General features: G+C 41.1%; 2 protein-coding genes and 1 long non-coding RNA gene across 4 annotated transcripts; 1 reads left to right on the top strand and 2 right to left on the bottom strand.

Moving 5' to 3' along the window:
* Positions 1 to 26843: 26843 nt before the first annotated feature.
* On the bottom strand, positions 26844 to 28524 carry LOC132079601 (C2 calcium-dependent domain-containing protein 4C-like). The gene is made up of 2 exons (XM_059482325.1): positions 28484 to 28524; positions 26844 to 28232 (listed from the first exon to the last, which is right to left on the bottom strand). The coding sequence occupies exon 2, from the start codon at positions 28175 to 28177 to the stop codon at positions 26879 to 26881; it is 1299 nt and encodes a 432-aa protein (XP_059338308.1). The 5' UTR covers positions 28178 to 28232; positions 28484 to 28524; the 3' UTR covers positions 26844 to 26878.
* A 20040-nt stretch (positions 28525 to 48564) lies between these two features.
* Positions 48565 to 50603, bottom strand: LOC132079602 (uncharacterized). The gene is made up of 3 exons (XR_009419432.1): positions 50477 to 50603; positions 49357 to 49452; positions 48565 to 49017 (listed from the first exon to the last, which is right to left on the bottom strand). It is a non-coding gene; the product is annotated as an uncharacterized LOC132079602 (long non-coding RNA).
* Positions 50604 to 53947: 3344 nt separating this feature from the next.
* Positions 53948 to 201025, top strand: TLN2 (talin 2). Of its 2 annotated transcripts, none has more exons than XM_059481927.1 (58): positions 53948 to 54161; positions 59088 to 59197; positions 108033 to 108203; positions 112134 to 112231; positions 116556 to 116685; positions 117952 to 118104; positions 119574 to 119716; positions 121119 to 121246; positions 126205 to 126268; positions 128401 to 128505; positions 129260 to 129415; positions 130301 to 130402; positions 133257 to 133333; positions 134911 to 135091; positions 136662 to 136775; positions 137407 to 137515; positions 138194 to 138402; positions 138534 to 138632; positions 140087 to 140254; positions 140378 to 140672; positions 142280 to 142446; positions 143520 to 143648; positions 145062 to 145175; positions 145472 to 145585; positions 146893 to 147027; positions 147927 to 148055; positions 148669 to 148771; positions 150313 to 150521; positions 151316 to 151435; positions 152288 to 152485; positions 154519 to 154658; positions 157324 to 157417; positions 158919 to 159008; positions 160153 to 160275; positions 161512 to 161655; positions 162172 to 162333; positions 163417 to 163557; positions 164658 to 164839; positions 165245 to 165377; positions 166788 to 166889; positions 167635 to 167805; positions 168424 to 168570; positions 169411 to 169512; positions 170837 to 170956; positions 172468 to 172614; positions 173343 to 173509; positions 174233 to 174416; positions 175038 to 175163; positions 175457 to 175573; positions 177617 to 177802; positions 181767 to 181874; positions 183834 to 183939; positions 185537 to 185661; positions 192316 to 192441; positions 194195 to 194257; positions 194351 to 194533; positions 196602 to 196727; positions 197943 to 201025. In XM_059481927.1, the coding sequence occupies exons 1-58, from the start codon at positions 54145 to 54147 to the stop codon at positions 198069 to 198071; spliced, it is 7791 nt and encodes a 2596-aa protein (XP_059337910.1). In that variant the 5' UTR covers positions 53948 to 54144; the 3' UTR covers positions 198072 to 201025. The 2 variants fall into 2 exon arrangements, with proteins under 2 accessions (XP_059337910.1, XP_059337911.1); XM_059481928.1 differs by lacking the exons at positions 53948 to 54161; positions 59088 to 59197 and adding exons at positions 54749 to 54847; positions 96763 to 96845.
* Positions 201026 to 259542: the final 58517 nt, after the last annotated feature.

Below are 259542 nucleotides of genomic sequence, written 5' to 3'. Positions count from 1 at the left end.
CGCCCCGGCTCCTCAGCAGCCCCGGAGAGCCGTGCGGGTTAGGCTGGAGCCTGATGGGGGTGCGGGGAAGGCGGCCGGCCCGGCGGCCCTCGGGTCCCCCTGAGGCGGGTCTCGCCAGGGCCCCCCTGTGGGGCCGCGTCGTGTGGGGCCCTGGCGGTGCTGGTGCCACCCCAGGGCGAATTGTTCGCGTCAGTTCACCTGGGATTGACGGAACCTGTGTGTTCTCACACTATTTTTGCTTTAAAAACTGCTAATTAAACTGTTTAAACGGTTAATCTCCATTTCTGCTTTAAAAATTGCCGATTAAACTGTTTAAACGGTTAATCTAGCAGTTCAGGAAGGTCACAGAGGAAGTAAACACAAATGAGGACAAAATCTCAAAGCCCTGATGTTTTAGAGGTAACAGCACTGCAGAGAATGTGCATAGGAACATGCTGCTCCATGTGGTGAACCTGCAGGTAGCAGTGTCAACCCTGGAACAAATTTTTAAATCTCTGGAGTGCTAATCTCAAACTGGTTCTGTAAAGTCATTCTGAACTCATAGGAGCTCAATTATTCATGGAAGCACAGCACTTGGTAGCTCGAAATGGCACATTCAGTCTAAAAATGTATTCCAGCGAGCAGAAAACAATATTAGCAATAGGATTCGCCCTCAAAAGTATGTGAAAATACACCAACAGCGCATAAATATGACACGGTGAGACAAATATTGCTTTAAATAGCCTTCAAATGTATTGTGGAGCTTAGTGCAAGCAGAACTTACAAAAGCACAAAGCTGAAGGAAAATATTTGAGTTTGACAAAGGAAAGGTCCATCAGCAATTGTTACCACTCAGGTTCTGTTACAGCCTATGTTTCAGGCTTGCAAGCTCCCTCTTGCTGCAGTTAAGGAAAATCCAGAGAGCTTTTCTAGGAACACACACACACACACATATATATATATACACACATATATTTATGCCTACCTTTATGTTCAATTTATTTGTTTAATTATTTTGTACAGCCTTGGCTTTTCCCATCATTGGGAAGAGAAAATGGAAGAAAACATGTCAGGAAATTGTGAATAAACCTCCTGCTGCCGTTCTATTAGGTAATGAATTTTCATGTGTGATTTTTAAAAATGAAGTTTTGAAAGATTTTAATTTCTGTGTATACAAACCACAGCTTAAGCAAAAGTACTGGCTAATTTGGGCAGCTGTACATCAATTTAAGAACAATTGTGCAAATCAATGGTAGTAAATTTTCTCTGTAACAATTATACAATATAGCCAGGATGATATATCCATTTTCTAATTCATCTTTCATAATGGTCATCATTTCTGCACAGAAAAAAAAAAAAAAACAAAGAAAATTTAATCACAACTATAAAGAGTGTTGAAAACCACAAAAAGTAATTTTTATGTGGTTAAATAATATCCTGATTGATAAAGTGTTGTTCTAAAGAACTTAAAAGAACTCCATGTATTTATAAAATCATCTTGTTTGAGGAAATGGCCTCAAGTAGCCCCTGAAGAGGCTTAAATTGGATACTAGGAAAAATTTCTTCAGGTTCCCAAGCATTGGAATAGGCTGCTCAGGGAAGGGGTGGAGGATCCATCCCTGGGGATGTTCAGAGACCTGTGGATGTGACTCTTAAGGACATGGTTTAGTGGTGGCCTGGGCAGTGCAGGGCAAAAGGTTTGGCTTTATCTTAAAGGTCCTTTCCAACCTAAATAATCCCATGCTTACCCAGAAAACAGAGGCATGAGATGTAGTGGATCAGAAATTGCTCCTGAAGGAGTGTGATTTAACCTGGAAAAGATCACCAGCCAGTCACATTCGTGTCAGAGATCCCATTTCAGTAAATCCTACATAAATTTTTAAAAATAAAAGGAAAATTAAATTGAATTAACAATGGAAAACCTGTGAGCAGTTTTATTAGATATTTTATCAACCATATGTGTGGTTTAAATACTGTAATATTACTTGGAAATAAAGACACATATTATTGCACCTCTATTACCAACAGTCCTTTGTTCATCTGCCTGAGCCTCCGTGCAGACAGGACACCACTCAGAAGTGACTGATTAATTAATGCTGCTCTGTCTGGAGGTAGGTGCCATTCCTGGTGTGTTCTCAATGAGAAAGGCAAAGAGTCCAAAGGGAGTGGGGGAAGGGAAACAACCCCAAACCCTCTCATCCACACGTGTTTGATGTAAGGATTCTGTATCTAGGAGAACAGATCCAGGACAAACAGAAATATTGGTGTTTGCCCACCATTCATTGAATACACAGATAATGTTAATTCTTCCTGGGGAAAACCCCAGGCACTCTACTTGCCTTTTCCTAACGATTGGTTTGATAAATATGAATTGAATAATTAGCTTTACTCAGGTGAAAGTCATCAAAAACATGGTTTAGTTGCTGTATAAAGGCTTCTTTTATATTATTGCAGCACTCTGTTAAATAAGAGGATCTGATGATTCCATCACTGCACTAATTTACTGAAAATATATAAATACAAGATTGTGACACTTTGTATGTATGCTATTTTATGTGGCCAGGTTTGATCAAACTTCTTAGGGAAACCTTTACCAAAAATATGAAGCCTAAAAAAAGACAAGAAATCTGCATTGAAAGAATCATTTAGAGCTTCAGTTTTCTGGATAACTGCAACAAGTATCTGTTTAGAGTTGCTTGTTCCACAATCTTGCATGCATCAATAGATAACAGCCACATCAGTTCTAATCTGAGGTGGGTACATGGGATGAAAGCTCAGTAGCCAAGCTTTCTTCTCCTGTTTTACTGCATTAATATTATAAAGTCTCAGCTCCTACCCTCTGACTGTTGGCAAGTGAACAGATGGCAAATTTTATCCACTGGACCTCTCTAAACAGAATGTATGCCTGTTAGCAGCTGGGAAATCAGCCAGGTAATGTTACATCACTCTCATCACAAAGTCTGCAGAGATAAGAGGACTTGTGGTGAGTTAGATCAGGTTGCCAAAGCCAAAAGTGTTTCGACAACTTTAGAAAATCTCCAAAAATCAATTATGCCACAGCTTCTCTGAGCAGCCAGTCCCTTGAGGACTCTGATTACGAGGGATGTTTCATTCCTTCCAGCTACTGAGGATTTCCCTTGTCACAATTTTGGATTATTACAGTCTCAGAAGTAACTATATACTTAAAATACATATTTTTGGACCTAACAAATGAAATAGATCAGTATTCATTTTGTCTTTTCTAAAGAAAAGTTTAGTATGCTGTAAAATAGTAGTATTTGATACTGGAGTTATTCTTATTTATCTTTTCATTTAAAATTTTTATAATAACTTCATTTTGCACTGGTTTTAATCTTTTTCCTAAGTAATACACAGGAGATTTCATTAGAGCTGAATGCACTTGTAGACAATAAACGAAAACAAAAGGTGCTTAAACAGTTATGTCAAATACTAGATTAAACACCCAAATTACAAGGACTAGAGTAGCAAAATAGTTAAAACAACTGCTTCTACTTAGAGCACTGCTAACAATTAAGACATTTCTTAGGAATTTTTGCAACACTAATCTTATTAGCAGTAAGTAAACCCAACAGATTAAGATATATTCAGATGTCTGAATATATATCTGAATATATCTGCACTAAGCAGCTGCCAACACACAGCAATCTGCTTTCCCTTTTCCCCTGTAACAGCTGGAGAGTCTCAGTTCTCAGTGGAGAAGAACTGACATCTGCAAAAAGCTATGATACTGTTTCACTGGGTGTCCTTTCTCTCTGTGATCCAACAATAAAATATAAAAGACTTGCTGTGCACAAATATGTAAGAACTAAATGATATGCAAATAGAAGCCTGTCTTATTCATAAAAATAACTTCAATCATCTGCAGAAAGCCCAGTTCTGTTTCTCAGAATAATTTTAAACCAGACATGTTGTCTAAATCTGAACACAATGATTATATTTTTCCTCCTATAAAAATGCCACATCTGTTTCTAAATAAATAAATAAATGTGTACCCATTATCCTCCAAGACAAACCCTGCATAAAATTATCCTCACTGGGTTCTATAAATATATTTTCAGAGAAATCTAGATTTAAAAAATTGGAATTCTCACTGACCTTAGTTAAAAGTCTAGACCCCAAGATCTTTACAGCTTCCATGTGATTAGAAAAAGCAAGCACAGCAAAGTGTAAACACGGCATGGTATGAAATAATGCTGTATCCACAGATGATGACAGCTCCATGGCCAGTCTGACTGTGACAGGTGGTTTCCAATAGAGTTTGAAGAATCATTTCCTTTATCTCCTGCACCTTATCAGCATCTGAAAGGTTTATTATAGAATCTGCATTTCTGCATGAAATTTCTAGGCTAAGAGGCTTTGTTTATCTTATCAGTATTGATCACATGCATGTCATACCAGCTGAAGTTTGGAATCTAAATTACATTGCTGTATTTTATCCTGAGCCAGGGAATCTTCAAAAAGCACCTAAGTTCTATCATAAGAACAATCTAACTTAATTTTTCATAAAGGCTTTGTCTGACAGAATTTTTGAGAGTCATAGCTTTTTGTTTCAGTGATGTGCTGTGAAGATGAAAATGCCACTAGTTGGGTAGAAAAGTGGTTGAAATAAAATTTTGCTTATTTTAATGAATATGCTGCCTTCAAGTGGGGAAGAAAGCAATAGTAGTCTAGTCTGGACAGAACGTATTTATTTTATATTATAAGTGTAAATTCATTCATGGACAAGGACTTGAATTTATTCATTGTGGAAGCACACATAAACATCTATTAATCCAAAGCCAAACCATTGCCCTTCCTAGAAATCTCATTTTCTTGCACATTCACTTGGACATTGGAAGAGTCCCCCAGCAAAACCCAGTAAGTCATAATAAGAGAATTACAGTCTTCTGAGCAACTTTTTAATGCCAATATCTTCTTTTTCTTCTTTACCCTGTTGTACAGTGGCTGGGTGCTTCAATGGGTGCAGAATGTGCTATTCAAAGCTGAACTTGTGGATGCTGCTCCCAGTGGGTCACACGTTCTCCAGAGCCTGCAAGGCCACACTCCAGAGAGGGTAAGTTGCTGGGTTTGGGGATCACCTTTCCACACACCTCAGCAAGATTGCAAAGACTGTCATTTCTCACTACAGAAAAACATGGTCTTTATATTGCCACTTAATTGTTGAAACTAACTTTCATATGAGGAACTAACTTTAAAATGACATTTTTAAAGCTTATCTAAATTCAGGGTTTATTGTATTTCAATTGAAGATAAGTACAATTACCATTCCAACTTTATTGTTTTATATGCATAATCTGGGTATTTATTAGACCAGGATTCTCATATAAGTAGATATGTAGCCAAATATAAGTAGCAAGTTATTCCAGAAGTGAGGCACTTGAAGGTCGCAACATACAACATATTTAAATACTGTGCTTGAACTCAAACACATAATATCTGCCCTTAAATTCTTTAGTTCTTCTCAACAGATAAGAGATACTAAGCAGCTCAAGCATGATTTTAAGACAAAACGTCTGCCTCAAATGTCACTCTTATATTTGGCCTTCCAATCTTCTCTGGAACTTCAGTATTTTTTGGCTTTTTGTAACTTTTAGATACTTGAAGCTGTAGCCAGGAGTTGCAACTTTTTCCCCACAGGCAATGTGACAGTGCAACACTGCCACCACCCAAACAGGAGATTCATGTAAGTACTGATACTGTTCTAGTGAAATCCTGATTTCACTTCCATTGGAAACTTGACCAGTGACAGTTCATAACATGGTTGGAGATGTCAAGTTTGACACTCAGATTGTGCTGAACCCACATTTTTCAAGGCTGTAATACATCTGTGCCAAATCAGAAAGTGGCACTGGAGTGTCATGGTCACCAAGCAGAAAGGCTCCTTGTTTGGTACAGCTCTCCTACAAATTAGTGCCACTTCCTTTTCCTTGTCCTTCACTTCATATTTTATTGATAAAATGCTTTCCATGCAAACAGAGAAAAAGAAAAGTCAAAGAATTGAGCTCTTTGGCAACATCCTACTGAGGCTGATTTTTTTGACAGTTCTAGCTGTATCCCAGTCTTTGTGACCTCTCAGGTACAGAGTGGATTGCCCCACAGCCTCTTGTATGCTGCTTAGGAAGCAATAAAGGCAACCTGGCCTAGAGTATACGTTAACTATTTGTAGAAAATACTGGAAAACACAAACCCTTAATTTTCAGAATATTACACAGCCCTAAATGCCACCATTCAATAATGAAGCTCTTTATAGATTAACCTGATTTCTGAAGCTTGCCTTTCTCATGAAACATTCACCCTCTGCACGTTCAGCATACGTGACTTGGAAAGGCTGAAGCCTATGGATACGAATGGTATTTTAAGTTGCTGCACATATTGTAAGCAGTCACTTATCAGGAGGAAGCTATTTAATAATACCTAATAAAATAATAGCATTACAACTACCTTTTACAGGTCATTGGGGTTTTTAGGTGGAAGGTTGTACTCGGCAGATGAGAAAGAAATTAGAAGCCTCTGCTTACTATGTTCCTACATCTTTATTTTTGACAGCAGGAACCATATGTACTTTTTTCCTGGTTACTATAACAAAGAAGTACGGTGTTAAAAAAAACAATACCTGAATTAGGCACTCACATGCTGTGCTGCAGTAGTCTGTGCAAATCAGATTATTGGAATGACAAATCTCTTGGTTTATGCATTAAATGCAAAGTAGTAATCCTGAACAACACATCAAGTTGCCTGTTACCTTACACATTATACCAAGTCCTAGTCACTAAAGGGGTTAGCTGCATGGACACAGGGATCTATCTGAATTCCACTGCTAGATCAGAAACCACTCATGTTCAAACTTTTCTTTATTTTTAATCTCAGTTTTAAAATCCTTTAAATACCAAACTAAATATTTTTGATCCAGCTGACACCTCTAAATAGTAGTCTCCAGCACACCTTGTAACCTTCCTGTCCATGCTGAACTTACTCACCTATAGAATACCAGATTCTCTCCTGGGTAGATTCCCAGGTATTTTGTCCCAACATGAAGCATTTCTCCTGCAGAAAGTCTGTGTCATTTCAATTTTTATTTTTTCTCCTCTAAAATGCACAGGATAAGATCTACACAAAGTTAAAATCAGTAAGAATAGAACAGTCAGTCCTCACTTTAAAAACCAGGGACAACCAAACATGGAAGATATCTCCTGAACCTCTGGAAGAAGTTGAAGTCAGCATGGAGAGGCACAGCTTCCAAGCAAAATTCAGCTTGAAAGCTGGCAAACTCCCTGGTGAGACAGTGTTCTCCTGTGGGGATCAATGCAGCTGAGCACACCTAAGGGTACAATTGCCACAAAACACACAATCCATGTAGTTTGTCTGTGTTCACTTCATGAGAACAGGGAGCACAACAACCACTCAACGTTACAGCAACGAGCAGACCAGATTCTGTATTCAGCATTTTAGTACAGCAGCACAAGAATAACATGGCAGCTATGACTGTGCTGTTGAAATTGTCTGGTCTGCAGTGACATTTCTTTCCTGTAGAGGCTCTGGGACCTGTGAACCTGATAGCTGCTCTTGGAAAATTCCATGGAATAAAACAGGGACGTGAGGTTTTTGTGCACGAAGTACAGAGGCAGTCAGTATAAGTGCCCTTGGTGAGCTGAATTTTGCTGGCATCCTACTTCTGAAACTTGTCATCAGCATGAAAGGGGCCCACCCCAACCTCTATCAGAGTTTGAAACGATCCTTCCACTGCTCTAAACCTCATAGGAACACTCTGTGTGTACTTAATGGTCAAATCTGAAGATGACACTACTTCTCTTGAGACCAAGAAAAATATTTGGAGTCAGTGGAATAATAATGATTTCCATGACACAACAGTTTGTCTAATAATCACATCAAATTTCATTGCTTTTGAGAGCACACAATTCTGATAAAAGCCACTTTAAATTATAACGGTCTCCAAGGCTGAGATATCAAGAAGTAAATAAAAATGTTCTTTGACACATAAGCATTTAAGGTAAAGTCACTGAGGTGTCCTGTCACCCACACCCTTGAACTCTAGCTGGCATTTGTCAACATAGGGATTATCTGAGAGAATCACCATTGCCTGATTTCCCATTTCATTTTAACAAGGTGATCTGCAGGAACAGATGTATTTCTTGCCTAATGCCCTCAGTCAGCTGCTTTTACCTCTGAGGTAAAAGTTATGCAGGAAGGAAAACACTGAGCAGATGGGTGTGTTTACAAGGGAGTTAAACTGTGTGCAGAAGCACCACTGTTTCTGGGAACCAGTGCAGACAGGAAAGGATAAAAGCATCTCATAATTAATTAAGGCATCAGTCAGTTCAATCATATAGGAGTTTTTCAGTCTATGATTGCAAAAAAAGGTTTTTTCCAATTTTTCCACAGTTAACGCTAATGAGCTGTATAGAAATATATTTTTCACTTTAAAAATATTTTCTACAACACTAGCTTTTACTGAATATGTAAGAAGCACTAATAATATGTAACCATAGAATTTAGACTATGATTTGAATAGCTCAAACTTCAAAATACAACCCATTTATGTACTGTAAAGAGAAGACATGGCAACTTAGGTACATTTACAGCAGTTTAGATTGGTACTTTTTTTATGAAAGAAAGTGTGTTCAAATCACACAGAAACTCCAAAACTTCAGTGGACACAGAGGAATAATCATGAAAAACACAATTGGCACATAAATTATTATGTGTTTTCAGATAAACTAAAAATAAAAAAATATTTTTTCCAGTTACCTACCCTAAAATAAATAGTTGGATTCTTTCTGAGATTTTTATTTGTAGCACAGAGGATGAGCACCACTTCTGAAGAGGACATAAGTTTAAAGATTTGCTTGGAGAGGACTGGGTTCCACAGATTGTGCCCAAAGTGCACAATTAACTTGACTGTCAGCTAGTGCAGAAAAACTGGTTTGTAGAGACAGTCCAGAATTAGCTGAAAAGCAAACCTCAGCTCATAATACTGTTGATTAAATTGAAATCATTGCAGAGTGATCTGCAAGTTGGTCATCTTGATCTACCATTGTTAGTCCTGAGGCTGGTCCAGAGATGAACCTTTATGCAAAACCATTGGCAAGCTTTGTGCTCATGTAGGTAAAGGCAACAAATAATGAAAGGGTAAACAATATCTCTGCAAGGCAATGAGATTTTCAGGAGAAAGTGTTGGAGCAGAAAATGGCAAAGGGTCTGCTTAGATCTCTGTGGTTCCTTAACCCTGACAAAAGAGGCTTTATCCTCTCTTGCAGTCAATACCCTTCATGCAGCAAACCCTGGCCCTGGCAATCCCTGGCTGCTCAAGTCCTCTGTTACAGACAGGCCTTTACCAAAGGGAAACAACTCCTGTTTGTAAAATTAACAAATTTTACAAAGGAGTAAAATTAACAAATTAACAGGAACAGGAGTAAAATTAACAGGAGTAAAATTAACAAATAGCCATTCTGCTCTTTGGTAGGCACATGCTTTGATTACATACTGTACCTGATTTATGACTTCATAAAGTTGTGAACACTCAGTCTAATCTGAACTGTCATTTTGGTTGGATTATAATATTGCTCATTTTAGTTTATAGTAGTTAAGCCTATGTGATGTGCTTCTGTGATGCTAATATTTACCTTTATCATTTAAAATAATAAAATATGAAAAAGCACACAGAACTAGATTATGTCTTCATGTTTAACAGCCTTTTGCAAATTTCTCATGAAACACAAGTTAGGACTTCTAAAATCAAAGGCCTTCATTAGAGTTGGCCACCCCTTGTGAAGAAAGATGGATTCAAATGTATCCACTAGCATGAGCAGAGGACAGGTGAGCAAGTTGTACAGGAGAATAATAGAAGGGCTTGACTAGCAAACTGAAGAATGATAAGGGTACAGCTCAGTTCTTATGGCTTCCTTTTTGGGGGAAGTTAATTCTAAAACCAGAACTTATGCTCTTCTCAATTTTTGTGATTTGGATAAGATTTTTTTTTAATGTTTCTTTACTTTAACAAGTCTCCCATTCCTGTTTAGCCATACCACTTTCTTTGTGGTTTAGTCTTTTTGAAAACACATTGGATGGGGTGCATACATCCAAGTCTTTGATAAGAGTTCTTTAAATCCTCTCTGCACAGCTTATATTAAATCTCCTTTCAGAAGCCTCTTCATTTGTCTTCTTTTATGTATTACTGTAGTAAATCATGTTTTTCCTCCTCCAGGGTTGGTATATGAGTACATTATGGTCTCTACTGCAAATCACAACTATTCATCCACTACTATGTATCTTGCATACTGGTTTGGGAGTATGTCAGCACTGATTTCTCATGCTGTAGGTCTCTAGCTACTTGATGAACCAAGCAATTACCCTGCCTTGTGTCCCAGCACAGCATTTACTCAATATGTCCAGGCAGCTTGAGTTTCTCAGTCACACATCTGTTATAATTTCATGGTCACCATTTGGATTTTATGACAGATGATTTTACTTCAACTGCTCTCACTTCAAGCACAGCATTTCAATTCATAGAATTTCAGTACTGTCATATACTTAGCAAGGAAAATAAAATTTAAAAAATAAATTACACATAGAGAAAAAAAAAGGTGAAAAAAGTAACCACAAGAGTTATCATTTTTTATAACATGAGTAGAGTTTGAAATATTTGGCACAGACTTCTTGCATGCTCATCCATCCTTAACAGGTTTGTAATATCCTCTGGTTGCCTTTTCTTCACTGTGAGCTCAATTTGTCCCTAAACTGCAGAGCTTAGCCATTAAAATTTTCTGTTCTCTCCTCCATCAGGAATGCTGGATGAGCACTTTCCTGGAAGATACATATGAATAACTCTTTTTCTAAAGCAAGCAGGAACTGTTTGGTGCTAGGGTGGTTCCTTTAGGTCCTGCTAAATAGGGTTGTGTCAGTATTAAACAATTGAGAGAATTAATTCTTTTCTTCACTAATGATGCTCCAAAATGGTTTCCATGCAGTTTTACCTAATCCAAGCTAAGGGCTCTTAGCTCTGTGGCAGCACAGTGTGAGGGTGTGTGCCAGATTTCCCAGATTTCCCAGACCAGCCAGCCTGCTAAGCCCACAGCCTCAGATAGCAGAGTTCATGGCAGCACCCTCCTCCTTTTTTCCCAGCCCTCTGTAACCTGAGGCTCTGTTTTGAATTGCAGCAGCATAATCCCCACTCAGACTTCTGAGAAAACCACCAAATTGTGAGCAAGAGCTGTGTGTCAGCTGGGGTTGGACAAAATGAGAAAGAGAACCTTACAGACAGAGGCAAGATTGTTGAGATGGAGAATGTCACTTCCTGGAAAGGCATAAAGACCTGAATAAAAACCAGGGATTCAAGGATGGCAACTCAGCAGCTCTGAGGGTGAGCTGGTACCAGGGAACAAGAGAACACTGTTTTTCCTCTGTTGCTCTCAGGTCCCTGCCAGCTCTCCTCAGCCTGGGAACTTGTCAGTCTCAACTCTGTGCATAAGCCAACAAATGATTGCTTTGTAGCTTAAAGGTGTGTGTGTCCTGCTTGCACCCCCTCTTTCTACACACTCAGTTGCCAAAGGCCAATGACAGAGAAGAACGAGGCCACCTCCACTATGCCACAGCTGCCAGCATGGCCAGGGTGCCTCACAAAATGTCTCCCTGAATGACAGTTCATACTCTGCATACAAGCAAGGAAAAATCCTGTTGGTGCTTTGATGCAGGCAGACAGACTGCCACTAGATGGAAAAAGCAAAATCTGTTCACTTGCAGCAAATGCTGAGGTTGTGGGGGGGAACCAAACCACAAAATTAATACAAACCACTAAATAAACATCTGATCTTCATTCACACCTACTTCTATCTGAGTATCAAGCTTTATAGCCTACCAGTTTATCAGGACCACTGCCAAAACCATTCCTCATAGCTGGCAGCACAGAACAAGGAAGCACAGACAGGAATCTTCCTGATGCTCAGCAGACACAAGGTTACAACGAGAGCTGCTGCTTTCAAGTGTGATACAACTTTTCAAAGAGGACCACACTAATTTTCCTGCTTTGCTTGTAAAGATCCTTATTTACCCATGTGACTGTGGAAGGTTTGTTGCATTTATCCACATGCCAAAGGGAAGTAGAGATTAATCTTTAAGGTCAGGCAGAATCTGAGTGTCTGCCTAAACCAACACAAACTGACTGCTCTATAATCTCTCAGTAAATTAGTTTTTCTGGGACTGGAGGAAATGCCAATAAGCTTAAAAACAGGAAGCTGAAAATAATGCAGCAGCAAAATGATATCATTTGTTTAATACAGTAGGGAGGAAAATTCAAGAAATGTGATGGCCATAAGATGGCCACTTTTCCTTCAATTTGTTCCATAATTTGGATTTGAGAAATTCTTCAATGAATGCATGTAACCTGCAGGTGTTCATTGCTAACCAATAGCATTCATCAGATTTCCTCTGACTCAAAGTGACTACCTTGGCTCCCTTCCCCCATCATCCCCTGCCCTTTGACCAACAATTTCCCACTCGCAATATCCTTCAGAAATAACTTGGGAAGCTTCTGCTCTAGCAAAGATCTGGCTGCTTCCTATGATGGTAGCAATTGTGTTAATGTTATACTTTTGAAATAGGTTGTTTTAAAACACTTTTCAGAAAACACACATTAAAAAATAAATTAACTTGGGATATTTTATCCTCAAACCCAAAAACTGATTCTGCTGCTTGAGAAACTGCTGCTGTTTTTGATTTTCTTTCCTTGACCAGTGTAGCTACAGTCCCTCCAAAATCTCCATTGCTTTACCCCTTCTGCTAGTTTAACTCTCTTCCCTGTTTTGTCTTCCCAGGGCCCCAGTTCTCTGAGCTGTTTTCCTGCTGAGTCCTTTGCCAGCTGGGCTGGTCCCCCCCAGCCACCACTGTCTTCCAGAGTCATGACCCATTCCTGCAGAGGGCTGCCATGTCCTGCCAGCTCCCTGAGGTGATCCCTCCCTCCTCTCGGTCTTCACTCCTCCTTCTCATCATACATCCATTGGGTTCCATTAGCACAGGATCAATGTAAGCACAAAAATACAAGCTCTGTGCTGGGCCCAGAGCAGCTTTGATGGGCAAACTGACTCTGTTTGCATGCATGGGCAAAACAGGCTTAATTAGTCTTTAGAGTTCATGTACACACAGCTTGATCAGAAAGAAGAAAAATTAATCATTTTCTCACTAAAACCCAGGCTAGAAAACATGAGACCAAAAACATGGGATTTGACAAAGCTAGCAATGACTGAAATCCAGCTCCAATGACAAGAAATATCAAGCAACCTAAACAACCAGCTTTAAGAGCTACAATTTGAATCAGCTTCCCAATGTTTCTGGTACCTCTTCATTACCTGTACTTCTCTGGAGCCATTTTTCAAGAAAAGTTATAAAAATAATCTGTTTTCACAGGTTATTTTTACCCAGCTGTTTAGAGCATGATAGGTTCACCTGGCGAAAGGATGTTAAATCAGCTTCACAAATATTTAATCAAGCTCCAGCACAACTTTGCTCCTTTCTATAAAGGCAAATATCTGTGGTTGCTGTAGTTACATCTTACTGGAGAAACATCCAGGCTGTTCTCCCTTTGGGTTCAAGACTTCCTTCCTAGAGCTGTGGTCAGCTAAAATGCTAACTATATCTTCCTAGAGAGAAAATCTACTCTTACCAGGATATTTCACTGGCTTGGTGAGACAGTGTATATAGGTTTTCAGGTTGTTGTTTGGTTGTTTGGTGTGGTGAAGTGTTGTTTGGTGAAGTTAGATTTTTTTATTATCTGAGAGTGCTGAAATAATAACTCTGTAGAGTTCATTACTCTTACAATGTATTTAGTGAAATGAAAGGTCAGAACATATGTAATGAGATATATAGCTGTTCCTCTTCTTCATTAGGTGTAAATTTTGTTAAAGCTAATAAAAACAAATCAGAAAAGATTTAAGCACTGCATGTTGTTTTTCAGAGCTTTCATGTTGTTCCTCAGAAAGCCTTTCCCAGAAACACAGTGGGATTTTTAATTCCAGCAGTGAATTCCACTCAAAGAATGGTAATTATTTGTGGTTTAGGTTGCATGTATCAATGTTCAGACTTAATTAGATTGTTGACTATGTCTGCCTGGGTATTTGCATGAGTGTGACTGCAAATGAGCTCTCTGCTCCAACAGATGGTGGAGTTCCAGCATGGAGGCTGTTCCAGCCCTGCAACACTGAACATGTGCCAGACCTGGAAATAGAAGAGACCTTGTTCTGCTTCAACCTCAGCCTTGTCCAGCATCATGCAGTGACACTTGGAGGTCTTCCAAGAATGTGTGTCACAGGCCCTGCTAGAGCAGATAGGAAAAATAGCTCAACTACTGTACAGCTCTGTGCTGTATGAAAGTTGCTCCCATGCACATTTACAAAGTTGCTACTGGATAATGAAAGAACATTTGAAAACATCTCTTTCTAAAGACATGTATGAAATATATGTTTTCCCACTACTAAGTGAAAGTGAGCAATATAGTAGAAAAAGTAGTAAAGATGGAATTTGCTTTAGGAGAGTACCAAGAAAGGAGGAAAGGTGAGCAGTTTCTAACAGACCTGACATGCTTGTTAAACTATTCCTGTTACTCTAATTCACTAAACCTAGCTAAACCTTCACTAAACATTTTTCTGTCACTTCAGAAGTCACAATCAACAGCTCCTGAATGGATCACTAGGGACTTGATGCCCTCTTTGCTGAGTTGCAGCCATACAAACCCAGCTTCAGGGCCAACACATTACCTGCTGCAGGCAGGTGTTTGGAAATTACTGAGATAGGCAAGTAAATTACTGATAAGTTAATACAGGGAAAAGTGCTAAAAATAGCAAGGATCCCTCAGGCTGCAAAACACACCAGATGATAGAACAGACTTGTAAAATCATTGGTGACAAAAGACAGTGAGTAGGGAACAATTGTTCTGTGTTTCTTCCAATGAAAGACCTGCAGATTGTCAAATGAAGATAATAGCTAACTCAAAAGAAGGGGAGACATATTTTCACATACTGCACAGCTACAGTATGAAGCACTTTGCTGCAGGAATGAATGTTTACATAAATTCCAAAGACTCTGCAACAAATTCTTGGAGGAGAAACCTGTCTGGCATTTCTAAACACATCAAAATGAGCTGCATATCAGAAAGCCCCAAATCAACCTCTGCAGTCTGGGTTGTGTCACCAGATCTGCTCTCACACTCCTCTGCCAGTTACTATTGCAATATCCTGCCTCAACACAACTGCATTTCAAGAGCTCTGGGTTTCACCAGGGATGTGACAACCAGATCACTGGCGGGTCCAGTGATCTGACAGCAGCATTTGTGGGCATTATGGTGGGCAGAGCACGGCATCACCGTGGGCTTGGGCTCCTTTTATGGGGAGTTCACCTGCCTGTGGTTTGAGCTCACCACATCTGTAGAGAGAGAGAGACAAATTTCTTCCTGCTGTGTTTATTTCTAGCAATTTGCTCAAACGTGGACTTTCACCATTGAAATGTAACAGCATGAATATGTAAATAATAAATCCCCGTCAAAAAGTAATTTAGGAAGACGCCAGGTACCTTATCTCTGCTCTTCAGTTGTGTCGTGACTTATCACAGTTGACATTTCAGTAAGGCTGGAGGAGCAGGTCCAAATTTGAACATTCGTAGGGAGAAGATGCAGTAGAGCAGCTTTGATGTCAATAGAATGTCAGTCCCTGTCGACTTTGTTCAGATTGAACTTAATTGCAGGAACTGCATTAATAGTCAACACGAGCCATCTGTTTAAACGTGTGTTTTGAAAAGAACTGCCATGTACAATAAACATGCTCAACTGTTATGACTCACATATCTGCTCATGTGAAATGAGGATTTGGCAATTTCCCTGACAAAAACATTCAAATACAGGTTAAAAGCATTTTCATATCAAGTTCATTTGTTTTCATGGCAGGTCCAGTGATCTGACTGTTCTGGGTGTATGTTCACTGCTGAGCTGATGAACCAAACTGTTTGGCCAACCTTGCCTCAAGAACCTGTTTGCTAAGTCAAAGCTGCACCAAGAAACATCAGCAGCTCATGGCTGACAGGCACATAGTTACAGTCTCAAACTGTTCTTCAAAACATTTGTCCAGGTGCACTTGGAGGCTGGGTACTGTGACCCAGGTGTGAAGCAAATGATAATTCCAAAACAAACCAAGTAAGCCTGGTGGCCCTGGCAGACTGGCTGAGTGCTATCTCTACTGTGGGCTCATGAAAGGGATAAGCATTCACCTTGATTAAACATTATACTGAGCCCTGATCATGCATGGGGGGAAATCTACCCTCTCCTTTGCAGGCCAAAGCTGCTTCAAGCAGCTGACACACCTGAGCAATTATATGGGATCACCTGAGTAATCCAAAATATACAATCTCCCATTTTATCTGTCAGACTGACTAGGAAGAACAGACTTTCAGCCCTTTGTTCTTTCTTAAAAGTAACAGCTAATATGCACTTGCAGGAGTGAAACAACCTGCCATTAGCTGTTACTTGTGGTGTCATTTCTAAGCAAGCTTTGTTAAATTAATCATTGCAATGCTCTGGTACCTCGACTTATTCAGCAGCAGCATAAATTGTGAATCTGCTTTCATACACACTGAGCAAGGACATAGAGTCTGGCTGTGTGCTCCCCTCTCACGTGCACAGAGTAGAATCCTGTTACATTATTAGCACACTTATGGGTGCCTGTATACAGAAACTCAGAAACTGGAAGTGGTGGGGGAATAGGAGGGAGGAAAAACCCTATCTAGTCAAGGCACATAATGAATTAGCAAATCCAAAATCTTTCCTCACCTGAACAGTTAGCTTGACATCACCATGGCCTTGCTTTTTTGTTTTGTTTTCACCTCTAGAACTATTTTAAACTACTGGGAGATATAAATAGGTCTCTTATTTCCTAAACTATTCTATTCCACAAATTGCTTGTTCCAATGAGCTGCAATGCTTCGTTAAATTAGGAGGTCAGTAATTGTGTTTTATGATGTACTTTAATATCACCAGTTTCCTCATCCAATGTTTTCTGCTTCATATACCTGAGCAAGTCCTGCTCTGCTCTGCCAATGGGTTTTGTTAATGTTTATATTTCAGTAACATTTAAGTGGATGTGGTGTAGAAGAAACCTGTAGAACTAGAGTTCTGTGTGGTGTGCTGGATTGCTCCTTTCCCCTTACATCCAATTATGTCTTCTTTTGTAGTGTCCAGGAAATCTGGCAGCACAGCCTGTGTTAGTTTAATCATGTGAGGATGGCTAACAGGTCTCCTCTCACCTACCACTACTCAATGTGTAAGAGCACCACGAGCAAGCCAAGCTGTGGTGTGCTGTCAGCTCTTTCCAAATCAGAGAACTGTTACCCACATTTTCAAAATCAGTCACCAGGGCAGTGTGAGACATGTAGGTGCCAATTCAGTAGTTTTGCAGAACCCAAAATGCTCGTCATTGAGTATGAATTAAAGTGGGGGTGATCCCCAGCTTTTCTTATGATGTATCCACTAGAAAATTATCTTTTTCTGATTAGCTTATTTATAAAATTGTTCAGCACTGTTTTACTTGGGGATATTTCATGTTTTGTTTCACGGTCCAGGCCTCCCTTCAATACACCCAGGTTTCTGGTTTTGTACCTGAGACCTATGGCACATAAGTGCTACTTTCACTTTTTCTTATTCCTCATAATCTGTACAACATAATAGGTGAAAATAGCATAATTTTCAGGTTCTTTAGCTGGATTTACCCTCTGATGTCTAGGTGCACAGATGTCAGTTTGAGACTACTCTGGTTTTCTCCAGATGGACACATCTGAGGTGTCCACCTGCTCACATCATCCTCACACAACAAAACAAGGATAAACAGGAGGGCACAGTGAGGCAGATGGAGAAGGCTGCACAGTGTCAGAGGGACCAATGGAAAGCAGAATGGAAATGGAAAGCAATGGAAAGCAGAAAGAGGTAAAGTTTCCCTCCCATCATACACAGAAATACAGTCCTTACTGCTGCTGCTACCACTAACTCAGTCCTGCCTCCTTTTTTCCTTGTTTTTTGATGTTGCATAGGTGGTAGCTATAGGCCTGGTATATTCAAGACTATGGTAAAAAGAATTTGCTCTTCTGATGTATTCTGGCAAAAACTTCTCTTCAGACATTGCTGTGTCTCATGTATGATAATACATGTTTATCTAGCATATTATTTTGCAATGAGGGCTCAGGGTGACTTCAGAAAAATTTTAAACAGCTCCCATCTTCACTTTAAAACTTCTGTCAGTCTGGTTGATGCATTTGGAATTACATACTGCAAATCTTTTCACTCTTTCACTTGACACACTTTGGTCCTGCAGCCTGTGCAGTCAAAAATCTTGTTAATTTAAGTGCAATGAGCAGAGAAATGGATCATGACTGAATCCCAGTGTTGTGCACTGGTAATATGTAGTGAAACAAGACTTCAGCCTTGCCAATTTATTTGTGTCAATATGCTTTTCAGGTTTTAAGTCTTGCTTAGTTTTGTAACACTTGCATTGACAGTATAAAATACAAGTGTTACAAAACTAATGTGTTGCAAAACTTATATAAAAGCATCTCATATAGGTATTAAAAGTTTTTAACTTGGTACTTATGACATTCTGAGATTCTCTTTGCATGTAATGTAAGCAGGGTCAGACCACAGATATTTGTAGTGCTTTAAAATAAAGCCAAGATGGGTGAGACATCTTATATTATTACACTTCTGGTGTTAGCAAAACATATAAGCAATGCACAGAGAAGTCATCTCCTGTGTTTGGAAAGTGAAACTGAGTAAAAGGAACAATGCTAGTGTGATTTGAGGAAGCAAAGATGGAGCCAAATTCTTCTCAGTGCAAGCAGAATGAACAAAAGGAAATGGGTGCAGATGACACATGGGAAATTCCATTTACACAAAAGATGACACAGGAGAAGGAAGAGCAGAAAAATGCCACTTTTTTACTCTGGGGGTGGGGAAGGACAGGGAGGATGTAGGATATCTCCATCCTTTGCAGATATTCAAAGTCCAAGTGAAGGTGGTCCTGGGCACACTGCTGTGCTGACCTCACTGGCAGCAGGGGCTGGACTCAGGGATCTCTGGCTCCCTGCCAGCATCAGCTATGCCAGGATTCTGGAGCTGACAAAAAGTCATGGGCCAAAGCCACAACAAGGACTATTTTTCTTTAGGGAAAAAAATTCTTATCAAGCAAAAGTGAAATGTGAGCAGTACTCAGTTCTCAAATATTTCTTTACAACACAAGCACTGAGTGGAAATATAAATAAATGGAGCAGATTAGTTCCATACTGGCAGACCTGCCCTGCATTTTGGCTTTTGACTTTATCAGTTTTTTTCCAGTAACTTCCCTGAGATCATGCTGCATTTTGACGTTTTAAAAAGTCCCATGGATTAAATCTCCCTTTGTTTTTGTTCATATTTGTGCAATTCTCAAGTGTTCTGCTCATCTCCTGTGCCCATGTAGTAACTTCCAAGGGTTGTCAGCTGGACATGTCTGTTGTCCTATAACTTCCACCCAGTCCAGTTCCTGAAGCAACATTAACTCCATCATTCCTAGCAAGATATCTTCAAAACAGATGGTGAAAAAAAGTCACATCTTTTTAGAACAATACAGAAATATTCCAGCTGGTTCCCATATCTCTTTGTCTGCATTTACTAGATGTGTCTGATCCTTTCCAATAGATCTAGTTAAGACAAGTCTTAGGAAGCACACTATTGAATTAGATTTGTGCTTAGGATTTATGGAGCCTTGGAAAATGTTCCATGTTCCCAGTGGGTTAAGAATAGTTTTCAGTTTCACCAGTGTTTTCATACTAATGGTCTTGTTTCAGATTCCTCTGGATTATACCAGAGGAAATAGCCCAGCAAAATATTCTGCTAACAAAACCAGCTGGGTTAATAAGCAACAAAGCTGTGGGATAGGCTTTGTAACTTTTCCAAACTTTCTAGAAATCAAAAGTTTTATCTTAAAAATGCAAAATTATTTCTCTGGTGCACTGCAACCTCTGCCAGGGCACAGGGTTAATCACCCATCTGAGGAGAAGAGTGGATATTTTCCTTTACAGAATCCCACTTGACAATGCCTTCACTCCCAACCCTGCCATCCTCCATCACTGGTGGAGCACACGTGGCAGACAAACAACACTTAGGGCTCTACACAACTTGTCCCATCCTTTAGAAATCATCTGTGGAGGTTTGCCTCTCCTTCTTCCCCCACAGACCAGGCGGTTCAACACTGCACAGCTGAATTACTGCCTTGAATCAGCTTTGACAGCAGCTAATTAGGGGTGTGAAAGTCAGCATTTACCACCACAGTCACTTTTTCACCATTTGTGACACTGCTTTTGCCAACACTCAGCATGAGCTATTTTGCCTTTAACAAGCTCTGCTGGGTGATCCTACTTCTCCTCCCCTTCACCTCCACGTTTATTGTGAGCCCCAGCTCCGCAGTCCCTGCGGGCTGGGCAGGTCATGCTGAGCCTGTGTGACACCAAAGCTCTGTCATGCTGCTCCAGTGCAGGCAGGAGCAGAGCTGGGCCCAGCTCAGCTGAGGCTCTGGCAGGCAGCCCTGCAAAGCCAGCTGTGCCCAGTGCCTTCTGCAAAATGTGAGAGCTGGGATTTCAACAGAAAATAATTATCTGCTGTGGGCACTGGGCTGTCAGAAACAATCAAACAACACATGCTTACAGCTAGGGTATCTTCTAGGACCAAAATTGCATAAATAAAATAATCCAGTGAAATCACAGAAACCTCAGAGGCAAGCTGAAGTTGGCTCTGGGATTTCAAGACAATATCTGTTCCTCCTTTTATATTTACTGGTATGGTAAATTCAGGTTTATTGCTCGTGGGAAACAGGCAGTGGTTAGCACAGGAAGATTTGACAAAAAAAAAAAAAACACCCCACCAAAACCAGAACAAATATTTGAGTTAAAGGTTTCACCTTCTAGAACTGTGCACTTTCATAAGGATCTTATAGAAATGATCCTGAATATTCATACATTCTAAGCTACTTTATCCTTCACTTCTGCACATGAGCAAATGAGCACCTCCAGTATAAGCCTCTTTCCTGAGTGACATTTCTCAATGTCTTTATCACCTCCTAAGGGAAGGAAGAGCTCTCCCTTACAGGCAGCTGAGGAACGTGGTGACACAGCCACGGGAAATGCACGGCACACAGGGATGAAGGCATCAGGAGCAACTTGTGTGAGCTCCTCTAATTCACAGCAACAGTTTAAACAGGCAGGCTGTGACTTGCTTCCCTCTAAGTGCTTCTCCATCACAGCAATGAAATGAAGATCCAAACCTGTCTGGTCCTCCCACTAAAAAAAAAGCAACTCTAAGGTTTGTCAGATTATCTTTCACCTTGTACTCCTTCAGATGTTTCCTGCACTGAAGAGGCTGAGAAAGGTAAGTAGAAAAATAATTTTGATTTAACAGAACAGAGGCAAAGTGGAAAATCTTGTTCAGTTCTTTCCTGTCCAGAACATGCAATGCTTGACAAGGACAGGTTCTCACTGTACCACACAGGATAGCTAATTTTGCAGCATTGGAATATTTATAGCCAGAAAGAGAAAAGTAGCAGGAATAGGAATAACAAAACGAGAAGACCAGACATGTCTGGTCACCTGTGATGGTTATCTAAGCAAAAAGGGCTGTGAATTCTATTCACTCCTGTTTGTTGGACCCTTCCTCTCACCCAATTGACTGTGCTCAGTTCCCAGTATCTCTCCTCAATTGCCACCTATAACCAGGAACCTGGGCTGTAGCTATTTCTGTTCCTGACAGGAACAAAGAACTACTGGAAGCTCTTTCCCTCTCAAAAGGATACCCTAAATGCAAAGATGCAGCAGCACAAAACATGACTTGTATCAATCCTAATGGAGGCACAAAGAGTCAAAGAATGTAGAGCCTTTCCCCACTCTGCAGGCAGCACTGTGCACAGCCAGGCTGAGATGGGCTTTGGGGCATCACTCCTATGTTTTACATCAATCACCTCAATGCAAATAGGTTTGTTTGCAGACCCTCCACTACATTAAACTTCATTTTACCTCTGCTACAAGGACAGATTGTTCAGCATCTGCCTTTGCTTCTAAGGCACTATTAATAATATGACAGTACATCTCAGTGACAGTCACCAGCATTAAGTCTGCACTGAAATGCCATTCATTTAAATATGCAGGTAAATCTTACACACATTTTTTGTTCAGGGCACACAGAACTCAAAAACAAATAGCCTCTATCTATGCTATTCATTCTGTGAGTGTAAGGCTACTGTTGGTTTTAATCCTGCTGCAAAAAGTTATCAACAGATATCCCTTTCCTACCCTGGCCAAATGTCATGGCCCACAGTTCAGGCACCCATGCAAGCTGGAGCTCCAGCCTAGACACAGGACAACAAGCAGCAGCCAACAGCTGGGACAGGCCTGGTGAGTGTGGGGTGGCCTGGTGAGCACACAGCTTGTGCCATGACCTCCCTAGAGCTCCTGCAAGAGAAGTCCTCACACTGAGCAATCCCACTGACAGATTTCTCCAGGACAACTTCCCCAGCCTGGCAACTCACAGATAGGCTTTTCACAGATTCATATATTTATCTAATTGTTCTTTCATCAGTTCTCTAAGGAAACTAAGAGTTTATCCACAGCAATTCCTACCTAGACTAAAAAAATAGAAGACTTTTTGCCCATTAGGCCCCATCATAAGCTCAGTCTTTCACTACAGTCACTGTTGCTGACTGAAAAGCCAAGCCCCAGGAGCAGAGGTTCCAGCCTCCCCAAAAAGCCCTCTCAGATGAAGCACTTGGAAGCAGCACAGGTGCTGTGTTCACAGTGCCTCACCAAAGGCAGTCTGAGAAATGGGAGCAGCTTAGAAAAAGTGATGCAATAAGCAGAATTTGATACTGCAAACACTGTGTTGCCTAATCCCTGGTCTACAGATCTGTCCTGTTAGGCTTTTTAGGTCACATGTATTTGCTTCCCTTGGTGTTATTTCTGAATTTTACCTGAAAAGGAGCTCAGTTACAGGAATTGCATTTTACTGTACCATATGCCAGTATATTTCAATTCAAATTGTATTTGAGATAACCTGAGTGGATTTCTGGAAAGAAAAACATAAGCCTTGCTTTGCAGTAACATTTCTTCAGAACTGAAGAGGCATGCTTGAAATAACTGCCTTTGAAAAGGCCAGCAAAAGTGTGACTTCCAGTGCAGCTGAAACAAATAATATTTGCTTAGTAGAACGTGAGTCCAGGATCTTGGCACAATGACCTTCCTTTCCTCAAACAATTGTCTGGGTTTGTTTTTTTTAATTTAAATTGAGATGTGATCTTCCAACCAGCGAGCACCACTGAACACAACTGATCAGACTACCCAAAACAGGACTTTTGCTTGAAAGAGTCATTTATGCTCCCATATTTTCACGTTGTTTCAGAAGTTCCGAAAACTCCTGACGATAATATTTCTTAACTCTGAACAGCTGTTTGCTAATGCCAGGAAGTTGATTTTCTTCTTGCTGCTGACTCTAACAGAAGCATTGAGGCATCATGAGTTTTTCCAGGCTGAAGTATCCAGTTGCCTTTTGTTTGCTCATGCAGGTGTTTTACGTAATTGCCCCAATAAGGCTGACGCTCACGGAAAGCAGCTGCAGCACAGGCAGCATTGTCGGTGTTCACTACTTCCACCACTCACAGCTTAGCTGGCCTCTAAGAGCACAGCAAAACAAGTCCTGTGCTCCTAGACAGGCTAATTGAAGTGTTCAAATTAGATTTTGGCTTTGCATTGTTAATAACACCTGATAAGCAAGACCCCAAAACTCAAAATGAATCAAATATTCTAAAATATAAAGAGACACACTAAAATGGGGGGAGTCCACCAAAACTGTTTTCCATCTAGTGTTACAGTCATGTCTAGTCTAGTCTAATGTACCTGAATAGATATTTAATTCAAAGTTCTTATATTAAGGAAGAAAATTATCAAGAAAAACCTGAATCTAAATTATTTACTGGAGAAATGTAGGCAAAGTCCCTCTATCCTTCCCAGGCTTAAACTCTGCCTTTAATTGGGTCTGCAAGTCTTTCTTCTACTGATTTGTCTTGTCCCCCTCTAACTTGCAGGCCTATCATCAAACTTCCATGAGGAGACTTTCTCAGAAATATATCATTTTTTAAAGTGTCTTAAAAAACAGCTGGGTTTCCTTTCAACCAACCAAAGAGGTGGCCTTCACCTGTTTAAATACTTGAACAGATGAGCCCAGCTGGAAACCTATCTTCCTGTGACAGGAAGGAACAACTTGTTTAAGGATTTAACTCCTTCTCTGCCTAAAAAAAGATAAGATTTCAGAAGCACATTTCTTTTATGGCAGGAACTGCAGTATGCCCACTGGGCTGCACAAGAGAAGGCTCAGGGGAGATCTCATTGATGTGTGTGAATATCTGCTGGGAGGGAGTGGAGAGCATGGAGCCAGGCTTTACTCAGCAGTATCCAGTGACAGGACAAGAGGCCATGAGGACAAATTGAAATACAGGAAATTTCACTTACACAGGAATAAAACCCTTTTCTGCTGGTAGGGTGGTAAAACACTGGAGGGTTTCCCCAGCAGATCTGGGACTCTCCATCCTTGGAGACACTTTAAGCCCAATACAGGACAATGTCCTGGGCAACCTGCTGGAGCTGGCTGTGCTTCCAGCAGCAATCAGGTGATACAATCCCCAAGGGCCCTGCCCCACCTCAAACCCACCATCATTGTGTTCCTGCAGGACAGCACTGGCATGGCACAGGGCACAGGGCAGAGACACCCAGCACAGAGTGACTGTACATGCTCCTCTGAGGCCTGAAACTGCTCTGTATTATCTCAGACAGTCTCCATGTGAATATACCTGTGAAGAGACCCTAAACCTCAGGAACTAAAAATGTGGTGGTGGATGAGTGACAAGCCTGAGAGGGAGCCTCTGCCATCCTTCAGGAGACCCCATGCAATAACTAATTAATTTGACCTTTTTTTTTTTTTTTTTTTTTTTTTTTTGCAACATTATTGATTCTTCCTTGAAGTCACATTTTTAAAATTTCACTTTTCCCCACTTCCTTTAAGTTTTCCCTTATGGTCAATTTGCCCAGATTCAAGGACAAAAGTGACAGTGCATCACCTCCATCTGAGCAGTGTGTCAGTACATTTAATTCCTTCCCTTAGCACAAAGGGATTATTATTCCATTTTATTTCTGTTGGCTTCTGGGAATACACCCAGCCATTCACCTGTGTGAGTTGTCCTTTGTACAAGGATTCTGTTTTTAGAAGCATCTCACGTGAGTTGGATCAAGGATTAGCAGTAGGCATTTCTGAGCACTTGTGGTCACAGCTAACATCCTTTGGGCTTCTTCTGCTATCAGAAGGAATTTTCTGCTGTTCTTCCTGGAGTATTTCTGTCTGAAACTGAATAAAACTATTCACTAACCAAGGAATCCCACAGTCTTCCTGTGAGCAGTCCCATGATTTGCAGACAACTAGACTCTTGCCAGAATAGGCCAGAGGGAGATCCTGCTAAAATCTTTGTGAAATTGCCTTTAAGGTGTGTATTTGGGCACTAGCAAGGCCCTGTTTCTACAGCCTCAAAGGGAACACAAAAGTAAACCTTTGTTTTCTCTGCCCCTTGCCTGCATGGGTTGATCCTCCATTAAAGTTTATCTACCTTCATGTAATGAAGCTTGCAACTTGTTCAAGGGAGGCAGCAACACACCTGGACTTTCAAGACATTTTTACCTTCTCCTACTAATTTATCTATTTACCCAACCCCAAGTAAACCTCATTAAAAAAAAAAAAAAAGAAAAGAAAAAAAAAAAAAGAAAGAAAGAAAAAAAAGAAGGGAAGACGGTCTCAAACATGCTGGAGTTCTGCACCTTTGTGTTTCCTGTTTCCCCTGGCACTGAAGCAAGTTCTTCAGCCACTCACCACGTGGTGACAGGACAGATTGATTACACTAATTGTATGACAATGACTTGAGCAAGGTATGCATGAAGTCATTAGCTGAAGCAGGAATTCAATGCCGAGATCCCAAACTGTCCTTTGTCCTTGCTGCACTGATATCTTATCTGCTTCAGCTCCAGAAAGGATTCAATAGCTGAATTGCTGAGGGCTGTAGCTCTCAGGAACATTCCTGATCAAAACGAAATTACCTGGCAACTTGATTCTGTGGGCTGTGACAGCGGCCATGGAAAGGGAAGGTAAAAGAGGATGCTGACCGTGCTGCAACCTCACCAGGCTGTTGGTGTTGATACTGTAGGACTGTGTAAAGAGAGCCCTGCCTCAAGTGTCCTTTAGCTGCTGCTCAGGAGCTGATCTTGTTATCCTCAACACAAACTTACACCAGCTTTGGGAAACCAAATCCACATGTTGTAAAAGGTGTAAAATCCACCTCATTCTCCCTCCAAACACAAGGCTCATTAAAACATTCATTTGTGCAAATATGAGTGCTGTCAGAATGGTCCATTTAGCTGATGTTGTACCAAGGAGCTGCAATAGAGCTCAGGGTGTACTGTGTGCACAGACTGTTACCCACTCAGGGACCAGGGAGAGGGAAAAACACTTCCACCTGAAATTTATGGCCTGAAAGCCATAAACAGCAGCCTTGACTTGGCAACAGCCTAATCCTTTATCCTAAAGGCAAACCAGCCTTTCTCCCCCCTCCTGTCAATATATGTTTGAAGTGTTAAGCAGCAAAACAAGGCACAAGAGCATGACACCAAGCAAGGCAGTGCTTTTAGCTATTCCTAAAAAAAAAAGCCAACAACATAAAAGTCAACCTAAAACTTTATTCAGTAGAAAACTTTCAGAAGACCGTTTGTTTGAATATTTGAATCACTACACTGCCAACATACTCATTAAGGACAACTCCCGTTCTCCTAAGGTATAATCCCTTTTCATACTGCACCCTTTATTTGTTGCTTTCATCCTCACAGAGAGGCTGTACAGCTCTTCTTCTGCAATACCATCAAAAAAGAAGTCCTCATTGAAGATGGGATTCCTGCTTCTCTTTATAACTGTGCTTCTCTGCTTCTGTGTTTTCCCTGGCACCAGGGAGAAGGAGATACAGCAGTTGATGCTTTTGGGTTCTACAGAATCATCGTACAAGCCCTCTGCACTGATGAGGCGGATCCGCAGCCTCTCGTTCTCTGAGCAGTACTCAGCTGACAGCCTCAACACGCCCCCCTTGTCCATGACCACTGCACTCTCCCCCACCAGCCTCTCCCGACTGCAGCTCAGGTCCACTGGAAACAAGGGAGAGCAGGAGGTGCTAAAGCTCCGGATGCCGAGCAGCCCCTCGGAGGCCCTCCTGATGGCACTGGGGCTGTTATCCGTGGAGCTGCTCTCCTCTGTAGAGAGGGAATTGTTCCTGGGCATACTGTGTTTGCTCTTGTCTTTCAGTGCTCTGCAGAGCAACCCCTCCTGACTTTGTGCTTTGATCAGGGAGCTGGGTCTGGGAGGTGACCTGGTGAGAAGTGGAGAACTGAAAGGAGAGGAATCACTGGAAGAGGCAGTGTCACTGTCACAGGCAGCTTGCCTGTGCAGAGAGAGGTGCTTGGGCGGCAGTCTCACCGAAGTAAAGCTGATGGCAATGGGGTTAGACATGCTCCCTTTGCCACTGAAGGTGTTAGCTCTGGATCGAGACAGCTTCAGGCTGGGCAGAGCCCCACGGGGATCACCGTGGAAGATGGACTCCTTCCTCCTGGTGTGGGGACTCTCCAGCAAAGTGCAGAAGCCATAGGAAGTGGGGGCTCTGGGAAAGTGGGGCAGGGAGAGCGCTGCTTGGGACTGTGGGTCGGCATTGGTGCTTTCTTCCTCCAGGGCAGAGATCTCCTCTTCAACACTTTCCACCTGAATGAGATGTGGGCAAGAGCTGGGGCTGTAATCAGAAGTAAGAGCTCCATCCACTGAACTGTGATCCTGGTGGAAGCCACTGCCCTTAATGGAGCCAGAGCTGGTCAGCCTGGGGGGAATGCAGAATTCAGGGATTCTGTCAGGAGTGATCACATTTGGAAAAGCAGCAGCCCTCAGCTGGGCTTTTTCTGGCAGATTTTGGCTTTGTGGCAGTCCCAGGAAGGACGAGCTGGAGAGGTTCCCATTTTCATGAGATGCTCTGATCTTTTCCAGCAACCACATCACTGTAACTGGGCAGTAGGTCCTCGAAGGGGAAAAGTTTGAAGGAGAAATCCACCTGCAGAACACAGAGAAGAAAAGGTACATTAACATCCTTTTTGGAGATGCTACAGCCAAGCAAGGCACAAAGGGTGCCATTCAAGGCATGTTCAAAACAGCCCCTGCCCAGAACACTACCTTTAGCAAAGTCAATTGGTGCAAGAACAGAGCTAGACTACTAAAGAGAGAAAACAGCATCGAGTCACGACCAGAGGAAAACGTCCCTCTCGCACAATCCCTGCGGTGCTTTCCCCTCAGCAGAGGACGTACCTTGCCAAGCTCAAGCCGTGTTGTTTGCCGCGCTCCGAGCAGGACGGCGCAGCCCGCCCCGATCCTCCCTTTAGTAGCGGCGCCGGGCGCCTCCCAGCGCGGGCAGGGGCGGGGGCAGCACCCGCACCTCCCACCCTCATGCGGGGGTGAGGAGGGAGAGCGGCCCTGCAGGGCACTCTGCCGGGCACCGGGGCACGGGGAGGGACGTGCCGGAGGGGCCCCTCACGGGAAAGCGCTCTTGGAGCGTGTCCTGTCGCCCCCGCAGAGCAGCGGATGTTCCCAGCCCTTGGCACTCGCCTGTGTGTGAGTGCCCGGCCCCAGCCCCTTGTCCTTCCCCCGCGTCCAGGTTCTTTTTGATTAACATCTACTTGCAGAGGCGTCCCGAGATAACTAACATGCTCAGGACAAAAGCAACATTGTCTTGGGGATTCTTTTCTTCTGGATATCCTGGCAGCTTTCCAGCGTTAGAGCAGTAGGAAGTGAGGATTGCGGTTTTCGAGCTCATTTGTAAAGAACTTTGCTGCCTTTCTACATCTGAATGCGTGTCCACCCCCTCGTTACTCACAAAGAACACGAGTCTGCGGAGCCCTGACACAGCGTTCTTATCGCCGATACTGAGCAGCGACAGAAACGGGAATGCAGGTGCAGCGAGGGGAAAAACAAGGCACGAAATGCTTTGGCAAGTCACCTTGAAAAGCAGCACGTCCAAAACCCAGGCCCGAGTGATGCTTTACAGACCCTGCTCAAAGCCAGGTGGGATCCATGAACTTCCTCACCAACGCAGCAAAGCCTGAACGGACCTCTGCAAACTCTGTGATTATTCTGCAAGCAGGAATCTTTAATGCAAAACCAGGAAGGCCTGCCAAACCTGTTGGCTAAATATTCACCTGAAGCCTATATCACATGGATAGTAGACAAATAATATTCTTCCTCCCTCTTCGCTGAAATGCATGTTTACTGAGTGCTTGAAATAGATGAGATGTGCTCAGAGAAAATAAATCCCGTGGGCAACAGGGGCAGGGAACATTTTGAACCTGCAGAAAGATTTAGCTGGGTACACACGTGTTATGGGTGTAAGCCCTGCTTCTCTCCTGTTTTGTTTTTTTTTTTTTTTTTTTTTAATACCAGTTAGGCTTCATTACCATAACAATCTCCTGGTGATTAAAATCTGAGAAAATTCTTTCTGCCGTGCTTTTTACAAAGGTTCAGGACACTCCAAACGTCCCAGTGATGTTTCAGTTGTAGAAGCTCGCGTAGTTTACTTAGATGAACTTACTTGATGTGGGTGTGCTTCAAATAATCTCCAATCCAATTTAGAGGCTTGTGGAGAGGGTTAGTGCTTTCTCCAGCCCATGAGACTTTACAGCAGAGCAGTAAGGGAAATTGCTGGAGATGCTGGGATGCTCTCCTTTAGGAAGCAGTGTGTGCACCTTACCGCTGTTACCCATTCAGACCAGGCAATACCATACCTTGTATCATGCTTTACACACCATGTAGTTTCCAAAGAGTAAGTGGGCTTGTTTTATGTGCTATGCACCTCTGCCTTTAGTACCAAAAGAAAATTAAACATGGAGAAAAATTAAGGAAATCGTACTTTTTAGTGGAAAACATATTGCCTTCAGTAACAGATCACAGAGGTTGTTCATATGCAGCAATAATTGGCAACCAGCCTCAGGTGCACTAAGTTCACAGCTGGCATCAGGCAGTGATAAAATAAAATTGCTATGAAATAACTTATAGCTACGTGATTTCTCCTGCGTCTCTTTAACATCAGGAAAAGTTAGGGCTTCTCCAGAGGTGATCAGTCTCATGATCACAGTTGCCTGTCTCCCTCCAGTGACTGCAGAGAGGAAGCAGGTGCCTTACACGGGGTGGTGGATCTTCCCCTTCCTATGCAAGCCTGCACTTCATAGACATCTAACAGATTGCTCATGTGCTGGGAGTTCAGCAACACTGAAGCACTTGGACCTGCCCCATGGAAATAGGCACTCAAATGTGTATATATAACTTCCTGTGTTCAGAACAGATTCTTTCCTTGATTAGCTTCAGAGCATAATTAAAATATGCTGCCAACAGGACTTCCTGTTGTTGTAAAAAATGTGCCTACAATAATCCACTTTTAAAGCGGATATAATTCGTGGAAAGTCTTTATTACAACAGGTGAAAGCCTGGGATCTGGGCAGGGGCTGTAAAAAATGGAATTTCCTACCAGCACAGGAGGAGCTCGGGAGTTTTCCTTCGTGTGTTCTGCTATGATTTATCTCCTCCCCTGCCGTTCGGAATTCCCTGGGCACAGCGGCTCAGGAAAGGTCCGGCCGTGCCTCGCCCACCTCCGCGTCCCTCCCTGCCGGCCACCCGGGGATAAAACATCAGAACACAAAACAGGGCTCAGGCTGGCTGCTCCAAGGGCCTGGAACTGCAAGGAGAACCTCAGAACCCTCTCCGTGCTTTACAGGGGATAGAGAGGTAGGAGAGCTGCAGGAGCTGACAGCCCTTGGAGGACGTGCACCAGGGGAGGGGAAAAATGACTGGAAAGATAAAAACCAAAAAAGCTCTGGCTCTGCTGTGTGTGTGCTGCTATGCAAATGCCAGTCCTGGATGAGATAGCACATAACATCTCACCATTCTTAAAGCAGCAGCAATGGCTGTGCATTATATTACCTAAAATATTCCAAATTTTCACAAGATTTTGTGAGAATAAGGAACCCAGTTCAGCTTTATTTTCCTAAAGAATGCAGCAGTAACTCAGCTGTAGCTTCTTGAAAGAAGACTTCAATCAACCAAGAGGCACTTAGATACAGTTTTTTGTTAGAGATTGGTATCATGAGCAAATACAGCACATTGTATAGTGCATTAATTCCTTCCTGTCACTTTGACTAATGTCAAATATATCTATTAGCAGACTGCTCACCATTTCTGGCCTAAATCAATGGCCAAATCATTCTGCATTACTCTCACAGTAATGCAAAGTAGTAACAGAGGTTCAGCAAAACTCATCTGACAACTTGACCTTTCTTCTTTTGCATCACAGAGTAGCTTATATTTTATCTCATGAGCAAAGACAAGTTCTTGCATTGTTTTACAAGAAATGTCCATGCTCCTTTAAATGAACAAATGAATGAACAGGTGCCCAAGTGCTGGCAGCAAGAGGTCAGGAGCTGCAGGGCCCTTCAGGCACTTGGGGACTTCATGCCAAGTATCTCAAGTGCCTTGTGTCACAGCAGTGTGAACTGTAAAAATCTAAAAGTATGAACTGAAAAATTCATTCTTCCTAGCATATTACACAGTCCTGTCATGAGAAGCTGACAATTGCCATGCAAAAATCCAAGAAAGGTATGCTGCTCCTAATTCCACTCAGCCAGTTTCCCAAAAAAGCAATTTTCTACACATAGATAACCAGCATAAAGATTCAACAGCAAAGTGGAGCAGATTTCCCAGGACCAGAGGGTTTATTAGACAGCCTGGGCAGTTTAGTAATGCTGGTGGAAAGGATCCTAAAGAAGACAAAAGAATGTGGGATTATTTGATTTTTTTAAAAAAATACAATAGGCAGAAAGACTGCTTGCTTCTGGGAAAAAAGAGCAGGGATTTCTGAGTTGTGTTACACAGCTCCAGCTTTGAAGGCACATGTGACTCAGCCAAGGCCTGGCAAGCTGCTGCCTTTCAGCGCGGTGCCTCTCAGTGATTAATCTTAAACTTCAAAGGGAAAAAGGCCTCAGGTACCCCCAAGGAGGCTGCTGGTACCCCTGTGCATGGCCACCATTGTGAAGCACCAAAGTGTCTGATCCTCCTCCAGGGAATCAATTTCACCAGCAGAGCTAAAGGGTGGCCAGTCAGGAAGAAAACTTTGTTGCTGGACACATGCTCACTGAGAGGCCAGCCGTAAGGTCACAGCCAAGTCACACAGATGCAGACACAAAGAATGGAAATTGCATTTCCTCTAAAAGATTTACATTCCACAGAATACTCTGCAAGTGCCTTTAATTCAGATTCTTGAAGCAATGGCAGTGGTGCACAGTTTGGGCACGATCAAACCTTGCAGCAAGACAGAAAGAACATATCCAAGGGGCTGCTGTATAAACTGCATTGTTAGTGGATGTTTCATTTCAATCTTATAGGGCTAAACACGATGAAAACCTAAAAATTCCCATGACATTTCCCACAGTAACAGCTCTGTGTTACAGACGGTGTTTCTTTCAAGAATTCTGCAATCTGGTGAAAGCAGAATTGCCCCTAGACTGTCTTGTTCAAGTCACTCAGCTGTTGTTGAAGATAAACTAATTCCAGTGTCAAACAGCTCAATTCCAGGGCAGGCCTCTCCCACTAGGCCAAGTGAGTGCCTTTTAGGATTGTCAGGAAAAATCTCCACCAAACTGATTAGGTCATGTCACAGAGATGTACTGTGTTAGAGCAGCAATGATCTCCACTGCTGCCATGGCTTTGCAGAGTTACTGTGCTGTGCTTATAGCAGGATAAATCCCCAATAATGAAATGTGATCATTATCATTAGTATTTTCCTCAGAGTAAAAACAGAAATTAAATCAGGCAGTACAACTTTACAATTTCTAGACCAGACTATTTCAGTTGAAAGGGACCTACAACAATCATCTAAGTCCAACTGCCAGACCAATCCAGGGCTCCTCAAAAGGTAAAAGTGTGTTATTAAGGGCCTTGTCCCAATGCCTCTTAACTCATTGACAGGCTTGGGGCATTGATCACCTGCCTGATCCAGTGTCTGACCACCCTCTTGGTAAAGAAATGCTTCCTAACATCCAGCTTTGAATCCCTGCCACACATCCAGTCACTGGATGCCAGGAGAAGAGTTCAGCACCTCCCTCTCAGCACTTTCCTCATCAGGAAGCTGTAGAGAGCAATTAGGTCACCCCTCAGCCTCCTGTTCCTCAAGCCAGGCAAACAGCGTGTCCTCAGCTGCTCCTCAGCCACATTCATTTCACATTCCCTGCTTAGGCACAAAAGCATAAATAAACACTTCATGCAACCATCTCTATTCTGGTAGCCTCAATAGAGGAATATTTTCTGCAGTTTGGTCTCATGCCTAATGTGGTCTAATTTGATGGTTATTCTCATGTGGCCTAAATTAAGTCATTCCATGAAAAGTTACATTGACACCTGCAAGGTGAATCACACATACCAAGAAAAAACTCTTCTCTCCATCTTTGTGCTCAAAGTAAATTTAAATATGAAAGATAAAAGTTACAAATAATTTTTGCTTTCAAATAAAAATAAGCCTTTGTAAAAAAAAATAAAAATAAAAAAGTCTCCACAAATCTTAAAATCAATAAGAATCACTTGTATCAAGGTTAAAGAGAAAAAGAAGAAAACAGTGCCAGGACTGTGTATAAGGAAAATAAATCTATGCTTGTCCATGCTAAGAGTGTATTTTTACATCCATTTCAAGAAGTTGAATTAGAGAAAAGCTGTGGTTCTATGTGTTGATTTTTTTATCATTTAGACATCATGTTATACGTCAAAGGAAGACTATATGAGTCAGCAAAAGGATAATTATCTCCTACTGGCACCTTAACCAGGTATTACAATGTCAGCAGTTATTCTTTGGGAAAGTAACTGCTATGATTTCCCTGATTGCCATCTTCCTTCAAGATAAAAGCTGTCAAGTTAGGCACCACAATTGTCAAGTTATGCCCCATGATTTGCACAAATAATATTGAGAATTTCCTCAACAAATGTGCCCTATAACACTCCTGTAGTCGTGCAGAAACTTGTAAAAGGTGATTGGGATTCCCAAAAGTTTGGCAAGGTTCATCTATGTACTGCAAAATCCTTACTGGCAGGTTTTATTAAACAAGAACTTCTTCATCACCTTCCTCCCTGTCCAGTGACACCTACAAAGTCTCCAAAGAGCACAGACCCAAAGCAACCCTAAAAACAGAGGAAGGATCTCCCTGTAATGCTCCTGAAATGCATGCTCAGAACTTCCTGGCTGCTGAGTGTGTCCTGCATGTATGGTATGGATGAAGATAAAGGCACCAGAACAAGTGCCTGTGCTGGAGCAGCAACCTGCTGGGACACACAGGGCTCGTGAGAAGGAACAAGGCAGCAAGCCAAGGACATTTCCAAAAGGATAATTCACCTCATCAAGACATGCTGGGTCTTGACTGGGAGTGTTTCACACTTCAAAAGCAGGTGTGTTGGCAATCATTCACTTCCCATCATTTTCCATGCCATGAGCTACAAAGAGTGAGATGGCACTGCAGGAGGAGTTTCCAAGCTCTGCCCAACAAGTGCAGCTGCCTGCAGGCCATGCAGTCATCCTGTGCTGGACTGAGTGTGGGGACTCTGCTGTTCCTCCCTTGGCCCCAGCCCAGTCCCAGTGGGAGGCAGATCAAGAACTAGGCTGGGGAAGTCTGCCTGCTACTCCAGGCAGCCTGACCTGGTCATTGCAAATTAAATGTGAAAAAAGAAAACTCACCAATAACTGAAGAGTAATTTTTTCCACTGAAGAGTCAAATTTAGTTGAACATTTCTTCTCCTGAAGGTGGCACAGCATACTGCTGGAATTGGCCACAATATCTTGCTGGGTAGGACATGCAGTGATGACAGCCATACCTTTAAGTGGAATACATTTCAGGGTAGTCTCACTAACCAGCAGCATCTCATTAAGAAACAGATGGTGCTTTCAGTACACTGGAGTTCAACCTTCAAAGCAGAGCTCAAAGCTAGACTCTTCACCCTTAGGCTGTCCTTGGCATTTCTGTGTACAGAAAAGGACAGTTCTTTTTCTAGAGTTTGCACATTTCTAGATTGGGGCTTTCTGTCCCCTAGGTTGTATTTTTGCTTCTCCTAGGAGTATTTTCAGAAATGAGATAGCATTCCACTTGTACTTTCCATTTCCAAAACAGGGCCTGCTATGGCCCTGACCCTGCAAAGCTTCACACAGATGATTTGTGAATACCTCCCTTTTCTCAGAGCTCCTAATGCCCAAAAAATATTTGGAGAACAAGTCCTTGGACCATCAGTGATGGGGGGGAAAAATCCATTAATTAACCTGACACTGGTAAGAGGAATCTGATTCCAGGAATCAGCTCTACAGACTTCAGGCAGCTTTGGGAAAACACTCAGGATTTTGTGGAGGTGCTGGTTTTGGTCTTTGGGAGCAGAAACAGTGAAAACAGACAGTTACAGTTTTGTTACCATGAGGAAATGGATTGTCTGAAATTTCATTTAAAGGAAAATTAGAAGAAAAGTCACAGGATACTATAATTATATCCTGGGATAAAGCAGCAGCTTTGGGGCACTTTGGGGTGTGGATCACACTCCAGAATTCCCATGTTAAAACATCTGCTATTAATGGTTTACAACCAGAGATGTGTAGCAAATTAGGTTAAAAGTGCTTGGAGAACAACACTGGCTCACAGCAGCTAGCAAAGAGAGTGGCAAAAATGCAAGGATTTTCCTTGACAAAATTACTTCCAACTCAGGAAGCACTAGGCATGAGAAAAACTGTTTAACTACTGCTACTAAACACAGAGTTTAAACATATGGCCAGATATTACTGTACAAAGAAAAATAATTTGCAGTTATTGCTGTCACACACATTCCCATTGGAAAAGCAGAAATAGGCTCATGTGGCTATAACAGATTCTCTGGCACTTGGTAAAAATTGTCTCATGGTGAGCAGCTTTGCTTAAGTGGGGAGGACAAAATTAAACCCTTTATTGTTTGGCTTCCTCATCCTTTCATTGCCTGAAGTTTGAATCCAGCCCCAGCCTCCCTCTCTCATCCCCCAGGGCCAGCAGGCTCCTGCTGGAGCAGGCAATGTGGAACACATGGCACTTGTGTCATGGGAACCTCCTCCACCCCAAATGCTTCAAGCAGGCTGCAATTTGCTTGTGGTGCTTGTTTCACTGGAGGCTGCACACACCCCAAACAGAACCCAATAATTCAGCTCTTAAGACTCTTGGGGGGTTTTTTGCTACCCAAGCATGCTTTCCTGTTTCCTGGCACTTAAAAGTATCTTTCACCATTAGTTTGTCTCAAAACAGTGAAAGCTCTGGAAAATGCCCCTTCTAGCAGCAGTCTTACAAGAGGCTGCATAGGCAGGTCATCGAGAAGAAAGGAGGGCTATGAGGGGAGGACACCTTTTCCAGGCTGTGCTTGAGAGAAACACAGCTCTTCCTTCATGATGGGCAGCACCATCCTCAGAGCTGAGTGTGGAACCAGCCAGGGGATCCAGCAGGTTCTGTATTTCCCTCCCACATGAATAAATTAGAAACTTTAGCAGTCTTTTTCTGTCCCTGACATTAATTCATTATGCAGATGATCAGCTGAGGGCAGGGACCAGCCCCTCTCATGTGGCTCTGGGGCAAAACACACCTGAAAGCTGCTGTTCCACAGAGAAAATCCCATCTCTGGCCTCCAGACTGACATTGCCCTTCTACCCTGTGCCACAGCAGGGTCTGCCCCATGGGCACTCTCAGACTGTAGGGCCAGGGTCACAGAGCCATCAGCTTGTCCCTGCTGCTTTTCATTAAGCACAACTCCTCAGCAAACTGCAGCCAGCCAATGGCCCAGGCACTAATAAACCCAGTACTCTGGCTTTGATTATTCCTAATATTGAGCTCCATGGCAGCAGCACCCTCACTCTGTGCTGATTGCTCCTAATTGCTATTTACTGTGATCAGTGGAAATTGGGAAGAACAACTGATCTTAACCAATTAAAATATTACACTTGGCAATGTACTGCTCAGCAACTTCCCTAAAGCAATGAAGACTGGGATTCATTCAGCCCACGTTGTCCATTCAAAGATCAGCTCTTTCAGGCAGACTAAAAGTCATCCACAGCAGCCTAACTTCGCCTGTCAACAATTTGCTCTCCTCTAAAAATATAATTCAGATCTCTTCTGCTTACGCTTAGATCTAAGTCAAAGCCCCTTAGAAGTTGTGAGGAACCTTAGTGACCCTGGGCTTGATTAAGTTTCTGAAGGAAACTTGCAAAATAAGCCACAGGTTTGTAGATTTCTCATTTGTGAAGTATTGCCCTGGCAGCAGTGAGCTGCTATGACACTTACCTTGAGAGAAGCCCTTCAAGGATGGTTCCAGAGGTATGATCTTATTGGTACATTCCACCCTCTGAAAGGAGTGCCAGACAAGGGAAAAAAGCACTCTTGGGCTTGTGCTATTATACTGAAAGCTTTAATTTTAAATATTTGTTCAAAATGCTTTCAGTGTGCTGCCCAGTGAAATTCTGGAAAAGCATTTCCTAAATCAGTTTCAGTTAGTACCACACGTCCTCCAGGCAGAGAGATCCTTTATGGTTTATCTGTACAATAAAATAGCATTTAAAAAAAAGAACTAACTGAGGATTGCTATCAGTGAATGGCTGACAATAAGAGGGAAGATTGATCTGATTACAGAAAATGCAAACAAATTATGCCTCATGGGGGGCACCAGTGAAAAACAGCATTAAAATAAATCACCATCAGATCTCTGGAGAGAAAGCAGCTGGGAATGGGCTCATGCTTCCTCCTCTCAGTCATGCTGGCTTCACCTGTGTGTAATCCTGCTGACCTCAGCCTTTCACTGCACAAGTGAGAAGAGAATCACCTGCCAAATGCACACCACACTGCCTCTGACCCAGCCTGGCAATTGGGACTGCAGAGTTACCCACACTAATCCTTCTATCCATCCTGAACATTGCTGGAGCTCTTGAGATCCACACCACAAAACTCAGTGCTTTAAGGCAGCTCCTTTATGAGGAAATTAGAAGGGCTGTTCACAATCTGCTCCTCCACAGCACAGGTGTGAGCAGACACACACACACATTATGTGAGAGGAGGCCCAGGAGCAGCCCCACAAGTGCTCTGTGTGACCCTCAGAGCCGTGAGCTGCACCTCACCTGACAAACCCAGCGGGGCTGCTTGTGCTGAGCCATGAACCAGACATGCCATCACTGCCCCACTATTTCTGGCATCCATAGCCAGTTTCTCTAGACAGTGATGAGTCAAGAGCCCAACATTTCAAAAACAAAAGGATATCACAACTCACTGCTCTTAGTTACGCTCATTTCTCTTCCCTATAAAGATACCAATTTCCTGAGCCAAAACTATTTCTCTTGCTTTCCCATTGTCTTTGCTCCCTTTCTCTGCCCAAATTGTGATCTCACCCCTCACTATTTGGTAGCTGGCTTGCAGATTGTTAGATTGCAATTAGATGCACATGCGTGGTACCACCTGCTACATGGTTTTTATTTATTTTTGGCTCTGAAACAGCTGTTGGTTTCCATTTTTGCAAATTCAGAGTGAAAGGGATTTTTTTTTCCAGATGCTTTTATTTTCTGCAGGCTATCAGGGCATGTAACAAACTCAAAAGAAAATTTGAAATCATAGCAAATGTTTTACGTAAGTTTTGTCAGTGAAACAGTAAACATGTAATGAGTTTATTTGGAATACCCAAAATTATTCAGGCCCATGACTACATCTGTTTGTCTCTAGGTGTTTTACTGAACCTCCTGATTTTAACAATATTCACAAAGCAAACCAAGGAACTGGAAATTCTACAAACCAATAAATAGAATAAGAAAACATAAAGCAATCTATGCATCACAAATCTGCCAAAAGGTGAGATGGAAAGATCTCTCTGCTCTGTTTGGAATACCTCAATTAAAAGTGAGGGAAATAAAGATATACACCACATGATTTTTCAACTCACTGACTAAGTCAATCCCTGACTTTATCAATAACAGAGCACAACTTTCTCAAAAGCACTGATGTGTGTGAGCTCAATTGTAACATCTTTTGACAAGTCAGCTGTAGAAAGCAGATAAAAATCCCAGCTTTCTACTACTTGATGATGTGAAAAACCCTTTTCTGAGTTATCACAGGGGAAGTAAACTTGCTGTTGCAGAAGCACGGAACTGGCCATGCTCCCTGAAATAATGGCTCCTTCCTCTTGGGCAAACACTCCTCAGTATACACACCTTTTCTTGAGGTGTTGAACAGGGCTCTAGCAGCACAAAATACTTTGTATTCTAATATTACACAAAAACTTAGAGCTGTTCACTGTTAACGTGATTTTAAATGCTGAGTACAAACAAAATGCAGCTTACCTCATGGACTTTGCTTGGGATTATTTTCCCTCAAACATTCCACATGAAAAACCCCAGAACAGGTGATTAGCATAGCTCCCTTCCTTGGAAGGGCTGTGTGTCAATATTGGGCAGGAGGATACTATTCCCTCACTGAATTGCTTAGCAGAAGCAGTGTCTTAGCACACAAGAAACATCTGCAAAAGCTGTCCAAGAGCCAAAAAGGGATTTTGAGCTGTGAGATTGGTAGACCCTCTTGCCCTGTGGCCAAGTTTTCTGAAGCAGCACAAATTTCCTTGCAAAACTCTAAAGTCGTAACTGACTCCTTACACAGTCAAGAATGCATAGAAAATCCAATGTTATGCTCTCCCTTTTCTTCCCCCACTCCTTGTCTCACAGATTTGCTGTTTGCAGCTGTAACCAGTTCATAGCTGTTTTCCCTGCACACCACCAGTCCCATGCAGCTGGGAAACAGCTTGTGATGGGCTGGGCTGTACCTGTGCTGAAACACTGGAGCTCTCCCTTGCAGTGGGACAAGCTGGCTGGCACAGAGGGAAGTTTGCACACCTGGTGGGCTCTAAGCTGATTGGGATTTCTGCTGTGTCCTTCAATAAGACCTAAGCAAAGCAGCTCAATGAAAAGTGCTTACAGTTGTTCTCAGGAAGGGAAAGCACAGCAGAGCTCAGTGTGCAGTGACAGAGTTGAAAATGTACTTACACACTCAGTGATGGGAATAAACACTCAGCAGGGTCTCTTGAAATGAGATTTTAAATAGCAGCTGAATTGCACTTACAGCTCAGGTGCTTTTACAGTCCTGCATTCCTTAAGTCTGTGTACACAGGCAATTCCACACCTTCCCTGGCTGTTCATTTCTCACTAAAATACACAGCAAAACATGCAGTGATTTCAGGCACACATCATTTCCCCCCCTACATCTGGTCAAACAGCCAGCTCCCTCCAACCCCCTCCCCAACTCTGAGTCAGGACACACCTCACCCAAGCTCCTCCATCTGGGTATTGCAATGTGAACATCAGGACTTAGTGAAAAGACACCAAAACATCCCTCACAAGATACTGTCAACTCCAGCCACTGATGGAGGTGTGCAGAAAGCCACCAAATCTTCAGCCCCTTGGCCTTGCCCTCCTGGCTATCTGAGACTTAAGGGCTCAGCTGTTTGTCTGCATGGATGGCTCTGGTAACTGCAGATTCCAGCCCTGTCAAAGCCTTTTCTTTACCCCTAAAATGACATGTATTACAGGGTTAGTATTTTCCTTAAATTCAAGTTAGAAATCCAGTTACTACCATGGAACATCACAGACCTGAGCTGAAATCAAACTTTGGGGTGAAATTAAAAATAATTTTATTGATCATGATTAAACAATTTATGTTCACCACCTCAGTTTCCTTTAATTCTGGTGCAATACAACCTTGCCATCCTGAAATTCAATTTCCCCACTAACATTAGGGCTCCATGTACACAGAAGCACCTTCATTTTGTTCAAGCACTTAGTCACTATGGCATTTCCATTTCACCCTCATTTCCCCTTTTTCACTGGGAGAAGCATTTTTTTTCCTCATCTGGGTTTAGCTGGAAATCTGACTTATGGCTTTCTCCAATAAGTGAAAAGTGAGTCCCAGTGGAGGCCTGGTAGACCCTGGGTGTGCAGGATGAAGCAATCAGCATTGGAGATGGCTGCATTGAGGACATACAACCTTTCTCACAAACAGGACAGCAACAGCGAGCCCAGCCACCAGCAGGCTGCATCCTGGATTGACCCCTTGGTGCATGTCACTGTCAATTTTCTGGCACCCCTTGAAACACTCACTTAAGAGCTGTGCACATGCCCCCTGTCTGAGGGTGGCATTACCTCAGCACCTGCAATCATCTGTACCCTGCAGTGGCCCAGCACAAAAGCACTTGGTAATGCAAGACCTTGGTTGCTCTTTTTAGCTCACAACAGATTGCAAGCCCAGCTTTGGAGACTTTTCAGCTGAGCAAATGGAAATCTGCCTTACCCAGGTGCAAAGCATAAAAAGAGAGGAAAACAAGGGTGAACATCAAGTGTAAGATGATTCTATATTGTAAATCTTAACACAAAAAGGCTGCTCCCACTTACAGCTAACAGGTTCTATTACTTGAAGAGAATAGACTTCTATTACTTCCAGAGTTCTCAAGGAAAGCCCCATCAGCTGCTTCTGCAGTTCCTCTCAAAGTGGTAAGGCAGGTACCAACCTCTGCTTTCTGGGGAGTTCCCTTGGCCAATCCTGCACGAGGCCAGTATGTGCCTCACAGGAGGGAGATACAACCACTGCAAGCATTTTCAAGAGATGCAGCCCAAAGGTGCCCAACTCCCAGGGCGTGAGGCACACCCCTGTTACTCTCTCCTAGGCAGAGGAGCAGCTGTCCCTTCTGCTGTGTGCTTGGGGCACACACATCTCTGGTTACCACTGTGGCACAGATTGTGGCTGCAGCACTGCACAGCCTTCCCCTCCTCCTCCCTGGCTCTGAGTAACAGAAGTGCACAAAACTGCATTAACTTAGCAAGATAAGAGTATCATTGCATTTACAAAATGGATTCCAGGTTGCTAAACCTGTATATGAAGTGTAGATATAAACCCTTTTCTCATCTGTTACTCCTGGGCTGCAGTCAACAATGAGAAAAAAGTTCTGTTTAGGCAGGCAAGAAGAAAAAAAAAATCTTTCCCACTTTTCCTAATACATTACTTAAGTCTCTTGTCAAACAAGAGACTTAGGAAAAAAGGGGATTTTCTCCTTTCTACTCCCTTCCTACCCCAAACATGCATGATACACAACAAGTTCCAGCCCTGTTTGCTAAGGAAAGCTAAGCTTGAGGTATCTGCAAAGCTTGCATGCCAGCTTCTGAGGGCAAAGGCTGGCATAGCTACAGAGCCTGTTCTGTTGCTGCAGGACAGATACCTCTTCCTCCTTAGGTGGTTAAGAAATATTTAAACCATTCAAATTCTGTGAACATAAAGTAATACTTCATAAAATTCCACCAGATCTTCTAGAGTAAATCTGTATTTAAGATTTTTACAATTTAATTAAACACTTAAGGGATACAAAACATTGCTGTGCAAGCTGTGTTTCTAATTTGTGTGCTATCTCTAATTGACACTGTTATATTGAATGAATGCCAAAATCATTCCTAAGGCAGGATGCTTACACTTAGTAGTAGTGTCTAGTACTGCAACTGCCTAACTATAAGGTTATCCTGGCAACCCCAGGAGCACTGGAAGGAAGCAGCCCAGCTCACTGTGTCATGAAGGTTACAGCCCCCAGTTCTCCAAAAAACCCCTGATAAAACAGGACAACTCATCCTGGATGTAGCTGCTGCCTCAGCGCCATGCCAGCCATGTTTAAGATTCCCCAAATGCTTGCACAGAGAGAGAGCTGATGTCTGGCAGGCCAGGGTCCAGATCCTGCCTCATCTTGTGGCCTTAACTCAGCAAGCTGTGGCAATGCCTAACCCTGCCCCACAGATCCCAGCAGGGTTTGTGCCATCAGCTTCAAGAGGTGCAGGACCAATCAGTTAAAAATTGCTTTTTCACACATAGGACACAGACTGGTATTGAGCTATTTCAAAATTGCAGCAGGATTCCACTGGTCTTTTTAGGAGAGGGGCTCCTTCAGAAAAGTGATCCTTTCCCCTTGGACTGTTTTTCCTCCAAGAAAATGGATACCATCACAGACCTAACCAGTTTTTCTTTTTCACTGTTGCCACAGTCACAACTCTGAATATGCTGCTACTGCTGAGACATTCAATCCTGATGCTGGCTGCTGAATCAGGGCCTAGAAAAACAATCTGACACACAGAGCTTTGTCAGAGTGGTAGGAAGAGGCAATGCAAAGAAATCCTGACAAATACTAAAGTGATCTAAAGGTGCCAATAGTTACTGAAGCTCTGTGAAAAATACATTTAACAAAGTAGGGGGTTTTTGGGTATTGTAACATGTAGACCAAGTGACATTTAACTGCATGGATGAGTTCTCCCCACATACTGAGTGCTGTACATTGTGGCACTTCATTATTCCTCAGAGAGCAATAGTGAGGAAAAAAAAATCATCTTTGCCCCTGGTGTGGCAGCATTCTTGCTAAATCCATCAATATTTGTCTCACAGAGGTGGCTGCACCTAACATGGTGTAAGTAAGCCTCTATTGCATTTATTTAGATAAAATAAATACTTTGGGATATAATAAAATAAACATTTGGGAGAATCTACAGTCTAGACTCCTACATGGAAATCCAGCTTAGTGGCCACAAAAGAGATTACACTTTGGGCAAGGGAAGAGTATTGCATCTCAGAAAGCTCAGAACACAAGAATGGTTGGAAGTGTGCCACTGGAGAAAGTTACTCATTGGACTCAGCAACAATTGGAGACATTATTACAATTTTGTCTGGATAGAATTGTGGAAAAGTAAAAGTAACACTTATTAATGGCTGATTATTCACAGACCAATTCTCTACACCATAGACTTACTCTCTAGCCCTCATTTCCCCCACCAGTTCAGAACAGGCTGCTTGTGAAGATCCCTTCACAAAGGCCCACAAAAGCCCAAGAGCATTCTCCACAACTCTCACATCTGGAGCACCCTCCTGCATTTCTCCATCTTGCCAGTTCAGTCTGCACACCATGGAAGAGCCCACAGCTTGCTGCTCTGCAGGAACAGATGAGTTTCTCCTCACTTGTTCTGCTCATTTTTCATATTTCATTTCATGTGGATCTGGGTTTTTGTCTGTCTGTAAATATCCATGGGTGTCTGCCACTGCTCATCAATAGCTTTCTCTGACAGTTGTTTTTAAGCAGTACCTGTTTGATTTGTGGAGTGGCTAATGAATAATTGAATGCTTTCAATTTGGAAGACAACCACCAGAGCTGACCCAAGGCTTCTTATGAGCATGAGCAAACCACCCTGTGCTGCCCTGAGGAGGAAGGACTCACATCACACACAGAGCTGGCCTTTTATGCCACAGAAAAGTGAACAGGATCCAGCCAAGGCTCACATGACCCATTTTTCCTGAAGTAGCTCCTGTTTCATACATTCTCATCCCCTTTGCTGGCAGCAGCAGCTGCCAGGCTGGTTTCCAGGGCTTTGCCAGAGCCCATTCTGCCATCCCCATTGCTGCCTCCTGTGCCTGGATCTGGCCCTGCCAAGCACTGAGATTAGCCTCATTCAAAATGAAAGAAAAATCCACAAATCAGCTCTTTCTGTGAGTTCTGCCTATGCATACACTTCCACCTCAGTAGAAATTACTTATCAATAACCTTGCCTGCAAAGTTGAAACAAAATCATGAGCAGTATGTGTCAGCTCCCACCTTGAGTTCATCTCTTACTGAAATCCGCTAAAAGAAAAACACCTCTGCCCAACTTGCCAACGTCACTATTAATTGTTTCTCTTTAGCAAATGATGTAGGCATGTACATGCACACACATGCTCACAGGCCTACTGCATTCAAAAGGCAAAGAACTTGTTTTGTGTTTTATTTGCATGATCAAGTTTTTGCAAGGGTAGTTGAAAAAAAAAAAAAAACAAACAAAAAGCCAACTCTAAAGCCAGCTATGCACAATGCAGGGTGCAGAATGGCAGGTAAAACCTGAAAATGACACCAAGTTCCCATCAGGATATCTACCCCAGTGCAGTCCCAGTTCATGCTTCATAATTAAAAAAGATGTACTACACTTAAGAAATCCCTCAACACAATTCATGAGCACAAGGCTAGAGTGATATAAGAGAACTTGTACTGCTCCCTTGCTTTGGGATACATTTTTTCCTTAGGAATTGACCACAAAATGTGTAATGGTGCATGGTCATATGCAATACATTCCAGCAAGTAAAGCATCAGGGATTTATCCACACAAAAGCTCACGATCTCTCATTCCCCCTTCCTGCAGGATAAGGAGGAGGAGCATGCAGCACAATGAAGACTAATCCATTCTGGAAGGAATGCAGGTCTGCCCTTAAACAGTGAATTTTGCTCTTGAGGTCATAAATACAATCCAAAAAAGAGAAAATAATTTTATAGAATTCATTACATCTGTAGGAAGAAATCCATGGGTCCATTTTCCAGAGCTGGGACAAGCTGTCTCAGGCCCAGCCTTGCAAAGCATTCAGCTGTGGGAAGGAAGGGGTGGCTTGGCAGAAACAGTAAAGCTGGTCAGGGAGTAAGGGAAAACTGCCAAATACACAAGCCCTGATTACAATTAGTAGATTTAAAGACTCTTCTGTTATGAGATCTCTAAAAAGAAAAAGAAAAGGCTGGGGAATGTCCAGCCCTGTTCTAGTGGTACAGCTGGGTACAAGAGCTGCTCCAGGGCACCCCAACCTCATCTGCATCACAAGCAGCAGAAAAGCAATGGACACGGCCCCTCCCAGGGAATAATGGCCCAAAAAGGGGCTTGGTGGCAGCACAGGGCTGGCACTGGGCCTTCCTAGACCTGTGCCTGAAGCAGAGTGTGGGAGAGGGAGCAGTGCCAGCCATCCTTCACTTCCCACCACCCAGCAGGAGATGGGACGAGTGAACACAAACAGGCCAGCCCTGAGAGCTAAAGTGTCCCCCAAAACCAGCAAGTCCAAAGGTGTCACACAATGCAGCATAAAATCTAGAGTCATGGCAGCTGCACTTATGTTTCCCCCAGAGCTCAGGCATGCCTGAATTAGTACAGTTCTCATTAATAGCTGCTGTAATAATTTAAAAAAGGCTGTTCAATCATTATTGACTTAATACATCAACAAAAGACCTTAAGAGATTTATCAAGGAAGTCACAGAAAAGGCAGCTTACTTTCAAAACAGTCTAAGATAAGGATTCATAGGACACAAAAGGATGCACTGATCTATTTTTATAGAAATACAAATTATATGGAATATTATATTAATTATGTGCTGTCCGTGCTCTCATACAAAGAGTACAAATTTTTCATTTTACTGAAAATTAATTTGCTATTCCCACTGCTAAAAAGACAATTATATATGAACTTGCCAATTATAATCAGAAATTATTAATTACTTGGTTGAGACTGTTATTCTTATAAACCTGGTTTCATATGCATGAGCAAAATGATGTGCTCTGATTAGAGCAGGAAGCAGAAATAACAGCACTTGCACAAATGTCTAGAAAATGCCTCTGCAAACAAGAATGCTGCAATATCTAGACATCACTTCAGTTAAACACAGGCCATCCTGATGTGCACAAAGATCATTCAGACAGGTAGAGGATGCTTGCTCAGCACTGCCAGACAAGGACTCCACTTGCACATTTACCCTTTAAGACACATTATGCAGAATTATCAATTATGTATAATTATAGTCTCCACTTAATGGCAGAAGTGGCTCTTCTCTTCCCACACAGACCTTGTAAAAGCTGATCTGCTTCATCAGGTTTTTATAATGTTGCATTTTTCACCCATTTAGATAGCATTGGATAAACTGACCTAAGACTTTACTGTAGAAGACAGATTCTCAAAAATCTACTGCCTTCTTTATGGTAACTCCTTTTATCCTCCAAGTTACTGTCTGGTTCTATGCAGCCACTTTGTTTGTGGAGCAAAATTCTACCCACATACTGCAATCCCTCTCAGAGCTCAAGGCTATTTAAAGCATTGCCACCAGCTACAAGGAAGAAGTTCCCTTACCTTTTGCCCCCCTTCTCTTATTTTTTCCCCTCAGATTTTACTATTTGTCAGCAATACAGTAAAATACTATCGAACAAAAGCACTGGCATATTTCTACCACGTAAAACTTATGCTTTTATGTACATATACTGCTACCACATGAAACTTGTGCTTATGTACACATACTGATTTCAGCAGGGAAAAACAATTCCTACTACTGTTTGAGCAGGTTTGAGGATTTGGTTCACTAAAAAAAAACAAACCCAACAAGACACCCCAACAAGAATACAAATATCTAGAAAGACACCCAAGCAGAATCTCAGGTGTGTGAAAAGCTAGTTTAAACTAAGGCCAGTGAGTGCTATAGCAGAAGCCCTTGGCAGGGCTTTCCCCTTGCTGTGGAAAGGCCAGAATCATCTCAAGCCTGTGCAGTAGACATGAACCCTCCTGCTCACCTCACACCTGAGTGCAGCACCCTCTCCAGCTGATAAACATCAAGGGACAAGGGAAAGCACCAGGAACAGCCAGGAAGAAACAGAAATCCATGTAAGCAGCTTCCTGACAGCACAGATGACAAATGCCTTCCTGTGCTCTGGCCTACCACATGCCTTATCTTAGAAGTAACCATCCCAAAACACAGCTCCATTTTCCTGTGATTTCATTCCTTGGCTCTCCAGAGGAGATCAATAGACACAGCAGTGCTGGCTGCCTGCACAAGCCTGGGGCCATGCCATGGAAATCCCAGTGTGGCCATAAAGAGAACAGCAACTGAATGGGAAGCACAGGAAGGAACAAAGCTTATCTAATACTTCAGCTCCTCAAACCCCACGTGTCGCTGACAAGGAAAACTTGACAAAAGGAAGGCCTTGGAAAATCATGGCTCAGGCCTGTTGCTGTGGCTAAGTAGGAAAGGACTGTGGGAAAGAGACTCGGCTGAATAAGGGGTAGAAAACCAAGTTATTTAACCATGTGTTCTCATTGTGCTGTATGGTGGTTGGTTGAATCATGTTTGTTATACTTTAAAGCTGATAATGGGCTCTCTGCTTTAAAAGGCCAGCGTTTTGCAATAAAGCAGCTCTCCTTTGCATCTGCCTGGGGACTCTGCCTCACCATGGACCCTCACCCAAGCAGGGCTAAATTAGCACTGCAGTAGCACACAGCCCCAAAGCAGATACTTCAGGATGGCTTTGCTTGAGTGAAAAGTTTGCAAATAAAAAGTGATTTGGAAGAGTTCCACTGCTGGTACACATGGAGCTGTATGTGTACCCTGTGGGCCAGATGTTAGTTTTATTAAACACACTCATTAGAGGAGGCTTGCAATAAAGAATAGTGAGAATGACACCAATTTGTCTTTGGCAAAACTCCAGCAAGAAATAATCCTGTGTCAGCTACAGTTCTGTCCTCTGGTACCACACAGATTTAATGCACATGTTGGATTCATTTAAATACTTCCAAGTCTGTGTTTCATTGTTTTAAAAGACTTTTTGCTAAAAATCATAAATAACCAATAATGCTGAACAATAGAACAACTTGATAAAAATGAGGCACAGTTATTACCATTCATTGAAAGAGATTATACAAGGAAAAGGAAACAGTTACATGTCTTCAAACACATAATTTACATAAAATGTAGTATTAGGTAAGGTGCTAACAACATCCCTCATTTTAAAGGTAAAGATTTTTGTCTAGCACTGAATCACCCTAGTTAAAGAAATACAATAAAAATTACTCTTCATTCCAGAAACAGAGTTAATGTATTGTAACATCTGGTGATCCAGGGAAACAGCAATGCATTTCCTAAAATACCTGGCATTGTTCCAGGGCTTTATCAGCATCCTGAAAATACAGGCAATTGAAAAAATACCCATTATTGCTCCATAATATGAATTTCAGACAAAGCAAAAAGTTCAGCATAATTCCGTACAAGTCACATCCAATTTGGATCACACCATGTAATAGCCAAGCAATTTAGAAGGCTGAATTCTGTTTTTAAAACTGCAATAAAGTATTTTCATGTAATTTGTACAGCAAACTTAATGTTCTGGATATGGACAAGAAAACAAGAGAGGGTCAGACTTTTAGAAATCAATACTAATTTGTTTTTGAAAATAAACCTGGCAAAGCATATACACTGCTACTCAGGAATCCCTGTATTAAAGACTCTGTATTACTTACTGTTCACATTGAGAATTATCACCTAGATGGATGTGGGTTTGTGAACAACAGTCTTCATGTTCATTTTCTGATCCTTCTGGCAGCACTCTTGAAAACCTGGAAGTGTTCATCAGAGCAGAATGCAGCTCAGCTGCAAACAGAAGTGTTAATGCGTTTATCAGAAGCCACAGAGCTGTAGAACTAAAAGGCAACTTGGGTTGTCTTCTGAGGGACAGAAAACACTGCTGGTAGGGAGTCAATTTTTCTGATGATACAAATAACCAGAAAATCTGGCTGCTCAAGGGCAGATAGACACCTTGACTACAGAATCAATTTATGACCCTGCCACTGCAGGTGCTGTGTCAGACACAATTATGAGGGATGCCACTCTGGTTCTCAGTGTCCCGACCTCCCACACCACCAAACCTGTGTCCCATTAACTTTGCCAGGAATGACATTTTCTGTGGTAACTTAATCTATATTAAAATCTGATCCTTCATTCGCTTGTAGCTGTTCCCTTGAAGTTTAGGTACCAAAATACCCTCTTTGTTTTCTGTAGTCTTGGTCTTTAGTGCTCCTTACCAATAAGGTCAACCCTGTACATTTATTTTCTCATTTAGAAAAAACTGATAAATTTTCTGCAGATATAACCCACATAAAAGAGAAATACAATTTCTTTTCCATATTGAATTTTTGTAACCACAAAGCTAAAAAATGAATTTTCTGAGATCAGCTGATCCTGCCTTAACAGACAATACATTGTCCTTTCATCAAAACTAGAATTAGTAGAGCTGGGAAAAATTGTTAGATCACGACAAGACTGCTAAACTGCTATACATTCCAGAGAATACTATAATCCTCTACCATAAGATGAGAGGGACATGATCCCTTCAGTCATTTAATATCTTTTTTAAGATATTTTTTAACCCACCTGCGGCACAGGGGGTTTGCTGCCCCTCAGCTCAGGGAGGGTTTGGGATGCTGCCCAAGGAGGAGATTGTTATGGCTCTAGTGAAGTCAGAACAGCAATAAACCTCAAGATGATTTAATCCTCCTAAAGCCCATGAACTGCTCAATACCAGGCACCATGGTATCAAGAAAACACCAAACCAGCAGAAGTAAGCACTGTAGTTAAAAATACCTGTGAGTACTGAGGAACAGGCTAAAGAATCCAGAGTGATGGCAATAATCTGAAGATGTGCTCCACTGTCAATAAACTCAGCTGGTAAAGAAGGACTCAAATAGAAAATTAAAAGCTTAAATACAAATACCAATTAGAAATTAATCAGCTGAGTATCAGGATATCAGAGATCAGCCAGAGAGCCAATTGGATTCACTATTAAAGCTAAAAAGACACTGGAGAGGGCTGCAATGGACTTTGAAAAGCATAAAGTGATCAAAGAAGAATACAAAACCCCAAAGAAATACTCTTTCTATGAACACCGAAATAGTTGTCAAACAGAGAAAAGAAAAAAAATTCAGACTATGAAGTTACAATTTCAATAATATAAAGTCTCGATTACAACCCACTTGTTTATTGCAAGTAGAAGGAGCAGAATAAAAAGAACCCTTCTGAATTAGCACCACAAACCTGGGCTGGGTCCCCACAGAAACTTCCTAGCAGGACTGGTAGAATACTAGAATTAGTTATACCAAGAAACTACAATATTCCCTAGTCCAAGGACTTTAACAAATGAAAAAAAACCAAAAACCCAACCAAAACCATACCCAGCAAAGCAAAACAACAAAACCCAGAAACCACCCTACAGTATAAAAACAAGAGTCACAAGACAGCAATCAGGACGAAGACAAGCTCAACAAAGAACCCAAATTTCTAGAGAATAAAGCAGAGCCAAGAAGGCCCAGGCTCAGGACTGCTCTTTTATTGAGCACCTCGACCACGTGGGCAGGGGGTGTGGATGGAGACCCCAGGTGAGGTTGGTCAGGGCCAGTGAGGGCTCTGAGATCTCTCAGAACCATCCCCACCTGCAATACCAAAGTGATACTGGCAGTGCTGAGCTTTGCTCAGTATTACTTACCAAGGAGAAATCTGACTTATTACAAAGGTCACTTTTATAAATGTCTTCAAAATATCTTTCTAAGCTATCCAGTGTAATTATTAAAATTGTCTTGTCACACACAGAGAATCTAGTTTACAGGCTTGGGTATGATTTAGGCTACATTTTAATGGACTTGTTCTGAGACAGTGATTTAAAATGTATCTGACATGACAGATGAGAAAATTGTTTATAATGTACTTCATTGCACCCAGACTGGTTCACCCAAACATCAGTAAATATGCCAGTGCTGCTCTCTTCCTTCCACAGGATGTTTTGAGGGCCAGAATGCTAAAGCAGTTGCAGTACCAGGATTAACAGAGGGCTGTGAACAAGTATGACAAGTATGACAGCATTTAGGGGCAGTTTGGGAGGGTGCTTCATGACTCTTTTGGGAGATCATTTAATGTCTGTCTCCTGACCTGTGGGAAAGGAAAACCACTGGAGACATCCTGATGTTCACACACCACACACACGGTGAAGAAGGACATTAGATTGTTGTAATTCTTTCTCTGATAAAACACACTTACCCTAAAGTTCTGGGGTTTGGTAATAAGAAGATGGAAAGATGAAGTGTTAGAATAGCCGGGGTGGCAGGAAAAAACAACTTTAGAAGTCAGGTGTCCAATAGAATGCCTTAATTTCAAAGTATTCTCTGAATACAAATAAGCCTAGAATTGTGAAATAACAAAAACTGAATCCTCACATGACAGATTGACAGAATACCTCATTTATTATTGCATTAGTTTTCTCAAGGATTCTTACTGTAAAATGCAGGTGTGTGCTCAGACCACCTTGTATTTGATATGATACAACATAAGGAGGAAAAAAAAAAAAAAAAAGCTGGTTTGGCACAAAGGGAGACAGTGAATGTGTCCAGACACAGAGATGTATTGGGAGGAACAAGACACAGAAATGACACAGTGGAGCCTGGTCTTGACATTGCACTCCACATTGTAGTGAAATTTTGTTCTTTGGGATTTTACTGACATTCTGCTGAAATCTCTTTGCAGACATTTCAAAGGAGTTATTTGGAGGTCAGTGCAGCACAGGGATTTAAACAGCCCTCCTGTGAGCTGAGAGGAAACAGAACACAGAAATGACAAGGGCAACAGAGACTGGAATTGTGGCCTTGCATGTTACTATGTGAGAGAACACACAGGTTAGGAAAAGGTTTAAAAGTGAAGGCAGAAAAAGATAATGCAATCAGGAATACTCATGTTGTACAAGAAGTTTCTCTTGATGCAGTATTGCAGCCAGGAAATAGGATAATACTGCATGAAGAGAAGAATGAAATGCATCATTATTTATTTTTTTAGAGGGAAGTTTAAGTTGTATGCCACCCAGGGAAAACCACATTGTTGGAAGCTTATCATCATGGTAGTAAAAGGCCAGGAAAGCACCCAAACCAAACAAAAAAGCCAACAAACCAAAACATGCCAAACTGCTCTTTATGTAAATATTATGGCTGTTCACAGGTAACTTACATGTGCAAAAGTACCTCTAAACCACAAAAAAAAAAAACCTTTAGTTATCACTTCTTTTAATAACAGGTTGGATAGTATCTTTTTAGTAACAGATGATAACAATAACTCATTTCTAAAACTCATGATGTTGTCAAGTATTGGCGAGTTATGAGGTAAATCCTGTGTAGCTTCTATTTTAAGAGAGCAGACACCTCTTGTCTGATAAAGCTGGCACAGCTCAGGGTAACTATTAGGGGTGGCAGGAAAAGACAACCTGTTGAAATTGTGATGGTTTTAATTCTGTAGGGCGGGTGTATAAAATAATCTGGTTGGATTTTATATCTCTGGACTGCCTTGAACGTGCCCACCAAGTGCACTGATCCAAGCTGTGTAGCTGTGTTGGACTGTGTCACCATGCATTGTGAGTTTAGTGTCTTAAGGTTAATTTATTGGAGCAAGGTTACTCTGAAAGGCAAAACCAGCTGTATACTGATGTAGCTCTTTTAAGTTAGTTACAAGTAAAAACATTTACTAATGACTGTACTTCAGCTAAATCAGGAGAAGTTATTTTAACTGCATGATTTTCAACTGTTGCAATTTTACTGAGGCCCCAGTATATATGGCACTAATTCATGTAAGGGACCTAACCTGGAGTAGGTATTTACTTTCTCATATTTGTATGAATATATTGGTATGAAAAGCATTTATACGACTCTAACAGTGTTAGAACTGTTCAAATGACACAAGCTGTGTGAGGGAAGCCCTGAGTCTCCTTTGCTGCTACAGCAGTTCATTGGTTGCTGGTGCTGAGCCCCAGCCTGTGTCAGGAGCGGTGTGGCCAGCAGGACAAGGGCTGCGATTCCTGCCCTGTGCTGTGCCCTGCACACCTCGAGATGGGTCCTGTTCTGTGCCCCTCATTCAGAGAGGACATTGAGGAGCTGGAGTGGGTGCAGAGAAGGGTAACAGTGCTGGGAAGAGGTCTGGAGCACAGGTGCTGCGAGGAACAGCTGAGCGCGTTCAGCCTGGAGGAGGCTCAGGTACGACTTTATCACTTCACAGTTCCCTCAAAGGAGGCTGCAGCCAGCGGGGTCGGGTTATTTTCTCAGATAACCAGTAAGAGGAGAAGAGGACATAGTTTTAAACTATGCCAGGAGAGGTTTTGGTTGGACATTAGGAGGAATTTCTTCACATAGAGGGTGATTAGAGATGGGAACGGGCTGCCCAGGGAGGTGGTGCAGTCACCATCTCTAGAGACGTTCAAGAGGCGTCCGGCACCATTCAGTGCTATGGTCTGTTTGACAAGGTGGTGATCGGTCCTAAGCTGGAACTCGATTACCTCAGGGGTCTTTTCCACCCTAATGGATGCCGTGACCGTACGCGCTCGGCACGGGGCGCTGGGCGGGGGTCGGGGCTGCTCCCGCACCTGCGGCCGCGCCCGCGCCTCTCCCCGCTCCGCTGCGTCCCTGCCTCAGGGGCGCCTCATGCCCCGCTGGTGCTGGGTCCTGCCCTGCCCAGCCCTGCGGGGTCTCTCTCCTCCCTGAGAGGCTGCTCCGGCTTTCCTCCTCCTCCTTCCCCCGAGGAGCTGCCGTGCCCTGGGCGCCGCGGCGCCGGGCGGTCAGAGCGAGAACGACGCTACCTCCCCGCCTGGGCGAGGGCTGCGGCCGGCAGAGGCGCCTCTCCCTCAGGCCCAGGTACGGGGGAGCTCCGGCCCCTCAGGTGAGGCGGGCTCTGCTCCCGCCGCTCTCCGGGCGCGGGGCGGGAGCCGCGGGTCCCCCGAGCGGGCCGGGCCGGGCGGAGGGCGGTGGAGCGGCCCGGAGTGATGACGCGCTTCCTGCCCTCCCCGCCGGGGGTCTGCGCCTCGAGTCCGCAGCGGCGGCGGCTGCGGGCGGCGGCGGCGGTGGAGCCGGCGGGAGCGGGGGGAAGGAAGGAAGGAAGCGAGAGCGCGGCGGGGCTCAGGCGCTCCGCAATGCCACAGTAACAACGTTCCCGGTAGGAGCCCGCGAGGACCCTCGTCCTGCCCCGCCGTTGCACATTGCATGGAGCGTGTGGTCTGTGCGGAGCCGCCGAGAGGGGGAAGACTCGGCGCGGGGCTGAGCGGCGGCAGCGCGGAGCCGCTCGGCTGCGCGGGGCTCTCGGTGCGGGCTGCTCCGAGCGGCTGCAGCCGCCGCTCCCTGCAGCGCCCGGGCAGGCTCGCTGCAGCCCGCGGGCAGCGCTCCCTGCACAACAAGTTGCCGTTTCCAGGGGGGACAGCAACAGCCCGGCCCGGTGCCGTGCGGGCTGAGCCCCGGGAGGGGAGAGCGGCCTCGGCTCACCTATCGCTCGTCAGGAGCCGGGCCGGCATGAGAGGTCTCTCGGGATTTCCCTGTGCCGTGGAGGGCTGGAATAGGAGGCAGGTGCTGGCTCGGCCGGCCACTTGCATCATGCCTGGGGGAGCGTGGCGTGGCCGGCTCGGAGCTGTGCTTGCCCGGGGAACGGAGCTGTTCGCTGTTGGGCGCTATTGGCGACCGCGATGTAGAAAAAACCTTTTCGCAATACGTGGTGAAGTGACGACCTCCCAAGGACGCTCCTGCCGCGTTTGCATATGCGTGGATCTGTATCCATCTCTGCGTCCGCATCTTCCCACGGGAGCGGTGGCAGGCTCGCTTTGGGAGCGGGGCGGTCCCGTGGGGCCATCCCGGAGGGAGGGAAGGACGCGGCCGCCCCCGCGCAGCGCAGCCGAGGGTGGGTGGGCGCTGCTCCGCAGCCCCGCTGTGCTCCGGGCCGGCCTGGGCCGTGCAGCGCTCCGGGCTGCCTGCCCCGGTGAGCCTTCGTGTCCGGGGCAAAGCGCTAAACCTCCCTGAGTGCCAGGCGGCGTTGTGTGCTTGCAGCGGGGCTGTCCGCGTCCCGCCTGGGGTTCTCCTGTGTGCCCCGGTCCCTCTGTTTCTCCCCTGCCCTCTTAGCAGGTACTGGGGTTCTCCCGTGTCCCCCATCCCTCTGTTTCTCCCGTGCTCTCCTGGCAGGTACTGGGGTTCTGTGTGCCCCGGTCCCTCTGTTTCTCCCCTGCCCTCCTAGCACATACTGGGGTTCTCCCGTGTCCCCCATCCCTCTGTTTCTCCCGTGCCCTCCTGGCAGGTACTGAGGTTCTCCTGTGGGTCCCCCATCCCTGTGTGTCTCCCGTCCCCTCCTGGCAGGTACTGGGGTTCTGTGTGCCCTGATCCGTCTGTTTCTCCCATGCTCTCCTGGCAGGTTTCTGTCTCTGTGTGCAGCCTTGCCCTCGGGTGTCTGTGGAGCCTGGCACGGTGTCACTGCGTGGGGACACCTTACTGAGAGCTGGGGCCTCTGATGCCTTTATGCTCACCTTCCATAGCGCTTTTGTTCTGCTGACCAGACATTTCATTTTAGCCTTTTTTTCATTTAGGCTTCACTTTTTGTGTGCTAAAATGCTGCTATGACGTCTAGTTAGGAAGATTGTGGGAATGTTCATTGGTTGAAAAAATCTCTTGTCAGGTTAAACAATTGTCCACTTCCCTCCTAATTTTTTAAAGTATATTTTGTAGACCTGTATTTTGGGGCAAAGTTTGAGCCATATTAAATTTCAAGGCAGTTCTGGGTTTGGAAGTCTGTTACTTAGAGGCATTGAGGAGTTCTGCATTCTCAGAAGAGCCCAGTGGCCATGGAACAATGTCCCAATGATTTAAAAACAAAGAAGCACCATATTTCTGAGCTTGCTCTTGCTTGTGTAAGACGTGACTTATTTATATGTTTATGGCAATGTCTTTTAAGTAGAAAAGCAAGCTGCCAGTGTCAATTAAAAATACCTTACAAATTGTAGTATATGAAAAACTTTCATATCTCTATGGTATATTGGTCAGCCATGCTTCCAACACAACAGCTGTTAGACAAGTTAACTGAGAGTTAAGTTGGCTGAACTACCATTCCTGCTTTAATTTTCATAATGTGACATTTTCAAGGGAGATTAAAGGTTATCACACAGCTGAGGAGGGAGGGGGAGTGTCTCTTGGTTCTTGGAAGTGCATTTCATTTGAGTTTCCTAATGCCTCATTTAACTCACTGGTCACTGCAGGACTAAAGGGTTAAGTGGAATTCTAGCTTATCTACTAGTGACAAAATTATTGAGCTTATGTAAGATAAGAATACTTCTTGTTTCTGGTTGCCAATCTAAGTGGGTTAACTATGGCAAGCTTGAATGGTATTCAAGTTCTGAATCTCAGTATAAAGTTAGATAAAGTCTACAGCCAATTCATGGGATACCCATTCATTTTACCATTCAGATTACAGGAGTTTATCCTGAATAATTGTCCTGTGTGTTCTTGGAGTAACATCTGTTGCATGATATCATGTAATGGAATGTGGTACAGCCTAATTTAGGTTGATTTGAAACATTGCCATTGCACTGTAGTAGTGCCTGAGAGGGTGAGAGGTTTTGTGGTGTGTGTGATGGACAGATTGGTTACAAGCAGACAATATTGAGGAAGATGAACTTGCATTTGAACTGCAGAGGATTAAGTCATTTTACTCTGGGCTTGGTTTGTTTTACAGTTTTACTTAGGCTTCTTTCATCATTTGCCAGCGAATGCAATGACTGAATTCTACTTATATTAGGAAATCCATCTGCAGTTATAAATATAACTATCAGTACAAAGCACCACTACAGCAGAATCCCAGTCTTATTTTGGAGTGGAAGAAGTGGGCTTGAAAGAGCTTGAACTGCATGAGACTTGGAAGTTTTGCTGTGAAAACTTTCATTTATTTGGTGTTGTTTCTACAAAGATTTGACTGCACATCAAGGATGTGCAGATGGAGAGCAAGGATGTTCTGATGCATTAATATTTGGATTGTTGCTTTATAGGCTTACTTATATGATCTGTATCTATTAAACCTGTGCAAATGCAGTCTAGATGGTTTGCAAAAATGGCAGTGCTTAATTAGTCACCACATCTAGACAGGAGTTTAAGCATCTCACCTCCATTCCTTTTTGTGGCACTGTAGTGTCAGATAACTGTTGGGTTATCAATATTGTATGTTCATGAAATATGAGCAATACCATTTGTTGAAGTATCCCTACAATCCATAATTTTAGCAATATGGTACTGAAAACACCATTTGAGTTAATTCTCAGCTGCCAGTCCTATCTGACCTTTGGAGATTTTGATAAGCTGCCAAATACATAGACATCTTGATATTAATTTTTTTAATATGAAGAGTTCCTTGTTAAGCAGTGTTTTCCAGATGCTGCCTTTGCACCAGGCCCTAATTAGGTAACAAGTGTGAATGTCTTTACAGACCACTGTACCAGCTTTCAGAAATTCTTTTCTCCTCGCTGCTTTTGAATCTTTAAAATTTTTGGCAAGTCTGCTTGTGCATGTTTCTACAGACAATAGAATGCTGATGCAAATTGAGAACAGCAAGCAAAATGTTGGGTGTTGTTGCACATGGAGGGAGGCTGTCTGAATAAAGCAGTGTTATGTTTCATTTGTTTACTCTTGGATTTCAGTGTTTCAGTTGGGACAATTGGAGGTGGAAATTGCAGTGTCAGGTATTCCTGAAGGAGAATGCAGGTTGTTGCTTCCAGGGTTCTGCTTTTGGCTACATATGGTTATTAAAATACACAGTAAATTGAACTGCAAAAATTTTGGGGCAGAGGAGATGCAAATGATAAAGCAGAGGGGTTTTTTCAGAGTAGGTTATCTTACAACTTCCAGAGGCTATGTTAAGTAAAATAATCTAGGGTTTTGCAACTCAGTGGATGAGATTATGATTATGGACATCATGCTGTGTCTTAAGCTCCTTTATACTTGATTTTTATTGTTGTGATTAAACAGTCTATTCCTTTTGCACAAAGGATGCCTTGAAGGTAGCCTGAGCTCCTTAGATGTGTAAGTGCTGATTCACAGCATGTGGTGCAATCCTGGGTCTGATCAGTGTTCAGTGTTGTGCCTTTTGTCCCTGAGAGCAGGGGAGTTCCACCTTTGGAGTGAGTCTGGGATGCTTGAGTGTGAGAAGGGGGTAAGGAGCCCTGTGCTTAGTTTTAACACAAGATTTTAACTGTGTACAATGAATTTTGTAGCCTGCTGTCCCTGCTAATGCTGCTGAAAACCCATTTCACAGTAGTCAGAGAAGCATTTCCCTGGGTGTGCTGTGTGCACACATGCTTATCTTGGAATTGAGTTTGAATTAGCCTGCATACTTGAAGCAATTGTGATAACATTTTGATATTTTCCACTTCCAGTTGCCAGCTGGAATTTCATCCCCAGAGATCCACCCCCTCGATTCTCAAAGCTCCAGCACCTTTTTACTCAAGCATCTTCATAAAGCTAGAAAATGCACTGACTTCACAAGGTGAGGTTGACTATACAACAGTAAGTCTTGTCTTAAAATATCTTTACAGTATTACTGTGCTGACTTACTTGTAGTCCCTTTGCTTGGCAGCTTCCAGTTGATTTCCTGCCAAGATGGGCCAGGCTGGCATTGAAACTGCCTTCCTTTCATTCTCTGTAGGTAGCTCATCTTTCTGTGTTCAGGCAGCAGGAAGAAAGTATGGTCTGAAGTGAATTGTAAATGAACCTTGTGTCTTTGTCTGTGGCAACTTTTGTAAGGTTGAGATTTCTTATTTTTGTGGAAAAGTGACATATAACCCAGGAACAAGCAGCAGACTCTCAGGCTTCTAAATCACAGTAAATAACAATTGAGGTGATAAAGAATCAATGGTACTACATGGACTGATTACTTTTTTGAGTTGAATTACAATTTACATTTGCCAGCTGTGGTAGGTTTGTTGCTCTAATATGTAGAAGAGTTTAGTTTTTGCTGAAGTTTTTGGTGTAGTGGTGTGAGAACCTCTTAAACAATGTCATTGTCTTCAGTTGTGTAATCCTTTTCTTATTACATATTGTTTATTTTCATATAATGATCTCTCTTGACTTTTCTTGAGAGTTGATAGCTGTAATGTGGTGAGTAACCCTCTGTCTCAGCAACCTCAAGTCCAGCCTATCCTGTGGTTTGGTTTCAGTCATGTTCTGTACTATCAGGAAAGTTCTGATTTTTCTGGAATGTGAGATTTAAACTTTGTGTACAGGTGACATAAATATAAGCATGAAACAGTTCCAAAAATTGCTGGCTTGAATTTGTTCAGCTGGAAACATTAATTAGGCTTAAAGTAATTTACAGTGAGTACCTTTTACCTTAGTTCAGTTTATGTGTGCCAAGTGCTGTGTAGCAGGAAATGGCACAGTGGCACTTGGCAGTCAGAACAGCAGCAGGAAAGACAGATTGTCAGTGTCTGACACAAGTGGTGGTGCATGTTTAAGAGAAGACCTGTGATGGCAGGAGGGATGGTCTCAGGAATGTGATGCTGGTGTAGGGCTGATGGGCATCATCCTTAAACCCAATGAGTATGTTTAGATACCACAACAATCAAAATTTAGCAATGGGTCTATGAATAAATGTATGAATAAATGAAATCAGGAGGTCTAACCTGAATATTTCAGTTTACTGTAGCTTGCAGTTTCTGTAATTCTTGTAATTCTTTATCATTGGTGACTGCAAGATTTTCTTTGATTATTTTTTGTCGTGGCATAAGGACATACCTGTTGACAAGGTGTGTCTGAGCTCCCTGGGGAAAGGGCTGAGTGGGAGTCATTGCTGCACAGCCAGCATGCAGGGCCAAGCAAAAGGAACCAGTGGTCTCTCCTGGGTCAGGGTATCACTAAGGGCACTGGTACAGGGAGGAAGATATCAGTGTCCAGCTTCAGCTGAAAAATGCAAAGGCTGTGGGAAATGAGATCACTCTGTTGTGATGTTTAAAGTACTCTTTGGAAATGTTCTTTGCAATAGCTGAGGATGTACAGACCCCAGGCAAGAACCCAAGATGTTGTGGTATGTACCAACTCTGAGGAATATTTGGGTTATTTTAATTAAAAAAAAATAATGGGTGGCTGTGTTTGCAGTTGTGAGTAAGGTACAGATAAGCCTGGCTGTTTGCTGGGTTGTCTGTTCAGCTGCACTGTGGTACTAATGAGACTTAAAAGCAGCTGATGCTTGTAGGTGTGTGTCCAGAAGAGCAGAAGCTGTGAAGAAAGGGGAGTTAACTTTGCCTTGGGAGCTTGGGCAGAGCAGACTATGGATTAATACAGAACAAATCCATTGAGGAGGGGATGTAAGGAGTTTTGAGTGAGGGCTTTGCATGTAGTAGACCTGGACATGTAAAGGGTCAGTTCAAATGGATCACAGGTGGTGTATGAGGGAGTGAAAATTTATTCGCTCTCTGTCCTAGGCAGAGAATGTATTTTTAGAGTTTTCCTGTCAGAGCTTTGGCTGACTCTGTAGTACCAGTCCCAAGGGAATGGCAGGGCTTTGGTGATGAAGAGATGAGGCAGAAGAACGCCTTGATGGTGGCACCAGTGTGTGGTGGAGGTGAGCTGCTTGTGCAGCAGTTGTGCACCTGGGGGTTGTTCAGCACAGGTGGAGGAAGGGTGGGTGTGCCTGAGGAATCAGCACACCAGTGCAGCAGCAGCTGTAAGGCCAGGCTGTGACAGTGGCTCGGTAATGAGTGAATGTCTGTGTGGGAACAGTGTGTTCCTGCCTCAATGCTATCATCATTCCTTTTCAGGGATAAATTGCACTTTGAAGCATTACAAATGCCATCTGTGTATGGGGGTAAAAATCCTTTAGTACTACTGAACACAAAGCACTGTTTTCCATGTGGATCTGAGTATAATCAGCCATTGCCTTAACTTCTCTGGGATAATATTGCCAGCCTACTTCTAAACTATTGCCTATTTAAGGCAATAGTTTAGAAAGTTTTTTTTTGATCTCACGCCCTTATCAGTAAAAGATTTGTGAGCACACACACCAAAATATATATGTATTATTCATCAGTTTGCACACATACTACTCAACTATTGTTATGCATATTACAGAACACACAAAAAATGAGAAATTAATAAAAAAGAAGACAAATAGAATATGTTTTATTTTTTAACCAAACCCATTTTTTACTTTCATTTAGGAATCATTTAGTGAGAGCTATGTAATTGAATGTGCCTCTCAAAATTTTTTTAAAATGTTGGTTTATCACTTGTATACAGCCATTTTAAGGGTTGGTTTTAGGTTCAGTTTAGTTCATTACTTGGTTTTAATGACTTTCCAAGCCAAATAAGATGCCTGCCAATGACAGATCCAAGTGGAAGAAGTGCCTTGTTGGTGCTTACTAAATAATGATACTGATTTTCCACTCCCATACACTAATTATGCAGAGATTCTTCTTGGAATTCATCTATTAAATTTCTGCCTTCCCTGACGCCAGTCAGTTCTTCTTGCAGACTAATGGGAAGATGCTGCATTCTTCTCTTTTCCTGAAGCACTTCCTTTGGAAGATTTTTAAACAGTGTTGGGGTTTTAAAAAAGATTTTAAAGTTTTGTAAATTATGTACAGCTTTCAGAGGTTTTTATAGGAGGTTTTTTCAGTGGACAGATTTGCAAACATCTGTTTTCAGAACAGTCTCTGTAAAGTGAGTTTCTTCTGGAAAGCAGTTACCCTCTTGCTCCCTGTTAAAACAGCCTGTCACCTTCGCCTTGAAGGGACACCTTAGGTGTGTATATATTTGAAAATATCTGGTAAGTAGGATAGTGCAGACAGTGCCCCTTTTCAGCACAGAAAAGAACAGGCAGTTTTGAATAGTTGCCTTTGTAGGAAAAAACACATGGTGTGTCATTAGGTGTGACAACTCTGTTAGGCCCTTTGCCACAGCATAACTAGCAAAGCTTACTGTGGGAGTGGGAATTTTGTGGTCACTCCCCATCTTGTTATTCTACTGCTGGAAGCTCTTATTTTTATAAAATTATATAATCCATGGCATCCTGAGCACTTGGTGCACTCCTGCCTCCAGCGTTGCTGTGTTGGTTTGTCTGTGAATGATGCAATGAAAAAATTTCAGGTGTGGTTATGGAGTGATTGCTTTAACTGGAATAAAAAAAAATAAAAGGGTTCTAGTGTAAAGGTTACAGATAAAATCACATAAGTGTACACTTGCACAGTTTAATAAAACATTGTTTCTAATAAAGAAATAATTTGCTGTTGAGTTTACTCCAATACATCATTCCTGGAGTGGCTCACAAAAGAGAAGTTCCCAGTGTGTTTCACTGGGGGAACAATTCAGAATATACCCTAACATGAGGCATGTAAGAAACATCTGTAAGGTCAGCCAACAGTGTAGCACACCTCCCACACTGCATAATTTGTTCTAATCCTTTTTTCCTCAAATCTTCAGCTGTTTTCTGTGAGTTTTCCAGCAGTATTTGCTGACAAAGGAATGCCATATTGTCTTTCATGTATTATTTCAGCCATTTTTTGCTGAAGTAGGAAGACCAAATGGTCTCTCATGCTATGTGTCTTTTTCTCTTCTGCTGTAAAGTAAGAAACTTTTAAAAAGGCTTTTGAAGGTTTGCCATTGAGTTCAGGGGGTTGGGTTTTTTTTAAGTGAAGTACTATATTGAATATCACAAGACTTGAAGAAATTGAGTATAAGATTTGTCCTCACCTTGCTGGGTACTTAATTTTTAAATAACTTGCTAACCATGATGGCTTCATATTATCGTTATCTAATATCTCAAGGCAAAATGTGTATTTAGAGTGAGGTTCATCATTAATGATGGTAGATGCAAATCCATATTTCATATACTTATCATCATAATTCCAATTTTTTTTGGCCCACTTTTTGTCAGGTCTGATTAGATTGTTGATTTTACCTCATAATTTGTGTGACAAGTAGCTTTTACTGGGAATAAGAAGTCAGCTGTTGCATATGGATTTTGAAGCAGAAAGAAGATCTGTCTTGGCATTTGTGTATCTGACATAGTAACACTTCAGAGCCTTTAGGATCAAAGGTGATTTTAGGAAGATTTGTAGCTGTAGAGGGCCCTAAAGCACCTAAACCATTTGTGTATTTCTTTGCCTTCATTTGTCTCATGTTACTATACTTGAAAATAGAGTATTTAGTTACTAGTCCACATGTGTTGTGATAGCATGCAAATTTCTGTAACCATCCCTTTGTTAATTGTGGTCTTAGGTTGTGCCAGTTAAACCTTTAGGAATAAGCATTCCTAAATAATGGAAGTTTTGTTGCTTTTGGTTTTCTTTGCTTCTGGCACTTGTAAGGAGGGACAGCAATTCTTCTGGCTTGCTTATAGCAGCCAACGTAGTGAAGTTCTCATCCTGCCTGAGGCTACAGCAGATAAATTCCAAGTACCTGCAAAACATCTGCTATCAAGCACCAGTGCTGTCTTGGTACCCACCCAAAAAGTGTATCTTTTCTTGTACAGCTCATCTTTCTGTAGCTGCCAAGGAGTGAAATACAATTTTTGCCCTGAGGAAGATGCAAAAACAAGGTGGGATTGCAGATAATTGTGTTTTGGGTAGAAAGAGAAGATAAAGCAGGGAGTTGCTTTTAGAAGTTGTTTACAAGACTTTGAGAAGCAAAGGAAGAAATGTAGAATGAGGACAGAAAATGATAGAATAGAAAGAAAAGTGAGAAAAGCATTTTAAAATGTTTTTCTGCAAACTCTAGTTACAGCTTTGTAAAGACTGAAGGTTTCTAGTAGTGTGTACTGACTAATTGCTTTTTGTTTTTTGGGGTTTTTTTCTTTTAATTTGACTCATGTCAAATTTCTTGCTTTGTGTTTACCTCTTATTATTTTAACCATAACTATATTACTGCTTGTCAAGTACTGTGTTATTATGACCAGATGCAGAAAGCAAAAATGTCATCACAGAAACAGACCTTACAGAATAGCTGTATTTTGTATCAACACTTGTTCTGATGTCTTCAGTGGTTTTGCTAGTTCCTTCTGAACTTGAGTTGTTCTGTAAGAACTCTGTAATTTAGCTTCCTTTTATTTGGCACATTTTTCTTTACATGTATTCTGTGAGATCTAACTCTCCCGTGACAAGTGATGAGTGAATCAGAGTGCTGGAGACTTGAAATTTGTCTTCCTTTTGGCTTTCTAGAAGAAAGTATTTAGTAGAAGTTTTGTTTCTTCCTGGTCAGTCTACAGATGCTTCAAATACTTGTGCTTGTTAGGAGTTGCCATTTGAATCAAAGCAATTCATACTTTAGATATCTCCAAGTAGCTTAGAATTAGAAAAGCTTTCTTCTGGCAACATTCATGGGATATTCAACTAAGCAATAGGAAAATGCTTCTTTGTAAGTAATAAGCTAATGAAAGCCTAGTATTTGTATAATCAGGTTTGTCTGGGGAGTGTGGCTGTCTTGTCAGTGGCTGTTGGAGTGCTGCCTTTGACTGGGTAGGAGACAATTCTGTGTTTTGGGTGGTGTGAGTGACCACTGGGTGGTGAAACAGCTGCACGTGGGGCGGAGGAGTTGGGGCAAGTAGGGCAGGCCAGTCTGGGCTTCTCTCTTGGAGTTCTTGTTCCTGCCACGAAACCAGCTCTTTCTCCACAGTGCATCTGATGCAAAATGGGGTTAAACTGAGCTACATGCATGAAAAAAACATTATCATGCCTGGTGAAGGATGTACACAGGTAGATCTGGGTCATTGTTAGGCAGACTCTGGTCCATAGTGGATGTGTTGGGAACAGCAGAAATGAAACTCAAGTGGGATGCAGATCTTGGTGCAAGTCCCACAGTCTAGAAGTGCAAGGGGTTGTTAAGAAGGGACCTGTGTTCAGCAGAAAAGCTCTGGTGATGTGTGGAAGGCAGAAATCCTGACTGAGTTAACTAAAGAGAGGATTTAGACAAATTTAGACAATTTTAGACCTTTTGCAGTTCCAGCATCCTTTTGTTACCTGCTTTGCCTGATAGTACTTCTCTATCATGCAAAGCTTTAAATGAGCTGTTCAGTACACAGTGGCTGGTATCTCACTGAAGGGAAATGAAGTCTGGGTGTTTTTAAGGGTGTCTAACATGGGTGTTATACTGCAAATGAATAATACAGTGCTGTATCTGCCCAGCAGAATGAATAAGGAACTAACGCCCTCAAAGCAAGTTTTTATTGTAGAAGAGTTTGATTCCTTGAGCTGGAAGATCTAACTTAATATGTTTAACTGTTCTGAGAGTCTAAGGCCAAGTCTGCAGGGTGCTGCAACTTAATTTGTTTGTTTATACTGCTGGTTTCTGAATGTCTGTTCTTGGCTTGTTTGGGAAGTTTGCAGTAGTGATTTCCTGCAGCTGAACAAAGGAGCAGTGTTGAGTGTTTGAGGGAGTGCTTAGCAGGTAGTCGAGAAAAGGTACTTCCCAGTAACTCAGCTTTGAAATCCTGGAATTGAAAAAAAGTTGTTTTCTCACACAGGCTCTGCTTTTCCCATGCCTGCTCTGCTGTCTTTAATGATTCCAAATACACAGAACTTGGGTTTAGTCCTACATAAAGCAGCGTGTAGGCAGGAGGAGGTTTGCCCACTCCCAGATCTCTATGAGCTGTGTGTTAATGTTGAATAAGTTCTCACATTGAACCAGCTGCTGGTTGCATTTTCTGAGCTGATGTTTCAAATTCTTGTCCTGCTGAGATACCGGTGTGACTGCTTTGTTTTTCAAGGTGCTCTTAACAGACATACAAAAATGCAAAATTGAGCTAGTAATAGCTTAGGTCTCCGTGGTGACCATGGGATCCTGAAAACTAAGGAAATTATATTTGACTTCCTGAGGCTCTGGGTTACTCCTAGGCCTATGGATTCAGGCTGTCAGTGGCAAAAAGTTTCTTCAGGCAGAATAGAAAACTGCATACAATATAGAACATAAACCCCAGGTTTGTTATTACAAGAGAGACACTGTGGTGGTGGTGAAGTGAAAAAACTATAGGAAGCCTTTGAGGAGGTCTACAGAGATGAATTACACTTTACAAATTACTTCAAAAGAATCTTGTAAATAGTACTCTGGGCTGCCTCCATAAAGTGTCAGAAGAATGAGCTTGCTGTGTGACAGTGCACCTGAAGGCAATGTAAGTTATTAATGAGATAGTGAAATTGTGCTTTCTGTGCATATACTTGCTATCTGCTAATTTACTGAGCTCAAATTTTCAGTTATTCATGGAGGCAAAGTCATGGAAGCACTATTGAAATCTGAGGATGAGGAGGATCAGCTCTGAGGGAATGTGTGTGTAAAATGAGCACATGAGATGTGTCACATCTGTCTAAATGAGTACCAATGCAGCCTGTGGCTTTGGCAGTTGATTACTCACTATAATTCAACCCTCACATCAAAATAAATTCACTTATTTAGTGCTGATGGTCAGAAAGAATAAATATACATTTTGAAAAGTGGAAATCATTTAACTTCAAGATGCTTTGTTTGACTTTACAAGCATAAATAGACCCATGAGTCTGTGCTGTTGATTTTGAGTGCTTTAGGATAGTTACTGTGAGTCAGAGACCAGGACCAGGCTTTATGCCTCAATGACAAAGTGTCTGCACATTGAATTGAAATCTGAACTATTTCTGTAGTGTTCTCTTAGGTAGAATGGTGTAACACACCCAGCATCAATAAATTACTGGCATTCATTATTTTGTTTCTGCATTTTCTTTTGGAGAAAAAAAGGGTTTGATAGTTGAAAGCCAAGTTCTCCCGACATTCGATGCTTTCCCACAGCATGGAGCCCCTCTGTGGGCTCTGTGGCTTTTGGCTGTCAGGGCTGGGCAGCCCTATGGGCTCTGGGTGTGCAGCTACAGCTTCAGCCACAAACAATTGACACAGAGCCTGGGGGAATAATGCTTTTTTCCTTGCATTGCATATGCAGGCATGGCTAAACAATCAGCATTTGACCCTTCTCAGAAACGTTACAGGTTTGTAATTGCTCTGTCAAAGGTAAAGGCAGAAACCTTGATGGGCAAGGGGAAAGTAACTTTGTGTGTCACAGCAAATTGAGTTCCCGAAATGTCAAGTTTGGATTTGAAAATTTAAATTGAAATACTGGCTTGGAAGGCATATTCTGACCTACAGCTTGAGTTTGAAGCTTTATTAAACTTGCATCCGTCTTTCTTTTTCATGCCATTCTCCAGTAATGTTTAGTATACTCACTGACTATGATAGAAATAACAAATCCGAATTGCTATGTTCTGATGATACTTGAGAAACTGAGGGAATGGGTGTTGCACACAAGTATTAGTAGTGTGAAAAGTCTTTTCCTCATTTGCAAAAGTATATGTTTATTCAGAGAAAAAGGGACTAATATATCCCAATTGTTGCATTATTAAAAATAAGAGCCAAAAAATTGGCAGCAATTCAGGAAAAACTGAAAATGCTCCAGTTCCCCAGGGATATATTTATCTTTTTGTACTCACTGTTGTAACTGACCCCAACTTGCAGTGACATGTAACTTAAGTTTATTCCAGATTCCTAAGCATTAATGACTTGGGCTTGAAGAAATAAATAGGTTGTAAATAGGTTTTTAGTTTGTGGCTTGCTCTCTACTTGTACCTCGTTTAGGATTTGGTAAGTTGTAAGTTTGGTTAAAATTAAAGCTAAGATTAATTGTTAAGGGTGTGATTTTAAGCTGCTTGTTTGTTTCTAATGGCTAAATAGAGAAAGTGGAAAAATCTTGCTCAGCAGCTTGCACCTGGAATGTGAGAAACCCATTTTGGTGTGCTGCAAGTATTATGCATTCTTGAAATTAAAATAAATCCTGTCTCAGTTGTATTCTGTTAACTCTTCATCCTAAAACTCAAAACTAAGCTTTTTCCATCTTGGTTATTGGATTTGATTTTTCAATTTATGCTGCCTCACTCTTTCCCATACCCCAGATTCTTGGACTTTTCCCCCAAATTGCTGCTTGGAAGCATTACTGAAACAGTTCCCAGCTGCATATTGGAAGGTGTCTGCCTGCGTAGCAAACCCTCATTGTTCCACACATTGCTGGAGTTTGAATCCCATCTTTCTGTTCTGTAAAAAGATAATCCTATTTTATTAAAATTAAGACTTGGGGGAAAAAAATCTGTCCCTCTAGCAAGGTTTGGGTTTCAACACTTGGGATGAACACCATAAAAATAATTTCCTGTGTCCAGCTACCACTTGCCCTCTGTAAGAAGCAGCTCTTTGTGTGAAGGCTGTCAGGTTACAGGACAGACACTTGCTTTTCTTTGGTTCCTCCTCAGCTGTTCTTAATAGGGAACATCTTTTCCAGTTGCCTGCTGCTAACACTAAAGAGAACCCTTGTTTAGAAGTGTGGGATATGTTTGGCAGCAAATATCTAATTCCAAATCTTGCAAGAAATGTTTGTTACCAAGTAACAAACTTTATTGCAGCCTCACCAAGCACATCATCCACATTGAGCAATTGCCATTAATGCTGTTTTCTTCTCAGATTGTTTATTCTGTGTGAAAATAGGGGTCTTATTCCTGTACTGATGTTTATTGACTCTTGCATCGCTGCAAGGGAGGGGCTGGGCTTTGGACACGCAGCAGTGAGGAATCTGCCCTGGCTGTGGGTGACACAGTGTGTGCTGGTGCACACAGAAAATACTGGGAGTCTGGGGATGCTGATCTTGGTAACTTGTCATGTTTTTCTTAAACACAGTTTTCAAAAGGCTTGTGGCATGTCAACTCTGCACAGGAGGGTGCTAATTCAACTAGTGTCCAATTCTGGCCCCTAATCTGGATTCTACCTCTGAGCTATGTTTCAAAGAGAATCTCATCAACAGTTAGTATAATTTCATGTGTCTTTTGTGCTGGAAGCCCTTTTGTTTCATTTCAAGTGAAGTTATATTGATATGCTGTTAGTTTCTGACAGCCCTTCATCAGCAGTGAAACTTTTGATGCCAGCTTTCAAGAACAGAGTTCTCATCAGGTTTCTGTATTAGGTACTCTGGTAAATATGGTTCCAAAGACTGTTTCCTGCTTCAGGTGATCAAAGAGAATGCAGAGATCGCTACTGATTATTGTGGTTGTGGTGAATCCCTGGCCCATCCAACAGTGCAAAAAACTGTTTTACAGTCTCTTGTGTGCAGAAACATCTACAAACAAGCTTCCTGATGGGATTAACTGCTCTGCTGACCACCCTTCAGTTTTTCCTGAAATCAGTAGCTTAAGTAAACTCTAGTACAATATCTATCTGCTTGATGGAGATGGGGCTGAAAACTTTGGGCAGTGTATTAACAGAAGACTTGGTTGATTTCCTGTGTTCTTCTCATGAACTTTCAAAGTTTGAAAGCTATTATTCAAAGTTTGAAAGTTATTATATTCATTTTTTTAAATTTAAATGAGTTAGAGAGTGTTAGGAGAGATTCTGCCTAATAGTGGGACAGAAGTTTTAATCAACTGTGTTTTGATACTTTAGTTGTGTGAAAGCAAATTATATATATAACTGTATATCAGTTTGCACACTTTTTTTGGGTTGAGCTAGAAACTGGAAATTCCTTTTGGAAGAAATTCTTTCTGAGGAGTGAAGTCTGCTTGATGGAGCACACTTGCAGCCAAACCAAGTTGTCAAATGAGCCCAACCAATGCAAAATCTAGTCTTTCTTTCAGCTGAAAAGCTGTGGGAAAGTTGGTATTAATTTTCCTTGTTTACTCCTTATTTCAGTGCCAGGTGCTTCCAAGTTCACTGCATTTGGCATGAAAATAAATGTTCTCCACAGAACACTAAATGTTGACTGTTACTAATTTGTGTTGTAGGAATGGTCAGTGTGTCTTGCTGGCAGATGAAGCCTAAGAATGCTGTGTTTGGAATACTTGTACCTTTCACTTTTTCCCCTCCCCTGCAGAAAAAGTTGCTTCAAGAACTGCCTGTTAAATTGGAAATGACTTGCCTTCAGTTATAAATAGCAGTAAAAAGGAAGGGGATTCCCCTGCTGTCAAGCCCCATTCATGGCTTTCTATTTTGGTTAAAGCCATGTCTTACAATGAGTGCACTGTGACTTCCAGCCCTCAGCATGCTGCAACAAATGGAGTTGCATTCCAAAAACTGTGTGCTTGAGGTCACAAGCAGGTAACATTGCTCTGGTACAAGTTCCTTTTGTTTACTTTTTGGTTGGTGGAGTTAGAGATGCCACAATATGTATTGAAACAGTGCCCGTGTGCTAATTTGTGTGCCTCATGTGTTCCTTTGGGCTCTGTTGAATCAGTGGAAGCTGTTAGTGGTGAAACACTACTGTGCCTGAGATTTGAAGAAAGATAATCTTGTGTATATGATAGCTTGAAAGGGCAACCCTTTTTTTTGTTTATATTGCTTTCTCTTAGAGGGCTGTGGTTCTTTTACTGTTGTGGAAGGAAAGCACTTGAAATAACTGGCAAAACATTTTAGTCATTATCTTAGTGTGTTCTTTCTTTAAGATCACATTTAAAAACAGTTTTAAAAATAAATTCTATAGAATGTTAGTGAAGATATACCCTAATTTGATTCTAAAGTGCTAACTGTTCTCAGCCATTTAATTATATATGTTGTGTATCTCACTAGCTGATCAGTTATCTGTTAAAATACATTTTTGGCCAAATGCAGGTTGGTATTGGTGTCCAGTTTGCACCTCACCTTCAAGTCACACTGTTTATATCTTCAACTGTGCAATTATGTGAGTGTGTTGGGAGGAAGCATTTGATCATTTAGAATATGATCATATGATTGATATACTTGATCTTGTAGGGAGTGCCACTGGACAAGAGGATTCCTAATCAAAGGTTTCTGCTGGGTTGTATGGGAAAACAGCTCCTGTAAAGCAGTGTAAAAAGCTCTGTATGCCTGGCAGGACATAATTAGTGATATTCCATTATTTTGTATCACTATAACCCAGTTTTGAAGGGAGAATGGAGGCAGGCTTGGCCTCTGACTTCAAGTCTAGTTAAATTGATTTGACATTAGTAGTAGTTTTATGTCACTTCCCAAAACAAGACAACAAAACCGTGGGCGAAGGTAGAATTAGTTTGAAAAACATCATCTGTTATGGGCTCATGTCAATCCTTTTCCGTCCTTTTGCTCATGTCAGACAAACTTAAACCAGATTTGTCTGGTTCAGCTTCTCTATGATTGACACAAGTAGGTTATGAGTGGTGATTGTACTTCCAGTTGTTGAGATTAAGAAGCAGCTACAGTTGTGGGTTTTTCAGTGCTCTTCAGTTCAGGAAGAAAGCTGCTCAACTTCATCTGCTTCTCTTTGCAAAACTCTTCTGTGGTAGCCAAGGCCATTGTTTACATGTGCCATGCATAAATTGAGTATTTTGTCCTGTTTGAAAGTGAAGAAGATTGTGGAATGTGTTCTTGTTAGTAAGTTATAATTGTATTGACAGGACTTTAACTATCTCCTGAGACAATCATAATCTTGGGGTAATTTAGATCATCAGATTTAGAAGCATTAACCACCATCAGCTATTTGTTACATTTTTGTTTTTGAAGAAGCAGTAAAATACCAGAATACTGGTATAAGTCTGGGAGGATGTATGAAATGTAATTAACAAGCTGATCTGCATGGAAATGGAATCAGCTTTGTGTGCTCTATCTGAGATGGCTCTGATGGTTTTTGAGTGACCAGCTTATCTCTATTCATTATGTATCTGTATGGCAATGTATTCTTTTCCTGGCTATGTAACCATCTGAAAGCTGGGTCTGAGCAGTAGTTTTTACTCAACACTGCAAGGACTTGGACATGCACAGACTGAAGCATCTTTTGATTCAACCCAGATGTCATAGAAGGAGTTTGAATTCTGCTCTGCTTACAGTGTGCTGCTGATACTGAAGTGCAGATTGACTGCAAATCCTTACTGATCCCTGATCTGCAATGGGCACCACATACACAGCAGAAGGCATGTCTGAGTAGTCATTGTGGAATTTTGGAGCATAATACTACATTCTGTATCTCAAAAATACAGGGATTGTCATTTCCAGTTTGGGAGCAGCTAGTCTTGTAAAAATTCCCCAAGAGTGCAGCAAGTTCACCCAGTGCTACAGCAGTGCTGGCTGTGTTGTGTTCTCCCAATTTCCCCTCCAGAGGATTGCTGAAGTCTTACAGTTGCAGTGCTGAGACCTCAGAATTCAACCTGGCATTTGATGTTTGAGGTGCTTTTTCACTAAAATCCCTGACAGATCAGCAATTCTTAAATAAAGTGAGGTTGCTGGTGGCAACGGGCACAGGATCATTCCAGTAAGAACTTGGGTAAGATAGATACCTAACAATAGATTGTGGTGTAGGTTTGTTTTGAGACTCCAGTTATTTCTGGCATGGCTTCAGTTTTTTTAAATAAGATTAGCATTTCCCTTATCTATAAACTCTTGAGGTGAAATAAAATAACTTGTACATGTTTATGAAGTACTTCTTTGTACTGACCCTTAAAACTGAAGGAAAGCTATTGATGCACTTTATTTTCTTTTAATCAAAAGGCAAAAAGCTAATATTTTCTATTAATTTTTGTCCATTACCCTCAGTAGGTGTAGGATAGTGAACTGAAGGGCAGGAGGGCAGGTTCTCATGCTGGAATATCTGGTGTCTTTTGGAATGTCTGGCTTCACTGCCTGCAAGAGCAGCAGCACTGCAGTGAATGACAGTGACAGCTGCTGGAGTTTCAAGACCAACAAATGACTCCATTTCCTAGATAATTTTTTTTTTTTTTGTGGGAAGTTAAGCACTTGTAAATTAATGCTTGCAGCCTCTAACAACATATTGTAGTGGTGTGTTCATTCCTGAGGCTGGGAGCAGTGAAACCAGTCAGGATAAAGGGTAGCCTGTGTAGCTGCACGCATGTGCAGGGTTGATTTTTGTGTTTGCATCACTGGATAACACCACCAACACCTTCCAAGTCCTGTTTAAAACATTGCAATTCTTTTAACTTTGTGAGCATGTTGAAAGTTTCAAGGGCAAGTATTAAAGTGAGAAGTTTTTGTTAGACTTGCATAATGTGAATTTTAGTGATTTGAAAGGGAGATGAGATCTGTGAAGAAGCATTTCAGTTGTAGAAGATACATTTCTTCTCAAATTAACATTTTAGAATCAATGTTTTAACACTCACAAAGACCAAAAACCCTTTTTGGATTGCAATATTTACTCTACTGGCTCTAATGTAATTTCTTTGCTTAGTTTGCTGTGTGAAGTTTAGCCTAAATATGTCAATGCTGAATTGATGAGTTGCATGAGAATGAAACGTGGGATTTTTAGAAATATGTCAAAATTGGCTTTTCATAAAGGTACTCTGTTATGATTTGGCAAAAATATTGTTGTTTTTGACAGTCTCAGACTTTGGCCTTCAGGTTCTTGGATGTCAGTGAGGACAAATGACATTTAAAGAGAAGCTGGGTTCACAAACAGTCACTGCTTGAAGCATTGCTGATTGACTGTAGTGTTTTATTGCAGATATCTTGAAAATGAAGATTCCTTGTCTACAAGTAATTGTTGGGTGATAGAAATATTGGCACTGCAAATATTAAAATAATCTATCAAGAGTTTCTTCTCCACACATCTCTAATATGGACTTTCTTGGAAGCATTGATGAAATGCTGTAGGTTTGCTATAGCACATGTGTGTTTGGACAGCAGTTGCTGCTGTCAGGTCATTCCAGCTCAGTTCTGCAATTTGAGCTGCCCTAGTTTGTTATTAACTTTACTCTGAAGGACTGAAACGTGGTTGCTTTGCTGCCACAAGTCAAGTTATTCAAGTTTTTCTGTTATTTGGCTTGGTGTGGCTTTCATTTTGAAAAGCAGTGTCATAACATGCTGTTTCTTTCACAAACCTCTTAGCTTAGGTAAAGTATTCAAAGTGTTTTTCTCCCCACAACAGTGCTCTGATGTGAGTTAACATCTAAGTTTTGCTTGCTGCTAGATTGTCCTGTAGAGCTGTTCCATTATTCAGGGATCCCAGACTGGCAGGAAGGAGCCAGGAGGTACAATGGTATGGGGAATATTTTACTGGCATTTAGTGCTCTGCATTCCTCAGAGCCACATAGCACTAGTCAGAGTGATGCTGTGTGTGCTTTGAGAAACCTGGCAAAACAAGGGGTTAGTGCCAGCAGTTATTTTATTCTTAGCTTTTATTCTTTGCCTTAGCTGATTAGTAATCAGAGTTTAGGCACTGCTGTCTTAGAACTGTATTTTATATCCGCATCCTTTAAAATATTAAATGAAAAAAGAGCAGAAAAGATTCTTTTAATGTATCTATCTTCTTTACAGTCTTACCATCTTAGGATAAATATTTCCATAACCTATAAAATTGTATCAACAGGAGGAGAAATACTATCAAGTATTCAAAATAAGAGTGTGATCAGATTTAATTTGACAATCTGCAGTTTGCCATGAGGAACTTTTGTCTTTGACAGGACGTGATGTGTATGTGTTGTTGCACCTCATGGCAGTGTTCTCGGCATGTGAGTTATGTGTGCACTGGCACATGGTAAATGCACAGGAAGGTTTGTGTTGTGGTACATTTTGTTACAGTTGCTCAGTTTGGAAACAAGCCGTGTCATCCGAGCAGCATTCTGTCTAAATGCCCAGGGAGTGTCTGGTAGGTGGCATTTCTGGCAGAGTCTGGTATTTCTGCCCAGATGTCTGAGCTCCTTCAGGAACTGAGGCACTGTAGCTGTAGCAGCTGACTTGATTTCCCCACTCATCTCATGCTTAGTGAGTTGTTTTGCCTTTTCCTTTTCTGGTTCCCCTCTTGGCCACCTCTGCAGCTGGAGCTGTAGCAGGTAAAGGCTGAAAGGCCTCTCTGCTTTAGGCACATGTAACTGTGTCATCACCAGTGTGTGGTTTCTGTGATGAGCAGCTGAATGTGTCACTGCATCTCTTATTTCAGACCCCTGAGGTGGGTCCCTAATCAGCAGCCTCAGGGGACTACTTGGGTGCCTTTGCTGCTTTGTGCTTTGTTCTGTTGCTGCCAAGTTGTGGATAAAAGTAGGAATATCATGTTTGAGCAACTGCTCTGGAGGAAATGGTGTTATCTGTAGAGGAATGGAAAATTAAGAGAATCTTTTTGCTAGAACAATGAAAGAAAGTTTGGGGATTTTTTGAGCAATTTATTAGGTTCTCCTTGCTGGGAGTGCCATAATAACCACTGCATAGTATTCCAAATATCTGTCATGCTGCAATAATTGGGTTCTAGAGAAATATCTGAACGGAAAAAAACCTTGTTTTTGCTGCCAGGATTTCATACTGTCATAGTTCAGAAATGGGAAATGCTAGGATATTTTTATCATTGCCTCAATTTACTATGAGAGGAGGCAGAAACATGAAAATCCTTGGGTTAAAATGTGATGGGAAACTGCACTTCTCCCTTTGAGAGAACCTATTGAGGTTTTCATCAGTTACCTTGCTCTGAAAACAAAGGTTTCTTCCTCATGTGACAAGAGTTTCAGCTTTCTAATTTTTGTTCTTTTTTTTCTCTTTTAATGAAGATTGGCATGGTAATTTAGTTTCCCCAGTATTTTCTTTGAGGCCGTTTTTGGATACAAGAACGTTCAAGTGTAAATAAAATTTTCTTCTCCCATTCCTGTCTCACTGGCATGACTTTCTTCTGTCAATACAGTTGATTCTCAATATTAGTTATATTTAACTGTCTGAATACTGACTTGACTTTGAAGTGCAAACACTCTGATTTACTGGAATTTTCAGCCCTGAAGATTGTTTCAGCTGCTCACTGCCCTGCTGATATTCATCTCTGGTACTTGGGGCTGCTACTATGTGTACATCAATGGTCACAACTATTGCTAGGGGGTTTTGCCTCTTCTGTTCCAGATTTGGAAACAACTAAGAGAAAAAAAAGCATCATTTCCTTTCTTTCCTTATCTCACTATGTATCTATGTAGAGTAACTCTTAAAACTTCAAGATTAATTTATTTAAAGGTTTATTTATGCTAGCTTTTAAGAAGGAGGACCGAGTACAGAGTGGGAAACCCAAATGAAGCCGATCTCCACTGCACTGTCAGCCCAACAATGAAGTCACTGTTCAGGCAGAGCTTCCCAGCCTGGCTCTTTGGCTTGTGAGGGCTGATCTAGGCAGCAGTGAAGCTGCAGCCCAAGCATTCTTTGTTGTACTCAGGGCTCATGCTGTGGCACCAGCCCCACAGTGTTGCCCAAGCGTCCTTGACTTCTGTTCAGATTGAGTTCCAGGAAATTTGCCAATGTGTTGTTGTTCAGCTTCTTCAGAAACCTGCTACAGCCCCGGGTTATGTGTTTGTGCGTGCTGCTGCCAGGCAGGGCTTGCTGCAGGTGGGGTTGGTGGCTGGATGGTAACAGCTGCACAATGTGCAACTTTGGGTTTAGTGGTTTTGTGCTGATGGGTTCTGTGGTTCAAAGATTGTCCTAAAGGTTCTTTTTGTAAGAAAGAACTGCTCGCGAAATAATGTAATCTAAGATGCAGAGCCAGTGTAAGCAGCCTAATAAAGAAAACTCCAGTGCTATGAGTTTTAGAGAGTTGTGTCAGTTCATATTTGAATAAATGTAAAATCTATAAGAAATTGGTGCTGACTGTAAAGCTAAAGGAGTGTTCCAGAGGGTCTTTGCCTACTGTAGGGAAACACTCTTTGGAAAAAGCTTTGAAATATTTGTGCTGAAGTTAAAACGAAGGCATTATTCTTGTTTTAATATTTTAAAAGTCACAGTTGAATCAGGTATAAAATGGTGTGTATTTCAACTTAACTCTATGCACACTGCTTCACTTTTTTCTAGAACCTTCTAGATAACAGGAGGGCCTTTTACACCTGTCCACACTTTAGCAGAATTCTTCTTCCTGTTACTGTTATTCCAGAGTTGTCTACCTCTGCTTTTTCTCCCTTAGATTATTTATGTGTTGTTCCCAAAGAAACAGTCTAAATTATATGACTTTGAAGATGATACTGAACTTAAGTGATACTTGGTAATATCAGGCATATCTTATCAATCAACTCTATTATATCTGGAGAGTTTTCTGATGTTGTCTGAGATCTGGCTTATAGAGAAAGCCTGTTTTCTGAGAGGTAGGAAAGAGTGAAGAATTCCAGTTTAAATATTCTGTTCTAACAAATATTTTTTTCTTGGTACATGCTTTCCATACTTCAAATGAATAGATAAGCAGTTCTAGCCAATTAATTTCAGGATGTGTCAGAAGCTGTTATCTTCATATGTAAATGATGAGAACTTAAATATCTTTTGAAAATGTGTAAAAAAATATTGAGCTTAAAATATCTGCTTTGACCAAGTTAATTAAATGGGTGAAATACATTTAATAACTAAGGGGAGACAGAAGGAAAGCTTAAATATTTTAGGAGTTCCTCCAAAAGTCTGAGGAGCTACCAAGTATGCTGGGACTATAGTATCCATGATAAAAATCATGATACATAGTGTAGAGTGAAAAATCTGGTTTTGTGTTGTCAGTGCTTTTATTATCATTACAACATAGTTCTTTTCCTGGAATTTGAGGAATATAGGAATTAGAAATGCAGCTAACAGAAGGAAAGAAACTCTGAACAGCTTCCAGTATTTGGGTGGTCATTGACTGATATTTGTAGTAGTTGAAAAGAATTACTCACACACATCTATGATTTGTAGAGTTAAAGTTGTACTTTGTGGAGTTAAAGTGCTCAACATTATAGAAAAAAGCTTCTGCCTGAAATTATGTAAGAGAAAGAACATTATAGTGGAGTTTAATACTTGACACTTGAAAGATTTTCAAGCAATGGGAGTGCCTTATGCGTATTCCCTTCCAGCCTACAGAACAACTGTTTCCATGCGTGGAAGAGCTCTGGGCAGGAGCTGCTTTGCCCCTTTGTCAGCAGCTTTGATTGCTGCCCAGAACTGGGTTCTCAGCCTTCTGCAGCGTCACCGCTGCTCTCTGTGTGAGGCAGCAGCTCAAGAGGGCAAAGCTGTGAGAACTTGCTCTGCAGCTTAGGACTTTTTCATATTTCTGCTGCTCTTCTTTGATGGGTGGGAACTTCATAAACAGCTGCCATGATCAGATCCTTAAAAAGTATTGGGAAGCTTTTAGAAAACTCTAAACCTAGAGCAGACTCTGCAGCATAACCAAGGATATGTTTGGTCATGAAAAAATACTTTCCCTTCCTAGTTAAACAAGTTAATACATACTTTTATAAGGTTCTTGCAAGAAAGCTCAGTGTAAATTGAAGAATAGGTTGCTTTTGTTTACTTAGAATCTTTTGCAGATGGGATTTACAAATGCTACCACTTCAAAAATCCAGTATGCAGTTTATTAAGGTATTATGCAAACCAAAGCAAGCTTCCTGTTTAGCAATTATGTGTGCTGATGTTGTGTGATGAGTTCTTTATTTGAATTCTTCTGCTTTCACTAAATGATTAGATAATCTCTCATTTTGAAGTGGATTATAAAATACCAGACTGAATTTTAATTGCATATCTAGACCTAAGAGGGGCTAGTTCCAGAAGGTGCTTTCATCATTGGGTGTTCATTGGCATCCTGTTTGTCTTTTTTCTGTAATACTTGTGCCAGAATAGCTGAAACGAAATTCCTTCCACCTTGCTTTTGCTTGGGCTCTGAGGACATGTATTCTAGGTGACAGCAGTAAAAGAGAAGTGTTTGTTTACTAGGGAAGATTAAATAGGTGACACAGTGATGGTGCCTGGAGTGTGGGACCAAAAAATCTGTGCAGGAACAGGCACAAAAGCTGTTGAATTGCAGGGTGGAGAGAAACAAACTGAAGTAAACTGAATTTCTCTGGAAAATATCCTTCAATACACAGTGAAGAGCTTGCTTTGACTTCCTTGTGGGCACATTTCCTTGCTCCATGTGCCATATCCCTGCTGTCAGTGTTTCCATTGCATGGCTGTTAGCACACATCTCCTTTATCCGTGGATAAAGGCATCTTAGAACCCCAGCAAGAGACCAGAGTGAGTGAAATTGTGTATGGATTCCATCCATGGGAAATGGCAGTACAGGCTGGGGGACTCTCTTGGGCATTTAGGTGTTTTTTCTGTGAAGTGAAGTGCTTCAAATTATGCTGCTGTTTTCTTCAAGTGGCTCAAGTGATTTGAAGTTCATATGAGTGGTGTCAGGAGGGTAACATGTGCTCATTTAGAAGGTAGTCAAGGGAGTAAATAGAAAAAAAAATCAAAGACGCATTAGTGCTGTGGAAAACCAATATATACCATTTCTGACAAATGAGTTTTGTGTTTCTCACTGACTGTAGCACTTCTCTCAGTGTTTCTGTGAATTGAGCTTTGGTGATACACTTGGGTTACTTTCAGGATAGCTGATGTGGTGGTGTGCAGTTTGTGAAGGTGAAACTGTAGAGGTCTGTTGATCTGAAGTTCCAACACTGTCAGTAGTTGAGCTGAATGAGGAAAAGTAGGAAGAATAAGTGTCCACAGTTTTTCTTCCTTATTCGAAGCACTGAGGGATCAAATTCAGTCTTCACCAGATAGAAAACTCAGTAGGATTTGCATTTACTCAGTTTACAGTCAGTGAGACGCCCCTTGGTTTTTAACTGTTCACTTTGACTCCTTCAAACCATCTGGGGATTCTACTCAGCCTCTCTCTTCCTCCAGGGAATGTGGTTAAAGGAAAGGTGTCTGCAAACTTGTCAGGACAGATTAGTCACTGTCAGGTTCTATCTGAATCTTGATCTCATTATTGTGAGCTTCTGTTTAGTTTACCAGGAGTTCAGCCATTCTGCCATTTATGCAGGAGGAAAAAAAATGAAAACAAACCAACAAACTGTGCATTTTCATTACAATTGTTGCTCTAATGTAAAATTTTTTAACTGCTTAAGTCCATACTTTGGATCATCTTTAAACAAGAATTTTGTTTGAGGTAAATTGAGGGAAGATGTTGGAATGTCTCAGCCTTTATTTGATTGTTCTAATGCTGCAGCTGCCTCTGCATCCTCTTTTTCTCCAAACCACTGCAACTGTTGTGGTCCTGCTGTTGTCTTCAGTGTGCACTATTGCTTCCTTCTAGCACACTTAACTTGTTCATCACCTGCATGCTGCAGCTTTCTCTTTTTTGCAGCCTGAATTTCCTGACTTCGCTTTCTGCCTGCTGCTGCTGAAGGCTCCTTAGGGAACAACGTCAGAAAGGTCAAGCTTCTTTAACATGACAATACTGTCATTTTTTGTTACTTTAAGTAATTTTTTTCTCTTTCCCATTTTCAGATATTGTAAATTATTTTCTAAAATTACTCTGTGTCATTTTTCAATTGTTACTAGAGTTGGTAGTAATTAAAAGGTGCCACGCATGTGGTTGAAGTCAGTTTTTTGGTTAGGAATTAAATACAGTTAGGATCTGCTTAATACTCCTGACATGGATTTAGGTACAAGTGAGGGGCTGGATTTCTTCCCATTTCATCCAGGTGAAGTTGGTTCAGCTGAAAATCTGAGCTCTGAGCATGGGTCAGCCAATGGGTGACTTTTCCCTAATACTAAAGGACAGGGACTCAGCAAAAGCTGCAGTTCTGCAGTGGATTGGCTTGCACAAAGCAGTTGTTTTGGAGGGCCACCAAAGGTGCTTTCCCAGGTGTTCAGCCTCCTGCAGTTGTGTCTCTCAAGCTTCTTATCATCAAATGTGAATGCCACAGACAGTTTCTTCACAAGCACTCCATGGAAGGAGGAATTGCTGCCAAGCCCTTCTCTTTATCTTCCCCTTCAGCCTGCTGTTTTCTACCCTCTGGTGTTGAGGTTGCACAGTCATTGCTGGTCCTTTTAAAGGCTGTATATTTGCTTTGGGAAGGGCACTGTTACTCCTCTCCATATCCAGAGAACCAAGGCAGCTGAAGCAATCTCTAGCTATCAAGCACCTGTGCAAGGCTGTGAAAAACTTCATAGCTATATATGCTACAGAAATACTGAGTTCTGGTCCTCTTCCTTTTGTGGTATGTGTGGTTGGTTGCCCTTTCAAGGGTAAAGGGCTTGGAAACCACAGGACTTAGCTTTTATCTGAGGCTGTGGTGGCCTATTTGTGTCTCAGCCTGGTGGAGAAAGGGTTTTCTCCACTGAGAGGGAAGAGCAATTCATCTCTGCCCATCCTTTACTAAGGAATTAGTACAGCACCTTTGAAGGCTGAAAAGTGACAAACAAGGTGTCCAAGTTCTCCCTGGCAATGACTGATTTTATATCTCTATAAAGCTTAACCTAGTCCACAGGAACTTTCCGTCAGGACTTTTGTGTTTACTCTTAACAGTCCTCTTGAGCATGTGCATTGCCTTTTAGATTTAAACAGTGTAATCTGAGAGGAGAGCAGTATATCAGCACTAAATAAATCCTTACAGCAGAGCCCAGAAGTGCAGCATTTGAAATCTAGTTTTTGAAAATAAGAAGGATTTGATGTTTTTAAAAAAAATACCATGTAAACAGTTATTTTTCACGTGGTGGTGTAATTTAATTTTAATTTATTTCTACATTGTCCTGAGGTACTATTAGGTTTACAGGAGCTGGTATGATGAAATTAATGTGAAGCAAATCAATTGAGGCTAAGTGGTAGTGTTTAGTTTGTGGGGACTATGGATTTGCTTAAGTAACAAGGTGTCAGAGGGTAAGTTGTGGGCTGTCATGGTTGTCATGTAATGCTCTAATCTGTTCCATTTGATGACAGAAATGGTTGAAATTGTGCTGTGGTGTCCATAGTGGAATACGTTCATTGAATGGTAATGGAGAAACACATGGTTGGTTAAAATTTTTGTGTAATTATTGCATGAAAGTTTGCATTCTGATTATATTTTGTCTTGTCATACAAAATGTGGCATAGAGTAGAAATAATGACATAAGAAAGCCTGACTGACTGCAACTGAATTTCATTGCATTTTATAGTATGCAAGTGCTGAAATGAAAGACACTGGTGTTTGGTCTCTTTTTTGTTCAAGTTTTAACTATTAATTTTCCATGGCTGAACTGCTGTTGTATTCCAAAGGTAAGAAAATGACCTAACCTGGCTGGATTTTGCTTGGTTTTTAAACCATAGCAGTTTTCATGTAGGATTCTCCTGACTGAGCACATCACACACAGTGAGGAGAGGCACAGCCAGGAGGAGGCAGCTTTACAAACTGCATTTTATAGATGAAACCTGTGGGAGTACACCAGGAGCAAAAATGACCTTCAGTGGTGGGACAGCAAACTCTGCCCTTGGTTGGATTTTTCTGCATTGCAGTTGCTCTCAGATATGTTGGTTGCAAGCTAATGTTCCAAAAATGGACTTGGCTGTCAGGTCTTTTTCTGCATAGTTCTGGTCCAGTTATGGATGTTTATAAGGAATTGTGGGCAGGCATGAGAAGTGATGTCAGCTCTGGGAGGCAGCAAACAGGAAGGGAATAGGGTGCCAGCTTCTTATGACACGTGTGAGTTGGTTTTATGCTTCCACTCAGTAAATAAATAATGTTGAATAAAGCTATTTGTAGTCAAGGTTGTTTATCGGGTAGGCTAGAAATGATGAAGATAAACAGTTAAATGTTGCTAAGAGCATTTTAAAACTTAGATTTCTCTGACTGAGAATAATTGCAAGTAGTCAACAGGTTTCACATTTTGGAGAGCCTGATGGAAATTGGTTGTCTCTTTTGCTTACTGGTTGTTCATATTGTTTGAAATGTGTTTTGTCTTTGAGAATGCTAAGAAAGAATCAGTGAGCTTTGGTTCATTGGCTGTAAGCTCCTCCACTTTTGTCTTTCCAGAAACTCTGCCTGTAAATGAGGTGGTATTTCATGGCCTAGATTTTAGTGTTTGCCTGCCTCTTCATCATGCTCACAACTCCATGTGGAACTCCAGGATTAGAATCTGTTTTACTTTTCCCTCCCCTTGTCTAGGCTGTCATTTAGCATGCCCAAAGTGCTCTCTTGGGTAGTAGTGCTAAAAAATGTACATATTCACCTTTCTCTGGTTCATTTTGCAAATTCCTTTTCTGGAGGTTCATCTTAGACTGGATCAAGCAAGGCAGTGGAAAGCCTTGTATGAAACAAACCATGCCAGAGTCAGGAGTGATTAAACTGTGGCTTTAAACAGCATAGCTGTCAAATTACCTGAAATTATCTAAAAATGCTCTAACAAAGCATGCATAGCATATTAAAATGTACAAAAGGTAAGAATCTTGGCTAGAGCATGCCAGTGTTTTTTTTTTTCCCCCAATCTCTAGATGGAAACATTACCAGAAACATTTGCAGTCAAGCAGAAAATGCAGCAACAGTGCAGGGCTGTGTTGAAGAGTTGGGCTGGAGTTCTGATGCTGCTTTCTTGCACAGTTACTGATGATCAGTTAACTCTCTGAGCATGGTCTGCCACACCTGGCATTGAGCATCCAGAATTGAGCTGCTGAGTGAAGAACACTCTGCATACTGATTGAAAATACCTGATTTTTCAGAACTATTTTTATGAGAAAAAATTAACTTTCACCACAGTTTGATTTAAGAAAAAGAAATGCCCCCTCAACCTTGAACTAACAGCAAAACAACCCTTGCAAGCAGTTTTCCAGCAGAGAACTCCTCTATTCAGTTTTTATTCCAACACTATCCATTCCATAGAAATAAATTTAAGAGCAATACCAGGATGTCTGGTTGTCTAGAAAAAGAACTCAAATTTCCAGTTATCTTTAGCAGGTATCAGCACAGTAACTAATTGTCTTGGAATCACTATTTCTGATTTTTAAATTTAGTTGTGTTTGGAAAATTGGCTGCTTGTTGCTGAACATTCTGACATTAGTGTCTACAAATCTTACAGAAAAGATAGAAAAACAACTATTCTGAGTATCATTCAAATTTACAGCTTGTGTGGGAAGGCAAATTCCTTGGGAGACTGAACCAAATAGTCCCCATAACTTTTCTGGAAACTGTCTCATTATTGGAAATCTCTTTTTGTGTGAATATTTAATTTGGAGCAGGGACCTTTGAAAATTTAGATGTTATAGTTCTTAACCACAGAAACACGAATTTTTTTCCTCTGGGCTAAATTCAAGTATTGTTCAATCCTATCACAGGACTGAAGTGTGCAGGGTATTGGAATAAGGTCACAGCTGGAATTTGACCATGTGCCTCTGCTTGTTGACGATGTCTTCTCATTCTCTAGCTCATATTGCTGTGTGCAGTGCCTTCTGTGAAACAGAGCCCTGGAATTCCAGTGGAACTTCGTTCTGGATGCCTGGGTTAAAGCAGGGCTTTTGCAGCCGCAAGGGAAGATACGGAGGTACAGTGTGACTTCAGTGAGTTTTTACTGCTGTCACTTTGAGCATTCAGCTGGTTGTGCACTAGGGTTGCACATATGGTGTCTTCTTCAGAGGGTAGGTTAGGGCATCTCTGCTTTGGTGGTTTAGGGCATCTCTGGTAGTTTAGGGCATCTAGAGCTTGGCACCTCTGGTGGAACTGCCCATTTAAAGGCTGACAGCTTCCTCCAGCCCTCGGAGGGGTGGCTGCATTCATGAAAACAGTGAAAATGGACCACATGACAGAAACAACTGCTTGGGTTTTGGACCATTGGGAAAGCTGGGAGTGCTTCTAAATCCCCTGTGGAGAATGAGAGATGCCTTGGAACATGTCCTGAAACTTGGTTGTTTCACAGGAGTGCCTGGTAGGGGGAACTGCAATGCTCTTGTGGAGCGGTTACTGCTGCAAATGAAAGTCAAAGGGAAAAAAACCTCCTTTGCAGCTTGAAGATGAAAACTCCAGAGAAACTGGGCTTCAAGTAGAGAGCACAGAAGTTTCTGGGAGAGTTATAAACCACCCCATGACCTTGAAGAAAGCTACTGTGTTTTTGTGAGGGTTTATTTGTCTGCCTTTTATGAAAACACCTGAAGTTGCCAAGGTCCTGGTTGTTTTTACACTGGTCCTGTTTGCAGCTACTTCCATCTCTGAAATTCTCAAGAATCTCTTTGATTGTCTTGGTATTGCAGCCCTGGGGCGGGTGAGCATGGCTAGGTGACCCTTTCTTCCCCAGAGCCTGATTTGTGTGAAGGTTTTGTGCAGCAGTGACCTGTCAGTTCAACTGAAGCACAGATGTCAGGGCAGAAGCCTCTGCAGATACAGCTGTTCATTTATGCTTTTACTGCTATCTTGATGCTGTTGTAAATTTTGATTTTGTTGTTTTAAAAGTCTCCTCTGTGATAGTTGTACAGCACCCTTATAGACACTTCCCTTGTACAGAGGCATTTCCTCTGAACTCTTTTATTTCATGTATACTTATCAGATTACTTTTTTGTCTTACCATTTTTTGAATGTTTTCTCTGCGGCCTGTTACAAACAGGTTAGGATTGTTAACATTATATATACCCATATGTCTAGGGAAAATCATGGAATAAAGAAATGAAAAAACCTTCACTTCTGTTTTTTGCCCGTTTTTTCTTTCTCCTGCTTTCCCTGTGACTAGAAGTTCAGTATTACAATTTAACTGAAGTAATTCTGTCACTTCAGGCATATATGTCCTTGGGGCAAGAAGGCATAAAAGCTCAGAGACACAGACTGTCCATCATAAGGCTTTTTTACTTCCCCAGCCATCTGGTGGTTGTGGAAAAGTCTTTTCTGTCACCTGAGTTTTTTCAAGCCTTCATTTCTGGGTCCATGCAATCAGAGGCTGATACTCTCCACCTTCACAGATTTCTGTACAGCTGCGAAGATACAGGAGGATAGCAACAGTGCCAGAGCAGATGAGCTTTTCTCAAGTGCACTGGCTAAGTTCTAGGCAATTGTGGGGATTTCTTCGGATTTAAGATGCTGATCCTTGGTCTCTTCCCTGAGGGAGAACCTCTCCCCTCCAGCAATTCAGAAATATTTCAGAAGAATTGGATATTGTGTAACTGAGTATTCTACATCGCTAAAACTTTGCTCCTCTGCCTGTTGTGTGTGTGTTTCTGAAGCTACACTAATGTCATGCAGCATTTAGTCTTTGTTGGATCCTGCAGTGGTGCTTCTAAATACAAATCTGTCATTTCCACGCTCTGACTGATGTGTGCCCTGTCACTTTCTAACCAAGAGAAAAGTTTCCTCTGTAAATATTTGCCAGTTGCCAGTTCAGGGCAGCATTCCAAGTGGCAAACATGTCAACCAGAAGTGTGTTTCTTCCCACATGCTTCTCCCCATGCCAGTCCAAAAAGGGCATTTGGCTTGGACATTCTTGGCAGAATTGCTTCCAAAAACTTGCTGTCCATCTGCTCCTACAGCTAAGTGCTGTCCAAGGAGCCAGTAACACATAGTTGTAGGAGACTTGAGTGTTAATCATTCATGAGAGCAGCTGGAGTGAAAGGAAATCCAGAACACAGCTCTGAATTTTCAGACAAGTCAGAAGCTTTGCTTTCCAGAGTGCACTGTGACAGAAGTGGAGTCTATGACTTAAAGCATAGTGAGGAGTACTTGCAAGTTGTTATGATGAAACCCATTTAATATCTAAACCACAGATTTAGAAACAGGGCAATGAAAATGCAAGTTGAATTCAGATATTGCCACTTGGCCTGTTAAATATTACCTACCAAGGTACAGTTGGACTATTTCACCAGTTTTCATGAACATGCTCACTAGCTCTGTTCATCCCAAATAGCTTATGTATAATGTTGTGCTAATCATTTACTTAATGTTGTTTCATGCATGTCTGTGATCTGTGACCAAAGTGAGTGCTGCTGAGCAGGTATTTTACTTGTTGCATTCAGCAGTCACTTGCATTCTTGATAGACTCTTTTAATTTTAAGATCTGTACCTTTTTCCAGCAAAAGCTCTCTGGGCAGAAGTTTCAGACTTTTTTTGCATCTCTGGTTAGTGCCTGTTCTCTGATTGCTGGGCTCAGTCTGTAGCTGAGCTGTTGCATTACTCCAGATCTGAATGTTCCACATGAGCTTCATCTGTCATTCACTGGGTTCTGCCTGGGCTGGCTGTGGCTCCTCTCATGTGACACAGCTGGCGTGTCTGCAGCACTGAGGTCAGTTGTCACCTCTGTGCTAACTTGATCCAATAAAACCATTAAATGCAGAATTGGACACAGGTCACGATCGTCAAATTTTGCTTTTCGTGCAAATTCTGGATGTGGTGTTTTGGCTTTTTGGCAGAGAAGGGAAGAAAGGTTAGGGAGTGTTGGATGCAGTAACTGAAGGTCCCAAGTTTGCTATGTGTTTCAAGCTGCCTGCACTCTAAGTTTTGAGTTGCATTCATCTTCCTTGTTAAATATATTTTTTGCCAAAACATTGAATATGGGCTTTATATGCTTGGAGAATTAATATACAGGAAGCGTGTCTTTTCTGAAGTGAGACTTTGGGATGAAAACCAGAGAGATTTTAGCAGAGCTGTTAAGATGACTCAGCTGAGTTATAACAGTAATTTCTCCTTTCAAAATCTGGAAGCAATAAACACTTCAGATGTGCTTTTCTAATGCAGTGGAATCAGTCCCTTGGGCAGACGTTGCAGGAAAAAACTTTTGGAATAAACTTTGGATATCAACTGTATGTTATTGTGAAAATACTGAAATGCAATATGCTGACTGGAGCTGAGAATGCAATGTTTTACCTCTGCCTTTCTAAAGCCTTCATACTATGCACACTGTTAGTGTTTCAAAAAGACCAGATAGGAAAATTCCTTGATTTACTCATTTTTTTTGGCTTCAACTCCAGGACAATGAATGGAAAATCAGTGAAGATACATCTTTCTGGGATCTCTGTTATTCAAAGTATTACAAGTCAGTTCATTCTTCCATACAAACAGTTTGGTGTGCCGCTGACATGTTGAAAATGCCGAGTAGTTCTGTTCTAATTTTTTTTTGCATTTGGTGGTTTTGTTTTGTGGGGGGAGTTTTACTTGAGGATTTTTTGGGTTTTTGAAGCATGAAATCCTGCAGCTGTATGGGGCAACCATGCAGTGGCAGGTAAAGGGCATTGTCTCCATCTGCAGTGTTGCAGGTCCACAGTCACCTGAAACAACTGAAGGCAGCTCTGAGTGACTGAGATTGAGTGCTTGAAGTTTTTTTTTTTGCAGTGTTTAAGTAGCTTAGTTGACATGAAGGCAAACAATGCTTTCTCTTTAGCAAATTGCCTCGGGGTGACCTGATTTCAATTTCTGCACAGCAAGATTCTGGGAGTGTGGGCTGGTGTGTGGAGGGAGCTTACAGGAGGTGACTTCAAGGTGAACCACAGTGAGGCAGGAGGTTGGAAATGGAAGCAGTTCCCGTGTGGGGGTGAATGGAAATTGGGATTTGACAATCTGTGTACACATCTGACTTGGTTCAAGACCATATCAATGCACAAGACTGATGGAGACTTGCTTGCTTTTTACCCTATTAAATAAATATACTTATATAAAAAAACCCTTGATCTAAGACCACCACATATCTAGAAGTAGGGGAAGCAACTTGAAAAGGATTATTTCATGTTCTCCAATGTAACTCAGGTGCTGTTTCATTCCAGAAATGTGTGCTTGGAAAGCTCAGTGTGTCAAGAGAGGGCATCTCTCCTCTGTTTACTGGAAGGGGGGAGTGAGAAGGAGGTTGAGCTTCTCATATTTTCAATTTCAATTGAGTATTAAGTGTATGCATTTCTTAGGTATGTGTTTTCCAGCACTGCCTCTCCTCCTGCCCCCACTTGAATAGCCCTTCCTGACAGTGTTCTCCCCTAGGACACAGTAAGTGCTGTTCATCCTGTCTGTGAACGCTGCAAAGCATAATTTCTGTTCTTCAGGGGACTTGAAGGGAAGTAATTAAAATGACAGGAAGTGCTTGGGACTGAAAGATTTATGTCTGTGGAAAGATCTTATGAAATTCAAAGCATATTAGAATCAGAAAGAATTGATTTGGCAGCTGCATAGTTAAAGAACTGCTGTTTCTTTCTGAAATGTTAACTTAATGTCCTCCAAGGCAAATCAGGCAGAAAGGGAACTGCTTTATGCATTTTTGGTATAGTGAACAGCAGTGATGTGTGCAGTCTGTAAACATACTAAATTCTCCCTTGCTGAGGAACACTAATAGGTAGTTGTGATTAAAGCTGCCTTTCAAATTCCCCTTCCCACAGTCACATCAAAAGACATGCACCTCCTTCAAGAAGTCAATGCAGGAGGTAGACACTGAGCTTCTGTTTGATGTGTCTTTACTCACTTGTATAAATGGCTGTGATTTGGAGAGGGAAGTGTATTTAAAGTAATTTAGAATCATGGTTAATGTTGAAATTTTGTATGGGAGGTTTGATACCAAGTCCTGGTACTGGGAGAACATGAGCTGCAAGCATACAAGAAAATCAACAAGTTGTGCCTTGGCCTTTACTTCCCCCAGAAATGATTTATTGGATGTTCTCCACATTTCCTAGTGTTCTGAAGTTGTGTCTTTTCCCAAGTGCTGATGGGGTTTTCAAACTGGGGTGTATATATAAAATGGACTGCCTCCTGCTGGAAACTTCTCACCTTGACTGTGTTGGAAATGCAGAGTGTGCTGAGGTGATGGAGTGTGGAGAGCACCCAGATAAGGTCATGGTGAGCTCTGGAAGAAGGCCACGTGTGCTTGCATGTCTGAAATAACAACATATATGTACATGTGTGTGTGTATGTAGAGTTGGGCCAGAATCACTTCCCCCCACACCTCAGTGAAGTTGCATTTTGTTTGGTAACCAGGTTTCATTCTCAGGAGGTCTAGGACTGGTGCTGTCTGTCTGTTTATTTGTCTGTTTGGAAATTCTCTGTAATGCAGGCCTGGCCCATCGAAGCTTTGTTGGTATGCTAACAGAAAGGAGTTTAAATTTGTTTTGTATCATTCTGGTTTGAGTTCAAAATACTTTATCACTCCATACATCATAAATTTCTATGCTAACATGAACTTTGAATATTTAGTATAGTTGTGATTCGCTGTGTTTCCTTTCAGGATAGTTAATGTGGTGCCTAAATTAAGTGTTTAACAACTTGGTGTGAAGATATGGAAATTTTACAAAGCACTGCTCTTTAAAAGGAAGCTCTTCAGTCTACTGAAGTAATGAGGATAGTATAAAAATGGAAGATCCAAATTTTCTATCTGCTGGAGCTGGGTTTCCAACACTTTGGATCTGGACTCTCTGAACTATTACTGTACTGACCCTTTGGATGCAAACACAGAGCAGCCCAGCTTTCTAGGAGTGTGTTTGGAAGTTGGCAAACTTGCTGTTAGTCATGCCAAAGAAGTAAAGTGTACGTTTTGTCTGCTGCAGGGTGAGTGAGCCATAGCTCTATTGTGAACAGATTTAGCTGGCAAAATTTAGCTGCAGTCAGCTTGAGCGTTGCACCATCAGAATGGCAGGTGCCCTGTCTCGGTAACATGCTCTGAAGGAATTGTGCCAACAGCAAAAACCTGGTGCTGTTTTGTTGTGGGATTGGTTATTTTTCTTCTCTCTCTCTCTCTCTCACCTGCCCACTGAAAGATTACTTTTGTTATTTTATTGCCTCTCCAGCTCATGCACCAGCCCTGGACGTGAAATCTCAGCTTCTAGCAGCCACATTGCCAATGACTTTATTTGCAGGTATTGAGGCAGAAGGGGATGATGAAATGAGTGTCATTGTTCAAGGTGGAAGTGTTCACATTGCAGACAGTCTCATTGGGGATTGGGAACATGGCCTGTTGTATCCTGGATTGATATGCCTTTTGGGATAAGTAGTTTAAAGGGAAATGTGAACCCACTGTAGACTATTGAGGAGAAAGGTTTGAGGCCTGAGTGATTAATGACTCAAAACCAAAGCAAAAGTGCAATTCCCGTATTGTTGTTTTTATGGTAGTTGTTTATGACAGCTGAATTCACACCTTTTCATAAAGGTCAGGCAAAATGTACTATTTTTTATTTATATTGCCATAGGAGGGCAGAAACTCAGCAGGTGCCACTGAACCAGTGAATCTTTGCTTTAGACTGCTGAATTACTGATTCTGTAATGTTTAGCACCATAAATGGATGAGAAACCTGTTTAATTTTGGCCTGAGTACGAGTACATGTTTGAAAATTCAGAGTGTACAGCAGCACAGCATGAGAAGAAAATAGTCCCTTTGCTGAGGGATTTCTGATATTTGGGGGTGTGTTCACTGCTCAGCTCCTGGTATCCTGCAACTGTTCTACACTGGCTGTTCTTATAAAAGCTTGGCTTAGCATCTTCTCTGCATTTGTTACCTGCTTGCAGACTGTTTTGAAATAAAGGATAACATTAACATAGATTGCAAATTGTAAAAGGTCAGAAACTACAGGTAGTGTGAATGGTACCTTGGTGAGCAAAGTGTCATATAGTCATTTTTTGAGGACCTGTTGTTTCACATCTTTACTTGTAGTTTTAAATTGCTATACATTGTATTATACAGTTGCAAATTATATGTTTAGCTCTGCTTTTGAAAGACTATATTCTAAGCTCAAATCTATATGTTGTATTTTCTGGGGTCCCCATGGCAGGAAGGAAATGATGAATCTGTCTCCATGTTCTTAGAAGGCTAATTTGTTATTTTATTATATTAAAGAGTGCTATACTAAACTATACTAAAGAATAGAGAAAGGACAGACAGAAGGCTCAACAAGACACTAATGAAAATCTTGTGACTCTCCAGAGTCCTGACACAGCTGGACTGTGCTTGGTCACTAAGTTAAAACAATTCACATGTTGTATAAACAATCTCCAACCACATTCCAAATGTTTGAAATAACTTACCAAGGGTAACTGAATGTGAATATTTGCTGTAGCTTTTTCTGTAGTAGCCATAACAAAAATCATAGTAGTAAAAAGATTGAAAGTTATCATTTAACCATAATAGGAGCACAGCTTCCTTTAAACAAGGTTTAAAGTGTTTCTCCTAGACAACAAAATTGGAAACTTTTTTTTTTAATTTATCTAGAAACTGGAGTTCAGAATAAAGTTCAAATAATAGCTGCTCCTTTATGAAAAACTATTGATTGCTCTTGAAGAGCCCTGAACAGAAGGCAAGTGATATTTGCTTGACAAAAAGTTCATATTCATGAAAACAGAACATTAATCACAGAAAGTTGGGTCAGCAGCATAATGTAAGAGATGAAATTTACATAATTTTGAAAATTAATCAGAGTATAGCTGACTTTAATGATCACAGCAGATACTTTTTCTCTGCTATATGCAAACACGAAGCTTTGAGAAGAAATTAATGCCAAACTTTGCTCTTGTGGTGCAGAATTTACTTGTTCTACCTATTCAGACTTCCTCAAAGCTGTTATCCCAGATGTGCAGGTTGTTGTAAGGATTGATAGCTGAAATACAGCAGTTAAGGTCTGATAAGAGTGAAGCAATAGTAGGTCCTGAGGGGCTGAAAGCTGAGTTTTGGCAGAGCAGTGCAGGGATGAGCTACCACCATCTGTCAGGTGCCCACGAAGTCTGGCTTGAACCAGCACTTTAAGAACTTCACCATTTTTAAGGAATAACATTTTGTTCCAGGTAGGGAAGAACTGCATTGGAGAGTACAGTTTCACATGGGGCATAGCCAAATTTGCCTAAATGCTGAAAAACCTTCTAGTAGGTGAATTGTGATCATTTATGAGGTAGTCTTGAAGCAAGTAACAGAGACAGGTAAGAAGGAACTAAAATTTAAAGAAGTCACACACTACAGGACATGTGAATTAGTACCAGCCTGAAGCAGCCATTCAATATCTTTATTATGAGCAAGGAACATAGTTTGGAACTTGATCATAGAACTAAACTCCTCAATGTTGCACATGTCCTAAACTCAACTTGCCAATGTCCCACAGTAACTATTCCTCTGTCTGTAGCTTTAAAATATTAAGCTGTCAGCAGATTCATTTAGCAGAGGTGATACAGTGAAGGTGAATGCCAACAGGATTAAAACACACCCTGTGTAATGGAGCATAGATTTGGGTTTGGTTGTGGTGTAAAAAACCCCAAACCCACACAATCAAAGCAGCACAAACAAAAAGAACAGCCCACAGAGCACAGCATAGGAAAAACACACATCATAAACCCAAAGGAAATACGTGGGCAGAAAGATCTTCCACGTTCGCAAAATGTGGTATGAGATGATGCTGGAATTCACGTTTGATCTGAGCCTGAAATCCAAATGCTACTGAATGAAACTGTTACCACCAAGAATTTAGAGATTACCTAGGAAATATCTATAAAGATAAAACTGTAATTTACTTCTATTTCATAGTGTAGGAATCAGCAGTAGAATGGAGAAAGTACATTCTGCTTCAGTGCTTTTGTTTATTTAGTTTTCTTGTTCTGTGAACAACATCACTAGTATTTGAACCAAAAACATTTCATAGAAATGTAGCTGCAGCTAAGGAAAGAGAGGAGAAGGGGGGAGCCAGGGGGCTACTGCTAAGAAATACTCCAGATATTGAGAAAGCCCTGTGTAAACCTCTGCAATTAGGTGCTTCATGCACTCAGTGCTCCCACCCTCCAATAATTGTAAACAAATCCTGGGTTCAGGGCAGCTGCTTTGCTGACTGGGCTTCTAGGCAGTCTAGTTCCCTCTCTGACTGCATTCCAGGAAGCGAGCACAATAGAATAAAAAAAACAGTGATTAATAGGTTTTTTTAGGGACTCTCTATCTCCCTGTTGATAAGTAAAAAATATATGGCTGCTTCAGCAGTAAATTAACCCACTTGCAACATGAATGTTGTCTCCACAGTCATATTTATTCCAGCTAATCTTACAGTATATCATAGTACAAACAACTTTTGTTTTCCTCACACTCCACAAGATATATTCAAATTTCTACTCTTAAGTATTTTGATAACTTAAAATCTACTATTTAAAATTGGCGTTTTGAAACATGGTATTCTATTAATTGAGTTACTCTGGTAATATATGCAAATTAATTGTGTTGTTTCATCCCTTGATGTAAAATATTAAGACAGCAGTTGCCTTACCCCCTTCCTTCCTGTCTCATTAACACTTGAGTAAATAGATAGACCCTCCTGGTAAACTACAGAAAAATAACTTTCTCGTTACCTATGTTTGGTGTACAGCTTGAAAAAACCCCAAACTATTGGAGTTTTTTTGTGTTTGCTTGTTTTTTGGGGGTTTTTTGGGTTTTTTCTTTTTCTTTTTCTTTTAAGCAATGATTCTCTTTTGGAACTGTCTCTGAAAAGGGCAAATTTCAAAGCAGTTTCACAACTATTTAAATCACCATGATGGCAACAACATATGTTGAATTGGAAAATTTATCTGAGGGCCTTTGTGTGGTGCAGCTAGAAAGGAGCAATATTGGGATGGTCACTTCATTCTCCTACATCTGGTTGTGCTCTTTGCTAGATGTGGTATGTTCTGCAGGCATTCAGGTTTTGGTACACGTCCAGAAGGTGTCAGCCTGCATTGGTGGTGGCTCTGAGTAGAGGTGATGATGCTTCAGCTGCTGCTTTGTGCTTGCAGAGCATGGGGACTGGGAAGGCTCTGGTGTCTTTGTTAACAGAGTGAGAGCAAAGACAGTGGCAGCTGCAAGGGACTACTGAGCTACTTCACAACTCCACTTGATAGAAATTTTAGAACCTTCCAATATATGCAGGTATGGAGAAGGACATAGAGATGTAGGAAGTGGGGTGGCTGGTGAGTTTATGGGCTGTACTGAACAGGAATTTGGATGTTACTGTAATGCAGATCCTTGTCTTGCAGATCAATCCCTATGCACTGATACAGCCACCTCAGGGAATGCCTCAGATGCTCAGATTTCTGTGAGCTGAACCTGCTTTTATCCTCACCTGATGGTTGAGGGAAGCCCATGAGGTGCAGGCTGCTGGCACACCTTTAATTAGATGTAATTGTGCATTACTTGCTCATTACTGGGAACTTGGCAGGCATTGAGAAGTTGGATGAGAGTGATCAAGGATCTCAATTTCCAAGTAGAAAACGACTGCATTGCCTGTTTTAATGCAGGTGCAGGTGATAAATTGGGTGCTGAAATAATTGTGGTATGCATCCTGCATTTACTCTGGCCTGCGTTAAATCTGTTAACCTCTAGTTAATAGTTGTGTTGGCATAGAGCTGATGTTGCTTAAAAGTCCACTGAAAGCAAAAAATCACTTTTCTAACCAACCAAGAAAAACATTAAGTGATGAATTTGTTTTATCAGAAATGTTTTTGGCAGCTTTGGTTGGTTAAAATTTGCAAGAATTCTTTTGTTGCTGTGGGCTTTTCTCAGCTAAAAGGCATTCCCTGCCATGTAGCTGTATGAAAGTGTAACTCTATTCTTTAACATCCTGGTCTTTCTAAATTGATGCATGAACTGGTTTCAAATTTGGGTAGCTGCTGTGGATCAGAACTTCATTTGAATTTTTAGGTTATCCAGAAGATGTAAAAATGGGATGAGAGCCTTCCATAACTGCACACATGGAACACAAGGCTTTGCCAGCAGCCAGACCTGGGCCTGGGTAATGCTGAGCCTGGGGATGTTTGGAGATATGGGAGAGATGCTGATGTTTATTTCAGAGCACTCTGGGCATCCAGAATTGCTAAATGGCTTGTGTGCAAGCTGATTTGCCCATTCTCATTATTATTAAACCACTATGATATATTAGCTTTTGTTTAGAGTAAAAACTGACAAAGAAGCCTAAGAAACCTAGGGGAAAAAAAAAGAAAAATTCTAATAAACAAACCCAAACAAGAAAACCCATCTCCTCAAAACAGCCAAAGCCTTGAAACAGAGTTTGTCATCTTTTAAAAACAAAACAAAACTCTGTTTTTACCTTTTTTTTTGCAATCGCAGTTTCAGAAGGAAGATTGCCCAGAGAGGCCTGAGTTGTGGTGATTAAACTGTAATTCCACACAGGGACAGTAAACTATGGAAAAGCAAGCTAATGCAAAATAAATGAAATGGTTTTGAGAGGTCAGTGTGATAGTTTGATTTATGTTAACACCCAGAATTGTGCTACAAGTGTTTTCATAATTGACACTTTTGGCAATTTCAAAGTGTTTACCTGTAAAAACTAATGAATTCATTTATTATGAGCTCTTATGTGTGAGTAATTTAGTAGCTTGGACTGAAATTTATTTTCTTCAGCGCAAAGGCCTTTTGGCAATGCAAATTGTGACTCCTGAAGGGAAAAGGAAACTTACAACTTCCTGAGAAGGTACTTGAAAATAGAAATTATTGAACTGGGGATAAGTAACTTGTTTGTGTTTTGTGTTACAGACTTGATTGCTGGAAGCCTTCCATGTGATCAAACAGTACTTTCAGACAAACTAATTTTCTGTTAAATGAAGTTTAATTTTGAGGTAAGGTCCTGTTTAATTTTCTTTGTAATGCATATAATGACATAAAGCCTAGAGTAATTTAAAAGCTTGTACATATCAGTATAAAATTTTCTGTAGGGAGAATGTGAAATATATACTTCTGTGACTGTGTGTTTATGAAGAGAGAATCTGAGCTGAAAAATAAATGTGATGAATGAACATTGAAGTGCCAGATAAATATTGTAATTAACAGCCTGGAGATTAACCTGACTGTGACAGACATGGACTGTTTTGAATCAGTTGCCAGGGAGACTGGAGAATATGATCATGTAATAAGTGATTTCTCTAAGCCTTGAGAAAAAGGGCCATGCCTTTCCTTGGTATGAAACAAACAGCTGAGAGATGAATTAACTCTTTCATCTGAATACATGTAAGAGGTGGCAAAAAGGACAAGGAAAAAAATCATTGCTAGAATAACTTCACAGATAAATTACCACTTCTGTGCTGTAATGCTCTCAGAAGAGAATGTCACTAAATGGTAAAATTGGCTTTGGGCAAGGTGTTGATAAATCTCACCCCATGTTCTTCATCTGTTGGAGTTACTTTGACCTTGCCCACATTGCTGTTCTAAATGTGGCTGTGGCTTTGACTGCTCATCTGGAAATGGAGCTTGAAATACTCAAAGGTCGCTAATGGAATTTTGTCCTGCAATTCTCCATCTTTGAAAAATGTCTTCAGTGAACTTTCACAGCAGCCTATAATTAAAGCAGCATGTCAGTTTGTATCAAATATGTCTAAGGACAAGGGTAAATGAAGGTGGTTTAGGTACATATTGAAGTAGGCTTTGCTAGGAAAAATAACAAAATGTGTGAGTTTCGCTTCAGCCATCTTAAGGCTTCTGAGCTGACTTTGAGCTTATTGGTGAGATGTGCTCTTGGTGAGCACATTTGGTGTAGGAGGAGGTTTGACTTCACATTAGCACACAGTTGGCAGTGTACTAGACTCAGTATAATCCAATTGACATGTAATGTTTGCACACACTGTCACCCCCTGTGAAAAGTTCAGCTGTTTCATGCTTGCTTTGTTCCTCTGTCTCTGCTGTAGAAGCAGTGAGCAGTGGATGTTTTGGGGTTCAGTCCTGTTCCCTTCTGAAATCTAGGTTTTTCTCTAACCCTGCTCATAAATCTTTATAAGGACCCCATCACCTTCTGATTTCTGTCCTTCCTTATCCAGTGGTTGTGAGCTTTTTTTTTACCTTGGGGGTGTGGAGTGCTCTTAAAGCTGGAGCTCAGTCTGTGTTGTCCTGTTCTGTGGCTGTGACAGAGATGTGATGGGTGCAAGCACACTGTTCTTGCTGAGCTTTTCTGTTTTCATTAATGTTGCTGATTCTGGTAGTAACTGAGCTTTCTGCAGTCTCTAGCTATAGATCTTTTTCCTTTCCTCAGCTACTCTCTTTTTTAATTTTTTTTTTCCTTTTTATCCCTTTATTAGTTGTTCAGAGCTCTTTTGACTAGCCATTCCCTCTTTGTTTCTTCTTTTGGAAGAAGTGTTCTTTTTTAATAAAAAATAATTTAGTAATCAAAAAGCAGAGTCTGACATCTTTGCCTGAACCTGAGGTTCAAAAAAAAATGTTTAGAGCTGGCGCTGGCACTCAGCCTTTAAGATGGTGAGAAATGGTGAAGTTTTGAGACATCTTGTTGTGCCTTCCCTCTCTGTTCAGGTGCTGGCATCAGAAAATGAAAGGAGCATGCACTAAGGTCATTCCACCTTGCTGCAGTAGCATCAGCCAAAGCATTATTATTCTAAAAATTATAAACTATGGCTGGTAATGTGTGTGTGCTAAATCTCAAGGAGATGATGGAGGTTGGAAGAGCAAGAAAAGGTTATTTTCAGTAGCTGTTTAAACCCATAGGAAGGAGATTGCATGGTCTGCTCTTTTTCTCTTTGCCGTGGCACCATCTGAGTTGTAGACTGTGTGTAAACTTTCCAGCACTGCCAGGATATGATGGCAGTTCCATGTCACCACCTTTCTAATGAGGGATATATGTTGGCTTACAATTGCTGTCTTCACTGACATGAAGGTTTTTTATTTTTACTATTTTTTGTAAACTGTTTTCCATCTTCATGACATGAAAATTGATAAAGAATGGTAATTTATTTTAAAAATTGTCTTAATCTCAGGTTGATACCAAATTGTGATAGGTTATGAGAAAAAATCGTCTAGATAGTACTGCAGTAGATGGAATAGAGACCTGAGTGTTTAAAGGGTAGAAACATAACTGAATTAATTATAATTTAGATTTAAGTAGTGCTTGGCTTTGTTCTGAGTTCTCCAATAGGTATTGTCTGGCAAGAAGTGTGCTAAAGTAGTGAACTTGCATGATGCTGAACTGTGATTTTAAAGTGCACTTCATTGTTCTGTATGTGGCTGTGTGAACATAGAAGGGATTTTAGTGTACTCTGTGTTCTTGAACAGAGGAAAAATGGATTATCTTGCCTAAAGAGTAGCTGTAGCTGTGACTGGGACCCACTTTGCCATGCTTTCCCTAATATAAATGACAGTCAGTCTCCAAGCTGTCAACCTGAATTTTCACTAAATGAGTGAGCTCTTTACCAAGCCTCCTGCCTTTGAAATGGGCCTGCAAGAAATAACAGTTTTCCAAGTCAGAAATCTCTTTGCCTTCATCTTGAATTTGTGAAGATTCTAGGTGAGGAGTTGGCTTATTGTGGAGATCATAGTTTGGTTGCCAGCATGCCAACCAGTTGTGTGAATCCCCCACATTTTCTTGGCTTACTTAAATAAGTGGAATGCTGGCTTGCTAAAACTACTATTGCATTCATTCAAATAACATTTTATAAATGTTGAATTTTTTTCTGCCTCACTTCCTGTTTAAGTGATCTGTTTTAAATAATTGAATTAATTGATTTTTTGGACAAATGGATCAAAAGCCCACTGAGAGCAATTTCAGTGCCTGTTAAGTTTACCATTTCAGATGGAATCAATGAGAGCAGAGAACCATTCCCTATAAACCCCATTACAGGACTGGCAAAAAATTACTGTATTTGAGCCTCACTAATTTGCTTCTGTGTAGCAAAGCTGTTTTTGAAGACTTATCAACCCCATCTAATTCTGAATGGTGATGCTGATCAGAATTATCAGTGTGGATTTACTTCAGTGATTGCAGTAGCTGAGTGGATTTCATATCATTAAATAGTTCAAATTGTTTAACAAATTAGTAAGGTTGTTTATAAAGCCTATAAGAAACTTGAGCAGCCTATTAGTTCCCTTCTTGTTCCCTGAGGTGGATGATCAAGTAGATGTGTATGAGGTAACTGTTGACTGCTGTTCTCTTTGAAGAAAATAATTAAAAAGTTCCTGGGCAGCATCAGATGATGTTCAGGAGGGTGAAAGGAAAGCAAAAGAAGAATCCATATATGATTTACCATGACAGTTCATCTGGGACATTGCAATACTGTTTGTCTGCCAAAACATGTCAGTTAAAAAAAGAAGAAAAATGGAAAATGCAGAGTAATAGAGCACAGCAGGTGAACCCAAGCAGTCTTGTCCAAGCTGTGTCATTAAATGACTCAGGGAAGAACTCCAGGGGATTTATTTCATCTGACTTTGTGGTGTCTCCCAAAAATGGCTGGTGGAGCTCTGAAGTTTGAGTGGTGGCTTCAGTTAATTCAATGGGGAGGGAAAAAAGCATTAAATTGAGTGTGCTCATAGGTTGTAGATCTAGGCATAAAAGCTTTAAAATTGTCCTTCAAAATATTAGAGTATTTAAGCAATTGAAAATAGTGTGAATATACAGAACTGTTGTAGCCTGGATTTAACAGCCCATTTTCTAGTTCAACCTATTCTTAGATTTAGATATTTGAAACATTTCACCTAAATTCTGTGATTTAGAATCTAGGTGAAATATTTCAAATAGTCATATCTGCTGCTTTGCAAAATCAGTTTTCTATCAGCCAAACCTTTCCAAAGAATAGGAATTATTTTTAATCATAATTTCTTTTTCTTATCCTATAATTTACATAGGTACTACAGATTGGATAATATATTTGAAGCTGTATAAACATATACAAATATATCCCACTGTAAGCAAGTTGCAGTGCTTGAGGTGGACCTAGATTAACCTTATAGGAGTCGAGTTTAAAAAAATAAAGCACCCCTCTAAAACCCAACAAACCCTTTAAAAGGAGGAAAAACACACCCACACCAAATAAAAATGTCTTCTATACATCAGATACCATTTTGGTAATAGTCTGTGCATGTATTTATTCCTGTCTTCCCAAGGACTCTGGGGGAGGAACCTGGCCAAAGGATGTGATTCTCTTCTGGTTTCTACAGAAACTCATGCTTCTGGTTTTGCTTTTCTCTTGCAAAATAGGAAAACAAAGTCTGGAAGGCCTCTTCAAAGACATGAGACATGTCATTGAGTGCCACAGTGCAGGCTCTTGCTGCTGAGCCTTGTGATTTCTGTGTTGCAGCTAGCTCCAGTCAAGCTCTTGGCTTATCTTATCTAAAAGCTGTTACAGCTCTGTCTGGGACAGTGACATTCCTTCTGTAGTCCTTGTAATTCATACTTCCTTTTGAAGATTTATTCAAGCAAGTTAGTTTGCAAATATGCCTTTTGACTTAAAAAGCAAGCTGAAGTTCAATTGCTAATAAGCTGACTGTCCTATAAACAACTCTTAATTAGACCCAAATATTTTGGTCTCTTACATAATTCTGCTTAAGGGAACTTCCTTGCTGGGCTCTTAGCAAAAGAGATGCTGTTGCTGAATGACTATAAAGCATGGACTGAGAATGGTATCTATTAATGCCATTAATTACAGCCTGCTCTCATAGTAACCTTTCAAAGCTTGTCCCGGTTCATCTTTGTTTTGCTGTGGGGATTTTTTTTCCAAGTAGTTTGTTTGTAAAATTCAGTACTGCATGCTACAGCTGAATGCAGCAAATTTTTCCTGAGATTCTTGAAGTTTTTTAAGGTAAAAAACTTAGCAGCGGTTGTGGTGTGTATATACAGCCATAGTGGTTGAGCAGGGATTTTCTTAGGGCAGGGGGGGCATGTGAGAGTTCTTGAATTTTAATTGTCTGTGCCTACTTGCAAACAGAATAAACCATGTTTGGTGCTGTACAGTGTTAAGCTCCCTGTATTCTAACCAATGGAAGGGAAGGGTTATGCTTTTTTGGTTGCTTGTTCAAACTTCAAGAGCTCTGATCAGCCCCCCAGACAGTGTGTGGTGTCTGAGGTTCTCAGGCTGCTTCTGGACCCTCCAAGTTGATCTCTTTGTACTTGCTGCCCGTTTAGAACATCAGCTTTTCCTCTCTTGTTTTACTGCTCTTACCTTCTGCTCTAAGCTGACTAGAGGGAATCTAAGAGATATTGTTTTGTTTCCTTTCTGACCAGAAGAGTTTCTAACCTTAATGACAAGACAACTTCCACTGCAGTGCTTACAAATGTGATATTTGTGCATGAGTGATAGCTACCCCTGGAAGCACCTCACTACACAGCTCCCAGTGGAATGGCAACAGCCAGTGATGACATCTTCACAGTGTCTGGTCCAGCAAGGAGCTGATGATGGCCTTGCTGTGACATGAGGGCATGCATTTCAATATACAACCCACAGATGATGGCTTGGTTCCTGTACTGGAGAATCAGCTTAGTCTCAGAAAATCTGTTAATGGCAGCCCTTAAGAGATTGTGGTGTAAATGAGTTACAAATTGACAGTGCTGGAGCGCTGAAGGGAGGGCTCCTTGAAAGGTGTTGTGTCACCTCTTTTATGGTAAGAGCCAACACAGGTGCCATTGTGAGTTCAGAGTAAAATGGGTGTTGTTACTCTCTATGCCTGTCTCCCTGCCTTGTGGTTCCATTATGCTTGATTTTTGAAGGATGATGCTTTCATCTGCATTCATAATTTCGAAGTACACAAAGCTATCAGTTCAGCTGGATTTGTACCTCAGAGTGCATTTTGCTCACAAGGGTCTTAGCAGGTCCACGAAACAAGTATTTCCTATGTACCATAGAATTAGATGTTCAACCTCTGTGAACAACAGAAAATATCATCTGTCCTGTACTGCTGGTGCCCAGTGCCAGCAGGTAGTTGGTAGGAATACTGACAAGAGTAGAGGACTCGTGTTCCATTGGATTTTGTTACAAAGTTAGTCTAGTATAAAAACACGTAGCTTTGCCTCTACGAGCATGTACACATAGAGGCTTTGAGGCTGTGGCAGTCTCATGACCTAGATCTGTGTTTGCTCAAGCTTGAATGAACCAGTTAAGAAATATCTCCAGGGAGAGAGACCTTTACTGAATCATGGCAGAGCTGTGCTTTAACCACAGCACTGGCAGTGACAATTCTCTTTAACTGGGTGGGTGTGGTGAGTGTCTGGCAGTGTCTTGGTGGCTGTTCCACCTTTGCTTGGTTGTGAAATGCAGCTGGGTTTGGGCTGAGAGTTACCTCAGCTCACTTGGCAGGGATGGGAAATGCACGTGCCCTCATGGCACTGAGCTGACATTTTGCATTCTCTGTTTGCTTAGCATTGCACTTCAGAGTATCCAGATAAAATCATGGCCTCATCAGCACAGACAGCATAGATATGAGGGTAGCAATGGTACAAATTAATCCAGGTGAGTGGGTAAATGATCAGGGAGGTCAGTGTGCACTATCTGGTCTCCCCTCTAAATCCCCCTTCTCCCTGCATCTTTATTTTGCTGTTTTACTTTATTTTATTTTATGCTTTTGGCTTGATGGTAGTTAATTCCTGTTGAAATTATGTGATGCAAACTTCTCTCCTTGTCAGTATTGGGAGAAGCAGCAATTTTCCCTGTGCTACATGTGTTTTGAGAGGCCTTGTAAAATGCTTGTTGAGACAACTTTGCTGCCCCTTGCCTTGTCTGTCTCTGTGCAGAGCAGCAGTGCCACATTCTCAGAGCTGGACTCTCGGGTACAATTCAGTTTCTTGGGAAACCTTTTCTGGAATTTCTGTAATTTTGTTTTTTTCATGTTAGTTATCTCAGCAAGGCATTGTGGAATGGAGACCTGTGTTGTACGTTACCTGAGCCTTACATTCAGAGTATTCATTTGATTTGTGAAATTTTCACTGTGTAGAGTTGGATCCTACACTGATTTAGTACTCTGTTAATGACAAAAAATCATGGAAGCTCTCTAATTAGGGCAAGTCTGAACCTCATCATATGTGTGTCATCCATCTCAATGCTTTTAATATTTTAACATAGATATATTCACAAACAGCAGACAAAACTCATTTTTGCATACTGTTACAGAAGGCTTTTTAAGGGGCTGGTTGGGAAAGCTGTTTGTGGGTGAAGCAGAAATGGAACAAGGAGGTTTGAGAGTAAATCCATGCAAAAACTGTTCATTTACTGTGGTAGCACAGACAGTGTGTACAAATTACTGCTTAGTTAGAAAATACCCTTCCAGAAATTACTGCTGGAGCTGATGGAGGAAGAGGTGCAGTAGGATAGGAATAAATTCATTTGTTACTCAGCTTTGGCAGTCCTTCTAGATGTTGGTTAGTTCTGTTTTGCTCCCCTTGAATGACACCAGGAGTAAAAGCAATTTTAAATTAATTTCCAGTGGAAAATGAAGGGTGGGGGTGTTTTGGCATCAACTTTCTTCCTGTTAATTTGGGAACATTTCTCAAACAAATATGTTGGAGCTTTTGTTCAAAATATTAGTTTGTGACTTGCAGTAGGCAAGTTACAGATTTATTTCATAAAATACAACAGACTTAATATCTTTTTATATCTAATAGTGGACTTAATATATTTTTATATATAATAATAGACATAATATATTTTATATATAATAATAGACTTAATATATTTATATATATATAGAAGTGTTTCATCAAATAACTTTTTTTTGGTAATTAAAGTTCAGATTGTTTCACTGAAAACACCTGCTTTACGAGATGAAGAGATGTTTAGTTTTGTAAATATTGGTCCTTAGATTTTAAGAATTTTCAGATTTTTCTCTTAATTTTTTTAATGAAGAGAAATTATTAAAGAAAAATATTTTGACTGCTCACGGAGTATGTATGTGCTTCTAAGGCCACACCTTTGTAGTTTGTGTAACAGCATCCCAGCTGTAGTGAGGATGCAGGCAGGCAGGGAGCTCAGGGGAGGATGCAGGAGCTCAGGGGAGACTGCAGCAGGCTGTGCAGATGGATGGAGGTGTCTGCTGCAGCTTTGTCCTGCCAAGGACAGGGAGCAGAGCTGGGGCAGGGTTTGCCTCCTCCTGCCATGGGTGTTGTGGCTGGTGCTGTGCAATCACCCCTTAACCCAGAGGCACACGTTCCTCCCCCTGAAGTTACTTTTAACAACCTTATTGCTGCCTCATTCTTGTTTTACTTTTCAGTCCTTGCTAACATCTTGGGATGATATCTCATTGCTTTATATCTTATTATCTTGGATAATGTGTGTTTGAAATCCTTGTGCTTGTTTGCTTTGTTGGTGAGGTATCTCTGAGAGCACACCAAGGCTGCTCATCTTCATTCAAGCACTGCTTAGAATTCTGTTTTGTTCAGATTTTCCAGAATGTGAGCCCTGTGATGGTTCAGCTCAAGGCTTTGACATGCACACTCTGATATGTATCTGCAGGCTCTGGCTTCTCTGAGTTATGCTCTGTGGCTTTTTTAAGAGCTCAAAGCTGCTGCTATTCCTCCGAAAGCTGTCAGATTCATAATTTATTATTCCAGTCTCCCACCTTACAAGCACAGATTAGTCACAGTGTGATTTAGAAATTTCCTACTTTATTACTCACAGTACGAAGCAAGCTGTTCCGTTTAAAATTTTCTTAATTTTCAGAATCCTTTCAAGTTTTGGTCAGCCATTCCACAGACAGAGTGATTCTGGGGGCACAGAGAGTCCATTGCTTGCACAGAGAAATATTTAAATGATATGAATCAATCTATAGAAGATAAAGGGAATGTGGAAGATATTTCCCCCATGTTTTTCTCTGTGATCTCAGCCCTTTTTCTTGACCAAGTTCTTAGATCTTTTGAGAAAGAACAGCTGTCCTGTTCTGGCTGTTACCCAGGAGATGGAAACTGCCTATCCCATTTATTACTGAAAGCCAAATGGAGAGATTTAGAGCCTGAGGATAATCTGGAGGAGGCAAATAAAAACCTTTCTCTTGAGTTTGAGAACATTCTGTTGGAGGAAGCTGATCAGTCATGAGCTCTGTTTCAGATGAAGCATCCTTTGGTGTCTCTGAGAACAAGAACCCTGAGCTGAAGGAAACCAGACCACTGATATATTTAGGTCCTTCCTTCTTTGAGTTGAATTTGACCCTGGAAAAAAAAATAGGAGTGGTGGTGAGAGGAGACAGTAACAGGTTCCCAACTCGTATAAGTGCATTAAAGATATGAGGGATAAATTTGTATATATTATATAGGGAAGGGAAAAAACATTCTTCTGCAGCATGGAGAGCCTAAGTTGAAAACTTGTATGAGAGAGAAGCATCCAAAATGTAGAAATAGCAAAAAAAAAAAAAACAAAAGTGGAGCAGTTTAGCTGTGGATGCTGTGGACTCCCATTTTATGGAGCTTTGTTAGAATGGATTAAATGAGCATCTGGCAGGGACAGCATGGGCATGCATCATTTTACAATGCAAGGCACTATGCTAGGCTGCCTTGTGATGTTCTTTCTGACATGCATGTTTATGGTTTATGGGGTGCACCATCACAAAGTAAAAATACTAAAAAGCTGAAAACCTAAACAATGTCCTTTAAAAAGAACATTTTCTAAGACACAGGACCCCTGCTTGTTTTTGAAGTAGAGCATTGTGTCACACTAACAGAGTACATCTTGCTGTTAGGAAGCTGTGGCCCTGTTGCCTTCACTGAAAGCTGCTGAGATGAATCCCATGGCTGGGGTGTCACTCTCAGTGACTTCTGGCACTTGAGAAAGGACAGGAGTGAAGCTCCCTTCACATCAGGAGAAGAAGAGGTTGCCAAGAGCTGGATCTGAAGAAGGGCTGTGAGCAGGTTGAAGGATAAAAATCAGAGTGTGAGGAGACAAAGGAGAACCTCGTGGTGGGTGTTTGCTGCAGGGGAGCCACTGACACAGTGCTGGTCCTGCTGGGGCACTCCAGCCACCCCTGCAGCTGCTGGAGAAGCTGCACTGGGAGCCTGGGCAGTGCAGAGAGGAACTTGTACAGCAGGGGATGAACATCCCTTCAGGGTGATGCTGTCCTGTGACCAGCAGGGCTCAGCAGGGATGCTGAGTTTGGAGGCAGGCTGGACTGGCAGCTCTGAGGGATGTGGTTCACATGAAGAGTCAAGTCAGGCCCCTGAACTTGAGGAAAACAAGCTCCTAGCTCTTCAAGTTAGTCACTAGGATCCCCTAGGAAAGTCCTGTTTAAAAATAGGACACGCACATCAGTTTATGCAGAAATTATTTGGGCATTCTAGCGCATTCTGTATTTATGGAGAATGGATTTAAGTTCTGAAGAGTTCTTGGAGATGGTTGTGGAAAGTCTAGTGATGGAAGAGTGGTTTGGACTGTTAAAACAGCAAGGGAAGACACTGGAGACAAAACCCAGACTATCTACAAAATGAAACAATACAAAAAGCATCTGTAGCTTCCTGTTTCTGTAAAAAAATGCTGTCAGATTTGGTGTAGTTTTTAAATATAGCTGAAATGAAAAATAACTCATTCTCGAAGCTTTCTGTAGCTGTGCAACAGGCTAAAAACATCTAGCAGGTCTATGTGGAGACTTGAGAAAAACCATAACACTATATTGCACATTTCAGAATCTTCAGGGAGGATTAGTTATGTGCTAAGAAAATCCTACTTTTGATGAAGTAGTTATTTTAAGCTGTTGGTTACAAGCTGGTCTAGATGATCTAATAAAAATGTGTGGAGAGAAAAAGATATATAAGAAAAAATAAATAGGTTGCCAATATACCCAGTAAGTGTGTTGGCTTTTTATGCACCATTTTAACATTTCTCAAAGAATGTATGAACATTTAGTATGTGTACACAAGTTTTTGAAAAATGAATTTCCATTACACCAAGAAAAATACGTGTTTTGGCCAGTTTCTACCTTAAAGATCCTAATGAGACTTCATATAGAAGTGCAATTGAATAAATGCAATTTTACCGAACTAGTTTCATTCGTTTAATGAAAAGCTGATTACATTAAAGCATTAAATGAAAAACTAAGCAACAACACCGCTCCTTCTTTTTCAGGCACTCCAGTAGGGGCTTGCAAGAGGCTTGGCACCATGGTGGCTCTGTCGCTGAAGATCTGCGTGCGGCAGTGCAATGTGGTGAAGACGATGCAGTTCGAGCCGTCCACGGCCGTGTACGACGCGTGCCGCGCGATCCGGGAGCGCGTGCCCGAGGCGCAGACAGGCCAGGGTGAGCTCCTCTCTCCTCCCTCCTCGCTCCAGTTCCGCTGAACTGGAAATGGACACCGACCCCGAGGGGCTTTGGACATTTGTCCTGTTTCTCCATTGATTTCTTATGCTGGAGAGTGTTGAATTTGCAGGCAGCCCTGACGTGAGGAAAGATGGGAAGCTTGACTCCGCGTTTCAGAAGGCTGATTTACTATTTTATGATATATATTATATTAAAAGAAAATGATATATTAAAAGAGTACTAAAAGAAGAGAGGAAATGATTTCATCAAAAGGCTAGCAAGGAGTAGAAAAGAATGGAATGATAATAAAATCCTATGACTGACCAGACAGTCTGAGCCAGCTGACTGTGATTGGCCATTAATTAGAAACAACCACATGAGACCAATCAAAGATGCACCTGTTGCATTCCACAGCAGCAGATAATCAATGTTTGCATTTCATTCCTGAGGCCTCTTGGCTTCTCAGGAGAAAAAGATCGTAGCAAAAGGATTTTTCATCAAATATGTCCGTGACAGGAGATTTTGGTTTGGTTTTTTTGTTGTTGTTTTTTGGGGGGTTTTTTGGTGTTTTTTTTTTTTTTGTTGTTTTTTGTTTGTTTTTTTGTTTGTTTTGGGGGGTTTTTTGGGTTTTTTTTGTTGTTTTTTTTTTGTTGTTGTTGTTTTTTTTGTTTTTATTTAAGTTGTAGGGTTCTGGAGTGAAAGGAAACAAGTGCAAACAGATTTTAAGGGACCAAAAGTTGTTGTCAAAACCCAAAACATTCCTCTGACTGCCCTAGAAGACTCAAAACCCTAGCAAAGAGCTCAAGGACCTTAGCACAAAGTCAAAGACACCTGCACCTTTAATTTTAACCCATAGAAACAATTACCAACTTTATGTGAAGATTTACAAGCCACAATAGTTTAAGTAAAATGATAGCTAACTTGTCACAAAGTGAAAAAGTAAAATTTTAAAGTTTTTAAAATAGAAGTTCAAAAAGCAAAATAAAAAAATTTAAACATATCCTTTCTTCTTCTTGTCCTCCATCTTCTGCTGTAATAGTGACACTTCTAAATTAAAGACAAACTGTCTAACATAAATAAGTATTAAAAAGTTATTCTAAATAAAGTACACATAGTTTCTAGTATAAAAAACTAACACCACCCCTAAAGCAGTCAGTGTGCCTCAACCCAATCTGCTAAACAAACCTCAACAAGTCAAAACCAGAATGTATTAAATAAAAATGTAAACAACTTTAAAAACCAAAGCTTAAAAATCTTGACTTCTTCTTCAGTCACAAAACTAAAAAAAAAACCAACTCTTTAATACCTCAAAAGCCATTTCAGCAACACAAACCCAAGATTGGCATCCCTGGGTGGGCACAACCCTTTGAACTCTTTGGTAGGGTTTTGAGTCTTCTAGGGCAGTCAGAGGAATGTTTTGGGCCTTGACAGTTATTTTTCTTCCTTTTGTCCTGACAGAGGTTTTCCTACAATGGATGTTTTTAGATTTCTTAAATAAATATCTGGTTTGCCTTAAAGGTGAGAAATTGCTCTCCTGCTTGAAGAGCATTTTTTGTTTGGTATTGCCTACTTAAAGCAATGTTTCTGGCAATGTGTTCTAAGAAAATCTGTGCAGAGTTATTTTATGCCTCAGCAAAGGAAGCAGTGACACGAATTTCAAAAGAATGGCTTGGTACCTCCAAAATGTGCAAAGAGAAATGTTCGAAACTGGTTAATAACTAAAATCACCCTGCTGTGCATACCATAGCTACCACAGTGCTACATGTTAATCAAATGTAACTCTCTGTACCTATTGATCAAATTAGGTAAATATAGACTGGTAAACACCATGGACAAAAGATCTGGTTTTGACACAACCAAAGTTGTCCAAAAATTCAGATACTTCAAAGCCCTTTGGTGCTGCATTGTATATAATGCCACCAGAATGTAATTCTTAAAGCAGGTTGTTTATTGAGGTTTAAGCTCTCAAATTCTACAGCCATTTCAAAAATCTTCTTAGGAAAACTTACTAGTAATGGACTTTATTACTGTTACTGAGAATTGCTTCTTTGCAGGAGCCCTTTGGAAGTCTAGTCCCAGAGCTTCAGTTTTCAGATAAAAGTTGTGCATTTTTACCATGCTGGCCTCTCAATGCAGTGATTGTAGACAGCTGTTGAATTTGGAGAAGTTGAGTGATAAATATCCCTGAACATCATGAACCTCAAAGAAAAGCCAAGGAATTCTCAGATTTTATAGTAGGGCTTTTCCTTTGCTTATGATTGCAGTGCACTTGGAGTCTTCACTAGAAGATTGAGTGATGAACAGAAATGTTTCCAACACATCCTTTCCCTTTCTTGGTGGCTGTTAAAGTGTGTGTTTGCCTGTTAGTTCAGGAGACAGCTGTACAGTTGACAAACTGGATGTGCATAATTAAAAATGTCCTTATGGCTGTCAGCTGTGCACATTTCACTCTCCCACAGCCTGGTCCCAGCACAAAGCTGGCCATGATTTCCATGTGCACTTGCACAGCTCCTGCTGTTTCATTTCCAGGTGCAGGCAGCACAGAGCTCTCTGTGCTTCCTTGGTGCTGCTGTGCTCTGGGCACTTTGTCTGCTTCTAAAGGTCACAACCTATTTATAGGCAGAGATTCTCAAATCTTACAGAAGTGGTTATGTATTGAATCTGTATCATAAATATCCCTGTATGGGCAGATCACTTGACCTTTCAGGGGAGTTTTTAATTAAGGCCAGCAGGGAAAGTTTTTCATCTCACTTAGTTGTTTATGGAAGGATTCTTCCTTTTAAATTGGGTCTCTGTAAGTCAGTTGCACTTCTATCAGTTATGTTTAAGGTCTTCTCTATAATTGCATAAATAATCATGTGTTCAAGGTAAATGCTGTTAAATGTAAATTATTGCTATGCATGGTATTTAAGAATGAAATATTATCAAAAATTTGTAGGTATTTTTACATGGCTTTCTGTCCAAAGCGTCCTGACACGTGGCTGACAGTAACAAGGTGGGGCCCAGAGCTGCTGTAGGTGGCTCTGCACTGTTGGCCATGAGAAAGGGAATTAGCTTAACCTGCAGAGCTGCCAACAGAGCAGGCTCAGCTGCTGAATGGTTGGTTGTTTGTGAAGTGGATTCTGCATTGGTTCTTCATGCATATGGATAGGCCTTAAATTAACAGTCATGATGCCTCAGTTGATATATCTGGAGTTTAGGCCTTAAATTAACAGTCATGATGCCTCAGTTGATATTTCTGGAGTTTAGGCCTTAAATTAACAGTCATGATGCCTCATTTTGTGTATCTGGAGTTCAGTCTTTTAAACCTAAGCCTGGGTTTGGTTTTGTGTGTCAATGAAAATTTTATCATTTACTTCTGAAAGAATCAATTGACATTCAAAAGATAGAAGTTTTTGCTGTGTTTGCCATGGATATAATTCTAGAAGTCTTGTATATTTTTAAACAGCTAAACCTGAATCATCTACCCAAAAGATTCCCAAGTTTATTATAAACTCATTTTGTGGAGGGTTGAAAGCAAACTGTGTTTTGAAAATAGAGCTGCTGCCTGAAATAGTACACTGTGGTTAAGGCCAAACTTGCTTGTATTTTTGGTTAGTCAATTCCAAAGCAGGACCTGTGAGCATTTAAAACAGGTTGTCTCAAAAAAAGTAGTTATAAATATAATACACAGAAGATGTGACATGTGAGGATGTGATGACAAAGTGAGGCTTTTTTCCAAGCCTTCTGTAAAGCCTAATGTACCCTGCTATCTGCTGCTAAACTGAATTTTTCATGAAGCACAGAAAAATATTCGATCCAAGTTTACTAAGAATGGAGGGTGAGTGTAATGTAGGCTTAACCCTGAATCTGATTAGCCCTGAATTAAACCATGTTGGCTTCCTTAGGTTTGATATTTTTCAATGTGTCTCTGTCTGTTCTGTCCCACAGCCTCTGACTATGGATTGTTCTTGTCAGATGATGACCCCCGGAAAGGGATCTGGCTGGAGGCTGGCAGGACCCTGGATTACTACATGCTGAGGAATGGGGTATGGTGCAGTTACTACATGCTGAGGAATGGGGTATGGTGCAGTTACTACATGCTGAGGAATGGGGTATGGTGCAGTTACTACATGCTGAGGAATGGGTATGGTGCAGTTACTACATGCTGAGGAATGGGTATGGTGCAGTTACTACATGCTGAGGAATGGGTATGGTGCAGTTACTACATGCTCAGAAATGGGTATGGTGCAGTTACTACATGCTGAGGAATGGGTATGGTGCAGTTACTACATGCTGAGGAATGGGTATGGTGCAGTTACTACATGCTGAGGAATGGGTATGGTGCAGTTACTACATGCTCAGAAATGGGTATGGTGCAGTTACTACATGCTGAGGAATGGGTATGGTGCAGTTACTACATGCTGAGGAATGGGTATGGTGCAGTTACTACATGCTGAGGAATGGGGTATGGTGCAGTTACTACATGCTGAGGAATGGGGTATGGTGCAGTTACTACATGGTGAGGAATGGGGTATGGTGCAGTTACTACATGCTGAGGAATGGGGTATGGTGCAGTTACTACATGCTGAGGAATGGGGTATGGTGCAGTTACTACTACATGCTGAGGAATGGGTATGGTGCAGTTACTACATGCTGGGAAATGGGTATGGTGCAGTTACTACATGCTGAGGAATGGGTATGGTGCAGTTACTACATGCTGAGGAATGGGGTATGGTGCAGTTACTACATGCTGAGGAATGGGTATGGTGGAGTTACTACATGCTGAGGAATGGGGTATGGTGCAGTTACTACATGCTGAGGAATGGGGTATGGTGCAGTTACTACATGCTGAGGAATGGGGTATGGTGCAGTTACTACATGCTGAGGAATGGGTATGGTGCAGTTACTACATGCTCAGAAATGGGTATGGTGGAGTTACTACATGCTGAGGAATGGGTATGGTGCAGTTACTACATGCTGAGGAATGGGGTATGGTGCAGTTACTACATGCTCAGAAATGGGTGTGGTGGAGTTACTACATGCTGAGGAATGGGGTATGGTGCAGTTACTACATGCTGAGGAATGGGGTATGGTGCAGTTACTACATGCTGAGGAATGGGTATGGTGCAGTTACTACATGCTGAGGAATGGGTATGGTGCAGTTACTACATGCTGAGGAATGGATATGGTGCAGTTACTACATGCTGAGGAATGGGGTATGGTGCAGTTACTACATGCTGAGGAATGGGGTATGGTGCAGTTACTACATGCTGAGGAATGGGGTATGGTGCAGTTACTACATGCTGAGGAATGGGTATGGTGCAGTTACTACATGCTGAGGAATGGGTATGGTGCAGTTACTACATGCTGAGGAATGGGGTATGGTGCAGTTACTACATGCTGAGGAATGGGTATGGTGCAGTTACTACATGCTCAGAAATGGGTATGGTGCAGTTACTACATGCTGAGGAATGGGGTATGGTGCAGTTACTACATGCTGAGGAATGGGTATGGTGCAGTTACTACATGATGAGGAATGGGTATGGTGCAGTTACTACATGCTGAGGAATGGGGTATGGTGCAGTTACTACATGCTGAGGAATGGGGTATGGTGCAGTTACTACATGCTGAGGAATGGATATGGTGCAGTTACTACATGCTGAGGAATGGGGTATGGTGCAGTTACTACTACATGCTGAGGAATGGGGTATGGTGCAGTTACTACATGCTGGGAAATGGGTATGGTGCAGTTACTACATGCTGAGGAATGGGTATGGTGCAGTTACTACATGCTGAGGAATGGGTATGGTGCAGTTACTACATGCTGAGGAATGGGTATGGTGCAGTTACTACATGCTGAGGAATGGGGTATGGTGCAGTTACTACAGGCTGAGGAATGGGGTATGGTGCAGTTACTACATGATGAGGAATGGGTATGGTGCAGTTACTACATGCTGAGGAATGGGTATGGTGCAGTTACTACATGATGAGGAATGGGTATGGTGCAGTTACTACATGCTGAGGAATGGGGTATGGTGGAGTTACTACATGCTGAGGAATGGGGTATGGTGCAGTTACTACATGCTGAGGAATGGGTATGGTGCAGTTACTACATGCTCAGAAATGGGTATGGTGGAGTTACTACATGCTGAGGAATGGGTATGGTGCAGTTACTACATGCTGAGGAATGGGTATGGTGCAGTTACTACATGATGAGGAATGGGTATGGTGCAGTTACTACATGCTGAGGAATGGGGTATGGTGGAGTTACTACATGATGAGGAATGGGTATGGTGCAGTTACTACATGCTGGGAAATGGGTATGGTGGAGTTACTACATGCTGAGGAATGGGTATGGTGCAGTTACTACATGCTGAGGAATGGGTATGGTGCAGTTACTACATGCTCAGAAATGGGTATGGTGCAGTTACTACATGCTGAGGAATGGGTATGGTGCAGTTACTACATGCTGAGGAATGGGTATGGTGCAGTTACTACATGATGAGGAATGGGTATGGTGCAGTTACTACATGCTGAGGAATGGGGTATGGTGCAGTTACTACATGCTGAGGAATGGGGTATGGTGCAGTTACTACATGCTGAGGAATGGATATGGTGCAGTTACTACATGCTGAGGAATGGGGTATGGTGCAGTTACTACTACATGCTGAGGAATGGGGTATGGTGCAGTTACTACATGCTGGGAAATGGGTATGGTGCAGTTACTACATGCTGAGGAATGGGTATGGTGCAGTTACTACATGCTGAGGAATGGGTATGGTGCAGTTACTACATGCTGAGGAATGGGTATGGTGCAGTTACTACATGCTGAGGAATGGGGTATGGTGCAGTTACTACAGGCTGAGGAATGGGGTATGGTGCAGTTACTACATGATGAGGAATGGGTATGGTGCAGTTACTACATGCTGAGGAATGGGTATGGTGCAGTTACTACATGATGAGGAATGGGTATGGTGCAGTTACTACATGCTGAGGAATGGGGTATGGTGGAGTTACTACATGCTGAGGAATGGGGTATGGTGCAGTTACTACATGCTGAGGAATGGGTATGGTGCAGTTACTACATGCTCAGAAATGGGTATGGTGGAGTTACTACATGCTGAGGAATGGGTATGGTGCAGTTACTACATGCTGAGGAATGGGTATGGTGCAGTTACTACATGATGAGGAATGGGTATGGTGCAGTTACTACATGCTGAGGAATGGGGTATGGTGGAGTTACTACATGATGAGGAATGGGTATGGTGCAGTTACTACATGCTGGGAAATGGGTATGGTGGAGTTACTACATGCTGAGGAATGGGTATGGTGCAGTTACTACATGCTGAGGAATGGGTATGGTGCAGTTACTACATGCTCAGAAATGGGTATGGTGCAGTTACTACATGCTGAGGAATGGGTATGGTGCAGTTACTACATGCTGAGGAATGGGTATGGTGCAGTTACTACATGCTGAGGAATGGGTATGGTGCAGTTACTACATGCTGAGGAATGGGGTATGGTGCAGTTACTACATGCTGAGGAATGGGTATGGTGCAGTTACTACATGCTGAGGAATGGGGTATGGTGCAGTTACTACATGCTGAGGAATGGGGTATGGTGCAGTTAATACACACTCAGAATGGGGTATGGTGCAGTTACTACATGCTGAGGAATGGGTATGGTGCAGTTACTACATGCTCAGAAATGGGTATGGTGCAGTTACTACATGCTGAGGAATGGGGTATGGTGCAGTTAATACACACTCAGAATGGGGTATGGTGCAAGGCTCTTGCTTCTATATTTTTAGAAATCTTGTTTCCTAAACAGCGAGAAGAATGTTCAGCATTTGGAGGGCTGGGAGGGTCTGAGTCTGTTCCTGAACTTGGCCTGGTCCTTTTCCTTGCTGTGCCTCAGAGCTCAGTTTGTTCCTGCCCTCAGGTTGTGACTGTGAGCTGCTGTGGGCAGCAGTGTCTTCAGAGAATGATTAACAGGCAGTTGAAAGTAACTTTGGTTATATCCTCTATATTTGATGTGACCTTGTGTTAGAGGTGGTTTCTTGTGTCCTGGAGGTGGTGAGGTCCCACTGGCTCCTGTTCTGGCCAGCTTGCTGCAACCACAGCACTGCAGTCCTTCTGAAATGCTGGAGTACATTGCACAGCACAAGAGCAATCCTTGAGAAATGACATTGCCAGATCTAAAAGCAGTCACTGCTCCAGTTTATTAAATGAGTACCTTTGCCTATAGTGTCACAAAGGAAAAATCCAGCTTGGAGGGTGGGGAGGGAATCCTGTTTTAGGCATCTAAGGTAGTGCTTTGGCTTGTGGTGGCTTCCAGAAGCATTTAGAAACAGTTGTGTTTACTTCCTAGGATATATTGGAGTACAAAAAGAAACAGAGACCTCAGAAAATCCGGATGCTGGATGGTTCAGTGAAAACAGTCATGGTGGATGACTCTAAAACAGTGGGTGAATTGCTGGTTACCATTTGCAGCAGGATAGGTAAGGTTTCAGGACCCACATGCTTAAGAATCTTTTCTTCTGTCATATTTAAATTTTGATTGTTAGGATGTTATGTGGCTAGAAATCAGCATACATGTGAAAAAATTTACATTTGTTTGAAGTTACTACTTACCAAACACTTTCTTGAAACCTGTTGTCCAGGTTTTATCAAAGTCTGTAGAGAGTCAGCTGTATCCTTAGACTTCAGGATTTAGCAGTTGAAGGCACAAAGTTATCCAACAGTACAGGTACCAATTTTTTGTTGTACATTACATTTATTCTTGCTATGAGATAAGGGTTTAGAACTGAATTTATACTCAGTGTTAATTGGATAAAAGAGGAACATTGCTGACCTTGAAACGTGCCCAAGCTTAGGACTTTGTGTTGTTATGATTGAGTTGATCACAGAATTGTATCATTTATAAAAATACACACAGAAGCCATCCAGAGCAGCTGGTCAAAAATGTGTGATATTGCTTATAGTCTGTCTCAATACGTAGCTAAGTAGGTATTTTTTAAAACAAATTTGTATTTAATACATGTACTATAAGTATGCATCCAACATGGATTGATTTAAGTCTTAAAACTGCTTAAAATCTCATTTAGAGTTCAAGCAGCCTTAATTTGATTTATATTACTTTACTTGGAAAGGGAATCATGTATTTCAGCTTTGAGGTTTTGTATGTTGGATTCTCCTGTGCTATAACTAATTTACCTCAAAAACTAGTTTGATTTGTTTTCATGAATGTGGTCATGTAGGTGAGCATTTAATTTGCTGTCTGGTATATCATAAACATGCTTTCCTAAACAGTACAGAAAAATCAAACAGAACAAAGAAATTGGAACAACTTAGCATATATGCTAAATGTTTTGAACTGATTTTTGATTCAGTTTCATATAAAATTCACAGGAAGAGTTGAGTCATAACACTTTAAACAAAAAAAATCATGAATTTCACATGGTTTCTGTTCCTCAGTTGGCTCTGCCACATTTCTTTTACATCACAGGCAAGCTGAAATTGCTGAGTCCTCAGGAAGCAATTGTAGGCATCCATGAATGGAAATTTGCTATAGCCTGTCCCCATTTTTGAATTTACAATTATTTTACATTCCATCATGTTTTTAAACTGGCAGCTTCCCTTGGGTAGGCAGCAGAAAAAAATACCTTATACTTAATACCTTTCTGAAAGTGGCAGATGCAGCATATGACAAAGAACTCATATATTGGAAAGATGAGGTCAGATATTGGATTTATTTATAATTCCAGGAATAACAAATTATGAGGAATATTCATTAATCCAGGAGAGCATCGAAGAGAAGAAAGAGGAGAGTACAGGAACACTTAAGAAAGACAGGACCCTGCTACGAGATGAAAGAAAAATGGAAAAACTCAAGGCAAAGCTTCATACAGATGATGATTGTGAGTATTGTGTTCCAGGGTAATTGTTGGATTAATATCTTTCCACATCATGTTGCAAAGAAGCCATGCAGTGGCCATTCAGTGTGTTTCAGTTGGTTCCTGGCTGTGTTTTGCATCCCTTTTTTATGTAGTGCTGTCTGCAATTGAGTACTTTTAAAATTAAGTGAATGAGTAAGTTTGAGGGTTAGCAGGTGCTTTGAGGTGCATTTTGGTATGTGTTTGGTAAGGCTATTCCAGCTTCAGTGGGAAGGGTTGTTTTTCTCCCTTCATTGAAGTTGGATATTTAATAATTGATGCCTACTGAAAGCACTTAAAAGGTAGCTTTGTGTTTGAAAGTATAAGTTTTAACTGTAAGTGAAATTTGCCAAAGAATTAAGAGAGTATGTGATTTGGTTTGTGTGCTAAGTCATGATAACTGTGTTTTCTGTTTTACTATAAGACACTAAGGTTAACTCTAAGTGGCAGGAAGATGTTTTAAAATTGTGTTCGGGGATAAGAAAGGTAAACAAATCATATGTTTTAGAGGTAAAATGTGGTAAACTTATTTTGTTGTGAAGCTTTAAAGATACAAATTTACCAGTAAAACATGACTGTAGTTGTTTCTTCAATATTAACAATGTTTATGCTGTAGTATATCCTTGTTTCTCAGCAGTGCTGTTGTACAGTTCTCATTTGTAGCAAACCTTCAGCACTCATGCCTAGCCCCAGAAATGAAAGTAACATTTCTTGTGGAGTTTTCCCCCACAGTGGAAATGCCCATTATCCCATGAATTTCACAAGGGCTGTGTGGGTTTTACAATGTGCATGGCTCTTGTTGAACTGGCTGGATCCCAGTTCCCCCCAGTGGAAATGCCCATTATCCCATGGGTTTGACAAAGGCTGTGACACTGCAGCAGTGTGGATTTTTCAGTGTCCCTGGCTGTGTCTCTGTTGCAGTGAACTGGCTGGATCCCAGTTCCCCCCAGTGGAAATGCCCATTATCCCATGAATTTCACAAGGGCTGTGTGGGTTTTACAATGTTCATGGCTCTTGTTGAACTGGCTGGATCTCAGTTCCCCCACAATGGAAATGCCCATTATCCCATGGGTTTGACAAAGGCTGTGACACTGCAGCAGTGTGGATTTTTCAGTGTCCCTGGCTGTGTCTCTGTTGAACTGGCTGGATCCCAGTTCCCCCAGTGGAAATGCCCATTATCCCATGGGTTTGACAAAGGCTGTGACACTGCAGCAGTGTGGATTTTACAGTGTTCATGGCTGTGCCTCTGTTGAACTGGCTGGATCCCAGTTCCCCCACAATGGAAATGCCCATTATCCCATGGGTTTGACAAAGGCTGTGACACTGCAGCAGTGTGGATTTTTCAGTGTCCCTGGCTGTGTCTCTGTAGAACTGGCTGGATCCCAGTTCCCCCCAGTGGAAATGCCCATTATCCCATGGGTTTCACCGTGTCCCTGGCTGTGTCTCTGTTGCAGTGAACTGGCTGGATCACAGCCGCACCTTCCGCGAGCAAGGCGTGGATGAGAATGAAACGCTGCTCTTGAGGCGAAAGTTCTTCTATTCAGACCAGAATGTAGATTCCAGAGATCCTGTTCAGCTTAATTTGCTCTATGTTCAGGTACAGTACTTTCTACCTTGTCTGAGGAAACCCACATGGAGGTTAATTAGAAAAAATACACTGCTGAAATACTCCATCTTCTAGAATTCCAGTTCTGGATGTGCTTTAGTTTTGCTCTTTTGTCTAGCCCTCCAAAAACACATGATAGTACAGATGCTTTGCTGATTTTTTTTTTAATCCAATGCTTTGAACCCAGTAACGGACACTGAGCCAAAAATCCACTGGCTTTCACATCCTGCGTCCTTAAAACTGGTACATGTCTTTAGTCCCAAGTTGCTCTTTTTAATTCTTCTCCCTGTGGATGGTGCTCTCTGTGTCATGTTGAACAGCTTTCTGTTTCTCATGTCTTTTTCTCTTCTGCCTGATCAGTGAGACTCCTTTCTAATCTTCTGCCCAGCAGCACACAAGGCAGGCAGGCTTTCCATCAGAAGGGACCATGTCATGTAACACAGTAGGATTCCATCCAGACAGGTTTCCTGAACTCTCAGAGGAACTGTGCATGCCTTAGCAAAGGCAGGAGCTTTATGCAGAAGATAGTATTTAACTGAAGGTGCCATTGCAGTTGCCTGCAATTCAATCTAAAAAAAAAAGTAGGCTTTAAATTCGTTGTTAAAGTTTTTGGGTGTTTTTTCAAAGAAAAAAAAAAAAAGTTTGATGGAATGTGCTGTTGTTATACTTGATGTTGCTATAAATTACATTTTTAAAATCTGAGGCAGAAGGTAAGGCTGTTCTATTGCTTGTAGAACAGCAGTACCTCTTTGAAGTACTTTAGAAGACCATCACACCGAGCTGTTCTCCTGCCACTGAAATACTTAATCCAGGCTGGTGTGACAGTGTGTGTTGATAATGCTTTGTCATTGCTTTGTCTTTGGGTAGGTGAGCTTCTACTGCCAGAGCTATAAAATCTGTCATCTGCAATGACCACCAAATTTACACAGAGGGAATAAAACTGCTGTGGGCCTGTCCTATTGCCATATCTGTAACAGTAATTTTGTTTTTACCTTTATAATTACGGAGATCTCTCTCCCTCCTAGATGGGGCAGTGGGGTGAAAGCTTTTCAGTGTGTGTATTTGCACACACATGCATCTGTAAATGTGTGTGTACATACACAGAAGTGTCTGTGCAGGTTGTGTTTTATTTACACATATACACAGGAAATGATTGTCAAACTCTCTTTTTGATCAAAGCTGATACAATCATAAATTCAGTAAGTCTCCATAGATACTCACCATGAAATAATCTAGCCCCTTGTTTTATTAGTCACATTCACATCCAGAATGGAATAACAAAGACATTCAGATGGAAAAGGGTGTGTTGCTGGCTGTATTGGAGCTTTCAAGGAATTGGAGATGGGTTTAGCAGTTTGGGTGTCTTTGACACATCTTTGTTTGTCCCCTCCAGGCTCGTGATGACATTCTGAATGGCTCCCATCCTGTCTCCTTTGAGAAGGCTTGTGAATTCGGAGGCTTTCAAGCACAGATCCAGTTTGGACCTCATGTAGAACACAAACATAAACCTGGATTTTTAGAGTAAACACTTCTAACTTCTAACTTTGGGTGACCTCAAGTGTAACTAATGTTGAGTTGTCACAGATTAAGCACATTTTATTACTCCAAGCAGAGGTAATCAGATTCAGTGTATTTTCAATAGCAATCTCCAAGTGAAAGGAGCTTTATTGCACAAATCAGCAGCCTCAGCTGATGAGGGCACCTTTGGCAATGGCTTATCAGACAGCACTAATAAGGACACTGGCTCCTCCCAGAGTGCCAGTTTAATACACTCTTAGTACCAGGAAAGTACAAGAGTGGGAAGAAGTTTTGTCATTTGAATAAAGTGAATACTCATGTGTGTAGAAATTAAATTTTCAAACTTTCTAGTGGCATTAATCACTTGGTCAGATTCAGCCTCTCATGGTGTTGGATGAATGGAATTCCAGAACTGTGCTCTTTGTTTCAGACATGGACAGAAGTCCTGCTCACAAGTGGCTCATCCTTTCGTCTTTATTGTGACAATTTACTGCTATCAGGAGGGCAAGTTAAGTTTGACTGACATTTAGATGTCCCATTTTTCTGCTGATTTGGATATTCTGATTGGCTTACCTGCAGTAGGATTAACCAAGGGCTGAAGTTTGAGGAAGGCAATGTAGGAAGGTACAAGAGAGCTATTTACTGCCCAGTCCACCAAGCCTACATGAGGCTCATAAATCCCTTAGCTGGAGGCACACAGCAATGGGTGTGTGTTTGGTTTCTGTCCTGTTCCACTGGCAGAGTGCTCAGTGCTGCCTCAGGCTCCCTTTGTGAGCCTCTTTGGGGTTTATGGTGTCTCAGGGAAGCACTCTGAGCTGGTGTCTTGCTGTGGAATGGGCAGTGCTGCAGCTCTGGTTGTCTGAAACACTTCACTTCTGAAGCCTGTTCCTGGAGCAGCAGTTCAGTTATGCAAATAAACATCCTTCAGTTCCAGTTAATAATCAGCTTTTCCTTTTACTGTCTGTCTGCTCCTGACTGGCCCATGAATCTTTCCTATTAGAAATGCTGATGTCTAAGAATTACAGGGCCCCAGGGTAAGAGCTTCAGTGTACATTGGGGTTTTATTTCCTAGAACTGTGACCAGCTACACAACAATCTTACTCTGGGATTTGTCCATTGTCTGCTTCTTCTTCCCTTCCCTCTCCACTCACTGAGGAGTATTCCTGCAGCAAACCATTGGGGTATTATGTCATGATAAGCTCATGTTGTGCCACGGCAATGATTTCAAGAGTTAGGTGTTCCCTGAAATAGTTGCTTTTAATTTTTAAAGCAGTAATTTCCCACAAGCTTCACCAGTGGCTTTTGCAAACTGCTGAACAGCATTCAGTTGCTTAAATTTTTTAGGATTTTCTAATGCACTGCTTGGATTTTTCAGTGAAAGTTTCTTTCTCTTTTCTTTTTTCTAAGCTCCCATACAGTGAGTGTGTTTTGTGGTGTACTGAAGCTGCTTTGTGTGCATGTACTGCTTGTACTTTGCATGCAGTGCTGGACAGTTTGGAGCCCATCATGAAACAGTCATCACTCATATAATGTGCATTATGGTTTTTTTTAATCCTAATAGAGATGAAAGGTATTAATAACTGAACAATCTGTTAGAAAAGTGTTACTCCAGTGGAAACCATTTTGAACCAGAATTCAAAAATTCAGAACCTTCTTATATTCAGTAGGGCATTTTTCTCTGCTCTTGTTTTATTTTCATTTAGGGCTTTGATTGTATTTGAACCAAACTTGGCAGGTAACCAAGTGTAATTGCTCTGTGTCCTGGTGTTTTATCAGTTTCATAAAATTAAGCATTTATTTGGAGGTAATTCAGTTTTTTCCTCTGTAGATGAATCTGCTCCAGAACTGTAAGTCCCTGGTCATTGTCTCCTAATTTGAAGTGTACATGTTTATGATTTAGTGATGATATCTTTATTTTACACAGCCATCATGGCAGCCTTGTTGTGAAACCTCCTGCTTTTGTTTTGTGAGTCTAAGTGAGCCAAGTGATCCTGGCTCACTGTGAGCAATACAGAGAAAAGTGTAGTTAAATCCTCATTATTTTTTTCTGAAGATTATTTAATGCATAAACACTGATGTTTTTCAAGTAAGAAAGTGGTTTTCTTTTATATAAACTGTATGCTGTAGGTCAGTATGTGAAATACATTTGGGAGGTATCCAGTCACTCACTGCTGAAACCTCAAGATGCTACAGATTCCCTTAAGGAGAATCTGTCAGCTTGTACAAAAAATAGAACAGAGCAGCAGTAGTATTTAATGATATTGTTTGGAAACAGCTTAGTTTAGTTGCCTGTCTACATTATGTTTGTGTAGAGACACCTTTTGTATCTTTTTTTGTCGTTGCTAAAATATTCTTGGCACAGATGGAGATTTTTTCCTGCCTCTTGCTAAGATGTTGGTATTGGTTCTTGGAATTCCCTGGAAGCTCGTGCCAAAGTAAATTGTGAAAGCATTAAACTGTCAATTTAAAAGCAGTCCTGCTCTGTGGAACAGATCTAGTTTTGCATGGCACCTGCAGAGGCTGCCTTGGGGCTGAATTTGCTGAGAGAATATTTAATAAAGAGCTCCCACTGCTCCTGTGCAGGTAGGAAAGGAGCACTCAAACTGCACAGCTCCATTCTGTGCAAGCACACTGAAAAACAAATACACTGCAGATGATGAGTGAGCTTGGTGCTGAGCTCAGTTCTTCAATCTAACCTGGTTTGCTGAATGAAGCTGGATTTTTCAGGAACACATTTGTGCTCATGAGAAACAATCCAAGTGTTGGCACTCATGTAACTTTTTAAGGAACTAGAAGATGAAATTCAATGTAAACCAAGTGAAATCAACCCTGCTTGCTATTAGCTGTTTTTTTTTTTTTAACTGAGTTCAATGTACACATTCTAATATGTGTCATTTAAGGGATTAAAGAATGCTAAATGATATTTCCATTGTTTTTGCCAGCTCTGTTAAAAAGTTGCAACATAAAGTGAAACTGTGTCTGTAAAGAAGATATCTGGATTATAGGTAGAATTAAAATAATTTAAGTCTGTTCACAACTGGCATTTCACCCTTTCAGATGAGGGGATCACTTGCCTCTTGATTTAAAAGTAGTGGAAGGTGATAGAAGGAGAAAACTTCCAATCCAATTGCCACCCATTACGATTGCTGTTAGTGGACAAAGCACAAAGTTGTTTTCTTAACCCTTGCTGCTTATGAAGCTCCAAGTAATGCTTGCTTAGCAATGTTTTTTAAAGTGTTATATTAATTAAAAATTAAGTAGGCGAGCTTAAAAAGGTAATGGTTCTGATAGTTTATCTGTCTGCAGGTAGCTGAGAAAATTAGCTAATAAAAGATGATTATTTCAAGTGTGTTGATAGCTTTAAATTATTTGTTTATATGAATTGATTTCCAGAATGAAACTTCGTTTAATTCAGGTTTGAGTTTGTTATTTTGTTAATTTGCCTTGGAATTGAATTTAACTAAACTGGTTTGAACCTGTGAAATTCTGTATAAAACCACCAATTATTTCATAATAGATACACCAGATTTTTAAGATAATAAGCTGTATTCAGTCCTTAACTACAGTTTTAATTTGGCTTCTCAGCCTTCCCTACCCCATGATGTGTCTTTGTAAATAAGTCTCCAAGAAGAGATTTCTTTATCAGATAAGTGAGATGTAGCTATGAGAACATCAGAAGATTATCAAGGACAGTTGTTCTTACTTTGTTTTATAATATGGAGAAGACAAAAATGTGTGATCTCAGTACTGAGTAATATTTTTGAAGCACAAAATCCTAATTAAGTATGTTGATCTATTTTTTGATTGTCTGCAATGGCAGTGTTTTGTGTTTGAAAACACAAACAAAAACCCCAAACAGTAATATAAATAAAACCACCTTCAAGATATAAAAACAAAGCAACTCCCACAGACCAGCTGAGCAATATTTTGCCAGTCTTGTTTAAAACAATCCATCCTTCTCAAAATGTCTAACTTTGTATCATAGTACGTGGTCTAGCCTTCAGTGTTAAGTGTTGCTTGTTCACTGAATAAATCAGAACAAGGAGGACATTCTCCAGTCATCCTTTTTCTATGATTCTTAATAGTCCAAAGTAGGGGGAATCCTTAGAGACTAATTATTTTAACTGTGCAGGTTTCTTCAGATGGAAAATGACCTGCTGAATATATGACATGGTTTCATCAGAGTAGAATATTGCAGATGGGAAGGGACAGTCCAGATCAGTTATTTGTTAAAGGATGATGCTGATATGCCCTCAGGTTAGGGTGAAATCTGGCTGAGATCAAGGGTTATTTTATTGTACAGCAAGGAGGGGCAGATGAGGTGTTGAAGGATTCCTTCTGACTGAACTCTGTCAGGGAGCTGAACTTGTTTAATTTAATCCATGTTCTGAGAGCCTTGGAAACTGAGTGCTGCGGAAATTAAAACTGCTTCTTTTTTTACTTTGAGACAACACAGTGGTGTTAAGTGTCCACTTAAATGAGTGTCTGGTTTTTCAGTACAGTATTAGTGCTCTAACACTTCTTGGATGACACAGAGAAAGAACTTGTTCCCACCCATCAGTAAATCCAAGTGCTGCTGCAGAGTGACAGCAGTGTCTGAACCCAGAGCTGGCCCAAGCCTCCACGTCCCCTTGTCCCAGGTCACACTGAGTGTGGTTACACTTAGATATGAAACCTCTGAGCTGCTGAGACACATCCTGGAATTTAAAACTGGAAAGTGTCCCAGCTATTCTTTATTTTTGATGAATTTTCAAAACATGAAAAGGTATTACATGGGGCAGCAACTCAGGTGGTAAGACAACCACTTGCTCTTGCTCTATTTAGTTTTGTTTTGTTGTGCAAGTATTTAACACCCACATCAGGAAGCCTGGGGGACCTAGTGCCAGTGAAGATGTATGGACAGCATCCCTCCTCAAGGAGGAACCATTAACTTTGGAATTTCTTTTTTGTTTTTCCCCTAGCCTGAAAGAATTCCTGCCTAAAGAATATACCAAACAAAGAGGGGCTGAAAAGAGAATATTTCAGGTAATTGTGAGGCTAAAACAATTGCTATGGTTTCACTATCTGTATAAGAAAAATCTGAGATTCTCAGGTGTATACTTTGCATGTGTACAAAGAACTCTACAAAGAACTTTGAACTATATAGCTCTCAGAAAATGAAGTATCAAGTATTTGACAGCTTTTATTTTATTTCTTCAGCAGGTTTATTGTCCTGATCATTTTTTGTTTACTGATGATTATCCAATGTGTTTTGTTACGTGGAGAGAGTGAAAATTAAGTATTTTAAAGATCTTTTTGTCAGTTGCATGGAAATATAAAGATGCATATTTGTATTAAAATAGACACATGTTTAGGAAAGCCAGTTTTAATTTCATGCTTCATTCAAACATGAGCCTTAATTCTGCTTGTTAATGCTTGAATTCAGTGATGTGTGTGGGAATCACCCCATTGTAAAAGACTGGAGCAGTTAAGCACCAATGGTAAAATGTGCTGGTATTGTTAGGAGTGGTCTGAGGGCCTGAGTGCTATGGATGGACCAGGTAACTGCCCACAGAAATACAAGTGTGGCAATACAGTGGAAGCTGGAAAATTCTGAGGTCAGCAGGTGAGATGAAGTCTCATGGCTTCTGGAAGGACACACCAGAGATCTGAGATCCCAGCTACAGAGACCAGTTCAAGGGCAGGAGCAGGTCACATCCTTTCTTTTGTCTGCTGCACTCCCAGCTGAACAATCCTCTGACTTAGTGAGTCTGTTCTACCTTGAGTTTTCAGCACTTCCTTGGAGATGAGTGTGTCTGACACTTTGCTGTGCACCTTTATGTGGTGCAGTGACGTTGCAGTTTGAGCAAAACCAGATTCATTCACTTCTGAGTATCACAGCCATGCTTTTCAGAGCATGGGATTTTTGCCCATGTCAGATATGACCTAGGAGTAATTTCACTCGTTGTGTGCATGGACCAGAGGCTCAGCAGTGAGGGCACTGATCTGGGCAAAGAATCAACAAGGTAGCATATGTGAGCTGTCTTTTTGAAAAAAACTCAGCTGTTTCCCAAGCCATGGAGTTCTGGAGCTTGGCAGGTGCTACATTTGTGCTCCTTGTTCTTTGGGGATCCTGGTTGTGTTCTCTGCTGAACTGACAGATTGGAGCAGCCTGTGTCCTTGGGATGCAGGAGGTTTTGGGAGTTGCATTTCCCCCTCCCAGTGCTCTCCCAGGCTGCTGAGGTGGGAACAAGTGGAATCAGAAGGCATTTCCCATGTTCCTGCTGCTCCCCCTGCTGCCATCGGTCAGCCCCAAAGAGGTGGCAACCTGCAGCTGAGAAGCACGTGAGGGGAAGATGGGGTGGGATGGGGAATCCCACAGACAGGATTTAAATAGGGAGACATTGGGATGAGGTTTTCAGCACAGTGGTCTGCATAGGAGAGCAGATCCTATTTAAATTTAACAAATTTAAATACATAAAATGGGTACCTGTCATTACTTACACATAATCATCAATCTACTAATGACCACATTGTTTAAGTAATAAATGGAGACTGAGTTACAAGGCACACTTAGTTCAGTATTTCAGGCCACACTATTCAGAGAAATAATTTTTTGTTCCTCAGCTGTAGAGATATTTTCCTGTGATGGAAAAAAAAATTGAATAATGCTCCAACTGGCAAAAAAGGCCCATTGGAAGTGCCTACAAGGCGTGAAAAATGGTCTCAAGTACAAGGTGTGAGGCTGTCATGAGTCAGAAGTTTTGGGCACAAAGCAGAAATAAAGAATCTGTTTCTAGGAGGAAAAAAAGGGTGTGGGTACACTTAAATGACATTTAAAAGCTGAGTGAAGAGGCATTAATTGTATGAAACCTAATGATGTCAAACAGCAGGAATACCTAGAATTTTAAACTGTGTCAGAAGGGGTTTAATGTGCATGGTCTGAGGCACAGATTGGTTGATGGTCAAAGAGGAGAGTTCTGTTTGCCCAGGTTAGTTATTTTCTCTCATGTGAGGCATTATGTGATAGTTGTGCTAACATTTCTACCCAGAATTTTTTTCAGATATTCTAATTGTGATGATTATGAACTAAGCATCCTGAAACAGATAAAAGCTGTGTCCTTTTCTTGTTTGTAGAAAGCTTTGGTCTGGCTAATTGATACAGAACTCTGTTACAGGAGCACAAGAACTGTGGTGAGATGACAGAAATAGAGGCCAAAGTGAAGTACGTGAAGCTGGCGCGTTCCCTGCGCACCTACGGCGTCTCCTTCTTCCTTGTGAAGGTAACACAGCTCCTGCTGGGACCACCCTGTGCCCTTGGTTGTGGGTTATCTCAGCTCCCTCTCTCAGCCAGGGTTTGCTACCTCAGCCACTGAGATATTTCAGTTTCCAGGAGGAGTGAGAACAGGGGCTGTGTGGGATTCATATTCTCTGAGCAGACAGAGACAATTCTCTCTCTCAGGTTTTTGCCTGGAGAAGCAGAGAAGAGACTGATCAAAACAGTTCTTATCTCATTTGCTGCTCCTGTGTTTGTGCACAAGTGGAATGCATTATGGGAGATTGTTTACCTGAAGGGGTTTGGTAATTGGATTCTGGTGGGAGTGTTTTGTTTTCTTGACCAATCTCTGCAAGCTGTGTCCTGATGGTTGGTCAGGAGACAGTCAAAAGATTTTGTTCAGTTGAGTTCTTGTTTCAGTTTAGATGTAGTGTGAAGTAGTATAGAATAATATAGTATAATAAAGTATTTAATGAGCCTTGTGATATCATGGAGTACTGCTCATCATTCTTCCCGCCCATCAGGAGAAATGTCACCAATAGGGTTGTCTTTTGAACTGAGTAGTAAAGCTGCACTAAAGACCAGAGCTTCTTAATAATGCATTGCTTGAAAATCATTGTCTGTAAACAAACTCAGCCTGCAGTTTTAAATCGTCACTGCATGCCAGTTGCTTCCCTTTGCAGAATATTCTCTCTTGCTTCTCCTTTGTCCTGTGGGAAGCTTCATTTGTAAGGAAAACAATCTTCCACACCTTGTTACAGGAAAAAATGAAAGGCAAGAACAAGCTGGTTCCTCGTTTGCTGGGGGTCACCAAGGACTCGGTGATGCGTGTGGATGAGAAGACCAAGGAGGTGTTGCAGGAGTGGCCCCTGACAACTGTGAAACGCTGGGCTGCCTCCCCTAAGAGCTTCACTCTGGTAATCTGGCTGTGTGTGTTCAGAGGACAAGGGATCTGTGTGGCAGGGAGGCTCAGAACAGTTTCTGTACTGTGACTTGCTCCATCTCTAGTTCTCTAGCCTGACAGAGGCACTGAGTCCCCAAGCAGTAAACTGGCACATGCTGTAGTCCAGGTTCAGTCTGGAGTTTGGTGCTTCTGGACAGGCCAGTTCCTCTGAAGTACTGTTTAAATCTTTCAACAAACCACTGCTTAAATCTCATTTGTGCCTAACTGAAGAACCAATTAAGAAAACTATTATTCACACTTGTGTACATAGTTATGATGCTTGTCATTCAAAATGCACTCTGTGACTTGCAAGATGTGAACATAAACAAAGTCAGCTGGCTCATTCATGTGTTTGATAATTATGAGTTTTGAGAAGCTTCATGAATGTGATATTTTGCTAATTATTTGGTCAATAGGAGACCACTGCAACATACATTTTGTATATGAAAAGGTTGTTTGAAGTGATGGAGCAAGAGGCAGAAGCTGGAAAATTGCATTCACTTAATTCATGTGCATCTAATTTCCAGTTGCATGGATGATTATGCTCTAGGATTAAATTCTAAAAAAACTTCATCCTCAAGTGACTGAATCTGATAAAGTTAGATGAAGTATCTCTTGGGTATTTCAATTTATGAAACATCTGTGAGTAAACTGAAATAAAAAGCATTCTTCTCTCTTCCCTCAGTCTCACATACAGACTGGTTTAGAATCTTGGAGAAGTTTAACTTACTGTTGGATATAATAAAATGTCTATACAATTTCAGAATTTGAATTTTCTCACTCATATTTGATACTGTTTCTTCATTTACTTACTTTGCACTTTCAAATAAGTTTTGGGTTTTTTTCCCTTTTTCTTCAGGATTTTGGTGAATATCAGGAAAGCTATTACTCAGTACAGACCACTGAAGGAGAACAGATCTCTCAATTAATTGCAGGTTACATTGATATCATCCTAAAGAAGGTACAGTATTAACATCTTGGCATGTAGCAAAAAAAAAACCAATGCAAAAATTCAGATGTGTGCAAACTGCAGTTTTTCTCTCAGGGAGTCAGTGTTGTATCTTGTGTTTTGATGCTGTATATTTTTACCTGCAAGTAGGGCGCTGCTTCTGGAAAAATCAAGGCTATTTCTTACATCTCTAGCATGTGTCAGGCTCAGTACAGCACTCCTGGGCTTTGTTTTTCTGTCTGGAAAGTGACCTGGTGGCTGTGAGTGTATACCCAGGGAAGAATTCAAAGCTTCAGCTGTGGATCTTTATGCTATAGTCCAAACTCATAAAGCAGGTGGGAAGAAATTACCCTAGAAGCAGCATTTAAAACTACAGCCAGGACTACACAATAGTTGTCCAGGTGCTCTTGTATATAATGTACCAAAGCTGAGAAAGTTTTTTGGCCAGAAAAACAAACCAAAAAGCCCCAACAGTACATTGCTTTAAAAACACTGTGATTAGTAAAGCAAAAAATTAGACCTGAGTTGTGCAGAGGGGGATAAAAATCAGTGTTTGTGAAGAGGTCAGACTGCCTTGAAACTTGTTTTTATAGAATGTGCCTGGGAGGAGAGAGGAAGGGCTGATACAAATTTCCAAAATACTCAAAATATTTCCAAGAAAACAAGTGCAACAGCAAAAAATGGCAAATTTGCCACCACACATGGAGCTGAATGGTCCCATTCTAATCATGTTACACAGAAAACTGAGGTGTTCAAACAGCACTGATTCGTTCTTGTCAAAATTTTACTTCATTGACATTCCAACTACATCATTCTTTACTGTAATAGATTTCAGCAGTAAGAAATCACAAAGTTAAGAAGCCCAGAATTTATTGCCTTTGTTAATGTGAGCAGTTAGGATGTAACATTAAGGGTTACATAATAAAAGGTTGAGGAGGATTGCCAGAATTCATCACATGCCTTTTTCTCTGAGGCTGTCAGGCTCAGGTTTAATAAACATCAAATAAATTGCAGGTTTCTGTAGATGGTTTAAAACTTGATTCAAAAGTAGCATTGCTGTCTAGTGCCAAATGAAAGCAGCCTTCTGTCTTGATAGAATACAAATGTGCAAATTTCCACTCCCAGTTCTTTGATTTTTTTTTTCTCTACCATCTGCTGACACAGGCAGTTTGAAACTACTGAATTAGGAACAGGTTCAATCATAAACACCCCTGATTCTTGTGAGAAGCTGCAGTTTGTAGTTGTTGAGCCCAAGTAATGTCTGGGATGGATGCATCAAAGTTGGGTTTGTTGCTTTCAGTTGCATATTGTTAATTCTTGCTGTGTTTTGGGCTGGTCCAGCTCATTTTCTCCAGTGTGCATTGATGGGTACATTATTTTCTGCTCAAGTGTTACTAGTACAGTGTTCCTCTCCACTCCACCCAACCCCTCATGTCCTGCAATTTTAGTGATAGGTCATTAATCAGCTGACAGAGAACCCAGAACTTGAGTAGCATACATCTAAATTAAAACCAGTAGATTTCTTTTTTTACTTCACATTATTACAGAAGTCAAGCACAATCATGACTAGACATAGGGAGTTTGAGTCCATGCATAAAATCAAACTCTAATAGTAAGAACTTCTTTCTCCAAAGTAGTGTGTTCACATGGATGTGCATGAGGAGTTCCTCTTGGATGGAAGGGCACAGTGGATACTTCTCTGTTTATATTCCTCTATATGGACTCAGACTACAAAGCATGTAGCAAGAGGGAAAGCAGACAGTTTCTCTGCACTAGGCAACAAGTAGAAATAGATTCTTTTTATAAGGCACTATTTCTATGATTTGTAGTTTCCTCTTGTTTCTAGACTTAGTGCCCTTACACATTTTTACAAATCTCTCTTAGCACTAAAAAACCCCTGCATCAATCTTCACCCTGAAGTCAGCCTGAACATTAAACTTGAAAGTCATTAAAGTCAACTTTCAAGTCCTGAACTTGTAAAGACTATGATAAAATGACTTGGAGACACTATTCAATTTATTGTCTTTACTGGTGGGTATGTATTTCCTACTGGCAGCGATGCCTTTTTTGGGCTTATCTAGAAACAGAGGCCTGGCAAAGATAAAGAATAAAAGTGGATATATTTAATTAAGTATATTTTAATTTTAAACAACTAAATTTAAATAATTCATTTTATATTTTAAGTATATCTTTCAGGTATATTAAGGGCAGACAGAGCCTCCCCAAAATGAACGGTGGTCACGAGTTTTTCAGACAGATATAAGTTTGGTCGATTTACATATCAGGAGTTAATCCTCCAATGACAGCCTCAGGTGATGAAGTTACATTCCCCCAGTTTGCTCTCCACCCCCCTTCCCCATCCCCTTCCCTTTTGTTTACACTTTTTGGGGCCTGAGGCTGTAGGGTGTGCTTGGATCTCAGGCCTAGAGGGATTATTTTCTCTGAGCAAAATGTGAAGACAGGTAACTAACATTTAACAAGTTAACTAACACATTTATACGGAGGTTAAAATTGTGCATATTGCAGTACAAGATTTCAAAAATATAAAGGCTAAAATCTTGAGGTATCAGTGGGTAGCACCATACAGTAACACTTCAGCACTTTGCTTATACCTTTGTTCAAAAAGGCACCAGCAGGTTTTTTCCTTTACATATTTCATCTGCCAGGGTTTAGAGCCTGGGCTGTTAAATGCTGAAGAGTTCCTCTTCTCTGGGGGAGGATGTATTGTCACTCACTGCCCAGCAATGTGGTGTTCAGCACCTGACAAGGCTTTGCAGGTCATTTGTTTATGTTTGTGATAAATGGTGGAGAGAAAGCAAGAAACAACACTCATTGTTTAACTTATCTCTTTTTTCCCCCCCTCCAGAAACAAAGTAAAGATAGATTTGGGCTTGAAGGTGATGAGGAATCAACCATGTTGGAAGAATCTGTTTCACCTAAGAAGTGAGTGCATGCAACAGGAGGAAATGGTCTGGTTTTAAGAGTGCCACATTTAGCAGTGGCAGCTTTTTCAAATGAAGCATTACAGTTATTACTGTGAAAGAATGGGTTTCTACAGAGTATTTCAATAGGAGGAAATGCTGTCCCCAAGCAATTCAGCAGGCTCCTAGCTTCATTCAAGGATTGAAGAGCAGATATTTGTCACAAAATTGTTGGTTAGGGCAACCAGCAATGGCACCATCAACTTGACTCCTGAACAAAGGCACTCAGGCTGTAATTCAGTAAAATGCTGAGGCAGAGAAGGGGATAATAAAGCAGAGCTGAAAAGTTGCAGTATTTTTTTTATCTTCATGTGTGATTTACAAGGTTTTAGTTGCTTGTGTCTGCTAGTTCCGTGGTTTCCAGCAGGTTTGACACCTGTCAGTTTGGTTGTACACAGTGTTATGAGCAGAGCTGGCTTATTTCAGCAGCCAAAGCCATCAACATCACACCATGTGTGGTGTGGGTAGGGGAAAGGGTTTGGTACAGGTAGGTCAGGTTGTGGTTTTGATGGGAGAGTAACTGAATAAAGCAAAACACAGAACTGTGGAGCTGGCCACACTCTTGCAAAGGAATGTCAAATCTTTCTGTGCAGTGAGACCATAAAAACAGATTTGTGACATTAGAAGCTGTAATGAGCCACTCAAGTCTTTTCTTGGAGCTCTTGAGGGTGGCAGTGTCAGCAGTGTGTATGTGAAATGTCCATTTGATTTATTGTTAAGCCTACAGTTTATATGAGATAGATTTGTTAGGTATTTCATGTGGCCTTATGGGAAATTTCATCTTTTGATGGATTACACATGTTCAGATGTGCTTTATTTTGACATGGTCCTTTCCAAAACACTTCCAGCATATACTGTTAGTTAAATGCTGTGCAGAGAAACCCAGAACTTGAAGTAGATAAATACAAAATTTTTTCATGGTTGAAATCACTTTTTTTTTCCCTCAGCAGAGTGTTGTTACAGCCTGAATTTCTGTCAACACTTCCAGCTATTAAAGGTTGAATCATGTTTAAATATGATCAGTATATCTGGCAAGGCAGTTCAGGATGGCAGTAACTTTATTTATTATTCTCCAGTGCAGTATCTGGAGGACTGCCAGATTATTTGCAAGTACTGTGTGTGCTTATTTGTGTAAAGGAGGAAGAATTAAGTTTTTATCCCAGTTCTAGGGAGTAATTGCAAAAGATCTCCACAAGGTTCATGCTTCTATTTTGTATTGATCAGCCTGTGATACAAGTGAAACAAAGCAGTTGTTATGCCACAAACCTTGTTCTGGTTCTGTCTGCCCAGTGTCTAACAGGGGTAAAGCCGTTGTTTCATGTTTAACAAAACTGCACATTGCCATCTTTCCTGGGTGCCTGCTCATTAGTGCTATTAATAACTGATCTGCCAGAAGCCCCACATTATCTTTTGTCCAATATGTTAAAAAATGGTTCGAAAGAAAAACCATCAAGTTCTCCAGCTGCTCCAAACACTGTGAAATGCAACTGAAAGCCTAGAGGAGGCAGAGCTGACTGAGTGTGTGTTGGTGTTTTGCAGACCCACCATCCTGCAGCAGCAGTTCAACAGGACGGGCAAGGTGGAGCACGGCTCGGTGGCGCTGCCGGCCGTGATGCGCTCGGGCTCCAGCGGCCCCGAGACCTTCAACGTGGGCATCATGCCCTCCCCTCAGCAGCAAGTGACAACTGGCCAGATGCACCGAGGACACATGCCCCCTCTTGTGAGATACGCTTGCTACTGGGAAAGAATGGGTTTCTACATAAATACTGAGTATTTCAGTAGAAGGAAGTGCTGTCCCAGGCAGTGCAGCAGGCTCCTAGCTTCCTTCAAGGATTGAAGAGCAGATATTGGTCAGAAATTTTTGTTTAGAGCAACCAGTAATGGCACCATCAACTTGACTGTGTTACAGCACTCAGGCTGTAATTCAGTAAAATGCTGAGGCAGAGAGGGTGATAATGAAGCAGAGCTGAGAAGCTGTAGTATTTTTTTTCATCTTCATGTATGATTTACAAGGTTTTGGTTGCTTGTGTCTGCTGGTTCCATGGTTTCCAGCAGGTTTGACACCTGTCAGTTTGGTTGTACGCAGTGTTATGAGCAGAGCTGGCTTATTTCAGCAGCCAAAGCCATCAGATGTGTGGTGTGGGTAGGGGAAAGGGTTTGGTACAGGTAGGTCAGGTTATGGTTTTGATGGGAGAGTAACTGAATACAGGGAAACACAGAACTGTGGAGCTGGCCACGCTCTTGCAAAGGAATGTCAAATCTTTCTGTGCAGTGAGACCATAAAAACAGATTTTTTGTTCGTGAAACCTGTCTGTGCAGCAGGTAGTCAGAAACAGAATGTTGTACACATTTCTGAGACTCCTGGCTGTCATGTCCTGACTTTTCTACCAAACATAAGTTATGAGTATCCCTTAAATATTTAGGGTGTCACTTTTTTATTTATTTCCTCATTTTCTTTAAAGCAGGCTCTTCCAGCCTTTTCTTTACTTTTAAGTAGTTAAAACTAGTATTCAAAGGGGAAAAAAAGGGTTTAAATACCTGCTGCACTTGGCTCTCTCCCACAGGCTAAGGAAACTCAGCTCTGCTATCTTGAGCACACCCTCCACATCCCTGTCAGGCACTGGCATTGGCAAGGCTGTTTCTTGAACTCCTTGTTCCCCTTACTGCCCTTTCTCACCAGTGTGTTCCCAGATGTGCCATCAGTTTGGGTGCTGCACTCAGCTGTGTCCTGTGCTGGGTCTGTTGGAGATGTCTGGAATCAGCTCTGTGTGCCCAGTATGGGGCAGCCTCTGGCTAATTCTCCCAGAGGCCACCCCTGCAGCCAAAACTTGTGCCACAGACAGACCCAGTACAGGCAGCATCCTGCTCTGCTAAACCCCTTCAGTTTTCTGTTAGCTTATGCATATTGATGACAATTTAGTTTTAGAATCATCCTTCATTGCATTGGGAGACTGTCCCAGGAAATCGGTAATGATCTCCTAGAAGCAAATTGATTTTTCATGTTGTTCAAATGCAGGTCAGTAAGACAGCTCAGTGGGTTTGTGTGTGTCTGTTGGCCACTGTTTGAGCTGAGAAAGGTGAGCAGTTTATGTGTGTGTGAAAGTAGCACAGAGTGTAAAATGGCATGAGCAGAATCAGGACTGTGAGAAGAGTTTGAGTGCTTTGCTTTCTGCACTGTGCCAGGAAAAGGCAGCTCTGGAATGGCCTGGGGTGGTTGCTGGGCTGCTGTCACTTGTGCCTGGAGTGCCCTGTGGAGCACAGCCCAGCCATTGCCCTGCTCTGCCTTGCAGACCTCAGCCCAGCAGGCCCTGATGGGGACCATCAACAGCAGCATGCACGCGGTGCAGCAGGCGCAGGCCGACCTCAGCGAGGTGGACAACCTGCCACCCCTGGGGCAGGACATGGTGAGTGCTGGCCCACACAGCAATGGCCTTTGGGGTGTTCACAGAGCAGTTTAGTCGTTGCCCCCAGATCTAGAGTGGTACTGCTAAAGCTTTTAATATGGGGTAAAATTTGTGCTCTCTCTAAGGAATTCATGTACAGTGGCCCACCTCACTCTAATCAGTCTGCTGAGACCAGATGTAGCAGACTGCATAATCCTGCCTGGAATGCTCTTGTTTTGTGGGCATATGTACAGTTAAACACAAACTATGGGCAGTATTAATGGTGGGACTTACTGCCTCTCAGAAACATGGAAGATGAGAACAAAACATGATTCTGTTGTTCATGATCCAGGTTAGGGCAGGATGGCAGAGCCCCAGAGGGTCACTGCTTATGGGGGACTGTCAGTCAGGAGTGTTTAGCCTTTCTTATGGCATTTACCTTAAAAGGGCAGCTGTTGAAATGTGACAGCAAATCTGTAATGAATGAATCAGCAGAGGAAAATGCTTGCATTCTTATTTCACTTTAGGGGCCTGCTGTTTTTCTTCTGTTTCACTTTTAAAAATCCACAAAGGAATGGGATATGTACCTAGTATCTTACCTTACAGAACCTCACTGCAGTCCTTAATTCTTCTTTTCATTATTGCTCTTCAGGCATCAAGAGTTTGGGTTCAGAACAAGGTTGATGAATCAAAACATGAAATACACTCTCAGGTTGATGCAATCACCGCAGGAACTGCATCTGTTGTTAACCTTACAGCAGGTAAATTTCAATGGGAAGGATTTCCTTGCAGTTGTCATTCTATTTTTTTGTCAATCTAAATCAAGAAACACGAACTGAGTATGGGGCAGCTGCAGAAACTTTTCTTTAAAACACACCAGTAGTTAATGCATTGACATGTGGAACAAACTTGGTGTCCCTCCCAGCACAGATTTTTCTATCTTCAGTTTCTCTAAAGGTGTAACAGTCAGTGAAGACAAAATGGAGCTGGCTTATCCTGCAGAGTAGAGTGTTTGCAAGGTTACTACAAGAAAGCATCATTGATCTGGCAGTTGTTAAGGAGAGTTTCTGTTTTTATTGACAGGGGGTTTTTCTTCAGCAAATTACAGGTTGAGGGAGCTGTGAGTGGCTTAAAGGAGACAAGACTGTATTGCCTTAGGTTCTTTTAGTATTGAAGGAGGCTGAAACTGTGGACTTCTCAGCAAATGGCATTGAATGAAGAAACATTCTATTAGAGGATAGATTATTGCAGAAGAAGTGTAGAAATGAGTAAGTTTAAAGCAATCTAATGTGTTTTTAAGTGGCACATTACTTAATAGACATTGCTTGGCTGTCCTGAAATGTCTCTCTTATCTCTCACCAGTGTAGCTTGTTGTAGCTGCTGCTTTTCCCTTTTAGCCACTAAAGCATTCTGATCATTGAAAACCATTTGCTCTGCAGGGGACCCAGTTGACACTGATTACACTGCTGTGGGATGTGCAATTACAACCATCTCCTCCAACCTCACTGAGATGTCCAAAGGTGTGAAACTGCTTGCTGCTCTCATGGATGATGAGGTTGGAAGTGGAGAAGACCTCCTGAAAGCTGCTCGAACCTTGGCCAGTGCTGTCTCAGACCTGCTGAAGGCTGTGCAACCAACTTCAGGAGAGGTGAGCAAAGGAAAACTTGTCAGGTTCCCTCTTTCTGGCCATATTGCATGCACACTAATGCACAAGTTCCTTGAGGAAATATAAAATGCAATTTCTGTGAATTAATGCATTTCTCTGTTACCTCTTCCCAGCCTCGCCAGACAGTTCTGACTGCAGCTGGAAGCATTGGACAGGCCAGTGGGGACCTGCTGAGGCAAATTGGGGAGAATGAGACAGATGAGAGGTTCCAGGTAATGGGGGGATTGTTTTCACTGTCAGAACTGTGCAGCTTTAATGAGGAGGTCCCTGCATAAAACCAAGCTGCTCAGAGTGTGGTTAGAAAATGCTGAAGTTTCCCTATGCTAATTGAATCCATTTTGAAGTTGATTTTAATTACACAATTATTGTATTTGCTGGGAATGCCTTCTCATTAAATTAAATTAGCTTCTCAGAAGGCTAATTTATTACTTTATTATACTATATTATATTAAAAAATACTATACTAAACTACACTAAAGAAAAAAGAAAGGATACTTACAGAATGCTAAAAGATAATTATGAAAATTTGTGACTCTTGCCAGAGCCCTGACACAGCTTGGCCATAATTGGCCAAAGAGTGAAAACAACTCACACCAGAATGCAATGAAACAATCACCTGTGGGGGTAAACAATCTCCAAACAGATGAGCAAAACACAGGAGAAGCAAATAAGAATTGTTTTCTTTTCTCTGAGGCTCCTCAGCTTCCCAGGAGAAAAATCCTGGGAGAAGGAATTTTTTCAGAGAATGTCAATGTCACACACAATCACAATGCTGATTTCATAGGAACCCTTACTTCATTCTGTGCATCATACAGATGCTTCATGGAGAGCTTTTTGCACTGTATTTCTTCTCATTAAATATAATGGGGTTTATGTAAGTGTTTGCTGTGTCTGTATATATATATGTAAACATGTAGAAGTTAATAAAATCTTTTGGTAAACTGAGTAGAAAAAAAAGCTGTGTTGCAAACAAAATTTCTTCAAGATGAAAAGTAGCATTTACAAAATCATTAATGCCTTATGATTTAACAGTGTTTGCTGTTACCAGTGCTCTTGAATTCTCTGTAAAAAGCATGTGTGGATTTTTTCACTGAATGCCAAGGATATGTTTGCACCAGAAGCAAGGGAAGGCACTTTTCAGCAGCAGCTACTCCTCTGGAGTGTACTGTGTGCAAGGTGTCTGCTGGTACAACTTACAGGCCATTTTCACCCTTCATCCAGCAGTGAATCTGTGAACTTCATCAGTTCTCATTTGTATTCCTAGCTGAATATATCTATTACAACTCTTGGCTAAGAGGAAGAAGCATTTAAGCATTCTTATCAATGTTATGGAGGTTGGAGATAGGGGGTAAGGAAAGGGGATGGTTTATCATATCTAAAGGCAAAACAAAAAGTAGTGGGTTTGGTTTTAGAAATGCAAGGTTTTCTGCCTGCTGTGAAGGTGAAATTATTTATAAGTGTATTGGAAGTATTTCCTTTGCTGGAAAACCAGGTTATTTTAACAGTAGAGGCATTAGGAAGACTCTATGCTACTAAAAAACTGAAGTATATGGGTGGGATTTTAAGTGGGGAAATGGGAAGAAATTATTTTCACTTAGTGACTGCAGGAATTAACACCTGGGTGTGTTTTCATGTCTCAGACTGACTTTTCCTTTTCCTTTACCAGGATGTCCTGATGAGTTTGGCCAAAGCCGTTGCCAACGCTGCTGCCATGCTGGTGCTGAAGGCCAAGAACGTGGCCCAGGTGGCTGAGGACACAGTGCTGCAGAACAGGGTCATTGCTGCCGCCACCCAGTGTGCCCTGTCCACCTCCCAGCTCGTGGCTTGTGCCAAGGTGAGCCAGGGGCATTGGTCAAGGGCCAGAGCCTCGCGGGCAGGGGGTGCTGCTGTGCGTCCCCAACGCCTTGAGCGTGGGCCGGTGAATAATAAACCTTTTGTGGGTGCCGTCCCCACGCAGGTGGTGAGTCCCACCATCAGCTCCCCGGTGTGCCAGGAGCAGCTGATCGAGGCAGGGAAGCTGGTGGACCGCTCCGTGGAGAACTGCGTGCGGGCGTGCCAGGCGGCCACGGACGACGGCGAGCTGCTGAAGCAGGTCAGCGCCGCCGCCAGCATCGTCAGCCAGGCCCTGCACGACCTCCTGCAGCACGTGCGGCAGTTCGCCAGCCGGGGCGAGCCCATCGGCCGCTACGACCAGGCCACCGACACCATCATGTGTGTCACCGAGAGCATCTTCAGCTCCATGGGCGACGCCGGTGAGTGCCCGCCGCACTTAGCCCCTAAGTATAGGGAAATAAGTTTATGGCTTGTAATAATTGTGATAATCATCGTGCTTGGGTAACTAAGAACCCTTTATTGATCATGTTAATTATTAACAGCTATTGAGGATGCATTCTAAAAATGTTCCCAAAATTAATCTACTGTACTAAGCTTCTATTTTCTGTATTTCTTAATGAAAATAATTTAAAGGAATATTAGAGTTAAAATCAAATAGTGTGAATTATGAAAAAAAGGAAGTACTGAGTTGCATAACTTTAAGACTAAAGAGCCTGTGCTACTTCAGAATTTGTGCATAGATAGCAAAAAGAAAAGCTAGCATAGATAGCAAAAAGAAAAAGATAGCTCACCACAGTGTGTGACCCTGCTCGCAGGGCTCTGAGAATGAGGGAAGAGATGAGGATCTGACTCTGTTTTAGAAGGCTTGATTTATTATTTTATGATGTATGTTATATTAAAACTATACTAAAAGAATAGAAGAAAGGATTTCATCAGAAGGATGAAAAGATTTCATTCATTCATCATTCTTTATTTTCTAAGTCTGAGCCAGCTGACTGTGATTGGCCATTAATTAGAAACAACCACATGAGACCAATCACAGATGCCCCTGTTGCATTCCACAGCAGCAGATAATCATTGTTTACATTTTGTTCCTGAGGCCTCCCAGCTTCTCAGGAGAAAAAAATCCTAAGGAAAGGATTTTTCAGAAAATATCATAGCTACAACAGTATGTCAAGAAAATAAAAATCCTTCTCTGTTTTCTGCTTCTAAGCTAGCGCTGTTGTCGTGGGTAGTGATCCAGCTCATAATATAAATCAGCAGTGTGCACATAGCTGTGTGCTAGATGGAGTAAATATTCAGTGAAAACAATCAATACCATGCTAAAGGAACACTGTAATATTTTGTGTTTTCTGCCACTGCTTCGCTTCATAGTATTGTATAGCAGTTTCTCATCTCCAAATAAGAAGACAGGCACCTGGGTAAATCCTTCATAGTGATTGGTGTTACTATGCATAGATTTTGTTGTAGGTTTTTAAACTTACATCTGCTTTTTCTTCTGAGATGTTTCTAAAAAGTGCAGTTTCTTAAAAAAGAAACAAGATGGTTTTGGCTAAAATGAACTTAATGGTGCTAAGTGTTTTCTAACAAAGTTCTCAGTTTATATTAGACAAAAGATAATTTCCTAGAAACACAAGAAAAAGATGGATAATTTTTATTGATGGAGGGAAATCTTGGCTGTGATTTGAAAGCCAAGTTGTTAGTCTTTGCTGAGACAGGAGTTTCCTTGAACTGTATATTCAAAATTACCTAAAACTACTGATTGTGTGTTTTTGTCTTACGATCTAGATTGCAAATACTACGCTTTTATCTCCACTGTAGTGATTTCTGTCATTTATATTGGGGTCCAGTATTTGCTTATGAAACTTTCAAGTTACATGTGTATCATTTTCAAGTGAAAAAACACTTCAGCAAATGGAAGTTAAATTTTTACCTTGTGAAAGGATGCTGAGGTTTGAAGCAAGCCTGCAGTGCAGAGAGGAGAGGGTGAGATGGGGCAGTGCATTTTCCGTCCCTGTGCTCCCAGGTGAGATGGTGCGGCAGGCGCGGGTGCTGGCTCAGGCCACCTCGGATCTGGTCAATGCCATGAGGTCTGATGCAGAGGCTGAGATTGACATGGAGAACTCCAAGAAGCTCCTGGCTGCTGCAAAGCTCCTGGCAGACTCCACAGCCCGCATGGTGGAAGCTGCAAAGGTACCAGGGAATGAGCTGTCAGCTTAAAATTGTAATGCTGTGCACAAGGAGGAGAGGGTGTTGGGGTTTATAAATAGCATCTGGCTGCTTATCTGGTTTCTCTTATCCTGTAAAAGTTTAGCATTTAATGACTTACTGCATTCCAAAAACCAATTTATTAGCTGCCTGGATTTTTTTGGTTTTCAAAAATTATCTTGCACTGCTTTTGCTTTCCTGTGTGCATTGTGGTCCTGGCTCAAGCCCTGTAGGGCAGTTACCACAGCCCTGAGCCCTGCTGTGGTGCAGGGTCTGTACCAGTGAGAGGGAGCAACAGAAGCACAGCAATCTCTTCCTGCAGTCATTACACAGTAACTCCCCTCTGTTAAAGAAACAGTTTCCTTCACCTGGGGAATCTTGCCTGTGTTGTTCCCTTCTACATCCTTCCCTCCTTGTTTTCACAAGAGACACAAATATCACGACTTTTCTTCCCTTTCTGTTTCGGTCTGCTAGGGAGGAATTGAATTTTTGAATTCCTTTGAACTGTTTCCCAGATCCTGCATTGAAATTATTTTTACAGCAGCAGGGCCAGCCATTCTTGCTGGGACTCCAGAAGGCCTGTGCCTGGCTGCTATCCTTGGCTTTCCAGTATTTTCTGACTTCAAGTGGAGATGATCTACTGTGTTAAACTTCATATTTTGGACTGCAATTATTGAAAGACATGTTGAATTGGGAATTTTAAAACTGTTTTTTTTTTTTTTTTTCAAAAACCTATATTCATACGAGTACATTATTTCAGATCAAAGGAGAAGCAGTTAAAAAAGGCTTTTTTCTTTTTTCCCAAGCACCTGAAGTGGTATATGAAGCCAAAGTTCTATTTTCTTCCTCTAAGTCCCAGACATAGTAACAACCTTTCACTAGAAACAAACTTTCTGAAGTTTTGTAATACTTCAGTGTTCTTCCAACTTCCTTATGATGGTTTAAGGAAAATGAATGCTGATGTAGCAGATGCTGTCTGAACTTAAGTCTTGATGCTCATCCACATTTTCTCCAGTCATTTTTACTCAGACTCAGTTTTGCTTGGACATTTTGTGCAGGGAGCTGCAGCCAATCCTGAAAATGAAGATCAGCAGCAGCGTCTGAGGGAAGCAGCAGAGGGACTGCGGGTTGCTACAAATGCTGCTGCACAGAATGCCATCAAGAAGAAAATTGTCAACAGATTGGAGGTTGGAAACCATGTAGTGAAAGTGCTAAGCAGAGAATGACAGTGCTGTAAGCTCAGTTCCAGAGTACAAAGCTTAGCATTAGACATGCCAGTATATCATAACATAGTTCTCAGAAAATTGAGTAACTTGTGTCACAGATGTGGTAAAGTGCTGTAAGGATTTGACTCAGAAGGCATTTGTCCTAAAATTAAACAGCTGAGCTGAAATGGCTTCACTGCTGTGTTAATTTATCTCTCTGGTGTGCCATTTACACACAGTACCTCTTGTGCCTTTACTGGGATATAGAATTCCAGACGAATTTCTGTACCAAGTTAGTTGGATCACAGCATGTCCAGTTAAACTGGGGAATTACTCAGAGTCAGGAAGCAGAAATGGAAGTAAAAAGATGCATCCTATCTAGTGCCCCAGCCAAGAAGGAGAAAAGCAATTTAGTAAGGATAAAATACCATGGAAATTTGTTTTGTGGGCAAAGTTTGATCTTCACATTCTCAACTAAAATGAAGAAAAGACAGATTGAAAAAAGAAACTTTTCATAGTTCCTAGTTTGCAACTGTGATTTTTACATTAATCTGATTCAAATACAGTAAGGTGACCATGTTCCAGAGATACATTAAGTTCCTGTGTCTGTCTAGAAGTAAAAATCAGGACTATTGGAAATAAAGGCTGGTGTCTGTAATTTTCTAATTGCATTCAAGAAAGTTTTCTTAAAAGAGTATTTAATATGTTTTACTATTATAACATATACTGCCTTACAAAGGAAGGAGTAAAATGTGTAACTAACTTCATGCTTGCTTCTGTTTAGTGGGCCAGTTAGTGTTGTACAATGTGTTGAAGTACCTTGGATAAGTTGTTGAATTTTTATTTTTTGTAATAGGGAGATGTTGATAATAACATTTGAAGATGGTCTTCAGGATGCTTTTAGACTCAGAAATAGAAATAATATTTTGTACCTCTGTGTCACTGTAGGATCTTTGCTTTTGCCATAGGGCAGTCTCAGCAGAAATTGGCTCCCTTGAGCCCTGGCTCAGAGGTGTCAGTGTGGCAGTGTGGGGGCTTTGCTGTTTCCTCTGGCCTTCATGGGAGCTCGTTGTTTAGACAATTTCTGCTGTTTGTAATTCACTTATCTTCCTCCTGTTGAAACCTAAGCTGTGAAAGAGTAAGGGCATAGAATGCTTATAACCCTGCCTTTTTCTTTATTGGCAAATCAGAGATGGGTAACAGTATTCCAATCATTTTCACCTTGAGAGAAGAGCAATGATGGTCAGTTGAGGTTTCCTTAAGGCAAATCAAATTAAGGGATAAAATTTATTAATTTGTCAATGTTGTTACTGTCAAAGTTACCTACAGTGATGTGTGTTCCATCCTTTGAATTATTCACTTTTAGAACTGATTTAACTTTCTTTTTCTCCAAAGATTGCAGCTAAACAAGCTGCAGCTGCTGCTACTCAGACCATTGCAGCTTCTCAGAATGCAGCTGTTTCCAATAAGAACACAGCAGCCCACCAGCAACTTGTGCAGAGCTGCAAGGTAAACACAGCCCATGGCAAATAACTCCTGAGAAATGCTTTTTGGGGACCTGATGAGGATCACCAATCAATAATGAAATCAATAATGATTTCTTGCATAGAACATCTATAAAAAGTCCTGTTGTGTACTAGTTTAGTTCCATGCATCCTAAATTAATTCTAGGACAGCTCAGAAGTAATTTACCCAGAAATACTGCAGTTGTCTTCAAGGAGAGTGGGAAGGGTGCTTGCTTTATTTTCAAAGGATTTTGAGTTTTTATTTTTTTCCTGAAAATCTTTTCCCTTTGTCCATTTTAGACTGTTGCAGACCACATTCCTCAGCTGGTGCAGGGTGTAAGAGGAAGTCAAGCTCAGGCAGAAGACCTCAGTGCTCAGCTTGCTTTAATCAATTCCAGCCAGAATTTCCTTCAGGTGAAGTGAACCAATCATTGCAGTAGATGTAAAAAGCATTTTTTTAGTGCTGTATGTTTTCATTTGTGATAAATAACCAGTAAACTGTTAAGAACCATGTAAAGAAGTTCACTGCTCTGAGCCATAGACAGGCAGAATTTTGTTTCTCAGGTTAGGTGGCCAGAATTCATTGTGGCTATGGAGAGTGAGAACTGCTGACATTGAGGTTAAAAGTAACAAGAAAAAAGTATGTTTATGGAGAAGAAACAGTCATTGCTGTACACTTGTCTTCTGGGTTAGAGTTTAAAGAACAAAATGGAGAGAATTTAGCATCTTTCTAAGTAGAGGTCTGAGTCTGAATATGTGACAGGCTGTTGTGACTTTTTTAGGCAAGGTAAACTTAGTGTTGCAGCAACAAATTTCAGAATTCCTCAGAAGTAGAAGGGAATACCAGCATGGTTTTTTAGATATTAGCCTCCATAATAGATCTAGATTGATGGTTTGGGAAAAACACAAAATTGGACTGTGTGCTTTTTCTATGACATCTTAAAATAGAAAGATAGAATATTGAGTATTGATAACAAAACTATTGGCTTATTGTTAACATTACAAGAACCAACACCAGAAACCAATTCTCTGTGCAATGGCATGGTCATTATTGGCATCAGTTAGTGTTACCTTAAAGTGATGGCTGTTAGCAGGTTTTTATGGTCCTGTGTAGGCAGAGGGATCACAAACCATCCTCGCACTCTGTTTGAGTATTTGCTTTATGATTCCCTCTGGAGTCATTCACATGATTGATCCATCTCCCCTGTGGCTGTGTGTGTGTACAGTGGTGATGGTGAGAATCAGCAAAGGTTTTTAGTTGTATCAGCAGTAATCCCTGTGCAGAGGCATTGCTTGAATTACAATTTTCATTCAATAGAATTTTGGCAGAGGTTAATATTCAGAAATGTAGAGAGAAATTTGCCATCTCTGCCACCTTGAGCTGATTGTACCACATGAATGCTGAGTGGCAAAATTTCACATTTCAGTATTTTTAAGTAGTCTTCATAAGTATTCAAAGGCCTCAGGCAGACACTGGAACCAATGGAGTAATCATTGTCCCAGTAAAGCACAGATGAGTCCTGCTGCAGAGGGCTTGGAAATGTGACAGAATTCTGACAGGATCTTCCAGCTTAAAGAGCAGGAATGTGCTAGTCATTGAAGAAAAACCTAGAAACCTCATAAGTGTGTGAATGAAGGAAGCAGTTTTATTGAATCCTAAACTTTCTTTAAAGAAAATGAGCTGGTAAAACTAATTGTGTTCACTGTTGTTCTCTGAACAGCCTGGAAGTAAAATGGTGGCATCTGCTAAGGCTGCTGTCCCCACAGTGACTGACCAAGCAGCAGCAATGCAGCTCAGTCAGTGTGCAAAGAACCTTGCTACCAGCTTAGCTGAGCTGAGAACTGCCTCCCAGAAGGTAGGTAAATAAATCCTGCTTTTAATCAGCTAAAACAAGAGGACTTCTTGTCCCCCCTGAGGCAGTGCTCACCTTTCGCTGCTGTATTTTGTGCACACTTTGCTCAGACTCCCAGGTGGCCTCTGTGGCATGAGAGAAAGGGGAGGGAGAAGTGACAAGAAAGCTGAAAAAGCTTGTGCTGCCCTTTCCATACCAGCCAGATGGGAGCAGAGTGTACAGAGCAGCACATCAAGACTCTGAACTGCTGTTACATTCAGGGGAGAGCAGGGAAAAGGGAACACATCTCATGCCCCACCAAACCAGTGAGAACCAGCTACAGCTGTGCTGTCATTGTGAACTGGAATCATCATCTGTGAAACTCAGGGAAGCAGATGCTCTGTGTTTCACACACAGATTTCTAAACTATGTGGGGCTTAAAAAATGCGAGTGGAAAGTCTGATTTTTTTTGTGTGTGTACCCTGAGGCCTGAAACCAGGATTGTAGCACTGAGGTGGCCACACCTGAGCTAATGCTACAATTTCCATCCCATACTGGTGAGTGTGGGCTGCCACAGCAGGGAGTCACTGGGATTTTGGTCATGATGCTCAGTGAAGCCACTGTCCAAGGGGAAATCCAGAGTGCCACAGTCACTTTTTCAGTCCCTGGGCTGCCTGCTGTGAAGGGACATGCACACAAGGCAAGTGCACCTCATTCCCCTTTTAGCAGGGTGCTATTCTCTTCACACACTGAAATATTGTTCAGGAGTTTGGAATCCATGATGTATCACCCTTAGAGGCTCACAATGGCCTCTAAAGTAGGAAGAGAAATAATATGGGAGGGGAGATGAGATCTGAAGCATTTACTGTTTCTGAAAGTTGTGTACAGCTGCTAACAGTGGTGCTGATCTGGTTTCTGAACAGGCTCATGAAGCTTGTGGCCCAATGGAAATTGATTCTGCTTTGAATACAGTCCAGACACTCAAAAATGAACTGCAGGATGCGAAGATGGCAGCTGTGGATGGACAGTTAAAACCTCTCCCAGGAGAAACTGTAATTGAGGAAGGATCTTCTTCATTTAAAAACAAACAAAGTTAGCTGTTAAAAACTTAAATATTAGAGGCAAAACAAATCATGAAGCTTTGGATAATGATCATGCTGATAGGATTTTGCTCTGATTCTCTTAAAATTGTGTATGTTACTACTACAGCAACAGTGTCTTCTGTAGTAGAGTTACTCATAGGACTGTAGGGCCTCGTGCTCTATTGTACAAATTACAATTTGGTAACAATCATGTTTTGGTCTTGTCAAAAATAATTGCTTTTCAGTAGTGACAATGATGAGAACTCAGGACAGTTCTAGTAGGCATAGAAACTGAAATGGTTTATTTGGTGGTGGGGGAAAGCCCTTCCTTGGATGAAGATATTTATTTCCATTGCTAATTGTTAAATAGTTTTATTGTTCACACTACCTAATATGTTAATTTATTTCATCCTGAGCAGGGAAAATGTCTTAGTCAGATTTCAGAGAAATTGTGTGTGTGTTCAGTAGCTGAGGTGGAAGTTTAGGTTTTTTGTGGAATGAGGAATTTTTCCGTACTATTTAAAACAAAGTGCATTTTTGTTGTGCTTAAACTAAGTAATTTGTACTTTGCAATTTTTTACAGCTTGAGAAGTGCACTCAGGACCTGGGAAGCACATCCAAAGCTGTGGGTTCTTCCATGGCCCAGTTGTTAACTTGTGCTGCTCAGGGCAACGAGCACTACACAGGTACTGCTTTATCCATAATGGCTCTGAAACCTCTGCTTTCCATCACCTTGAGAAAAGGTTTTCCTATCACAGACTACTTAAATCAAGAAATTCACTATTTTTTATAGTGCTGATAGTGAATTGTGCTAAGTTATGAAGAATTGAGCGTGACTCATACTTCATAAAAGAACAGTGATGCAATCTGCTCTGTCTTTAATCAGAATAGATTGGGACATCTGTTGTTTTTGTAAATATGTGCCACTGAAACTGTGAAAGGCTGAAATAAAATGTATTGCATTTTAAAGATCAGTGCCACTGGAAATGTTGCTATGTCCTTGCAGAATGTTTAAAGGGTGCCTTGGACATGTTTTGAAGCTACAGGGTGCAAACATAGTGGGGACAGCTTGGTGACATTCAGAACTGCATCTCTTCCTAGCTGTTACCAGTTCATGTACAATGCAGCTGCTCTGGCTGATTCATTGAGCACATTTGCATAGTTTGAGGTGAAGCCAATAGGAAACCTGGGCACACAGATGCTGCAGTTTATTTTTGTACCTGTACTTTTAGTTTAGAAACAAAAATGCCTTAATAAGAAAAATGCTCTACAGGAGGGACAAAAGCTCACTTGTAGATGTTAAAATGTTCTGTGTCCTTATTCCTGTTAGAAATGAAAGCTGTTGTTGCAAATGCTCCCGTAAGATTTTTTGTCTAATATTACTGATAAAATGTGTTATGGCAATTACCACTTCATTGGCTATAATTGCATCTGGGCTCTAGAACTTAGAGTTGCTTTCATTTGCAGCAGATGGAATTTCATCAAGATAGCTCATGTTTCTGTCACATTGTTGTGCACAAGTAGGCACTAGGTATCAGGCAAGGGAGTACAGATACTTGCAGCTGATAATGAATAGCTAAATCTAGTAGCCCTGTTATCATCAGATTGCAGGAAACCCTACAAAGCAATGAGTTACTTTTCAATAATTTCATAAATAGAAGAAGGAGACCATTTTCACATAGTCCTATGCCTTAGCACTGGAGTTGATAGATGTCCTTTAGCAGAACGTAATTGTATTACATCCTTTCTGTGACTTCATTCAGTTATTTTTATATGTTTTTACTCACAGTGATGTTAGGTTATATCAAGTTGTATCATTCCTAATAATCTCTTTTTTGATTGCTTGAAGTTAAACTGTTGTGCTGTGGCTCTGAACTCCTGTGCACCATTCTTGCAGACAATCACTCCCCCCATAGCTTGGAATTTTTCCTCATCTTCAGGTTTTAGCTTTTCTTCTTTTTCAGTGCTTCACTAGGATGTAGTCACTGAGAGACTGTGCCCAGAATGTGGCTTTTGGGCTATAACATTTACTTTATGGCTTCACTACAGGCATTTCAATAAGCAAATGATTCTGTGTATTTCGAATTTGTTCCCGTTTGAAGATTTTCTTTTAAATTGCATTTGCAGTGTTATTTTGCAATAGGATCATTACCTGCAAGATCATGTCATGAAACACAAAGATTGTTTTAAAGGTATTAACAAAATCCTTGGTGCAATGTGACCACAGGAGTTGCTGCCAGAGAAACTGCTCAGGCCTTGAAGACTTTGGCTCAGGCAGCACGAGGTGTGGCAGCATCCACCAGTGACCCTGTGGCAGCCCATGCCATGCTGGATTCAGCCAGGGATGTCATGGAAGGCTCTGCCATGCTGATCCAGGAGGCCAAGCAGGCCCTGGCTGCCCCAGGGGATGCAGACAGTCAGCAGAGACTAGCCCAGGTAAGCTGGGACTTGGGCAGCTGCAAGAGTTGTCAAACATGCAGTGAATTTACTCCAAACCAGCACTGAATAAGGAGAAAGAATGACAGAAAATAAGGCTGATGGATAGTTCAACTTTCTATTCCTTTCAAGCTCTCAGACAATTTCATGCCTAGGTTAAACAAGGTAAATGGTATAAGTATGGTATTTTAGTCATCTCTTAGGAAAACATACAAAGATGCAGCTCTGTGCTTTTACCCACAGCATATGTGAGGAGACTGCTTGACTGCAAAAGTGAGACAGCCATTAAACTGGGAATTTTCAAATAAAAGATCTCTATCCATGTTACATTCAAAAAAGGAGTGCATGTTTTCTTCATGTGTAGCACCACTGTGTTTGAATTCTTTAGGAGTGACAGGTTCATTTTTTACTGATTTGAAAAGTTCTAGAATTGGCCTGCATTGTAAATAATTTCTTATGAAGATATCTTTGTTTTAATCAGATCTGTGTAAAAAGTGGCATGGAATGAATTTCTGTGATTAGTTTATAGATAACTTCAGGGGGTTCCCTTATCTGCAGTGCTGCAGCCTTTATCACAGGTGCCAGGAGCAGTCGTGGGGCTGCCCTGCCAACACCATCCTATCCCATGGATGAGCCTCAATCAAGACTGCAGGACAACAAACTGAGAAAGTTGCAAAAATGTTGCTGTAAGGGTCAGAATATCGGAATTTCTGGCTATGGAGTAGAGGCTGTGCCTCCCATTAATGAGCATTTAAACCTCTCTCAGTGTGACTGTGTTCACCTGTGTGTTGTAGGTGGCCAAAGCAGTGTCCCACTCCTTGAATAACTGTGTGAATTGTCTGCCTGGACAAAAGGATGTGGATGTGGCCTTAAAGAGCATTGGGGAATCCAGCAAGAAGCTCCTGGTTGATTCGGTAAGATGGCTTTTCGTGTGCAAATAGATTTGAGAAAACTGAACAGCAGATCTGAGCTCCTCATGGGTCAAATCATTATTTAGTAAGTGAGCCCTAAGTGTACTTCATATAAGCTGTGTTTAAGTTTATGCACCTTCAGGCAGCTGCTATTTAGACTGAAATACCATTTTTGTAGTTTTATGGGCAAGGTGAAATGTGTCTGTGACTTGTGAGGGCAGTATTAAAATGGTCAAAGATTGGTATTAACTTTTTGGTTTTGAAAATGGCAACTATGACTTGACATTCTGAAAAAATTAAAATTAGAAAATTATAGTTCATCTCCCACCTAGAAGTGATCAGTTTACTTGAAGGAGCATTGTGATATGTCAAAAAAATGCTTGGTCATTTTGTGTAAAGAGTGGAATTGTTACTTTGTTTAACTGCATTCATGTCAACAAACTCTTTTTGCATTGGCAATTTGCCAGATGGTTATAATATTTGAACAGCTTTTTTTTCTGCATTTATCACTGACCTTGCTACCTGTGAATGAAGGAGCAATTGTATTTTTATATGTTTGTGCAATGCCTTTTGATAAAACCAGGGAGGTTTTTACCAAACTGGTTTGCTAGAGAGAGTTTAGAGTAATTTTGAAGAGCTGCCAATATTTGTGTCCCTTGAAAAGCTTACAGACTTGTCTGTCCCTTGAAAGAAACAGCAGGACACAAGTTGCTGGACAGATTTCTGGTTGACAGCTGTCCCACAGTTCCAGCTCGCTGCTCTGCTGCATTTGGGATTCTCAGCACGTGTTGAACTCTCCAGGAAAGGCTGGTGTGATGTGACAGACAGTAAAATACTGAACTTTGTCTCTTACAGCTACCTCCAAGTTCAAAGTCATTTCAAGAAGCTCAGAGTGAACTGAACCAGGCAGCAGCAGACCTGAATCAGTCAGCTGGAGAAGTTGTCCATGCCACACGGGGCCAGAGTGGGGAGCTGGCTGCAGCCTCTGGCAAATTCAGTGATGACTTTGATGAATTTCTTGATGCTGGTATTGAAATGGCTGGCCAAGCACAAGTAAGTCCTTGATCATGCTGATTGAGGGATAATCTTGCCATAACCTCTGGCAGTGCAGCACACTGTTTATGGAGCACTACAGCATGCTGCTGTGTGAGATGTTTGTTGTGAGGGAATCATCTGGAGCTGTTATCTGGAAAGGACAGGACTCAACATTTGCCTCTTCCATAGGATGTTGGGATTTGTTTCTGTGTCCAGTCAGAAATACAACTTCATACTCCTCTCTGCAGTTTGAGCTGCCAAGGTACAAAGGTGTGCTGAACCTCTGAGCCTGTGGAAAGGGTTGCTTCCTTTTGGTTGGAACTACCATGGAGCATAATTTAGGTGAACACTGTTCAAAATGTAGCACCTTTCTTTGCTACTTTTGTTAAGTAGATAGAGGAAATGATGCTTTGATATTGCTCCATGGTGCTGTGGATCTGCTGCAGAGTGGAGCAAGCACTTGAAGAGGGCTGCCTAAAATGCCATCCTTGGATGTGACAGCAAGCACTTGGACTTGTGTTCAGTGATTTAAAATCTGGCAGAGTTCTACTCTGAGGAGCTGTAACAATCAGGAATGTTGTCACACATTGCTGAGCTCATTCCTGGTAGCTGGAGATGCCACCTTCAGTTTATCTTAGTGGATAGAGTTGTGCTGAGCTACAGTAATTGGTCATTTGCCTATGATTTAGCATAACACATGTCAGCATATAAAAAGGAATTGTGTATCAGAAGAGATGGGAGGACTAGCAGAAAAAAGAATCTGCAGATGGTTTTACCCTGGTTTGTAGGAGGATCCTGCAAACCCCAGAAATGATTGCCAGAAAGCAGCCAGGAGGGCCTGAGTGTGTCAGCCCTTTGAAGTCTTTTATGAAAGGTCTCTAGAGCAGATACTTTGTACACAGAACTGAGTAGAGACATCTGACAGTGGTTGGTGATTATTTTCCATCAGGACTCCATCATTCAGGTTCCAGATGTGTGAAGTGAGTTAGGCCACATATACAGCTGACTCTGAGTAGTAGTGAGGTACCTGACTGTCTCTTTAGCTGTGGACCACACTGACTTTTAGAATGTTTTGTTTGAGGCAATTCAGTGAAGGCAGAGGTAGAAACAATGCTGCAAATGGCTGCTTGAAATCTTGAAATGAGAATCCAGCTGCTGGTGACCTTGTGGCCCTTGTGAATTTGCTGATCCTGCTGGCACAGGGGGTGGTTATTATTCTGAATTATTAATGGCTGATCTTTCAAATGAGAAGGCCTTCTGTATGTAGTTATTTGGCCTGAACAGAAGCAATACCAGGGATTTTGGGGGACTAGAAAAATATAGGGGTAGGGAGGAAGTAGAATGTAGTAAATATAGAGTAAAAGCTATTCATACCAACTGAATAATATGCAACCCCTTTACATAAAACTGTGAACAGACTGTTAGAAAAAATGGGTTCACTTCTACTGATCATTGGCAGAAGAATCTAGTCACTGCTGTTTACTGTAAAGATGCAATAATTTTCTGTAACTGGATTTAAATACAGGTTTCCCTTTCCAAGCAAGGGCTTAAAATAAGTAATAGAACATCCAAATCAGAATGTTGACCAAAATAGGCTTATAGAAAGTCATTTTATTGGGAAAGATTGCTTCCTGGAGGCTATTTTTGTGTGAGCAATTCCAGTTAGATGCTGGAGAAGCCTGTGGGCTGCACAAAGGGTGCCAGAGAGCCTGCACTGACTGACTAATGGGAAGCAGTTGTGCCAGGCAGAGACACATAAGAGTCTTGTCAACAAAAGCATTGTTCAACAAGTAGGGAAGTTCCTCCATTGCTCATTTGTGAATGCTACCAGTGTTAGAAGCCAAGCTGTTTGTTGGAAGGGTCTTTTTGTGTTATGTAAGTGAAGCTAGGGGCACCTGTCTGGGTGAAGGATGGCTTGAGCCCTCCTTCTCTGAGCTCACCTCTGTCAGTGGTTTCAGGTGGATAAATAAACTGGGTCTCCATGTGTGGTTTTAGCACACTCTCTTGATTGCTAATTTTGTACTTAATGTTATGCTGCTGTGGTTTTCCAGACTAAAGAGGACCAGATTCAAGTGATAGGTAACCTCAAGAGCATCTCAATGGCTTCCAGCAAGCTGTTACTGGCTGCCAAGTCTCTGTCTGTTGATCCTGGAGCTCCTAATGCCAAGAACCTCTTAGCAGCAGCAGCAAGGTAAGGATGTGTTGCTTGCTTTGTTTTCCTGGGATATTTGCTTTTCTCTGTGGTATTTATATTGTGCTTATATATTTTTCTACTATTGACAGTTAAGTGGTTGGAACCTGCAGTTCTGTTTAAATGGAAGTAGGCCAGGGGAGAGTTGGAGTAGTTCCTCACCTGGGATAACTTGTTACCCTTGTGGAAATAGGAACAGCATTTGAGAACTTGGCCTGGTTTTTGAAAGGAACCCCAGTGTATTTTACTTACTGGTTTCTCACTATCTGTGTTCATTCCAGGCATAGCTAACATTAAGCTTCTCAGTCCCTGAAAGAAAAGAAATGGAATATATTCTTAAATAAAATGTGCTTAGAAATCAGCTCTTTATCACTAACAGTGTGCATATGTGTATGATCAGGAATGCTTGAAAGGGTTAGATGCTACATTTCTGCAGTGGAGCATACCCTTACTTTAAGGATTATAAATCCACTCCCTGAGTAAAGGACTCCTTAAGGACTCACACTACTTTACTTTGTTGTATTTTGTTTAAGAAAACATCTGTCTTATCTCCCTGGAGATAAATAACATCTATGACAATTATAGATAACCAAAGACAGGCTGCTTAGAAGTGAAGGAGTCACATGAGATTTTGTTACTGCTGCAGCATCAAGCTGCTCCAGATTTCTGCTTTAGGCTTGGAGCATTCCTGACGGGAGTGTAGAGGAATTTCACCCCAGTGAAACCAGGTAGTTGTAAGTTCCTGCCAGGTTGGGATTCCCTCTGTGGAAGCATTTAATAGAAAAAGGGAGGTGAGCCAGGTCAAGCCTTCAGCTGTCCTGTGTGTGTGCATGTGTGAGACCTTACACAGACAGCACAGAGCTGTGTGAGGTTAACACTGCACCAGTTCTGGTTGTGTTTAAGGTGCTGAGGTGACACTGTGCTCCCTTCTCAGACCCCTGTTCTGGCTTGGGACAAGCTTGCCAGGGCTCTCTTCTCTTTCCCTGCTATGATACAATCAGGGGCAAATATTTGTACTTTCTCTCTTATGAAAATGAAAGAAGAGGCACAACTGCCTTATTATAAGATAGCTTTTCTTCTCATTTTTCTCTCATCCTCAGTGGTACTGTGATTAGTCTGGGGTTTTGCTGGGTTTGTGTTGCTTTCTCCCCATTTGCACCAGCTGTAAGAGACACCAGCTTTTTCAGTAGTCTTGTCTTCCTTGTGGAGGGATTTTTCTTGACCACCTCTGACAGGGCAGCAGCACTGGCTGAGTTCCCTGCAGGGTCCAATATTTGTGTGTTGTATTTGATGAAAACAGATGTGGCCTTTAGAGTCCTAGCAGTCCTCTGCCACTCTGGGATTGGTGTTTGAGGGGCCACCTTCCTGGTTCTACTGTGTCCAAATGGTTTTCAGAGTAATGTCTGTACACTGGATGGATTCCTGGAAGAGGTACCTGGTGTGTAATAATGATATTTGTGATCATGTGGCCTCTTTAACAAAGCTGATAATTCTCTCTCTTCAATTGCTGATATTCTCTGAGTCAATATGAATTGTGTCTCAGATTAGAATCAACAGCAGACAAGATATTTTTGTGTGAAGTTTCTCTGGGAGTGAACAGAATTTCAGTTTTTGTCCTGTATTCCTATGTCTGTATGCAATGATTATTTTCTGATGCATAGAAATCACTGATGTTCAGCAGGTGAACACCAAGTCCTCCACAAGGACACCAAGGCTGCTGAAAAGGGTAGGAGTCTCAGTTAAACATGTCTATTAGTTTCCATTCTTTTGCCTGGAATTTAACATAAACATGTTAAATGTAATAAGCACATCCTGTTTCCTCTTGTAACAGTAGGATACCATCCAGCCAGGTAATCATGATAAGTTATCAAGTGCCTGTTTTCTGAAAGGGAAAGTGATGCAAATGCTGTTCAGTTTCCAAGGCCAGAGGAAAGCATACTCTCCATGCACTCCAATTTCACTGATTTTCTCTTCTTCTAGATGCCACTTTTCCTGGCTTGTTAGTCATGAGTCTGAGTTAATGTAGTTATAATGAATGTTGTCTATTATCAGAGCATTGATCAGAAAGACAGACAGTGACTGTGGTATGTCAGGTTCAGCCTGTGTGCAGGAGCTGTGAACTCCCACAGGAACACAATGCCTTTGCATAACTTGTTCTCTGGGGATATAAACCTATGGGAGAATATCAATTATTTGTTAAAGAGAAAAAAGACTGATTCACTAAAAGACTATAGATATAGCAGGATTGTGTGTGTTACAGTATGTGAGACAAGACTGCTAGAGAAAGGTAAATAACATTTACTTTACATTCACCATTGTTTTCCATACCAGACACTTGTTTCTGGATCCTTCAGGGCTTCTGGGCTGGAAGTTGAGAAATTATTCAGTTAATGTCAGACCTGGAGAAGTGCTGAAATACCTTTTAGCAGCTACATGTGTCACTGTGACAGTGTAATAGGTTGACCTTGACCTGCTGCCAGGTGATGTTGTGTCCTTTGTCACCAGTGTTTTCCCAGATGTGCCACCAGTTTGGCTGCTGGGCTCAGCTGTGTAGTAGATAATCCAAGTTGTATAACTTTATGCAGTATACATTTAATGACAACAGTTTTACTAAGAGGAATAGTTCAATTTTAAAATGCACCTTCTTTCCTCCTACTCTCCCCAGAGCTGTGACTGAGAGTATAAACCAGCTCATCACACTGTGCACCCAACAAGCTCCTGGGCAGAAGGAATGTGATAATGCACTCAGAGAACTGGAGGTATTACTATATGTCAAAAGTTCTTATGTTGTTTCCCTTATATTCTGTGTCTGAATAGCTCCTGATACTGTCCTCTCACTTCATCTGTGGCAGGGGTTTTAGCTGTGTACAAGGTGAGCATGGAACCCATGTAAACATCTGGTAGGTTTGGCCAGAATGAAATTTGCTGCCCTGTCCCCATCTCCTCTGTCCTGCCCTCCAAAGATACACTTTAGTCCCTATTATTCATACTTACTGTTCATTAAGGAAGAATCATGACAAGATGGATGTTTTCCAGTGCACTGGAGGGAGCTGCAATATCTTGATTTTTCCACTTGCAAGAAGTTGTTGCTGACATCCCACTTTAGGATGATGTTTGGAATCTTCTACCTTGACCATTCTTAGTGTAGACTTTTAATGCCTTGTTTGTGCCTTCCCTGTCAGACTGATACAATGTGTGTGTCAATACAGGTTCTTGCAAGATAAGTTCTTGGTCCTGAGTGAAAGATTTGGCTGGCTAAATAATGGGTCAGTTGAGAGACCTCCACTGATCACAGACAGGCCACTGTCAGTAGAAGGAAATAATCTTTTAATTTCAACTAGATATTTGTTGGTTACTGTCAAGGTCAAAACATCAAGGGGTGACTGGCCTGTGTGGAGAGCATAAAATACCATTAAAATTTTTATTTCCAGCCCTTAGTATCACAAGGATACCAAAGTCATTTCAGGATATTGTGATTTTTCTTAATATGCAAGTCCATACTGATTTCACTTTCATCAGAAGGATTAAAAGTCTTTTCTGCATGATATTTGGCAGTAAAATAGTGTTCCTTAAGACTTGAAAAAAGGTGTGCTACAGATATTTTAATGTATAAAAGAATTAGTCTCCTGCATTTTGCAGCTTTTTACAAGTTTCATTATCTAACTACATTCATTCTTCTCAATGGATATGTGACTGATTGTCACATTGTTATATTCAGGACTCAGAATCACCTCAAAAAAAGAAATTAAACCCAACTGTGTAGTTTCCTGGCAGAAAATTTTCCTGTGCTGGGGGAATCTGATACTGTAAGAGGCAGGCAGGTGTACTCAGTTCAGTAACCCTTTGTGTTTCCAGACAATGCTCAACAAATGGCAGCTGCTTTTCTTATCACTTCTTTAAATCTGGTTATGAAATATAAAATAGTACTGAAAGCATGTGTTACACTGTTGACACCTGACAGAAAACCAGATTGTCTCATGTCAAGCTGAGCACCTTTGGCCATATATCACTCATCACAAACACGAGGTAAACCTGAGTTTCCAAGAGATTGGTGGTGCACAAACATGGAGTTCCCAGAGCTCAGTTCCTGTTGGGTGCAGTTTCCTGCATGGCACACCCTCAGGAATGTGTAGCTTTGGCTGCTTGCTGGAGACAAACATGTCAGCTTACACTGGGATAAGCAGAATAGGCATGAAGGTCTGTGTTCTTCTCAGCTCAGTGTTTCAGAGTGTCAATAATCAGTTGCTTTCACTATTTCAGACAGTGAAGGGAATGCTGGATAACCCAAATGAGCCTGTGAGTGATCTCTCATATTTTGATTGTATTGAGGGCGTCATGGAAAACTCCAAGGTAATTTCTTTTTCCCACCTCTCTGTGAGTTATAAAATGTGTTTGGATTTTCAAAGGTTTCCACATGCATATTGAACGTTAGAGGTGCAGTCAGTGTTTATTGCTAAAATGGCTGCTACACTCCTTGATAAACTCTGCCTGAGATTGGTTTCTTACAGGTAATTTCAGGTTTTGGTCACTTACTGTATTGCCTCAGTAAGAAATTTTTAATTAAGTGACAGGTACACAATGCTCTGAAAGCTTCTGCTCTCTCCCTTCCTCTCCTTGACATGCAGTAGACAGCATGCCATACTTTGGGTGCTGTATTTTGACTGCAGCTATGTTAGAACAGCCCAAAGCATGAATGGGAGGGCTTGACAATGAAATCCCATTCTGCCAAATGTCTGAGCAGTCCAGACACCCCACCACATCAGAAAACCTGTGGGAAACTTCTTCACTTACTTTTAATCAAACTCTGCTGTACATCTTCCTTTGAAGCTGGCTTTCGTGTCCTTATTATTTGATTTGTTGGAATGGTCTCATATTCCTTCTTCTCTAAAAGAAAATACGTAATGGATGTGTGTGTCATCTTGCATCTGATGCTGTACTGCAGTCAGAGCTCATTTTGAATTCTAAATCCAAGTGAACTGAATTCAGTGGGACATAATGTGGGAATTCATGTGCATTCTGACCCTAAGATGGTTCCAGAAGTCCAGGTGCAGTTCATTCCCACTAAGCTTCAGTGAGTTTGGGTACAAAGATGATCCTGTAGGTGTCAACAGCATCTGCAGGACTGCCATGCAGGCTGCATGAAATGCACCTAGTGCCAGGTTAGCTGTTAATTAAATAATAATTAATTAATAAATAATAATTAATAATAATAAATAATTAATGGATGACAGCAGAATGAATGAGGGGTAATTCTGTACCCTCTCAGTCATTTGAGCTGCAGCAGAGCTTCTGTTCCCTGTCAGTCCAGTGTTGGTGAGCATGCCTGATCCCTGACATGACACAGAGCAATGTGCCCACTTTAGAGAAATCTAAATATTCAGAAGCTAAGTCCAGGGGGTTTGTGGGCCAAAATGGGTTTCAGGCCAGCAATTGCTTGCCTCTAAGTGGAAGGGATGCATATTTGGAAGATAACTTTGTTTTTTTAATTTCTGAGGTTCTTGGAGAATCAATGGCAGGCATTTCCCAGAATGCAAAAACTGGGGATCTTCTAGTCTTTGGAGAATGTGTTGGAGTTGCATCCAAGGCTCTTTGTGGCCTCACAGAGGCAGCAGCTCAGGTAAGAGACTGAAGGCTGTAAAGCAATTAAGATTTTATTTTTTAGCAAGCTCATGTTCTGGGTCTGTAATCTGAAATTCACTTCCCTGTGATCAAGCAAGTGATGAGTTTGTATTACACAGTGTGTTCTGTGTATGTCACAGAAATTGCACAAAGTGCAGGAGGAGCAGAGTGCAATAACATGAGTATTTTCTAAGGAAGGGAAATACCATGTAGAAGGAAGCTTTGCTGAGGATAAAGCAAAGCTGCAGCATATGGAATTCATGTTTCTAGTTCAAGCTCAGAACTGTTATATCATAGAGACATGCACAAAAAAGCCACAGTTAAAAGTAATAAATCAAGTTGTAGTTTGTAGAAGTTCTTAGGGAGCACTACAAGTTTCAGACATTGAAACTAAAACGAAACCTGTTTCAGCTGTTCAGATACTTTTGGAATAACCAAAATTCTAAATTAGGGTCTGATCTCTGTGGTTTCACTGATCTGATAACAATATAGTGAACTATAAAGAGCTGATACAGTCACCTTGGTGAAGGATTTGGCTGTGAGGATCATGCTCTGCATCTGAAAAGCTCTTCTTAATTTCCCCAAATGTGTAATGCATTGGTATGGACTAAATCTCGTTCACATCTAACTCTGAGTCGCCTTACTGGCATATTAAGGTGACAGATAATTGTACCTGTATTAGAGATGAGGAATCTTCATGTGATTGTGACAGTTAAGTTGTGGTTGTTGAGAGGCATGAAACTTTTAACTGAGAGAGGAGGTAAGGTTGGCCATCAGACACTCTGGGCTGCAGTGAGACCAGCAGCTGCAGGCCTGGTAGGACCTGCACTCAGCAGAAGTGCCATTGCTGGATTGCTTTTATGGTCTTGACAAAACCCTCCACTGCCTCCAACTATGGCTAATACAGTAAATAATTTGCCAGTACCTGCAATCCTTAAAGCTCTATTGGCTGTGCAAGTGACAAGCAATGCTTTCAGGAACAGCAGTTGTCTGAACAGTGGACTATTAGTTTTGTTTCAACTAATTAAATTTCTCAAGTGTAAGGGTATATTTTCTTGGTTTCAGTGGATTCTGGTGATGTATTGCTAAAAACAAATGGTAATTGTGTTTCACAGTATGATTTCTGAATTATCTCTGACCACCATGTGCTATGACATATGGCCAGCTTACCAGAGATCCTAGACACAATGAACATGATTTATTAGGATTGTTTTCTTCTTTTCCCCATTTGTAGGCTGCTTACCTGGTCGGTATCTCAGATCCAAACAGCCAGGCTGGTCAGCAGGGCCTCGTTGACCCAATCCAGTTTGCCCGTGCCAACCAAGCGATCCAGATGGCCTGTCAGAACCTGGTGGATCCAGCAAGCAGCCCATCCCAGGTGATGCAGAGGGACCATCCCTGTTGGGACAAGGGACTTTGCTTTGTTCCTGTCCATTCCAAGGAGTTTTGGTTGGACTCTGTTGCCTGGCTTTGGATGCTGATGCGCAGAGCTGCAGTGTGGTTACTGTCCCACAGTAACCTCATTGTGCCTGTTCTGTGCTGGCTTTTACAGGTCCTAAACATTGTGGGTTAAAACATAGTACCTGTTCTGTGCTGGTTTTTACAGGTCCTAAACCTTGTGCCTGTTCTCTGCTGGCTTTTACAGGTCCTAAACCTTTTGGGTTAAGACATTGTGCCTGTTCTGTGCTGGTTTTTACAGGTCCTAAACCTTGTGCCTGTTCTGTGCTGGCTTTAACAGGTCCTAAACCTTGTGCCTGTTCTGTGCTGGCTTTAACAGGTCCTAAACCTTGTGCCTGTTCTGTGCTGGCTTTAACAGGTCCTAAACCTTGTGCCTGTTCTGTGCTGGTTTTTACAGGTCCTAAACCTTGTGCCTGTTCTGTGCTGGCTTTTACAGGTGCTATCAGCTGCCACCATCGTGGCCAAGCACACGTCTGCTCTGTGCAACGCCTGTCGCATTGCTTCATCAAAAACAGCAAATCCTGTTGCCAAGAGACACTTTGTGCAATCTGCCAAGGAAGTTGCAAACAGCACTGCTAACCTGGTTAAAACTATCAAGGTACAAATGCTGCTCAGTTGTGCTTTCTTCTTCCTTTGTGATTTAGAGGGTTTTCTTGTTTGGTTTTTTCCCCCTGTTGAGACACAATCAGAACAGTTATAAATATCTTTTTATATTCTTGGGCATGCATGCTTTAAAAAATAACTAATTAAATTTTTGAAGATCTGAATTGGAAAACATGTTCAATGGAGTAACTGCTGAATTCAAGTTGAAAAAAATTGGGTAGTTTTAATATTAGGAGAGACAGCTGACCCATCCAGTATGAAGGGATTGATGTATTTAATGATCTTGCACCATAATAATCTGCAAGCAACTGAATGTGAAGGTTTTTAATGGTGTTAAGTTCCCCAGTATATGGAGGTTTTTGGAGCTGCTTCTGACAGCTTTACCTTATCAACAGAGGAAAAAAAAAAGGAAATAAATAATAGTGGGAACCAAACAGAAGCCATTTATGTTGTCTCTTGTTAATAGTAACCTTTTATTTTCAAGATTTCTTCCAGCAGTTTGGTAGGGAGTAGGTTTTTTCATGCAAGCAGAAGTAATATTTGTGAAGCTGTGGAGAATTCACAAGTCTGAACCCTTCTGGAAGCCATTAACTGATCTAATCTGATTTCATTAGCTGAAATGTTTATTCTGATTGTGAGAGAGATCAGTTGACTTGGGTGAAAATGAGAGCAATATATTAATGATTTGCTTAAAACAAAAATAACTGAGAATTTTCAAAATTTGCCCATAGAAAACAACCACCTTCACAAACCACAAAAAGATGGGAGTTAGCCTCTTCCACCTTTGGAGTGTGAGGTCCTGGGACACTTGAGAGACTTGAGTCTCATCAGAGAGAGACCTGAGGGATTCATCAGAGTGCAGTGACAGAAAACCTGCAGCAGTTTAGGGTCAGTAACCAGCTGAGGAAGGAAACACACTCCTAAAAGATCACATTCTTTGCATCAGTCTTGTTTATGAAGGAGCTTTCAAATATCCTCAACATGCAGTGGTTTAAAACTAGGAAGACTTAAGTCCTCTTCCTTCCATTTTGCTAAAGAAACCTGTTCAGGCAGAGCTCAATCCTGATTTCATTTCCAGGCACTGGATGGAGATTTCTCAGAGGAGAACCGCAACAAGTGCAGAACTGCCACTGCACCTTTAATAGAGGCTGTGGAAAATCTGACAGCATTTGCTTCAAACCCAGAATTTGTCAGCATCCCAGCACAGATCAGCACTGAGGTAAGGCAGGATACTGCATTTCCATCCTCCAAAAGCTGGAAATGTTGAATTAATCACAAGTTGGGAGAGAGTGAGTGTAAAAACCCCAAAATATTTCCTTGGCTTTCTGGGTGTTCTCAGGGCATTCTGCTGTCTTGTGTTTAACCTCTGACATTGACTTTTCTATCAGCAGGTTGCACAGTTTGGCTACAGTAAGTGCTGCAAGTCTGCTGTTATCAAAGCCATACAGCACAGGGGATTTGCATGTTTTGGTAGCTGGATCCTTCCATGCAATACAATTGTAAATACCCTTTGTTTTCCCTCAAGAGCAGTTTTAACAAATGGAACCTAGTTAGTTCTGACAAGAATCAAAAAGATGTTGCTGGGTTTTTTCCTTTTTGCCCACAAGTTCTCCATCCTCAAACTGTGTAACTACAGCAGAGTAGAATGTTAAGAGACTAAGGGATTCATTGAGTTTGGGTTTTTTCACAGGGAAAAGATAAAAAAGAAAACCCCTCAAGCTCTGTAAAAGCTTTGGAGTAGAGGTCATGTGTTGTTGCTGGCCCTCCAGGGGCTGCTTCCTGCTTTTGTCAGGCTCTGTTCCAGATGGCAGTATCAGATGATGCAGCAGCTGTTGCACTCTTACAGCTGTGGGGCTGTAACTGAAATCTAAATGTGTCCTCCAGGCCTGTGGTACCTGGATTTATCAGATTATAAAATAAAATACATACACAGATGAAAAGCCAGTCAAGAATCATCAGTCATCACTTGGAGTTAATCTGACTGGGGAAAGGGCACATCTGTTGATGACAAGAATTTTTGTGACAAAGTGTATTTTCAGTGATATTTCTGTAGTCTGCAACTGGACAAGTCATTGTTTCTCAGCTGGAAAATGCATTTCTTGAGACATATTTCTTAAGTATGTTTCAGAGAAGGCTATTGGACTGATTGTTTTTGTTCTATTTCTGTGTTGACTATCTGTGAATATAATAGTACAATGGAGGGGATTATAATTCCATTTTAATGCTGTTAATTAAATAGACTTTTAGGAGCAGAAGGTGTGGATGAACTTGAACAATAATTCAGATGTTCTTTCTGTTCTTATACCTTCTTGACCACAGGGATCACAAGCACAGGAGCCAATTCTGGTTTCTGCCAGGACAATGTTGGAGAGCTCATCTTTGTTGATCAAAACTGCCCGTTCTCTGGCTATCAATCCCAAAGACCCTCCTACATGGTCTGTACTAGCAGGGCATTCCCACACAGTCTCAGATTCTATCAAGAGTCTTATTACCTCTATCAGGTATGTCTTCTGTAGCAATTGAGCTACTGTTCATAAAGAAAAATGCCATATGGCCATTAGCACTGTTATTTTTCTCTGATGGAAATGACTCTGTGATGCACAATATCTCCCCAGTTACACTGGGTGTTTAATCATAATTGATGACTGCAGCACCCTGCAGCACAGGGCTGTTGTGTGTTTGTGTTCTGTTCTCCTTCTCTGGTTCCACCCCCAATTCACTCTAAGGTAAATGTAATAAAGAATGCTGTGGAAAATGAACACTAGCTGATATTACCTCCATGGAGATCGTGTAGCAACATGCAGGAAATAAGTTTTTGGGTTGTTTTTTTTTTTTAAGAGGTCCTGTGTGCATTCAGGAAAGACCCTGCTCCTTGCACCATGCTCAGCTGAGTGTTTGTCTTGCAGGGACAAGGCCCCAGGGCAGCGTGAATGTGATTTCTCCATCGATGGCATCAACAGGTGCATCAGGGACATTGAGCAGGCGTCGCTGGCTGCTGTGAGCCAGAGCCTGGCCACCAGGGATGACATCTCTGTGGAGGTGAGGCAGAGGGCAGGGACAGACACAGCAGGGCTGGACACCCTGCTGCTCAACCACAGCACTGCCAGTGAGGGGAGAAATGTCCTTGTTGGGGTCTTTCTAGGCAAAGTCATACACAGACAAAAGTGAATCACTTCTTCAAAGATCCCAAAATCACCAGGGAGTAGTAGGGGTGAAAGTAGTTATTTTTTGCTGCCACCCACATTTTACTCTTACTTCCTATGCTGAAATGACAGACTGATAGAGTTTTTGTGGTGCCTTGCCATGTGGAAACTAGGATTAGGTTCTGAAGATTCTTAATAAATTTGTTTCTGAAGCTGGTCTGTTATAGAAGTCCAATGACATAAATGTCAATGTTCTTTATTCTTAATGCCTAATTTGTCCTTTGATAAGTGAAATTTGAAGTTGATATTGATATGTTCACTTTAAGAAAGCTTCCCTCTTCAGTGTGTCAACCCACACTGAGATTCTCATCTTGGTATTTATGCCTTTTCATACTGTTTTTTCCTGAACTGACATGTTTATTGGAGTGGCTCCTTCAGGCTGTAACATTGCATACTAAAAACATGTCAGACCAAATGAAGCTGTGCAAAAGAAGTCATTGCAGGAAATATGTTATCATTCATTTTAATTGAAATGCAGTTATTGTGTTCACCATGTTGAACTGAAGTAAATGTTACCAAAAATGGCAGTTATAAAGCAGTAAAGGAATGTAACAAAGGGCAAAAACAATTTTTTTTCTGTTCCCTATCATGAGAGTGACCTTAATCCTGATGGCTGTCAAGACATCAAGTGCCTCTGAATTAAAAGCCAGTATTTATGTCTTGACCAGGCCACTAATATGCTTTTAATGTCTTTACTCCTGTCCTGCAGATTGTAATCAGGAGGTCACTCCTCATCTCTGTCCTTCAGAGATGTGACATTTTTCCTTTGCCAGTGGACTTGTCCCACTTGCTTCAAAATCTGTGGCAGAGTTTTTTGCTCTTGCATTGTATTTTTTGCTTTGAAAAATGTCTCATCACACTTAAATCAGTGCTCCTGGCAGTTTTCTGATTGGTGCAGTGATACTAAATCTTTATCAGGGTGAAAATAGCTTGGGAGGTGTCAGGGGGTCCTTAATCACATTGCAGTGAGAAAGAACACCTAGCCCTGAGTTTGCTGGTGTCAGCACTCTCTCCCCAGATCTGTCATATAAACCTAAGAGGAGCAGGCCCATCTCAGGGCTGCTGTTGTTGAAAGAGGATAAGGGAGAAGAAATGAGGCAGTATGTGAGGAAAACCAGCAGTGTGGATTCCTGCATTCTGCCATAGCAGGTCACTTGAACAGCTTTGAGGGTGTTGGCTGGTCCAAGGGTGATTTTCAAGTGGGAGAACAGCTGTGATAGCAACTGACAATTTCTCTCTCTTTTAGGCTCTACAGGAGCAGCTGACCTCAGTTGTACAGGAAATTGGCCACCTCATTGATCCCATAGCCACTGCAGCTCGGGGAGAGGCAGCTCAGCTGGGGCACAAGGTACTGTGCTGCCATGACAGAGGCTTTTGAGATCTTGGACAGCTGAATGTTAGGGAAGAGCCCAATTTGATGGCAGTTTCTCTTCCTATGGGAGAGCAGAAGAACACATTTGTAGTAAGAAAAAAAGGGTGGAAGTTTCAAATACTCAGAGCCAAGACCAAATAAAGCTTTTTACATGTTGGGCTAGAGGGGAGAGATTCTTATTGAGGTTTTTGGTTAGGGGCCTTGTGTAAATGTCTCTCTCTCCTCTGTTATATGTTATATAAGTAGAGTCAAGCTCATGCTTGTAGGATGTCTGTCCAAAAAAACAGATGTTAGAATGCACATACCAAAAGCATATTTACCATGGTTATTGCAAGATTTAGAAGTTTCTCACATAGCAAGTTGTCATCCTGTATATTCTTGAGAGTAAAAACTGCAGAGGCAACAAAGATTGAGAGGTTCCTCCCTTGCCCAGAGGAGATGTTGAATAGCACGTGGCTCCTGTGACAGTCTTGAACAGTCTGATGGAACCTCAAGGGGCCATGTGCTTGTGGAGGAGCAGACCTGTGGCTTTGCAAAGGAGTTGGGCAGTGAGGGCAGACCCAGTCCCTGGGCACATGATCCAAACCCAGTGCTGTACAGTGCAGGAGCACTGTGCTCCTTGAGCTAACCCACATCCCAGGGGCAAGCAGGGAATGTGTTTTCTCTGTTCCACCTGAGAGGTGTGGTTAATGGCTTCCTGGGGTTCTTCTGGCTTTCTTAGGTAACACAGCTGGCAAGTTACTTCGAACCCCTCGTTTCAGCTGCAGTTGGTGTGGCATCCAAGACACTGAATCATCAGCAACAGATGACTGTGCTGGACCAGAGCAAGACTCTAGCAGAATCTGCCTTACAGATACTGTATGCTGCCAAAGAAGGGGGAGGAAACCCCAAGGTAAGGTGGTTGTGTGGCATTAAGGGTGAGAGTAGAAGGCAAGAATGGCAGAAAACCCAGCATGTACCTGCTGAACAGCCAAGGGATATGTCTGCAGTCCAAGTGCCAGTGGCAGCTCTCCTGGTGTCTCCTGAGAGTAGGAACATTTCTCCAGGACAGGATTCCAGTCTTCTCACAGCATTGTCTCAGGGGTCACAGTCAGGGTATGACAGCAGCAATCTAGGCTTCTACAGAGAAAGCAAAGGGTTAAAAAGCAGGGCTTGTCTGGTGCATGGCCCAATGGTTTGGGGACCCTTGGCAGGAAAGAGCAGCATTACACAGCATTACATAACTCAGGTGCCATTGGTGGCTTTCAGAGAGTTGCTGTCTTTAGAGGACATTCAAAAAGGCTGTGGCACCTGAGGCTGAAAGTGTCATGTGCCACAGCTCCTTGTAGGAGTTACCAAGTTTTGTTCTGTCTGCTTTGCTGCAGTGTTTTGACTTGTCATCTTTGCCCAGAGGTGTTATTTTCAGTGCCTTTACTGTTTTAATTTCTTACACTTCTGATTCATTCATACACATTGTTTTGCAGAGAGAAAATCTCTGACTGTCTCAGTTCTCTCATTCTGTGTCCTCCAGGCATCTCACACTCACGATGCCATCACTGAGGCTGCACAGCTGATGAAGGAGGCTGTGGATGACATCATGGTCACTTTAAATGAAGCTGCAAGTGAAGTTGGCATGGTTGGAGGTATGGTGGACTCAATTGCAGAGGCAATGACCAAGGTGAGCATAGAAATAAACCCCTTTCTCACTTTGTGTTTGAAAGCTGATCCACAATGCAGAGCTTTGGACAAACTGGTGCTGATTTAGTGTTCAGTCATGAAATGTTGTCACAGGAAACCTGAAGATTATTTGATTTTGCATATTGTAAAATAAAACTGATGTGGGCCATGGTGCTCACGTTTACAACCTACATGGTACCTGTCAGTAGAATTCCTACAAAATATTTGTTCTGTAATATTCTGCCATTTAACTATCATCTTAGGTCAAGTGACCTCTTACTTTTGCTTCCTTTTTTTTCCCTAATTTTTCATGTTAGTCTCTTAAATGAACAGCAGCCAACCTTGAAGCAAGTTACTTTCAGAGAAGCTGTCAAAGCCTGAAATGCCCTGCTGTGCTTTGTAATGCATTCTACCGAAGATGTATGGTTGCAAAGTGTACATGAGTTCAATCCAAATATTTGGCCTTTCCTATCCTGACTTAAAGATTAAATACTTTAGCATATAAAGAAATCTTACATTATCTTCTGTCATGAACATTTTGGTTTGTAACTGTTTCACCTTTCTCTGTTAGCAGAGAAGAGCAAATTATTTGATCTTGCATGAGAAGTAAACCTCATGCTCAAAAACTGTACTTTGCTCTGTACATTCTCTGCATTTTCCATGCTCATAACCTGGGGTCAAGTATTTGCTGAACTTCTTTGTACATCCTGGTGCACTTTTTTCACTTGTGTATCTTGAGAGAGATCACAGAATTGAATATATAATACAATTTTACTGTTGCCTGTAAAGTATGCTGTTTATTGTGAATTTTTAATGCTGTGGTTTTCCCTTTGTCTTGCAGCTGGATGAAGGTACACCTCCAGATCCAAAAGGAACTTTTGTTGATTATCAGACCACTGTGGTGAAATATTCTAAAGCCATTGCTGTTACAGCACAGGAAATGGTAAGAAATTACCTTGGCAAGGTCCAAATTCCATGTACGTAAGGAACACGGAATTATCTGCACAGTATTGAGACACTCTTGATCACCAAATTTTCAATAACCTCATCTCTTTTGGGGTAATAGAGCAAAAGGAGTGATGATCTTGTTGATTTGACTCTTGCATCTTAGTGGTATAATAATGGAGGGGTACTCTACAGGAGGAGCACTGGATTGTATTGTGGCCTTTCTGCACAAAAGCTCTTTCTTTGGCTCATTTTTTGAGAGGAAATAAAAGGAAAACCACATGTTTTTTCATCAGTCCATATAACTGGGCTGAAATGCCACCTTTTGTTCATCAACGACTTTGGGATAATTTTTCACACTTACTGTTTCATGTAGCAAGTGAAATAGCATCAGTGTTTTCAAAGCTCTATAATGCTTCATGAATGAATGCAGATCAACATCCCACACTATCCTTTTCTTTTATTTCTATGACTCACCTGGGTTTAAAGAAAGAAAAAAGTGACACCTCTTGAATTGAGATTTTTCTTGACTTGTGTTTCACAGTAATGCATAATGTGTCTTCCCTTGGAACAGTACAGTGGTTGCTAATTTGTTGTTGAGAGAGTTGATGTTTCTGTGAGTGCTACAGACAGGACTTTTCATGAAGTTGATTGCTCTTGAAGTCAAGACAGGTCCATGATTCTGCTATCTATGACAGTAAAAATTGGTCTAAAACTAGTTTTGTCCCAGGAATGGACCTCCATTGCATTTACTTACATTAATTTGAGACAGAAGAACTATCTCTGTTAAAAGATAGGAATTTTCTAAAGAGAGATTCAGTTATTTGTACTGAGACATTCTGTGTCATCCTGCCTATTTCTTCTCCATCCTGTTCCCTCATCTGAGATGTGTTTTGCATTGTTCCTCAGATTTTTTCCATTTCCGTGCTTCCACATCTCAGCTGAGGCTGATGGGGATTAGCTCACCTTTGACAAAATGAGATGGCTGTGACACACAAACCCCACTTTCCTTCCCAGTCTGAATAGTTGTACCTGGCCAATGGCCCCCTGTGTGTCAAAGAGTGAAGTATTGGCTCTAACTGCTGCTCTTGGATTCCTCGGTGTCTGCAGCACCTGCCCAGTTGCCATGACTCTAATAAAGCATGTTTGCTTGAGTTTCCTCTGGAATTCTTGCTGGAGGACACGTCCATTCCATGGCAAGCGGATTACCCCATTTTATCAGCGTGGCCAAACAGATGAGTGTGCTTCTAACTGGGGTGTATTAACAAGTTATCCTCACGCCTGTCCATTTTCTGTTTCTCTTGCCTGTGTTCTCTTTGCAGATGACTAAGTCGGTTACTAACCCGGAGGAGCTGGGAGGACTGGCATCGCAAATGACCAATGACTATGGGCATTTGGCTCTGCAGGGCCGAATGGCTGCAGCTACGGCAGAACCTGAGGAGGTCTGCAGCCCTTAGACCTCTTTATTCCCTCTACATGGTGGTGTTAACAAGGGTGTTCTTTTACTGTGAAGAGCACAGTAAAGGTGACAAGCCTTGTTATAAGAATTGCCCAGTCAAAAAAACAGAAACCTGTTGTCAAAAGCTCTGTCTGGCTTTAGAAAGAAACAGCTCAGGATAAAAGTGGATAATTCCATAGACAACAACAGAACCTCCTAAATTACTTGGGGCTTTCACCCACAGGCAACTTGTAAATACAATGAAAACTCTTAAAACTCTTCACTTGTTACTATGTGGCTTTCCTTCAATCTTGCATGTTTTGACAAGTTACAAATATTTATATTTTTTTTAATCTTGCCTGTAAGTGATTTTAAGTATAACTTGCTATCCTAAAAGTGAGATTCTTCACACTTTAATCACATGGGGCACAAGTGTCTTTTGCTGAACGACATCCTCCATAGCTCAGAGCTGGAATGTGATGTGGGACAAGTATCTTACTTGCCTCATGCTACATGAGGAGGATGGGCTGTTCACCTCAGTTGCATTAACCTGTTTGGGAGTTGCTGCATCTTCTCTGAGCACAGCTGCACAGCCCTTTCACCCCTCTCTTCTTACTGGAGCATAGACAAACTTTGTCAAGATGGGGTAGAGGGTATCTCACCTTCTCCAGATGTATCAGATTATCTACATAAAAGTCTTTTCAAGAGTTTTTGACTTTGTGCTTACACATCCTGCTGATAGACTTAAGTGTTTTGTGCTCAGCAGCTACATGAAAAGCAATTGCACTTGGCCCAATATTGTTAAATTGAATTACGATTTCTGCATGTTACTTTGTGCCTGAGGTTAAAATAATTCCATTTGTGATACTAATGGCTGTGATTCCTGCTCATGGATTAATCCCAAATCACCCTGGAATGAGGGCATACATGCAGGGACTACAGCTATGTTTCAGAAGAGGGACTGCACATATTAGGATGTAGGATTATTAATAAATCAGAAGTAATAGCAGGATTTTCCCCATTTCAGTGCTCCACATGGATGTGATTGATTCTGGAGAGTGAAGACTGTGCAAGGTTCAAAACCAAGCAAAAAGAATCACATACTTACCTACTTTTTGACCCAGTTTCAGCAGTGAACACTACCATGTGCTTTTACCTGCTGAACATACCTTGAGTACAGCTCATGCTGACAGGGCAGTTCTGGACAGTGCATTGTTTAAATGTGAAGTTGCACATGGTTGAATTATGTCCCTTTGACTCAGTTACCTCCTTACCCTTCTCTTTCTGAGTCATTCCTGCCCTGTTTCATGAGGGAGCCTTTATAGGGTTGTGCTTCATGTGTAGATGCAATTACATCTGTGCTTTTTTTCTGATCTTTGGAGAAGTTATAGTGGTGGGCAAAATATTGATATTCACCAGAGAGACAGTGTTTCCATTTCTGTTGACACTGTGTACCAGCATGACATTTATTTATTTGCTTTCTTCCTTTTTCCCTGTGCCTTCTTTGCCATCTAGATTGGGTTCCAGATCAGGACTCGGGTGCAGGAGCTTGGCCATGGGTGTATATTTCTTGTACAAAAAGCTGGAGCTCTCCAGATATGCCCTACAGACAGCTACACCAAAAGGGAGTTGATAGAATGTGCTCGTGCTGTCACAGAAAAGGTGAGCTGGCTTTCCTTGTTACCCCCTGGTATTTGTCTACCCAGCTCCCACTGGGAGTAAACCAGTCAAACTGGATTCAGGAAAGTGTTTCTTTTAGCTTTGCACTGTAGTACAACAGTGTCTGAATTACCCAAAGGTCTTGCTTCTCTTTCAAGCATTCAGTGTTCCTGTGCTGGATTAGCCCATGATAGTCCTTCCTCAGGCCTTGCAATAAAACTTCAATCTCCTATCAGAGGGAGATTGGTCCAAACAATCTCCTAAGATGTGAGATGGCTCTTGTGCCTTACGGGGCACTCCCAGGTCACAGTTACTGTGAGGTTGGTCAGTGACATGTGGTTTCATGCAGCAATGTCCTCCCCTTTTAGGACAGAACTGCCTCGAACTGCATCTTCAAACTCTGGGGCTTCTTGTTCCTTGGAAACATCCCCTTCAAATAAATGTCCCGGGTAGTTTTGTTGAACCCTTTTGATGGCATCTCTCTCCTTTTATTGGACATGAACATTGAGAGTTGGTGCCAGGAGTTTTCACATCTCACCAAACACCATTGGTTCAGCCTGTGTGAATGTGCTCTCAGCTGTACCAGTTTCATGATGGATCCCAGGAGCAGTGACAATTCCAAATTTAGACAGAGTTAGACAGTACCTAGTAATTAAGTTAAAGCTGATAAAGAGAGTAGTAATGATTCACAGGACCAACTTTCTTTCAATTGTTTCTTTGTGCTCTTCTAGGTCTCCTTGGTTTTATCTGCCCTCCAAGCAGGGAACAAAGGCACACAAGCCTGTATCACTGCAGCCAGTGCTGTGTCTGGGATAATTGCAGATCTGGACACCACTATCATGTTTGCTACTGCTGGAACCCTTAATGCTGAGAACAATGAATCATTTGCAGATCACAGGTCAGTGTTGCTGGAAAAGATGGAAGAGTGTGTGCCCAGGGGAACAGTGGAACTGGCAGAAGAGACTGGGACATGGAGATAAATTTTTACCTTTTTGGATTCCTGTGAATGAAACTGAATGAGGCAGGGGAGTGAGAGGAGGAATAGGAAACCTGGAATGTGACTTGTTTGTGAACTACATACTCAAAATTATTTCTTCTTTTACCTAAATGTTGCTTTGGCTTTGTTGTCCTGACATGTCAAAACACGGATACGGGTGGGAGGGGGTGGGGAACCCTGACCAGGACACACTCTCTGTTCATGCTGCCATTCTTCCTTCTACCTCCCTCACCTGTGACTACTTCAGTTTTTCTTACAATATGCTCATTATTATGGATGTTCGTCAGCTGGTACTTCTCTCACAGCATGGCCATATTTTATTTTAGTATTCAAATACAATGATCTCCCATGCTACTGCCCAATCTCTTTCTTTTCAAGACGGGCTCATTTTATTACACTGCCCTGCATTTGCCCCAAATGCTCTGCTGCTGTTTTCATAGTTGCTTTTGGTTTTGTTTTCTTTTAACTTACACCTTTGACCTGTGTTGTGTTATGTTATGAAGGGACATTGGTATGATGATTTAGATCAGCTCTTTCATGTTAGTCACCATAACTCTGGAAAACACATTTTTTCCCCTCTTCTCATTTTCCACTGCCTCTCTGCTTCCTCTTCTTTTGCTACAGGGAAAATATCCTGAAAACAGCAAAAGCTTTAGTTGAAGACACAAAATTGTTGGTTTCTGGTGCTGCCTCAAGTCAGGACAAACTGGCCCAAGCAGCTCAGTCATCAGCTAACACCATCACACAACTTGCTGAGGTAGTAAAATTGGGAGCAGCGAGCTTGGGATCTGATGATCCTGAAACACAGGTGAGAAGTTTTAAGATTTTCTGATACTCTTACAGAGAACAGTTTTCATTTGGTAGAACTTTGTGTGATTTAATGCTTTTAGGAAACACAATATGGTTCATCTCCTCTGGAAGTTTTCTGGGTTTACTCAGATATCACTTGTTTAGAATACAGTCAAAAGGCTCAAGCATTGATTGGAACGAGTCAGGCCTTTGTGTAATCCTTCTGCTTTTATTTCACTGCTGTGTTCCAGCTGGGATGCTTCTGGCAAGTATTGGCTCATTTTTACTGACCTGTCATTGGATCTCTGGCTCATCCCAGTTTTGTTCTGAAGAGCTTGCAGGGCTTTAAAGCTGCTTTATCCAGCTTATGTCTGGACTGTGCTGTGTATTATTTGTGTAGGCTGACAAACTCTTGCCATTCTCCAGCTATATGTGTCTTGTTTTTCAATTAACTCTACAACTTTTTTATGTGGATAATCCCTAATATTTCTTCAGTTTCTTGTTTGGATCTCAGTAAAATGGAGGCAGGCAAGCAAATTGCAGATGTTTGAAAAAGACACAGATTTCTTTTAGCTGTGGTCTAAAAATCACACCTTCATGCTTTATTGCCTGAGCCTTATGGCTGTTTCTCATTCCTTAGGTTGTTCTGATCAATGCTATCAAGGATGTTGCAAAAGCCCTTTCTGATCTCATTAGTGCCACCAAAGGAGCTGCCAGCAAACCAGCAGATGATCCATCCATGTACCAGCTGAAAGGTGCTGCCAAGGTAAAACCTTAGTGTTAATTTTATTTGCAAGTGTCTGTGCAATCACATTTGATAAACATGTGGAATTTTGATGTCAGCATTTTCTAATTGCCTGAAAACACCTTTATTTGTTTAATTATCATGGTATCATGGCCAACACAAGAGTTGGTATTTAGTCCTGTAACAAGTAGAATTCATGAAATCTCTTAGGTCCTATTAGAATTGACAATGCTTCCCAGCTTGCCTTGCCTCATACCCTGAACACAGGAGGAAGGATTCACATGTTATTTTTTTGCTTTGCTTCTCCTCTTCAGGTGATGGTAACAAATGTCACATCCCTCTTGAAGACTGTTAAAGCAGTAGAAGATGAAGCCACTCGAGGGACAAGAGCCCTTGAGGCCACAATTGAGTACATCAAACAGGAGCTCACGGTACAGAACTGAATTGTTGTAGTGGTTTTTGCAAGTGTGTCCTTACACAAAGCTGGGAGCAATTGCTTGTTTTATCATTAGACCTTCAGCTTTCAGTACAGATATTGTTTTCTGATCTGATGCTGTTCACTTTTTTTTCATCCTGGCTTTGGTAGTGTCTCCTCAACATCACTCTCATCTGTGTCTGCAGTTCAAACTTGTTTCTATTTTTCCCTTATTATGGAATGATTGCACCTGTGATACATGGCCTGCTGTGAATATCCTGTGTAAGCAGGAATTAATGGCAGTGTGGAATTCTCTCTCAAATGAAGTGTTATACCATGACAATTGTTTTCCTTCCTCTTAAGACATAAAGTATATTTAGGGTTTTTTCTTTGCTAGCATAATCATGAATGACATAAATTAATACCTGCATGATTGTGAAGAAGCCTGATTTTTTCCTTCCTCTAGTTACAGTCCATTTTTGTTTTAAAAAGCCCTGTAGATACAGTCTTCAGCAGGAAATGCTTTGTTATATAGGCAGTGGATTAGCAATTCTTACACCATAACTGCACTGTGGCACCATTTTGTCTTGTCAAATGCTCTCCATCAAACATCCACTTTTTACTGTGTGAGCAAAGCTGTTGTAATGAGGAAATTTATTTTAAAATATTTTCTTTTTAAATATCTGTTTATAGTCATTGGGAATTCATATGGCAGTCATGAGACCTCCTGATGTGGTTCCTGATCAGGCATGTTCTGTACATTATCTCACCAGTTACTGTTGTGTATCCTCATGAAGGCCTGGCTGTTACATCCCATCCTGTAACTCTGAGCTAAACCCTGCTCAGATCTGTCACTGGGTTATCACATCATTCTCAGTTTGGTTGGTACCTGTTTGAAGTGTTCCTCTTGCTTTTGTCAGCATTGCTGAGGGCTGGACCTCTGCTTGTGGTGTTGTCATCTCATTCCTGGGGAGAACAGAGGGTGGCACACAGGTACTCAAGAAAATGTGTCAGGCTTGATCTGGAATTCCAGGGGCTGACTCTGAGCAACACTGAGGGATGTCTTTGCATGTACAACTAGAATTCATTTTTTAACATTGCTTCTGTTTCTGGAGAGAAGTGAAAAACTGATTTACCAGGAGCACAGGATGGACCAGGCTCACTGTGTCCAGACATTTGCATTCTGAAACCACTGGCCTGCTTAGGTTGCACTGTGTGTGGTCAAGAAATCTCCTGATTAATTGTGCACTCCAAATTGCCCCTGCACAGTAAAATAATGGCAGGCAAATAAAGGGTGTACATTAAAAGAAAGGCAAGCAAATACAGACTAAAGCTTGGGAGAAGAAAACATGTGATCAAATTAAGGTTGTGCAGCTCTTGTTACCTACACCTTCCCACAGTTCCAGTATTCCATAATTTGTGTATTGTCAGGTAATTTGAACTATTTTCACATTATTCACCCTGCAAAATTCTATCTTCAGGTTTCTAAGGGAGACTAAATATAGCCTCAGAGACAACGCTCCACCTCTGCTTTTTTAAGACACATTTGAATATTTTAGTGGTGATGTTCTCAGTCTCCACTGCTCTGTGCTATCAACAAGCACTGGGTAGGGTCCAGCCTCTGCAGGGGAAGGATCTCCTTATGTCATCAGACCAGGCTAAACAGCAGTCAGGATGAGAAAAGAATATAATGAAAGGAGCAGAAAGAATATAATGAAAGGAATTACTGTTCCTTTCATAATATTACTGTGCCTTTCATTTTCACCTGGTAAGGCTCTGAACAGCTGCCTGTAACTGTTTTGTGGGTAGTTAAATGCAGATGAGATTAAAGGGTTAACCTTTTTTATTGTCTCCTTCCCTCAGCTTATTGTTCCTCCGTGGTGTCTGTAGGTGAGCAGGCTTATCAGATCCAGGCCCATGACAAGCAGCAATGATATCCAAGTTCTCCAAATATGTTTCTCATTTCCTGCTGTTCAAAGGCTGCTTCCTTTTGCTGTCTCTCTCGTGGTTGTTCTGCTCTGACTTGGCTATCAGTCTTTCCCTCTGCTTTCATTTTTAGGTGTTTCAGTCCAGTGAGGTTCCAGAGAAGACATCATCACCTGAGGAATCCATCCGGATGACGAAAGGCATCACCATGGCAACTGCCAAAGCTGTGGCAGCTGGGAACTCGTGCAGGCAGGAGGATGTGATTGCCACAGCAAACCTGAGCCGCAAGGCAGTGTCTGACATGCTGACAGCCTGTAAGGTAAACATTCCCTTCCTTGCTGACACTGCTCTTCTTGTGTTTGTGCCTCTAAATCCATAGAACGTTGTGTATTTTGTTCAGTTTTCTGCTTTTCGTATGAGAAAGTTAAGGTAATTTTAAGGAAAGCTCTTTCAGGAAGGGTTTTTTGTGAATTTTTTGAAATTTCCTGGTTTCCAGTCAGGAGACAAACAATTTGTGCAAGTAGTAGAATATACAAATATTCCTGTGGTCACAAATATAATTTCAGGGTTCCTAGAACAGTGAAAGGATTGGTGAAAGAAATCACTCTGATCTGTCTTTAATTCTTTTCCCCCTAAGTCTGTGGGTTTGCTCAATTTCTTTTGTTCTTTTCAAAAATGTGTGCAATTTTTATTGCAAATTTTTATAAAAATAGCTGTAGCTCTATTTTCTACACTGTATGCTACATAAATGACTCTTAAGCCATTTGGCCTTGTTCTGATGATAAAATTTCTAGGCATAAATAATTAAAAAATGGGATTATGAAGATCTCATTCTATTTGATTTTCAGTAGTGATCGTAGTAGCAAACTGCCTTTGCCTGTAAATCACAGTTATTTACTTTTGCCTTTCCATTTATGGAAGGTGACAGTGAAATAATGGTGCTCTGTGTGGTGTCTGATTTTCAGTATCTGGTCAAATCCTAACTGCCTACATCAGTCCCAGAGTGATTTTTAGCCTAATACTGCCCAAACAGAAGGGTTATTTTGTTTTAAATATGATCCTCTTTCAAAAGTGCAAGTTCTGCTTTAGAACTGCCTTTATACAAAACCATTGAATGAAACTTTTTATATTGACTTAGCTTTGTAGCAGGTTTTTTAGTGTCTAACCACTTTGCATGCTTCAGATTTTGATTTATCTTTCCAAACAGGCAGCAAATTCTCAGGAACAGAATCCTCTGGTTTTAGTAATGTTATAAAACACTTCCATGCATGCACAGCCCACTACATTTTAAAGGACCTACCCTTTGGACTAAAGCTAGTTTTTCTTTCTCTGACTCTATGGATTGACAAATACTAGAAAAACTAGGTTTTTGCTTTACTAAAAAGGAATTCTCAGAGTCTTCAAATACTCAACACGTTTGAATTGAACCCGGAACCAAAATTTCTTTTGAATATCTATTTATGAACATTCATTTTTAAATGTTTTTATGTCTACATTTGCTCCCAGTTAATTTAATGATTTTGAATGGTTTGTGCACTGTAAGTGGCTGACAGTATGAAGCTTCCTGTAAATGGAACAGTGGAGGTCTGGGATGCTGGAAAAGCCTTTGTGATCTCCCAGGGAATTGCTTTCACAAAGAAAGGATCCTACAGAAGGAAAAGGGCTGGGAATTATTTTACTTGCTGTAATTACACAGTGCCAAGGCCTGAGATCTAGTCTACTTTCTTAACACCAAGACCATTTATTGGACAAACAAGAATAAAAGTCTCCAAGAATACTAATTTTTGTGCATTTATCTAAAATGTATGAGAAAATAGCTGTATCATTTAACAAAGATTTTAAATGCAGATTTTTAACCAGACTTGATTTAGAAAACTTCGTTTCTATGAATTTTGCTCAGAGTCTTAGAAATCTTATGCCATTAATTCTACAAATTGATTACTGGATGTGGCATTTCCATGATAAGCCACATTCCTTGAATTTTAGGGATAGGAACCAGCACTCTTAGCCCTACTACACTGTAAAAGCTGTGTGATGCAATGGGACTTGGGTTTTGTGGTATTTGACAAACACTGGAGGGGTTTTATAGTGATATTAAGGTACTTTGTAGAAATAGCACTGATAGGTTATCAGATTTTATGTTCTTTGGGCCAAGACAAAAGTGCATGTATATGATCTGTGGTAGAATTGTACAGAACATAGCTCTGACCTCCCCAGTGTCAGGAATTTGAATGTAAGCTCTATTTAATTGCCTCTTGCCTAAGGCAAGTAGTAGAAGGAGTCAGGATTAACAGTTATGTAGATGCCTGTGCTGTAGATGAATTTACAGTGCTCATTACTAATTCAGTTGTTATGAGGAGATGCCATTTCAAAACACAATAAGGATGCTTATTGTGGGATGTACTGAGACAACTCTCATTAAAGTCAGTGGAAATGCTGTAATTACATTTTTTGAATGTTAGAGCAGGCCCTAAGCTAACAATTTCTGGTTTTTTTTATTATGTGTTTGTATAAAATAATGCCATAATTAACCTGTGCACAGTATCACTGTATGGAGTGGTTGCTGTTGGAGAGGAAGCAGATATGAAAGGCCTATCAAACCCATAGGAAGCAATGGAAGTGAGCAATCACTGAGCTCATTCCAGAGGCAGTGGATGGAGGGAAACAACTTCTCACCTTTTCTCAGCACTGGAGGCAGCTGAGCAGAGCCAGGCTGGAGCACAGGCCCTGGGAGCAGACACAGCCCAGCTGGGGCTCAGCCAGGGAAAAATGGCTCAGGGGGAGCTCCCTCACACACCTCCCTCCCTGAGGCACCAGGGCTGCTGGTGGGCTGGGAGTTGGACCACAGGCAGGTAGTGCTGGCATGTGGAGAGAAAAGGAGGGCTGATGGTGAAGGAAGCTTCAGCATGAGGAAACAAGTGTGTGTTCTGCTTCTTCAGACACTTTTCAGTTTTCAGCCCTTCTGCCCAGGGCCGGTGGGGAGAACATTTCTGTTGCAAGTCCCAACTGGTATAGTGAGATGTGTGTTTGGATGTTTTTGGATTATGAAAATGATTTCCTAAAATGATTTCTGTCACCTCTTTAGCCTGCTGTGAAGTACACAAAATTTATACTGAACCTTAAAAATACTCCCAAAATATTCTGATACCAGTCTTGGCTATGTATGCAAAACATAGAAGGAATTTCCCTCCTATTTCCCTCCTACAGATGCTTCCTCTAATTCCCTGTGTTACAGTAATATTTAAATGCAGAAGAGACATTTTAGGATTCTTTACAATGCATGCATAAGAAACACTTAGAGGCCCTTTGCCCTGTTTGAAAATTCCAAAACTGTTCTGAACTTTGTGGGCTTCGGCAGCTCGTTTGAAGCATGCTGAGGATGAGGAAATTCAGTACTGTTAGTGGTCAGATACTGGAATCATTTACCCAGTGAGGTGGTGGAGTCATCATCCCTTGAAGAATTCAAAAAAAGACTGGATGTGGCACTTGCTGCCATGATCTAGTTGAACAGTTAGAACGTCGGCTGGACTTGATGATCTTATAGGTCTCTTCCAGTCTTGAACTTCTGTGATTCTGTGATTCTGTGATCTCCATCCCCTCGGCCAGGGTGTGGGGATGAGGAGGGGAGGTGGCTCCTGCGGTTTCCGTGCTCTGCTCATCCCCAGCTCCCCTGCAGAGGGAGCCCAGAGACCAGCGCCGCCCTGCTCGGCATGCTGCGGGTTTGCAGAATAAGTGAGCTGTGAGATAATCCCCGTCCCAGCGGGAGATAAGAGAAGCAGGAATGGAAGGAGCTGTTCTGTGAGAGGAAATGCTGTGTGTTTTGGGAACTTCCCCTTGGCAACAAGTGGTACTTCTGCTCAATAAAAAAGTTCCCTAGAAGTTTATTGGAGAAAGTACAAGGCTTGAAGAGGCTGCAGGTTTCACTTTTCATTGAAAATAAAATGGTTGAATTAGTTGGGCCAGACGTGACACTCAGTGGAAATCCTTACAAAGACCTGACTCTGCTGCAGCTTCTTTCTGTATTTTAGCAGATGGTTCCAGCCCTGCTGTTGCTGTGTTAAATCTCTGTCAAGCTAACAGCATTAATGAGCCCTTGCAGAACTGCAGCTCTGCTGCTTTTCCAGCACCGTTTGCTTACAACAGAAATGGCTGGCCCTTGAGCTCAAATGTCATTTGCACAGTGCAAAAAAAAATCTCCTCCCTTCTCTTTCCCCCATCTCTGTGCTGTGCTGATCTTCTCTTGTGTGATCCTTTTGGATGCTGATGTTGTTTTGCCTCCTCAGCAAGCATCCTACCACCCAGATGTGAGTGAAGAAGTTCGGGAGAGAGCCCTGCGCTTCGGAACAGAATGTACCCTGGGATACCTGGAGCTCCTGGAGCACGTTCTCCTGGTGAGGACTCATCTGCATGCACGCACTGGATTGCTTCCAAAGAGAGTTATCTCCCTGCCCTCTTTCTACAGTGACTGCTAGTGACACATTTTTGTCAGTTTGTCACAAGGTTATGCAGTTTTGTTGCCATAGAAAGCTAAAGGAAACTCTATATTTCAGCTCTGTGAGACAGGAGGAATACTGGAGTACCTAAATGGAGCTGCATTCTGGATCAGATTGGAGGCAATCTGGATCTGAACCTAAAAAAGGTTGTGACAAAGGAAGTAAACTAAGACATTTCAGCATTCTTTTAAGCCCACAGTAAACACCAGACATGTTAGGCACAGGGCTGTGCCCCAGACTGAAGAGGTTACACAATCTTCATTAAGGCACTGTTACATCAGTGTTACTGTTACTCTCACAGCCACACCTACTCCAAGCCATCCCAAAATCCCCAGCCAGCACTGCCTCACAAAGAACCCTCCAACACATCAGACATGGCACCCCCAAAGCTCTGCATAAAACTTCTACACTCAAATGCAAACTCATGAACCCTGCTGTCAGTGGGCTTTGCTTGACCATACATAATTATCCCATAATATATTAGTTATCCCATGATATATTAGTTATCCCATAATACTTGTTCTTCTGATGCTATTACTTTTGTAGGAAGCAATAAAATGTGTTTGAACTAATGTTTATGAGAAGACTTAAATCAGCAATCAGCTTCATGGATGACCAGCAGTTTCTTTTAGGTGGCTCTCAGCTGACATATTAAAGTCTGTGAAACTGAAATTTGCAGCCATAACTGCACATTAGCAAACCCAAATCAGTTTTTTCTGCTGAGAACAGAGCATGTGTAATTATTTGCATCAACTTGCTGAAATTTATATATAAAGTAAAAGTCCAGTCACAGTTGTGCTTGTCACTAGCAGTTAAAATAGTTTTATAAAAGAATTGGAACTTGCTAGTGGAATTTTTAGAGCTGTATTGCAGTAAGTGATTTAGCATTAGATGTCTGATCCATTTTTAGTTTAGAGGACTGTGGGGAATTTTTCAGATTTGACCCCTAGAAGGCCAGCACTATGTGTTTCAAACTGAGTGCCAGAACAGACCAAACACTTTTGCTCATTTTATTTCTGTCTCTCTGCAAAGTCAAGAGGCTTAAGGTAAGAAAGGCATGTTCCATTTTATTGAAGTAACAGGCCTTTTCTACCTTAAGCCTTTTAACCCTGAAGCCACAAGCAAGTTCTGCCCCCTCATACCCACCCTGTCCCTACCCCAGTGTTGGCTGCCTCTGGTGGTTTAGAACCCCTAGGTCTGCAATCTCATTAATTTATAACCTCCAGAAATGCAGATCATGTGGGATGAGGAATCTCCAATTGGTCCATCTGGCACCCTGTGATACAGCTGTCAGTAAATTCAGTTATACCCTCAGTGCTCAGGCTAGGGATGCTTACAGGGCAGCCATCCTTCTTTGGAAATGATATTTGTTAGGTACAAGAGTTGTCAGATGCAATATCTAAAATTTCTCAAGCCAGTGTATTAATTGGGTAATGTTGCATTGGGCACGTGGCACAAAGTGACTTGTTTGCTCAAAGCACTATTGCATTAATCACCTAGCTGGGGGTAGGGCCAGGAACACGCTAATTCCAGCTGAATTCTGCACATCATAATAAAACTGGTAAGTATTAGTGAGAATCCAGAGTGACCTGACCTCCTGCAGATCCATGTGCTCCATCCTGGCCAGTGTTGGTCCATGCTGAGGTGAGGGAAGTCTGGAGCTGTGCAAGGCAGTGCCACTTTCCTGGTGTGCATCCAGCACTGTAGTGCAAGCCTCTGCTCCTAGTCCCTCCTGACAGTTACAGTTCTCTCACTGGGCTTCAGACAATTGCTATACAAAATAAATATTGCACTAGAGTGCCTTGGGAATCCTCCAGCATCCTGGAATCCTTAATAATGTGCATTCTCTTTCTCTAGATTCTGCAAAAAGCAACTCCAGAGCTAAAGCATCAGCTGGCCTCTTTCTCCAAGCGGGTTGCAGGTGCTGTCACAGAGCTTATCCAGTCAGCAGAAGCAATGAAGGGTGAGTTGGGAGCAGGCTCCCAGTGTGGTGTGCTCATTACTGCAGAAATCATGGTCTGATGTTCTGTGTCACAGACACTGCAGGCTCTCCTCAGTTATTTCCTGCTGTTATCAGTACCTGATCCTTGCAAATGAATCTGAACTATAAGCAATTTTCATATATGGGAATCCATTTTTTTTCTCCTGCTTCCCTCCTTATCTCTTAATAGAGTTACTCTTTTTCACAGAACAGTTATCTACATGATGCTATTTCCCTGCTCAAGTAGCTTTATTGAATTCTTGCTGCATCCTCATATATTTCAAAATTTCTGTTTTCATTTGCTATTAAGGCAAGCTGATATCAAACTTCTTCTATTCCCTAAGTGCTTTTTAAAGATATTTATATTATTCTCATCTTTGGACACATTTATTAATTTCTGGCTACTTTTGCATTTTAATTCATATTCACTAAAATAAAAAAACACTTCTTATTTCTTTTTCACTTGCTGCCTGTAGAGGATGTCTTTATTCTCTTTAGAAGCTTTTTTTGTGGGAAGTAAAATGTGTTTTAGCCATTCACAATTTTCTTTCCTCATTTTCATTTATAGGTACACAATAAAGCATGTAAATGTTTTAACCTTTGTGAAATGCCTTTTTTTGAAGAGCAACTAGTACGTTTTACAAATTTGGGGTTGACTGCATTTATACTTGCTGCCTTTTTTTTTACCCTGTTTATCTGCCAGTATTAGGATTTAATATAGAGCATTGTCATTCTGTACAGCATTTGAGCTGAGAAATGGGTTTTAGACCATGTCCTTGGAGGTTATGAACTTCTTCTGGCTGATTCATTGTTTCCCTCAATCCAGAATATGGATGCTTTCTGAATCTTGTAATTCAGAGAATGGTGTTCGGAAATCAAAAATAATAATGCACTGACAGCTTCAAAAAATCTGAAACCACTTCCAGCCAAGTATTCATTTTGTCGATCTACAAAAATTCTTTGAGAAAATAGAAATGCCAAAAAGTCAACCGCAAAAAAAAAAAATTACCCTTCAGATGTGGTACAGAAACTGCTTTGGCCTTTTCTACATCACTGTTAGACACACACTGCCAGAAGTGTGCTTCCTTCAGGCAGTGCCAACTTCATCCCCAGGCACTGCCAGTGCACAGATGCCAGGGCAGAGCAGGGGGACTGCAGAGTGTGCTGGGGTGGCTGTGCTGGCTGCAGCCTGTTCTCTCTACCTCTGTGTCAGACTTCTCAATGTACCCATGGCTTGGTCAAGTTGGCAACCATCTGAGTAAGATCTCTGATAAACACAAGTTGAGTGACAGCTGGTTTTGTTCCCAGTATGGACAGCATCCCTTTTTGAAGCTTCTTTGCTTACACAATTATTAAATAAGTTACTGTCATGAAAAAATAATGCTACTAAATATTTCTTCCCCCTCTGCTTTACAGTTTTCTCTGTGACATAAACCACTGGCTTCATGGTATTATGGCACTAAAATTAGCCTTCTGTGGTGTACATTCTGGACACTTGAGGTGTGATTGCAATTCCCCCTGTTTGAGTGGCAGCTCACAGTGACACTGAAGTTATTGTCTCCATCTCCATTAATTTCAGGGACAGAGTGGGTGGATCCAGAAGACCCAACAGTCATTGCAGAGACAGAGCTATTAGGGGCTGCAGCATCAATTGAGGCTGCAGCAAAGAAGTTAGAGCAGCTGAAACCAAGAGCCAAGCCCAAGGTGAGTGTCCATCCCCACTGTTTGTTTGAGGTTAACAAGGCAGAGGATGCACACTGCCCATAGTTTGGTGTGTATTTGCTACTGGCCACAATAATGGTGTAGAAAATCAAACCTTGCACGAATTTTAGTGCCATGAATTAAGTGCCACCTACTCTGGATGGCACTTACCCCTGAGGGCAGAGGGTAAAAAGGTGCTTTTCAGGGAGTGAGTCAAGCACCAGCCATAAGCAAGCAAAGGAAGAGGAGCCAAATGTTAGAAATGCTTGTAAGTTATGGCATCATTACTGTTGAATGTTTACTTTTCTGTTTCCAAACATTTTACTGCTGTGTAGTCATCCTTACTTGCTTTCTTTTGAAGCCCCTTTGTTCATATCTGAATTTGTGGGATGTAGCAGGAGAAAGCAGCAGTAACACAGTTGGGATTCAAGAGAATGCAAAGGACCTGCAGGATTTTCTAAGGCTAAAACCAGCATTTTCTGCCCTGCTTAGAGAGTAGCTGTTTCAGTATAGATACATTGTATGATCATTTCTATGTCATTTTCCTGAAGGAAATTAAATTCCAGTTCATTATGATATCAAGTAGTGTTGCATGTTGCCAAGGTCCTTTCAAATGTGTCTCTGAGGATATAATAAAATTAAGCCAACTGTTTTCACATGCAGTACAGAGGGAATATATGAAACTGGTGGGTCCCAGAGAATTGCTACCTTTTGCCTGGTGTTAACAGGCAGGTTTTAGTAGAAATTACTGTGCTGTATCTTTTTAAAATTAAAAACATATTTGGGTGTGTAATTGATGTCAGGAAAGGACTATGTGTCTATTTTCCTCTTTATGCTGCTTTGTAGGTGCAAATCTGTTTTCAAAGTAAAGCTAATGAGAAATCTTTCTAAAAAGCAGAGCCTCAAGACCATTCATTCAGTGTTGGATGATTCCATTGGTGCAGGGTAGTATTTTGTTATTTAGGAGCATCAGATGAAATAGTTCTTGGAAGCTTCAGCCTTTGAGGACCTCTCAGCCCCCACTCCCTGTTCAGTGATAGGAATAAATTAGCTCATGAAAAAAAGAAAGCTCTTTGTCTGCATTTTTTAACAAGTACATCCATTTTGTTTATAAAGAAAAATGGTCCTTTCTAATGAGATTCCACAGGCTGAGTGTGAGGAGTGGAGAAGTCCTCCATCACCTTTTCTATGCAGTCACTGCACAATAGCGCGTGTGTGTTGCCTGGGAACCATGGAGCAGTTTCCTGCCAACATCTAAGCCCCTCCAGGGTCATTGTAATCTCCCAGTGAATTTCCCAGTTCTCACACCTGCTCATCATTTAACATGTTAATTTGAGTATCCAGTCTCCTTGTGACTTACTGGTTGGTTTGTCATTTTCTGAAACTAAAATTCATATCCAGCTGTTTGTTTGATTTGGGATTTCAGCAGCCTTTGCATCCTTTTCAGATGTTTAATCTCTTTCACAATAAGGATTATAATCCACATCAAAAGCTACAGGAAGATGGCAGAGTGGCTCAAACAGCACTTTTTCTGCTGCAGACTTGCAGATTGTATCCTCCCAGAGCAGGATTTCCTGTGGTGAGCAGCCTGTGTCTCCCTAAAGCCATCTTTGACAACACCCAGGGTGTTGAGTAGGAATGCTTAGACCAGGGAAGGGCTGCTTTGTCTTGTGCTCAGTCTGTGAAAGGCAGGAATAGGAGTTATTTTCTACAATGGAACAGACTAGCTAGACAAAATCCTGCTTTGGTTAGCAGCAATCATCATCAAGTGAACTTGCAGAGTCCTCAGTTGGTAATTTTAGAATGTCTACCTGCAGGAAATCCATCATCTTCATCATTACTGCTTGGTGGCTGATTCTCTGTTTTTTCTGAAGTTGTTTTATTAGTGCAGTGAATGGGAGTAATTTGATTTCAGCATGAAATTTTGATCTTTGTGTTCCAGTTTGTCTTTTAGCTCTAAAAAAACCACAAATAGCTGAAGGTAGGGTTTCTTCTCATTTGTTTCACCATTTTTTTTTTTTTTTACTTTTGGATTCATTTTCTTTTATTTCTTCTTTTCCTCGTTTCCTCTTCATATTTTTGCACCTATCATAACCCCCTGATGTCTTAAACTGACACAAATAGCATGAGACATCTTTATTTTCTGCTGCTGGGAATCATCTTATCCCAGAGGACAATTTCTAATGAGACACAGTGCTGGTAACTGCTGCCTGTGCTTTATTGCAGTGTTTATTTTGTTTGTTTAAATCCTGGCTGTTTGGCTGCAGGTGAATGTGCTCCCAACATGCTTAGTGCACTAGTCCACAGCCCCACTGACACTCTGTAAATATCTGTGTGTCTTCTGAGCTCAGAGGACTCTCCTGAGCAGTTGTTGTTACTACTGTCTGTAACACAAAACCTGTTCAGTATTCTCCTTGCAGTGTTCAAAGTGAGAAATTATCTGAGAAGCACTGAGATCTTTATGGTCTATTAAGCAGGAGTTGGCTGTCATGTTTCCTTTAAGTACAATTATTTTTCCTGAATGTGGACTCTTATTTTTTCAGTTTTCCATTTGGAGAGTCAGTTGTATTGCAATGCAGACACACATTCCTTCTGTTATGCAAACATGCTACTTCCTGTAAAATAACCCCCAAAACTAGTAATTTTCTGAAGAAGAAAACTATTTGGTCTAGCAAAATCTTCATGCTAATACTGGGCAAAACCCACTTTTAAGTAAAAAGGTATGGTAGATGGGGTACAAAGGAGAGAGCATTGCTGTCCCTCCCCTGTTCTGTCTGCTCTCCAAGCTTCTGTGCAGGCCTCTGCCTCCACACATGGGTGTCCTGTAGTCAGGAAGAGTTCCCTGCTGGCAGCTTTCAGCAGTTGGTCCTTTGTTTTTTTTTAACCCAAGATGAATCAAACCTGGATGCCTTTTTCTGCAGGACTCTGTGTGATATGTTTGATATATTAGGTTGTTATTTAATCCAACTATATATCAAACATATTCCTACAGTGTCCTGCCCTGTCTCCGGGGGTTTTAACCTAGTAGAAGGAAATATGAAGGAGTGGAGTCACTCACAAGCAGGTTTAGAAGACTTCCTGTAGACTCCTAATCTAATCTGGTATAAAATACATACATGGAGTGCTCCTTTATCAGTAGAGTTGCTCTTGGAGGGACTTCTAAGTTGTGTAGGGCTCTTTGTGACAGTGAGCAGCAGCTGACTTTCACTGAGATTCTTATTGTGCTTTCCATGGCTCAGTGCAGTAACTTACTCATATTGGTTTGCTCATTATAAGGTAGAAAATTAGAGGTGCTTGAAAAGAAAGTGGTTTGTCTTTTGTAATTTTTGCTACTGTTTTGCAATGAGATTGGGGGCTCATTTGTTTTCCTATTAACTCTGACTTTATTTATGCTACCCCTAATAATGCAGATGCTGTAGAAAAATGGTTAAAATACAATACAAAACCATATCATTTTAGTTTTCTTTTCAATAGCATAATCAACATTTCAATGGCATAATCAACATAATTTTAAGGATATTCCATTCTAAAGACTTTGTAATGAGCCTAATGTTTGTCTGTTCTGGTGACTTAATTTTCCCATCTATTTATAGCTGTACATGGTTAATAACAGCATATTAGCTCAGGCTTGAGGAAAATGAGATGCTGATCTTCATGGGGGCCGCTGGAGGAAGGAGAAGCTTATCCCTTTTGTCCTAGATCTGGTTTTCTAAAGAAACCTGCTTTAAAATCTCACAATGTGATATTTTCTGCCATCATTGCTCTCAACTTTATTCATGAAGGCTGTGAACTGACACATTGTAGGGTACTGTTTATGAGTGTGAACTTAAGGCAGTCCAGGAGACACACTCTTTTAAGAATGAGAATGGTGAAATATTTCCTTTTCTTGTAGGGCATTTTGCTGGGCTCAGCCTTGTGCTGCTCCCTGTCCCTATTGCTGAGGAATGCTCTGGGAAGAGCTGTGGCAGTAACACAGCCACAGTGCTGGCTGAGCATTGTGCCTCCCCCACTGAGTATCCAGCCCTGGGATGTGGCACACCTGAGAATGGTGAAGGGAAAACCACAGAGAAGGACTAGAAAAGAAGGATTTCTTAGAAAAGATAAAAAGTCAACAGGCATTCAACAGTTTGAGTGCTGTGTAAGGCTGCTACAGAAATAAATTCTTCACAGAAGGGATCAACTGTCAAGAGGTTTTTTTTCCAGAAGTAAAAAAAGCTGTGAGATGTCAGAGCATGCAAGACTTGGAAATTTGAGAAATTTAACCTATGGCTTGATCTTCCAAGCCCTGGATTTCAGTATAATTGGAAAGAAAGTGATTGGGCAAACAGGAGAGAAAAAAATCTGTTACCAGATGAGACACTAAGGTTTAGCTGTTTGTTCTCCTGTTGAGCTTCACCTGCTGCCCCACAGTGGAAGTTAATCCAGCCATTGTACAATGGCACTCTTGATTTCTTGGCATTCTCTTTGAAAAGCAGCTAATTTTTGCTAAGGAATTGTGTGCAATATTTAGTCCACTCACTACCCTGAACTGAGATTAAACAACTGCTTTTGTTCAGCATCTTTTTGGTGGCTGTTTTTTCACAAATTGAATTCCCTCTGAGCACATTCATAGCTGTCCAGCAGATCACACTATGGCCATGAGCATTTTATTAAATGTCAACAAAGACTGACACTTCCTTTGTAATAAATAAGCAGATATTGAAGTTCTCACTCATTTAAGTCTGAATTCCTGACAGTGCTGACATATAAACAGTAATGCATACAATGGATTTTATGTTAGAAATGAGAATTTAAAAACTTGATAGTAAGAAGTTTTGGACAAAAGTAGAAGTGCAATAACAGACTTTTCAAAGTGCAGTAACAGTCTCCTCAATTTACTGTCAGTCAGTGGTTTTTTTGTTGATATTTCTGTTTGTCTTTAGCCAAATCAAAGTCAATAATGCATCTGTTTTGATAAGGACAGTAATTCTGACAGACTGTACTGGATTCTATTTAATCACTCTGGCAATGTCATGATTGAAATAGGAGTTTTATTTATGAAATTTGAGGCCTGTAGAGGACCAATGTGATTGTACTTTGCTATAACAATGGTCATGATGTGGCATTGCAAGCACTGCCAAAATTGTGTGTGGAACATGACTTGCTCACTTTCCAAAGCAATTTCTTTTATTACAAAGACATATACTTTAGTTTATGGGAACAGCCCAATAGCAAGGCAAGACAAATAGTTTTCTGTGGATTAGGTGGCTTTTCTTAAAAAAAGAAAAACTTTAAAGTGCCAGACATCTTAATCTACACATCAGTTTTAATTTTCAGATGATTCAGTTTTTCTGGTGTCTGTGGATGCTATTGTTTCATCTCCTGGACTTTTAGTTATGTGACAGTTATGTGAAGTGCTGTAGGACTGAGTGCTGCTTGATGGGTCATTTTGTAATTACTTATCATTATCCTTTATTATTTTATAATTGACTATTTCATCAAACTGCAGTAACAGGAGAACTAAACCTGATTTAAATTTAGATGGGTGTGCTTAGACTTGCAAATGAGTGCCCAGTTTTTTAACTCATGGCCCTCCTGGCTGGTGTTTCTAAAGTTAGTTGTGTGGCACAAGAACATTGTGGTTGTAGTTAGAATAAACCTATTTATTCTATATATTCTATATAATATTTCAAAAGCCTTATCTCTCACAAAACAGGATGTCCTGATACTGTAGCCACTAGCCCTGCTTGTCATACAGCCTTGGATTCCAGTGGGCTTGTGATTGAGTCTCAAACAAAATACATTCTGTTGGAATATTTTATATAAAAAACAATCAGAATACAAGGCCCAGGCCTGGTTCTGTTTAAAATAACAATAACTGTTCATCTCTATCTATTTTGTTAACTGTTCAAAAGATAGTAAGCATGCTTAGATGGACAAATGTTTTCAATATTTGTTTAAATTATTTGAAAGTCAGGAAAGTTTTTATAGAACAATAAATTTACATTTTAAATAGTAAGAAACCTCATTAGGAGGTTTTGCAAATGCTTGTTCAAAGACATTATTGGATGACTGAAGTGCTCCAGACAGAGCTTTGGAACTTCAATGTCCAAGATCACTGAACTGCACAAAGCTGCTTTCTGTGCAGTGACAGCTCTTACCAAAAGCTGTTAAATCTGTGCTCTTGCTTGGTATCTACTTTACATTCCTTATTGCAGGTGAATGAGACAACACATATTTATCATTGTTCTTTTTCAATGCCTTAAGTCTTTAAGTATTTAGAAAATGCTTTCCCTAGTTTAGCAATCTTGGAAGCCACTATTACGGCATTACAGAGATAGTCTTGATAGGAAAGACAAGAATTTCTTTTCAGACCTGCACTTTTCTGAATGTAGTTTAGAGTAGCTCTAGTGGAGTTAATGCATTAGAAAGTTGATGGCTTTGTTTAAATATCTTGTGTGATGCTGTTTCAGTGTGAGCAGGCACAGGGGCAAGCTCTAATACTTTATGTTGACTCCCAGCTTTATCCACACAAAACTCCTGTGCAGAAAATGATGTTACAGATCTTACTGACTTTACTGACATGTTCCAGAATCTTCTTGTCTTTGTATATATCCTCAGTCTGGAAAGTATAATGCTGTCAGGTGAATGTGTAACGTTGTTTTTTCTTGGTTATAGCAAGCAGATGAGACTCTGGATTTTGAAGAACAGATCCTGGAAGCAGCTAAATCCATTGCAGCTGCTACCAGTGCCCTTGTGAAGTCAGCTTCAGCAGCCCAGAGGGAACTGGTGGCTCAGGGAAAGGTGGGTAAACAGGACATGTAGCAACAGTACTGGGGGAAAGCATCAAAAATGAATATAGTCTCCTAAAGGTTCTGTTAAACAGTAGGAAGGAGCTTTGGAATAACTAATGAAAATGTGAATTGTTCACTGCTCATCACAATACATGGCCCAGACCTGGTTCTGTTTAAAAAATCCCACAGTTACATTTATTTCAACCTCACAAGTGTAATCAAGTTCTTGACTCCTCAAATTATTCAGTCATGGGGAGTTTTGCTGTGGGGCTTTTTCACTTCATGAAGATCTGTGATTGAAGCTGGTAATGTACGGTCCCACACAACAGTTTGGGGATCCAAACCCAAATGTCACCATGTCCAATATTGCTCTGGGCCAGAACAGCAGAAGGCCTCAGTAATTGTGCCCTCAGTGACTTGTGATTCAATGGGGACACAGGCCTGCATGTCAATTCAGGACATTTCAGTGGCTGTGCTTGTAGTTATTGCTGCAATCAATGGAAGGAGTGTTTACAGCACATGACATCCTTTTGGTGTGCTCAGAATTGAGATTTTTGTAAATCATTTCACATCCATCACTATTTTTCACAGTCAGTATACTCTGAAAGATAAAATCTAAACATCAACCAGGTATGTTGCCTGTGAGAACAATTATTATAGGATCATTGTTGTTGTATAGCTCTGGTTTCCATTTTCACCTTACTGTTAACTCAGAGCAGGCTCTGTCATGGATCCCACAATCAGGCTCTGCTGTCTCTTCAGCCTGGGCTCTGGAAAGCTTGTGCTTTTGTTTCTAACAGAACCAACAAGCACTTCATCTGTGGTCTGCTTAAACATATCTGTTCAGGGGATGATGAGGCAAGAAAAACTTGAAACCTAAATACTTTAGGGGTTTTTTTATAACTGATTTTTTTTTAAGTTGCATAAGTGTCATCACAGCCATGAGAGAACATATCTTCTGTTTATGTTGATGCTGTACTTAATGATTTGATCTAATTCCCTGGAATTCTCATTATGCTTGAATGCCTGTTTACATTTCTTTTAAAACACAAGTTTCTGGACCATGTTTACATTTCACATCTTGGAGCTTCTCTCCAAAAACCACCCAGACCCATGCAGCTGTGGGGATGTGGGTCTGGCAACCAACTACAGGGTTTAGCTTCATTGCTTTCATCCAATATGGGAAGAAAACTGTCTCCAAATTGTTGCTGGTACTGCTGATGCCATGAACACTTCAGTGGAAAAGCCATGCAGAGAAATGAGCTGCTCTCCTGAAGTGCCATTATTGGGCATGAAGGCACGTGGGGGCTTCCCTGTGAAGCTTTCTGATCTTCTGTACCTTCCCACAGTGCTCAGATCAGAAGAGATGAAAGAATAATGTGAATTCAAATGTATTATGGAGACAGAAGTAAGTTATTTTAAAGCCTGGGACTTAAGGAACTGCTGCTTCAGCTGTTGCTTCAGCTGTGGTTTCAACCACCATAGTCAGCTAATTACTGGTTATTCTGGTAATTGCTCCTGTGTGTTCCAAGAATGGGTCAGCTGAAGCAGTACAGTAAGCTGGACACTTCCTGAGCAGGCAGATGTGTGCTGGAAGCACAGTCACTGTGACAACTGACTTCCAGTTGGATTTTCTGCTCTTGAATGTGCTGGGCACAGTCACAGGTACAGGTGTTTGCTTTTTTCATGGATTACTGAGTGTCTGAGACAGAGCAATTGTATTTTTTGTTTTCTTGTTAGCCATCTCTGAACTGTTTTTTCAGGTTGGAGCAATCCCTGCAAATGCAGCTGATGATGGACAGTGGTCTCAGGGACTTATTTCTGCTGTGAGTAACTACTTCTCTTGAGAAAACTGGCACATTCTCTGAAGAAATAATATCTGTGAGAATACCCAGTGGCTTTTTTTTGCTGCCTTCTAGGCCAGAATGGTGGCAGCTGCAACCAGCAATCTCTGTGAAGCAGCAAATGCCTCAGTGCAAGGCCATGCCAGTGAGGAGAAACTCATCTCATCTGCCAAACAAGTGGCAGCTTCTACAGCACAGCTGCTTGTGGCTTGCAAAGTGAAGGCTGATCATGACTCTGAAGCCATGAGGAGGCTACAGGTACCTGTGTTTAATTTCTGAGCACCCATGTAGTGCTGTGTGAACACTGTTTCAGCACTCCAGGATTATGCACATGTTCAACAAAGTATTTCTCTAAGTGCTAAGATTGTGGTCAGACTGCCTTTGTTCCTAGGAGTCAAGAGACAGCAGTTGTAGATAGAGCACTTCTAAAATGGACAATCATTGTTAGACAAAAATAAGAGGAGAACCTAATGCAACATCTCAATTGAGGTCTGAGTGAGCTTCTTTACATAAAACTGGTTCCCTTTTATGTTAACATCCATTTCATGTTGGGCTTCTCTCAACTGCTGCTGAATTACCACTGTGTTTTGATGGGTAAAATGTAAAGTCTCTGGAGGTTTTGTTTGAGGATGGTAATTTTTAAAATGACCACAGCCTTCTCTGCAGGCTCAGCCTGGAACATACAACTATTTCAGCTGCTTTTTTTATATCACCTTTGGTGAACAGTGAAAATTCCCTTTTTTCTTGTACTTGCACAGCTGCTACTAATGGACATTCAGTGCAACAGTTCATGTATGGCTGGGCAGAATCAAATTCAACAGAAATACATATGACAGAGTATCTCTCTGAGCATGAGGAACTGATGTTATCATTTTTTTCAAAGTAGAAACATGGTTTAAATATTTAGGAGGGAAAAAATATATGACTGTGTGAAAAATCTACATGTTTCTACAGCAAACAGTGGTATGTCATAGGGGAGTTATAGGGCTGAGATGGTTTTAGTGCTTTCCAGTCAATCCATGTAGACTGACATTGCCAAAGGGTGTGGGGAAGGTGGCAGTAACTGGAATAATGCAATTTGCTCTGTAATATCTAGGTGCCAAGATAGGTCTGAAGGAATTTTAAATGCAGAACAAACAATAGAAACAGGAAAAATTCAACTACTAGAGACTTTTCTCAGCTCTGACAGGAAATTTGGGGTTCTCAGTCATTGTGGGCAAATATTATTAAATAGACACCAAATGTGAGAAATTGGAAGGGAATGTGAAAAGGAAACAAGCCCAAGCACGGACTGAAACTGAACTTTGCCATTTTACCAAGTTTCATTTTAGTCCCAGAATGAATGATGAAAGGAAGAGCAGTTTGCACTTGGAAATCATGTCCTTTATCATAGCAAAAACAATGAGTTGATGTCTACTAAACATTTTTTCTGGTGGACATGCCAAAACTACTGAGACTTTTCAGCTGGCTTTGCCCCCAGCAGAAATGTTTTCCATAGCTTTAATCAATAGGTTGGATTGAGGACTTTGAGTGTCTTGGTTTTTTCCTTCATACCCCAATTTGAACTGCATTTCCCATGAATGTAAATTTGGACTGCACTGTTACAGAATCTTCCAAAACTTAATGAAGCAATTGGAAATGTTTCCATTCTTTCTGGATGAGCTCCAGAGTGAGCAGAGTAAATTTCAAACAATTTATCCTTGGGACATCTCAGTGAGGAAGACTTGAAAGTGAGATGCAGCTGGAAATATGGGATAGGAAAATATATATATATATATTATATAACAACAAAAATATATATATATATATTCAGACAACAAAAGAAATATTTTGTAGAAACAAAAGATATGTATTACAACAAAAGATACATATTACAAATATTTGACTGTTTCTCTGAGAATTTTTAGGAAATAAAAGTTTAAATGTGAGATAACCCTGGCTGTGTAAGTTGCTAACTTGCCCTGATTAAAATCCATTAATTTAAAAAATTTATTGTTTTATAATATCTTTATACACTAGTTTTTAGTTTCTGTTCTTCTCAAAAACAAAAGTCTGATCAGTAAATTATAAATTGTAATTTCATCCGCTGCTTTATTTCAAACTGTAGGAAAAAATCTCATTTGTGACTTCTCCAACTTTCAGCTTTTTAAAGAAAGGAATTTTGTTTTCTCTGTATCACTGATTTTCACAGATTAATTTGCTTTTCCCTGTGAAAAAAAACCCCATACCTTTCCTGTGCAGTCAAGCAAAGATGTTTGTTTTGATGTTCAGACAAATCCATGTTAGTTATTTTCTTTTTACTAAATTTCTTTTTTTTTCCTCAAAGGCTGCAGGAAATGCTGTCAAGCGTGCATCAGACAATCTTGTCAGGGCAGCCCAGAAAGCAGCGTTTGGAAAAGCAGAGGATGATGACGTTGTGGTCAAAACAAAGTTTGTGGGTGGCATTGCTCAGGTTGGTACCATCACTCCAGAAATAAAAACCAGCACAGAAATGAGGGGTGTTACAATGTCCACCTGCTGGACAGATCTACTGAGAAATCCATGATCAATTACTTGAGAAATCCATGATCAGTTACTTGAGAAATCCATGATTAATTACTTGAAAAATCCATGATCAGTTACTTGAGAAATCCATGATTAATTACTTGAGAAATCCGTGATCAGTTACTTGAGAAATCTATGATTAATTACTTGAAAAATCCATGATCAGCTACTTGAGAAATCCATGATTAATTACTTGAGAAATCCATGATCAGTTACTTGAGAAATCCATGATTAATTACTTGAAAAATCCATGATCAGTTACTTGAGAAATCCATGATTAATTACTTGAAAAATCCATGATCAGTTACTTGATGCCTCCTTATCATGGAACCCCTGATATAAGAGCAGTGATGTCCTGTGTGGTAGCTGCACTTCTCCACTGAGCATTTGCTGTAAGAGCAGATTAAATGAATAAATCTTTTCAGAATTCTCTCATGTACTTTAACTGTTCCCAAATCTTAATTAAACAATGATTTTGCATGTATTTAAGCAAAGAAATAGAGAAGGAGAGATAAGAACCAATGAGGCTTTGTTGCTGTGACCATAATAATTACTGGGAAATAATAACAATATTTAAAAGATTTCAAGGCTCTGAGGTATCAACTTTTAGATTCCTTATAATGAATGAAGTACATCATATACTGTACATGCTACTTAAAATATACTGGACTTGATTATTTCTGCATATCTGTACTGCTATCATTTTTTCTTTGGCATTCTGAGATGCAGGAAAATACTGTGGATGCCTGCATGAGGAGAGTTCAATTTTACTGTCAATCAGATACTATGTTAAGACATAGTGCTTATTCTACATGTTCTAAACCTCCACCTTGCTGAATGTTGGGAGAATGCAGAACTGTAAAATTCAGAACTGTAAAATTCATCGTGGATGCGTGGTACAACTAAAGGTGGTAGATTCTTTTTTTCTTTTATTCAAGTGGAAATAGAATACTTTTCTTGATGGCCTAGTCCTGGCATCTGGAAAAATTTGAGCAATTCTTGATGAAGTCATTGAAGTTAGGTGCATCTCTGGAGAATGCTCACATGGCCAGCTGTGACTGTGGCGTCATTAAGGAAAGAAATATTATTTTACACAGTATTCCTTGCTGTTTCTGTTTTCTAGATTATTGCAGCCCAAGAAGAAATGCTGAAGAAGGAGAGAGAACTGGAAGAGGCAAGGAAAAAACTGGCTCAGATCCGCCAACAGCAATACAAATTTCTACCCACAGAGCTGAGAGAAGATGAGGGTTAACTGTTAACCTGCTGAGATTTTTCTTCCTTTTTATTATTTTTTTTCTTTTTTTTTCTCTTTTTTTCTTTTAAAGAAATAAGCTAAAGGGGGACAGCACATTGAGAACTGCTCTGACAGCATACTGATAAGCCAAGCACTTAGCTAAATAAACTGCCTGTCATAGCTTTGGATGAGCAGAGGGCAATAAACAATTGTTCTTTCCCACCTGCTCAGCTGAGGTGCATGATGATCAAACAATGGTACAGTGTTAGGTTCATCATTCCTGTTCCTCCCTTGATTTGTATCTCAGGAGAGAATGTTTCACTTTTTACTAAAGATACTAAGTCAGTATTATTGTCACTTTCCTGATGGTTGAGGTATTTATCAGTCCTTGACTTGTTCTAAAACATTGATAAGATTAAGTAGGAAAAGAGTCAAGAAGTCTTTTATATGATAAATATCCCATGAGCTGGTGGTTGTCCCCCAAGTACCCTTGTAAAAAGAAGACCAAGATGGAGAAGGATGTATTGCTGAGTGGAGAAACACACACGAGTGTGGCTTTGAAGAAGCCTGTCCTCTTTCAGTGTTATATGGCTGGTTCACCCCAAAACTGGAGGAATTGTCTCTGCAGCTGTTTGCACTACTAGTATTGTTCCTTACCTGATACCAACAAGCTTCTGCTTGTGCAGTATTTAGGTTTACATAATGTGGCATTAGCCATTCTTTAAAGAGCTCAAAAAACAAAGAAATGGAAACCTTGTCACTGCCTCAATAATAGCAGGTTCATGAAAGAAAATGCTGTTTCAATTATATACCTCTAATGTGTGACTACTTTTACAGTATTATACACACATACACATGCTCTAACATTGGACTGAATCGTTTGCATTTTGTTTTTTAATTGAAATTATCTGGTTCGTACTGTGGTATTTCTGTTAGAATGTATCTCAGTTAAAAAAGGGAAATGCCCAGTACAACAAAAGACTATCACAACTCTTGTTATTATTTTAATAATTACATTTATAATTATTATGTTTTGAAACCTGTGGAAATTGTAGGAGAAAAGAATAAGTGATTTACAAGTAGATTTACAATTTTTCCTGTAATATATTTTTTAAAAATTTGGACTCTAGAGAGTTTGTTTTCACAGTTGCTATTGATGAAAAAGTATTCACCAGGGAATTGCAGAGAAGGAATAGCAGCAGTCTATCAGCAGTCTTTGTGCAGAAAGGTACAGTATGCTCTCAGTATCTGTTGTGACCTAAATAGCAATTTGGGTAGAGTAACATATTTCACTATGTCAAAAAGAGAACACAAATCACAGCAACTTTAAGTAGCAAGAGCTAAACTATTTGAATAACTACAGAAACATCACCTTTCCTACCAGTAGTTTCCAACTCCTCTCAAGCCCTCCTAACAGCAATAGCAAGTCTGTTTAGGTCAAAGGCTGCTGCCCCTCCAGGCCTCCTGAAGGCTGGGCTGTCCTTACATCCAGCCAGGTACGTTCAGCTGAGCCTGACCTGTGTTCTGTGCATCCCCACCTCGTTGTCCTTGCTGCAGGAAATACCTGTCTTGTACATCCCCAGTAACCCCCAATGGTAGTTCTTCAGTTTAGATAGTGCTAACTCCTCATTTAAGTTACCTGCATGAGACAGAATTATCAGGAATTTTGTTACACTAGTACTAAATATATAGCAAAAATCTGCTAGAGAATTAATAAATATTGAAGTGTAAAAAGGTTTTTATTGTCTCTTCTCTGATACTGACGTATTTCAGATTCAGTAGAGTTGCTGGAAAATCCACAATCATGAGGAAAATAAACTGGTGTATCCCAAATGGAATCACTGGCATTGACAGATGTGCTGTGATGTGTAGGCTTGTGTGTAAATGCAAACCCTGTCCTATCAGAGATGTGCAATTCTGAGTTCTTTCATTTGCCACTTCAACACAATTTAGGTTTTTGTTCAACTCACTGTGAACAGTGTCACAGTCTGGAGTCCTCCACCAAGAAAAAGGCTTTCTGTAAGTCTTTGGGCAGAAGGCTAAACTGGTATTTATTGCTGTAAGACCTGAATAAAGACTGCTCAAGTGATGTGGATTTTCTGCTGCTGTTGGTAGGTTCAACTCCTTTGCAGCTTATGCCTTTCTTTTTCTTACCTGCACAGCTTCAGTTTCTGATCTCTTTCAGAAAGATCTGCAAGACAGATTTGCTACTCCTTCCCTTCCAACCTGCCTTTAAGTGTTATTTGATCTCATTAAAGCATGAAGAAAGATGATGCTGTCTTTAACACCATGCCACTATTTTATTGTAGGGATAATACTGATGTAATATACTTCGGTCAGGATGGTATCTGCCAGTTTGATATAAGCCAAAAAAACCTTGTCAAATGCAGCTATGTATGGAAATGATATAGCTAGAAAACTTTATCAGTATGTAGAAGGTAAGAGCATGTTCAAATTGTACTCCAGAGAAAAGTGTTTGGGAAGTCCATTTTAGCACAGCGATTTTGAGACTTCTCTGTTCTGATTTAGTGCCCCCTCTTACATGACAAAGTATTTTTTCCTTAGCTCACTGCTCCATAGAGGAACCACAGTCAGGTGAATAGCTGAGCTGGACAACTGAAGTATTTTTTTACTCAGAATTTTGGGTCTTCGTTTGTGAACCATTAAGAGAATATAAGGTCATCCAAAGTCTTTCAACTTTTTTCTTGCTGTTATAATTTGCAGTATCGCTGCAGTTCACATGTGAACATCTGTGGAGTTTGGAACCAGTCCATCCATTTCTTTGGCATGGGAACTTGCAGCAGGAAGTGACAAATTGGAGTAAGGGATAGATGCTAATTAATAAGAAGGACAGATGTTTACTTTGTTCTGTTAACTTGTGAAATGATGAATGAGCTCTGTTGTATCTCACCCTTCTTCATGTGGAATTCACTCTGAGAATTGTATGCAAATTAAAAACAAAATGCCTCAAAGTTCTTTGTGTACAAACATTCTAATGTCATTTCCCCAACTGTTCAAAAATTGAATATTTCATTGCTTGTCTAAACTTTTATCCTTCAGAAGCCTCAAAAGTTAGAAAAGTTCTGAAATAGAAATTGAATTCCAGACTTTTTTGTATGTCCCTTTCCCTTTGATTTTCTGCTTGTTCATTACTTAATTGCTAATGAAGGGAGGAGTACATCAATCTACAAACCTCCTCAACCTAAATATGTTGAGATCACGAGTGCATTTCTGGTTTTCATCAGTCCTTATCAAACTGATAAAATATTCAGCCCAGGAGTATGGCATTTATCATCCCTACATATTTTGTAACCTCTTGGGGTTTGGTTTTTTTCCCCTTTTAGGAGTGGGCTTGGTTTAGGGGCAGGTAGCTTACACTGGAAATTTTCTCCTTTTGTAATTGCATCATGGTTAACAGAGAGAATGATCTGCCCAGAATTGTAATGATTTCTGAAACCTGCATTTCCATATTCATGTTACTTCCATTAAACACATTGTGGTTGGTTGTGGTAATGGAACATCACATTTCTGTGGCACAGTTAATGATGCCAAATGCAAAAACTGTTTAGTCACATGAGTCACAACTCTGTCACAAATTGCCCTCATTTACTGAGCTATAAGTGCCATTCTGACACTTTTTAAAAAATAAAATGCAGTATAAACCCCTGGTTTTTCTTCCAATTATCACTTCGTTGCAGTGGAAGAACCTTCTTGAAGATAGTTTTGAAATTTTATGCTGAAGTTTCTAGGGGTTTGAGCTCTCACTTTAATGTCTTCCTTTCCTTTTAAGTTTTAACCTCAAGAGAAGTGCAGTGAAGTTTGTAGTCATGCTACCATGTAGAGTATTTATCTGGCCATAAAAATAAGTAATATATTTTAGTTTGGTCTTCACCAACAATAAGCTCCTTGAAAGATTTTCCTTTTCCTTTTCCTTTTCCTTTTCCTTTTCCTTTTCCTTTTCCTTTTCCTTTTTTTTTTTTTTTCTTTTTCTTTTTTTCTTTTTCCCTTACTTTCCTTTCTTGTTTCCTTTCTTTTCCTTTTTTCCCCTTTCAGGTATTTGTAACTTGCAAAAGATTATATTGCTTCTTAAGCAAAATGAGGCTGAAGTTGCCTGTGAGAGGTTAAAATTACTTGCAAAGGATTGTTTTGCTCCTTAAGCACAATAAGGCTGAAGTTGCCTGGAAGAGGTTGAAATTCCCAGGTGACAGAGAGGAATGTTCCATTTCAAGTTCTGCTGCACAGACAGAACTAGGAGTGCTTATTTTATGATATCTTTGTATCAGGTATTCTTTGTGATTATTCAATATCCATAAAGTAGAGTACATGTTAAGCACACAAATATATGGAAAAATCAAACACCAGTTATTCAAGGGTGCTGGATACTTGGTGTTGTTCAGGTTATTTTGGGGGGAAGGCATGTTTTGCTTTTATATTTTAATGATTTACATTTCATTCAACATTTTTCCATGTCAGATATAACTGTGTGTAGGTACTCCAGGTTTCCATAGGAAAACTGTGCCAGAACTTTGCCACTGCTCAGCTGCATTAAAGTACTTTGATGTCATTACCAGAGGAGGTTGTTTCTGGCATAATTACACTCATGTCAAAGTGGGATCTTCTGGGCATTCTGTGTGCTCATCAAGAGGCTCACCAGATGTGGATGTTACACCTCTGATGATGTGATAGCTTTTTTCATGACAGAAACAAGCCTGAAGAAGCTCCTTTTTAATGATGGTTAGCTGAATAATGAATTGAGGAGCTATAGAGGCCCTAGACATGTTTTAGGCTAAAATATTTTCAAATATCTGTGAAAATAGATGCTTTAAGCTACTAAAAAAAAAAGAAATTTAGCAAATTTGCTGCCTGTTTGTATTTTTGGTGTAGCACAATTTTAATTTGTGTTCAGAACATTCTAGGCATTACTTTAGAGACTCTAGGAAAATTAGTTCTTTTTGCTTGCACCGTATTGCCTAACCACAATGTTTGACATGCTTGGATCCCTTTTGACCTTACCTTTCTTTACAAGTCTGTTTGCCTTTGCCTTCCTCTTATCAAATTGGATTTTTTCCCTCCTGGAACATCTTTTATCAATATATACACTTCAGTTTTTCACCTGTGCAAGTCAGTTGTGTTTAGTGTGGCAGAGAAAATACTACTATGTGGGGTTTACCCATACACTGCCTAATTTGGATGGTGTAAAGCTCATCTTACAAACATGATTTTATTTCCATCCTGCTTATTTTCTTGAAGTATATTTATTTATTTTTAAAATGGGTAACAAGGGCTGCTGACTTTGTACCATTCCAAAATGTCCACTGTGAGGGTTTATCCAGGTGAAGGAGGTTTTTTTTGGCACAGTTATATGTAACAAGTTCTGCTATGAAGTTAACCATCTCTTTATTAAAAAATTACATGGAGCATTAAGTTTAGAAGGCCAGAACTTATGATGAAAACTTGCTCATGGTACTGAATTACATGTTAATTTAACAGTCAGAGGCATTTTCAAGTTGTGGGAAAGAGGCTGCATTAGGACAGTGAGAGAATGTCACTGGCTGTTTTCTAAATACATTTCTTGCTCTTAAAGTGCTGAATTTAATAAAACAAATTGGAATTTTCAATGCCACACAGATCAATATTCAGCACTGCCTAGGCTGTTAGTAAAACCCTTTTGTTATAGAATAATTGCCTGTACTGTGCTCCATTTTCTCTGAACATGGTACAAAACCAGGTCTTCGTGGTTGTTTGTATTTTGTAAGTGGGAACTGACCAAGTAAGAAGGTTAACAGGGAGGATTCTTCCTGCATTATATTGCCTTCAAATTGCAACTGATTAAAATATTAATTTGAATATAAGTCACCAAACTGTCGACCTGATTAAGTCTTGGAAAGAATGTGAGATTCTGGGGCAGTGGGTATGTTATAAATATGCTTGCACTGTATTGTACTTTTTCCAGTTCACCCGTAAGTACATTTTGTGTATTAAGGATGTGCTGCCAGACAGAAGTTCATCAGCCTTGGTTCCAAACCAGAAAAAGTATTCATGTCCCAGCTCACCAAATGCTGTAGCACATATTTACATTATTTTAAAAAACCAAACCTTCATTTTCTGTCTGCAATGCAGTTGCCTCAATTTGGGATTAAGCCCCTGCTTAAGAGATTTCCAAATGACAGTGTTTCAGACCTTTTGGCCCATGGGCTTTATTGCTCTGCTGCTAGACCACCTTCTCCATCATACCCACTCCAAGACCACCACAGCAGATTTCAAGCATTAATAAAAATAATCTACCCCTAGAAACTATTTCTTATTTCTCCTTTGCAGAGCACTACAAATGGAGACTCCTATATGGACACTCATACAAATGAGTCACTCCTGTTGTACAGATGGCAAAATTATGTTGCAGGAAGGGAGCTAATTTGTTCAAATCCATGGAGCAGGTTGCCCTGAATGCAATAACCAGTCCAGTTTGTGTGATCCACATAGAACTAGACAGACCAGTAGAAGCAAAGAGTTAATACTTATATTCCCATCTAGTTCATATATCCATTATTTTGTGCATTAATGTTTCTGCACTCTGTCAGTTCCAGAGAAATCAAATGCATTCTTTATTGGTAACTGTATAGCAGAGGGACTTCAACAGTGATTGTGATTAGAGCCAAGAATAACCATCTTTCACTGCCAAGGTTTTAGACAAACATCCTGTCTTCCAGAGTTGAATTTAATCTGCAACAATCTTTGCTCAGTTCCTTGCCTTTGCCTTATGTTGTAACCACTTCTGTTGAGGCACCAGCCTCAGTTCCCTTCCATTTAGGATTTACTGCACCTTTTTTTCTCTGAATTTTTCTACAAGAAAAGTGACGGTTTTGAGAATTTGGACAAAAGCTTTGCAGCTTATTTAAATCAGCCTCCTGCCTTCCCAAAGCTTCCTGGAAAATACAATGAAACTCCTGAGGCACTGAAGCCTTCAGTGTGACACTTTTAGCCACAGAACCCGTTTTGAAGTTTACTCAGAGATGCCTTTAGTCAGCTGCAGTGATTCTGGTCTGTCTGCAATTACTTACTCTTTGCCTTCAGCTATATAAGCATGAATATTTTCTCTCTTCTAAATATTCATCTTTTGTTTGCATTTTTTAATGGTAAATGAGTTGAAATGACACTATGTTTCTAAAAGGCTAGCACAGTTTCTCAAGATCCAGTCTCATGATTATGTTTTAATAAGTTTTTTAAGACTGAACTTTTGCTTTATGAAGTCAGCAGTGATTTCAGCTAAATGTTTGTGTGTGAGTGTAACTTTAAGAATGTTTCTTTTTGCCTTAGAAAAATGAAAGTGAGTGAGAACTTTAATGTCATGTTGCTGATCTCATATATATTGCTGATCTTTTCTGATCTGGGACTTGTGTTAGTGAGATTTCACATGTGAAAACTGTGGAGAAAAAAAATAAGAGTTCAACAAGATGACCTCAGAAAAAGAGCTCCATCGGTCATTCCACTGTGCTTGGCTTGCATTCCAGTTGCCATACTCTATCATTTGGTGGTGATAATAAGGCTATTTAGGGTAATTCTCAAACTAAACCACTGCTGTGACATGCCTATGATGCCTCCAGATGCTGCAGCTCAGCAATTCAGGCCACAGAGAAAATTTTCTGGTTAGTTTCTTGACTGTTCAGGAGTCATCTCAGATCTCTTCCAAATCACAGGAGTGGCTCCTTACTGCATGACCAGATCCCTCCTATTTTGGTTTGTTCAAGATCTTTTTATTTGAAAATAGGCTAGATGCAAAAGTTTCTCTTCAAAGGATGTCTGTAGAAATGTGCCTCCTGTTGAGAGAGATACAAAACTATCGTTTGTCCCCCTAAAAAAGAAATAAGCCCAGAGGTTTCTCTCCTCAATTAGGTGGAAATACACCTCATAGGACCTGGGGGACTTCACCTCAAACCTAAGGATGGCCAATTGGACAGGAGCTAAAAAGTCCCACCTGAGCAATTCACTAGAAAAAGAAGAGAAAAAAGAAACCAATGGCTTTTTTGAGGTGTTTACCAGGAGCAAGAACCTCTTGCACCTGGCTTGGTTTTTCTCTGTAAAGAGTTTTGTTATTTTGCCTTTTGTAAAAACTTGTTGTTTCCAACACCACCACAGAAGACATCCTGTTGATTTTATGCCTGCTAAGGTATCTTGGGTTTGAAATACATCTCCAAGAGCTTATGAGACCTAACTCAAGGAGACCCCTATTTCAGATGTCCTACTTCTCTCCTGGAACTGGAAAAACTGAATATGCTGAGTATTTTGTAGACTGAATGTTTTGTAAAATAAAACAGGCTGCCATTGAACCCATCTCAGAAGAGGTCAGAGCCTATTCAGATCTTCTTCCCTATCTTAAGGATAACACCCATTAAAAGAGAACCTTCCAGTTAGTTGTTTTTCAAAAGTATTTGCTTGCAACAAAGTTCAAACTGCTTGATGCCTGTGTAGATTCAGAATGGGTAGATTCATGATGCCAGTTGATGAAGACAGCAGGTGCTCCCCTTTATTTTGTTGTTTCATACCCTTCCTCCTCCTGCCAGTCATGCTGTGGGGTTCCTGGGATCCAGAGCTGCTGGATAGAATAGAAAGTTGCCTGTGGTTCCTTCTGGGACTGCAAGGCAGGCACAGGTCAGGGAGTGGCTCTGGGATTTGCAGAGGTCTCTCTCTGCTGGGTCACATTATTGCAGCGGAACTGAGAAGCCAGCACAGCTTTGGGTATGTGGGAATGTGTTCTAGAAATGGGGCTGGCCAAACCCTGCAGCACAGGCAAGTCTAAATCCTGTGCTGGAGACAAAAAATAATCCCTGTGACCAAAGGTAGAGGGTCAAAACATGAGATAAGAGCTTTCCATCCTTTAAGAGACATAGTGAAAGACATTGCTGTATCTTTACTGTATTGCAAAAGGGCAACAGAATAAGGACTGGGGGAACTTTACTTGGATTTTCCTAGCAGGTAAATGCTGAGTTACTTTGAATTTTATAGAATGGTTTAGCAAAATTGCAAAAATACATTAATTGAGACAGCAAGCAGACCACTTGAGACTTGTTTCAGATATTTGCTTCCAAACAAGGATTACACCATCTCTAGTTGCTCCCTGCTGTAGTGGAGTATCCAAATGGTGAGTCAAACTTGCAGTGACACTACTTATGGTGAATTACAGAATAATATTTAAAATCAGGTGAACTCAAATGTTTTTAGTCCCTTTTGATCTTGCAGCAAAGTAAATAGTGGCTTTTGAGACATCTGTGCATTTCTGAGAGTCCAAGCCACCTTAGAGTTCAAACAAAAATATATGCAATAACTGAGGCATGTTAAAAGCCATGACTTCATTTCTTAGAACTTTAACAGCTGTATAGCTCAAAGACAAATAATTCATCCCTGGCTGTTCCCTGTAATAACACAGACATCCAGAAAATGCCTGGCATTTTTTTGTTCACTACTTGGGATCAAATTCATCTGATTTTGTTTCCTTCTGGACTAAGAACAGACCACTCTTTATGTTGCAGCCCCAAGGAGAAATTTTGCATCTCGCTGCAGCTTTGTTTTTATACATTATATGGTCCCTGGAAAATTCTCTTGTGTTTGCAGTGCTTGTCCAGTCTCATGTCCAGCCCCTTTCATCAGCAGTGAGATCCTGTTGCTTTGTTTAGATCTTCAAAGAAAAATGCATTTCTTTGCTCAAAAACCACTTGGCAGCTCTTCAGCCTAACTGCTTCCCCAGAGCCCTCGAGCTCTGTGAAGTGCTGCTCCTGCAGGACTCATCCTAGGGACCAGTTCTGAATGCTCTGACAACTTTTTGTTCCCCTACAGAAACTTCCATGCTCAGAAATCCTGAACTGCTAAGCACAGCATTTCAAAGGGCAGAAATTCTGAAATCAAAAGGAAATGAGAGTCTGTTCTGAGAGCCAAAGGGAGAAATGTTTTGTTTAAGCATAAGAGACTGAGCCAGATATGGCTCCTCTGCATGCAAACAGCAAGAAGGTGAGTGCACATTTGGGAGACAGGGTGCTATTTAATTCACAGTAGTGTTGGCATAAGAGGAATTTATATGTATTGGTCCTAAATTAGATTAGGCAGGAAGAAAATTCTGGACTAGTCTTTAAGAGGTCAAATTGCTTTGACATCAAGAATGAGAAACAGGCTTTAACAGTCACAGTAAAGGCTTGGCCTCAGAGATTTGTGTCTCTGCCCTTTACAGAGTGTTTACTTTGAGATGGGAACCCAGTGTTAGGGTTCCAGGGTGATCACCCTGAATGGCTGAATCTAAACAGCTGCCCAGATTACTTGCAGTCCCTGCAGCCAATGCAGGTACAAGTGTGTCAGAGCATCCACAAGTGTGTTAGAGCATCCAAAAGTGTGTTAAAACAGCCACAAGTGTGTTAGTGCACCCAGTCTATTTCTCTGCTATTGCAAGTACTACTGTAGAGAATGTTTTCTGGTGATTTCACCCAAGCTACCAGTTTTAATGTACTTTTTAATGCTTTTCTGGAGATCCCTGTAGACTGCTCTTAAAATTTTTTCTTGTCAAGAATCCTGGGTGTTTATAACCTGCCCTTCACTAGGTCAGTTTATATGGAAATCCTTGCACTTCTCTCTCAGCCTGGACAACTCTTCAGAGCTTTTTTCTTTTATTCCTTCATTCATGGTTCTCACTGCCCCAAATCAAATATCTTGAAGCTGAGACTGAGTAGGAATGAGAAATTTGAGTAAGAGTCTGCTGCTGCTAAATTGCTTCATTGATGCTTCTGCAGCCCTCTGCTTCTTGCAGGGGCCACTTCCCAGCAGAGCCTGAACTGCTGTTGAAAGCTGTTTCCTGCTACACAGAGCTCTCAAGCAAAGCAGAAATCAAAATAAGAGCAAACCCAGTGCAGACTCTGGCAAAGATCACCCTCTCTTCATATATAAAAGGGAAGCATTTAGCCTGACCTCATAAAAGACAGAACTTGAAGGACCATTCTACACTTTGAAATTCTACCCTCAATGGCATGGGAACAAAATGCTGACTTGGGAATTTCAGCAGCTCATTTCATTCTGCTCAGCCCTCTCTACTTCCTGAGCATGAAGCAGCTATTGCATCATCCCAGGAAAATGAAGGTTATTGGGTCAGGGCCTGTCCTTCTAATCTGCTCAGTAAGGAATTTCACAAGGGTATAGACTAGTGCCCAGAATAACATTTAATAAGATCTGGGAACTTATGCCTGCTACAAGCAGAGGCCTCTTAAAAGTTTGCAGGAGGCCTACTGTTTGGATGAGTTAGCAGCACACCCTGCTCTATAAATATCACTAAAACCAGCTGCTTCCAGGAGCCAAGGAGAGAAACAGCTAAGGGAGAGTCCACAGGAGTTAGCCAGAGGTTTAGTGCCTTTCTTGGGGGAAAGTCACTCCCAAGATCCTACTTGCCTCCAGAATGTGTTGGGCCAACTCCACCCTGGAGTGCAAGTATGGCAGAAACTTCATGTAAAACAGTGCCATGTCTTCCCTTGCAAGTGTTGTATATTCTCTGTATTCTCAATTCCTTTCATTTGAGGGACAGAACAGTATTTGGATTTGTTACCAAACCAAAAAGGATAATTCCATGGCTTTGTTCTTCAATTGGGAATGTGTCCTAGAAATGGGGCTAGCCAAACACTGCACTTTTTCACTAGGGAATAAATCCTGGGATTTACAGAAACCTCCCACCTACTGGACAAATGCCACAACAGACAAGATTAAATTTATTAATAGCAGGAAAGTGCTGTCACTGTAGAAACTCAATGTGCCTTGCAGTCTCAGACTCTCTCTCTTGCTCTGGTGATGATTTGACTGTGAGCTTGGAGCTTTCCCCTAGCTCTTCACTCAGCCTGCTGGTGCTGACAGTTGTGTATGCCTGTGTCAATGTCCCATTTCTGCTGTCTTTGCACTTCATCACTGGGAGGGTTTGACTGGAAAGCATTTCCTGCTCACATTTCTCTGCTCACTCTCTTTTTGCCCACCAAAGAAAGGTGAGTTGATGACAAAGTGATTGTTTCAGGAAGTGATTTTGGGTGAAGTTTCACTTTTTCCTCTTCCATTTGTTCCTTGCCTGTGGACTGAACATAAGAGAAAAGCTCTGTCAAACTTGACTGGTGTTTCTGGCATGGAGCTGCTTGGGACCTCTTAACTTGGCTTGGCTTGAGAGGAGCAGAGAGACTGAAGGGAAGAAGGAAGGAAATAGGAAAACTTCATCATCCTGCAGTGGACTCACTGGAGGATCTTTCTTCCAGCAGCAGCTCACAGTTGACCTCATCCTACCAAACAAAATGAGCTTTGTTCATGCTGCTCCAGACTTGTCTCTTCTCAGAGCTGCTTTGTCTGTAAGCACCTCTGGCATGAAGGTGGTCTGGAACCTGCAGAGTCTTCAGGGCAGTGTTTGAGCTACAGCAGAGCATGAGATGAAGCCACATCTTAGCAGGGGTGGCAGAGATGAGCAATGCTCCTGCACTGCTCCCAGCCACTGATGCTGTTTGCAGTGCCCAGCTGCAGGGATGTGCAGGGAAAGCAGCAAGAGGGTTATTCCTACAAAGACTTTCTAACTTCTCCTGTTTGTGTCAGCTGGTTCTGTGCCTAGAAAAGCTGCTGCTCATGCTCCACCACCTCATCCCAAACCACCAGTTCAACCTCCAGCAAGCAATGCTGAACTGCATCAGAGTTTTTCTTCAGGTAAAGTGTAAAACTGCAAATACACTAATGAGCACAATTCCCCACAGCATCCTTGCACTACAGAGATAGATGTAATTTTTACCAACAGACAGAACAGTCAAAGCTTGAAAATATTAAAGCAATAATTTCTAATTATAAGTCCATTTTTATAATGGGTAACATGAGAACAAAAAGCACAGGGGAACAGACGTTGTGGAAAATGGAGCTTAATACTAAATTATGTATTTCATATTGTTTTAAAAACCCCCAACATAAGCAGTGCCTAACTGTGATTAGATGAAATCTAAAACATCTGCAAGAACTCCTAAAAAAACCATGGAAAGTGGGAAGAATTCAACAAATGTTGGGAAACAAAGGAACAAGGAGCTGGGTGGAATTTGTGTGTCTGCTTTAATATGCCAAGCTCTCCCCTATATTGTTGCCACTATTGCTACACAGAAATTGTACTTTCACTCTCTGACTGTATAAAACTTCTATTAACATGGAGGATTTACAGCCCTCAAGCCTTAGAGCTGAATTTCTTCTACCACTGAGCTATATGGCTCTTGGCAATTTTCCTCTCTTCTCTCAGTGAATATAGAAAATGGAATTAATTTTTCTCTTTAGAGAGAGGTAATTAAGGTTTAACTTGGGCAAAGAGTTGATTTGGCATAACCTCTAAACTATTTTAAGTAGAAAGGATAACATAATAGTTTGAAAAATGGGATAACCTTCAATGCTAGTTTTGCCTCTTGTTAGATTATCTTTTAACCTATTTTGCTTCCTCTTTATTTGTATCTCCAAAGATATTAGGGTGAGGTAGACCAAGCAGTGAACATTACCTTCTTTAAACACACCTTGGAATGGGCCACAGTTCAGATCCTGTTCCTGTCCCCTTCTCATGGAAAGAGCTCTACCCACACCTCTAACATCCACAGAAGCACAAGAAGTGGAACTACTGCTCATCAGGCATGGAGGATATAGGAAAATAAGTTATTTCACATAGCTGTGGAGAACTCTTCCTATAATCTGGGAAAAGATTTGTATGGTCAGCAGTCTTTAAAAATTAGAGATTAGTGAAGCATCCTTCTTCATGTGTCATAACAGATGCAGGATTTGGAGGGGAAACCACCTGGTGTAACAACTTTTGGTATAAAACACTGAACTGCATTGCAGGAATGGTCAACACGCTATCTTCTCTTCATTTAGTTCTCATATTGTTGCAGACAGCTCTATTTGAACTGCTTTAAAAATAAAATTCAATCAGAACAGTATTGCACACAGGTATGAGACCTAGGAATTACAGTGATTGAAAGCTTCTTCCCTTTTTTCTTCCTCAAACTAAAGTGTTACAGTTTTTCTCATTTTTACTATGTTTGGCTCAGAATTGACTTCTCTGGTGAGAAAAAGGAAACAAAATGGGGGAAATATCTCAGTATTAGCATTAAGGAGAAGGGAGGGACTTACTTATATTACTTATTTTTTTGTATTACTTCTTCTGGTGTCTAATCTCTCATTTAGGACTAGTTTGAGTACCTCTCTGCTGTATTTCTATGAGAAATCCAATTCTATAAATAGAAGAAGCTAACACACCAAGTCTACGTATTCTTTCTTGTCAGGATAATTCTTCTTGTAGGTACAACTCATTGTTGTGATAAGGCAGATAAAGATCCATTTTTCATACAGAAATGCAATTATTAACCACTTCCTCAATTGCCAGCATGATCAGGACTGCAGCTCCACACAATATTCCTCTGTCCTTATTTAACTTAGCTGCTGTGCCCACAGTGCAGCAGTGACCACACCAAAATGCCTTTAATGTTAACTTGGATGCCCCAGGGAGCTCTGAAACCCTTCCCAAAGCAGGGCTGTGTAAATTGGCTCCTCAATATTTGCTAAGAGACACGGCCTCTGGCAAGGGCTCAGCTGCACTGGTGTGGGAGGAGCCTCCTCCAGCATCACCCTGGCACTCCCCAAGGCACTTCCTTATGTTTAAAACAAAAAACAAAAAAGGAGGGTTGTGTGTGACTACTTGTAGGGTTTTTTGCAGTAAAAATGCAACAATGCAAATACACTCTGTGGTACTCCACTTGTATGTGGTGATGAAAACTTGTGCTGCTCAGACCCATGCATCAGCAAAGGCATTTTGGAATGCTGAAGCAGGACCATATTTGGCCACTTCTCTTCATAGTCCCTGTCTGGTTGTAGAGAATGCTTTTGCATCCTGTTAACATTCCCTGACTGCTGTTAAACATGCATTAGAAAGCTCTACTTTCCATTTTCAGAGATGTCAGACAGCCTTAAAGAGATGCTGACCGTTTTGAAAAAGAAAATCAGACTTTGAGGACAACTGAAGTCAGTCTCCGTGCACTGGGTAATTTCACCACATCCCTAAGGAAATTAGGGTGCATGCCAGGAAACAGAGCATCATATTCTGGTGCCTGATAAAACAAGGGGACAATTTAGATTTTAACCACAGCAGTCTTGAAGCTTTCCATGCTGAAAAGGCTACATGATGGAGACAGGACAGAGAAGAGTAAGTTGCAAGTGTACATAAAAATTTTCATCTGCCCCTAAAATCTAAGGGGAAAAAAGGTGGAGACCAATAAATCTCCACAGACTCTTAGTGCTTAACAGAGCAAGTAATTTCCCTCAGTAATTTCATGAGATGTGTCTTTTTTAAAGCCATGTTCAGCTTCAGAAATAAATGTGTATTTGCCAGTACTCATACAGCCACACTTCTAGTAGCTTTCTGTTACATATTTTAGCTGTAGTTCTCCAGGGTCCCAGCTGGCTTTTGCTGTTTTCCTGAAAGAATGGGAGAGGCTGTGACTGTGAAGTTATGTCTGAATTCACTTGCTTCAGGGTGCAGCAGTGGGAGAGAAGTCCCTGCCTGTGCCTGCTCTCCCATGGGGATGCAAACCCTTCTCAGCCCTGTGGAACTGCACACCTCAGTCCAGCCTGGAGCCTGCTCACTGTCACACCTCAGCTGCAGCCAATTCCATGTGTTTGAGGAAGGACAAAGAAATCTTCTGGTGATTTTAACATGAGCCAAACATGGTGAAACATCTTCAGCACACTTGAAATATGGTCTAGCATGCCTGGCTCCCTTCTTTTGGGTGGGTTCTGTGCTGTCATCTGATTCACAAGGAAGAAGTGTTCTCATGTGCACTGCTTATCTTAAGCAAATTTAGTTCCTTTGGCTCAATTAAAGCTACAGGGTGGCACTGGTAGCTTTAGTGTTACACCTGGTTAGTTTTGGTCCTCATTAGAATCAAAAAGTTGAAAAGGCTAGTGACTGCCTTTCAGTAGAGGAGGTCTGAAAAGCACCTGTTTCTAGGAGTAAATGCTGTAGTCTGATGCTAGGGTTCTCAATTCTGCACACTTAAATACCACACTGGGCCTATAAAGCAGTGTTTGAAATTCTGGGGTTTATAATTTGATTGGTTTGGTTTCCTTTAAATTAAAAACCCACACAGAGTGATCTCCTCAGGCATAGGAAAAGGCTGGCTGTAGAAACAGGAATGTGACAGTGGTCACAAGGGTTGCAGGAGAAGAGAGAGACGAGAATGTTGACCTTATGTTCAGAAAGCTTGATTTATTATTTTATGATATATATACTACATTATAACTATACTCAAAAGAAATAGAAAGAAAGATCTCAGAAGGCTAGCTAAGCTAAGAATAGAAAAAGAATGAATAACAAAGGTCTGTGTCTCAGACAGAGAGCGAGACCCAGCTCTGCCGTGAGTAGTCAGTAAATCCAAACATCCACAGGAGACCAATCATGGATCCACCTGTTGCATTCCACAGCAGCAAATAACCATTGTTTACATTTTGTTGCTGAAGCCACAGGTTCTCAGAAGAGAGAAAAATCCTAAAAAAAAGATTCTTCACAAAAGATGTCTGTGACACAGGAACTGTTATTTTACAATAGGAAAGAAGGTGCATGTTCTCCTGTCAGATCAAAGCAACGTTCAGCTTTGTGGCCATCTGTGGGTTTTAACCTGACACACCAATGAAACAGACATTGCTAAGGTTGCCTCATTATTCACACGGATACATGGGCAGATCTGCAAGCAGGTCATGCTTCCTTACACAGACATGCCCACAGAACTGGGAAATTCCCAGTAACATGGTACAGGAGTCTTCAATTTGCAACACTCAGTGGAAGACAGAGCTGAGAGCTGTCTGCTCTGGCCCTGCACTACCCAGTGAGATACAGACACTCCAGGATGTGGTCTGCAGCTCCAGCTCTGCCAGGACACTGCCATGCCTGCGGGCCTTGAAGGAAAATAGAAGCAGAGTCTGTCCCATGTAAGACTTGGCTGTTCATTTGCCTTTGCAAGAAACAAAGGAGTGCTGCCTCTGAGGGAGATGCTGCACCTTGGCCTAGAGGTGTCACAGGGTAGCAGTTCTGAAAGTACAATGATAAACTGGAATGAGCCTGGATAACAGCATTCTGAGAAAATTCCCAGTCCTTGAAGCATGGGAAAAGCTTATGGTCCTAGGGTTTTTTAATCTTTCCATATTTTGTTACTTGAACATCTAATTATGTATTTTTAAAAGAAGCTGGGTATTTCTGGCTAAATTCCAAGCTGAATCATTGCATTCTTAATTCTTGCCACAATTCCTTCCCTCAGCTCAGTGGTGTGGGACCAAAACAACATTTGGCTCTTCATGGAGCTCTTCAAGTGTCAGGATGTCAGAAATATCATATCCAGCACAGCAAGTCTAGTGTGCAGAGCGTGTTACAATCAAAGGCACTGAAAAATCATCAGCTATTATTTTACATTAATAAATATCCTACAGCCTTAACCAAGATTCTCATCCCAAGTGGTTTCAGAGCTACCATGGCAGGGAGAGGAGCTGCATGCTTTCTAGGTTTCCCAAGGAGATTTGCTTTTCTCTGCTAACATCACAGCACCGTAAACAAATGGATCAAAGCTGGAAACCCTCAGAGAGAATTCCCCTCATTCCTTCCCTTTATGTGTTCACATGGATGCATTCACTGTCAGCAGGGACTCCCCTTGTTTTCTTTCAGACTCTGCTGCAGTGATAAAGGCAAACCTCCAGTGCCCCACTGGAATGGTGTGTCACCAAGAGATGAAAACAGTCAGTTCAATACCTCATCCTCCCACAGACTTCCTGGATGACCTCACTCGTGTCTTTTGGCCTCTACCTCATTGTAAAGTCGGATAATTGCACGTAAACCTCACAGAGATACTTGGCAAGATTAAATACTGAGAGGTGAGAGGTGCTTTGATCTTACACTGCTCCAGTTCCTAGAGAGCTTTGCAGGGATGTGAATATGCATCTAACTTGGAATGACATGAACCAATTTTCCTGGAGAAGAGGAATTCCCATGGAGTGTGCTGGACAGTTGACCTGCCTTCTTGTTTAATGTTTGTCTGTATTTTCTGAAGGAGTTCAAGGCAATCTCTAATTTGTACTCATGTTTTTATCACCATAGATAATTGCAGGTAAACAGGATTAAAGAGGACATCCCAACCCAGTTCCATCCTACTTAGGCAACTCTCCTGGAAGCATTTCTGTAGCACACCAGATGTCTACCAGGGCAGTGTCACAGACACATTTTATGAAAAATCCTTTCCTTAGGATTTTTTCTCCTGAGAAGCTGGGAGGCCTCAGGAACAAAATGTAAACAATGATTATCTGCTGCTGTGGAATGCAACAGGTGCATCTGTGATTGGTCTCATGTGGTTGTTTCTAATTAAGGGCCAATCACAGTCCAGCTGTATCAGACTGTCTGGTCAGTCACAAGATTTTATTATCATTCCATTCCTTTCTATTCCTTGCTAGCCTTCTGATGAAATCCTTTCTTCCATTCTTTTAGTATAGTTTTAATATAATATATATGTGATAAAATAATAAACATGGAGTCAGATCCTGGTCTCTTCCCTCGTCCTGGGACCCCTGTGAACACCACCACAGGTCAGTGTGAGGGACAGACTGCTGTGCAGTATTATTCACTGTGTCCCTACTTCTGTTTGCCAAGATTTAAAAACTTAACCTGAAGGACAGTAACAAGCTGAGGCTTGCTGCTTACCAGACAATTCCATTAAGCAGATCATTGTGGAGAGAAGATACAATGCTGGCAGGATGGTGATAATGCTGAGTTATCTGAACTAATCCCTTGTCAAATTCCCTAGATCCTTTAGGCAGTGTGTGTGCAGTTAAAATGTCAATTGGTATGGCAGTGAGTTGGATAAGTTACAGTAGTTGTTGTTGCTGCTGCAGATAGGCTTATCACACAGAGCTCAGTCACACACTTTGTCTGGCACTCACTGGTGTCAAGCACTTCAGTCTGCTGCTGGAAATGTTACAGCCAGGGCTCCTCTGCTGAGGCAGAGTCTGCCAGCACCAGGGAATGTACAGAGCCTGGGACCAACATGCAAGAAACTATGATATTCCTGCTTTTTAGTTTTTGGTTGATATGTTCTGGACCACAAAGATAAGAATTCAAAGCAAGGGAAATTCCCTGCTCTTGCAAGTTCCCTTGGGTTTGGGAACGCAAATAAGTTAGTAACATCTAGTTTTGAATGCAAATATCCACATGGTTTTCTTTTCCCTGTTTTCTCACACCAATACCAGTCATTTGATGAAACACAGAAGTGTAAATGTGCCAAAATGAAATAATGGCCATCTTGGGTAAGACTACTCATGAGACTTTAGTAGTGTAAACCAAAATGGCTTCATCAGAATACCTTAACACAGGCTGTGATAGTTTGTGCAGCCCTGGAGAGCTGACCCACTGAATCAATCCTTTAATACCTGCTCTTGAAAGACAAAAGGAAAATGTAAACCAGATTTTAGGAAACATAAAGATCAAATATGCTCAAGCTCCCATTTTATTCATTACTGTGTTTCAGAAGAGAAGTACAGGGCCACTGACCAAATCTGGTAACTCCTGCTTCTTTGACAGGCAGAAGCAGCAATTTCAAAATCAGAGAAAATGTCCATGCAGACTTGTGCTACAGCATGACACTCAAGGTTTGGGCCCCCCTGCACTGTCCAAACACTTAAGGAAGTCACCCTCACCTAGCACAGCTAATGCCTTCAGAAATGCATTGAAAGCCACAGAGTTTCCTTCCAGGCACCTGTTTTGCTCTGATGCTTTAATAACAGTTACACTTACCACCAGCTTCTTCCAGTTTCCCTGCCCCTTCTCAGATGCCAGCTTGGGATTCTTTGTTGTTAGCAACAACTTTGACATTAAAAGGTTACAATTTAATGGTGCAGTCAGCAGCACTGCATTGGTTCAGATGTGGGAGACATTTCAAATTCCTGACTAATTCCATAGTGCAGGGACTTGAGTGTGAATTTCCAATGTCAGAGGTCAGTGGGCAGTCCTGGGTAAGCAGGGATGTCTGATGGCAGGAAAAGCAATGTAACTATAAACCATGAGCTCACTAACACAATGTTACCTTGCAAGAAATGTCAATTAAACTGCAAAACCATCTTCTGCCTTGCTGACATCTGTAAGCCAGACAAAGCATGGGGCTACTTAATTACCCAATATACACCACCAACATTTCTTGATGTATAATTTCCTATAACATTTGGATTCTATCCTGCATGGCAATCCAATACACTTAATCACAGAATCACAGAATTTCTAGGTTGGAAGAGACCTTTAAGATCGAGTCCAACCCATGTTCTAATACCTCAACTAGATCATGGCACCAAGTGCCACTTCCAGTCTTTTTTTAAACACATCGAGGGATGGTGACTCCAGCACCTCCCTGGGTAGATGATTCCAGTATTTGACCACTCTTTCTGTAAAAAACTTCCTCCTTAATTCTAGCCTGTATCTCCCTTGGTGCAACTTGAGACTTAAACTCTACTGCTGACAGGTGAGCTGCAAAGGCAGCTTTAACCTAGCTTCAGTTGAATGGATTTTGATTAAAGCTCCGTTCTCTAACTCATTCCAGTGGCAAGAAAGAAGCCACTCCAAAATTTACATCATCTTGCTGTCTGCCACATCATGCTTGCTGTTGCCACTTGCCTCTTGAACAGCCAAACCCCACTCTTAAGTAACTGGTGGTAGCCACCAAATGAAAGCATGGGGAGCTGGGAAGGAGGCATTTGAACAAACAGCTGCTTGGATGGCACAGGAATTCCCTGCCTGACCTTGGGAATCTGTCAGTGAAGGTTTTGTCAATGCCTGTGTTGTGCCTGAGAAGATTGGAAAGTTCAGTTTAAAGCACAACCTCTGTTTATCTGCTTCTGAAGCAGAGTGGTGATAGAAGGAAGGAGAAGTGTTTGGCAAAAGGAACAAAACCCCCTTAATTCTGAGTGGCTGTGTACAGCAGGACTAATCTATTATTGAATGTGTATCTTTAGCCAAAAGGTAATTTAATCAGTTTTTTTTCTCTCTTTTTTAAAAGTATTCTGAGGAACTATTACAATAACAAGCAGGGCTTTGTGGCACCCAGGCATATCCCAAACACCCTGGTGTGTGGAGTTTCCCCAAGTGCCTGACATTAGGATGCTCAGCAGGAATGCTGACGTGATTCAGTTGTTGCATCTGCAGTGTCCTGAGCTTACAGGGAGGGTGAGGAACCTCTGGGATCCCTCTTATCCCACTTCTGACTGCTGTGGGTTCTGTGGCAGCATTCAGGCAGTTTTGAGATCTGATCTTTGCTAAATAATCAGACAATTCTGGGTGTCAGAATTTATCCCCCTGTCCTTGGCACTGATGGAGCAAAGCATGTGCTATGATGGATCAGAAATGTCCACATGAATGTGCTGTCACTTCAAAGGATGCAGAGCATCTCCAGTCACAGGCAATAAGTCATTTCTCAGTTGATTCCTTCATCACAGTCTGCCTGTGATGAAAAAAAAATCTAATGAGGAGATATTTAAACACAGATTTTTTTTTTTTAAATGAAAATTAACTGAGGTTGTGATTCCAAGTGTCCACAAACACTGTGTGTAATTAAACTTTGGCAAAGGCAGATTATACAACTTTGGCAAAGAGAAGCTTGCATCTATAAAAGGCAAGATCTGCCCTTTGTTTATTCCCTGCTAAATCAGTGAGGTATGTCATGGTATTTTAGCATCAACTTAGCATATTTTACTTTCCCTTCCAGTTTATAGGCCAGTGGAAAATAGAGATTGACCAAGCTGACTAATGACTTAGAGACTGCTCATAAAAAACCTTGGAACGTTTCTCAGCTCTACAGACAATGGGCAGCAGCATAGTGCATTTATGGTGGGGCATTACAAGCCTCAAGTGCCACAAGAAAGCTAAACATAATTTAAAACTCTGCTAGCCAGCAATGAATTGAAATGGCATTTAAACACAGAGAGAGGCCAGACTGCATGTATGTAACAAAAATTACCAGTACAGTCACAGTTATTAACATCTAAAGGTACTGAGGGTTTATCTGCAAATGGTTATCAGAAGAATGGTACAGCACTGACCACATCACCCATCTGCACTGCCAGTGGGACATAACATCCATCCTCATTAGCATTTTAATTTAGATCCAGGACTGCAGTTTTGATGTGAGTCTCTTTGGTAACCTTACTTCCTGTGCTGTTTGCAATGCTGGGTGGCTCTGAGGCACACACACTAGGGACCTTTCAGCTGAGACCACAAGATGTGCTCAGACCCCAAAGCAGCATTTAGTCCAGACAAGGCTGGAGTGAGCCCAAAAAAACCACTCATGTATGTAGGGCCAACTCAGGTCCTTAAAACCAAATTATCTGCTCCAAAACTGTTACTTTTCCACCACTCTACTCACTAATGCAGATTCTATTGTACTGGACTATCATTGCACACACATACATGTATCTTTAAGTATATCAATTGCTTCCTTTGATCATGCTTTTAGATGTGTTGGGTTGGCACAAGTCACTGCCATTTAACTGAAACCTGCCAATACCAGCAAGTAACATTTCCTAAATATTACAGTATCTTTATAGTCAGCTGAGTTAGCCAGCTCCTCCCCCATGTTCTTTACAATATGAGTTGCAGCAAGCCCAAGGACAGAGAGCTGGAGCTGTTCTAAGTAGTGGGATTCACAAGCCCAAAGGTGAGTGTCCTGGTTTAGGACAAAATTAGGGGAAATCTCCAAAAGGGAGCCCCCCAAAACAAAACAAACCTCCAACCACCCCTCCCCCAACACCGGGTTCGGGAAGGAATTTCTCAGAGGAGCAAAGTGGAAAACAAAACCTATTTATTTACAAGTAACAAAAGAACACTCCCCAACACAAGAAAAGAAAAGAAAACAGACTGTGTTGTGAAGGGCGCTGAGCTTCTCTCACAAGCTCCAGGTGTCCTGGATGTCCAGGTCAGGTCTGGAGCCGGTCCAGTATCTTCAGGGGAGGGTAAGAAAGAGGGAACAAAAGAAAAGGAAAAAAAAAGAAACAGTGCAAAAAGCAGAAAGCAAGAAAGCAAGCAGCTAGCCAAGCCAAGCAGCCAAAAGCCAAAAGCAAAAAAGACCTGGTCAAACACTCCCTCCTCTCTTCCCCGCCCCTCCGCAGCAAGACGGCCGGGGGAGGGGGAAGAGAGAAAAGGCACAGCTGGCAGACACAACACACGATATTGGGATAAAGGCTGTCACCCCATGACAGTGAGGAAACCTAAATTCAAATAATGTACTTGGCAGAGAAAGATGTGTTCTGATTGCTCCCTTGAACTCCAGTTAGACATGACCAGCAGACTGTGCAGATGTCCACCTCTCTGTGTGGAATGAAGTGGGCAGCTCACTGTAAAGGTTCTTCAGTCTCTCTTAAAAACCCCCATTAAGTGGATTCATTGCATACAAAAATGAATGCCAGGATTAAACCCTGTCATAGGAATACCACATAAACATTCAGAAGCAGTAAAAGTATTTCCATATTAAGGAATATGTTAAAAATCAGCCTTACAAAATGGGATGTTAGAAATAGATGAGTTAATATTTGTCATTAGTAACAGTGAACAACAGATCTTTCATTGTCCTTTAAATGGCAAGTTAACATTGGATAAGGAAATGTGGGAGGGCATGAGACTCAATTTATAAATGGGGTTAGTGATGAAAGATCAGTCTTGCTTTCCCTGAAGTTTTCCATAACAGCAGGTTCTGAGGGTAGCTAATCTCAAACATAATCTAAATTTCTCTGTTATTTACAGTTTTTCCATTCTGACTGGTACAGAGAAGTACCTTCTAAAAGGTATTTTTTGAAAGCTACAGAGTATTTTTGGTATCAAAAATTTCAGACAGGAGGAGAGAGAAAGTGCCTTAATGAAACGTGCTGTCACAGTATTTTGCTAGCTTTGACTTGTTCTGTCATTGTCTAAAATGAGATTTCAAATAATCCCACCATGAGCAGGCCAACGTGAGGCAGTGCTCACTCACACTTCCTTATTCAGCACAGAAAGCAGCCAGGAGTTCGACCTAGAGAGAAATCCCAAGTATGGCCATGAAACTGCATCTGCCAGGGCTGAGTGCAGCCGTGAGCTCCCTCTGATGCTCCTGCCTCTCCTCATAAGCTGCCTGCCAAGACATCACAGTCTCACTGCTATGCTAAAGGAGAAGGAGGGCTCTGCAGCTCTTGGCTCTCTCCTAAGGACTGAATTCCATCAGAGGACTCTCTGCAGTATTTGCCATTCCTTCACTTTGATGATCCTGAGCACTGCCATTTGTGGTAGCTCTTTCACTGGTGGTAAAATAAACACTGAATTTTGTTTAACACTTGAATATAAGCAGGCAGCCTTTTAGCATTCACAGAGGGGAGAACACACAGGTGCAATGAACCACGGCTGTTTGTAAACTCTTCTTTTACCACAGCAATGGTTTTGAAGCATGAGTGACCTCCAGAAATGCTGCAGCTTCTGCACAGGCCTGTGTCAGGTATAAAAACTTGCATCTTCAGGATCCTGGAGAAGTGAGAAGTCATGGACACCCTGGGCTTAATTCTCAAGCATAAGTCATACCGGCATGAAATGGCTTGTGAGATGGAAATCAGGACCTTCACATTGTTATTAAGGCATTTTAACTGGAGCTACTTCTCATCAGAAGTGGAGTAAAATAAAAAACAAAAGCAAAATGCTGCCTCAAGCAAACATCCTGAAAGAATTGCGTTTCTCTTTCTACCTTAGGAAAGAATGAACTTATTTCAAATGTAGATGATGGAGAGTCAGCTTCTCATTCAAGTGTTGGACCCTCCACAACAAGTTCCAGTTAAACTACCATTTTGGCTAAATGTCTGAAGATCAATCCAGAGACTAGTGATTACTGAGGTGCAATGAATTTGCTTTGGGAAAACATGCATCCTGTTCTCTTGCAGGTTTCCTGTCCTGCCTGTGCAGAACTTGCATCCCATTTCTACATATCATTCTTTTTCTACAAAATCCAATATGATTTATAACACCTTTTGCTCTTTTTTTCAGCAAGCTTTTGCTGAGCTTCTATATCCTTTCTCAGAATGGTATTTTATTCCTTTAGTAGCAACAACCACAGCTGTTACACATTCTGAGAGATGGTCAGAATGCTCTCAGGTGCAGCATCCAGTCCCCTCTCTTGCTTTCTATTGCTGCAGCTTTATTCTCCATGCCTCTCCATTGGTCCCTCCAGTTGTGCTGGCTGTATCCCACACCATCCCCTCTTCTGTCTGGTGCTTTATCACACTCCATGACAGACCTGAAGAGTTTATCTTCAACCCTGACCTGAAATGCTTCTGATTGTTGAGAACAGACCAACCAGAGCTGGTGTTGGTCCTCCCAGAGATCAGCTGTTCCCCACAAGGGTCAGCTCCTCAGGACAGAGGATGTTTCAATCTGACTGTAAGGCCCTTGGAGCTATAAATCATGGGCCATAATGCACAATGCAAACATGTAGGCAGCACAAATCAATGCAAGAGCTTAAAAGCTTTTTGAATACCCCTAGTAAATCTGTTTGAATTAACCAGAATTACCAGCCAAAACTGAAGATGGGGAAAAGAAAGCTCAGAACACCAGGACTTGCTAAAAGTCACAAGGTAAGCAGAAAGCTGTGTTTAGAGCTGAATCTCAGTGCATGTTTCCAGGCCATGTTTCCTATCTATTAGCTAAAGTATAATCATAGGTGTGTCATTCTCAGCTGTGTGTTTTTATTTTCTGTTAACTAGTTAAGTCCCTTTTATTGACCAACTGTTCCCCCAGTCAGGACAGCTGCACAGTTTGGATGAAAGCCAGCCACAAGTATCCCAACTAGAACTGTGGTAATTAAATCCAAATAATTAAGACATTCACGAGTGGCATGTGAAATCTTTGGAAACAGGCAGTAAATTTTTTTGCAGGCTTATGTCACAGTGGGCTGGAGGTGGGAGCTGCTGTGTGTTTCCATGGGTGTGGAGAGCTGTTCTGTGACCTTCTTATGGAAGAACAGGTCAGTATGCAAATGTCAGCTTCCTAATTAAGCCCTATTTTCATAGATTATTAAACAAATAACCCCCCTCCCCCCAAAATAAACCTCAAAAATATTTTGAGGTGGTTTTACCAATTTCAACCATTTTTGAGACAAAAAGAAAAATACTCTCCTGTTAACCTGTATACAAATCTTTCAGCAGACACAATTTAAATGCCAAACTATTGCACCATACTGAAGTATTTCTACTAGAAATTGTACATGACCCTTTTAAAGAGCTTCAGATGCATCCACACTCAGCCCACGGTGCTATGGATACACTAGAAACTGCAGAAATGTTTAATTCTTCAATTTAGTTTACGAAACTTCTGTAGATTCAGTGTGCTGGACTTTAGCCCAGTGTTTAATATTCAGTCTGAAGCCTTACAGGGAGCATTCTGGAAAATGATTTTGGCATTGACAGACTTTTTTCTTACCTGCCCATACTAGACCAGAGAAACACTGGCAAAATGATGACTCAGGCACTCTGAAGACTCCAGAGTATAAGGATGTTGGACACAAACAAGCCAGCTGTGCTGTAAAAAGGAAGGGGGAAAGGCAAACCCTCAATTCTCTGCAGTCCAGGTACAAATTACAGAAGTTCTTGTCAGCAAACTGAGAGGCTGAGTTCATGAATTACAGAGTAACAAGACTCACTTAAAGTCTCTGCTCTAAGGCATAACAACATCCTCCAAGTCAGTGAGGGTTGGGTGGTAGGTGAGGAGGATTAATCTCAGCCACATAAAGAGGCAGAGCCTGATTTTTTCCTTCCAAGCACTTCCTAGATTCCAATACTAATATTCTAGTGGAGTGAGCCTACCTAGTGCTGTTAATTAAAATCAAACTATAGAAGATGATTGACTTATTTCCCAAAACCAGCAGGATGAACCTACTGCAGTGATCTTAGTAAAGAGTAGTGAGCTAGAGACCAAATCTTTCATTTAAAAAGAGATATTAGCCCATCAACATTCCAGTTCCATTACCTTAATCCAACTGCCAGGGCCCAAGAAGAGGCAAATAAAAAAAGGAAGACAAGACACAGTTCTGCTTATCAGTAATGCAGCAAAAAACCTCATGAGTGTATTATATTACACATGATACCCAAATGTGTGTAATATAATGCACTCATGTGTATTATATTACACATAATACTTGAACAATCTTTTTTTTGTTTTTTAAGACACTGTAAGTCACCACTGCCTCTTACTTCAGTCAGTAAATTCTATGTGGGCATGTTTGGGCACAACTGTAAAAGTGTACTTAATAATGAAATGGTGCCAGAACTCTAGCCTACCTTGCATTTGCAGGAGGTTTTGTCTTCTGTATTTCTGCAGAAACCATATATTGATTCTCTTCTGCACAAACCCAGGTTTTTATTAACCCTAACATACTATACAAAAGCTTTATTTTTTGTTGGTGCTGACATTAGACAAGTCTTCCCTCAGATTTTCAGAATGGGCAGCAGATAAATTGTTGATATTGTTTCAATGACTATTCTACCAGTTCTAAGGAGGTGTTGCTGTACTTCCACAGCAGTCAATTAGGTGATTATAAACTTGTGGGTTATAGTATTGCTGATATGAGCAGGTGATTTAAGAACAATGTTTAGAGCTGCCATGCCTGATCAAAAGTCGCTGAAATTTCAGGACCCTTAAAGTAAGGTTAATCCTACCTCACAGGAAACAGACAAAATCAAGTAAGTTACTCTGAAGCAGAGAAACTTAAGAAATATAGGCTGATACCCACTTTCTCAAGTTCATACAAAACAAATCATTTCTATGGCTGGTATTCAACATCTTACCTCAGCTGTTATTCCCCTGCAGGTAAGTGTCTCAGAGATGACTTCAGGTGAGTGGTATTCTGGGCTCTGCTCTTTGCAAGGCCTGGCATGTTTTACTTGACTGGAGGCTTGGACAGGCAAGCATTGATTCATCTCACTAAATCAAGGTAATGACAAACCTCACTAAAGCCTCATAAACCGTGGTTGTCCTGCTGTCCACTCTGACCATCTGCCAAAGCTTGCTGCCCTCATGGCAGACACATCAGAAAGGAAAAGGCTGTCCCTGAGCCCTTTACTTGCACAGGTTTCTATCTTTGCTCCTTTTTTTTTTTTTTTTTTTTTTTGTAAATTATACCGGATTACATACTGGAGCTGCTCAAAGGCAAGGACGTCTTTCCTGCTCACTGTGCTGTGGGGGATGCCATTACGAAGGGAGGGCCCTTGGATGAGGCTGATAATATTGCAACTGCTGTGGTGAGAATCTCTGGAGTGCAGTCAAAAGTTTGGGGGCCATTTCATAACCTCCCTTTGCCACTTTTACATCAGCACAATAGTCTGCTTTATCTATACAGATTGTAAAGGTTGTGTGGCTGATACCGTATAGTTCAACCCACATGTCGCCGAGCAAGATGGCGCTTTCACCACCCTTTTCTCTGTGGGTTTTTGGTACACTGGTCTTTCTGTGCAGATGTCCTGGCATCCCCCACTGTTGGACAGGCATGTGGGGGCCTCGGTAGTTACCCACGGACCCGGGTGTGCCCAGGGCTGGCTCTGGCAGGGCGGCCTGGCTTCCCTCAGCCCCCCGGGCACCTCAGGCAAAGGGCGGCTATTTCTGCCGGAGCGAGGGCGGGATTTGGCAGCAGCGTTACCTTCCCATGACGTCTTTTTCAGCCCGTAGTCAAAACAAGTTTGACACCTTTTCTCCTCACAGACCTTTTCACCCTTCTTTGAGGTGCCAAACAGTGATTTCTGGGCGGTGATTTCCGCCCTCCTTTAGCAGCCCTGCCTGAGGGGGCTCGGGGCGCTTCCCTCGCCTTTGGGAGAAGCTCAGCAAAAGCCTCGGGGGAAAATGGCGGGAGCGCCGTGAGGGGCGTGCGGGGCGCCTCAGGGCGGGTGCCCAACGTGGCTGCCAGGCACGGGCGGTGAGGGTGCTGTACTGCTCCTGAGGGAGTCCTTCGAGCTGACACACCTATCTCTGTCCTCTCCATCCCAAATATCTGTGGTATCCCTGAAAATATGGGAGAAAGTCCTAGCAACATGCTTCAAGGAGGTTGTGCACCTACCACGGCTGCCATTGAGCAGGGCTGGGTTTGGCCCAGCAGCTCACATACATCAGACAAAGTCAGGGGAGTTTTCTGGTTTATAAAATGTTATACAGGGATTTTTGTACATGGTGACAGGTGTTGCTAATACTGTCCTGAGCTACAGAGCTTTAAATTGCTTACCCCACATCTTGCTTCTAATCAAGACGGTGGGGAAGAAGTTGTTTTATATGAGTGTAGGATTACTTAGATGTTGATGAATCCAGCTCCTAAAGATCATTTTGTTGCAAGAGCTCTCGCTGATATAGGGGAGAAAAAAAACATAACCCCCCCCCCCCCCCCAAAAAAAAAAAAAAAAGAAAAGAAAAGAAAGTTGTTTGCTTAAGCTTCTGTAGTCAAAACTCTTCTTTTAATGTCTGGGTAGGAGTTGGCTGTCCCTAAGTATTTTTCAGGGTGTGCTCATGCAGCTGAGCTGTCAGGGGTCTTGTTGCACAGACCTGTGAAATTGGATCCGCTCTCCTGGCAACAGACAGTGCCTGCCTTGCCAAGTCCTTCTGCAGGGCTCAGCCAGCCTGCAGCCAGCACAGTGCTTGCTTTCTGGACAGCCCTCACCATTGCCAAAGGTAAACTCTAAAATCTAGTCTGCTGATGACACTATTTGTTAGCAGCAATTTATCCCATGGTCAGGGATTTCCTGGGGAGGTCTCTGGAGTGAGCAGTTCCATGATCTTGCTGCTATGAGCCTACAATCTGTTTCTCAGAAGCAGATTAAGCCAGTGATGTTCCAGATCATCTTTGTACTGCTAAAACTTAGGCTGTGGAATTTCGTTATACTGGACTCCTGATTAAAATTTTCATGTCCATTTATTATTTCAAAGGAAGTTTTATTTCCCATTGTAAAAATTACACTTTTGGAAAAATTCCTAGACAGTAGAACTGAATTTTCCATTCTCAGTTACACATGTGGGTGTAGCTTAAGCCTGAAATTCCTGCGTTTTTTAAAAGATCTCTAGCATCATTCTGCTAAGCAATTAAAGAGCTATTCCCTCAGAGAAGGGGCAAGAGATTTACTGCATTCTTTGTGAGCGGTTTAAATTCCTTGCAATGCTGAAGTTAGTTTGTTAAAGGCAAGTGAAGGATTTTTTTACTGATTGAAGGTGTGTGGAGTCATAGTAGAAAATTGCTTTTTTAACAAATAGTTAATTAAAAAACAAATGTCTGATGACCTGAAGAGAAAGCTGTCCCATCCCATTCATCACCTTCACTATACCATTCTCACAGATACTTGCTCTGTATTCAGAGAGACTGTGCCTATGAGTTGTTAAAAAAACAAACCTAAACAAAACAAAACCCCCCAGAGCTGTGATATCTGGGAATTGAATCCTCACTGCTGTTGTATACTTTATACTGCTCTCCTTAGTGAGTGGCAATTTGACAAGGCACTTTTCTCTTGTGCTGGGGGATGAGGATCTGGGTGATGTGCTGCAGTGTGTTCTGATAACAGCAGCCTGTTGGCTCTGTGTTGGCTCAGCCCCATGATACCTTCCTGATGTTGTGGCCAAGCTAGACAGCAATGAGCTGTCACAGTGGGCTGTGTGCAGCAGTATCCAGTGTGTTGTAAATGTGGGGGAGTATTTGTTGAGGAAAGGTAGCATTGAGTTAAGATCTGCTGTCAGGCAAGCCAGTTTTTTTCCCCCTTTTTGAGTTCTGACATCAAATTCAAAGAAAATGATAACAAGATATCCTTTTTTCTCCATTGTCAGTGGTTGAGATTTGGTGCTGTGCACAGCACGCTGGTGCATATTTTTCCATGGTAGGCAACATCTTCAGAAATCACCAGCAGAGAGTAGTGGTTCAGAATCTGCTTTCCTCAGCCTGTGGTGTGGTTTATTTCAGAGTGTGGTTTATTTCTCCAAGCAATGGCAGGTGACAAACATCACAAGGAAAGGGGAGTGGATAGTATTGGCATGAGGTTACCAGCTGGAGACAGAAAAATTACCAAGCTCAACAGCATTGCTGCCTGATCAGGAATTGAAGCACCTTACCAGGAGCAAGGGGGCCAGTTAAACAGGCACAGCTCTGCAGTGAGGAGTGAGTGATGGTGGTGTCCCTTCTCTGTGTGGTGACCTGGCTGCTGTGCATCACCAGCCTCAGAGCTCTCTCACCAAGGACACAAGGGAATCTAGGAGATCATACCTAACAGCTGTGAGACATCTCAAAAGTAAGACATGGACAGAGATGGACCTGAAATGGATCCATATTTCCCAAATATTTCTTTCCAGAGCCTGGATTTAGGCCTATAGGTGGAAGACCAATTGTTAACAATTTATTAAAATGCTAAACAGATGAAGTCAAATTTATTTATATTAAACAGACAAGGCAAATTTGCTGAACACAGTGGTGTTTTTAAAACAGGACAGTCATATGCCTTTGTATACTCTGTTCACAATTACTCCTTGCATAGATCAAAATCCAATAAACAAATGGATGAATAAAAAAATGTGATAATTTGGCTTAGGGAAATTACAAGATTTCTTTCAGATATAATCAGCAAGATATTCTCTGCTTCAAAGAGAATTTTAAGTGCTATCAGGAAAATCTGCTTCATACCACATCAATTCTGTATTGTGGAGTTTGAGAATGATAAACAGGCAAGCTTTTGGAAATCATGTAGGTACCTTGAATTGCTGGTACTTACAGAGGAGGTATGGTGTGTGTATTCAGATTTGCTGGGAAAAAGAATCTGAAGTGAAAACTGTTGGGTGAAACTGCACAACAAAAAATTATCAGCCCACTTGCTTCCAATTCTTCGTGCTTGCTTAGCCTCTCTGGGTCTTCCTTGGACAGATATTTCAGACCCTAGGATAAGATATTTGAGTTATTTAAGTGTCTATGCAGGGTACTACTCTTTTCATGTGTCTATTCCAATTGAATTCCTCAAATAAGCAAGCCAGAGTTGTTGTAAATCCTAGAAAGCCTGTCATAGACAGAGCATCATTTGTGAGAGCCTGTTCTTGGGCCCTCAGGCTCTGCAAGACTGCCATTATAAACCATGGTGAATCAAAAGAATAACAGTGGAACGATATAAGAGATTTTCTTTTTGTGTAGAGTGCATAAGACTCTCATTATCAATTGGGAGCAGAGCATTGGAGGTTGCATCACAGCTTCTCTGTGAATCACAGAGCAGATTTTTCTGAAGGTGTGTCAGTGTTGATGAGCTGCTGCTGTTTGTTCACAGTTCATGACAAGTCTCTATTTGAATGATTACTAATCTGCTGTCCTAAATCCTCTCATTTGGGGTGTAGCAGGTCTCTCCTCTTTTCAGGAGGCATATGCAACAATTCTTAGCCTGGCAATAGACTCATAAATTAAACCTCAAATTCCAGAGACACCTCTGGACTTTTGCTGTAAGAAGTTCAGTTGTTTTCAAGGTCTTTTTTGCAATACATTTTGTTTGTGTATTTTTGGTTTGTTTTGGATCATATATTGAGGTTATCTGCAAATTAAAGTGGTAATAATATTTCACAGCTGTAACGGTGCTCACGTGGGTCTCAGGTTGAGGGGAGAGATGAGGATCTGACTCCATGTTTCAGAAGGCTTGATTTATTATTTTATTATATATATTACATTAAAACTATACTAAAAGAATAGAAGAAAGGATTTCATCAGAAGGCTAGCAAAGAATAGAAAGGAAGGAATGATAACAAAGGCTTGTGGCTTGGACTCTCTGTCTGAGCCAGCTGACTGTGATTGGCCATTAATTAGAAACAACCACGAGACCAATCACAGATGCACCTGTTGCATTCCACAGCAGCAGATAATCAATGTTTACATTTTGTTCCTGAGGCTTCTCAGGAGAAAAAATCCTAAGGAAAGGATTTTCCATAAAAGATGTCTACGACACATAGTCATGTAAAAAAATAAATACACTCTTTCATCCTTTCTTTTCACTGAGCAGTTCTCTCACTTCTTCCTTTTTTTTCATCAGGCTGTTTCATTTTCTTTTCAAATGCATTATTGCATATGAAGTGTCAATAAAGCAGGAGGTGTGCTAGTGGAGCCAACAGAGCAGGTGTCCCAAGTTCTCTTCCAGGGATATCTTTTTTAGTTTGTACATAATGAATCAAATGGAGCTGCTTCAATTGAGCTGCTGCTTCTGCCTTGGAGGATCTCTCTTTTGATCTAGCCTTTGCTTTGAAAGACATTCTTAGATTATATTTCACATTTTTCCTAGCTTTATGTGGATTAGGTTTCCTTTCCAAATTATAGCTTGACCACACAAATTCATTCAAAACATAAAAATTACTATATTAAATTCCAGTTTGAGGCAAGAACTTTGATTTTTCTACAGGAAGCATCTCTAATTGTATTTTTAGAAAGGAGTATTAAATATTCTCTTTCCTGCCTCACCAGAGTGGCTTGCCTGTAAGGATCCCGTGTCTGCATAGCTGAGTGATTAAGCAAAAGCTCCTAGGTGGTGTTCATGTGTTCCTTTCCATGCTCAGGACGTGAGCCAGGGTCTGTACAGTGAATAGCTGGCATGCTCAGGGTCACATTACAGCCAAGCTGAAGGTGTTGGGCAAAGCAGCAGCCTCTGGGGCTGAGGTTATCAGAAGGGTGTTCCCCTTTCCTTCCTGCTCCTGGGGCAGGAAGGGCGCACAAGGGAATTTGGAGCTTTGCTCTCTGAATTGGTGTATCTCATATTTGAATTTGGGGTTTGGAAGTAGACCCTGAGGAAAAGGTTGGGAAATGGTTTGTTAGGAGTTTTCTTTTTCCTGCCATGGGTGGGGAATGTTTTGATTGGCCTCCTCAGGGTATCTTTCAAGGTTATGGCTGAAAGTGCAACTAAGAGAGGGTTCCCTGAGCTCAGTGAGGGAACAGAGCTGAGCTGTGCTACACATTTACCACAGAATATGGTAGAGAATATTCTGTGCTGAGTACTAGAATAGACTAGAATAATGCTTCTGATTTCTGTCACTAAACTGTAAATTCAGCCAGATGATGATAAGTGCTATTCTGCTTTTTCTTTGCTTCTGTGATAGGAGCCCTTGGTACAGCAAAACAGATTAGGACAGCATGTAAGACAAAAACAGTTTAGGACAGCATGTAAGACACAGGATAATGTGGATCAATTTCCAGCCTCACAGCCAGTTTTGCTCTTACAGGTTTTTCAGTGACTCTGTGTATTTCTGAAGTGTGGCATAGCATTGTTACTGTGTGCACTATGGGTCATCAGAGAGGAACCTCCTGTCATTTATTTATCAGCATAAACAGCATCAAGACATTGATCTCTGTAATATGTAGGCAGTAAACAGCAATAGGGAAGGAAACATAGGAAAGCAGGACATGTTACTTAAATAAAGACAACATCCTGTAACATTATCTGTAAGTAGTATAAGAATAAAAATTTTTAGTCTTACATTATTTTTTTCTTATTCTCCAATCTGAGTACATACTGAGCCGTTTTCTCTGGACCATTACAGATATTCTCAGTTCACACCATGTTTCCTGGCCATTCTTGGAGTGCACAAGTTGCTTTTGGTTTTGGGCATTTGAGTTCAGAATAGCATGAGAGTGCCAGGGTTTGCATGCTAGCATCACAAAACCTCTGCTTGATTGTGTAGTTTCAAACTAAACCAGTATGTGGAGCAGAAACTCACATGCATGTGCTGAGGCAGTACCAGCCATAATGCAGGATTTTAATTTCTTAACCAGTGTGCAACAAGCAGTGGAGGATAATTAAACAGAAAACTCATCAGAAACCATAACTAAGCCTTAAGTCATCCACATTCAGTTTAACTTTAATCTTTCAGGACTTTTTGCTTCTGAGTGCTCTCAGCTGACTAGCAGGTACAGAGTCATCATCAGGGTGAAGGAAAACAGGAAATGTGAAGAAAGAGCTCAAGGCCTCCCCTTGAAGTTTCAGCCTTAATATAAACTTTATACTAAATTTCTTCTACTGCACCTCTGCTTGGGAGTTTGTTTCAGTAGGAAATCAAGCAGGGGTAGCTATATATGCCAGCTCTCAAGGGAAAGAACAAAACTCTAGAACATGAATAGGAAGATAGCATTCTTCTTTTAAAAGGATGTGAACCCTCTATATCCTATAAGGAAGTACAAGTCCTACTCAGTGATGTCATCAAATGCCAGAATTTTCAGTTCTCTCAGCTCTCTGTGACTTCAGGAGCTGCTGATGTCAGAGAGCTGAGATTCCAGAAGGAATTGTTGACCTTACCTCACTCTGAGAAGTTCCATGGGTTAGCTTTCCCTTACAAGACATTGTCCAGTCTTTCCTACATAAGGGATTTCTCATATTTCATTTAAGCTGATTGTGCTGCCTCCCTCCTGCTCTCACGCATTAATACCACTGTGCCTGACTCTGAAAATAGCTATTGATAGAGCTCACAGCTATTTATATCTGCTGGTGTCAACATGATGCAGGCACATCTTCCCAGAAGGAATCTGCTTTTTAACAGCTTCTTCATCATGCAGTTAAAAAGGCTTCAGATATAAAACTTGAAGTGTTCTCCATTCTTGCCTTTCACCTGAAGAAGAAAGTTGCATGTTTTGATGGGTTTGAAAGTTTTATTTTAAACCTACCAGAATTTGCCCCTGTAATTTTTCAGCTTTAAAACTAGACTTTTTCAAGTCATGTTGTGTTTAATATATCCCCAGTGTTCAGCAGCAGATTAGCTTCATGTCCAGGAATGCAACCAGAAATGTTTCCCATTCTGATCTAGTAACTTCCTTCCACAGAACCGTCTTCCACTTTGACATTTTGATTCCTGAACTGCTGTTGTAATTGTGTTAAGAAAAACTGGTCAGGATTGAGTAAATCAGAGGCATTTTGTGCTCCAGATTAGTTCAAGATTTAGATGTCAGAGCAATCCAATGAAGCAAAGAAACATACTCATGGGCCAGCTGAAAAACAAGTGTGGTGTTTCAAGGAGGATGTCTGAAACTGAGGAATGGAAAACTGACATTGTATGCCTGCATGCTGACAGGTAGTTGAAGTGTCAGTACTTTTTTTTCCATATATTTGTGATCCTCTATTTATAATTTGGAGTAAGAAGATGCACTTATATCTATGTATCTGGGACAGAGGAAGATGAGGATGAAAAATATTTGTAAATATATTATACACTTTGTTAAATCTCAGTTTTTTTAGATTGTGTGTTTCAACAAACTCTGGTGCAAAATGCTAATTCTGAAATAAATATCAAAGCAATTCATTTCAATAGTTCAATATTCTGAATATTTCATCCAAAATATTTCTGTGTTCTTTATTTTGCTTTGTGCTTTGAATTTTAACAGGATTTTTCACTCATGAAACGTGGCTCACATGACTGCATTGGAGCGTCATGCAAAAGCAACTCATCAGTTTGTATATATCTGCAAAAGAGTCATTTCCAGGGCTGATGGAACAAGGTAGAGTGAGAGATTCAGTTTTTCTAACTGCCAGCTCCAGAAAAGCATGAAAGCATGAAATTCATTGGAAGCAGAATCCTCCACAGGGTCCTCCAGCAGCCAAATGTAAGAGACCATGTGGAGTAGGGGCATCAGAGCAGAGCCATGTGAGCAAGCTCTCTGAGAAGGGATAAATTGGACTCTTCCTTGGCTTAAGTGAATTTATGGGAAAGTCCCTCTCCAAAAGTTTCAGGAGCAAATTTCAATGCCTAGGGGCAAGCTAGAAGAAAGAGGAACTTGATTTGGCATTTATGAATTGCAGAGAGTGACAATCCTTAAATAAACAATTTCTAAACCTCACAGTGGGGTGAACTAAAACCAGCACAGTTGCAGATTAAGAGTGATGACCAGCATGTTAAGGACTAGATAGCTGTAGCATCACTTGTATTTATTTATTTTTAATTTTGTGAACATTCAGGCAGCTCTCTGATTAATCAGAAAGAAGAAAGAGTTGCATTCTGTGTTATTCTGAACAGGAAACCAAGTTGTATACGTGCAGGAAAACAAGACAGAAAGTGGCCAGACATGAATTTCTAAGTATCTGAGGTCAAGGGTGAGAGCCAGTTATGGTAAATTTGATGATCCTACAATACCAGAAATAGTTTTGAGATTCCCTTTTCTAGCAGAAGATGAGCTGTGGCTATGAAATTTCTGTCACTTTGGTCTATTGTGGTACAAACACTGCTTATAGAGCTTTAAAGACCAGCAAAATAACACCATATGAAATGTTTTTTCAGGCTGGAAGCCAGATCCAGAAAGAATTTAAGGACCTTAGTGTGAGTTTCCTTCTCACCTCATAGCATCTTCTAGTAAAAAAGAAAATCACAACAAACCAAACAAAATGATTGAATAAGAAATTAAAACAATAAATGTAACAAACTGAAACATCCCTATCAGGTCTCTGTCCAAGGAATATTAAAAGCTTTAGTGTTTCGCCTGCAGTATTCACAGATAACCTTTTGCTAGAAAATCAGAACTGACTTCATTTTCTTCCATTCCTCAGAAAGCCTTAGAATGGATGTCCATCACTGGATCTGGCTGTCAGGTGTGTGAAGTCATTCCAAAACAGATGAGAAGGAGAACCACACCCTCCAAGTCTTGGCTTGGTTTGTTTCACCAAGATCTCTGTGTTACTTTTGTTGCAGTTATCTGCAGAAGGATCAATTACAGAGGAGAGAACCCTTCAGGGCACTGAGTAGGGAGGGTTTGCTTCAAGAAGCTTTTGCAAACACCGATACACCTAACTCATAACCAAAAGAACTGATGTGAGCGTGCAGTCAGGTAAGGAAAGGAGTCCAGGTCTTCAGCAGTGCAATCCAGTGCCAGATAACAATAGATGCTCTATGATAAACTGTCTTCCCTATGTACAGAAAGGCTCAGGAGTTAACTGTGCTTTCTGACATCATCACAAATAACCATTTGTTAAAAAATATGTTACAGTGTTATGGTAGCCTTCACTCAAGATTTTGTAATGATAAACCTTTTAGATATTGAGTATCATCAAACTATAAGGCACTTGTTAATGGGGACACACTTGTTATGAAGTAGATTGCATTCATAACTCACAAATTAGCTGTCTAGCATCTGTATTTTCATTAATTGTTTGCACTGAAATTAGTACTTCACATATATTCTTGGTATTTCATAAACTTTTTATGGGAAATAGGTGATTTTGGATGAAGGTGGCATAACCCTAACAGTAGGTTTTTGCAGAGCAGTTTTAGGTTTTGTGGAAGCAAGCTGAGAAGTTGAGTTGGCAAGTAAAATGAATGTCCACCCTCCATTTCACAGGCCTGTGTGAATGGTGTTTGCTGTTGTCTAATTGTAGTGGTTTCATGTTGCACATCCCCTTTTTCCTATCTCCACTCAGGCTGGCTCTGGGTGTTGAGGTTTAAAAAAGTACAGGTGCTTTGCAAAGCAAAATTTATTGCTCTCAACAGAGGAGTGCTCTGGGATCCTCCTCTATCTCTAACAGCTGCATTCTTTCAAGCTTGGTAATGTATTTAGTGATAATGAAAGTAAGTACCTCATTGTGTTGGTATGAGCCAGGTGTAACATAAATAGGCATTGTGCAAACATATCCAGACTACCAAGGCAAATTACTTCAGGTTCCTGTAAACACAGATGGATAACTGAGAGGAAAGTCTTTGTCTGAAAACTTAGTACTGTTATCTGTAGCTCTGGCACCTGGAGATCCTCCCGAGGAGTGAAATGCATGAGTGCTTCCAGAGCAGGATCCCTGCCATGCTGCCTGGACAGAGCAAATACTAATCAGTTGATTCAACCCTTGAAAACAATTGTGTTTAGAACTAAGCTGAAGATCCAGCAAACTATTAGAAGAAAGCAGCTTCCAAATGATGCACATACAGTGTCCCCTTCCTAGACCTGGAGTTCTCCAGTAACATGGGAAAATAGCATCAGAAGAGATCAAAAAGCTGCCTGTGATTTCATGCATTTGTGACCAGCAGGCAGATTGTAGAAGAGCTTTCTGGAGGGGAATCAGCAGCATGCTGGCACCTTTCTGAAGGTGAAAGCTGTACTGTTTAAAACCATGGCTGATACCAAGCCTTTGGAATGAACATTAGCCCCAGGCAGGGAAGCATGTTGGAACATTGGCTCCACTTCCCGTTGGTCTCATTGCTAACCCACCCTCTTGCTATCAGGGCCTGGATGTGGGGAATACCTGAAGCTGTAATAATAAAGGCCTGATGAGCATGTAAAACTGGGTGAAGAGGAATTACTGGAAATCTGAGACCCCTCCCTGCATTTACACAGCAAACACCTTTAAAATTGATGTGTGTGTTTATGTAGTTTTAGTAGTTACAAACATATAATAAATAATGCCTTGGCAGGTCAAATGTTTAAGGTACAATGAGTCATTCTCAATGTTGAATGATAAACCTTGATCCTAGAATTTTTTATTGAGGCAAATCAGTGTTTTAAATGCATATCTTGAACTGCTTGTTAAAGTAAATGCCTGTGGTATGCCTGGGCTGGAAGGATGAAAGAGAAAATTCACTGTGCTTTCAACTTGGAGCATACATTGCCTGCTCTAACTTCAAGTTTTATTGCAAATGCTCTGGTTTTGCCCAAGTGGACAGCAGCTTGGCAGAATTTTTCCACAGCGCCTTCTTTTTATGCATATTTACCAGCAGTAATCTCAAAAACTACTGAAATTAAACCTGCCAGTGAGACTGTGGTGTAAATCTCTCTCTGTGCCCAACTCACAAAATGTTATTAGTCAGCTATTGCCCCAGCCAGAAAGTGTTAGCTCCTGAGTTTGGGTTGTGGTAGCTCACATGTTCAGCTTGGGAGACACCAAGTTCAACACATGGAGTGCCAGCCAACATGACATAGCTGTGCCAACAGAACAATGTTCACCCTCTGTCTCTGAACAAAAGGTCAGTGTGTCCAGGGAAAGAAGAATGCAATAGACTTAGACCTTTCAGCCACTGTGTCTTCCCTCCAGCTTTTATCAAGATAAAGTGGATACCACCACAGCAAAGAATCTGTCAAGTACTTCCTTTAATTCCTTATATGTCTGCTGCCACATTTTCAGCTCCATGTTATCAGCATGGAGTCATTGAATAGTTTTGTTTGCAAGAAACCTTTAAAGGTCATCCAGTCCAACCCTCCTGCAATGAGCAGGGACATACTCAACTAGATCTAGTTTGTTCAGAGCCCTGTCCAACCTGACCTTGAATGTTTCCAGGGATTGAGCACCTGCAGCCTCTTTGGACAACTCATTCCAGTGTTTCATCACCCTCATTGTAAACATTTCTACTTTACATCTTCTCTTAATCTATCTTATTTTAGTTTAAAACCATTACCCATTGTCTATCACAGAAGGCCCTGCTCAAAATAACCCCTCTTTACTGCTGGACCAAAGGCAGCAATAAGGACCTGCTGGACCCTTTTCTTCTCCAGGCTGAACAACCTCAACTTTCCTCACAGGAAAGGAGTGCCAGTCCTTTGGTCATTTTTGTCACTCTCCTTTGGATTGGTTCCAACAAGCCCACATCCTTCCTGTGCTGGCATATCCATAAGAAATTAACTCCACTTTCTGGAATGATCAACATGAGAAATTTAGAAGGTTGTTTTACACTAAAGATTTCTTTACAGGCATTAGCTTACATTTTTGCAGATACTGGAAGGATGGTAGTATGATATCCAGTCAGAGAAGCAGAAGCAGCAGAATGTCATTACACGTAAGGGATCTTTTCTCTAATGTAAGTATTGTACTTGAGATCTGCAATAACCAGAAGTGCTTGGAATTATTATGAAGTGGTAGAAAAAGCTTTCATCTACATCACCTGTAGTGCTGCTGTGTCAATAAATTCTAAAATTTATTGACATGTACTATCAAATCCTGTAATTCCCCTTGCCATTTGCTGGTATTTGTGTTTATTGCTCTCTAACCAGAATTATGTACAGCCAAAAACCTATCAGTTATTTCATCTGTGAATAAGAAGATAACAATACACATGTGACTAAGTTGTTTGTGTCCTTTCCTTTCAAATGGATTAATGTGGAATTTACAGCTCCATTTCCAGATGCTTAACTTTTATTCTTGTAGCCTATGTCAGAGAGCCTAAAGTAGGGTGAATTTAGATAGTGCAAATAAATATAAACAGTTCTATTCTCTGTCTTTGACATGGACACCTCCAAGTACCATGTGCTAGCTTTTTTGTGGGAAGATGGAGTCAGATATGTTGGTGAAAAAGCAGCAAATTTCATCCAGAAAGAGAAATGTGGTGATGTTGGAAGAGGTAAAGACCAAGCACCACCAGGCATTATGGCCATGATCCTAAAGCACCAAGGTAAGTTTGCAGAGCTCAGTACAACAGCTGTCAAAATACATTAGAAGTCACAATGTATTTCCACAGTTGTTTCTTTGAGATCCAAAATATTTTTTTGAGCTATGTTGCACTTCAGAGAACTGCTTGGTTCTTGTAGAACAGATTCAGGAATGAGTTGGATGTGACAGAATCTTCAGCTGGGTTCTTTTTTCATTATTACTAACTGGGCAACCACACAAGTATTTGTTTTATTGTTGATCAAATGTTAGAGTTCAGGGAACAAGCATCAGTCTTAGTTGATCATTAGCTCAACCTGATTCTTTCTTTTTTGGGTTTATGAAGGGAACTACAAGTAAATGGCCTAGGAAGTAGCCCCTGTGTAAAAAGGGTTGGGTAGGAGATAAAGGGATAGTGAATTATAAACAAGTGGTGGTTTGGGGCTTTTTTTGTTGTGCTTTTTTCAATCAACAGGGTTAAAAAAAAAAACCACAGTGAAAATATTTAATAACTTAAACAAAAGAAAATCAATATGTTGCAAGAAACATTGCCTGAACACAAGAGTGTGTGGCAATTGAGAGGAGCAGTGCCCTGGACCACAGAAGTCTTTCTTGTTTCAGCTGCAGGAAATAAAAAAAGAAAGCACAGTTGCCAGTGCAAGAACTAGCTCCAGATTTGAAAGCCTTCCTGTTGAGAAATACTCCTTTCATAAGTATGAAAGTGTGCTCTTCACAATTACAATCAGTCTTCCACCTCATTATTTCTTATTAAAATTCAGAAAATTTAGCAACCTTCTGCAGAAATGGTAATATCAGATACTGTTATTTTGTATGCTATGTAAGTGTAACATGAGCTGTTTTACCATTTTTTCAAAATCAGTCTTCAGAAACTCCTGTACAATTCCTACAGATTCTCTCAAGATGGAGAATATATACAGATGCTCATGTATCCAGTCCTTCTACACTGCAAGCTGTGCAGTTTTAATGCATCTATTAATGTAGAGTCCAGAAATAATATTTTACTAAGCCAACTCATGTTCTTTTATTTTTTAATATTTTTCTCTTTTTGTTCTTTTTTTCCTCCCCCCCCTTCTCTCTCCAAACAGTGTGCCATTCAGCATGGAATTTCCTGCAGGCAGAGCAGCAGTGTAGCCCATTGCAAGTCTTCCACATGTTCCATAGCACATGGAAAAGTTGTGCTGTCAAAATCAGGTTCGCACCTGTTGCCTTTGGAAATGCTGTTTTGTTTTTATCTGGGAAGACAGGCAGGGGCCCTGCTTGATGCTTCTTAGGGAATTCCACAGAGTGTACAATTCATGCCTCTGAATTCCATTGTAATTCAATGTGGACTCCTGAGTTCCACATTGTAACTGTTGGCACTCAGCTTTAAAATTATGAAAGGCTGAGGAAGCACACAGGTGTGTGAAAGAAATGGGAACAGAGAGCTTGCCCAGCCCTGAAGCATTTTGCACAGTAAAAAAGCCAATAGTGTCCTTTTGCTCTTGGCTCCTGTACTCAGCTTCAGCTGCCCAATAGATGTAAGAATAAGCTTGCTTTCATTGAAAACATATTTGAATTGAGCTAAGAGTCTTCTCTGCTCTTCCTGTTGTAACAGTCCTTACAATATCTATTGCAGGGACCACAGCATATCCTCAGCATGGACTTCAAGAGAAATTTGAGTGTAAGACACACATGTGCAGCAAGATGGATATCCTTGTACTGATTTTAGACCTGGTTTTCAGAAGAGTCAGGCTAAAATTCCCTATGATGCCTTGAAGAATGAGTATTTAGAATGTGTCTCTCCTGTTTGAATGGAAGCAATGTGCTTGCTTTGATGTGGAGGTGAGCAGGTAACACATTCCCTGCCATGTGTCCTCCTGCACTGTCTGAACACTGGAACATGTCCATCATCTGTGAATTCCCCTATGCTGGTATTTGTGATCACAGGGTGGTTTTGGCTATGCTAGTCAGATCCTGAGATTTGGATTTCAGAAGCTGAGGTATTTGGAGTGGTGTGATGTCACCCTGAGGCGTACAGGACACCTGTCACTAGGTGTAGTAGCAGTGCCCTTCTGTGGTAGGTGTTACATGCATTCTGAAAAATCAGTGTCCGCAGAAGAGTTGAAAAAGTTAAATGTGAGGGCCCACTCAGTGTTTAAGTGGCTAAGATCACTCAGTACTCCTGATAACATATATATCATCTTTGTTTTCTTGTTGATCATAAGTACTTTTCAGTGTGTTGAGAAGCAGTTTTTTGCATGTTCTTGATCATATGTACAAAATCACAGAGTCCTTTATAGGGGATATTTTTGATCCTGACAAGGGGGAGAAAATTATTCATCTGACTCCATCTTATCAGAAGGCTAATTAATGACTTTATTATACTATATTATTCTATATTATATCTAAACTGAATCTGCCAAGCACTCAACTCTGCGCACCACTGCACAGAATCTTGTGACTGTCAGCCCACAGTCCTGACACACACACACACACTTGGCCCTGACAGGCCAAGGAAACAAAACCCCATCACTTTGGGTAAACAATCTCCACATTGCATTCTCCTTTGGCACAAACACAGGCACAGCAAATGAGATAAGAATTGGTTTTTCTTTCTCTGAGGTTCAAAGAATGTGAAACCCAGAAATATTCTTGGGAAGAATTGTGCCTTGCTTTTCTCTGTGAAGTCCTTATATTCAGACCAGTAGTAAGGTTACATCTGTGCTTCAGCATTGATTACAGGGTTGGGAATATTGCAACAGCCCCACTAAAGACCAGAGCAAGCACATTTTTCCTGAGGGAGTAGACTTCTGAAAGCAGCAGTTAGATTCTTCAGGACATAGCTTCTACCTCAGAAGAGTTAGAGACTCCTTTCTTGTCTCTAATACCAGAGCTAATTATGCACTACTGTACTTAATGATGCATTACTGTATTGGGAAGGGAAGGTGTTACATTACCTGTCATGGAGCTTGACAGGGTTTATGTTGACTAGTATTGCTATTATTTTCAGCCAAGGAAGGGAGTACTTATTTCCAGACTGATGCAGTGGTATCTGAAATCTGATTATTAATCACATAATGTTCTAATTTCTTTTTGTTTGTTGATACAGCTTTAAGTGAGTGGTTTGATTTTTAGAGAAAGCCCAGCTAGTTCTTGATGCAATATAGGACTGATTTCCTGTTCCACCTTCTTTTCTTGAAACAAAGATTAATACATGGCTGTAGCATTAGTTTTAGGGGAAGACAAAATGTAGCACAGGATTGTTTGTGCTATGGAGTGCCTATTGTTGCCAACTGTGTGTTATGTAGGGCAGAACAATCATGTGAAGATGGAATTCAGGTCTCAATTAGAGCCTGTGTGAGCCAGTGGGTGATGTTTAAGGTTCTTTGCTGTGCACAGGTGCAGTCAGGTGCACATCCATCAGTGCAGATGGAGGAGCTCAGCACAGGAAAGGGACAGCTTGGACAGAGTCCTGCAGGCTGCCAGCTGGAGCACCCTTACCTGTGGGAAACTCCTCAATGCTTCTTCTCTTTTACATTACCCTGGCTATAGTCAGGCTCAAAATGCCAAAGACTCATTGTCCAAAATTTCTACCAATAACATCACAGTAACCAAAAACATGCAGAAGAAGTTGCTTTTTCTCTGGTGCCTCTCACCATGAGTCTCTGAGTTGTCTCCAAGGTGTAGGTGTCTTTTACTGAGAATTGAAGGAGCAATTTTAGGATCATCACTGTGTCCAAGAGGCTCCAGCAATATCTGAAGGTGCAGGAATGAATGACAGAACTAACTAAACACTTCACTTTGCCAATGCTGCCTTTTGACTGTTATGCCCTACAAGTCTCCACTGCACAGTGTCAAAGAGCTTTTCCTCTGCCATCTTTTACCATCCAGCAATCTTTAGCCACATAGGTTTTATTTCTCTTCAAAACCAGACTTAGCAATAGCAAGATGGTCCTCATGGTTCTTAATCAAATGGGCACAGCATAAAAGGAATCCTGTGTCTGTAGAGCCTTTGCTATTGTAGTAGTGGTTCTTAACTTCCTGAAGTTGTCTGCTTTCAGCTAAGGAGGCCTCTTGTGAGAATATCTGTTCTGAAACCATATTCATAGGCAAAGCATCACGTGTGTCAGGAGCTACAGAGGTTTTTTTAAATATATGAATATGTTGGAATCTGTGACTTCTGCAAGAACTTTGACAAAATGCAGCCTGAAATACAATTTATGCTTGTTATACAATCTACGACTTTCTCAGTCTTGGTTTTTTAATGCTGCACAAACCAGAAATCTCCCAGCACCTAATTTCAAATGTTTGAGGAGAGGTTTATGTTATTTTACTGACAGTAAACAGTGACAGGCCAAAGTGATTTCTGTTATCCTCCTGCACCAACTGTGAGTCTGACCCACACTCAAGCAGTTTCCTTACTCAGTATAAAAAGACATTTTAGTCTCATGTTCCCCATGCTCACTTGAAGCTGTCACATTTATCTTACCCTGTCATCTATCCAATGAAGTGTGACAGCATAGCTTGAAAGTGTCAAAGGTTGCAGCTTTTTTTAAGACTATCTGTTTTCATCTCTCAAAAGGTTATTAAAAAAACTAACAACAAGCTTGAGAATAGATAGAAAGGGAGCAAAAGCAATCTCTTTAAAAACAATAACAAAATCCCCCAACATCTGTGTGATCCAGGATAGGGTGGGAGGGGAAGTGAAAAGATGCAAATTCTCCCTCTTAGGTGTTTTCTTCCTCTCTTTTTCTAAGTGAGAGGTTTCTGTATCTGCAGCCATGGCCTCAAAGGGAAAAAATGGATTAGAGTGAGATATCACCTTGCAGAAAATGAGTGTTGCAGTTGTCCCTGTACACAGGCAGGACCTTGGGCCTGAGTCATGCCAAGCCTGGCTTCTCACCCAGTGGATTTTATGTCACTGCACATGTCCATGCCAGTCTTTAATGCACTTGGCAGTGAAATCTAGGGACTGGATTCTCACACATTAATGAGAAGCTTAAACCCATGTCATTCATGACTACAAATACATTTAGGAGCTTTCTGCAGTCAGGAATACGTGAGAAGTGTCTGTCTGGCTGACTGTTGGGCTTTACAATGATTCTGCTAACACTGGGTACTCCTGTTGTTTGGCTTCAAGCAGTGAACTGAAAGCATGCCCTATAATGAATAAAACTTAGCTGAAAAGAATTCTTTTGTTCTTACATGGGTTTGCTGTCATCTCCTGAAATTTTATTCATTTCCTTTTGGAAATGTGTACAACAATCAAAGCTTGATATGGTTGCCAGCCATTTGGTTTAAATAAACAGCTGTATTGATTTACAGAGATGCTGGGCCCTGTGCCAGCTTTTTCTTTGCATTACTAGAGAGTCCAAAAGGTCCCTGACACAGTGTGCCCTTGGCTAAGCTCTGTCTTGTCTGCTGCATCCTACTGTATTCAGTTTCCTTCTACATGTGAAAGAGGACTGGACATTAAGAATGTAACAATTTATGGTGTGGAAACTGGAAGTAGCCAGCTAGCTCTTGGCTTGGTTCTTTTCATCCCAATCCCACATGTTTCTCAGCCCCTCTGGGAATCCCAGCATTTCCTTTTAAGCTGCTTTAAACATGATTCTCTTTCTCCATCTCTGCTTTTTATATTTTAGAAAGAAAATCCTTGGAAAATTACTTTCTTGGAGACATTTCCTTTCAGAGACTATACTAGAGCAGAAAATATAATTAGAATGGAAGGCATTGACTAAAGGTTTTACACATTTGTCCTTTAACAGGCTATTTAAACACTGGGAGTAGTATAGCTAAGGCAAAATAGGCTGTAAAATCCATTTTAAAAGCTGGCTAAATACCTACACTGTGATTTTTGAGTTAACCTTGTACCACCATGGCAAAAGTGCTACCAGGCTAGCTGAGATGTGTTTGTGGGAATGATGGCAGCATAGCCCAGAGTCTTCCTCACTGCCTAGTGTCCTTTCTGTGCATCAAACAAGGCACCCCAGAAATGGCCTGATAATCTCTGAGCCCCTGAGCTCTTTAAAGCATGCTTAAAACATAAAGTGGGGAATAAGCCATCTGGTTTTAAACTTAGATGGCCATCAAAAAGGCCATTTGAGCATTGCTATGGAAGATCTAGATTTTAATTTCTTGGGTTTGTTGAGAGTCAGAATGACTAAAAAACAGAAAGTACCAGCTGTTCAACCTAGTGGCAACTGCCTCTTTAGTAAACCAGTAATGTGACTTGTGAAAAATGCTGGGATACAAATGTGATCATAATTTAGAACTTCCAGTAAATTCAGACTAACATATAACCAGTAGGAAAAAGAAACATGAGAATCTTTATTCCAGTGCCTTGTGATTAGCACACAGAATTTATCTCAGATTGCTGAGTTTTGGGATTAGGTAATATGGCACCTATAACATTTTTCACCTTGCTCTTCTGGACTTTGATTTTATCAAACTTCAGGTCTGCAGGCCTGGGCAGTCTGCAGAACCTTGCAGCATCTCCAGAATCAACAGTGGTTAAAACAGCAGCTTCCTTTGGGGTTCTGCCAGCTCATGCAGAAGCTGATTTTTGGAGGTAGACTTTGCTATTTGCTCCTCTGCCAATGGAAACCCTAAGGCCAGTTGTAGGCACACAGTGTGTGGTGATTGGGAGTGGGGCTGCAGCTCATCCCCAGTGGGCACAGCTGTGAGCAGCACTGGCAGCAATGAGCCAGGGAGTGCCCAGGGGCACTGACAGCCACCAAAGGGAGCAGAGGGCACACAGGGCAGTGTATCAACATCAGGGGTGTAAAAGGTTGGGCTGAAGAACAAGAGGAGCAGATGCCTGCAGCCTTCTGCAGTGAAGTGATGTCATTCTGTATGGGCAGAAACAACACCTGAAGCCTTCTGAAGTGCTGTGGTGTTACTGTGTATGGGGTGAAGCTTTCTGAAATTGCATGATGATATTCTGTGTATCATGGCCATCTCAGCTGTGACATGTGTTGTGGCATATGCTGTGACATCCAGTAGACATGGTAACCTGTTTTCAAATTTTTTTCTGACACCAAACTGTAATTATTAAAAAACAAACCAAGGGAGTTGCTCTGCTAGCCTTGAAAGTTTTCCAGGGTCTAGGTTAGCATCCCCTGGCTTCTTGTTCTTGAGTCCCTGCGAATTTATCCCTACTTGGAAGAGAGCAGGATGTGCAGAGTAGTGGTCTTGTCCTTTGCAGTCGTGTTCTAGGCCTTACTTCATGTCTTTACCACTTAAAAATGTGGAGCAATACATTGAATCAGTCTGTTGGTCCTGCAACCTTGAGGTGTTTTGTTTTTCCAGCTCTGGATTTGTACAGATTTTATTTCAGTGTCTTTGGTTGTGTACATGTAAACTTTGCCTCCTGCTTTGCACGTAGATCTCATGAGGAAGATGGCCAGTAGGCCTTGTGTATATTTGACATATTTGTGAAGGATAAAGGAGCTTTCTGGTGGATCTGATAAGCAGCACATTCCTTAGAGAGCAGCAAGGGCCTGCAGGGAACTCTGACATCCCTGACCGGGGTGAGGTGTTACAGAGCAAGCTGAGGTCATTCCAGAGGTTATGTTTTGATCTTCTGTTTCTTTAGGTCAGCATTAAGTGGAGGGGATTAAGGGATTTTTAATCGTCTGTGTGAGGGGTCCACTGCTGGCAATAGCCTTGAAAAGAATGTTTGTCATTCCTGCTGCCTGCTGTGGGAAACTCACAGGATCACTGCATCAAGTGCTGGGATTTCTAGAGAGTCTTAAGCAAGAAAGAGCCTGAGACAAGATATATCCTTCTTACCTAGCTGTGAAATTTCTGCAGGAGATACTGTTTTACAGCTTTTTGAGGGATTTCTCCTACAATGTTAACTCTAGATTTAGGCAGAGGGGGGAGGGCAGGAAGAAAGACTTTGGACAAAATGCTTACTTTTTCTTGGTTTTGCTCATGTTAAATTTCATTTATAGCTGTTTAGATCACAATACTTAGAGGAAAAATTGCTTGCCTTATAATTTGCTATTTGTCCCAAACTCTGTGTTAATTAACTAGCGCATGCATTCATTTGCTTAAGTCATTTTACTCAACCCACTGGTGGTAAAAAGTGACATCAAAATGGGTTTGGCTAGAGGAAAAGCAATGCAGTGAAAACAGGGGATTCTCTCGGGGCAAGCTGTGAGTCCCAGCCCTGGCACTGTTCACTTTGTGCTGTCATCTGGGTGCAAACCTGCTGCTCCCTGTTTGGTAATTCAGCCTGTGCTGTGCAGAGGATGCACCCACACAGAGTGAGGCAATGTGGCCACAGGAAGGCTGCACTCCTCATGTACCTTAGTGGTGCTGAGAAACAAGGTCTATTAGCTGGTGTGGTTCAGGACAATGCAAGCTTTTCCACTTCCAAGATCTGAACTGGCTTTTGTTTTCATAAGACAGTGTATCACACATAGCCAAAAGGCACCAGAGGTTGAACCTTTTAACAATTCTATCAGGATTTTAAATATATGCATTTTTGTAGCTTCTACTTTGAATATAATATCCTTATTATTTTATAGAGATATCCATGCCTGGAGGTCTCCAAGTGTTCAGATTATTAGCAAAATTCTCCATTATTGTATCCTTTGTCTGTGATCTTCCTTCTGCTTGACTTAGCTGCAATGTCTCCCAGTGGGTGACAGTACTGCAGTCAACATCAAAGCAAAGAACTCTTCATTGTCTTTGCTCTGCACTATCCTTACATATCCCAAGTATGATCAGAAGTCTTCTGAATTAATTCTGCCTACCAAAGTCTGTCATTAAAGACAACAACAGCATGGCATAAAAATCTCTGAATCCCAAAAGAGAATTTTGCATGTGAATATTTGGTGAAGAGAAAGGTTCTGATTAGATTTTTAACATTGTGACTTCCTGATTTTCTGTCTTGCATTACTCAAGCCATCAGTTACTAATAGCTATTTGTCACAAAATCCCAGTGACATTTCAAGAAATGAATTGTGTTGCTTGAAAGCATGGTACACCCCCAGAACAACCAAAAGGAAACAGGTTTTGTATTTTGTATTTGTGTTGCAAGACACAGACAGTGGAACCCGTCTGGTTCACAGATGGGAGGGTCATTGTTGTCTTTTCACTGCTAATTGTGCTACAGAACTGGTTTCTTCCATCAGGAACATATAATAAGATAATTTAATTGTAAAGAATTTTGTTCACCAGACAGTTTTGCTTTGGGAATAATCTAATCAAAGTTTCTCAGAAATGTATCACCTCAAATACATCCTATCCTTGATCTCCTAGCACTTCTTCACTAGTGCTTCTTTCCTGGGTTTCTCTCTCTTACTCTTGATGGTTGATCCAGAAGAATAATTTTTCTCTATTTTAGTGTCCTCCCATTTTGAAGACCTGTCACTTTGAAGATATAAATTCTCTTATTCTTAGGCTTTCCAGAAGCTCAAGTATTTAAAAGAATAACTGTATTTTAAAAAATATCAGTAACAATGAAGGCTAGAAGGTGTTATTAGAGGCCTGTGCTGCTCCCCATCACTGCAGAATGTGAACACAGTCCATGTAAAATAGCAAGGCCATTGTTGGAGTATCCATGACCTTCAGGATATATTCTGTCTCATATTTTCACATCATTATAAATGGGAAATAAAATTATTTGAAGCAATTGCTGGTTTTTGCAGATGTACCATTATTGTATTGGATTATTTTCTTTTGAAAAACCAGCATCTAGTGGCATGATGTGATCCAAGAATACTGTTCCATAACTGTTGTTTCTTTCCACACCTCCAAGGAAATCTGCAGGTTGTAGATGCAGAAAACACAGCCCATACTGCTGACTGTTGCCACATCTGCTCCAGCATTGCAGCAGGGAAGGTGTGAAGTGTGGGGTCAGGTCACTCTGCATTCTCAGATGGATGGATGGCACCACCTCCACAGGCTTGCCTTCCTATTTTCTAGTTATATTATTTTTAAATTTCCCTCTCTCTCATTATTTCAAAATGAAGCCACATGAAACCTGCCCCCAAAAATCCATCTGCTGACCAGAGCTGTTAAATGCTTGTGCCAGAGAAATGAGTCTGGCCTGACTGGACTAATTAAGTTGGCCAAGGCACTTGAGACAATCTCAAAGAGTCACAGTGGGAAAGGGAGAGAGAAACACCAATTTCTTATATGCAAGTATTAAAGGAAACCATCTGCTCCAAAATACCCTTGGTTAGTGAATGTCTCCACAGGCAGTCTGCTAAGGGAGCAGTATCTGGAGCTTAGGAAAGCTGACTTTAAAAAGCAGTACTTGAAAAACAGAAGGATCCATTTTAGTTTGTTTTTAATCCACTCCCCCTTTGTAGTCATTTGCTTCCACCCTAGCTTCTCACAAATTATACTTTTGGCTTCTGCAACCTTTTTTGCAAGGCTGTTAAAGGGTATATGGGACCATCCTAGCAGGAGGGCCCTACAAAGTTCCTTTATCCTCAGGGTCAGAGCTATGTGCTAAAGCCCTCTTCTCTTTTTGAGCAATTGAAGCAGCAATGGACTGCTTCAATTCCAGAGTTTTTACTGTTGCTGCTGATTCTGTGTGCTTTGTTGGTTATGCTGCACCACTTCCACCTTTAATGTTTTTCTGGTCTTTTTTTTTTTTTTTTTTGACAAAAAAGACAGAAATAACAGTGGTTTGAAAATGGAACCAGTAGCAAATGTGAAGCTGAAAGTCCAATGTTTTCCTTGACATGTCATTACTGAAGGATCTAAGAGATATGTTTTATGTCTTGTCCAATATCTCTTCTTGCATAATTTTTGCAAGTGCTAATAAATCCCATCTCCCAGCTGAAGTCTAGTGTGAGTAACTATATTCTACCTAAAATTGCTCTGCAGTTTCATTTGAACATGTTCTTGACTTCCCAGGTTAAATTGTGTGGCACATGAATTGCCAAATGGCAAGTGCCAACCCTTAGCTCTGTTCCAGATGTGCAAACTCCCTGAGCAAGGGCAGAGTGAGGCTTTGTCCCTATGGAATTTGTTGTGATGTTCCCTATGGCTCTTCATAGAGTCTAATACATATCTTCATTGCAATGAGAAGGGAATACAGTGGGGAGTATCCAGCTGAGATTTGTTATGTGATCAGTTGGAATGAAGAAACAAAGCTGATGGACTCAAAGCCTTACCAGAATTCATCCTGCAACTGAGCTTTGTAATGCCAAATCCTCACAAAGAGAAATGGCTTCTCAACTTTGTCACAGACATCTTTTGTGAAAAATCCTTTCCTTAGGATTTTTTCTCCTGAGAAGCTGAGAGACCTCAGGAACAAAATGCAAACAATGATTATCTGCTGCTGTGGAATGCAACAGGTGCATCTGTGATTGGTCTCATGTGGTTGTTTCTAATTAATGGCCAATCACAGTCAGCTGGCTCAGATAGAGAGCTGAGCCACAAGCCATTGTTATCATTCCTTCTTTTTCTATTCTTAGCTAGCCTTCTGATGAAATCCTTTCTTCTCTTCTTTTAGTGTAGTTTTAATGTAATATATATCATAAAATAATAAATCAAACCTACTGAAACATGGAGTCAGATCCTCGTCTCTTCCCTCATCCTCGGACCCCTGAACACGGTCACACACCTTTTTCCTTCTTTTTTTGTTTTTTCTTGCTAGTGCATCAAAAAAAGGTGCAAAGGAAAAAGGAATTATAAGTTCTTTAATATTAAATTATGTTTTTCTGTATCTGAGTAAAGTCTTCAACTAAATAAGGATCACATCATAATATGATTCTTATTTATGATATTCATCAGAAAGCACAGTAAGGTGTGAACAGGACTCCAGAAGAGATGTTCCAGCAACTGCTTCAGTATTTTCTTATTTAGGAGACCTGAGTGCAAGTCCCATCTCTCAGGAGATTTTCTACAGTAGATAAGTGGCTTTACTTTTGTGTATCTCACTTCCTCAATGGTACTGAGAACATTGCCTTGCTAGAGCTTGCTGTAGTGAATGCCAGCTCACCCTGTTTTCAAGGGATATCCACTGCCTGGGAATCTTTGCAGCACTGGTGCTCCTCTTTTTGTCTTCTGAGAATGTTAGACTGTGGTTCTAGTAAATGCTATTCCAGACTTTACTCATTTCTTACTTCTCTAGTGAGAGACTGTAAGAAAGGGAGAGACCCAAGCCAGTGTGGTGGTTTTTTTTCAAAGAGCTGGTACAAGAGTTAGCATTTTGGGCAAAGTGTAAGGGTTTTGGGGCTTTTGCTTGCTATTTCTCTTACTCCACAGAAAATGCTGCAGATTCTTTGAATGTGTGTGCACAGCGGGAGAACATGCCCAGCTGAGATCCAAACACAAATGAAACAGAACTCGAAAAGTTCAAAGTTGACACAATCCAAGATCTTGCTACTAAGGGAAAAAAAAGAGCCCTTTTACTTTTCCTTTATTAAAACAAACAAACAAAAATCCCAAACAAACAGTAAAAAAACAAAACAACTCCCACCCCACTCCTCTTCCTTTTAAAGTGCATGCATTTAAATCAGCACACTGCTTTGGAGATGGAAGAGAGAGAGAGTTCTATTCCCAAAGCCTGTTTTTAATCATCAGATGATTTTTTGAGAAAACCTCTGAACATTCAGCACTTGTGGTCAGTTTTCCCTGCCCAAAAAACGAGTGGTTTTTGCAGACATTCCATAAACACAGGGAGCTTTGACTGTGTCTAACAGATAGGGAAACAGAAAAGTAACATACACACAATATAAAGGCAAAAGCTAAAGTTGCCATGATAGCTCTGAGGAATGTAGTCCAGGAGTCTGACTCTATAGCCAGAGCCAGATGTTTCAAACAGAATATCCCAAATCTGTAAAGTACAATTCTGACATAACCTGCCTATGTTTGGGATTTCTTTTTAATTATTGATTTTCCTTCCTGAAGCATGGCACTATATTCTCTTTGAGTCTCTGGTTTTATTTTGTTTCTTTGGAGAGGTAAAGGGGCAGCATAAAGGGCTAAAAAACAGCTGTGAAGAATTCTTATGTTGTTTAGCTTCCTGATCATCTCATAACAGGTTTTAATTTTTATCTGACAAAATATTAGCCTCAGTTTTATCTGCTGCAGGAAGTTCCATGGATTCATATTTTATCCAAGTTTTCATCTGTTTCAAATTTTTTGTTTTCTGGCTGCTTACTGAGTGTTTCATTTTTCTTCTAAAGAGTAGCTAAAAAGAAATTCCTGATTATCTTTTCCTGCACCATTTGTTATTATATAGCCTAATTGTTGTTAGTTTCCTTTATTAAAGAAACACTTAAATTCCTTTCATCCATGGGATTTTTTTAAAGAGAAGTCTTTACTTTTTCCAATTCCCTCACCAGTCTTTCTCTTCAGCTTTGCTTTTGCCCAGTTGCTCACCAGAACTGAAGCCACAAATACAGATGAAGGTACCCTTTTCCCTTTCAAATAGCCCTTTAATATTGTATTTATTTTCTTTTCCACATAAGTGTTAACCTTTCTAACCTCATCAGCCCAATGAACAGAGATTTTAACAGAACTGAGAATTAGCCACCTGAGCAGTTAGTTATTAACAAGTGAAATTCAAACCATTTTCCCCAAAGTTCATTACTTCTCTTTGAAAAGTAAAGAATTTGCCTGATGTTAGTCTGTCCAGCTTTTTCATTTCTACCCAGTTAAAACTACAGGAGAAAACCTTTAATTGAAATATCCCTAACACTTAATGATGATTTCTGCGAATAAATTGTCATTGCTGTATTAGCTAAATCCAATGGCTTTTAATCATTCTGAATTTAGATTATGAATCAGAATAATGTGGGGGTTTTTTTTAGAATCAGTATTCTTTGACAACCTTCCTAATTTTTAATTTGTTTTCTAAAATTTTCTGTTAATATGATTTCTCCCTTCAGAGATGCTGTCATCATTGTCAACCTGTTCATCCACAGAAACCCTGTTCCAGAAGTTTTTGCTCTGTGGAAATGTTTGATACTAAAAAAAATAATCAAATGAGACAAAACAACCTCCTAAGATTTTGAAATCTTCAGCATAGTGAAAAAGAAATACTAAGTATCTTTCATGGTATTATATAATATTGGTGGCATTAAAATAGCTGTGGAAAACAATAAAAAAAAGTTTTACTTTTAGTAATGTGTAGTCCTGCAGACGTTTCAGATTTCCATTGCACTCTTCTATGGTAAATTCCTCTGTGAAAAGTTTAGTTACCATTTCATCAAGAAAGGGCTCCTTCATTTTTGGTGTGGTTTTGTTTTAGCCCAACTGCTCTGTGTTAGCAAAGACAAGTTAAAATATTGTATGTTCTATTGCACTCTGCAATTAAGATTTATAAGATCTAAAATATTGTGTTTGGAAAAAAATCCCCAATAACATATCATTATTGGGTTTATGCTGAAAGCTGCTTCATTTGGTTTGGTGAAACTCGTAGAATCCCAGTTGGTTTCCAGTTAAAATCTGCTTTTGATGTGTTCCTACTTCATCCTTCTGCTTTCTCAAACCAGCTCAACCTGAAACTTGTCCCATGGCTAATGGACACTGGTGCAGCTCCTCCCTGCTCCTTTGGGTGTGCTTTGAAACTGGTCAATAATAAGGAACAAAAGGCTCCTGGCCCTTCACACTGTTTTATCAGACTTGCTGCCATGGTAGCTTTAGCTCATTTCCAACCTCAAGCCACACATGATAAGAAATTCTGTGTTTTACCAGGCAGGGTAGTCAAGTGGCAGCACAGTCCATAAGTTACAAATGTTGGAGTGGTTCAGGTGAAGTACACCAAAATCCCATCTAAAAGGGAACTCTGAATCAGCTTCTTAAGAAAACTGTCAGTGCCCTTGGAGAATTCCCGACTGATCATCAAATGTTATCTGACCTCCACCAGGTAAAGGCTAAAAGTGATTTACTTTGGGGTTTTTTACATTGAAAGCATGCAGTGTCTGCATCCTTTATTGTGCTGAGCAGTTTCCAGCAGTGGTTTTGGCTAGTTCATCCATCACAAGCTGCGTGGGAGATGTAGGCAACCCTGGAAAGGCAGGGTGCTGATTGGATCCCATGCAGATTTTCCAAGGCAGAAATGCAGCAGTGAGAGCCCTTTTCACTGAGAGCAGATTTTCCAAGGCAGAAATGCAGCAGTGAGAGCCCTTTTCATGGGGAGCAGATTTTCCAAGGCAGAAATGCAGCAGTGAGAGCCCTTTTCACTGGGAGCAGATTTTCCAAGGCAGAAATGCAGCAGTGAGAGCCCTTTTCACTGGGAGCAGATTTTCCAAGGCAGAAATGGAGCAGTGAGAGCCCTTTTCATGGGGAGCAGATTTTCCAAGGCAGAAATGCAGCAGTGAGAGCCTTTTTCATTGGGAGCAGATTTTCCAAGGCAGAAATGCAGCAGTGAGAGCCCTTTTCATTAGGAGCAGCTGCTGCCCAGTGTAACAAGATGTCAGTGCCACCAGTGCCCCTGAACCCAAGAGGTTTTCACCCACTCCTGTAGTCCTGTGGTTTTCCTTATGAAGACCTTGGGATTCTGTGGACAAAGAATACTGAATCTTTTTCTTGAAAATTAATGGGGTTTTGTTCAGTGGTCACTTGGTCAGTGGGATTTTTCTTTTCTGTGTGATAATTAAATACAAGATTTTAGCAACTTGGTGGAAGTAAAGGACTAAAGGACCATTATGAATAACTGTTGCAGTTGTCAACATTTCTATGCTGTTCTCAGGAGATTAATATGCAACCACAGAAATTTGTTCCAGGCAGACACTTGGCATTAAAAGATGCACTCCAGGATTTTTTTTCCTATGTTTGAATTTAATCTGTCAGGCCATTTTTAAATGTAGGAAAGAGACTTTGTTTTTGAAAGCTGAGATTCCTGACATAGTTCTGGTTTCAGAGGGAATATTTAGGGAATGAACAAGGGCCACAGGACTCTGCCTCATATTTTGCCCCCATTCTGTCTCTCTTCATCAAACCCGTTCTATGTTATTTTGTTCTTGTGCTCTATCACAGCCAGTGATAGGGACAGATAAGAGTGTAGTTCTAGGTTTGTTCTTCCTCATTTTTCTCTTCCACTTAATAAAAACCTGTGCCTGATTATGCCTATTGACTCTTGATAGCAGTTGAGGGCTTCTTTGGGAGCTTCTGGAAAATCTCATTTGGTTATGTGTTGTGTACTCAGTGACTGCTTCCTGTGCCCACATGTGAAGTAAATGAATCACCCCAAAATGTCCTGAAGGTTGTCATCTTTCCCCAGTCATCATAACTCTTCCAACAGACAGTTTTTCAGCTATTTCTGGAGTAAATTATTTTTGTGAAGACAGGAGAACAGAAATTTATCTAGTCCCAATGCTCTTGCAGTCATGTTTCTACTGCCAAATTTCTGCTATTCTGGGGAAAAAAATAGCAATAATGTAGCAAATGTTTCATCTTAATTTAAAATAATAAGGGAAGTCAGAAGAGGAAGAATGAGAATGTTTAGAATGTTAAAAATATACCTTTAAATTAGAGATTAAGAAAAATAGAATTAGGAAATCCCCTTACTTATAAATTCAGAACTCCTGAATGGAGGATTCTCTCAAAATTTTGTGAGTTGCAAAATCAGCTGGCAGGGAAAATCACTCAGTGACTCGTTCATTTTTCTTTTAATCTTGAGCGTCTAGTTTTGCTTTGAAAATAAGCAGTGTGGGTTCTATGTTGAATTCCAGTACTGAGTAACATAAACCCTGAGGGATTTTGGAAGTTCAAACAAAAAAAAATGTGCCATGAGGTAACAAAGAATCTACTATTCTGGGTCTGAGTTTTGCTTCATACATTGTGAACTTAAGAGTATTACTTGTTACTGTTTCTCTGTCTGTGTTGTGAAATGGGCTTCTGCAGCCCTAAAATCTGAGAAAAAAAAATTCCCTGAGGGCTGAGCGCTCATATTTGAAGCATGAAGAGGAAGAGCAGCAATGCCTGGTTTTGTCAGGCCCAGCCTGTGCACGTTGCCTTTGTCACAGATTGCTCAGGCTGGCCAAGCAGAGGCTCAGGTGCTCTCATGCCTTGTTATCCAAGCTTCTTCTCACCAGCTGTATTCTCTTGAAAACAAGGCTCCTTTAAAAGGAGATTTGGTGGGATTCTATATGATTTCTAGTCCCAATGATCTTAGTGATACTTCATGTAATTATTTTTGGAGTTTTAGTAACATGTTCACCCCCTTCCCTTGATACTGATGCTATGTGCTGTACAGATGCTGAGAAATAAGTAGCAGCAATGTAGTGGAAGATAGCAATATTCTTATTTGTGTATTGTTCTCACAGTGCTTCACAAACAGCAGTTTTTCAGCCTGTTTTAATTTTTTTTTTTTTCACAGACTCAAAACCAGAGGCACAAAGCAGGTAAGTTACATGGCAAAGGCACTAACTGGGAATCAGTGATAAGCCCTCATTTAGAAGAAAGTTCCTTCCTTTTATTTAATCTCTACAATGTTAAATGAGCTTCTATAAAACTTCTCTTTTAATTAAAAAATCATGTAATGTTTTTAGGAATCCAATCAATTTAAGCAATTTAGTTTGTCCTTTGTTTACTGTATTTAAATTTAAAGGATATTTTACAAAGCTGTTATGAAATTTGGCACTGTCATTCATTGAATAAATTATTTATATGGGGGGGAATAAACCAAAAATGTCCCCCAGCTACTTTGTTAAATTCTTGAGAGCTTAAGGTCTTCATGCTCTGAGAGCAGTTGTTAAACAAAATAAACTTCATGCAGGAAGTAGTGAAATTTAATGTCATACAAAACTCAAAAAGGATGAAAAGAATTTTTAAAAGCTTATTCTCAACACCAAGCTCCTGTATTAATACTGAGAATTGATTCACCTCATGTAGGAGGTGGAAGAATCCCATTGGTTATGTTTTTAAATTGTTCACTAATATTAAATATTCCATACAAGTTTTTTATTATATTTTTTAATGTATAGTGCAGGAGTGTATTATTTTCCCTCTATGTAGAACACTCAGCCAAAACTAGATGTTTGATCTGTGCATCCACCCTGAGGCTATGTTTTGCAGAACAGGGGAGGTTCTGCAGATCCCCTGTTTAATTAGAGAAGCCAATGATCAGGTGTGCTTTGCAGAGAAAAGCCCCAAATTAGCAATCCCAGCTTTACCTCCAAGAGGCTGCTGAGGCTGTGGTGGGCATAGAGTACCATGCAGAGGTGCTGAGCAGAATTTGGTCCTGGCAGTGCTAATTAGAGTTTATACCTTTGGGTACTGAAGCAGCCAAACATCTTTCAGCCCTGACACTTGCTTGGGGATTTTTACAGGGTGCTCATTATGTGATACACACATGCCCAAAGGATCTGGAAAGTGAACTGGGTAATCAGGGATGCTGTGAGAAGAAAAGATAAATAGTAACCATAGCAGGAAGTTCTGAATATGTCATTGTCTTAAGTACAGGAAATGCAATTATACCCTGGAGTATTGTAGAAACAGGCATCTGCATCTTGCTTTACATCAAGGTAATGTGGGGAGTATTTAGAGTGAACAGGAAGGGCTCAGGTGAAGTGTACAATATGCTGTAGTGACTTGAGCAGTTGTAGACAACAGAATGAAACCAGTGCTCTGTTTTTGCAAGGAAAATATCATGCAAAACAATCCTGTTTTGTGAACAGCCCTGACAAAAACATGGTGTATTGCTTTTCTAATCCAAGTCAAGGTTTAACTGCTCAGCATGTACCCCATCTTCTGACTCAGGATTTATTTCAGCAAACCAACAGATCTTAAAATGTGATTTACCTGTTAAACACTCAAATTGAAATACATTACAAAATGGTTTAAAAGTCACACTTTTTTCCTTATATTCTCTTGTCATCAGGGTACCCTTGTTACCTATCTGCTGTCTGTTACTGGATTTGTTAATAAAAGCAGGAGCACTGAGCAAACACTGCCAGATCTTGCCTTAAAAATCATTCAGGCTGTTGTGGTAATAGCCAAAAACTAAAAGCTGCACATAGAGAAGTTGAGTTGGCATCCTGTCAAGGATCAAAAAAGTGCCTCAGTTTTAGACTTGTAGTAGTTGTCAGCTTCAACAAGGTCTTCAGAAGGAATGGCTGTTAGCATGCAGAACCCTCATTCATCAGTGATGAAATGAGTCAGAATGTCCCACTCATGAGTCCTCCTCATCTCTGTAACTTAGATGAATGAGTCCAGAATATCTAAATCTCACTAACTCTCAGCAGTTGAATGTTTTGAAGCCTTGGCTCTAGAGCTGTGTACTAAAGAAAGGCTTGAGCAGCCTTCAGTTTCATTTGTGTTTGATGTGCTGGTGTTAGAACATGCAGCCTTTCTGTCAGAAAATGTCATCTTCCCTCTAAACTGCTGAACTGAAATTGCAATCAGCAAAGTAAAACTTGTGCAAAAAGGCCACTGGGGAACTGGGGCTCTGGTTAAACTCACTGCTGCCTGCACTGGGAAGGTGTGTGGGTGATTCTCTGTAAAACTGAACTCCAGCCACGAGCTCCCAGGAGCCTGTGGCAGAGGGCTCTGTGACAGTCCAGTTGTTTGCTGAGCTTGTTGTTCCTGTAGACAAATGAATGTTAAAATAGCTCCTAATGAAACTTTAGCTCCTGGCTAGCTCCTAGGCCATTATCCAGCCATAGCAGCTATGCCATTTGAGTGCCAGCTTTCAATTCTGCTTGATTAACAATTGCTGCAGAGCATGGCAGGGCTGAGATGGATGTTAAACACTGACAGGCAGAGGATTACCACTTCCACTGGGTTCACTGTTGACACTTGCAAACTGCTGCTTTGCCACCCACTGCTACAGTGCCACTGAGGAACTGGGAGAGCTGTGACACCAGGTTCTAGACAGATTTCAAACCAATGTGTTGCTCAGTAAAACTGATTGAAAATTTGAAATAGAGAGAACATTTTACCTGCAAAATGAAAAGGAGCTGTGAACTCTAATTATCTGTAATGATCTTAATGCTTGAAACTGGCACCTGCATGCTGAAATATACACGCTGTGATACACTGCATTAACTACAGCAGTACCTTTGTGATGGGTGTGCAGGGACTGTTCTCTCTGCTATTGCCCAGGGGCTGTAGTGTGGCAAGCCCATGGCAGTCTTGTGTCCAACATCTGTGAGTAGCTTTCCCAGACAAATGAAAAGCCATTAATTTT

Source organism: Ammospiza nelsoni, chromosome 14 (assembly GCF_027579445.1).
Source record: "Ammospiza nelsoni isolate bAmmNel1 chromosome 14, bAmmNel1.pri, whole genome shotgun sequence".
Classification (NCBI taxonomy): domain Eukaryota; kingdom Metazoa; phylum Chordata; class Aves; order Passeriformes; family Passerellidae; genus Ammospiza; species Ammospiza nelsoni.
The sequence above is the reverse complement of the archived record's forward strand: the minus strand, read 5'-3'. Positions and strand labels throughout refer to the sequence as shown.

What these genes read in the sequence shown, in the direction of transcription:
- TLN2 (XM_059481927.1), top strand. An exon ending in AACCTCTCCCAGGAGAAACT is followed by an intron (nt 148,056 to 148,668) that starts GTAATTGAGGAA and finishes AATTTTTTACAG; the next exon opens with CTTGAGAAGTGCACTCAGGA. An exon ending in ACATCAAACAGGAGCTCACG is followed by an intron (nt 175,574 to 177,616) that starts GTACAGAACTGA and finishes TTTCATTTTTAG; the next exon opens with GTGTTTCAGTCCAGTGAGGT.
- LOC132079601 (XM_059482325.1), bottom strand. Translation starts at nt 28,177, where the DNA reads ATGTGGTTGCTGGAAAAGATCAGAGCATCTCATGAAAATGGGAACCTC.